Below are 276,226 nucleotides of genomic sequence, written 5' to 3' on the forward strand. Positions count from 1 at the left end.
GAATAGAAGTTTTTTGTGCGCATCCCAGTGACAAACATGCAGAGGCATCTGAACTGGTTTTGATAGACTCTGTATGACTTAAACACTCAACTACTATCCCAGTTCCTCTGCGGACTCCGGGCCAAGTAGTTGCACATATGAAGGGTGGGTAAGAAGAGGGCAAAGCTTCCTGTGTCAGTGGTCACAAAACCATATACCTGCCTAAGTCCTCAGAAGTAGCTTTTTCTGGCAATGCTTCCCTCTTACCAGCAGCACAGAGCAAGACAAAAATCAAGTCAGCTGGGCTACAGTCAGGGTTCAAAATTTGTCTATTCTGGTGCATCAGATGGCTTCTCAACATGTAAATGTGCTAAATGTGCACATCCACTGCCCACTCCTGCTAATGCCCCTGTTCCAAGGGGGTGGTGTATGTAGGACACCTGGGAAAGATGGATGCTAAATGTGTAGGGTGTGGCCATCCAGGTGGGGCTACACAGCACCTCCACAGCCAGATGCTAAACTCTGACACAGAGGGAAGGGACCCAAAAATCCAGCACTGCAGGTGAATATGCTTTGGGCTCCATAATTATCCCAACACCATCTGGGAATCAACACTCTCTTCACAGGCAGTTCCAGAGGTCCCAATCTCCTCCCATATGTCCAGGTGGGTCTCACATCTTTTGGGCTCTGGAATATGGTTTAGTTTAATTGTTCATTATGTCAGGAAGGTTCATCCAGGTAGGATGTTTTTCTATTTGCCCATCTTTTATTTGTGAGGGATGAACATGTGTCCTGGTTCCCCAGGCTGGCAACAGGTCATTGTGTTTGGGGGTAAAGCACCCCAGTTCTTCTGCTGCTCTCTCAAATGACTGAGACCTGGGTTAGCAGGAATCAGTTCTGTTGTGAATCGGCTGATGGGAGGGAGGGACTGCAAAACCTCTCAGAAAACTCTCAGCCTAACAGAGAATCACAGAATGGACTGGGTTGGAAAGGACCTTAAAGATGATCTAGTTCCAAGCCCCCTGCCATGGGCAGGGACACCTTCCACTAGACCAGGCTGCTCAGAGCCCCATCCAATCTGACTGAACACTTTCAGGGATGGGGCATCCATGACCTCTCTGGGCATCTGGTTCAAGTGTGCTTTCATTAGACACGTTTTCCATCAAACCAGACTTTAATTTAATTTCAACTCACGGTTTGTCTCTGCCCTGTGTGTCTAAGTACTACTGCAGCTGGCTGCTTTGGGAGAAGTTAAAGTACAAACTGAGGCCTTTTGAAGAAAGGCAAGTGTTGGGTAAGGCTGATGGCCATATAATAACAGGAGCTGAACCACAGGAGACATCAATTAGATGTCCAGGGACAAATCATAGGACATAGATAATGGTGGAAACAACTGTGGCAGTCATAGCAGAAATACCCTTATACCTGGGGAACAGACTGTGTGCTCCCAATCCTGACCTTGGGGAGCAAATCAGGAAACCATCTTCTTAATTAATAAACTAAAGAACACCCATGAGAAAACAAAATGCCTTTATTCTGAGAGGTGGGGGCTCTTACATCTCAGCTTGGTTTGTTTTTTTTTCTAAGGCAGACATAAAAAGACTCCATAATTTATTATTAGGACATCTGAATAGTTATTTATTGAGAAGCCACAGTTCTCACACTTTTACAACTGTCGGCTTGTATAAGGCAAAAAAAGCAAGATGGATCACTATTTTACACAGAAAATAAAAGTTGGAGAAGGAACTGATGGACATGCAGTTACTGGTCAAAATGCAATGTACATGACATATATAAAAACCATTGTGAAACAGAGGAATTGTAAATTATGTCTACAATCTACGGAAATAAATATTCAATATATTATTATAAACACATTTGTAGAGTCTAAGATTGTAATTAAAGTTGTCTTTGTACATACACAGTTATTTGAAATTTAAACAAAAATGCAACATTTAGAGGAGCAAACGTCAACATAAAACAACTGCTTTGGACTTGTAATGTGGCATGATATATCCATAATGATAGGATTAATCTGGTGTGGCAATTAGAATGACTAATCCTTTGGGATGAAGTCTCTATGGAGTTAACTGCATATTGAAGGGAAGAGCCTCTGGTACATTAACAAGGATGCAGAATGATTCAAATGGCTGTCTGGGTTTGTTTGTTTTCTGGTTTTTAAATTAACAGAGAGAACAAAAAATCATTTGTAATTGCCTGGTTTTTCTTTTAAAAACAAAGATTTTTTTTTTTTAAATTAATTTTAAGCAGTTGGCATCCACAGAAGAGAAACAAAGAAATGAAAGGACTTGAGTCACTCATCTTCACAACAATTTACCATCAATGTATATACAGTACATTAATGAAGCATTGTTTAAACTTTAATAACAGGGACACACCTAGCATGTTTTCTATGTAGTTTTTCCATTAACAGTATTAAACAATGGTGCTCCATATTGCTTATGAACATATAGATATGAAATTAGGAAACTGATGAATCAAAGAGAGGTGCTAATCTTATTACCACACAGCTAACATGGCATTTGTATTGGTAAACTTCTCATGGGCATTTAGAGCTGACCTAAAAATTCCTAATGTGGCTAACTGAGTTACAGACGAGGTACATGCATGGATACCAGGCAACCCCCAGCCGGTGCTCCAGCTTCCTTAGTCGTCCTCTTCATCTTCCTCATCGCTGTCCTTCATGGTGATGCCCTGGAGCCCCCCGCCCTCGCTGACCGACGCTGTGGCCTCCTCTACTGTCAGCCGGTTCCGGATGGTCTCGTAGGTTTTGCTGTTCAAGGTGGAGTCCAGCACGCCTTGCAATCGGAAATCCCGGTACGTTTTCTGAAGTGGAGACAGGCATGGAGGAAGGAGACAGGGAGAGGTCAGGACCAATACCAGCTCCCCTGCTTTGCTGCAGGAGTCAACCTGTGCCCATAAGCTGTGGGTTTGGGGCCACTAATGGGAGAGGCTGGGCTACCAGGGAAATCCCAGCCCTGGGGACATTTTGCATCACCTGGGAAGTGCAGAGGCCACAGAAACTGTTGTAAAGTACGTGAACCTTGATAGTGTGCCCCAGCCAAACCCTTTTAAATTATTTTTACCAGAGCCCTCAGAGTGGGACCAGGCTGGAATTACCCTCACCAGCTTCACCTGGCCTTTCCACCTTCAGCTGCAGCACATCAGCCTCAAAAGGGTTTTTAAGCTCCAGTCTGAAGGTTTGAGAGGGGAAACAAGAGGGGTGGGGCAGGTTTATATCTGCTTCCTGGTCTTTGCTGGATTGTTTGGATTTCCTGGACTAACTTAGCTGCTGAGCACTGGATGGGTTTTGTTGCTGTCATCATCTCGATGCTGCTCGCCTGGATCAGAAGCCCAGCCTGTTAGAGCCCTCAGGAATTCATCAAGGACTGAAAGGTAAACTGTGCTGAATTGGGAAAGAAAAAGCTGAAAAACTAAATACCAGGACAGCAAGGAATAGATAAAAAAGGACTGTGCCACACTGGATTAAAACCAATCATGTTACCAGAAAAGTATGTGTGGAGCTCATGGACAAAATAGAAAAGCCAATCAAGCAATGTGAGAACTCATGCACAGCAGTTGCAAAATGTATATGTACTGTATTATGGATAAGTTGTAAAAAGTATAGGTAGAGTAACATGTATAGGTAGTATAAGATAAGTAAGTTAAATGTGTAAGTACTGTATTAGGTAAAAGTTGTAAAAGGTATAAGTAAGTAAGAAAATGTGTAAGTGGGGTAATATGTCTAGGTAGTAGAAGATAAGTAAGTAAAATGTATAAGTAAGTGACGTGTATAAGTAGGGTATAATGTCAAAGTTGTGAAATGTGTGAGTGGAGTGTATTTTAAACCATAAGAAGCTTCTCTGAAATCATATTGATTTGTTGATCAGAAGGCAGGAGGTCCTGCAGAAGCATCTCTGCTGGCCACCAACCACTCTGGCATGGCAGAGGTCCCTTTAGGGTGCCTTGGACAACAAATTACAGCTCTGTGATTCCAGCCCTGCCTTTGTGGGCTGGGCTGGGCAGCTTCAAAGCAGGGATGTGCGGGGCTGCTCTGGGGAGCTTTGCATAGGGTGGGCTGGGGTCTAAAAAGATATCAAAGCAATATAAGAGCTCTGTTCCAACTAACTTCCCTTGCTCCTGGATATGTTCATCCTGCCTCTAATACCAGTTATTTCTCTTTGAGCAGCAGGATGTTTATTGCCTGTATCCACAGACATGATTACACATTCCTGGAATGCTCCATATTAAACAATCCTACCTACAGTATAGGGATTAAATAAACTAAGTCCAGGATACTGGAGAAATTATTGATGTATAAATATAAGCACAGGGCATATACTTCTTAAATCTCCCTTTCTTCACCTCAAACTGGAGTTGTATTTCCATGGTTCCCATATTTCCCTTGTTATTACAATTAACATCTCTTATTTGAATTTATGTTTAAAAACTTCTCGACTCTGTGAGATAAAACTCTGGTCTTGTTGTTCATTTAATTCTGCTCTGTGCTCTGCATAGAAATAATTTACTGTTTGGCTATTTCAGAAAGTCCTCGGTTTTGTTATAGCTGCTTCTGAATGTAATATTGGTATAAATAAAGCACAAGGCAAAAAGCTTTCTTCAGCTAGCTGACAAGTAGGAATAATCTGTCTGTGCCTGTTGTTTTCAGTTATGAAAAGCACATTTAATACATTTCAGTTTTAATTTATTCATGCCTTCAATGTGTTCACTGCATGCAAGACCATAAACATTATAAAATACTAGACCAAAAAGCATTAGATAGAACCTAAAATGATCAAAAATATATTTACCCCCTTCTGTGATCTTATTATTTCATGTAAACCACTGTGATTTCACACTGAAATAATTATCATTAGTCCAAGGCATGCACACACACATATACACATGCACGTGCACTTAAGGGAAAAATAATGCTACTTTCAGGGTATGTTATCTCACCTTTGCAATCTCTTAGAGTTGATTATATACACCCATTGTAAAGAAACAACTTCAATTAACTATGAGAACAATCTTACATGCATTCTGACAATAGTCACAAGCCATAGCTGGGCTTAAATGTTTCTAGCAAAACAGTTAAAAACTTTGGGTTGATTTAACCCATTTTAACACCAGAGCTCACTAGTGTGATCAGCTAATTTGTCCACAAAAAGGCTAATTTTGGTGCACTTACTGTACAGATAAGGTCAAATAGCAAGAGAGTCTGGTTTTTGTTTTTAATGCAAGGAATCTTTGTTCTTATTTGCACACCTGTATTTTACATCTCTATGCAGTTGGAGTTCCTGTTTATCCAGTGCTACCTGCCATAGACACAGCTGTCTTAATTCTTTTAAAGAATTTTAACGAAACCTTAATTTATCTGCCAGTGACAGCTTGCCAACGAGCACGTGCCACACCCATGCAGGCACACACACATGCTCCTCTCGACAGCAAGGGGTACTGAGAACACCTCAGGTGCCTTACCTTTACTATCCTAATGAGAGTTTTCAGTTGGTAGATGTGGAGCTGCAGGTCCATGCGGTCTGTCAGCCAAGTGCATACTACACTCATGGAGCTGGTGTACCATTGCTGCAAGAGAGACACGACTTCTCTAGCAATCATGCCAGGGCTGTGTGAGGTGCCCCGACTGCCACTGGTGCCCCCAGCACTCCCTCACACCCACCTTTCCCACCTGCCAGCCCACTCATGGGGGGCCACAAATGGAGAGGGGAGACAGGCATCTGCTCTTACATAGAATTTCCATGCATGAGCTTTTAAATTTTAACAACAACAACAACAATAAAGTTATTAGGAGGGTAACGGCCACCAGTAGTGCTGCAAGGTTTTGTAATCTGATTTTGCCATTGATGGCACTTGCCAGCAGTGATGTGTGTTAGGCTCAAGCCATGTTTCAACCTGTTTCCCCCACAACTGAGAGCACAGTCCTGCCTTTAAGGGTGTCAGTCCCACACTCATCAGGTTACTTACCGTCTTCAAACTAAATCATAAACAGCCACAGGCTGAGTCTGGGTCCCTGAGGGTGAACAGAGGGGAGGCTCATGTGGGGCAAAGTTTGGCTGAGGGGGAAGGATGTAAGCACCTATGGGTGTCTGCCCAGGCTGTGTGGGAAATGCTCTGGTTTCACCCTCACAATTATGAAAGATGGAAAAGCAGCAATCAGCTTGTTTCAAGCTGCTGAACTCACAGGGCCCCTCCAGGGGCTGAAACTGTGCTGCTTGTCTGTGAAAAAGGCTCGCAGCAGTGTGGCAGCAGCCTGCCATTCCTGCAGTGCAGGAAGGCTCCGATGGGCTGTGGATCAGCGCCTTGCTCACGCAGGGCTGACATGGCCTGTCTGATGCCACACAGATGAGCAGCAAGCCCTCGAGAGGAGGAAAAGCAGGGTCTGGGGGTGGGTGGGGAACCACAAAACCTCCCTGCAGTGCTCAGCACAAGGAGTAGTTACAAAGCAGGCAAAAACCCATCACACCTCTGTATGCACAGTTGCATCCTTCTTGTGATCTCTCTTACACGCAGAGATCAAATCCCATACTGCAGACCAGATGCAATTAATCTAGAACCAGTTAAAATACTAAAGAAACCCCACCAGACCAGTTTATAAAAATCCTCATAGAGCACCATCCAAGTTAGTCTGGGATGCAGCTGCCTCCCAACAAGCCTGAAACCTCACACCAGTCCAACTCAGGTCTTGCTGCCCCCCTCACTGCTCCCTCAGGTCGGGGGTCTCTGACACAGAACGTGCCCTTTTCTTGCTGGCTGAGGAAGCTGTCAGCACAGCAGGGGAATGGAGACAACTGAACATTCTGTAATTGCAAAGCTGAGGCCATTGATTTGTTACCCTCCATCCTTTAACACTGGCACCCACAAGTTAGCACGAGGCTCACCAAAGCAAACAAACGAGTCTAAGCTAAACCAGCCCTACACCACAAAAATATGTGCTCAACAAACATCCCTGTACTGTATGGCAGCACCCTGGGAGCTGCACGGGGAAGGGTTTTCCCCCCAACTCCAGTGATGTTCCTCTACTTTAATTTCTACACCACCTCTATATAAAATGGAGGAAACAAGGAGATGAAAGAGTCACCGAAGAAATGGCATGTGATGACCTCATGCTCAATGCTTACACTTTGTGCAACTTGTGGCAGAGATTCTCCTGACCCTTCATCTCCAGGACAGAGCTTGGATGAGACTAATTGAGACTGGCAAGCAGGAGCTCTCAGCTGTCACCTGAGGTCCTGGCATCAGACTGGGGTTGAACAGTGAGTGAAGCAACCTAGGTAGCTGGTGTGGACCTGACAAGAATAGGAGACATGAAGGTCTGGTGGGGCTTCATACCTTCCAATCCCTCAGACTAGTCTGAGAAGTCAGAGCATCCCTAAATATCCCCTGATACCCTGGGTACCTTGACCCAGGACAGCCAGCACCCAGCTGGTGGTGGGGTGGCACAGAGCAACTGCTGTCACTGGAGGATCTGCCTGGGTTCCCATGAAATGCTGCAGACCCACGCAGGCAAAACAGAGAAATTGTTAATGTTCATAATGCTGCTTTTCTGCAATCAGTGCTTAACTGAGTCATGCTCTTGGGTGACATTAGCTGTGATCCAGGGCTGCGCTGGCACATGGATGCCCAGGTCAGCCAAACACCTCCTTCTCCTTCTGCTATCTCTTCAAATCAGAACCCCCAGAGGAAGGGCACAACCGTGTGTTACATACACACACCCTCTCCTTTCCCCTGCTGCCTCCCATCTTCCACAGAACAATCTGCTGGGTGTTTGTATCAACTCTACATGAGATGAGAAGTCCCTAGCAAGGGCAGGTCCTGCCACTTCTGTCTGTCCAACGCCACACACGCCCACATGGCTGTGTGATCCCAAACAGAAATTACAACCTCTGCCTGGAGGTTATTGGCAAGGTGACTTTGCTGCTGCGAGACCTTCAGAGTAAGCAAAATGAAATGTTTTTCTGTGTTTCTGGAGGGCACTTCAACACTCTGGGTTCTGGGGAGATGCAAACTCCTTGGAACCAAATGTGAATCACACCCCTCCCCTGTCGAGCACCGGCTGACAAGGGCTCAGCCAGGCGTAGTGCTCAGCTGCATGAAAGGAGCTCTCTTTCTCAAAGCCAACTTACTCCAAAGACTTTCTGCTTTATGAGAAAAAGACAAAGTCTAATTCATTGATCTTGATACACAAAACCGTCACGTCACTTCATAGAGCACACACCAACTGCTGAATTTAAGCCCTGCATATTCATAAAAATAAGTTAGCCCATAAATTAAATGTTCCCTTTAGCTATCACTAGTGTTGATGTGCTATAAGACGCACAAGCCCTCTGATTCATGACTAACCTACCAAAGAAGATAACATTTGCATATGATTATGTTATTAAAAAAACAACAACAAAGCCAAATGCTCCTAAACAGAAACGTGATCATCTCAGACAAAAGAGAACAGAGTGGTCCTGTGGGGACACTGGCCACCTTGCTTTCCCCAAGGGCAGTGGGGTCCATGCTGGGGACATAGGGTCCCCTTGGGGATCCAGCTCCAGCCTTGTGGCTTGTCCCCAAAGACAAGGTGCAGAGGTCACAGCCCAAATACTGAACTTTGGGGCTTTGCCAAGGGGCTTGCAACACATTTCAGGCACATTTCTGGAGCTGCAGCACAGCTGTGGCATGGGCACACCAAAGCAAATACCATAAATATATTTTCTGAAAAAAACTCCTCACGTCTGGTTGCAAAGAACGAATAGACCTCACTGATGGTCCAGGCCCATGGACAAAATCCCACATATAAGTCACTGTAGTACACACACATTACTGGTGCTGCTGGCATTCCTGTCCCTCACCTAGGGGACCATTTACACTCAGTCTGGGGGCACAGAGGACAGGCTGTGGAGGTTGCATCCTTGTGGATGCATGGTGGGTACCACTCCTCCAGCAGGATGTTAGCAGGGAAAGGAGCAGGGCTGTGTCAGAGGCAAAATACAGCCCCATGGCTGCATACCATGACCCAGCCTCCAGCAGAGGAAATGCAGACACTCTTTGGGTATTCTCAGAGCCCAGTCACTGCAAGCAGATACTGTATTTGTACAGACAGGAAGTCAATCCCTCTTTCAGGTTAGCTTTCCTGTTCTCCTGTCTTTCACAGCAACCCTCATTGCTGGGTGCTAGGCTGCACAGATGAGGTGGGCCATGGGCTGGCTGGGATGCACTAGGATGGGTACTAGAGGAGCTGGAACATTACAAAAGGTGCACTTCCATGGCTTCCCATCTGACACCCCAACCAGCTTGAGCAATAAGCTTCCTTGTTCCCCAGCCCTCTGCCTTCTTTTTTTTTTTTTTTTTTTTTTTTTTTTTTTTTTTTTTTGAATGCAAAAACATGATCAATAAGTTTCTGAAATAGCAAGTTTGTCTCTGAATACATAAATTGTAAAAATTGGTATGAATAAATCTGCAAGTAGCACACTGAATGCAGCACATTTTATCAAAAGCCATCCCTGTGCTGGGTTCCTGCACTTTCTGGGAGGTGGTGTCATTACACATACCCAGGAACATCTGCATACCCCCATCTTCTTTAGTGTGAGATGAATGGAAACATGACCTCCTGTTCCTTGCCATGAACCTTGAGTTCACACTCATATTTTACATGTTACAGGAAGCCACAGCTCACTGCAGGGGTGCTGCAAACAGAATCTCATAAGCCAGATGCAACACTGCTTCTTAAGGCACCTGAAGGAGCTGTATTCTTCATTCAAAAGCTTACATACTACTAGTAGCTTAAGGTCACTTCAGCTTTTGTAAAGAGTGGGACAAAACCAGGAATGCTTATAGGGCTGGGTTGTCAGCAGGGTAGCAGAGGGATTACAAGGAACCTGTGACTCTGCCTCTTTCTGCCTTTACTGGTAGTTTTTTTGTGTGTGAACAAGTGCCATACAACAGATTGAGGCTGGTATAAAGGCCTGGGACTGTGCAAGGGCACCCTGCTGAGCCTCAGCTGTGCTTGCAATTAGCAATAGGCATGAAATGATTATTGTTGTGGTGGCTGATGGCAATCTGAAGCGACAAGTTTTATGGGGGAAGTTGTAGTAGTGATGTTCAGCAAGTTTCTGCAAACCATTAATCGAAGGCTGCAACACAGTTTAGTCAAAGCTATTTTACGTCATTCCAAAGGTCTCACAGGGATGCTGAAAGAATATTTTTCTTCTCTCAGTGCCTTGGAATGGAGTTTTTCTAGGTCAGGGATTCTTTACTGCCCTATTTAGTGTCAAAAATACCCATTTGCCTCAAATTAGCAGAAAGCTTGTAGTTAAGGGCTAGAGATTAGGCATACAAAATTACTCAGCAGGTGACTACTGGGTGGATTTGGAGTTGAGAAGTCTTTAAAACTGACTACAAGACATTATATACTTCTGACAAAAGAACATAGTAATCCTACCTGCTTGCTTTAACCACTGTTGTTTGTCTATTATTATGTGCTTTAATGATCATAAGAGCAAAACTACTGGTGATACTACTCAATTACCATAGTAACTCTCCCCTATGACCTCTCATTTCAGTGCTCGCTTTCCAACCAGAACCAATCCAAGCAGGGCAAATCTATTTAAAACTGTGACACACACTGCACAAAGAGGCTCCAAATGCTGGCTGGCTTGGTCTCTTTGTCTGGGACATGGGCTTGTTTTGAAATGCTGAAAGGCAGCTTTGAAATGAACCCTTGAATTCAAGGTGTTTCAAAGATGAGGGACTGGATGCTGGGCGGACGCCTCCGCAGCATCCCTGAGCCAGCCAGCACAAAGTGAGGGGACCACAGAGGTAGGAAGGGAGAGAGGAAGAGGCTGATTGTGAGTCTTATTTCCCAAAGGAAAACTGAACCTGCTTTCAGGCAACAGCTCAAAGTGATTTGATCAGCCAAGAAAAAAAAAAGATAAAATTACCAACTCTTGTTTCTGGCATTTGCATCCCTGTCCAATGGGCCAGAAGCTCAGCTGGTGGAAGGCACAGTGAGGCTGTGCTGATTTACAACTGCTGACAGTAGGTGACAGCTGACAGAGCCGTGTCCATCCCAGTCCTGGGCGGCCCTGAGATCAAATTGGGTATTCGGCGTTGTCACATGTATTCATGGCAGCCACCTCACCTGAGCGGGTGTCATCTCCACAGGGAAGGCAGGGATGCAGCCACAGCAGTGCAGGGACATGCTATCTGGGAACAACCCTGTGAACACAGCTGCCAGTGTTGGAGGAGGACTTGCTTGGAGAGTGGGAGCAGGAACTCTTCAGGAGCAGCCTGCCAGCCCCAGGCACCACATTCCTTCCTTTGCTCCCAGTGTGCCCAGAAGCACAGACAGGTTTGTACACCAGAACTGGCTGCAACCCTGCAACCCAAAGCCCAGACTGCCCCATGGCAGTCATGGAAGGATCATTCTTGTCCCTTCAGTCTTCTGTGGCCACCGAAGTGTTCCTCTCCACTTTCCTTCAATGTTTCTTTCGCTGTTGGTCCCAGGCAGTCATTGCTGTTCCAAAAACTTGGTAAAGATGGCAAGCCTGAAACACAGGGTCTCACAGCCAATGCAGTTCCTACTCTTGTCTATCAGAAATAAAGAGATGTTCCCAGCATGAACATACACAGCAGCTTATGCAATCCCCTTTCCAAAGGCCAGCTCTGCTGGGACGCTGGATGTGGGTAAGGGCAGTGGTGGGCTGGAGCGTGACTCTTGCCCTGCTCCCAACTAGTGCTAGCAAGGTCTCATCCAGGCTGCCAGAGCTGAGCCCCAGCTGTTTTTCAGGCTGTTCTGGAAATCTGGGTTTTGTCTTGCTGTAGAAGATGTTCCTTGCCCCAGGCTGGGAGAGTGGGGATAGAGCAGGGACAGGGCCTTAGTGACACCAGTGTGTCTGAAATGCTTGAGTTAAGATAAATGGCAGTGACCCTGGAGAAGGAGGTGGCAGAGCCAATGTGGATGAAGAGCCACAGGCACTCAGGGACAAACATCATTCTGGTCCCCAGTGTTGATGAGGAGCCTGAGATAGATTCTGCCACACAATGAAGAAGGAAGAGGCACATCTCTCCCCTGCAAGCGTATGTTTTCTGGATGGCAAGCAGAGACCTGTCCATGCAACAAACCCCATCCCGTCTGTTCATCAGCTTTCTCTGCCACTACTTAACAAAATCCATACTGTGCTCTGGATATTACTCCACAGAGCCCTGCTGACGGGCTCCCCTGCCCTGCCCTTCCCTGGGGACCAAAGAGCCGCCCCAAGGCAGCTCAGCATTTGGAGCTACAAAACCTCCTCCAGCACAGAGGGTCAAACCTGTAGTGGGCTCAGGGCAGAACCCCCAGGCAAAGAGCATCTGTCTTGGTTGTGTCCTGGCCTCATTGGTTATTACTGGTGCCATGGGTGGCACCAATAACAACATAGCAACACCTTTGATTTACACCTGCCAAAGATTTGGACTATTCCCCCATGCCAGGCGGGGGACAAGGTTCAGGGCACTGAGAACGATGTTGCTGTGAGTGCCCGGGTTTTCCAGAAGCAGAAAAATTGGTGTGACATTGCCCATGTTACAGAAATAAGTTTAGTGGCTGCAGCTCTCGGAGCACACAGCTAACCATAAAATAAGCAATGAGTTAATATTGCAGGCATTGATCAGCTAGTCTTACAATTAATGCTTCCAATAAATAAAAAAAGCTCCCCTTTTATTCAACAGAATAAGAAATTAAACACTTGTGGGCTCATTCTAAAGAATGAATGAAATTGAATAAGCTACCTAGCACTTGAGATTCCCAGCGAGTGCTTGAATAGAGCAAACCTCCTGAGTTGAATGGATTGCCTTTTGGGACCAATTTGTCTCTTTTCACTCTTTATTCCTCCTTTTTTGCTGACAGATGTACAAAGGCGGAACTGCGCTGTGCAGCTTAGCTACATGCACCCACAGCAGCTGTCACTTTTGTCGAGCAAGTTAATCAAGCAAATGCCACCATATCCCACTTTCTATAAGGAACAACATGTTATAGACAGTAGTCTTGGGAGACAGGGAGGGAGGGAGGGAGAGAGACTTTATTTTAACTTTGAGTAGCTGGTATTTTTTTTCCCCTCTGTGTGTAAAAAAAAAAAAAAAAAAAGGAGAAAAAAAGAAACAGCCAAACCTGGTAGCACAAGCTGACACTTTTGTTTTCCCATAGAACAAATATTTAATATGATTTTAACTCTAATTTGTACTAGAAGGAGAGCTGTCTGGTTTTAATTAAATTTAAGGGACTTAGGGGAACAGTTAAAAAAAGAAATAGAAGCTTTTTGTTTGCGTTAACGCTTGTTGATAATAATATATTGATTGTCAATTGCTAAGCCCAAAAGATTAGTGTAGTAAATACTATTATCTGAATGCCACAAGTGAAGTGTTAGCTTCCCGTCCCTGCTTTTCCCTTTGTGAAGCACTTTGAATCACTGGTTGTTATTTATACATTTCCTTTGATAAAACCAACTTGTGTGGCTGATTTTTTTTTTTAAACCCTGCCTCATTAAGTGTATAATAGCATTTACGTGTGGGGCTTTCTGCTTTTTAGCCTTTTAAGCTTAAGCTTATATTCCTCTCTCACAACCATGTTTCAAAACTTGGGATGTTCACAAACAATTGGATACACACCAATATTGTATATATCAGATGCTGTCTTGCTATTGCCAAAGACTAGAACAGAACATTATCCACAAAGAGTAAATAAAGAGTTATCGTCCTGCTATGCCGCCGCATGCCAGAGAATAATGCTGTCCGGTCATGATGCAGCTTTTCTATGGCACATAATTGGCACATAATTCTTTTTAAGTTAGGTATGAGAAGACAACATCAAAAGTAGGTCTGTCAGTGTAGCTCCACGGAGCACACGGCAGAGCACCAGGAGGGCTTCAGGCAGCCCTCGGATTGCTGGTAGAAAGGTGATTCACCCCCACATTCACATCCTTTGGAAAGTATCTTCCAGAAAATAAATCTAAGTTTTGGTGACAGATTGCACTGTGCTAATTTAACTTATCTGCAGGGTCTTTGCCTTGGTATGTTCAGGAACCGCGCGCACGAACCGTCAGTGTTTGGGATTCGTGACCCCTTTGCCAAACTGTGGACCCCATGTCTGCACCTCGCCCCTGTGAGCGAAGCCTCCGTCAGCCATGTTCAGCAGGGCTCTGGGCTAGTGGTCCTCACAGCAGGCAACATGACCCTCATTTTCTGAACTAAACCTCTCTATAAAACTCCACATTAAATTCTAGAGATCTGGCAAAGTGCTAGCAATTTGATAAAAATCCCCATAAACCTTGGGGTCTTCCTTTCTTAAAATAAAATTTAGACTTTGTTCTACTAAAGCCTTGTGAATAAGTCTGGAGTCTCCCAGGTCACACTCACACAGAGCTATTACTGAAGCAAAAGTACTTTTTTTCCTGGTATTTTATGTACCACTATAATGCTATCACTGCAAGTACACACAGTGCGTTCTTCAACATCCACCCCAGAGCTGTGAATTCTGGATGCCTTTTACTCTATTTCATATTCCTTAACTACGAAATTTCACTCTGGTTGACAATGTAGCAATACAAGGAAGTTACGAAGGCTCTTGATATGAAAATAATTTGTATTATTATTTAATAAAGTCACAGTCCCTAACGTTGCCTAATAGGGTTAAGCTGCTAGCCAGAGTGACTCATCATCTGTCTAGGATGCAAATGGCATTCCCGAATTACATTATTTTTTCCTCCCTTTCCCAAAAATAAACCACAAAACAACTTTGAATCGCGTAAGAGCTCTGCCTTCCAACAGGGAAGAGCATTCAGAATGAATGCAGAGTGCAGACCCCAGCGTGTGGAAGTGCCGCACGCTTTTTGCACTACATATGGCACCTGAGAGCACCCACTGCTTGGGGATCTCTGCTCCAGGGTGTGCTCAGGCTGCCACCTCACCCATAATTGGCTGGACGTTGGACCTGGCGGGGCTCAGCAGGTGCCACAGGTGTTAATGGGAGGGAGGATGGGGCTGCCAGGGGTACTGCCTGTGCTGGTGGGATCGCACAAATTCCCTGCTCTCCAAAGGGGCACAGCCTGACATTCATGCTCCTTGCTGCAGATTTCTCCCTGCTCTTAACCCAAAGTTTTATTCCTTTTCAGGGAGGACAGGGAGGATCAATATCTTTTGTGTTGGTGGTGCCAAGGTCCCCAACAAACACGTGCTCAAGAAGCTCATCCCTAATAGCCCCTGCTCTTGGTGCTGCACAAACCAGTAACACCTACTGTGTCCTGTGCAGCGGTGACTTCACACGCCAGGGTGGGTGCAGATTTGTTTGTGCTGACCCTCAGTCGCTTTGCAGACAATCTGTGCACTCCCAGCACACAGGCAAAAGCTTCCCACAGCAGGGACATAGGCAGAAAGGGATCTGCAACACTACTGCTCCTTCGGGTGGGGGGGGGGGGGGACAACTCTGATGCTGGGGATATGATGCCTTGTACTCATTCAGGTGTCCCTGAGCTGTATGCCAGGGTGGTCTGCTCTGCTAGCCAGACACCAAAGTCTCTGCCTAGCAAAGAGCCATACACTCACATCCCCGGCAGAACTGATGGGTGAATGTGCCAGTGACTCCCTGAGCCTTCTGCCCTGGGGAGAATCTCATGGAAAAAGCAACCGCAATGCTGGCTCCTCTCTTCCTACAGCCAGGGATGTCCTGGTCTCAATCTGCTGGGGTTTGCTGAGAGCAAACACCAATACCAGCCCATGCATAGATCATCTCTGAATCCATCCCAGCCATGTCCTGCTGCTCTCACTCTGAGGAGGGCAGACCCACCAGGCCACGTGCTGCTCAGAGCTGGATGGAGGGCAGCAGGCAGAGAAAACTGCAGGGGAGGCCCCTGTGCAAACAACTACTGGTCCATGGCAGGGGGGTGCAGGAGATGGTGTTCACGGTGATCTGGGAAGGAAGCCAGCTGCCACCCCCAAATTCTCTCCCATCCACAATGTCCTCAAACCAGGGGCATCCCATGCTTTAACCTGTCGGGTCTGCAGCCTGAGTGCCTTAGCAGGTGCCTCATTTTCTGAAACTGGACAGTCCTAATCCTGTTTACACACTGAATTATACACCTCCAGAAAATGCTCCCTTTAGGTAACAGGTAAAGCCTGTCCTGGCTACATGAACCTCTGAACTGGAAGACCTTGCCTTTCCAGGCTGTTCTGGCATGGAGCATCCCACAGCCCTGCACACAGAGTGGGGGCCTGGGCACACTGCCAGGTGGGCTCTGGGTGCTGAGCTCTCTCTCCTTCACTGCAGATACAGCTCTGCAAAGTGCACAGCATTCACTAGGAACTGCCAAATTAAATCCCCAAAAACCTGCTGCTTTGCAGGAATTTGCAGACCTCCCTTTTCCTAAATGAAAGAGCTTCTGCATAAAAACCTATAAAGGCACACACACACAAAACCACTCCTGTATAGATGTTTGTTCTCAAATACAGTTTTAACCTATAAAATATTCTCTGCTTATTTCCATTTTTCAAAAAAGAAATGAAGTTGACATGTTAAAATCTGAGTTTCTATATAAAGCAGCCTAGTAAAATACAATATCCACACAAATATTTTTCTGTCCTGATTCCAGAGCCCTGTTAGTGTGAGGCAGTGATGGTAAAACTGGCTGCAGAGTTGCTCAGTAAGATGCACAGCAACACATGCTATGGAATACTTTCATTATACTTGTTATCAGTTTAAATTGGAAGCTGTCATTAAGTGGGACTTGATAAACTTCATCTGCTTCTTTTATAGTGGGCAAATTCCAAAAAAGTAGCTAGAGGCTGGCTGGATATCTTGGCCCTGATTGCAGCAGTTCCCCTGGTATCCTTCCTGGGGTTAAACACCAGACGAAGTGTGCTCCCTGCCCGAGTCCCACCAGGCATTTTTGAATGCTGATATCATACATCCAGGGTGAGGTTTAAGGGAGCACCGGGAAAGGAAAGAGCCGCAGATCAAGAGAACCAAAGTGACTTGGGATGGCTAATCTGGCACGCACCGCTGGCTGGCACTGGCAGAGCAGCAATTGTGTGGGGCTGGGATGCAGGGGGAGAAAAGGAAAAGAGGGATTGAAGGCGCTGCTGGAATCAGACAATTCGTCATTGTCTGCGCAGGGGCCTTTGGCTCTCCCTGTGTGCACTGAGAGTTCTTTTAAAGGCTCTTTGCACAGCCTAGAGGGAGGGAGCAAAGCTGCCGGCTTGGCCCAGCGGGCTGGGGTCAGCCCCGCACACCTGCGGGCACCGGGGCATCTCGGCCCTTCCCACGCTCCTCGCACCCCTGCACACAGGTGGGACCCGCGTGGGCTGCGGCTCACCAGCTCCTCCAGGCTCTCCTCCCTGACGACCCACAGGACTGGTGCTCCAATTAGCTACAGCTTCTCAAACTTAGCTGGAAGGCAGCTCCAGCTCAGAGTGCACCGTGTAACTTGTCCGCAGTTATAAATGTGCAGAGAGCTCCTGGTCAGGGAGCAGAGAGGCTGCTCAGAAAAAGGCTCTCTCTGGATGGAGGATTCCATGCTCCTGCTTCCCCAAAACCTTGGCTACTCACATCTACCAGGAAAGAAACGATCTTTCACTCAGTGCCAGCCCCAAAACACAAATCTCTGATGCTCAAAAGCACGGTGCAGATGATGTTAGCAAGCTTATGCTGACCTTAACGTAATGGAGCAATCAGTCTGCCTTCTTAGAATGATTAATGGAAAATCTCCTCTGGAAAAGAAATCAAATTAACTGTCTTCAACCAAATGTCTACTGGAACACGGAAAGCTGTTCTGATAAAGACATTTAGGAGGGGAAAAAACCCCTTTCAAGCATGTAAAATCCAGTGACAGATCTAGGATTTATTTTATTAAGACTCTACCTAAAATAAATTAAATGGAGCCTACTTAAATGAGCACTTCAGGAAAGAAGCCTTGCTGAGGGGGAGCCAGAGGCCATGCACCAATGCATGCCTGGGCCATGTGAAGCTCATGGAGGGGAATATCAGAGGACAAGGTCTCCAAGGAATGGTGTCAGTGCTAAGCTCCTCTTCCCACTCCTGTGTGACTCCAAGAGGGCACATGGGGAGAAAAAGAGGCAGCAGGACAGTGTATTCTATGCCCTCTCAGGACAAAGAAAATTTGTCCCCTAGAAGATATACTGACAACTGCCACCATAATTTAATTTTTTTTACTAGCAAAAGTCCTGCAGTGAGATCAGCTCCAGGTCCAGGTCTGAGCCTTGCCAAGCCAGCTCTGGCTCCTCCAAAGATGCACAGGGAGGGAAAGGTAAGCTGCGCTCCCTTGAGATCAATGTGCCTAATTGTCTTCATTTCACAACTCACTCCGGAAGCAAGGAGAGGGGGAAAAAAAAGCAAAAAACAAGGCAGAAGAAATAGCTCAGTGGAGGCCATATCAGGATGGGAGTGGGAGAGAGTTAGTGCCCTAATGAGCAGTCTAGCTGTGTAGGAGGGAAACAGGTTGTTGTCTGTCTAAGAGAAAGCAGTGAGTGTGGCTATAAGCAGATATGAGATGGGAGCCCAGCGCACAGCCTGATATCCGTTCTTCCTCTGATCCTGCAACCCGGCCTCCTGTGAGTAATTCTAACTCAGAGTGAGTAGCTCCACTGACTCACAACCAGGCTTTTGAGATCGAAGAGGGGAAGGAGAAGGGAGGGTGAGAAGGGCTCTGTTTTGGCATTTGATTGTGCCGTGTAAGGCTTGCGGTCTAGCAAGAGATGCCATGATCCTACAAGCACGCCTTGAAGGAGCTGCCAGAATTCAAGTGAGTAACCCTGCTGAGGGCAAAAGCTTTGATTTTAAGAATAAGCTAATGCCTCAGTGTCTGCAGAGGACTTGCTGAATTAATTGATCTAGCTGTGTTTTGTATTTTTTCAATGTACTCAGGTGTGCTATCAGGCTCCGAATGTGTAGGTACTGAAACATATGCTGAGCTCCCTGTGGATCCTCCAGTGACAAATGCTCACTCAGGCTCCTGGAAATGTGTATAAGGATTTTGCTGTAGTCTTGAGACTCACACAGTGTCCTGCATCCTTGTAACTCATCATCTCTGATATTCAGAGGTCAGATACCAGCAAGGGCCGCTTGCTTTGGAAACATGACGACAATCCTGCACCATGTCCTCAGGCCCAGCACTCCTGCTGGGTTCCTGAGGGAAGAAATCCAAAATCCATGAAAATCCACCAGATGCAACATCAGCCTTGGGATAGCACTGGGGTTTCCCGAAAGCCCAACTCAGTTGAGCCTGAGGGACAGGATTTGATGCTGGAGCCTTAGCCAGGGGCTTTTGCCTCCCTGAAGGTGGCGGGAAGGAGATGCTGGCTGCTCTAGCTGATGAGCCATGGATTCACCTCTGCCGCTGGGAGAGGACCTGGAGTGATTGTTCCTCTGCACCGAGGACAGGCCAGGGCAGAGCAAACCCCGGTCTCCCCAGTGCCCTCCCTGCTACACCTGCCAGACCCTGCCAAACCCAGCCTGCCATCAAGACTAAGAGCCGTTTCTGTCTTGCAGAGAAGAACAGGCTCATTTCTTGTTTCCAGAGTAAATTCTCTGTCTGCTATCCCAGCTGTGACACAGAGTGAGGGAGCTGAACACTCACAGTGACAGTGAAGTGGTAAAACTGCCTTCTGCAAAAAGCACGGTGGCTGCTGCCACCTCGGCGGGCAGTATCACTGCGTGATTAAGTTCTTACCAGACTTTTTGGTAAAGGCAACCTTCCTGATCTGATAACTGCCAAGGACAAGCCAAATACGCGGGGTCAATCCATGCACACTTAATCCCCAGAAGGCAGATTAAGTGTATAATTGACCCATATAATCCATGTATCATCTCCAGTGAAATGTTTTCTATGTCCGGTTTAGGCAGACATGAGGCCCATAAGACAGCGATCAGAGACACAGAATTACCATTGCAGTGGATTTCATCAAAGTTAGAGACGGCTTTTTAATCACTGATCTCAGAGACTGCTAGATTTAAGCAGATGAACTAGCACTAAGCACATCTGTTTTAATCCTTATCTTCTACTCGGGCTGGTGTCTTCAAGAAGTACAAGGAGGAAAAAAAGAAATTAATTTTTTTTTAGGTCCTCGCAATCTTAGGAGCTTCTCTTGGTGTTTTGATCTCTCATATCAAAAGCATGTTTTTGTTTTTTCCGGTAAGATATTGAATTAATCATCAGAGAGAAAAATGCCATCTGCACTATTCAGGGACTGCATCAGGATGCTGGAATTTACAGGATCTTGGGGAGCTCACCTGACATTCAGTAGCCCTTTGTGTATGTGCTACTCGCTGTGGCTGGGGAGGAAACAGTCACCCTATGTTTTACATTAGTGTTTACCAATTTATGAAGAAGAAAGGTTGGCATTCACACTGTCTACTAGTCAGTCATAGACTTTCTGGATCATATATGCTGTGATGGGTTGAAACCTATACTGTGAGTATCTAAGGGTGTTTGTAAAGATATACACACATACCTGGATCCAGAAGTAACTTCTGCCAAAGGGGACAACCCTCACGAGTAAAATTCCCACTGCCTACAGACAAAATGATGGATGTATAAACACTGATCCTATGAAATTCTGAGTGACCTAAGACAAAGAGGACCTGGATTTTGCAGGGTTGCTCTAAAGACTCAAGATCACTCTGAAGATATTTTCCCTTGTTTAAGATACACCCACTTGGTTCTGCCTCACTGTTCCTATAAAAAGTTCCATTCTGCATGTCAACTCTGCCCCCTCTCTGGGAAAAAATTTTACTTCCTATCAGGCACTACACAGAGTTTGTGATCCTTCTGCATTGTGTGCAAAGTACCATAGGGATTTAAATCCCAAAGCACCCAGCCAGGCACAGGAGTGCAGGGATCGGATGCTACAACGCTATTCTGAAACTCTTCTGTTGCCATTGCTCTCTACCAATGGGCCTTATTACAGTGTTTTAGCTTTAAATGTTATCAAATTAGTGAGCCAGGCCAAGTAAATAAGTCATGTAACTCTGCAGTAAACAGCACTGCCAAAAAGCTAGTTAGGTTTTGATTACCAGCAGAACTCCACAATCAATCTGTTCATTCAATGATCCCAAGAATACAGATTTTTAAAATTAAGATGACTCTATTTCAGGGAGGGGAGAAAACCCATCCTGACTAATCTGCAGAATTAAGAGGATTAACACAGAGACCACACAGAAATATAACAATAATCTGCCTCAAACACCAGTATCTCCCAAAGAGCAGTGCCCTGTTCTGCAGGCATGAGCAAGTCAGGTGATGCAGGGGCAGAGAGATGGTTTCTGAGCTAAGAAATCACGGCAAATGCCAAGAAAAGACATATTAACCCAGCTTCTCTGGGGACATGGCCTAACACACTGCAGCCTCTGCTCGCAGGAGGAAACAAATGGGGAATAAATGGAAACACAGGGCAGGCTTGCAGAGAACTGCAGGGATTAGGGATATCCCAGGAGTTCAAACCCCACGGAATGTGCAATAGACAACCTTGCACTGTGCACCGCTGCTCCTGCACTCCTCAGGACTGTGAAGAAAGAGGATGTAGCCCCACACTGTCAGTGTCTTTACTGTGACCCCACTGGGTGCACAGGACCTGCCTGCAGGCAGGTTTAAGCTGTTTGCTGGCACTGCTGCCCCTATTGTCATACAACATCCTAAACTGGACTGAGATTTGGCTGGGGCAAGCCAGCACCACTGCACTAAACCAGTTGAGAACGTGTTAATAAAATGTGTTAATGAAAGTGTTAATAATCTCACTGCCTGGAGAAACTGCAGCTAAGAGGATTGCTCCCCTGCCATGCTGGGGGAAGAGGGAAAAAAGTCAGGTCCAACTCTAACTCAGCATCATAAATATAATTTTTGATTATTCCTCTTCTCTTTCTTATTAAAGAGGTAGTTAGTACCTAAAATGTCCTTGGAAAATAAGATCAAGGGACCTTAAAGACCCCACAGCCATGCTGCTTTGCTGGGTTAGGTGAGAGGGGCAAAGAGCTGCAGGGCTGTGTCTAAGCTCAATAATGGAGTTAAGCACTTGCTCCTGCCTTTACTTGAACATGGATGAACACAGAACCAACTTAAACGGGGTCTGGTGACCCACATGTAAAAACCCTGTGCTGGTGCTGACCCACCAGGAGCACCTGAGCCATGATGGGAGCTCACCACAGGAGCCAGCTCCTTCAGCTGTAACCTGACAAAGAAGATACATGACTGCTCAAAATATATTTCCAATTTTTGGGTGACAAAGGCTCAGTACAATCCACTCCCTCCTTGCAAAGCAACCGCCCCGCAGCTCGCCCTGCTCATGGGCACACACTCATGTACATGAGACACATGCAAACATTCCAGTGGTGTTAGATCCCAATGCTGTCCCACTGGGATGGGAAGAGGAATGGGAACATGAATAGGAGCAGGAATGGGAACAGCTCCCACATGCTGCAATTCCTGCCTGCAGCCAGTGTAGGTCAAAACAGGCAGAGCAATGTAAAAACCCTATCCTTGATTATTTAATTCCACATGGATCAGGGAGACTTGGAGGAAGTCAGGGAGGGAAAGAAGGGTTTTGCATTTTTTGCTTTCCACCAAGGTAGCTGCTCTTTTTTTTTTTGTTCATGTCAACTGTTAATTTGTTTAAAATATAGCTTGGTAAAACCAAGTATGAGTGGATCAAACTGAAATCAATATTTGTGCTAATTACAGCCTTTTGAAAATTGGAAATAATGGCCCAAAAGGGTACAAACACACCAACTGTGATTCATAGGGAAAGCATGAGGGAAAAGGCAGTGTGGGCATTGAAAAGAACAGTCCAGATGAGCTCTGGAAATTTAACTGCTCGTGGAATAAATTTCAACACAAACGAGCAATGCACTCGCAGGCCTGCTGCAGATGGAAGCGACAGTCTTTTGTTTTATGTTTTGTTTTTTCTCCCCATGCCTGCTTGATGGGTGATTTGCGTCTGGTGCTCACGCTGCAAACTCTCCCCAGAGCGAGCACGAGCCGAGCCTGGAGGAGGCACTGCTGTGCTCCGTGCATGAATGAGGCATTCTCAGTGGGTATGGGTCATGCTAGTAGATGTACACAGTAAGATTATTTGACTCTTAATTCATGCCACTTGATATAATGTGATAAAACATTTGACATGAGAGATAAGTTCCATTTTAATCTGGTAAGATATTAGTGAAACAAAGAGTGAGAATTGTAAAGGAAGAAGAGGTTTCTGAGGGACAGGTAATGTGCAGAAACAGAGGTATCAAGTGAAGGAGGAGGTTGGATGGGGAGAAAGCAGCTTTCCCTGCACACTGAGGAAGCAAAAGAGTGGGTAAAGAAAGCACAGAAGGCTGTTAGAGTTCCAGACCAGGAGATTGAGACATGGCACTGCTGAGAGATGGAAGGAAGGAAAGTAGGGAAAGAAGCTGCTTCAAACAAAAATTGAGATACAGACAAATACCCTAGAGACACTGAAACACTGATGCTGCAGGATGGTCATCAACAGAAAACCTTTGCTATAGAACAGCTACAAGGACAGAAAGCCCGTAACAAAACAAGAGCAACAGAAACAGAGATACTTTTAACATGCATCCAAACCTAAAAAACCCAGGCATCACAGGTCACTGTTCTCTCACAGTCCAATAAACTGATCTTGTCCAACCGAAAATTAGCTGCGAACCTCTGGGTCAGTTCCTACCAGCCATCTTGAACAAGAAGACCATGTCTCAAATTTACCTTTAGTGTCAGGCACCACAACATGGTCCTCCTTTACACCAAAGTCCATTCATAATCAGTTCTGTTTTGATAGCTTTTAAAATTAAAGTTTAGTATGTTTAATTTGCTGTCAGATTTGCAGTGCTTGTCAATGAAATAATGCAAAATGTGCAGAAGAGATGACCCTTAGCAAACACATCTGCCAAAAACGTGGCTCAAATTTTAACAGTAAGAACAATGACTGAGATGTTCTGATAGAGAGAAATTTACACAAGCTTAAACATATTAAAGAGCTCTCTTAGAAGATACTGTTTCTTTAAAATCCACACACAGACTAAGACACAGTGGACTAGAGTAGAGATTTAAAGCAGGCAGAGAGCAGATACAAGCCTCAGTCAGAAAGAAAGGAAAGATTTCTTTTTTAAAGGTATAGCCAATAAATTTTCTCAAAATGTGACTTATCCTCCTGTCTTATTTTGTCACATTTTGGGTCTCTCCTGCTTGGTGTCCAAATAGGAGAGGGCATTTACTTACATCAAATAACCTTTCTATATACATCTCCTCATTGACCTTATCACGCAGGACATCCTGAGAGTGGCGGACAAATGTCACATAGGCATCAGCAACGTCCATTCCTGGCTTCTGCATGGAGGAGAGAAGAAAAGAGAGAGGGAAAAACATGAATAGTGATGCAGGGGGCAACTCGTCTGTGCCCAGTCTCATCACTGCTTTTTCTTCTCTTCCATCTCTTGCTGTCCTTCTGCAATTCACCCTTTCCTTACCTGATGGACACTTACCTGATGTCACATTTCTACAGCTCTCTGCAGAATTTAACTGATTTTTAAAGAGTAACCTACAAGTATGCAAGATTTTGGACATAACAGCATTGCTTTAAAGCAAATGGGAACTGAAGCAGCTGGATGGGAAAATACTTTAAAAAAAAATCTTGTTTGAGTTCACATTGCTTGATATATTGAATTCAAACTTACCTCAAAGGTAACCCATTAAAATATGGTAACACGAGTCATTACAAGAGCTGCCACAAAACTTAAATTTGTGTGGCACATTGTAAGTTTGTTAATAACTAGTGTCATTAGTTTCCATTACTGTGATTTACCTCAGATCACAGAGTATCATTTCTCTGCAAGATAGGATTGTCAGCCACTGTAAATTGAAGTTAGTTAACACATCCATGTAATTTCCAGGGTGAAAATGAGGACAGTTTGGAAAGCAGTAGGAAGGGAGTTTTTTAATACAAAGCAAACAATTATCAAGCAAAGGGCCAGTGCTTGGCCCTTGGAAAGGCAGTGACATTTCTTAACACCTACTGCAACAATGACAAGGTATTAATTTGAAAAACAATGAGGACAACACAGACGTGGCAGTAGTCAAGTGTTACACTTCCAAGCAATTTTCAGTCTGCTGATCATGCCCATTCCAAGGCAGGATTAGATGGATTGGTTTGTACCCAGACAATTGCAACAGAATTGCAGAATTAGATTTAACTAACATTTGTGGAATTAGATTTAAGTGGTGGGTTTCTGTTCAACACCAGGATTTCCCCTCTGTCCTCTAGTCAAACAGGTTTTTCTTTCTCCTTCCCCTGGAAAGGCAGTGGCTCACAGACCATGGGGTGGCCTCTGCACCAGTCTGGGAGCTGTGTGGGTCTGCTGGTTGAGTTCATTAAAAATGTTGAAGCTGTCAAGGGAAGCCACTGTAATATGGCTTTGTCTCCAGGGCCAGGTGGGGAAACAATTGAAAGCTAACCCAGGTGAATGTTTTCTGTTCTGATTTACACAAAGAACTAGAGCATCTGTCTGGCTTCAAGGAGGGGAGCAGACCCTGCTGCAGACCTTGCAAGGGTGTCCCAGGTACAAACCTTTTGGAAAAGCTTGAAAAGGTTACATAGCATTTTATTGAGATTATTTCCCTGGAGATGCTTTGTTTTCCAGGAACATAGAGGCCTCAGAGAAGGACATGCTTTGCCCTAGAATTTACTTAAAATAACTGTTCTGTGCTCAAATTTCTGATGACTAAATATTTAAGATGCACTGAAACAACTAGGAATTTCAACTGAAGGATCTCCACATTTTCAGGGCAAGAAATAAATTCTGAGTTTTGCTCTCAAAATCTTGTTTTTATTACTCCAAGAGAACAGGATGCCAAGATCTGCATTGGGGTATTTTAAACCAAGCAACACTTCTTACTGTTCAAGAGTTTGTCTTTTCCATGCTAGGCTCAAGATATGATAATTTTGTAGAGAATGTTTAGGTTGGGCTAAAGGGATGGAAACACCAAATGCAGAGGATGTGGTCCAAGACGTCTGATAAATTTGTCACATTGTCATATGAAAGCATGCAGAGCAATCCACCTGCATTAAATATACACACATTATACATACACATCATCAAACTCAACTGAGTTGCTCTTCATTTCCACTGCCCAGTCTAACTGGGTGCAGGAACTGGTGTGGTATATTAAGATCTATTTTTTTGCATTTGCAGTTGCTCAGGATCTTTCTGCCTGTAAATGTTACAGTAACCCCTTATTCCAGCCAACATTCATATATTACACTTCAACTTAATTTAAATGTAAATTTCTGGCAAGTTAAGTGCTCTGTCTAAGAACGTTAAGGGCTCTTTTCCTTATGAATCAAGGTCTAATTAGAGGAGACGATGTACAGTTTTCCTACACCAATTACAGAAAAATGGAAAAAAATTATTTTCATTAACAATTTCCCAAACACATGTTTCTAGCTCATCACCATTTCCCCAAAGTAATAAAAAAGTCATTTTCCAAAAAAGTAAAATAAACCGACAATTAGAAGAACAAAAATAAAATAGATTAGCTAATGTGTTAGATGTGTGTTGGCTCAGTTGTAACATGTCTGGACTTTTTGTTTGGAAATTATACTGTATTTGTACAAGTCCAAATGAAGAATTAACAGAATGCACTGCTCTCATTTTTTTTTTCAAATGTGATTCAAGCCAATTGCATAAATATGGTACCTTTTTGACACCATCTGCAAATTGTTGCCTAAACAGCCTCATAGGTCTCCATAAGAGGGTAACTGCTCATTATTAACATAATGGAGATATCCTTTCCAGTTCAAATGTTAGAAGTATGAAGGCCCACGGTACAGTCTTGGCTGTTAATGCATAATGTGGGTTGCTACACATGCCATAAACCAGAGCACAATGCAAATTACTGTGACAGAAGTTGTTTAAATTGTGCTTACAGGTACATCCACGTATTTGGAAGCAGCCTTCACCTGTAAAAGGAACAAAAGGAGAGTTAACACCGTCAGTACCTTTTCAGGTCTTTGTTTTTTTCTTTAAACTCTGTAAGACCATCTCCAGCAAAACTTGGGACAACATAATGCTGAGTAGGTTGAAAAGGGTGATGAAACTCACTTTCCTGTCTAAAAGGGTGGTATTTTTGTTGTTGTTTTTTTTTGGAGAGGTAAATTGACTGCTGCTAAAGCTCTAATAGCAACAGATGATAGTGTGGGAGTTGTGCATCTACTTCAGCGAGCGGGGGAAGACGGGGTTCGTAAGAAGACATAGTTATTTTCTTTGGAGGCCTCCCTCTCCACCTGATGCCACGTGTCTCCCAAGCCATTGCATGTCTCTCCTGTTGGGAGCTGTATCCCAGGAGCAATGGCAGCTCCTCTGGGAGCAGGGGCATGATGGCATGGTGAGTCTGGCAGGGGCCTGCACCAAGCTAGACACAAGAAAGCACCTGAAGGACCCTAATTTTGCTCCCTTCCCATTGTCCTGCCCATGGTGTGCTTCCCCAGTTGTGAATGCTGCAGCCTGGGACATTATCAAGACCAGGCTGGATGGGGCTTTGAGTAACCTGGATAGTGGAAGGTATCCTTGCCTGTGGCAGGAGGGTTGGAATGAGATGATTTTTAAGGTCCCTTCCAACCCAAACCATTCTGTGATGCTCTGTTAGGCTGAGGGTTTTTTGAGAAGTTTTGCACATGAATGCCTGTGGCTGGGCTGGTTGGAAAGTTGTGTTCACATTTCACACCCCAGCCCTGTTGCCCTTATATGCAGCCTCTCCTGCACTCACTTGTGTCTCCCTCACATCAGTCAATTCAAAACAAAACCTATTATTTTCCCCCTTTCTGCTGGCCCTGATGCTGGCAAGAGCTTGCAGACCATGTTGGGGCAGTGTGCTCATGCCATGCCATGCAGAAGTGCCCTGAAGCTTTTCTGCTTCCCAGACTTAACAGCTAAATCATTTTCCCCTGATTTTCCTCCCTTTTTAGAAGATGCTATTGGAGGGAGGGTATCAGAGATGGACACTGCACTCTGTGGTGTCCTCACAAGCTGGTGGGATCTGCAAGACCCCAAATTGACTTTGTCTGTGGTTTCCCATGCAGCAGGGTGCACATTGCCTGGCGTGGGAGGTGGGTTGGCCCCTGATGTCAGGGCCAACTCTTCCAACTGAGCAGTGCCCAGCTGGCCACAGAGACCTTTTTCCCACTGTAGCATAAGGCACAGTGTCTAGAAAGAGTATGGCTGGGATTTTCCACAACGCTTCTGCTTTTAATTAGGGTAAGCGTTGCCGGCCATCTTTGTTTGGGTGTAAAAGCTCACCTGCTTTTAAATATTTCTAAAGCTACCATTAAAACAGCCTAAATATAACACGAACACAGTTGCATCTTGGGATGAATAAATTATGTGTCCCGAATGAGAGAATGAATGTATGTGTGAGACAGAATGTGAGAGTGGGTGGAAGCACTCATATGGTGTGTGGGGGGGGCGCATAATTAAGCACAATGAGGCGATACAAAAGACCAGACTGGTGGTAATTGCCGAGGTGAACACGGCGCGAGTATTGGCAGCGCCCGGGCTGCCGAGCCGGGGGGCAAGAACAGAGGGAAGGGCAGGAGGAGGGCATCGAGCGCCTGCTGCTGCGATGTGACCCCGGTCTGGCTGCTGGAGGGGCTGCAGAGGAACGGAGCACGTCCCAGCACATGAGTTTATGAAGTAGGCAGCAAAATCAGCACCAGAGCAAACACTTGTCCTGTCTCCAGGTATTCCTGTTTCCAGCCAGCTGTCTGGATACCTTGCCCTGTCTCTGCGTTTATCCTCACAATTTTCTTGGGAAGTGGTGAAGTGCTATCCCTTGCTCCTGCGGAATGGGAGCAGAGGAGCCTCAGCCTCCATGCATGAAGGCAGCTGGAGCCCAGCCAGCAGATGCAGCTCCAGGAAAGCAGGCAGTCATGGCACACCCACTCAGGCAGGGTGCCCACGCAAGCACCAAACCATCACTTTTTCTGAGCAGCAAAGCCCAACAACCAGGAGGAAAGCCTGGAAAATGATGCAGTTTAACAGCCTGCAAAACTCAAGCTGGGGTCCTTGCTCAGGGCTAGACCAGTACCTTCAAATATCACACAGAGCATGATGCCAGGCAGAGGCAATCTTGCCAGCTGAGTGTGGATTTATCACTCTTGGGTCCAACTTAGTGCCACTTTCAAACTACCTTCTCCAAAGTCAAGAGGCAACAAGAATAACTCAGCTTCCTGTGATCTCCTCCCTCCACCCACAAAAAAACTGAGCTGCTTCTCCTGCCCACTCTCCTTTAATCAGAATAATTACTTGTTTTTCTTTAAACTCAGATTTGGCTACATTTAGTGAAATTTCCAAACTGCCGGATGTTGTGTGATTTTTGCTAGGCTGCCGTTTTTCACAAAGTATGTGACTTTGCCATGAAACGTCTCAGTTTACCATACAAATTTTGCGCAGAACAAAAATAAGACCATTTACTTCTGTCTCTCTTGGGTAACATGGAATCTTTGGTTATAATTACCACAGGTGTAATGCTCTGCGTACAGAGGCCACCCAGAATACAGGGAATTTTAGCAGCTGGCATTCCTGCGAGTCAGTGGATCTGCACATGCAGACACCCAGCCAGGGCCTGGGCTGCTGCCACCAAGATGCACTGAAATGTAGCAACAAACAGAAAAAAAAAAAAAGTCTGGCCAAATTTAGAAGGGTGTTTTCCTCTCAAAGTTCTCTGCAAGGAGAAGTGGCTAGTGAGAATTTATTAGGACAACAGATGCATTATATTTATCTTGAATTTCGAGGCAAGAATTGGAAATGAGGATATCCTACTAGGTGATAAAACTGTCTGTCACAAGACCCCCGAGTACATGTCACTTGCAGAGCGCCTGGAAAACACGCGATGAAAGAAGTTGGTGGAAGGGGGTGGGAGACTAATGCTTTCTGGAGCTCAGTGGCTTGGACCATCACACTTCGTTGTATTTGTTCAGACAGGGAAAACGTGGGAGGTGGTGCAAGCATGCTGTAACAAGAGAGAGATTCTGTATTTCTCACTGCAAAGACTAAACACAACGAGTCACATTACTACTGCAGGGAGAGGAGACTTGCTAAGCCCAGTGCCAAAGGGGTCAGGGCTGCTCCTCCACCTCCTCTCCCAGTGGCTCCCAGCAAACATGGGGACCAGAGCGAGAGACAGATGTCCCTTCGTCAGGAAGGAGCAATCCTGCTCCTCTGCCGTGGGCCCAGCCCACTTGCTGTGAGTGAGGGACCAACACTTTCCTGGAGACATGCACACACCACGCACAGCAGCTCTTTGGATACACATCCTTTCCTGACTGGAAACTCAGGAAATTGAGGCTTTGGGACCATGTTCGAAGGCTGTGGGGCTGTTAGAGTGGGAGAGACTGTTTTGCTGCTACTGGGGCAGTTAACTATCAGTAAACATCCAAGGAGCAGCAGAGAGGATGCCTGAACCCCATGCACCTACGTGCTGGTTCTGAGAGGTGCCCAGAGCCCAGGTGCAGCCAGGGCTTTGCTCAGCAACCAAAGGGAGCAGCACTCAGCAGTGTAAACAGTAGGATGTGGTGGGAGCAGCGCAGCATCAACCGAAGAACAGCTTGGATTCACAGAGAAGGAAGGGCTGCACATTACACTGTCTACACGGGCTGATGCTGGTACTTCCGATGCCTGAAAAGCTGCCGCCTCCACATCCTCTGCTGCTGGCACACAAGCATTTCCTAACCCTCCATAGCACTGGAATCAGGGAAGGTATCCAGGTATCCAACCCAAGCCATAACCTGCATCCCCTCAAGCAGGGACGAGCACAGCCCTGGGGCTGCATCCACACAGGGTTTATCCTGGGAGAAGATGTGCACTGCAGGGCAGTGAATTGGAATACCCTCCCTTTCCCTCTTCTCTGAAGAACAAAGTTCCTCCAGCACACCTGAAAAGGCAAAATGCTTTGTTTGAACCCCATGGTGGTTCAGATAAGCTGCCAGACTGTGCGCACAAAGCTGCCAAGAGCAGTTTATTGCCTCTGCTGTTAAGCCTTCCTAAATCCATCTCCATTTCCAAATGGATCCTAAAAACTGCCTCAAACTCAGCAAAAGGGCCCAAGAGTAGCAAACAGCAGACATTTGCAAGTAACTAAGACAACTCCAAAATGAGATTTTGGAAAGCCTTCCCAGTTTGCAGAGAAGTGCCTTCTGCCTCTTGCCCAGTCTCTGTGAACAAGTGAGTGCAGGAGAGGCTGCACGTGAAGGCAACAGGGCTGGGGTGTGAAACATGAACAAAACTTTCCAACCAGCCCAGCCACAGGCATTCATGTGCACAGCTGTCTGTGAGCTGAGAGGAGTGAAGTCCTGCTTGCATAGAGACATTCTTGTAAACTTTCTGGCACATGCATTTTCAGAAGACCTTTGGAAATCAGCTGCCATGTGTTCATCCTAAGAAGCTGTCACAACACTTTTCCAGAATACAGCTCAAATTGTTAAACCATTGCTGGATATTGAGGCCAGTTTTGCACAGATATTGGCCTGGTCCTATACCTTGCTAGGAAATACGTGGTGAGCTGTGGATTGGTTCCTCAGTGCTACAGAGAAATATGGCATGAGAGGCACCTTGTGCTTCATGACCTCATGGCATTTACCCTACCTTGTTCTCTTTTAGAAACACGTAGGCACGCCCTAGGTCTCCCTTATTTTGCTGTTTACTATTTAAGATGGTCACTGTTATGGCCAGAAGACTGAGAGGAACACACCTGTCATGTGAAGTGACAATGAAGCAAATTGCATGTACAGTGCAATGGTTTTTTTCATCTTCATATGTATCCTCTGCAGAATAAACTTCACCAAGCTGAACAATGGATGGAGATGGCTTTACTCTGTGCATCTGGGGTGTTTATGTATTGTATATCTTCATACAGGTTATTTGTCTATTCATGTGGGGGTTAAAGCGATCAAACATCACAGAATGGAATAAATATTAGGTAGCTGATCTAGTCCTGGAAGGGCAGGAGGTTACAACTCAGAAAAAAAAAAAAAAAGAAAAAGAAAAAGAAAGAAAACGATGGTCTGTACTTACAGTAAATGACAGGAATGAAGAAAACAAAGTTCCTTCATCGTATCTAGAGAGTTTGGCCAAAACTCCTTCCAAAATGGTGACAAACTATGAAGACAAAAAATACTGCAATTATTTTTAATAATTAGAAAAAGGTGTAAAAATCTGCATCACCCTCAAAGAAGCCAGTGGACCTCTCAGCATTGCCAAAGGAATGGACCACCTGTCCCTGAGCACAGTGGGCAGGGAGTGGGGAGAATGCAGTGCTTCCTTTTGGCTGCTGTGGTGCACCTCTTGCTGACTGGGAATCACCTGTCAGTGTCCTGGGTGGTGCAGGGGACAGAAGGTGGGTGCAGTGTGTGGGGAATCCAGCAGAGCCTCTCTGGATGGGGAAGGCTCTGATTCCTGCTCCCAGTATGCAGTGGCAAGCACGCAGCTAGCTGGGTATTCTTGCAGAAGAATTGAACTGGCATATGTTGGCGGATCATGTTTAAAGGTCTCCACTGTATAATAGGGATGACTTGTTCTCAGAAAGTTTGAAACTAGAGGAAAACACACCCCACCATCTTTTTCCTTACATTCCAATTCCCCTCCGTGTTAGCACAGCACACCAGACCTACACAACCACCCAAGGGGAATGCTGGCAGCTGAGCTACAGGAGCTGACTCTGATAAAAAACAATTTCCAAACAATTAAACCTGACATTTTCAAATGTATTTCCCACTACTGTCACCTCTAAATTAATTTCTTGGAAGAGCATATGGTGATCTTGCACAAGATGAGCTATTTTGTCCACACAACCTCATGTGTAGGAGTGGTGACCACCTCTGCATGCCACCCCAATGGCTCTGCAGCAGCATTTAGCAGTGCCACCCCCTGACTGCAGCTAACCCCAGTGCCGTGAGGTGATGCTGACCATCCCCTTTAACATAACACCCATTCCTTAAAGCCACTTCTGGCCCAGTATGGCAATCCTGCTAGCAGAGTATTACATCTCACGCAGTTCCTAATCAACAAAGAGTCACCATGAAAGGACTGGGAGATGTATGATCTTGCCTGTGAGAAACAAGAAGCCAATTCAACATCCTAATGTGTCACATTTTAATGGAAACGCACATATTAAAGATGCAATGTTAACAGTGAATCACTTCACCTGAAGCTGAGGGTTACCTTTGCCACTAGGAGTGTTATCATTTCTTTGACGGTTTCCTCAATTAGTTCATCTATTTTTGAATGGTACTGGTGCTAAAGAAAAATAAAAGGAGAGGGGGAGGAAAGTATTAGCATTGATCACAGCCAACAGCTCTACACTTGTCAGTCTCTTCCCTTGGTAAGCCACAATACATAGTATTAAACCAAAGAATTATGCAGCTTATTACACTCGGCCCCACTGCAGTAGCCAGTGACTACCTACACTTGTGGGAGAGACCCTGAATTCAGGAAAATCCTGCATCAGTTTTGAAGCAGGGCAAACCCTGCCCTCTTCTGTGTGCCCGCAGCTCTGGAAGCCATGTGTGGATGTCGGAGAGGAGGCTCTACCATCCCTGTGAGAACCAGCACCTAGTGCTCCTAGAGACTCTGAAGTCCCTTTGCTCCACTTCCATGGGCATTATCCTGCCCATCTTGCACATGGATTGCAGCGGACAATGGGATACACCTGCTGCTGGAGGGGAATAGGCAGCCCTTTCCCAGGGCACCACAAACCACCCAGCCCTCAGCATGGGAATGGGGAGGATGTGCTGTTTCAGGGGAGCTTGCAGTGGGCTCAACCACGGGGAATGGTGCTGCACCCTTCCCACCTACTGCAGCAAAGCAGCTGAACCTGTGTTACCCTAGGTTCAGCAGGCACATGGCTCAAGTTAAGCACTCGTTCAAACACTTTGCTGTTTTGTACTGTGAGATAGATTTAAAAACCACCCAACAAACCATGACAAGCCTTTTTGTCCCATGCAAAAGCCAGCAGGCAGTGCAGCCCTGAGCCCTGGACAACGGCAGATCCCGTGGGAGTAGCTCAGCACTGGCTGACCAAGGCCTGTGCCTGGAGCACCAGCGTTTCTGAGTCTTCAACCCAATTTCTGCACACTCCAAACCTTGCTCAGCTTGGGAGCTCTGACGCAATCAGCTGCAATATGGCTAGAATAGGTACTAAAATACAGTCTTCTACTAATTTAGAAAAGACCTGTTTCCAATACAAGATTTAATTAGTGAAAACATACAGTATATTCTTATTTTCAATGGACTGAGAAAATCCTGATTATGACTGCTTTCCAACACAAAACATTTGATTTTTCAGTCAAACATTTCAAGCACTGGTGCTAGTCACTATATTCATTACCACTTGGCATTAATATTGTTTTAAAATGTTAACATCAAATCACATTGAAAGAGACAAATCTGCTTTAAATACTAATCAGACTTTGGGAAGGAAGACTGAGGGCTTTACAAATGCTAGCTGCTGGTCTCTGTCTGATCAGTACTCTGAACTGCTCTACAGTTTGGGGATTTTTTTCTACGGAAGTAACATTAATATAGGAATTTGGGAAAAAGAAAATAAAAGTAGGACAGACTTACCCACTCTTTTGCAAACTTTTCAGATGATTGGGGACAGAAATAAAGAGGAAAGTGCAAAAGACAGGAAAAAGAACATATGAAGATAAACAATAAATAAACCAAAATCTTTTAAAAAAAGAGACGTATGAGAACAGCAGCATCATGCACAGAAACAATAAGCAATGGAAAATGAAATGGGGTCAAAACCTCCGTTCACTGAAATACCAGAGATCGCTACCTGTAGGATTTGCAGGCAGTAAAACAGTGCAAAGGGACCGGATTGTAGCTGACACCTGACTCTCTTATGGTTTTATTTGGCTCTGAAGAGGAAGGGAACCGGCTGTCCACAGGCAGGGTTCAGCCTCGGGGCAGCCGCACAGCCCTCTCTGGGGTGGCAGGGCCAGGGCAGGGGACATGGCACAGCACGTCCCAGCCCAAGGCGTGGCTGGGGGCACTCAAAGCCTCCCCTGGACACGAGGACAAACTGGCACCGCCATGCCACAGGCTGCGATCTGCTGGGCCCACGCGGGGGAAAAACATACACAAATAAGCGGGTGATACTTGCATTGGCAGCTTTCATTCCCATGTCCTGCTTTGCAGGTCAAGACATACACAAGTCCCTTATGGGAACATAGTTATGATTAATCTTTAATGCAGAGCTAGGCCTTATCAGCTCTCAGGATTGACCTGGCCTTTCCCAGCACAGCTGGAATGCAGCTGTGGGGTGTCAAGGACCTGTAACAGCTTGGTACAGGTAGAAGCTGCTGATGTGCTTGGCAGACACAGCCAGGACTTCCTAAGGGAAATGGATAAGGGGTGTCTCTCCCATGATGTTTTCCTTCTGCAACCGCATTTTCTGTGTGTGTAAAACTTTGCAAACAAGCATTCAGCTAACTGCTTTCATCAAGTAAGTAATGAGTTTGAACTTAAACATGACTAGCTGTGTGCAAAGCAATCCACTGTGAAATGCACTGACTGATGCATGTTCAATTACAAGCTTGTTTCAAAAGCAAGTAAGAGCCCCAATGGAATAAAACCACAGCTCTGAGAGCAGGAGAGGAGCCTGTGCATGCACCAAGGTGGTGTAGCAGTACCCTGAGTGCTCATTCCCATCGCAGCCGCAATCCCCAGGGCAGAGCGAGCCCTGGTGCCCTGGCAGTTACCATGCAGGACAGGGCCTGCCCCAGGCAGCCACAGCCATGTGCACCCTGTGCCACCAGTGCCACAGCCCCAGGTCCACCTCAGCAAGGGGAGCCTCGGCCAGGACAGGGTCAGAGATGGCGGCGGTTTGGAAAGCGAGTGCCTGGTGCTGCTAGAGATGCCTGGCTCGCAAAACCAGCAATTCCAACAGCTCCTTCTACATTCCTCATGAAAACGCTCAAGGTTAAAGATCGCAGAGCTGGTTTGCTTTACCCAGCGTAGCCCCCACTCTCGATCAAGTTCATCACAGCTTTCTATTAGCTCAATTATTACAATCCATAATCAGTGCACTACAATGATTCAACTTGACTTTATGTGATGAGTATCTTGCCTTGTCATGTAACAGATTGTGTGTACGTTGTATTTCTCTAAGGACCATCTGACCTTAGATATTAAATAGAAACATACTAGACCAACTGAGAAACATTTAATACATACATTTATCCCCTTAGATGTATTAAAAATTCAGAGGAAAAATAAATATTTAAGATGGTAAAGTATGTTTACCAAATGTTTTAACAGCTGCCTTTAGAGACAAGGAAATGGAATGAAATGATGGGTGTTTGTTTCACAGGGTAATGCTCGCAAAATGCATTCAAATATCTGCTAAAGTGAGTGTGGCTGAAGGTAGTGTGAAAGGGAAGGCCTTTGGGGTGGGAGGGAATCCACACAGCAAAGTCAAGGAAGGTGTCGAGAGAGTCTCTGCCCACATACAGACTGAACTGTCAGAGAAATCAGTGGTTTGTTTCTAACAAAAACGTCTTCTCTGGTTAGGTCTAAGCCAAAGACCCTGCCTGAACACTGTGGTGAGCAGCGTGAGCCCTTTTTGCTGCCGTTGAACTGTCTGCACAGGGACATGGGCTGGAGGAGCCATGTGCTGGATGCGGCACTCATGGATGGTCCCATCAGCGAGTTTCTATCCCTCCCTGCCTGTTCATTCCTCCCCTTGCTGACCTGTGCAGCTGCTACACACCAGAGATGGGGTCACAGAGGGACTCAGTGAGGCACAGACCACAGACAACTCTCCATACTACTGAGAAAGACACAGGCTGGAAACCCAGGTTCCCATGCCTCTGCTGCCTATCTGACTGTCTCATCATTTCCAATGGGATTGGAAGAGGTGGGGTGGCACTTTGTCCTCCCCTCCCAGGTTGTAATGACAGATCTATATATGAACTTTTGCACCCCTCAGCCTGACCATCTTGGCACACAGGTTTGGACAGCTTCAAGAAGAGGAGATGGAGATAGCCAAAAACACAGAGTGGCACGAGTGAATGGAGGGGGAGGTAGTAACACTCATTAAAAGAAAGAAAAAGGGAGGGTGTATAAAATACAGCAGCCCTAAATGGTAAATTATGCACCAATAATTTACATCTGCTTTACAGGTCTATTAGTTTAGCTATCTGTTAAAAACCTCATGTCCCAGCAACTGTTGCTTGCCACAGGAGTTCAGCTGTCTCTGAGCTGCTGCACAAACACCTCCTGTAAGTGGCACAGGCAGATTGGCAGCTAATTGCAGCTGCAGCCCAGCAGCAACTGCATGGCTGCCTGCTCCCCTGTTTCCTGCAGTCTGAGTCAGGCCAAACCTGCAGTTCTGATGCTCAGAATTTGGAGGAAACTGTGGCAAGCAGAGAGTATCACAAGTCAGCATGGAAAGATGCAGCAAGTGCCTGGTCACAGGATACTTGGGCACAGCTGATGTTATTGGTCTTGTGCCATCTGAATACTTAACCTGACAGTTTAATGAATGCAATGAGCCTCCTCTGTCATGATATCAGAGTCTGCATGATCTCCAAAATCTCCCTGTCCCCAGCGACTGTGCCTGTAAAAGGGTTTGATCCTGGTTTGCAGTGGGGAGCATTGCAAACATGGACCTTCCCAGCTGATGGGGCACTGCCAGGGTAGATGCTGCAGCAGCTGCAGGCTGAGGGACTTGGGGAGACAAATGGGTATGAGTATGGAACAGAAAATGGTAGAGAAGTTCATGTCCAGGCTCGGACAACAAAAGCCCACTCAAGATCTGCTTCAGCTGACCTGGAGGACAAGGGAAGACCTATGATGGGCAGTCTGAAAACTCTTACAAGGTGAGTGCCGCAAATAAAATGTCATAACTGAAATATGTAGAAGAAAAATAAAAAGAACAGCTGAATCTGATCCAAACACCACTGACATTAGGGCAGAGAGCCCTGCTGCATCCAGTGGCCTTTGGAGCAAGTTCTTTCAGAGGAACCAATTGAGGTGAACAACTGAAAAAAACACAGGAACAACTAGCAGTGATTCACTGCAAAATCGGACCATGAAAAGCTGTAGTGAAAAGGCATATCTAGGAAATGCTGACAAGCAGCAGAATAGGTGAGCCGAACAGCATTTGTGAATTTATTCTAGACTGGTATATGAATATTCAATTTGACTTGAAGTCACTGGAGCAAAATGAGCATTCTGATGCATTTAATTCATTCCAATTTGCCATGTCTTTCTAATTCATAGATCAATTCACAGAAACTTGAACCTGCAACTATGGCTTCAGAAGAAAATAAAAATCAGCAATTAATTAAAACAGATTTGTTGTTTGGGAACTTGAGTCATTATGAACCTGGAAATCCAGAATGATCAAGTGTGCTGATTACAGCCAGTACTTGAGAAAGGCAAAGCAGCCAGAATTTCAATCTACTTTTGGAAGTTATTTATTTTTGTAGTTTTGTTGGGGTTTTTTTTTCCTTTACATGCATCACAGCACCAACTTGGCAGTTCTGCTTTCCTTATGTTTGTCTACAGAAAATAGCCATACACAGAAAGCGTGTTGCCGACACCTGGCTCCAAGGTGCAGTTAATGACTCAATTTATATGGTCGTCATGCAACAACCAAGCTTGAGAGATACCATATGCATACCACAGTCCTTGCAAAAAGCCACTCATAAGTGACAGGGATTCCAATTGTTTCTATTCATTAGATTTGAGAGCAACCCCCTGTACATTCATCTGCACACTCTCTATGGAAGGCTAAACCCACAAACGATACAACGTTTCGGAAACGAGCACAACAGGAGACAGGAAATTTCATGGCATTGCCTTTAAAAGCTGTGAAAGGAAGAACCTGCGTTTTACCTCTTGGCCCATTTCCATACTGCAAAGCTTTGTAGACTGAGCTTTGGCATCCACCATGACATTAAACATGGTGCATATTGATTGAGGGACTCGGAAATCTGTTGATCGGCTGGTTTTCTGCAGTTTTACTTCAAATGCAATCCTTGTTCTGTGAAGGAAAGTAGAAAAAGATGTTTCGGTTGCTTTTAAACATACTGAAGCCAATAATAATGTGAAACAATACTGAGAGGAGTTTGAGAAGCCAGAAAGCTGAATGCTGCTGGGAGTGCCATAATGCAATTGTTACAAATGTGTTTTTTCTAAAAATTATTTTCCATTTTAAAAAGAAACTCCCTTTCCAGAATAGACACTATTTATGAAGTGTTCAACAGTTTCAGGGAAACTGTGACTCCCTTATGCTTGATAAACAGTGTGATGATGTTACAAACAGCAGTGTCAATACATATCTTTAATTTGGTTGCATTAGCTGATTGATAACCACAGCCTGGCATACTAAAGGAAGCTCCTATTGCTCCCTGATATCAACCACAAATAACAGAAACTCCTTCCCTGCTTGACTGAAAAGACACTGCCAGATCATTGCATTTATGGTGGTATGATAGCATTTGCTGGCTGGACATTCTTAATTGCCTTGTAAGTTCACAGAAGTGGTTTCCCTGCACCACACAAATTCACCAGAATACGTCTGCAAAGCATGCACAGGCACAGTCATGTGCATATGAACACACTCGCATCACACATCTCCCTGCTCTCCTGAGGTTTCACCAAGATCAAATTTGACATCCCTGGCAGTAACAAATCATGATACATGAAAAGCTTCATCAGACTAAAACCTACAAAATCTGATGCTGTGTCATATTTTAAATACCAAGGCATTTGTGAGTCTAACACAGGAATGCTTTCCAGTGAGGTGAGCACTGCCTTGGCTTTCTTCAGAGCCCTTCTTCATATTCCAGAGGTACTTCACTAATCTAACCTAACACAGAAGAATTATCACATCAGACAGAATCTGCCAATAAATTAACATAGGAGCTTCAATTTAGAAATAACAAATAAAATCAGCTGCAGCTCAGGAGTAATTCTGTACTTGAACAATCCCCCAAGGGTTATGGAAATGAAAACTCATTTATTAACATAAAGCTCCCATTCTTGGGATCAGATCTGAGCTGGTATATAGGTCCTTCTGCCTGGATTTATTAGTTAACAGGCCTTCCTTGCATGGGCTGCTTTCCTGACAGCCCCAAAATACAACCCAGTGTGGAAGGCAGGGTGGCTCCTCCATGGATTCAACAGTTCAGAGACAGACGTGAAGAAAAATGTTGTGTCAAACTGAAATCGCTAAAGAAACCTTAGCCAGGCCCTGTTTGCAGGTGATATAAATAGGGAAGGCAGCATATTGGTTTACATCAGCAGTGGCATTTGAACTGATTTAATTACCAGTGCCAGATTTAGCCTGGACTCGGGGACTAGAATCTTGATAATTACTGAAAGGACCCAAGAAGACTGGGATTTTCCATCTCCTCATGGAAAGGAGCATGTTCCTACTTACTTATGCTCACAACCATTATATATAGTTGTACCAATACAAGCTGGGCCAGGTTTTTACAGAGGGGCAACACATTTGTAGAAAGGTTCAGGAAAATCAGGGAAAAAAAACTGGCTTCCAGACACACAAGCCCTTCTTTAGATGTACCTGGAAATTTCCTTATTTTTCCCAGTTATCTCAGCTGAGCTAACTTGGTCTGATTTTTACAGATCATTGCAGCTATAACTGTGCTGCAGGGACAGCAAAGGAGCCTTAGCTCCAAGTGAAAAGAAAAAAAATAGAAAATAAGTTTTGCAGGTGGTGCTGGGGCAGAGCAGCGAGCAGAGCTTCAGCACTGGGTTTTCTCCTAAAGGACAGCCTGACAACTGGAGGACAAATGAAGCTCAGTATTTGTGCCAGACACAGGACCAAAGATGAGCTGCTGCAATAAATTGCTCGATGTCAAAGACATTAAGTGCAATGCATCTCATTGCACTTAAAATGCACTGGGGTTTATTCCAGAATGGTGAGAGAATAAACCTTGAGCTGTCTGCCTTCCTGCCTGCATTTCAGGGACTGAACGTGCCTTCCCCTGCGCTGACACTGCACATCCAGCCGGTGAGGATCGTACTGAAAATAAATGCCACACTCACACTTGCAGAGTGGCCAGAAAACTGCAGTACAGAACAGCCACATCACATGCTGCAGTTAATATTAGCATCTATCAGCTGTATTTGGCATCCATTTTTTTCTTTGGTTCATCTCATTTTCTATGAATTTTTGCACAATGAAATACAAAGTTCATTTTTTCTTCTTGCCTCATTACCTCCAATGCAAATGGACACAAACTCCTGTGGAAAAGTTGGAAATTTTACTTCAATATTTTGCTTTCGAAATGACAGCTGCCAATATGTCTATAATTTGCTTAAAGATATCTCTGTTTTGGAAGATCTGCAGGTAACTATACTATAATGTGGCTGATGATACAACAGCTTTTCCCAATCAACGGCAGACGTGAAACCTGTGTGCCAAGCAACACACTACCCCACTTTTAAAATAATTTTTTCTTGTTTTTTTTTTCATGTATCTGTGTCTTTTGGGTGGGCACTGGGATCTTTCTTATGGCTATGCCTTCAGCATTCAGCATCATCACACCAACCTGCATTTACAAATATCTGACCTCACGTGCAGCACTAAAAATAAGTAATTACCTACAAAGCCCAAAAGAATGGGTGATTCATTGCCTTATTGTGAATAAGCACTCTCCAGAGTGTCAACAGAGAAGTGCCTGCTTGGGAGAGTCCACATTTCACAGCAATGGGATGAATTCCAGTTCTAGGGTGGATTAGGCTTTGCATCCTGTGAGCTCCTGTGAGAAACAGGAGCTTGCTCATGGGCACCTACCTTTTCACACAGGACTCGATCATGTCACTCGCCATAAGCTTCAAGCGCTGCTCTAAGTGTTTCCCAAACTCCTCCTCAGGCCAGTGCAAATCCCGAATGAAGGTCTGTAGGGCATCAAGTTTCCAGAACATATCTTCTGAGGTGCCTGATCCATTGCTGGCAGGGCAAAATGAGAACAAAAGTCAAAAGTGGCATCACGGTCTTTGCAACCTGATGTGGAGACCATTCCTGCAACAAGTGTAAGGCAGACAGCAGTTTCATACACAGGACAACGCTGGCCATCTCCACCATCAGGATTTTGAGTTTTACCATACAGTTGCCTAATCTACCTTGCTGTCATCACCCACAAAACTTTCCAGACCAGATGAGTAAGACAACATCATGAGTTACACATATTAACGGGAAGAACGTGTGTATGGTAAAAATCAGCCTTAGTTAATAACCACATTAATGTATGTGATTATTAAGAATTAAGGCCAGAAACTGTGGGAGAAAATCCTTGATCAATAATAACTGCCATACTAGGCTGTATGCAGTTATTAAGATTTAGGGTTTCATGCAATTCTCCCCCCTCCAAATTATATCTTGAGTTTGCTTTGTCCCCCCAGTACAGCCCTATTTCCAGGTAAGGGACAGTGCTAACAAGTGGTGAGCGAGGACACGCTTTATCTCTTGAACAGCTGAAAAAAAATTGGGGTAAGTCAATTGAGCTAAGGGTACATCTCATATCCAGGAGTTTCGGCAGGATTTACCACTGCACCTTTCTCTTTGCAAATGCAATTATAGGACAACAAATTTACATTTAAAAAAATTTATTTTGCAACTTTGGTCTGCCACAAAATTCTCAATTTCTTTCACAAGCATATATTCTGGTACCCACACCCCTGCCCAGATGGAAGTCTTTGGTCCTGCAGTGTGTAGCTACACCAGCTCTTTTCACAGTATAATTATATCTCAAACCTCCACTTACAGAATAAAAATACAGGACTGGATTGCACTCTGTTTGTGCAGAGAAATTTATGCATCCATAACCCCTTTCTCTCCCTCTCCTCTTCTCCCTCACTTTTTTTTTATCAGAACAATTACCAAGGGAGCTTCAAGAGTTTCAACCCCCTCCTCGCATACCACTAATGCTAACACAGTAATTTATAAGATATTTAACACACCATGCATTACCACTTGTGCTGACATCATCTATAGAAACAGATGAGGGAGGGTGTTTCTATTGTGACAGATGCCAGCTGCATTGAGTTAATGCTAGAGGAGCTTGGAACTAATGCAAAGAGGGCTACTCCCAGGTGAGAGCTGTAGTCCCAACATGCCAGAGGGGTCCTGTGGGATACTGGGCTAGCAGAATCAACGAGATAAAGAATGAATCATCTTAGTTGTAGGAGAAACATATCTGACACTAAGCAACAGGTAACATGTCCTTGATGGAGGGGTAGGGTGCATAAAAGGAAACCAGGGAGATGAAAAGATAAAGAATCAGGCATTTGCTTTAGCCAGGGGACCAGTTTGGACAACAGTCTCAAATGTTCATCTACCACCAGTTTTTAGTTCAAACCTGTGCTTGGGTGTAAGCAAGCTTTAACAGTCTAAACCCAGTTTTGGAACTGTATGAATTTACATTTTAAGTGATTAAATGTGTACAAATATAATAATTAGTATTTACTACAGCAATATTATGACATCCAGTTGGTTTCAAAATTTTTAAAGAATTACTCTCAGTCTTTTTCTCACTTTTGATTAGGACTCCATTCAAGTAAACAATATAGTATATTCATTTCCAAAATGCACTGTTTGTATTTTGCTTGGGAGCACCACAATTACTCTAATCACGCAGGCAGCTTGCAATATACCATTGATGCTCAAGCATTTTCAGAGGAATTATCCAATTTTCTGTCATTACATGATTCTTATCTTTTCAAGGGCAATACCACAAAGCATGCACAGAGAAAGATTAAAACTTTTGGGTACTCTTTACAGACAACTGCCTAAGCTAGCCTTTAATATAACTATCTTAGCATGAATATGAGTTGTATGGCTTTGAAACATAAACAACCAAGCCAATATTTTAAAAGGTTTTAAAATCTATTTTAAAAGATCTCACATCAGTGTTTTCTTTACTTTTGTTCATTACCAGTGCTCTGCAATCCTGCCTGTGCCAGACTAATGGCAGAGGCCTTCTGGTGGACTCCAGGTGTAGATGTAACCGAGGGTGTTTCAGTAACAGTGAACAGGGGATTCTTGGGGGAGTTCTTCAGTTTTATCCATTAAGTGAGAGGATAGGGGAAAAGCACCATAGTGCTGACTGAGACCACCCTATGCCAACCCTAAATAACTCTCTAGGATTTTAGAAGGAGAATGGACAAGTAACAGTTCCCATGATAGGGCATCTTGAGAGATAACCTACCTCAAATGATGAGATTTGTGTTGAGCCCACTCCGTACCACCCTCCACACTGCTCAGTGGGATATCTCCTTAAGAGAACTTGCCTAATCTGTGCTGGGGATTTGTGGTATGTTCCCCCGAGCTTCACACATGCACCCTGGGACACTCTGACAGGAACCTGGGAGCACAGAGTGGAAGGCTCCTACAGAGTGACTGCTTTGACACTATTTTCCAAGCCATAATCTAAAACGCACATTGAAAATATCTTTCTTTAGTTGGTCATGGCATTATTTGGGCAGTAATGAAGGCTATGGAGCTTTAATTGCTCTCTGGGACATCCCCCAACACGAATAAAACCTGTTACAGGGTGCTCCTCTTTCTTAGACTGCTTCATCAAAATCAAGACAAAAATTACCTGGGAAATGCAGAGCTTGTATTAAATAAAATTCATTTTTAGATCTACATCTGGTCCACAGAAATTGGTTGACTGGCATTGAAATTGGTTCATCTTCTCTTTTGAACAAAACTGTTTGCTTGAGACACATAATGTCATATTATAAGTTCTGTGGTTTGTATGTTATTCAGACCATGCCCCAGTGTTGACAGCTATTTTGTAAAGCAAGATACTTCCTCAAACTCTCAGTGGGAGTTGAGACAAATTTTCAAGGTTTATACAAAATACCCCTCAAAATACACATGCCAGAAATTCACTGGTGTCTCATTCAGAAAGCATCTAATTAACTGTATCACTCTTTAAAGTTTTATGTAATGCACAGAAACAAACAATACATATCCATGCCAAGATCACTTTAAATTTAAATGAGATCTAATTTGAACTGAATACACACTCAGAATCATAAATAGCAGCCATCCATGACGGTGCAGAAAAGCTAGGCATTTGTGGGATGCCTAGTGGGATGTTAACTGGTAGATTTGGTACTTTAGGGAGATTCACATTTGGTAGATTCACATTGGGCAGATTACTTGTTAAACTCCTGTGGAAGAAACAGACAGAAAGAAAAAATACCATAACAGTGACAATGCCGATGTAGCAGAAGCACATGACACTCAGAAACAAATCTGCAAAGTTCACAGCATGAGGACAGTTAAAAAACCAAAGCAAAACATATCAGAAAGAAGCATGAGTATGGAAGCTTAAACGTACTGTGTTTGCAGTCTGCTATAAAATTCAAATTGCTTAAAAAACCAAAAAAGCAAACCAGAATGAAAAGAAGAATCACAAAGTAGCAAATTAAAAGAAACTCAAACACCTGTGAAAATAACTGCACCTTCAAGTCCTGATACCATTTCAAAGTGCAGAGAGCAGCTTTTCTTCCAAAAAAATCTCTCTTTTAAGGAAGAGTCTCAGTTCTTACACACAGGCTTGAATGAAAGAGCTAAACTCAGAGCTCTGCTAAGGAACTGGAATTTGAAATAATAAACAGAGTCTGGAATTCCAGCCATAAGAGTTTTTCTCGCCACCAAGTTCAATGGAGTTGCAATTTTGCTGCAAAACCTCTCTATCTTAGACCCTCTACAAATAAAGATGGGCTAATCTGGAGCGATGAAACGAACTACAAGGTTCTTCCTCTGTGAAGACTGTGCCCTGATCGTCCCTTGCATTCCTGGGTGCAGAGAAAAGGATTGTCCAGCCCTACTATTTGTGCACTGTGAATGATCTGCACTTTGTAAATAAAAAAGGACTAGTACGTTACTGTTTCATAGCTGGAAGTGGGCTATGAGGTGATTAAGATATTCAAAGGTTAATATGAAGCATGTGTACTTGGGCATCATTACTTCAATCAGTATTTTCAAATGTGCAACTGTTATGCCACTAGAGATTTTTAAAAAGTGGGCAGCTGTAAGGATTTAATGCAACATCTCTCCTGGAACAAGGTGCATGTAACAGCACTGCAAGCCCAAAGTTTGGAATCCACCCCAACACATTTCAGTGTGCTAGCTCTCTAGATGTTACAATTGGTCTAACTCTGTTTTAATGAGTATCTCATCACAATTATATTCTACAAGCAAAATAAAAACATCAGGAGATCTGGGAATCAGCAAAAGATAGATCTCAATCTCAACCCAACTCACATGTTACCTGGCCCTCAGAGGAGAGGCCAGTTTCAGAGAAATGCCTCATTTCTGCCCTCTCCCAGGAACACTGTCTGACTCACTGGTACACAACCCACAGGTGGTTTCACAGTCCCATGTGAGGAACAAAACCAGATACTTTGACACCATTTTCACCAGACTGTTACTTGGACTCAGTGAAAATGGAATCAGAAAATTCACGATTTCAGCTTCACCCTGCACTGCTGAAGCTACTGAGAGCTTTTCTATTGATGCACATGGGCACTGCTTCAGCATCCAAACTTTCCTGCTCTCAGTGACTGCATCAGGATATGCCACCTTTGGATGTCTCTCCATTTCCCTGGATTAAATTAGTTACTTTATGGACACCATTATCTGGATTTCTGTGAAACTATCAAGTTATACACGATGTCTTTCAAGGCATATTAAAATGTTAGTAACTTCCCTGAGACATATTTTGCACTTCATTTATATGTATTTCAGTTATACATCAACCCCCAAATTAATGGAATTGAGCTGCCTGTACTGAATAGATGTTTCCTAACACAACAGACAATGTGAACCACATCTCTGCCGCAGCTCTGCTTGTTATTGGTGGTGAATCTGAGGAAACAGACTTCATTCTTTGTGAATAAAATCACTTGTTGGGGAGGAATATCACAAATCAAAGTATTTTTCTAGTGAAAAAACCACAACTATGTTCTTATTTCTAATTATTTCTATGATTCTTAGTAGATTTAGCTTCCTGCTATCTGTGTCTTCTCTTTTTCAGGCAAACAGGAGAATTCACTACCATCACAAAGTTGTCCATTGTTTCCATTCATACTGTATCTGCTGTTAAGATGATATGACTATTGAATGAGACATAGACTCCATAGTGATTGAGAGAGTGTTAAATCTTCAGAAATGGCAGTGCATGTGGTTAGATACTGATATGGAATAAATAAAGAAATAGCAAGAGGTGGACAACATATAAATGTATAAGGAAAAGCAACTTAAATAACTTAGCCAGATGGTAAATACATAAATCAGAGGACCTTTGGTTTTAATATTAAAATTCAAGAAGTGACAGTGTTATATTAATAAAAACACTGTATTAATAAAATATGACTTCTAGAGTAAACAGTATACTATATTCACACGGAAACATATTTCTTTTATACAACACATTATTTTGCTGATGCAAGAGTATGTTGCAAGAATACGTTAGTACTCTTAGAACAAAACGAAACAGCAAAATAATGGAGTATATTATATTAACATACAGTAACTAATGTAAAAAAATATTCTCCTGAATTGACATGCAGTTTTTTCAGGTTCAAATGATCTAATTATCTGACTAGCAGTTGCAGTGAGACCTCTAAAAAATTATTAATATTACCAACAAATGTTCCGTAAAGCCTGCAATTGTTCAGACCATAAAGCTACAGGTCCAAGATGAGAAACTGTTTCTAGAAGCCAGCCATGCCTATTTAATATAGACGGCTAAATATAACCTCAGCCATCAGGCAGGGAATGTGGGCATTTGCATCAACAAGAAGAGGGCTGTCTGATTTAAAACGACTCAGCTCCAGGACTGGATCCTGATAGCTTTGATAAGAGACACAGGTTCTGGAGCTGCACTGCTTGTTTTCCTGGCATCTTCTGCTTCAGCCCCGTTTGTTTGTGTGAGCTGTGGAAATGGCTTTCACCTGGACTGTCTGCTGGGAAATTCTCAGTGCAAACAGACTGGCAATATACCCCTGCACAACCTCCCAATGCTCACACTGTACAGCAGCACTGATCACATGGAACACGTCCAGTTGCACCGCGGCTGCTCCTGTAGAGCTGCCCTAGCAATGAAAGGAGGGCAGAAAAATCACAGTATTTTTACTGAGTCGGCTCCTGGGTTCAGAACAGAGTTGAACGAGACCCTTGGCCACACCTAAATGCTCAGTTCTTACGGGATGCCTGAAATGATTTAGTGATGGAAGACGCAAACGCCTGTCTCTTCCATCACTATAAACACTTGCAACCTCACTGTGGAGGCTCAGCAAATGCTCAAGAGCAAATCTTTTCACAAAAGCCTTGATGTGAAGCAAAGAGCTTGATCGTGAAGTAGGCAGTCAAATCTGTGCTCCTCCTGTGACTGACACCCAGAATAGTAACAAAAATACTCACTTTCACTACAACGGTGCTTCTTTTAAGGGGAAACAATTTTCACTATCATTTTGTAGTTGTACAACCTTATAAAATGATTAGTATAATAATATTTTTCAAGTTCTGACATTTATATTAATGATACAGTTATAAATATTTCGCAAAGAGTTAGTGAGCAATTAATAAATGCTAAAGCCAGGACTACAGAGCGGTAGAGAGAGCCCTGGGTCAATGAGTAATGTCCTAGTCAAGCCACTGAAATGGGTTGTCATTGCACCAGCTTTAGCATTTGCTCAAAAAGATTTTTCTTTCAACACAGACACACACACAGAGACACACATACATACGTGTCAGCTGGCTGCAAGATAAATCAGCGCTCTCCGAGAAGCTAGCATGAAAAAAACCCATTGCAAACCCTACTTTTCCAAGACCTCTCAAATCACCAGAGAACAGACCTACTCTGTATCCTGCATACTTGGATGACTGTGCGAAGGACAAGTGTTCCACATTTCTCTGCGTGGATTCATACGAGCGCACCAGCTGCTCTAGCTATAGGGCACGGACCCCCTGCAAATTCAGCAGCTCTGCAGAGGCAGATTACAGAGCCCTCATAAGCACATAACATCAATGCTTTTTCCCCCCATTTTTTTTCAATACTTAACAGTATCTCTCTCACTGCGATTTCTGTACCTAGCTCCTCAGAGCATAAGGTGCAGAGTATTCAGCAATGAAAATAGAAGAAATACATGCTTGCAAACTGCCATCTGGTCAGGTTATGGAGGGCTACATATTTCAGCCTTGACTGCAAGCACAAGTACAGAGAAACCCTTTCAAAAGATTCTGTGTTGTGGAATAATTTCTTGGTTAACAGGAGATAATGAGATTTCCTTCTCACAATGCACTGTAGAGATCCAGGACAACAAGCTTGGTGGAACAGTCAGTTATGATGATCTGTCTTTGCTGGCCAACTTGAAGGTCTTTCTCCAAAGAAGAGGAAAGCTGTGGAAGAACATTCTGCAGTGATCCTGATTTCCAAAAAAGCTCAGCAGGAGAGGTGGCAATAGAAGGTCACAATTTGTTTGGGAATTGGCTGGTCCAAACTATTTGAGAATCCATGGCCAAAAATTCAACTGTGCTGTGGTATGGACATGTGGGGTGAGAAGACAGTAGATAAAGGAGGGCAGATCAAACAAAGTAAGTCTCTAACCTGAATTTCTCTGCAAGTTCCCTGTCGATCAGACAAAGAGGAGCAGGTGGTCTGCCCAGGAGGCAAAGATGAAGACGCCTTAACATTTAGTTCTGAACAGCACATCAAAAATGTCATAAGATCCTAGGAATGACACTCCTCTTTTCCTTTGCACTGTATGTGCCACCCTCTGGCACTCACTGGTGCCTCCCTTCACCAGGTCACATGGTGTTGAACCAGCGTTTGCAACTCACACTTTTGTGTGTGAGACACAAGAACAAAATATCAACTAGTGAAAAAAAACCCATGGTGCATCTTTTCACCAGATGGACAGAAGCTTCTTGTGGAAAGCACCCACTTTCCTGCTGGAAGAAATCTTTTAAATACTGAAGCCTGTAAGAGCAAGAGTCCATCCTGGGCTTTTGCTTGGAGATGCAATACTCAAAGCATGCTGTAACTGGAACTCCAGAAGGGAATAACCATCACAAGAGAACTAAGAAAAGATCTTTTACAGCTATCAGACATAACTTGGAAATGATAGATGCTGGCATGCTCAGGGACAAAGCATTTTGACAGGCAAGTAGCACATCCAAGTACTTATGGACATCTATAGTTAACCCCCTAAAGTCATTTAAAAGCAAAAAGCTTCTGATAAAAGAAAAAAAAAAGCAGAATTATTTGTTTATTGAGTGCTTGACCCAGGTAAACAGGTACACAGAGTTAACTGCTTCTGTTTCATAACAGACAAGGAAATACAAACATATTCTTTACTAAAGCAGAGCTCTGAAACTGAAGTTAATGCTAACTTCGAAGTGCAATTCCACTTGAAGGAGTGGCTGTAAAAATGGCATTCTCCTACTCGAAAGATCTATTTCTTGTATGTTTTCTGGGTCACATCTGCTTATTTGAAGCAAGATTTTTTAGGATTTTTAATCCTGTTAGCCTGCAGACCAAAGACAGCAAATGGAAAGTGAGAGAGGCTCCTGAATGCCAGCCACTTAACCCCACTCAAAACAGAGGGGATGATCAGGTGTCAAGAAAAAGCCTGAGATTTGGCAGGCAGAATCCTTACGGATGCTGAGGATGCACAAAAAAGAAAGGAAAAAACCTGGGTACTCAGACTCCAGGTTGCATATGGGAGGCTGGCTGCTGAACAAAATCTCTTTTCCTTGTAAACGGAACATATTTGGTGTGAAAAGCCCTGAAAGACCACACGTTCTTTTATCAGAAACCTCTGAGAGTGCAGTGCCATTTCACTTTGCCTAGAGAATGACAAAAAATAGCCAGGAAAAGAGTCTCTCCAGAGGTCACCTGGTCCCACTTCCTAGTCCGAGGCACTGCCAGACTCATGTTGCTTGCAAAGGGTCCATCTTTCTCTTTTAATATCTTTATTAGAAGGAAAAGTCAGTTATTTCCCTTTGTAGGATCTGACTTGGCTTTATAGAGCAAGTATGACAGGGTTCAGCAATGCTTCAAAATCTGTGAAATAACAACAGTAATCCAAAGCACATGTCACATTTTTATCATTCACCAGCTCCTGAGTTCAATTTGGGTTTTTCTCAGGCTCCCAGTTTCTTGCTGGCGAACTCCTAGCTTTCCAAATGTAAGAAATTATTATGCTTGAATCATCTTGCCCATGTTTCACTTTGGTTTCTGCATGTCTAATCCTAAAGGCAGGGGAGCTGGGACTGGCAGAGCTGCCCTGGACATGGGGACCTGTGCAGCCACCAGCCATGGGGCTGATGCTAGAGGCACACATTGCACTATCCCCCCACAGGGTGGGTGGAAAAAATGAGTATTGGGAAGAATAAATACAGCAATGACTCACAGGGGTTATAGGGCTGAAACTGAACACAGTGAAGCGAGATATTTTTGTTCTGAAAAGGAGCTATGTGAGTTCAAAAGCAGCATTGGAAAAGGCCTTTTAGAATGGGTTCCAAAAAGCCATGGCAGTTAAGAAAGTTTTCCCATTTTCATGGTTCCCTGTTCAAAGGCACACAGTTCAAACTGAGGCAGCAATGCATTTCAAAAACCCAATACCATTTCCCTCATTAACCTGAAAATCCTGAAGAGATCGGGCCTCCTATTTTTATCATTAAACTAGAAAGTTTAAAGCACTTTCTGCATGTCCAGTCTAACGTTTGCTAATTCACCTCTATATGAATCTCCATCCATTTGCACCCAAATTCCGATTGTATCAAAGGAGGTTTCCTTACTTTACTGGCTCCCATGACTCCCGCTCAAAGCCCCTGTGAATTGACTGTGCAATTGAGGACTCCATCAGATCGACATATCTAACAACAAGTGGAGCAAACAGGTCTTGGAGGTGTTTGTGGAATTTTCCATTGCACAAATTATCTAGAATAGATAAATAAAAGTATAGTAAGACACTACTGTTACTACAACCTCTGTAACAAACCACAGTGTGGCACTTCCATCACACAATGAATTTGTCAGTCAACAGGAAAACTTCAAGAACATAACAGGAGCTTGCATCAGGCACCAATGTTCATGACACAGAGAGCAGAAATGACTTCTTACTCCAAACAAGTAAACAAACAATGAACCTTCTTTTCCATTAAAGTCAAACTTACAAATACATTATCACTTCCTGTGAATAAAAACTGGTGTAAGAAATACAGCATGGCAAACATTATGGCTTTAGCAGGTGTGAGAATAATTTCTTCTTTGGTTGCTCACTACCATGATGCTGGAACTTGCTTTCTGAGGATGAGTCCCTGGCTTTTTTCATGTAGTCTTAGAAAGCTAACTGGGGTCCTGGTCTAGGACCTAGCTAAGGCAATGCCAATTTAGCCACCAGCTCCCCAGGGAAGGGTTGGATCACCCAGAAAAGTGCCAAATCCTCACATGGGTTTTGAAAGCATGGGCCCAAGTGCTTCAGAGAATAGTCTCATTTCACAAAGCACTGTTCTTCTGAACTAGTCCTGCTTCCATTTACTTTACTATTTTACTCCCTTCAATAAAATCATACAGCAGGGACCGGTTTACTCCATGCTAAATAAATGCAGTACACACATATAAAACGATACACACATTTAAAGACAATGAGATAGAATACCCAATTTCCTGCTTATCAGGTAGCCATTACCAAGAGACTTGAGAAGATGAAGCAAAATACAAGTTCAACTTCCCACCTTTGACTGAGGTGATTTAAGGGGTGTGCTTTTTTCCTAGTGGCAATGGAATAAAATCAAGCTGATGCTAAAAGAGTGTGTAAATGTGTAAATCTCTACCCATCTCAGTTCTCTGTGCAGTAGGGAGAGGCTGAAAGCATTATCAGTAACCTGAGCTGCCCACTGAAGAGAAAATGATCAAAATACAAAATACATACAGTCACTACGGAGGGAATCGTTTATGAGTTGAAAGAGCGGGAAGCTGTCCCAGGTGTCTGGGGGTTGCACCTCTAATGCTGCATCCATATCCACTGCAAACAGGGACAGGAAGGTCTCCGCATGCTCAACCATTAGGTCTGACCACCAGGCAAAGGCCTTCAGAGTTGGTAGAAAAAGATAATAAAGAAGTGTATTAGTTCTAATAAAGCACAGGGAAAGATGTTAGGCCACATATCTAAAAAAAAAAAAAAAAAAAAAAAAAAAAAAAGTTGCATCCCATGGAAACTACCTTTATTGTAAAGAGAACAGTGCTTTGGAGCACTAGCCTGCATGGGCAGTGCTAATCACAGAATTAGGCACTGCCGCTCTAACACAAAGGTTTCTTGTAGTGGATCACTTCAGACCTCCACTGTAAAGGCATGCAGCTGTCTGTAATGTGGCAGAGAAGGTTTCATCTGTTCAATTTACAATAAATTAATTCATTAATCATTAATTATGTTAATTATCAGGAAAAAAATCAACTAATTCTTATTTCTAAAGTACAGAAATTTGGGAGTTTCTTCACTGTGGTTATGGGTTTTCTGACGTGTTTTTCAACAGCTTAAATTTTACTTAGATTCACTACTTGCATTTGTCTTGAAAAATTAGAAGCCTGAGACATTAAAATCTGTCCTAAATAATTCATACTCTGTTTCAAAGATATTTCAAACATCACCAGTAAAAGTTATTACGGCACTGTTCATTTTACATGGTTAGCTAACACACTACCATCTTCATGATGCTACTGATTAGGAATCTATTATAAAGCCCTACTGTCAACATGCCAAGGTAAAAAAAAATATCTACAGCAAGCCTATATTTTCACAGAGGCAGGAAAAAAATATGTCTAAACTTGAAAACCAAAAAATATCAGTGAGGTAACTCATTCTCATGCACATGGGTCCTTAAAATTCTCTGTGCGGGCTCTCTGAGGTGACATTCAGATCATACACGGCTCAGATGTGAATGCTGCAAATGCATGCATGCGTGTTCAGTAGTCACTTCTGGCTGGAAGCATGCAATATGAGAAGAGCTGTCCATAGGACCATTTGCTGTCATTTTGAAGTGATAGGAAATTAGTGACTTAAAGGAGCTAAGGAACAGCTTTGCGGCACTTTGCGAGAAAAAGAAACCTCTAGCATAGGCACGAGAGTGGAGATGAAACAGAAGAGACTGGGAATGGAGGAATCAGTTTGAAGAGGAATTGCCAGTCAGGGAGGGGCATTTTTTTCAGGTTTTAGCAGATATGAGTAAGCAGAATGGGTTTTCACTCTCTCAGGGTTCAGTTCTGATTCACTGATGAAGAACTGCACTGATGTGCACAGCACAACTCCAGCTACTGGGTCACTTGGTCATGGAGAGGGAACAGCACCCCCAGAACAGGTTACTGCCCTTTGGTTTTTCCTGTTTTGGTTAGACTTGCCCAGCTACCAGTGATACTGGCAGGTGGTCTTCGGAACTATTTCCACTCCTTCAATCCTTCAAAATATAAAGCGAATATAAAGTATAAATATAAAATAAATATAAATATAAATATAAAATATAAAGTGACAGTGCCATGGTATTATTCCATGAGATTATATAAAATTGATGTGAAGGCATGGATAGATAGGGCATTGCACTCAACATTCTCTTCCCAGAGCACATCCAAGATGTAAAATAACCAAAATAACCACATGACCCCTAAACTAATCTTAGTATTGGGCCTGGCCAGTAATGGGGGTGAAGATGTGGACAAAGTGAGCTGTGCCATGAAGGCACAGCTTCAGTGTCTGCCCATGCCTGAAGTGGCAACATCAGCAGGTGAGTGTCCAAGTGGTCATGGCATGGGGCCATGAGGTGGCTACAGCAGAGTCCTTTGTTTGCAAACTGTCCTCAGCTCCAGGCCCATGGACGAAGCTGCCCAGCTCTGCTGCAGCAACTCCTGCTTGGGGATGCTCAGGGGCGCAGTGGTAGTGGTGACAGTGGCCTTGGGCATCTGCAGAGTTGTCACTCTGGAAAAGACAAAACCAAGGTGAAGGAGCCTGTGTGGGGCTGTGATGTGGGGCAGTGATGTGGGGCAGTGCTCTTCAGCTCTTCTCCACATTTGGTGCTGGTGTCCAGCCAGGCACAGGGCTGGATGCCTGTGAGTGCCACGTTCGGAGGCATCAAGCTGCTGAGAGACCACAGAGGAACTGAGAACATCAAGATGCAGGTGTGCTCCTGATGCCTGCTCCAACCTGCTCACAAAGCACGGGTGGGAAAGCAGCGCTGCTGAGCAGTGGGGCTGTGCAGGGTCCTCTTAAGTTAGCAACACCCAGCTGTGGTTTTCAGGGAGGGTGCTGGGACTCTGGTGCAGGGAGGGTCCTTGCCCTGATGTGGTTTCTCTGGCTGTGCCTCTGCCTGCCTAGAGCCTGCCATGCTGGCACCCACCAGACACTGCCCACAGGTCTGCAGCCATGGAGCAACCGCTACCAAGGACCAATGGCAACCGGCATTTTGGGGGAAGGGAAAAGAGGGGAGGCCAAAGAATGTCTTCTGTAACAAATCCCAACATAAACACTTCAGAGTCCAGCAATAAGAACCTACTTCCATGGAAAGGGAAAAAAAGAGCTATTTAAAAAAAACGAAAGCATGTGATCATTGGTGGAAAAAAAATATGCTCAAACCAGTAACAGTTTCCCTTTTGCTGGAAAAGTCAAATTTTAACTCCATAATTCTCTAACTTATGTCAAGATCCTCAACCTGCTCCCTAATTTCTGTAAGCAGGATTGGTAACACCATACTTAGAAAACATCCTTCAAGATGGTAACATTTCATTTATTTACCATCTACTTACCTGCTTTGCTTAAATAATAATGTAAAGGGGGGAAAAAAGTGTGCTTTCTAGTCAAACACACCTATTATTGTATATTTTACACATGGATACACATGTATATATGTATGACCTCCAGGAGTAAGGATACATATATACATATACACATACATATACATAGAGAGAGAAAACACAAGTTTAAAAATAGGTGAATGGCATTGTCTCTGGCATTTGTCATCAGTCATCCAGACAAAGGGAAAGAGAGCTAGGAAGCATCTGATGGGAGAGATGACATAATGACAGAGACCTCCCTCTCCCAGATTACAGATGTAGGCACATGGATTTGCTGTTTCTGCCTGTGCTGGGTTGCTTTCTTCTTATGGGTAAGACAAACCCAACTGACTAGACACAATACTCCTCTTGTAATGATTTTTGAACACGCTGTGAGTATTATTTTCTACATTCTCATTAAGGAGTCTGCCTGGATGTCCACATGGGGAAAAAAGGCATGTGTTAATTGCAAAAAACTATTGATTTTCAGTAAAATAAGGTATCTCTTCAGTAAGCAGTGGAACTTAATTTTTTGCTGAATAACCAAAGTAGACCAAAGAGTCACACCTGGCAGGTCAAGCCTTCTCCAGGTGAGTGACAACATCTAAAAAAAAGTCACCTGGAATTATATGGCAGGGAAAAACAAGTGTAATACCTCAGCAATGTTCATTGCACAGTGATAGCATAATGCAGCTACAATGCATAATAAAAATCAGTGAACAAACCACCCAGCCTCTTCTCTCTCTTCCCTGGGTGCAATTCAAAGTGTGCAGAGCTGGCCAATTGCCTGTGCACTGCTGAAATGCCACAGCCACCCTCAGGACAGGGATTCAATAATAACGCACCGGCAGTGTGCCGGGCTTCTGGAGAGAGATGGATTTCATCCTTCCAGGTCACCATTCAGAACAAGGGACTGGGATGCTTCCTATCTGTGTTGGCATTAACCTTCTGTCTCTAATCAAAACCTTGTGACACAAAAGATGCTGGAGAACAGTACTGAGCCTTCCTCCTCATGTGAGGATCTTGGCAGCGTGGCTGGCTGAGTGTGACCAGTCCTGCAACTGCTTCCTCTTTTCAAAATAACCTGTGTTTTAAAAAACAGCTCCTTCCCAGCTGGTTGTACATCCAGCCTGTGCTGGTGAGGAGTGGAATAAAACAGTTTGTGCACAAGCATAGTGCTCTCAAGCACTCCTTGCTTTAGTAAAAAGGAAATTTATTTCACTCTTCACCCCATATATTCTCTCTCTACATATAAATACTGTATATCCAGTACAAGGCACATACAGACAAAACCAAAGGAAGACCACTACCATTCTAGGCACTCGTGTAGTACTTAGTCCATCTCCACCACAGTGTACTAGAGGTCAGGTGAATGCAAACAACAGGTAACAACAGGCTGAGGAGCGAGTCCAGGCAGGTAGGGTTGTGTTGGGATGTAACTGCAGCGCTCATAAAATATACCCATTGCTGCATGCATGGACTGGACTGCTATGCCACATTTACCCTTCTGTGTCAGGCTACCCGCTCCGCAAGCAGCCGACCCAAAGTTGCTGTTACATTCCTCGGTCAAAGTTAGTGAAGCGAGGGCAACCCGGGTAAAATCCCAGTAGGAAACATGGCACTGAGAGGGCATGCACGGAATATGACAGGAGTGACTCGCTTCATTCAGTTTAGTCACATACCTCTTTCCCCTGCCAGGATCATCCAAGATTGAATGAACAGTAGAAAAACAGGGAGGAAATTTAAATATGTAATCAGGCATTAGTTGGGTTTTGTGGATTGCTGTGTATTATCAATAAGTAAAACTATACTGCATATTTAATACACACTGGAATGATTTTTAGGTGATTGTGAAATTATTTATCAAATGCTCTTAATGCAAAATATTGTGAGTATATCTATATATCTATATATATATATATATGAATGGGAAGGAAAAGAGAAAATAGTGAATGAGTGCTACAATACCTACAGTCATAAACAATAACTGTTCACTCCGAATTTTAAAATTATTAACTTCTCAATACGCATTCAAGAGCACCAGACTTACAGAGAACTCAGGGCTCAATCCTGCAAGTACTTACAGGGGTATGCAACATCACCTGCTCAGGCCGAAGTGTCCTGAAGTGCTGAGAGCAGGATTACAGCCAGCCATGCCAGCTGCCTGTGGGATCAAGTGTTTCCAGGATCAAACCTCACAATTTTCTGGTGTATATTTGACTATGACATGGTTTCACAAATCTTTCTGTTAAGGTGCTTTGAAGAGTTAAAAGTGGTTGTATTAGGCGTTAGATAACCCAGACAATGAGTAACAGAGCATAGTTCATCCTAACCTCTGTGACTAGTAATTGAGGTATTCCCAGTAAATCAAGGCAGAAGAGGCCAACAGAAAACCAGGTGAATTAATCGTGTACTGAAGGGGCCCAGGGAAATCCCTGCAAACAACCTGAATGCTCAGAAAGGGCAGAAAGGAGAATTGTTCTGTTTTGTTGCAGTTTTCCTTGCTCCGCTCTGGACAGCAGGAGCAGAAGCTGAAACAGGGACCCTGCTCATGCTGGCTGGAGGCACACACAAAGAGGTCATGATTTGGAAATACAACCTTTCTGGAAAGTGGACAGGCTTGCTCTTGCATGTAGTTGGTGGTGAATATTTTGGCCAGATTCAGCTCCTGCTGGCACTGTCAGAAACGCCGCAGACTGACATCGAGGAGAGCACAACTCAATTAATTCCTCCTTTAGCCCTCCTTCCCCTCTGAAAACAGATTCCTCCTGAAGTGCCTTCATCATACTTGAGCATCATTATTTATAAATACTTTCAGCTTTTGAAAAAGATAACCCAGCACCAGTTGGGAAGACATCACACAAATATACAAAGCTCCCACCAGATCCTGTGGAAGAGCTGCAGGACACAACCTCACCAGGGACGCTGCTCACCTCTGCATGGTGCTCTTCGTTTTGCTGTAGGACTTCAATTACCAACTCTGCCAGACGTATTGTATCTTCTAACTTTTTAGCTGGTGTGACTAACCGGCCTACATTCTCTGTAGTACAAGAACTCGAGTTAAAAGGAAGGCAGGGTGAAAAGCTAGATGTACAGTAAGTTATTTGAGAGGTTAAAAAAAAAAAAAAATCCCATAATATTCTACAGCTTTAAAGATCTTTTCATGCATATGTTAAATGCTTATATAATTAGTACTGAGCAAACCAGAAAGCCACATTCATTATTATACTATGAAAATACAGTGCTCCAGCTCCAAATTCCACAATACTGTCAAAGTTGGTTTGCTTAATGGTGGCACTTTATTAGCTCAAATAAGAACATCACATTCCCTAAAGACAGCATCTGGCCACTCATATATGAATGTGTATCCTTCGACATAGATGATGCTATTACAGGAATCATGTCTATATTATTTAAAAATTCTTTTAAGAAGATCAATTCAAACAAATCTGTCTGCACTTGTAATAAATTGTCAGACTCAAGCAATTTAAATGTCACCTGCTACTAAAAGCAAAACTCGCAGGTCTGCCTTGCTCCAGGATTTAACTCCACAAGGGTCAGGAGCTATGCATGCTGGAGGGAGTGGAAACTGGTAAATCCCACGCTCATAGGTAAGATTTATATGGGAAAAGAGATGCAATTTTACAACAAAAACCCCACAAAACAAACCAAAGAGTTTAAATCCTGGAGCTTGGTGTTTAGCTATGTTATTTTGTAGTGTTTTCTGAAAACTATAAAAAATAATTAATTCTATTCTTCCAGGTAATTTATATTATTAATAACACATTAAAAATACGAGGTGCTAACAATATGGAACATTTAGAGCATTTCCCTAGAAATAATGTAGAGGTAAAGAAAATAATCACATTTTCCTTGAACCACAGCTTCTGCAGAGCTGACCACAGACATGTCTCTCTGGTTCACACCCAGGTCCAGTCCCAGCTCTTTAGAGTAGTGAGGGCGAAGAGGGGCATTTCACTACACAGACAGTTCATACCTCTGCATCCACAGGTATTTTGGCCTCTCCATGGTATCAAACAGCAGCTTACTGCCCTGGTGTGTGCAAAATCTCCCTGCGACGGTTGTTTGGAGCAGGAGTGGAGTGGGAGACCTGCCCCCTTGGGATCCACATGCCAACAGGCCAGGTACTGACAGGGCATCTCACTCCAGCCTTCCATATACCTGTTTTTTCCTAGTGTTAGGTCTTGTTTACTGCTGGGACAGAAACTTGTGTTTGCACAAGGTGGCCCGTTCTGCTTGACCAGGCCACCCAGGGAGAAATCCCTGCCTTGCTGAAGACTCAGGGAGCTTCCAGGACTTCATTCTCCACCTCAAAGTCTTGCTAGCCCCTAGTTTTCCCTGAATATCTGTTTACAGGTAACACATTTCCCATGAAAAGGAAAGCCATATGTTCCACGACAGTCACATTTGGGAAGTCCCAAATGTGGCTGGTTTTTGGAGGAGCTCGGCAAGCTGAAGTCTGGCACTGTAGGGGCTCAGCTTGGCTGAGGGATGGTAAAGCACCATGCAAATGAACTCTACCATTTTACTGATTTATGGCTCAGATAAGGACCTTGGGTGTTTCTTCTCCAGTTTTCCTGCTGTTTCTTATATCACTGGAAACAAAAAAAAAATCAAGATTCCCCCTAATATAATTTATTGAGCAAATACTGAAATTGGAGATCTCCTGGTTAACTCCTCAGTCTCTGTCCTATTCTATCCAGCACCTCAATGGCTACAAGAAGTAGAAACCACTTCTTTTGCAAAAGGAGCCCAAAGACAGGTCCCTTAGTAAGATCTGGTTGTTTCTGCACCTCCGAAGCCAAGGGGAAGCTTTTCCATTGATCAGAGCAGCATCAGGCCCATTCTCATTTGCAACATTGATCTGCTCTCAAATATAACTAAAAGACAAAAGTGTTAATAAGAACAACTGCTCAAAGATGCTGTCTTTAAAGAAAATATTGATGCTTATACAACTTTGGCAGCCAGCAGATGTCAATCTTAATTTTTTTCCTTCTTATTTTAAATATTTCCCTGGTTAAGTTACTATACATCAGAATATTCTGCTAAGATAGCTGGAGCACTGACAGTTACATGAAACGTATACGATATACTTATCAAACATTTCATCCAACATCATGTAAAGCTCATACATATTTATAGTTTCCATGCAAAATGTTATGCAACAACAATGTTATTTTGTGCTGACGTTGATATTTGAAAATGTTGCATATGTCAGACATTGCTAGACAAAAAAATGTGGACATTTTGAAATAAATGCTACCTCTAGCTCTCTAAAACCTACCACGTCACACTAGGTGTTTTGTATAAAGCTGCATATGAGGACTAGCTTTCTACTGCTACACAAGCGGCTGCTAGACTAGAAAAGCACTGAATAAAAGAAAGGAAGACTATTACAGTACTTGGCGGCTGTTTGGCCATGCCTTTGAGCATATGATCTATCATATTAGTCTGCGTTTGAGGAGATGATGGTGGCCCAGCCGGCGGCTTAGGCTTGGGCGGACGGGCTGGTTGTGCATGACGGAGAGAGACGCCAAAAGTAAAGAGACAATTGACTTAGAAACAGTGACAAAAAGATGGAAACTTCGAAAGGAACATAAGCGGAAATGATCAGATACAAATGGAATAAGCTGCTGGGTTTTTGCTTATTGGTATTTGAGGTATTACATGGTAATGACACCATTTGACAATATGTATTCTAGGAGTCAGCAGATTCAAACATCCTACAGTACTGTGCAACCAGAAAGCTAAAAATTCAATGCAAGCATGAAACTGCACTTTGTGCAGTCACATGAGGAGACTGAGATGGGTTAATTCAGTTAAAACTCTGGAATTCAGAAAAGGTGAACTAAAAAACACGACTTGAAGTCAGCTCCCCAATGTTTAGGTACGTTTAGCAATAGAATAATGAGCCATAGGAATTAATTGCTTTGCAAATATCAATTACACATTTTAGAATTAAACGTCACTGTTGGTTAAAGGGAGCTATAAAATATTCTTGTGCAATTTAAACATGTAAAAAAATCTGTCACTTAAAAATGTGTGGTTCCTGATCGTTTCCAGCTCATTTAATTATTTTCAACTTGGAATTCTGGTGGCTTTTATATTCTGGGTTGAATCATATATAAAAACTTGCCAGCTCTATCAAATATGTTACTTGCTATTCCAAATGTTAGAATACTGCAATCAGGACTTGACCCATCTGTCATATAGTTTACAATATCAGCATAGGAAAAATTCAAAGAAAATAGCCTTTCCTTTTACATAAACCCAGAGAATAAATTATATACTGTGAATATATTAACACAATAGTTTCTATTCCTTTTAATAACAGTTTTTAGCAGCATTGTGACTATTTTTAATCATGTCATTTGCAAGGAATCTGGCATATTTATCTGGACATTCTACTGCCAAAAGCCCTTGCCATTTTGCTTGCACTTTCCAGTGGGGGAAAAAAAGTCAGTTGGCTTGTGCAAAGGAGGTTTCTGATTGCTTTTATTTCTCGCAGAACTGTAACACTTATCAAAGTATAATAAAGAATATTCAAGGAAACCATTAAGGAGTGTGAGTTAGGTTGGTGCCCCTCTCCACACACAGATATACATACATACATAAACACACACACAATGCACACATGCACACACATATTTTTAGTCTTTTAAGCTGTGTAATGATTAATTCAGACTCTCAGATTCAAGCTACTGGCTTTTTTTCTTTTCCTAGTTTTCTTACAACAGGAAAAGTAAATCTGGTCATTCATCTCTGGAGTAATCCTGATCTTTGTTCAATGTTTACCAAGGGTGACTTTGTCCCAAGAAACAAACCTCAGCCTCAAGTGACAAAAATAACTGCTTTTTGGGCACTGGCCTGATGACTTTCAGTCTACTTTAAAACATAAGCAAGAATTCAATTTGGTAACTCACTGATGGCTCCTGAGCTTGATATGTAGATGTACTAAGAATATTTTACTGACCATCACTATGGAGGGCAGTTTGTGCCAAGGTCTCTGGATGGGAAGGGATGGTGGGGAGAGGAAATTGCACATCTCCTCCCACCCACATCTGACAACCACAGGGTGGGAACGCCTCGCCAACCCCTTGCTGGGTGGCAAAGTTGGGAGTATCAGAGGACTCTTCCTAAGAGGGCCAAAGCCAAGGCGAAAATGCATCTGAGTTGCACCCCATTGCACACCTCAGCACTGCAGCCCTCAAGCATCCTTAAATGTAGAGTCCAGCCCCTGTATCCCTAACAGGTACCCATCCAAAAATAGCTCTAGACATCCAGACATCCAGACTCCAGAGCACTGAACGGGCCTGATTAGTGCAAGTGTTTTCTTTCCGAAGGAAAAGTCATTAATAGAGAAGGAGGAGGAGGAGAAGGCAAGAGATGCAGCAGCATCTTCACGAGTTGCTAGTGCAGTGCATACAGAACAGCTTGGAGGAGGCTCCCGCTGTGCAGTTGTCAGCACAGTGCCCCAGGGTGGCTCTCACTTCTCTGGGGGGCCTGTGAGAGACCCCTCCAGCACCTTACCCTGCTCCTGGCATCCCCCCCCCCACCACCCACTCTTGGAAACAAGCTCCCACAAGGCATTGGAGCAGGCTAAGCAACAAACTCTTGATATAATTCTGATCTGGCCCAATCTGCACAAATATTCAGCTCTTTCGCACATTTCATTTGTTCAGATCCAAATGCAAGGCTCTTGCATGATGGCTGCAGAACCACCTGGAGCTGAAGGAGAGGAAGAGTTCACTCTGTTCCTGGGGGCACAGAACACCCATGAGCCCCAACCCATGCTTTTCTTTGTTGTCTCTTTATTGAAAGAAAATTTAAAAGATTAAGGTCTGGCTAAGGAAAGGGATTAATTGCCTCTGTAAATGTAAATAGAAATGGGCTTGTGACAGCCATGCCCTATGAGGCACTAGAGTTTACATGCTACTCTGGGTCCAGGTCTCAGAGACTACACGTGAGGTCCCTTTCAGGGGTGGCTCAGCTCCCACTCAGAGACAGGAAGATGTGTGAGTCTGGACGGGTTTTATGGCACCTGCTAGTGATCAGCTGCAGCGTGTGGCAGGTTTTGTTTCACTTTGGCTTTTATTTTTCCCTGTCTTTTTTCTCTCTAATCCCTTGCTACCGCCAGTTTAGTATCAGAAATGCTCCTGAACTTGCTGCTCATGTGTGTCAGATGGGTAAGATTTAAACATCTTCATCACTGAAATCAGAGCCAGGACCAGCTTCTTACTGCCTGACAAAGTGCTTTCCTGGACAAACTTCTTCTAAAGGTTTTTATGCTTCTGCATGATACTGGCACACAAAATACTTGCAGAAGCTCAAATTACTTGGAAAATTCTGGGTTTGTGCTTGCAAAGAGCTTCAGCCTGCAATAACTGGTATAATGATAAATCTGCTACTTTGGGTATAGATATTGTACACAATTCATTGTGTGTGACTCTTTACAGGCTGGAAGATTTTCAAACTACATATTTCTCCCTCAGCACCATTTCTGCTACATGGGTTACTAAGACATCAGCAACACCAAGAATTACACTTGAAATACTTATATACTATACTTGCAATACACTTACAATGGGAGAAGAATATTATTGACTTTTCATATTTTTAAAAGTGTTGCCACTGATTCAATGATTTCCTTGTAATAATTAAAAATATATGACCCTTGCCAAAGGCTTTAGCATCCAAGTGTTATGTATGCATTCATTTGTGAGCCAATCATTGAAATGATACAAAAAGCTGCTGTTCTCAAGACAACTATAAAGCATAATGGACTTAGCTCGAAGACAAGGCAGAGCAGCCTTTTATTATACTCATGAAATTAATTTGCAGGTATCTGAAAGGGATTTCAGTGATGATATTTTTTCTCTCAAAGTAAGATATTTCATCTTAAAGGAAAGAAAAAAATCATAAAAATGTTTTTTTTTAATTCAGAAAGAAACACTAATTCACCTCAAAAATTCAACATACTGAAGAGAGAACTGCTCTCCTGATTTATTATGATTATTGAGCCTAGTGAAGAATTTGTGCCTATCTGAATTGTGTCTCATGCCCCAGGCAGCGAGTTGCTCCGCAGTTGGTGAGAGACTTGTAGAAAGATAACATCAGAATGCAGATCTTCTGACTTCTGAAGCTCTTGCAATAACTTTGTACTGCTTTAGACACTGCCTTTGAAAAGGCAAGAGGAAATCTTGAAAGCTGCATAACGATTCTTTAAACACAGCCGACTGCCACTTCAAGGAATGAAACAAATAAAGCAGCACTTCAGCACACATGGATATAGGTTATAGTCATGCCTGAGTGAAAGTATAGGATTTATAAATTACTTCAGCCTGCACTCCTCCAAAGATGGATGTTTTCATATATTTTACATTTTTATTTACTCAAAGAATGCAATTTTATTTTCTCTTTAAGCTTTGTGGTTTATCACAAATGCTAGAGTGAATGCCCAGCAGGGGTTAGGCTGACAAATCACACAGGACCTCTCCTTGCCTTGGACCTGATTAATTGACAGGCAGCTCAGCTCCTCAGCTGAGTTACAGATATGTGCACAGAGCTTCCCAGGCTGAGATCCAGAAACAGAGAAGGCAAGTGACGTAAAGTAAGCATGGGACTGTGACAAGGGCCAGTACAAATGCCTTGGAAAATGCCACTGCTGCTTAACTGCTGTATTGGTCACTGCTGTGTTGGTCTAGTCTAAAACCAATCTCTCCTGCACCCACTTTCTCAGTGGAAGATGTCTTCCACACCTGCTGGGGTGAGTGTATGAGCAAGATGCTCCGTGGCTGGTGCCAGCTTGGGCTGACTCAGCCCAAGTGCTCAGTCCCTCTCCTGTGGGTGCACTCGGGTCCCCAGCCTGACACAGGCACCCGAGAGATGTTTGCCTCTCTACAGGCACTGCAGCTGCCCCTCGCTGCTCCATGGGCAGCACTGACCTCTGCACTGACCTGGTTCCAGCTTCACACCCACCTGGCACTCACCACTGGGTGTGTTTTCAAGTGAGGTCAAGCTTCCCCAGCAGCCCATCCAGGGAGGACAGTGTGTGCCAGCCATGCAGCATGGCGAGATGTGGTGCCTTGGGAGCCTCCTTCCCTGCACAGGGGATGGAGGGGCTGCTGGAAAAGCAGAAACCTGACATTTTTAGATAGCCCAAGAGTGATTTGCCTTGGTGACAGAGCAATAGGACTACAGTGGGTCCCTCTGCTCTCCAGCTACTTTCCATGAGACATCCCACTGCTCTGCCACCCACACCTGGGCACTAAGCACTGAGGTGAGACCTGTCCCCATACCCATGTCTCCTTCACTGCTCATCTCTGTGCATCAACTCAGCACTACCATGAGAAACCTCTCCTTACAGAGACCAAACCCAAACTCCAGTAAGAGAATTACTCAGTCTGAAAACTGAAAAAAACACCCAGTCTTACACCAAACATAATCAATTGTCAAACTGACTATTGCCTTGGCTGGCACCACCTCTGAAGCTGCCTGTACCCAACTCCAGCAGTGCAAGGTGGCACTTGTCTTCATGGGATCCCCATGCATAAGGAATGGAGAAGTTATTCTTTTCTAAAATAATTATGTATTCCTGACTTACATAAAAAAAACAGATAAACATTTATTAAAAGGTTAAAATGATGAATCTGAGTTAGTAGCTTTGATTAATAATTAAAGTAAGTAATTAATTTTTAATTCTTTTAGCACAGTTTCCTGTTTAATGTTCTATTTCAATATTTCAATGCAAGGCAAGAGACTACACACCTCTCAGGAGAAAGGACAATCAAAGGGTAACATTTGTGTGTTTAAGAAGAAGTTGTTTTCAGCATCTTATTTTTATTCTTGCTTCTGGCAAAATAAAAAGTCAGGCCAAACCCCAGTCACTTTTGACTCCACTGAATCTGGGGAACCAGTTTCAAGTGAGTTCTGCTGACGTTGCCTGAAAATTTTTTATTTAAAACAAAGGGAGATTTGTGGGCACAAAGCAATGGAGCCACAATTCCCTGTGCCCTTTCATTTGCTCCAGGCATTGGGAAGAAGCAGGTTATTTTTAAACAAGCTGGGCCATAGGAATGTCCTTCTAAACTGAATTTTTAAACTGCAGGCAGGTGACAGGTTGTTGCAGCAAGCATGATGCTCCATGCAGTTATTGTACTTAATGCACAACGGCCTGTGCTCCCTCTAATTGTTACAGTTAATGGTAATAATAGGGACTGTTCTATTTGCTTTCGTTTATTTGCACCTTTCATAGATATAAGGAAAAGATATTCTCCATTTTCTAAATATTGATTGTTATTTACAATTAATTTTACTATGATGCAATAGATTATGGGCCAAATTTGAGCTGAGGAGGTCTGGGGAAGCCAGAACCTGGAACAGCATCTTGTACTGCTCTTCTAAAGCAATTTCCTGTGCAAACAGAGCTGAAATCAACCTCATCCTTTTTTCCCCCCCATGAAACAGAACAATCTACTCACAAAAATAAATGAACAGTTCAGGTTTCAAGGACTTTGGAACTAGGACTCTGGCATACAACAGAAACAAGAAGAGGGGCTGTAGAGCTCCACCATCCCTTCTGCAGAGATGTGCACTTGAGCTGAGCCTTTGCCTTGTTACATGTCACCACAGGTTATAAACAAGAGACAAACACGACTTCTGTCCCACCAGATTGTTTGTTACACATTAACAAATAAATAGAAATAAAGAAATAAAGAAAAACCCAGTCCTCCCATCAGGGCAGAAAACAGAAGGCATGAAAACCAAAAATGAACATTAGTTTACTTATAAATGTGTTAGGTGTGGAAAATTAATGGCCAAATCACCAACATTTTTTCACCCAAAATGAGCTGCAGTTCTTTTGAAAAACAAGAAACTTTCTCTTTACAAAGACTAGATTCTTCTCTACAACTGTCTCCTAAGAAGGCAATACATGTCTACAGGGTATTTCTAATCTACGCTCTATTCTATGGAAGGAGGAAAAGGAGATTACGTAGACAGCACAAATTAACTCCTTAAGTATCAATGCATCTCCATTTTCAGCCTGAAGGAGTACATATCTTAAGGAGCTATGAAAAGAAAACAAAATAAATATAACTCAACAGTCCTAACAATTTATAATGCATATACAATTGTTCACCTGCATCCTTTTGATTCTCTATATGAAAGAGAGAAAGCAACAAGGAGAGAAAAGAGAGAAACAAGAACAGATATGCAGGATTAATGAGCAAGTGGACTGCACAGCCCCCCAGTTATGCGTGATATATGACATTTGAAAAGAAGAAAAGTTGCCCCATCTCGCCCCCCACCCCCCGAGTGTGAGGTTACCAAAGGAAGCTCCTTTCACGGAGGTGAGAGAAAATGCTGCACAAATAGAAAACCAGAGAGGGAGAGCTCTGAGGACATAGAGGGGGTCTCCAAGTGACAGTGGGGTCGGGGTGTCCCCTCCAGAACTCGGTGCAAAGGAGTAAGTAAAAAAATTGAGGAGGAGAGCAAGTAAAGTGCATCCTTTCGCTGAGAGCTAACAGACAGGAGACATTAAGATCTGACGTACAGAGAAAGGACAGCTTTATACGATCTTATACACAGGATTGGGTAAAGATCTTATATGCAGGCAAAGGGATGGCTTTTTCCAAGTGTCCTTTATCTGACCTCTAGCTCGCTTCTCCATGATGTAGCTGCTACCTTTTGATTGTGTACCAGTGACAAGATTGGGGTTACACAGAAGCAAAGTAAAAATGCATTCAGGTCACAGACATAAAGAAGAACTGAAAAAACTTACAGACGGTCTGAGTTTGTCACAAACAGATGGGTTAATTGTCTAACCTGGTTTAGGCTGATAGAAAGTGACTGGACTTCTCACACTGGGTTTCACAGACAAGAAGCAACAGACAAGCCAATGCTAAAAGACTTGAAGCAAGGAGAGTGAGTTGGTTTGGATCTGGACTTTCTTGAGGTAATGAGAACAGAGAGAGTGAGGACAGCATGGAGAGGAGGGTGGTAGGTACTCACGAATGGTTAAATCCATCACTTGAGAGGCCAAGCAGAAGACAGGATGCTCATACATTTCTCTCTTTTTCCCTATAAAAGAGGATTTGGGCATGCAAGAGGCTTAGGTCAGAGGTAAAGAGGTTATAAGCTATAGGTCAGAGGAAAACTTCATATCAGGTTAAAAGGAAAGCCAAAGAGTATTTTGGGATACACACAGGATAAAAAGAAGGAAGGGGAAAAAAAAAAAAAAAAAAAGAAGAGGGTTAAAATTTGAGATCTACTGGATTAACCATTCAGCATGCCCATGAGTCACAAGAGAGGCTGTGACCATGACTTTAGAGGTTTGCTCTAAACTGTTTGCAAGAATATAATGATCAAAACATCATGAATAGAGGGAAATAGAATTTCATTGGTTTAAGGCTCCAAGATACTAAGGATTTCAGCCTTCAGTATCTATTTCACAGGTATTTCTTCATAAGCATAGCCTGAAGCACTGCTGCCACTGATTTGGTTCTGCATTTCTGACAAATGTGCCTTAAACATGTGGCAATACAAATGTCATTCAAAATCAAGATTTCAAAGCCATGTCTGGCACACAGGAACACGTCTCACCAAGGTAAACTTGTCATTTGCTCTTCTAAGGAAGTATTTGACTATACAGTGGACTATGCTCATGAGAGAAAACCTGATGCATGCAGCTGGTAGATGTTGGGTTGTTCAAATTAACAATCCCAGCATGCTTGGAAATTGGTGTTACAACCACTTTTGTAGAAATAGCATCAAAAAGTGGCTGTGGCCAATCACAGATAAAGGAAGAGAAAAGCAGAAGAGAGCAGATAGTGTGGAATGAACTATTTCTCTGAAAAGGCAGCTGGAAAAAAAACCACGTTTGTTGCTTCAAAGTATTCCCAGACCTAAAAGTCACAGTGCAAAAAGAGAGGGCAGATAATTAACACAACCAAGAAGAATTGAGGCACAAAAGGAAAAGTACACACTAACTGTTCTACTTTGGAAATGAATGCATTTTTACTTACAGATCATAAAGTTTGTTTTTGCATAGATTTATCTGAAAGAAGAGAGCAAATCTTACCAACGAGTTAGTGATACTTATACAGAGAACCTAAGGGAGCCAGGGTAGAAGCATCCATCAACAGAAAAGCTGTTTTTGATTCTCAGTCCTTCTCCATCCTTGTCAAGTATATTTAAACATTGCATTTTACAGAATACACCAATTAAAGTATCCTCTGAAGTTGAGTACTTTGATAAATTGTCTGATAATACAGTGCTTATGAAACCTTTGTTCCTTCTCTATTTTTGTCACTCATTACCAAGTCAAGAGTTGATAGACATCCTTTTAGTGCCCAATTCTTAAGTGTTTCTCACTGGATGCATAACAATGAATTCATTACCACTGGTACACAATTTGCATCATTAGACAGAAAAAAAAAGGAAAAAGAGAGGACATGTCATGTACAGAACCTGGACAATTTGCCGTATAATAACAACCCAATTTTTCATGTAAACAAGAACTAAGAACAAATCAGAGGGAGTTTTAGTTTGTTTGTTTTTTCTCCTCTCAATATTGTCCTATAGGGATACAACAAAAATCTTGGCTGTGGGAAAGCTTCACATCACACACAACAGAAACCCAGAGTCTAGAGCAGAACATACCATTCATCTGGAACACACAGGTTTAAGTAATTGGGAACTTGGAAAAAGTTGAGTGGGAGTTTCAAGTTGGGAATAGCAGCCAACAAGGTACCAACATAAACTGATAACATATAAAGAACGACTGAATCATAGAGCTTCAGTAACACATATCCTCCAGCAAACTTTAAAATGTCTTTTTGATGGCTACATGTGTCTCTGGTCACTGATTATTATTCTGCCATAACTCAAAAGGTCAATGATATCAGCTTTGCCAGATTTAGAGTGACAAGAAAGAAATCCGATGCAAGTATGGGATCACTGATCAATGACTGCAATGCAAACTGCAAAGACAATGAAACACTCCCAGAAAAAAAGACATTTTAAATTGGCTACAAATGATTAAACATAGATTAAACAGTTTTTCAGCTTTTTATTTTTCATTTGTCTCCTGAATGTCACAAGCAATTAGCTGCAGTATACCTTCAGCTGCAAACATGACATCCCAAGTATTTTGCAATTTGTTTTTTAAAACCACGACGAGTCTGAATACTACACCACTGGCCAAATGCACTAACGATCAAAGGAAAAAAAGCTACAGTTCTTTTTAACTGTTTCCTCTCTCTTTTACAGAAAAAGAAACGTTTTGCATAGCTTCCATTCTTAATTGCTTCTAAAGCCAACACCACAAAAATGATTCTGAATCACAAGTTTTATTTACAAGAGAATAAATAGCAAATGAGCTTCTTTTAAAGAGCTCCCAGCCACAGTTGCCACCTAGAAACATAAGAAAAATTGTAATTTCACAAAGAAAGAGCCTTACCTTCAATTTTGGCATACTCTGATAGTCGAGTATAATTGACTAGAGCTGCTTGCTCCAAGCATTTACGGATGACTGTTTTTACCTCCTCTTGAGGGACCGGAGTAACTATGTCTTTCATCAGAACCTTGACACAAGAAAATCTGATTTGTTGTGGCATCAGGCACACAGAACTGCTTTTCTCCAAGCCTAGCACAAACATCCATTCCTATGCTAGTGCTGTGTGGCTCTCAGGGCATGTATACAATCCACTACAAGGTCACCTTGGTCAGCCTGAGATGTGGGACTGTGCTGTATTATTCCCCTTCTGTATCTACCGCCCTATGGCATGTCCTGAAATCTGTTATGATTTTTTAGGGTATGACATTAAGATCTATCACAATTTGCCCAGTCCCAGGCAATGTTTTGCCCTTCCCAGGCTCTACTGACTGATCTGCGTTTGGGTCTGGGCTTGGCCATACTGCAGGTTAGCAGAGGAAGGATGTTGGAGCAGCAGGAATGCAGGAATGGGGATGGGGAGGGTCATGGTGAGAAGGTTTTATACATCCAGAGGGAACAAGTCTGCCTCAAGATGGGAATTTTACCAGGCAGCAGCCAGGCATTGCTGACAAGGGTCTGTGGTATGGCTCTTTGCAAGGCAGATCCTTCACTCTTATCTATTAACACAGACACAGGCTGTGCTGCCTTTAGTGGTCAGGCTACACACCTGCCTCTCAGCTGAGGCAGGAGACACCAATCCCACCCAAGCCCCACACTTCAGTGTAAGCTATCAGTAATTACATGTCCTATGCAAAGCCAACAGCTTCTCAGGCTTTTCTAGATGGAAGGATACATGAATACAGGTCATTTTAATGACCCTCTACTATTTCTATGCTTACCCTTTCCAGCAGTGATAGAGTGGCTTTCAGTGCACCCTCTGGACGGCCAAATGGAAAGCAGTACCTAGAAAAAGCACATCATCTTAGCATTAGACCAAGTGCACATGAACAAGCCTTTCCTGAGCAATAAGGATGCTTTCCTAAATATATCCAAGCAATTCTCTAGTCTCTCTGCCTGGAATAAGCAGTCTTTCTATAGGGTAACTTTCTGAAAGGGTTTGTTGCTGTAGGCACTAAGGCAGCAAAAGAAAATATGGGTTAGTAATAAGCTGATAGTTTTAGCAGTTTCTTAAATCTGGGTGTCACCTGGAGAGTTTTTAGGTCTCCTTGGAGAAAGATAATACCATCTTCTTCTAAAAATGGGGGGGGGAAAGCTCCTCTGGATAGGACATTTACTTCCAGCTGGAGACCTGGCGATGCACCAGGGTATAGGTAATGCACATCACCCATCTGTGTGTGAATGTGCACAACCTGCCTGACCTTACCAGTGTGCTGGGGGCCACTCATCCCTTTTTGGGAGGGTATCAAACCTTTTCCATACTTTGACATCCCTGCAGAAAGCCCTGCCTGTCAATACTAGGGAGAAGATAAAAGAGTAATAACTGAGCAGAGAGGAACAGAGAAGTAAGAGGGTAAGGGATCTTCTGTTGTTATAGTTTAGAATAAAATCCACAGCTTTACCATGCCTATGGGAGCAAGATGGTTTGAAATATCCTTTAAAGGATATATATTTAAAATCACATACCAGCTATGAACACGCTTCACTGCCCTGTGTAGGTCTGTGTCACTTATGCAAAATTCCTGTATGCATTCAAAACCTGCCTTTTGGCTCTGCTGCTTCTAGGAGGGAGCTGTGAGGAATCATTCCTCTCGCATTCACCCTGGGCTCTGTGCCTTTACCTGAAATGTGTGATCTGATTCTCCAGCAGCACACGAAGCCGCTCCTTGATCTCTTCGAAACGCTCTTTCTCATCCACGGTCACAGTTCCTATCCCGTCAGGCCTGCAGGAGAAATGCCACAATGACTGGGACTCCACCTCAGCATGCAGCACACTGCCCTTTCCAAAAGGAACCTCACCAGCTGTGAGACCCGGGACAAAGGATGTGCCATGCCGAGACATGCAGCAGCACTGCTGCCAAGGTATCAACAATAAACAAATAAACTGGTATCCTCTCTCACAGTGGTAATCTGTGTATGGACACCTCCCCACCCCCTTACTTTCATTATTAAAGAAGCTGGGAAAAGCAGATTTCCTTCTAAATACAGGTATATGCAGGGAGTGCAATGCCTCACATCAGGATTGAGCCCTTTGCTGGCAAAATACGGACTGAATTTCTCCAGAAAAATTCAGCTGCTAATTTAACACAATTCACAGTATAAAAGAATATCAATGACAGACATACATGTAAACAGAATATAAAATTCTGCACTCCTTTCTAACCGCTGAATCACCCCATTATAGACATTTCTTGAAGTGAACCATCTTCAATATATTCTGCCGAAATGTGCCTAAAGAGTGGCATGCATTTTGCATTGAAAATGCAATGCCTCTTTGGGCATTTAATTTTAATTTATAAAAATGAACACATTATACAATTTATCACAAATTTTCTCAGACTACTTGATGCTCCTGTATTTAAGGAGTGCACAGGAGTGTGTTGTGAGACACCCAGATCCTGCTGCCTTGGGATATTTCTCATCTTTCACAGAGCACAGTGTGCAGACAATCCATGCCGAGGCTCTTTGTGGGGCTGGATAATGCCGTGGTCCCTGTGCTCTTCCATCCCATACCTCTGCTGATGCCAACCCTCCCAAGAGCTGAGAGCAGAAATCCCCTCCTTCTCCCCCACACCCACATGGCACAATCCACTACACAGCAGCATCCCAGGCAAGAGGAAGAGAGCAAGTCTAATCCATCCATCCACCAAAGGGATTGGTCAGGCACACAATCATTGGCACTCTTTCCATTGCTGGAGAGCAAAGTCTAAGGATTTGTGTACTCCTGGGCAACTCTGCTGGCACAGGCACTCTTTAGGTAATGTAAGACGTCTTAAAATTGAACAAATGTTCTTACTTAAAGGCCTCCTCCAGTGCTCATCTTAAGCTGCATAAATCCGCAGTACTAGACTGATTTGATTTTACAAAAGACTTGGCAAGGGATTACAAAGCTTCTAATGAACCTCCTGACAGGGGTTAATTGGTTGGCTTTATTTTCCTCTTAAAGAATCAAAGGCCCTAAACTTTAAAAAAAAATCTATAAAAAAATTAAAATCCATAAAATCTGTGCAATAACTTCTCCTCAACCCTACATTTAGTAAGCTCTTAATATCATAAATATGAACTCTGATATTCCAACACAGGTGAATAAACCATTGAAACATTTGGGAAGAAGAACTTGCAAACCATACATGATATTTACTGCAAAATTTTAAAGCTAAATATACATTAAATAAAACTTGAAACATAGACACAGAAAAAGACTTGAATACCAGGGCATGTATTTAAAGTTAAACAGCATTTAATCAGAATCTTTGTTTGATTATTTGCCAAATTCAGTTGTGTATTAAGGAAAAAAATAGGAAAAAAAGATTTAGGCTGAAACTTGGATAAAATGTCTCAGCTGGGGAACACATTTCATAAACAATTTTGGAAGTATGGATCTGGTCTCATTAGTAACTAATTAGTACTAGTTATTTTGAAGAAATGAGCAAGCCACAAAAAATTCAAATTAGATTTTGAGCAAAAATTAATGTCTTAACATGCTTAATATAATTTATTCCAAAGTTCCATAAAATATTTAATATTCAGATAGAGATGTCCATGCTTTTTGTGATGCTGTGCACCTCACAGTGCCTCGTTTGCTCCCAGGCAGAGAAAGATAATTCAAGGCAGACCACAATAAATGCCATACATTAGGGTGCAGGGTTGAAGCCCTCGTTTGACTTTTGGCATTCAGTCCTCCCCCTGTACCCACAACAGCTCAGAGTGTCACTGGGTTAATTGTGTCAGCACTGACAAAACAAGGGAGGAAAGGCTGCCTGCCCTAGTAGTGATTTGCTGAGGGATTGGAAATGGTCTGAAAATTGTGTTACCCTTTTCTGGGTCAATAACCTCAACTGGTGAGATTTAATGGCAGGATCTGACAGCTTGGGCTGGGTTGCAGCCCTCTCACATGAATCTCAGCTTCTTGCTGTACTCAAAGCCCTCACCACGTAACAACCTCTGGTGGGCACCCAGCACAGGCTGACTTGACAGCATCAGTTGTGTCCTGGCAGGGCAGTGGCAGCTCTGGAAGCACCACTGACCCACACAAAGACAAATGGTGAGCTCTGGAGGGAAAACCTCTGGCCAGTGTGGTTTTTGACCAAATCACAACACCTGAAGGGATGCCAACTAAACCCCTGAGTCACACACACACAATGAAAGCTTAATCCTTTGGTCTTTCCCTTTCTTAGCATCTGTGTGAGCCAGGAGGACACAAATCCAGTGGCTCCAGCCACCAGTCCCTCCACGCTGGGTGTAAGCACAAGCCACTCTCATGTCTCATGCAAACTTGAGACAATCTACAGGTCAGCTGTAGCCATTTTTGGAGCAGTGTGGATGTCTGGAAGGGCCTGCCAAGCGAGAGCCATCACCACAGCAAGGACTCCCTTTCTCACCCAGCTGTGGACTATATTGCATCTGACATGATGAGCATCTCTCGAATCTACCTTTCAAATTTTCGGCAAACCATTTTCTCACTGTCCTTCACAAAGTTGACATTTTCGTCAGCACGATAGGAAAGATGTCATGTCGGCTGCTTTTCAAGTTGTTGTCACAGTGGTTAGCACCAGTTCTGTCATCTTTGCTTTCCTCACAATCCCCCATCTTGAGCCATGTCACAAATAATAATACTTCCAATGTTTCTGTCAAATTTCAAATACTATAACCCAGTTGCACATCTTTGGATTTACTAGTTATGTTAATCTATGTTGCTCATCTTCCCAGAAGCTGAAGCATTAGAAACTCATTAATTAGTGACAAATGCAGGATATAGATAGAACTGGAAAAACACTACCCAAAGCCTTCCACTTAAATTATTAGCTCGATAATTTTGAAACCTAATTAAATATTCAAGTCAAATATACTTCGAAAATATAATCCTTCTGAGGGAACATATTTCTTTTCCTTTTTGCAAGAACACAAAGGCTATACAGCTTAGCATCACTGTAATTTAAGATTCACTTCTGTGCTCTAGAAAATTTCAGTACATGGCTGATGGGGCTGAAAAAAATCCCCAGGAGAAGCTCAAGCTGCACAGCTCATTCTGATGCTTACTGGTAATTTTGTTTTCAGCAAAGGTCTCCAGCTCAACTTTGATATTAGCTATTTGATCTCATGGACAGAAGCACCAACTCCTCCAGCAAGCAGCATCTCTTGCAGCTGCAGGAACTGATGTTCTCACACACAATCCACAACCATATCACTATTGCACTGAAGCAGTGATGAGAAGTAAGAGGAGAGCAAAAGGGTGAAAAATAAGTTTTGGATGTACATAGTATATACAAATGCATGAGGGACAAAATGGGTTCGGGTCTAAGAATTCAGTTGAACAAACAACATTAATGTCTCCATCTGTGTGGAGACACAATTCCATCCAGTTCTCTAGCTCTTGCTCATGGGTACTTGAGGTGTATGGCAGAAGTTGTGGGCAGAGAGGGAAGTAAAAGGGCAAAAAAGGCAAGAAAAATAACTAACGAGATTTTTAATTATAAGTAAACATGTTTCAGATCACTCCTTCTGCTGCAGATTCACTGTGTTGGCTCTAAACTAGTAAATTCCCACTGTAAATATTTCATACGAAAAGTTTTAAATGCCACTTTCCTAATCCCCCCATGTTTTTAAGTTTTAAGCCCAAAAACAACATCATCAACAAAGCAGGTGGTGAAATTAAAAAAAAAGGGTTGCAATTTAAACAGCAAAAATGATATTCCTTGTATAGCTTAGATGGCTTGTGCAAATCCTGGGGTTAATTATAAATTATAATTAGGACCTGTGATCCTAAGGCCACTGCTTTATTCTACAAGTCCCGCCCCCCCCCATGCCCTTTTCTAATTATACCCAGTGCCCCAGGGCTAGTTATGCTGCTAAAACAAATATATCAAAATGATTTTTTTAACAAAGATTAATATATGAAGCAATAGCATGCATTTGTATGCAATTATAAATACACAGTAAAGCTCGAGCGCGTTAATCTCTTTGACATAAGCCTCCATGAAATACCATGTCGGCTTCTAAATGAAAAGACATACCATCTTTTACACCTTTTATGTTTAACTTGTCTACACTTTTTTTTTTCCTGGGGAAAATATTGCTTACACATAGCAAGCAGATCTTTGCATGCACTGTGAGCCCTGGCATGCAGAGCCGAGGGAAAAAAACAATGTCAAAAACTGATGCAAATAATTTGATTTTTTAAGTAACAACTCAAATATAAAACACGTGCTGCCTTCAGCTCCCTTGCTGGTTGCCAGGTGCAGCACATATGAGCTATACAGTAAACATCGATGATTAGTGCCTTGGACGGCATGTGTCAGGAGAGGCTTTCACAGGATCCCAGGCAGGAAGAATTGCCGGCGTGCAGTCCCACCGGTTGCACGGGGACAGGCTCTGGGGATGTGGGCAGGATCACAGCCGCCTCTCACATCTCCCCCAGCAGACCAGACCTGAAAGAGTCCACCTGCCTAGAACCCTAGGAAAAAAAGCCTATTCAGCAAACACCAATTTTCCCCCAACTCCACTTTCTTCTGGGGACTCACACCATGTGGGAAATGTTGGTGAGAAGCCCTTTGTTCACCCCAGCGCTCCTGGGCACTGCCCCAGCCACCCATGAGGTACTGCCAAGCATGGGAACCATTTAATCTCCCAATTCTTGCCTTCCTTTCACTTGGGCTCTCCTCCACACTGCAGTACCAAGCCAAGTCACGGCTCATTGAGTCTCATGTGCGATCCGCACCCCTGATGCACTGTGCCGGCACCGGATGGTTTCTGAGCCCTGCCATCCTACACCCATTGTGATGAATCACGTCAGCCTCTCACACTGAGCTGGTGACCTGCTGGTGGCTGGCAAGCCAGCCCTTCAGCACAGGCAGCGCATCCCATCCGACAGACAGTGGGAGCACCTGCTGTGTCACCACAGGCTGATTGTGGAGCTGGATGGGACACGGAGCCGGCACCTCACCACAGGGTTACACCCTGTCAGATTGAACCTGCCTTACTGCAGCCAGGGCAGGGCATCTGAATGAGATGTGGAAACTCAACACAAAGCTCTAAGGAAGCACACAAAGATATCATGATAAAGTATTTATGTATTTACTACTTAAGGGACCAAAATAATCCTGTATTTCTTTTGTTTCAACTAGCTGTGTGGAAATCTTTATATGAAACAGACCAGATATGTAATGACAGTATAATGGAAAAAATTGCAGGTATATCATGTAGACTTTTCAATTCCTGAAGGTTTATGACAATAGCATTATTTCTGCTGGATTACAGTAGTAAAAACAGTAATGAAGGCTAATGGTAACATTAGCTAAGGAAACAGCTTCTTCTTGAAAACAAGTTTGAGGCCAGTTTACAGAAGAAAGGGAAGTCACTAATATACCCAGTTAATTAACAGAGAGACTTGTAGCTGCTTGGATCCTAGGTAAATCGTCATTGAACAACTTGCATAATATTGTGGTGTTTGGTTGTTATTAGACTGGAGGGAATTCAGTCCAGCATCCTGATTTTGATAAGCTCAGTCTGCTAATATTTAGCATGCAAACAATCAATATTTAAGTCTGATTTTTAAAAGTTTGGGATTAACAAGCACAAAAAGAGTTTTTCACAGTGCTAACTTTAAAGTTTAAATATAATGCTTTATTCTATGCCTAAATCAAAAAAATGCACAAGTGAAACCAAGGCCATTCCTGAAAGCCACTTTTTTGCAAGGGTCAGGAACCACTGCTCAAGATTTAGGCACTAACTTTGGACCTAGAAAAGCACAGCTCAACTTTCTGTTCCACAATGCCTCTCCCATGTGCAGACAGGGAAGCAGTGAGGCTCCTTTAATACATCACTTCTTTGTGTGTCAAACAACACTGGCAATACTGTCACAGCCCTCTGACATGAGGACAGCGAAAACCTGGAGAGAGAAGACAGGGAAAGACCTTGGTGGCCATGTAAATCCTTTCAGAAGTTTATCCCAAATCACAGTGTCTTTTCAAAATCATTCCTGCTCTTGCCTTTTCTAATTGTCTGGAGGACTATTGACAAAGAAAAGCAACATAGTGGTGGTACCAAAAGCAAAGAGACATCAATAAACATACAACATGTATTGTTGGATGTCTGGTTAATTCTGTGCCTTTATTACCTGTCACCTATGTAAATACATCAGAAGTCACATTTTTTCATAATGATAGGTCTTTACAAAAGGCATCCTGTGATACTAAGTGGACCAAACTCCATTACTAACTAATGAGCGACCACAACAATTAAAAAGCATTGAGTTCCTTGGTCTCACTGAAGAGCAAGTACCTGAGGACAGTAAACCATGTGGATATTGCTCTTGCTGGTCCCTGTTTTCCTCACACCCTGAATTTGCATAGTCAGGTGTCTCAGGAGGTGAAACTTGGGGCAAGTAATTTACATTTAACTCCATTTCTACTTGTGAAAAAGATGAAATTAAGAGAAAAATTATGTGGACTGTCACGCAAATAGCGGTGATTTACAGCCTTGGTATGGAGAGATCATGTCAGGGGTCTGAATAAGATACATGAGCCCAAAGGAGGGGGAGACCAAACTGACAAGTAAGGCAACAGGGCTCCAAACTGTCCACAAAAGCCCATTTTGACCATTTCACCTGCTGCGGCCGCAGGGTCAGCTCCAAGCTAGAGGTGCATTTCCACCAGCAGCCTTCCTGCTCCCGTCCTGGCTGCGGTGCGGCCGTGCTGCCAAGGCAGGAGCTGGACAGGCGAGGAGGCATCATCCCCACGCTGACGCCTGTCATCCTGTCAGCCTTGACCTTCAGGGTGTCCTCAGCATCCGCACTGCAGCCTGCCTGCACTTCCCGCTGACTGCAAGCGACTGTTGTCTCACTGCCTGACCTTATGCAAACACGATACAAACAGACAGCCCACCTCAGCTCCATCACTGTCTGCTGCTAATACAGGAGACTGATAGCCACATGAAATTACCTCACTGCTCGACCTTCATTACTGGGTGGCATATTCTGTCTGACAGCCAACCTCATCCTGGGGAAAGCGAAACCATCCGTTCAGGGGTTTTTACTGTCTAAAAGTGAAGGAACTCTTTTCTGTGAAGAAAATCAACACTTTTCCACATTCGATGGAAAAAGAAGCCTTTGTCAAAAATAAAAACGTCTTGTAACACAGTCTTTCCCAGACCACTGTGCATCCCAACAACAATGCAATGCATGGCTGCTCCACAGATGTTCTGTTGAATGCTGTGCCGGGTCCTGGGGCAGGTGTGCCACCTTGACAAATTTTACATGGAAAGTTTCAGCTCAGCCAAGAGCTGTAAGTTCCCTGGGGAGAGCAGGGCCAGTCATAAGGCAACGAGCAATGTATGGGCACAGCAGGTGGGAGGGAGGGACAGAGCTAAAGCAAGCTTTACACACATTGCAACTGCATGGGTAAATACTGTCTTTCAATCGGTCTCTGCCAGCCAGCTCGCACATGCACGATGCATGTGGCCTTAACAGCTTTCTGAAAAGAAATCCTGACTCTTCCGCTCAGATATTCATATTGCTTAGAGTAGGCACGAAAGATACGAAGTCACGTTTTTCTTTGAGACCCGCCGTGGTCCCTTTTTGTGACCTTCTGGTAGCAAAAGCCAGATACTGCACCCCCTGGACTCCATAACAAACTGTTGGGTGTTAACCAGAGCCTGCCCTTGGTGTGAACACGCAATGCTGCAGCCTTGCAGCTCCCACACAGAGCCTCCCGCAATCCCCAGGCAACACGGAGACGGCACAGACCAAGAAGGAACATGAACCTTCAGCTTTTGGATGTGAAGTCAACTGTCAGCTAAAGACAGCTAAGTCATAGCAAGACACCTCATTCCTTTCTTGGAATATTTTGAGTGACTGAAATTGCCTGTCTGTGGCCAAACTGCCCCTCTGGTAGTGCCCAGCAGCTCCCGGCACAGCACAGCAGCCACACACAGCCCTGGACAGCTGTACAGCATGGGACTGGTTTGAAAGCATGACATATTTCTGAGCCCACAGTCTCTAGCCCTGTGGAGAGGGAATGGAAGGTTGTCACCTTGGCCCCTACCATCAGATAGCTCCTGCCACCAGCCCTGATGAAGAGGAGGCTTCAGCCCTGGCTGTGCTGCACTATGTACAGAGGTACACGGGGTAGCTGTGATGAGCATCCCACCTCCTCTCTGTTATGGGCCAGATGGGCTTTGAGCCAGGTCCTCTTCCCACACCAGCTGTCTGCTGAGATGAGTCCTCCCTAGGACAAAAGGCAATGGGGCAGCCACTTTCACTGCCTGGTCCCATCCCCTAAACACCATGTGAGCCATCTTCTAAACACACACCTAAAAACCGAAGTCTCTGATCCCCTAGGGGACTTGGGTGCCCAAACGCTATCCAGCTCCCAGGAGAGCATATGACCCGAATGCCAGAGTCAGGTCTCCCTGAGCCGTGGGGATGCAACTGCCCAGTGTGCTCAGTGACTGAGGCACCCTCGATAACACACTCCTGTGCACTGCACACTTCTGCTTACCTTTTTGGCTCTGGATTCGGCTGGGTTTTGGGCTCTTTCTTTTTTTTGGACTCCTTTTTGGAGTCCTTTTTTGTCTCCGTTTCAGCAGCAGAGGCTTTTCCCCCCTCACCGTCTGCACTTGGCTGTGACCCACCAAGTAATTCTGCCATGAGTTGGCTTGGGGGAGTGATTGAAATGTGGGGGACAAGGCCGGCAGCAAAAGTGAAAGAAACAAGAAGAAAGCATGAAAAACCTCAAAATAAAACAAAAGGAACTTAAGCTGAAAGGAAACAACTGAAATCATATAACAATTGGCAAAGAAAGAATGAATGAGCAACGGAAAGTCAGAACTAAAAAAGAAACTAAGGAAGCAAAACTTGGTTTCCACGACAAGATGTATGAAAGTAACTGCAAAACCAAGTGGCAGCCTTGAAATGTGAAACCTGGGCAATGCATGTCATAATTCAGGTTGGTATTTACCAGAGGGTATATGAAAACACCTAATTATTTTATAACATTCCTTTCTTCAGCAGCATATGTAGGATACAAAATATCTAAAAGTATACAATATAAATTAACAAAAAAAGCAGAAAAAGAAGCTGCAATAGATGCTACAGCTGTCAACAAAATAAACAGAGGGGGGAAAAGCACAGCTCCAGTTCCTCCCATCAAAGGTTTGTCACATTTGAGAGAAAGGAACTGCCTTCTTCTGAAACTTAAATTGCTTTATAACAGAACAAGATATAATTTTCTGTTATGTCTAAGCAATTTCTGAACTGATGTCACGTGGACTTTAAATGAGACATGGGTGCCCAAGGGCTTAAAGCCCTTCTGAGCACTGAAGTTTGATATTGCTGAAAATTTCACTGCTACAACTTGTCAGATCCTCTTGCACAGCAATTAAATCAGCACAGTGTATAATTTACTTCTATTTATTCAACCTGTGACAGTCACAGGGACTGCAACCTTATCTTGTTCAGAACTGCATCTTAGCAGGTGCCTGGGCAAGTAAGTTAAAAACCTTCATTTCTGGATCCTCTATGTGCATTTTTACTGCTTACATTAAACAAGCAATGAAACAAACAAACAAATTGACTATGCCACTAGAAATGCTGCTGCCAAACATCCACTGTGAAAACAAATTGGGGACTGTTGTGCATTATCCAAGGAAACCTATATTTGACAAAATCATCCCTTGTTGGCAGGGTGCTGCTAGCCAAGAAGAATTCCTTACCTGTTGCCATGAACATGTGATGCACAAAAGGCAAAGCTGTAGTGAAGTAAGGTGGGGTCAATCATAGCTCCATTTTCTGCGCGCTCTAGCAAATCTCTGAGGTAGCAGAGATGTCTGTGACAGCCTCTCACTCCATTACGTGCACAATACTCATCTAGCACAAAGACCTGGCCAGGACTAAACCAGCCCTGTTTAGAAATAAAGAGACTTGATTTTAAATATAAGTTATTAAATACAAAGGCTATCAGATTTGGAGGTGTAGTGGTCAACTGTTCTAATAAGAGAAATACAAACCTAAGGCTACATTAAGGAAAAAGGAGAGAGGTCACTCAAACAATACAGTCTGTACATCATCACTCAAACACAGCATATACGCAGTGCAACCATTAACAAAACCATATTATGCTACAATTAAAGGGAAATGTCATTTAAAATGCTGAAAAGTTAGGCCAGTTCATGTCAGCACCTAGCAAAAAAGACCAAAGGAAAAAAAAGACACCTTTAAGAGATGACAAAGGTTTGGCTCTTTAAACAGTGTGAAACAGTAGTCTCATTCTGGGGATGGGATTGTACATTTGGCCAGAAGCAGGAAGATTGATCTGGGGGAAAGAGGACAGATGATTACACTGAAAAATTACTTCTCTTGCATCTGGCAGGTAGGAATGTCCTGCAGATGGAGAAATGCAATTCTGCAGTATCAGAAAGGGACATTTCCCATTGTCCTTACTGCGTGCCCCTGGCGACACACTCTGACATGGCCCAGCCCCTTGGCACCGAAACAAGGGGAGGTCTGCTCAAGAGCAGGGTTCCTTTACACATCCAGGAACCTCAGACCATTTCTTTGTATCAGTCCTGGTGGGACTGGTGACACAAGGCTTGTGGTGCAACGTCTGGACTCCCAAGGAGGATGCCCTTCCCTGCAAGGGGATAGCTCCGGTGAAGGTCCCGGTACAGCCAAAGTGGAGCGTGCCTCTGCCTTTGGGAAAGACGCTAATGAGAACAAGAATAATCTTGTAGATTGCTTTTCAAAATGCTGCAAAATTGTCAATATTTACATGGAAATTTGGGTGCTAAACAATTGCTAAGACGCAGCTCTGGAATGCATCAAGCTGCAAAATCTTTCATCATTTAATTGAAAAGTTCCTGCAGCGGGCGAGAGAGTAGTTGAGGCAGAGCACTGCCCCTATAGGCAACTTCTTTGCCACCCCATCTGTTACCCCAAATGCTACATCTTAGAAACAACACTGCTGTGAAAGATTAAAATATATTTTCTACCACTCAGATGACACCAAATCTTTTCTAGATGCCAAAATAGCTGCTTTGAAAAGAGTTGAAGAAATATCAATTAAGAGCTCAAAGACATAGAGAAGGATTTGCTCATCCTTATTGGGCCAACTCCAAAACAGATTGAGAAAAGAATTAAAATAATGAGGGGAAAATGATAGCTATAGGGAGTAGCTACAGTGCTGGGATCACTAGAAGTGCACATTTCAAAATGAAGACACAGAACAATGCAGATGGGACGGCCCTCTGGAAGGCTATTTTTTGGGAGGAGTATATTCGCCTTCACCACTTTTAATGGTATTTTTGTCTGCTTTTTGGTTGGTGGTATTATGCTTGATTCTGGAGTTCTTTATGTTGCCTGTTTATTACATCCTTGGACCATCCCTTGTCTCTCTTCACATAAGTCTTTCACGATCAGGAATGGTAAAAATACGGAGATACCGTGACTGCTCTGCTTTTGAATACAGGGGTAGAAGTGCAGCTGAAATTGTTATATTCACCTAACACAAACAAAGAACTCATTTCTCCCTATGGGGTGAAATCTTGGCTCTACTGACAGTGATGGGAAGGCTGGTACTGATTTCATTGGAGTCAAGTATCAGAGTCTGAGGCAAAGGAAGCAGAGGCTGAACCCAGTAATCTAGAACATCCCACACTGCTCCCCTGAATCAGGGTCTGGGATATGCTGGTTCTCAGGAGAACAGAAGGGATGGGGATACACACCCTAAATCGCTGCCATGGTGCAATGAGGGGAAGTGTGAGCAGAGCTCAGAGGTTCAGTGATGAGCCCCAGACCTCATGAGAGCACAGGCAGCAGATCCAGAGCCCAGAAGGACCAGGAGGTCTTCCTTGGTATGGCAGAGGTAGGAAATGAAACACTGCTGAACGAGGATCCAATGGAGCAGTAAATGCTGCTCCCCACAGCCCGAGAAAAAACCCCGGGGTTTGATGAAAGGTGGTATTTAGACAGATCCCCAACATCTTCAGGCAGATCCTGGCTCTTGAAGATTTGCCTGGCCCAACCAGCAGACACCCAGCCAGCCTGGCAACTGCAGCTGACAGAGATGACACGTGGGGTGTCTGTCCTCAGCACAGAAAGGTGCAGCTCAGCATGGCCTCACAGATTGTCTCCAATGACATGAGGAAACCTGGAAGGGACAATGGAGGAAGGACACAGAGCACAAGGAGCTCCACTGACTATGTTCAACAAGCTGAACTACTCTGATAAGGAGGCATGTCCCAGCACCAGCAGGGAATGCCAGGGGAGCTTTGGAGCTGGGAAAAGCAAGGTCAGGGGTGGTGACACAAAGGCCAGTTTTCTAAAGGCAAAAGTAACTTTTGAGAAAACCAGACTTTTTGAGGGAAACTTCACATTTCAGTAGCTGAATTTTCCCATTTATCATAGGAAATCCAAGAGAATTTAATTTTGGCGGCCTGTTTCATGGATGTCTTAACCTGACTCTTTCACATCATCTCAGTTAGGCTGGGTACTCTGAAGACCTCTCCCCAGTACATGCTGTGCTGTATAATGCAAATTCCATGAATCCTGACACATCATGGGCAATACACCTCCAGCAGAGAGATGGCTGTGTGAGCTGGATGCTGGCAGTGGGTGGGGAAGTCTTGGGAAGAGTTGGAGGGCAGTTTCAGAAACAACACACACATCCAAGTGAAAAGAATGAAGACCCATACATGTGTGCAGTCCATACTAAGCTGGAACAGCTGAAAACTCTTCTCAAAAGTCCAGGAAATAGTATCAATTTTGTGGATGATGGGCAAGACCACTCTGTAAACTCTTCAGAAACTGTTCTTCCCCCTCCCCAGCACAGAGCTCTCTGACAGTAAACATCACTTCTGCCGTGGCTGGGATGAGTCAGCCAGGCTGTTTGTTTTCCTAGGGATGCCTGGCTCAGTCTGCGACTGGGCTCACAATAAGTGTTGTTTAACCTGGTTCCACAGAAAGGAGGCAACGCTGAGTTATGCCAGGGTAAGTCTTCTCTGGTACCTCCATGTCCATGTTTGAAAACAACAAGAGGTGTGACAAGGCAAAACTCTGTGGGACCTTGCATGGAATGTCCTGTAGGGAATAAGAATTGCCCAGTGGCACACAGTGGACAGAGCAGGCTTACCATGGGCTCACAGCTCCTCCAGCCAACTCAGCACAGTGCTATCACCAACATCCCAAAGACACAGCAAGAATAGTGGGAGCTTTTGCAGTTTTTGAGGGCATACCATAATCAGTACAAAACCATGGTAAATAAAGAAGCACGTGAAACCAAGCGTAGGTGAACACAGGCCATTATTCTGTTCCTTCCAACACTGCAATGGGTGATTTGAAAGAAGATGATTAATTGGTGATGCTCCACTCCGAAGAGGATGAGTCTTGGTGCTGAGGGGAGCTCCACTGCTCTGGTAGCTTCTAGCAAGGGCCTAAACATCTCCATAACAAGCAGAAGTGCGGCTGGTGGGTTTCTTGAAGAAAAACATTGTTAATCATTTTCACTGATGACCTCACACCTCTCCATGAGTTTAATTCAATGGCCACAGCTCTCTCACCAGGCCCAAGACTGCACAGAGACAAACCAGCAGCAAGCCAACCTCTCAGACATGCATGGATGGGGATGGTCTTCCTAGGGTCAGCCATGCGTGGAGAGCAGAAGCTGCATGCCAAAGTCACTGCCTGCCAGAGCAAGGACCTTGATGGAACCAGTGAGGAACCTGCTGCAGGTCTGACAATGCTCCCACCAAGCCTACTTGTACCACTTGGGTATCTGCAGCTAAAGTGCAGCCTTTCCCCACCCCATTCTTACCTCAGGGAATGTCCACAACTGTTCCTCCTAGCCCTGCCTCTCCTCAGGTAGGTGACAACTCACTATTGCTAGTGGCATTTACTGGATCTCAGTCCTTCAGAGGAGATTGGCCCTTGTGTGTGGTGCAAGGAGCAGGGCAGTGAGAAGAGCACCATGGTGGAGAGGGACATGGAGGGCAGGATTTGAGACCGACAGCCTCCTTGCCAACTGCTCAGCTGTGTTCCCAGGCTGCTGCTTTTAACAGCAAGGCACTTGAGAGCTCCAGGGACTGCACAGCTGGCAAAGGCTCTTGGCATGGTGTGGTCTTTCTGATGAAGGAGCCCACCATGACACCCCAGTGTGCCACCCTGTGCAACAGTACAATGACATGTCCTCTGTTTCAGGATGCTCTAGAAAGGATTTATCATGTTGTTTTCTCAAAAATTAAGAGCCTCTTCATCCTTCTTATTGAAACTGCTAAAAATTATTTGCTCAGGTTGCATTGTTATTGGTTATTTGTTATTTAAGCCCTTATAGTACACAAGAGCCCTGAAGCACTGCACCCCAGCCAAAGGCTACAAGCTGTCCGGGAGCATCTCAGTGCCACTGTCCTACAGTGGGCAAAGAGCTGCAACTGCTGCTCATGGGAGTACTCAGGATGGGCATGCAACTATGTGAGCATGGACAGACTGCAGCAGCACTGCAGTTATCCACACAGTCCCATCTGTTACCTGCTTGGGACCCCTGCTCATAAAGAGACACAAAGCTGGGCTACAGTTATTCCTGGTGGGACTCCATTGACATGGGAGGTGGTACCAGACAGTCATCTTTCCCCTGTTCTTTCATCCTGAAGACTCTGGAAGGCAGTGCAGGAGGCTGCAAAACACTGCTCTCTACTTCACACTCCCACACTGGAGTTTTTCTTTGCAGGAAGAAACATTTTAAACATTGCAAACAGAAATTATAAAGACAGTGAGACTGGAGAAGAACAGCAGTCAGTTCACTGCAGGCAGCCTCTCAAAAGAAAATACCTCTGGGCCAAATTCAAACCTGGTGTAAACAGAAGTCAATCTTCAGCAACAGGGGGATTAGCCCCCACTCGCACTAGGTTTGACTTTGCTGCTTGATGTTTATATCACTAGAGACCAAAGAATATACTTGCCAGACAAGAATAGGAATCATTAAGTCTGTGGTCCAAAGTGAGGCGCTGAACCATCTCAAAGAGTGAAGCGTGGTCAAAGTTACAGGGATTGGAAGAGATAAATTCATCCATGCCATGCTTTTGAGCTCTATCTGCATCTGTTCATTTATACATATAGAGAAAGACACCATTTAGAGAGATATAAGACATTTTAATTGACAAATACAACAGAAAAAAATATACAGTATGAAGCATGAAAGCCAAGTATCTCCTCTTCCCTCCATTGCCATTAAGTTTTCTCTTTGCAGGCTGTACAGTACACTTCACCTCCCATTGTCAACTTGCATCAGTTATGGACTATATTATTGCATTTAGGCAAAAGATTTTAGAATTAACATCTTGTCAACTGCTCATTATAGTGCATTTATTCTGTACTTAAAACCAGAACACAAACGCAAGAATTCACTCTGCATCTTACAATAGACTATGAGTTAACAGAATTTTGGCTCACATAAGTAAATTAGCTCCTATTTAGATAGTTGTGGTTAATTGTAATAGATTCTGCCATTCTAATGAAGTTACAGCTTTTTTTCTCTACATTTACTAGCTTTTCTAGGTATCACATCAGCTACATTGTTCTTCCTCCAAATGCCAATGTTTGTCTTCCCCACGGCAATTTTTTTTCCTAACAGCAACTTTAAATGCTACCTCACTGAAATAAAAAGATGCTCTTTTAAGCATTGCTAAGAAGTTAAATTGATATGTAGTTTGTTGTCACAGAGGCAGTAACCCGACAGTGCGCCAGAGCTGCCAGTCATCCCAATGGAGAGACTGAATTTCCTCTGCCTAGATTACGAGCTGCCATTTTTGGGTGAATTAACAGCCTCAACGTATTCACACTTCTCTGCTTTGGGTGACGTTTATGGGCACTAACTCCTAGGGGCTAATTAATTAATCTCAACATGGTTAACTAAAAATACACCAAATTCAGCAGTTGAAATGAAGCTGCCAAGCCAGCCTGGGTGCGGCCAGCCAGGACCTCACTGGGAGCAGGTTTTGTTCTAGCAGCGGCTGGGGAATTAAAGGACACCTTTCACTAGGTTTTGTCTGTGCTCAGCTTCCTACTATATGGGTTCTTGCCAAATCCTTGACAAAGAAAATAGGATTTAAATCCTTCCCCTGTTCATAGCCTCCTAGGGGAACTGGGTGGCCTTGAAACAATGTGGCTGAAAGGACACAAAAATGCAGTTTTACACAAGAAGTATATGGTAACTGTATTTGTTTTAAAACAAAATCCCTCTTTACCAGAAAAAAAACCAAAAATCCTTAATTAAAAAGGAAAAAAAGCTTTAAATGAGAGTGAGAATGTTCTTTTATATATGTTTTTCTATTCAATATTTAGCTGTGAAGGATGGCATATCTTTCCAAATACCTCATTTGTGTCAGTGCTCTCACATAGTAATGATCATGGGTAGCAATCTTTACATTTTCTGTATAGTCTGTCGTTATCTATATACAAACTGTATAAATAACATCACCCACTGGAAAGAAATCAGACAAATTAAAACATGTAACATTTCAATTAGCTGCTAGCAATACTTAATTCAGCTGTAGCTGGCAACTTTCCTCACTATAACCCCACTGAATAAACACTGATGTTTGTCCCACAGAGGGTTAATTTTTGAGGGTCTGCTCCCCTGTTTTGCTCTGTGTGCTGGGTCCTGCTGCCCCCTACCCCTGCCTCCCTTCCAGGACCCAAATCCTCTCATCTGCTGGCAACTCTGTGCATTCAGCACCAGGACAGAAGAAGCTGCTGATGGTGCTGAGTGAGGTGTCAGCACAAGGGCTGGCTCAGGGGATGGGAACAACCTCCCTGGGGAGTGCATCACCTCCATGGCACCTCTCCAGCACCCTTGGGCATGGGATGTGAAGCCCACCCAGCCCTGGGGCCTGCAGCACAGACTGACTCCCGTCTGTTTTGACAGCTTTCTGCCCCATTGTCTCTGTCCCTTTGGGCCAAGATGGATTTGATTGCATTCACTCCCAAAGAGTTCGGCTGTACTGTTTTCATTCCATCCCCAGTGCCCAGAAAATATTTTAACAGCTATTATCAGACTACTTTTAATGGCTTGCTGCTCTGCCCGGCTCCTCGGAGTTGACTGCAAGCTGACAAATTGGCTGGAGGCCTTCATTTACCAGCTTTGCTCAGAGATTTTATTACTTTTCAATTAGGAGCCCTGATACACTGTCAATCCTCCTGCTCAGCCAACGAGGCTCTGCGAGCTGAGTAAATCAGCTGGAAATTTGAAGAGTCCTCTAGCCCTTTAGCTGGTGAACTTTTTTGAGCATATGTGCTAGAAAGAATGTTTGAAATTAGTATTTTTTATTCCAGACTAATAAGCTTTTCCCCACATTACGTTCACTGAGCAAGGTGGGCACAGAGCAGACCTTCTGCTGGTGGGAACCGACTGAAGCGCTGCTGGCTTCCACATAGCTGAGGGTCTGGCTGGGCTTTTTACAATCTCCCTGCCCCAGGCAGAGGCACAGACAGTTCCCTGCCAAGTGTGAGAACAGACACAGTGATTAAATGCCCTTCACAGCTGTCCACAATCAGGGGCAATTTTATTCTCATGACTTTGAAGCCATGTCTTCTGTTGGGCACCTGCTCAAAAGCCCCTTTGCCCCAAATCTCTCCTCCTCAGAACAACCACATGAAGAGAGAGACATCAGACATGGCACTGGGTGAGCTCAAGTGACCAGCAAAGCATGATGCACATGACTTCTGCTCAGTCAGTGATTTAAAATGTGGATTTCTGCCATGGGGAGGAGGATGAGCAGCTGCAGCTCTCCCTGCATAGCCCAGGACCACAGCTCTTGCATGGCCAAACCATTTTGCACCAGCAGAGATGCAGGGCCGGGTGGTTGCACATCAGCACCCCCAGCTGTCGTGATGTGACCTGGAGATGTCTGTGGAGAATGGTAATACAAATGTGTATTTCCTTTAAATGAAATATCAGCTCTGGGCCAGATGCTTCTCTGGGCCAAAATTCTTAAAAATAATAAGGAGCAGGTTAAAGAAGTCAATGCTATGCTAAACCCACCTTCCCTTAATTATTCTAAATAAACACCCCATGCACCTTGCAATTTATTTTTGTGTTTTGATTTTTCCAGTGGACTCACTTTTAAAAATGAAATTAATGAATCAAATGATACAAAAAACATTAAACTTCATAGGCAATACAAAAAGAAAAAAACAGATCTAAATATATTATTACTCTGCTTCAGACAAATATCTGCAATTTAAAATAATGCCAACATCTGCATATGAAATAAGTTCTATGTATAATCCACCTTCTTTCAAAATGGCCTATACAGCTTCATTTTAAACAAAGCACAAAATGAGAATGGCTAATATTCACACCCAAACTGTGTAGCCAATTTTTAAGTACTTTAAATTAATTGTTTCAGTCAAATACAGCTGCTTTTTTGACCCTGCTCTGTTATTCTAGCTAAAAAGGAAGGAGCAACCAAAGGAAGAAAGTTATATGATGCTCCAGTAATTTGCAATCCCTTCCCAAGGTGCCATGCCAAGCTCACTGGTGTTTCTTTGTTTGGGGCCCCAGCTGAAATGCTGCTGCAGGCCCACAAAAGTTATCTTACATTTTAGACAAGCTGCACACGAGTGCAGTTGAAAGGTGTTCGATGGTGGTCTCAGAAGGGAGGCTGCCAGTGGATGGACATGGCCAGCACAGGCTCCACAAACCTTTCTTCTGCAAAACTGCAGACTCTGGCCTTTTATATCACACTTGGTCCCCTACATTACTGCCTTTTTTGAATACTGCTGGGTTTATTTTGTCCATTTTTATCCAGTTTTCATTTTGTGCTGACTCCATTAACTGGACCCCTGTCGCACATGCCCTCCCTACATGTGTTTGAAATGAGAGTCTTAAAAATCTGCCAGTGTCAGGAACACAAAGATTTCAACAAAAACAAGAATCATGCAAACCAGAGGACTATCCCACTGTTCAGTTCTCTGAGGGCTGTATTTATCTTGATCTATCTGTTATTTAAAAAGGAAGAGACAAACCAGTCAAATCTCTCATTCTTTTTTTTTCTTAAATGTATTTCCCTGCTCTCTGCATTTCTTTTGCTCCAGCAATAATCTTGGCAGATTTTGCTTTGAGAGCAGTGAAGTTAATAGTGGGGGACAAGCTCCATAAAAGAATTCTTGTTATAAAAGGCTGTAGGTAGCCATTTTATTGTAAGAATTTCTTAATCTAGATTTTTTTTTTCATTAATGAGTGACTTTGGTTTAGTACCAAAGGCAACTGAAAATTCAGTAAATTTTACAACACATTTCCCTATTCAAAAAACAATAAAAATCCACCAAACAAACAAAAACCCAAACAACTGTAAATTAAAAGGTGACTTTGTATCTTACTCATCTGGAAAATGTGTGCTTGTCATATCTGCTTGACATTACAAGAATGAAGATGTGGTTTGGACAGTAACAAACAATGACACTAGTCAACCTCATCAGGAGACATGGAATAAAGGAATGACAATGATTGATGGCAGCTATTCATTTACAGATATTTCTAGAAAAGTCTTCGATGGCCTGGCTGGGCAAAGCGGGAGAACTTTTCCAGCCTGACCAGCAATGCACTGCAGTGGGTGACTCACAGAGTGCCCACTACAACCCCCTGCCTGCCCTGAGGGCCAGTGGGGTCCCCTCCTGCTCACAGACACATTTGGGCTGTGCCTTGTTAAAGAAATACCAGGGAAGTGCCTGAAAACCTCATTTGGTTTGCCCGTGTGGAGCGAGAGACTTCACTAGCAAATACTGGTGTTCTGGAGGGGGAAACACTAAATCCCTGTACCTGGATTCAAATGCTGGGTGGATTATGAGTGAGCTGCTGGCAGTGCTAGCTGGTGATTTACCATGTCCCCTCCTCACTGTGCACTGTGGCATTGCACCTCTGCGTGTGTGTGCTCAGGGGTTTGTAAACCTCCTCCCCAAACCTTCTCCCCATGCCGAGCTGTGGCTCCATGCAGGAGCCTCAATTTGCCTCTCAGCTACAAAGCCAAGAGCTCTTTCTTCTACCTTTCATATTATTGCATGTTAGAAGATAGTTTTAAATTTAATGGGCTGTTTATTCCTGTGGCTTATGGCTTTTCCCCTGCTTCAAACAAATTCTTTTCTGCTTCAGTTAGAATTTTAATACATTATTATGAATGCTCCTGTAAATCACCAGACACACGAGGCACTGAATTGCAGTCTAAGTTATCTAAGGATTGGTAGTTAGATTAATAAGAATTTGTAGTATGCACTTACATAATTCCTTGTGTGGCAAGTTAAAAATACAGTTTTAGAACAGCTATTTATAATATAAAACATTGTTTCACAGCGTTTTTGTAACTATTTAAGAATATTTTGAATTGGATGGCTGCAGAAACATGTGAATTTGTATTTCATAAATTAGAGCTCCAGGCTTCTTAAAGCACATAGAAGAGATTTACAGGCTAGTTTTAAATTCATGCAAGTTATGTGAGACTAATTTAACTTTTAATTCTGCATTCCTGCAATGAAGCATCTGCAAGTTGACAATACAGAAGACACAGCAGCGTTCCCATGATATCTCTAACTATCTAAAAAAAGTAAAGCAATTAAAGCACAAAACTAATAATCTAATAAGATAGCAATGCATTGTAGTGCAAATACATGTAATGTTGCCAAACCCAGGCTCATTCATTCGTTCATTCATCCACTCTTTCTTTCTTTCTTTCAAAGTGGCAAAAATCTGTATTTCATTCAAATTAAGCTTTTGTGGGTTTGGTTGGGGTTTGTTGTTGTTTTTTGGTTTTGTTTTTTTTTTTGTGGTAAAGTCTGATAAGAATTCTCTTTGGAAATCCAAACATGTAGAAAACAAAATAAAGAAAGAAAAAAGAAAGTGTCTGCTGAGAAGGAATTCTGCCTGCTACCCAAGGGGATATTTGTACACACACACACACACACACACACACATAGGAAAAAAGAAGAAAAAGAAATAAAAGGAGGAGGAAGGAAAAAAAGGAGTCTTGTTTGATGGCCAAGAGGAATGACACCACCTGTTCCTTCTCATAATTGCATTCAGATACTCCGGATACATATTTGCCAGCTCTCATGACCCACTGATGCTATTCCCTCCTAAGGAAAAAGCAGGCGCTCACCAGATATTACAGAAGATTGTAATACCAGTAAAGGATTTGTACTGGGTGTGTTTAGGACTGATCAAACTAAGGAGAAGCTCTCTTACACAAATCTGGAGTTTTATCTTTTGCAAAGTAGCTATACCAGTGGGAAAAAGTAAAATAACAATTCCCTTGGTTTATTCTTTGACTAGCATGGCTTTGATTGGTGACTGAGACCCATGCTAAAACAATAATTTATTATAATTTTAGCAAACAGCAGCACCCCTCCATGACAAATGCATTTAAGTCAGAGCAGGCCAGCATCTCCAAATGCAGGGTGACCCAGAGAGCGGCCACTTGCTGCTAGAATCATTCCCTACCAAGTTAACGGGAGAGGGAACTATCAAACCTCGATGATTCAAGGTTCTTTTCACAGGTCATGTGCAGAGGGGTTTCTGGGGGTCTCCTCTGGAGTCCTGCACCTTCTCTGGGTCTCTTGGGGTCTCCTGCCCTACCTTTCTATGCTTTGAGGTGTCCACGGTTAGCCCTGCACTCTGGTGCACTGCACCAAGCTAATCATCAGCACGGAGAGAAAGGATATTGTCAGAGTGCAAAATGATCTGTTTTCAGGCAGGAAGCAGTCAACTAGATGTAAATTCCATGAAACAAAAGAAGGTATTATTTACAGTTTTATTGTGATGTTAATTAATATTTACATCTTGGAATGAAAAATAGAAATGTTAATGATTGGCTTTACTAAGAGGATCACTTGATGCCAATGTGAAAGCCAGGGAGAGAAGGCAATTATGCAGACATCACATGCATCCCAATTTCAGTATGGAAACTTACATTTCAAATCTCAATTCAGGAAAATAACATGGAAAGTTTGTACTACAAAATCTAAACATGAGAAAGATTTAAGAGAAAAAAAAAAAGCACATTGCGTATGTCAGATAATCTAGTCTGATTATCTGAGCTGTGCTAGCTACAGGGAAGCACTTACCCTTGAGTCCAGCTAGAAGTTAGCAGGGTAAGAAGGAACAAACCAGAATAACATAAAGACTAGCAACAAGGCTCAGGAAAGCAGACAGGAGCCCTAACCTAGCAGCTAAATACTTGGGTTCAAGCAAAGAATGAAAAAGAAACTTAAAGAAAATCAAACCAACCAAAAAGAAAACCACTTACAGCTGAAAATTTCTCAAGCAGCTCAATAAACCTTGCTACTTATTATGGGGGAACAAATCATCACAAATTCTCAAAACAACCAACTCATTGTATATGATGTGATTAACAGTTGTTAAATATAAACAGACATTAAAAACTACATATAACCACAAATGATACGTAAAACAAGTACAGACCAATCTTTCACATTAAAAAAAAGGGCTTCAAGAAACAAAAAAGAATGTTGAGCACGTTTGGGAATTTTCTTCGATACATCACTAACACAGAACAAAGATTGGTGCTTTCAGACAAGTGACCACTTTTATGAAGCTTAAGTATTGCCAAAAGGTGTAATATGTATTGGCAGCATTATTGACTATAAAACTGTGAAGGATTTCAACACTAAACAAGAACCGTTTGGGGTTTTTTCTTTTATAATGCGAACACTGGAGAAAAGCACAGCTTTGCGTAAATGGAGTTTTTCTTTGAAATTGCAGCAAAAAAAAAAAAAAGCAAAACTTTTCACTCTAACAGGTATTGTTCACCCACATAAAAGGAATTGTAAGTCATACAAAAATTAATGAATAGCAGGATCTATTTTTTCCAGTACTTAAATTGCAAATAAAATAAACTCCACCCTGGTTCGGAGCTGTCTGTTTACTTCAAAGTAAAGTGCTGCCTTTGAACTGTGGATGAGAATTTGAGTGCTGCTCAAACTTTATATTTACTAAGTCAAAAGATGTGGGAACCAAATGGAATTCACTATTTCTCCCAAGTTTCACAAACAGCAAGATATCTGCTTCCCAATTTTCTGTGCAACAGACAGCTCCATGCCAGGCATGGAGGGCTGGATTTTCTCTGTGTGTGCATGCATGCACATGAGGCGTCTCAGACTGTTACGACACGGAAGCTCTAACAACAGTTACTCGTCAAATGGCTTAACATTTACTTCTTTGCACATCCTCATTCACCATAGCCTCTAATAAGCACCAAAAAAAAAAAAAAAAAAAAAAAAGACAGGTATAAAGATAAACATACAAGAATAAAATGTCTCACAGAAGTCCTTACCTTTCTGCAGGCAAATAAAAGCCCCAAACCCCACACCAAAACACTCAAGCAAAAAAAAAAAAGAAAAGCCAGTAACAAACCTAGACCCTTTTAAAAATGCAATACTTGGTATGTTTGGATTTCAAGACTGAAGGAGCTGAGATATGTATTTGTATATTTAAGACTCCCCATGCGTGGCATGCATGACTCACTGCTGCTTCAGATCATTTAACTGCTGTGCCCCATGACTTTTGCAATGAGCACTGCCACATAGAGATGTTGAAATATGAAAAATGAGCAGCCTTTCCTGTTGAGATGAAGGTGTATTATGGCATGTTGCCCTCCTCCTCTTGTAGAATGTGCACAAAGACCTGTCAGAGGGATCTAGATCCAAAGGGGGAGGAGGAAGGAAAACCAAGGACAAAACACACCAGCCCAGAAGATGCTCAAGTAGTAAGCCATCACACTGATGGACTGATGAGCCAACTAGTTTCTCTCTTCCAGGCTTTGGCACAACATATCCAAGAGGGTTTCCCAGTGCTTGCAGCAAAAAGGGGAGCCTGACACTGTGTGACTTACAGAAAAATACATTGTCGATGGAAAGAGGGTGGTGGTGTTATAAAAAGCAAAATGATCCAGATTTGGAGCTGGTATTGGCATGAGAACAAGTGAGAGAAACAGAGGTCAGATCCTGACTCCCTCAAATGCCCTGGAGGGCCCAGGGGGTAAAATCTTGGCTGTTTTCACCAGAAGCAAGGATGAAGGAGCCCTGCCTCCTGGCAAGTGAGATGCAAAAACAAGGTCAAGCCTGTGGCATCTCTCTAGCTCTGAGCACAGTCAGGCTGATAGAGCCTGCAGGACCACAAGCAGCACAGGGATCTGATGGATGTGCTGGACTGTGTAGATGCAGAATTGACTCCTGGGCTCAGTCACTGACTTCCCTGATCCCTGGCAAGGATTAGGACAAGCCAGCTGCCCCTTCTCCACCCCAGATACCCTATGCAGAGAGGTTCAGCTCACCCACACACACAGTGCTTGGCTGTGCAAGGAAATCATACGCCCAAGCGTCCACTGCCCTGGGCAATCCCTTTTCCTCCTCAAAATCCTGGCAGATTTTGCAACAGCTGCTATGATGTGTCTTGGAAAGCAACACTTCACCTGGCCCTTCATATTGGTCTGTTGAAGCGAAAACTGTAAATATCAGGAATTTACCCAGCAGAAAAATTCTCCAAGCTTGATGTCTGCAGGGACAGGAGAAGACTGGAGGGAAAGGTGTTTCCTCAGTTTGATGTTCTCTGCTCTCATTCTACTCTGCAGGGATCATGCTGGGATGAGCAGGAGTACATCCTCTGGGCACCAACCCCACAACTAAGAGCACCCTTCAGCATCACTTGTTAGGAGAGGGAGCAACAAGAAGAATCCCTCTGTTGCTCCCCCTTGCTGTGCTTGAAGGCTTTTAGTCTGTGAAAAAGCAGCAGTAGAAGGATCTGTGCCTGCTATTTCCAAGAACTCTCTGATTAAACATTCTGGGCTGAGGGACATAAATCCCTGGGAATGCTCTTGGGTCGGCATGACTCAGCCAGGCCTAGAGGCTTATCACAGCCAGTAAAGGTCCCACTTACAAGAGGCCAATCCCCACCTCCCATTTTGGCTTTCTGAGAGGCATCCTTCCTTCCCAACCCCAGTTCTTTACACCTTGCACTCCCAAAGTGCAATGAAGAGGATGAGGATCACTGAAATGAAAACAGTGACTATAGGTTACCACATGGCATCACACTGTGTTTCACTTGCAGCAGCAGCAATGCAAGGCAGAAGGAAGGCCAAAACACGCAGGCATGTTGAAGATACAAAAAAATTAAAAAGCAGCAAGCAGAGGTTTTCTGCTGTACCACTGGTCATACAGCTGTATGTCTTGTACTGTTATTTTCTATAAATACTGACATGAAGAAGTTAAACAAATATAAAAGATGGTCAAACGCTATTGATAAGGAAAGGGCAGATATTCTGAGTTCCTTACAACAATATACTCCATAACTGCTTTACAGAGACCATTAAAAAAAAGTTAAAATCTGATTTAATCAGAAGAATTCTTTAATATTTACTACTTTTCCTTATTTTACTTATATTTAATGATAAAATAATTCTTAAATTTTGCCAAAACTAGCAAGAACTGGTGTATGTTACATAACAAAGGGGCTGCAGATGATTGAGACCTTCAAGAAAATGAGTGAAGAGGCATTTGTGTAGTTTATAATCAAATTACATTTGCAAGACAAATGAAATTGCTCTAAATTTCAAATGAAGCAAAGTGGGTATAACTGCATAGGACATGCAGCATAGCTATGACTTAAAAGATGATTGCTTTAAATTCACATCTAACTGGCCTGCAAAGCAACCTGTTAAAAATACCATATGTTTTCCTACAGTTGAATATTCAACAGGAGACCTCTTTTTGTGTGTGCATTTCATACTTGCAAGATTTGCACCTGTAGTTTTGAGCACATGATGCATTTGATAGACAGCTAATGGTGCTAATGAATCACTCTGATCTGGGTGTGCAACTTATTGTGTGGGGGTAAAACACATGTCTGTGGAAAGCAAGGTGGGTCTCAGGCTCTCAGATCCCAGTCTCTCTCCTCCATCAAGTATTGCACTTTAAAATACCCATTGACAAGTTCACCAAGGAATTTTGTTTCTTGGGTTTGGTTGTGTCAAACACACAGTTTAACTGCTTCCGGATCTACTGATGCAAAAAAAAGCTTTATGATAATGAAAAAACATTTTGTTTTGAAATCAGAATATTGTGTGCGAATATTGATTTACATCAGTGTATAAAATCTTTCCATCAAAGACTTCGGCTGTCTAGGAGAACTTATTTACTTACAAAATTGAGAGATTGGGGCGTCTATCTGGGGTACATTTCCTCCTTTAGCATTTAGCTTTTGCACTTGGGTAGGTGGCACAGGTTTGTGAGACTGGCCAGTGGCTCGGTACATGGCTTGGACCCACAGGATACGGTCCTGCTCATCGTCACTTGCAAAAATCACCGTGTCTCCTTCCTTCACAGCATTGAAGAAGGTTCTGCCACCATCCAGACCTGGCAGGAAAGGAAGTGACAATGCAGTTTCACAGACTTTGAGGCCAGCCAGGAGATCTCCCCCGGCTTCCCACCCCACCACGGCTCCGGGGTCTCTTCACCCAGTCCCATGCTGCTCCCAGCTCAGTCCCCTCCCTTGCACCTAACTCACCTGCAAGACAGCCCACAGGTCCCCAGGTAGCATCCTACAGCCCAGTTATTAAAACATGCCCCAACACACTCGGATTAATTGCTTCTCTCACTTATAGCTCCATCTGTGCAAGTCCCATGTGAGTTGCACCACTGGAGCCCAATTAAACATAGGTTTTGAGTGGGAGGTTCCCCATTAGACTGAAAGCATCAGTGCTCACACTGCAGAAAAAGGTCCTTGGGTGATATCTTTATTTCTGTCTTTGCCCTGATTTGGCACCCATCTTCCCATCTCCCTGATAGAAGAGTTAAACTGGAATAAAGGTCTTGACAACCAACCTACTGTATCTTTTCTCATCTCCTCTGGGGATACCACTACCCAGGGCATGGTGAAGATCACCATGCTCAGCATGTTGCCCCATTGAAATAAAAGAAAAATGGTGCTCCTCCACTTGAAGAAGGGTCTTACCACCAACAGGTACCTCCAGCTGCCAGGGGCTTTCTGTCCCTGTCCCTTCCATGCACTGACATCCATGAGAGAGAACGGGGCAGGCAAATATGTTGGCTTGGTCCCATAAATATTTTCTACAATAAAGACAAGCATAGCTGCTAGCCTTTTATTTAGGGAATATAATCTGAAGGCATAGGTTGGGATCATTACTCAATTTGAGAATTCAGCTCACAGTCAAATTTCATTGGGATTTAAGTGTCTAATTCACTTGGGCTCCCCAGAAGAGATGAGTCTTTCCCTCCTCTGGTGCAACTCCTAGCTCAGCTCCTTAGATCTATTTATAGTAAAGTCATGCATAGATAATGATCAGTATAAACAAACATATTTAGAATAATGCTGATCACAGTTCAGCTGCAGGCAGGGAGAAGGAGAGAGAGGACTCCCTTTGGGAGTGGCAAGTGCAGCACCCATGGGAGCTGCCAGCCCCGTACCTGGCTGAGGGTCAGTGTAGTCCACGGTGTATCCGTCAAGCTGCAGCAGCTCTTGAGGTTCAGCTTTCTTCTCCCGGTAGCTGCACATAGCAAATGTGTATTGACTAACCTGAGGAAAATCACAAAGCTAAGATGGCACCGGGTGACCACCACAAGGCAATCCAAAGCGCTTACAAACGCCGCACACTGACGGCGTGTTTGCAGGGACTGGGGGTGCTGGAGTAATTTGGATGGTCATTGCCCATTAGAGGCAGACTAAACTTTTTACCAGGCTTTTACAAAGCCCTCTCTTAGCACACCCAGCTGCAGCATGCATCTAATTCTCCACATCAGTACATACAGTGGTTTAATTTCCTCCAAAAGTGGAAGCTCCACGGCTTAAAACCCTCTATCATTCATCCCCAGACAAGTGCAAGAGTGACACTCTGTCACAAACAATGTGAGCTAAATTGCTAGGTGCCAGTCATATTAAAGCAATCTTAAGATCCCACTGATCTCAGCAGTTGTTGTCATCAGTGCTGTAAATGGCAGCTCTCACTCCTCTGAGGTACCATCTGCATGACACGACATATTCAATGTCAAGCTCTTGACGGAAGCCGACTCAGCTGCGGGGGCTCTGCCAGGCTCCCAAATCGCCTTTAGGAGCCCATCAGGCCACATCAAAACCCTGCACGTACTCAGTGTGCTGCGATCTGGATGGTCGGCAAGAAGCTCGTCAGGGAGGAGAGGAGAGGATTCTCCACGCCCCAGGCTAGGAACTCACAGGGAAATTTACTGTCAAATGATTTCAAATGACTTTGTTAAGGTTGTGTCACATCCTGGATGCCTGACGTAATTTTATTTGTCTGGACATTTTCTTGACCTCTGGAGGAAACTTTAAAACTCTGGTGGGTGGCAATGAATCATGCTTGTCATTTTTTGGAAGTTGGGAGAGATCCTGAAACAGGGGAGCATGGCTGGGCTGGGGGGTTTTGCCTTCAAACTCCAGCCAAATCACTTGACTACAAAGACACATGCAGCACTTATTTTGGTGGCATCTCTCACTAATAAAATGTAATTTACTGAAGTCGGAGGACCCGTCTATTGGCAGAGCATCTCCCAGACACCGCTCGGTTTATTGCTGCCCTCTATGGGCTTCTGCTTGCTGCCAGCCTGCTCCAGCAGCCCTGCCTGCACTGAGCTTTTCTCCAGGAACAGCTCCAAAAGCCACCTAAGAATAAACCCTATCATTAACACATTTGTGGGAGTAAGACTAAAAGCAATGCTTTAAGCATCTTTCATCCTCCTTAAAACCACCAGCACTGACAAAAGATTGACAAGTAGCAGACCAATAGCAGGAGCACACCAGTGCATATTCCCTGCTCTGAACTTTGCATGCTTACCATTGTATAGGCAACACAAAACCTAAAAAGATTAACACGAAGAAATCTAAAAATAAAAATCTAAAACCTAGTGCCCCACAGCACAACATTCAGACTCCTGTGGTGTTCATTCAGTCGTACTTGCAGTATGTTGCTGCCATCTCCTGGAGAAACTCTGGAATGTGCTTTATTTATGGGAAAATCCTAGAGATCTCATCTGAGCGGTAAGGAATTGATTTCTCTGTGTTAGACAGCCTGAACTTCAGGGACTGCATGATAAATCCAGTTCCTGAAACGAGACAGCTATCTAACCTATGCTGACATTTATTGAAAGCCTTAATGCCACTAATGCTTTTTTGCTTCTCCTATATGGTCTATAGCAACAGGTAAATTCATTCAGTAGTTCAGCTTTTGTTCTCTGACCCTGAACATGAGGTCTGAATTTCAGGCTCTTCTTCATATACAAGTAATTCCACTCCTCTTTGGACCCAGAAAATATTCTTCTGCCCTATCAATAAGACAACCGTAGCATCACAGTGGTAACGTACGGAAAAAGGCATTTCAGAGCTTGTATTTCTCATGTTAAAAGTTATAAAAGACAGGTGTAGACAGTAGGCTCTGGTGGAGCCATCCTGGGACAAAGGCAAAGCAAATTGGTCTCTCCTGTTAGGATGCACAGGATTTCCTTGAAAGAAGCTGCTCTACACTGTTATCTGAAGAGACCTTTAAGAAAAACTTACAGGTGGGTCTATAACATGCAGTGAGCCAGGGCTCATCCAGGTTCACATCTTCTTCACTACTTACACAGCTCAAAGGAGAAGCCCAAGCTCAGGAATGCCACAAAGCTTGCTGGCAGGAGCAAGCAAGCATCAGGTTGGAGAGAGGACAAAGCTATTGATGGCCTCTGGAAGAGGTGCCAACTGTGCCATCCAGAGTGTCTGCACCTAAACAACTCAAGCTACTGACTTCAAGGACTGGCAAACCAGCCCGTGTTCCCTATCCTGCTGCCTAGAGCATTTACTGCTTGGGGTCAGAGAGAAGCTGGTGCCATGGCTACCAGTGCAATGTGGCTCCTTTCATTTACAAGCAGTGGTAAAGCCAAGCCCAAGAAAATGAGATTCTAGAAAGCTCAGTATGTCACAGTTGTGCTTTGCTGCTGAACAGCACTGTAGGGTCAAGAGGAGATTGCATTTGCCTTTCATCAGTCCTCTAAAATATTATGCTTTACAGAGCCTGCTTTCTGTAAAGCTCAGAAGTGGCCAGACAAGTGAAACAGTTAATAGCAGAAATTAGTCTTACAGCCTGCTGAGTTCACACTGAACCATAGCTGAGTATGAGAGTGAGCAAGCAGATGGGATGGGCAAGATGAATGGTTTGAGTAATTGGAAAAAACACAGATACAGAGAGGAAACTGAAGGAAGACAGAGGAGAAATCTCTGCCCAGTGAGGGACAAACTCTCAAAGCAGCTGGGATTTCATCCAGGGACTTGATGACAGCCAGGAAAGGAGCATCTACAGAAGCTGAACTGAGAGAAAGTAAAAGAAGGGAACTAATCTGAGGCAGCCCTGGTTGATTCATTACAAAAAAGGGAAAACACTTTGAGAAATAATTTGAGATAAAAGAACACAAGGGGAAAAAAGTGGGGAAAAAGACAAAGAAACTCAGGAAAGGGGAAGCAGACAGCAGGAGACAAACGGCAAAGTTCACTATTCCCAGGCTGCTAAATTAAATCTGACTTTCTTGGCACTTGACCATATTCTGTCACCAGCTATATAATCCAACTGATTAATAAATACAGCAGATATGCATTAACCAGTCCTGACTTTGTCCTTGTTTTTTCCACCAGAGACTCCAGCTCCAGTGAAGCACTGCTTTCCCCAGGATCCTGATCAAACCAGTTAATTGTCATTCCTCACACTCTGAGCTAAGTCATTTGCTCCCCCTTTTTTACTGTTGACACAACACTGCCCTACTTGGGTTAAATTCTTAAATGGACCTTTCCTAGATTAACAGCATGCATCTTGTCCCAAGGGAGAGAAACCGTGCAAAGATACTGCCAGCTGTAATACAGCTTTCCACTTTGATGGGAGATTTGTCCTCTGGTTGCAGCTGTATGTTGCCTCCCAAGCCCTTTCCTGACACAAATGAGCAGAGGAAATGATCTAGCTTAAAGAAAAAAATGTGAAAACAATAGTTTTCACATCTCAGCATATCCATTCAGTGCTAAAAGCTGCACATAACAGTTGTCCCAGCTTCTCTCTTCAAGCAGGTGTGTGTGCTCTCCCGGGCAGGGCAGTGTGGTGGGAATTCATCCTGTGTGAGTATGGACAGGATATGCAGGACCTACTGCAGTCAGGCATAACAGGCTGTGGCATCAGTTTAACCAGCAGTTTCTAGACATTTTGTATGTACCATCACACTCCAGATTTCGCACGAATCACCACCTATGCCTAGTTTTCAGCAAGGGTCTAAGAGAAAACATGATTTAATATGATTATGAGGACCAGCTATGGGTCATTCACCTCGACTTGAAGACCACAGTCTAGGACTGCTGGTGTACCACACTGCAATTCTGCTGAATTATTTTCAAATTCTGTGTGATATTCAGAGTTACTGAACACTTACTTAATTTTATTTTATCCAGAGTCAGCTGAGTTTTGCTAAAAGCAGGAACTGTCACTGTTAGTCTAAATTACACTGAGTTTAGGGAGTCTGTCACTAAAACAATAGATCCAGGCATAGACACTGCAACTGGTTTTAATCTGCAGAGAGTTGATCTGGTTCCAACAACATGCTGCAAACACCATCAGACACAATCAGCTGAAAACTGCTTCAAGCTACTCAGCAGACATGTCATCCAGGTACCATGGAGTGTTACTTCCCATATGCTGCCAGAGCACATAAATGGGGTTATGACAAGAGACGAACAGATTCAGTCTGAAATCTCAGTGTAATTAATTCACTTGCCCTTAAGAATCATTATAAGAAATTTCCTATTGCAAAGCCAGCAAATCCACCAGAACCAACCATAGTGTTATTGCCAGTACAGCACATTAGACCTTGCAAAGAATTAATACAAGCTCTGTCAGCTATCAAAAATCCCAGCTTTTGCATGAGGGTCTAATTGGCAAACTGGCTGAAATTTGTGCGCTGTGCTCAAGGAGCTGATACAGCAACTTAGGAAACACAGCATCTGCAATGGATGTACATTTTCTTTCCTAACCAGTCACAGAGAACTTTGCCCTAAATAGCTCAGTTGCTTTTGCTTACCACTGCCACCGGCATTGCTGCCGCCTTTATGAAGCATTTTCCTCGCTTGTGATGCTGCGGACCATTTCCATCCAAGCTCAGGGCCATATTCTGCCATCATTTTCACACTGCATATCTCAGGATTTAAAATTAGGCAAGTAACGAGTCTCTGCCATGTAATTTACATCTAATCAGTATTCTGCTCTTCTGCTGCTCATCTCAAAGGGTGTCTATGAGAAGGGTGGGCAGTGTACAGAGAGGACTGTGATTCATTTGGAAGGGAAAACTAACCCCTCTTAATGCATGGATCGGTGTTGGACAGGAGCACACACACTGGCTCTGCCAGCCATGTCATGCCATAAACCTTCCCCGAGGGGTTGAGCCAAGTCCACCCAGCAAGGCAGGTGCTGCAGAGTTGAGGCTCAGGTCTAGAAATGATACAAAGGAACTGCTCGCACCCGCTACACCCAAACAAATCACTCCTGTATAACCCTTGCAGTTACACAGACACAGAAGGTGCGAGAGATTATTCCACCCAAATTACAAGGCAGTTATTGCTCCTTTCCTCTTCTCTCCAGGGCTTACGCAAGCCAAGTAGCAGTGGAAGCGCTCCCAGCAGAGCTGGTTTTTCTCCATACGCATGCAAAGCCTCCATTCATGGCGGCAAGGCATCACTGACACAAAAGAGACAAACTGCCATCAACACCTTCCTCCTTGGTGCCACCCACGCAGTTTGGCACCTTTGTGCCTTATTTAAATAGTTATGAAGAGTTTGAGTATTTATTACCACTAATTTCTTAACCACTGGTACCAGAAGGTAGAGTGGTACCACCCAATAGCACTGAAGGAACCAGGGCTGTGTCCATCTGAAATGGGGAAAGAGGGGCAGGAGAGAGCACAAGACCACGAGGAGGAGGTTATTCTGCAAGCAACAGGAGAGGAGACAGAGCTGCAATAGAAGATGCTACAGGTAAGGGACAGAGACAAGGGATCAGAAAGGAAATGTTTAGTTATTCCTCCAAAGAGCCTTCACCTCCTGGCAGTGTCATGGACTGACCAGACCACTATATCCTAAATGGACTTTATGCTTTGGGCTCTATGTCTCAGCTCTGGTGCAGGCGAGAGCCTGGTATGGATGGAGCTCCTGAAAGAGGGGCTGCTCCTTGTCCATTCTCTGTAACAAGAGCCAGCTCACCTTCCTGCAGGTGTTATTGTCTGCTTGTGGTTTAGCCGAGTTCAGAGCACCCTGGACATCAACACCTTTACTGCCAATCCCTGTTTGTACCAGCACCCATCCTTTGCGTTGCATGAAAAGCAAATGACAAACATACGGACAGCAAAGTATTTTTATTCCATCTTTATTGCCTGCTGACATGTTCAATATGCTCAAACTACATCTGAGGGACTGCATAGAGAGTGTTTCTTGTTTATATTTGATGTACAGCAGAACACTTTACATTGCACCAAATGTTGAGCAAACGGTAACGTAACAGAGAAGCTGCAGTGGCAGCTGGAATTTCTGAGGTGGGCTACAGAGACTCTCTGGGGGCAAAAGTCTGCTCATCTTATTCAAATGAATTGCTTTTCTGGCCAAATTCTGCTCTGATATGCCAACTGACGAATACAGACCTAGTAACATGAGAAAACATGGAATAACTCTGAGAGCTTCAATTCCACAGCAAGCTGAAGAATATATAGCAGCTGAAAACCAGAGAAGCAACTGCAACCACACTGAATGGCCAGAAGGCTGAGAGAGATAAGGGAATCCAAGTCCAAACGAGCAAACCCTTGCACAGAAGAGTATCAATATAATTATTTATGGGAGAAATTAGGTTAGGAAAAATTACTCTCTGCTTTGGAGAATCCCTGTTCACAGGGAAAGAAGATGAGAACTTGGTCTAATAGGACTGAATTGTCTCTCAGGGAAAAGCAATACCAGTTGCTCTACAGGTGATCACGGACTGCCATAGCACTCCTAACTTCATTTCAGAACATAATAAAGGAAACATACAGAGAAAAGCAATCCTTCAATCTCTGCCCAAGAACAGGGTCAGTACACAATGTTGCCAAAAGGGAAAGGCAGATAGAGGCATGCCCCGTGGCTGCTCTACACCACCTCCCCCCTCTCCGTGGCCATTTTGACCCCATGTGGAGTACAAAATGAGCACTTAAACTGTCTCTGCTGATCATACTTGGTTATGGGACTAGCTATTCAATGGGTCTCTCCAAACAGCCTCCTACTTACATGGGTCCCACACATCATAAATCCCCTTTACTCCCCAAGGATGGATTTTCTTATCTGCCCCATAGTTTCATGCTATGGAAGCCAGCAATGATGGATAAAAGGAGAATGAATACAATTAAGCTCCTACTGAAACAGCTGAACTTGGAGCAATAATTAACACAAAACAAAACAAAGGTATCAGCTTACTCCAGGTGATTTAGGATCAGAGAAACCAGGTGTCTAAGGTGGAAGAGGGACAGCCTGGCTGCCCTTACCAGCACAGGACAGACAGCACACAAGCATGCTCCAAATGTAGGGTCTGGTGCACCTGGTTTATACCATCTCTGTTCTTACACTTTGACCCTCTACAGCAGACCTGCCATCTGCTTCATCAGCAGCAGGATTTTACCCTCTGACCTGATCAGTCTGGATCTGTGTTGTCACAAGATCTCAGCTGGATCCCGTGTTATTCCATCACAGCATCTCTGTGTTGCTTTCATAGAAAACCCTGAACAAAAGTTTTATTCCTCACACTTGGAGACAACACACCACAAGAGTCCAGAGAGGAGGGAGAGAGAGATGGACCCAAGAGGACTCTGTGACTTCCTCAGGTTGGTGTGAAGATGGATCACTCACACTGGAGCCACACACTTCTGTGACCAATGCAGCAGTTCCACCTGCTCTTGGTAGGTGAGGAAAGATGTAACACACCAAGTACTGACCAGATCCTTTTAGGTTACAGAGGACATCTGCCTGTTTCCTTGAAATTCTTAACAGTGGTCAAATATACAGGTCGACTGAAACTGGGGGGGCAAAAAGTGAAAAAAAGAAAAAAGGGGAAAAGAAAGACATTGCAAAATGATGATTGCAAAATGATCAGTGAGAGCTGTAGACAATGAGAAGCAGTAATGAATGTGAAGGCAAGATAAACATAAAGAATGATTTGATGCTGACTCTGACATGATGAAACTTCTGCAGATTCAAATGGGCCCCAAATTTAACCTGGAGGTTCAAAAGGGAGCCCAAGAACCTCCAACCAAGACAGACTGAGCTTCCTCCTCGCCTCATTAATTCCTCATTAAAATTAATTTGCCATTTTATCAAGCATTCAAGTGCATCTGGAAACTCATGGCTAGAAGTCTGCAACTGCGATATCCTTGAGAACACCCATACATTTAGAAAAGAATCCATGGTTAACAGGCACCCTGCACAGAACCACAGCTCAGCATCAATCACCCGGCACTGAAAATGGCCAGAGGACAGACTCAAGTATTTCATGTTGTGATTTAAGATCACTTCTAGTTACATCTGTTACCTGGACCAGGACAAAGAATCGTTTCTTCCATCTCTTCCAAACATTTTTACCAATGGCCCATAAATACCTAGGAGAAAAGAACAGGTGAATTCAGCACACAAGTGTTCATCTGTTGTTTTCTTGCTTTTCAGTGCATTTTGTTTACACTTAGAAACTGAAGTTAATGCACAAGCAGAAATAATTACAAGACTCTCAAGCTCATCAGCATTCATGAGTGGGTTTATTTCTAGCCTGAAAAAATCACCTGCAAAGAAAGTGACATAAAAATCTTACAGAGTCTTAATGTTACACAGTATTAATTCTCTCTTTCCCTTTGTCCTTCACAACTTGCTCAGACTTTAAAGCCCTTTAGTGCCAGTGAATAGCTACAACATGGTTGGATGAGCGAAGAATGCATTTGCAGCGGAAGAATTAAGGGAGACAAACCCCAAATCTGCTTTAGCCTTCATAAAACCATTTGGCTGAGGGGAGCTGTCAAACAGAGGGACACTTCCTACATCAAACCCAGTACGCAGGACCTCAATATCCATTGGACTGACTAAACCAGGACACTTCACTGAGCAGCTCTAAGATGAAATCCAGGAAATTGCTTGGCTACAGATAATTCAAGCAAGCTGAATAATTTCAGGGGAGGAGTGAATTTACTGTTTTCTACGAAGAATTAACTTTTTAAATTAATGTCAAAATAAGCACTTAATCTCTGTGATGAATTGGCCACTGTAACATTGTAACACAAACATCAGCAAAACTAGTGGCAGCACCAGGCTAATAATAAACGTAAGGATATTATTCAGCATTAGTATGTTTTATGTATCACTATAATTACTTTAGTTCTGGCTCAATAAATAGAAAAAGTACTTCATTTTTGATTATGCAAGGGGTTTCTTATGCCAGAAGAGATCCAGCATACTCTTGGTGAATGTTAAAACCACAAAACTCCAAGTCATGCTTATGTGGGCTTTGAATCCTTGGTAAGTCCAAGAAGAGGGTAGTAAGTGTCCTTTTGGCTATTGCTGCTAATATCAACAGAAGGATAATCTCAGTTCTGGTAGCAAGAGGTATAAACCTTGGAGTTTTGAGGAGTATCATGCAAATCAAATGTTAGTTGAAGAAAGCTCGAGAACAGCCCTGTTATCAGCTGAGATCAAAGAAATAAACAGGACAGGGGACATGTCCTCTCTGGCTTTGGTGCCTGTGATCATGGTGAAAAAATTAAACTTCACACAAGACTACTGGCTCTGATCTCATCAGCACAGAAGACAGAAGGAGGAGGAATTAGAAAAGGTGAGTGATCTAAACCACCTAATAATGGATGGAATTTAACAAAACACTATGAAAGTAAAAGTGAAACAAAGTCACTTTTATAGCACCAAAAACAAACTGGAGAAAGAGTTATTTCCAACAGTGAGTTTCCCGGACAGTTTCAATTTTTTGTCACATCCTCAGCTCTGAAGAGCAATCAGAGCCTTGGCAATGGCCTTAGCTAGATCTTCCCAAGGATGATCTAATTTGTAATCATAGGAAGGTATCTATAACTCTATCTATATGAACATATCTATAACTATATATGTAACTATAAGAAGTGATCAGGGATCCCTCTGGCCCCAGATCTTCTGACACTCCCTCCTGGAAAGGAGAGGTGCCCCTTTACCTTCCAAATTATTAGTTCTACTCCAAGCAACTGCTATTTAATTGTGTTGTGTATCTCAGTATAAACAATGCCAGTCACACTGGGCTTTATTTCAAGTGGAAAGTGCACTGTGATTTTGGTTTTGAGAAATCAATACAGGGAGACACAGAGCAACTTAAAAAATTGTATTATTGTCTGTAAGAGAGTCAGGAGGTTCACTTATTATTTCTCACAGAAAAAAACATAATTAGGAATTTCCTGAGGAAAACTGTTTAAAATTTAAACTGTTTGGTTCGTATGCATTAAAAAAGTCTACACTAAGAATATGGAAAGTGCACTATAAATGACTGAACTAACGCCATGTTTGTATTTATCTTTCTGCTTCACCTCCTGTGAACTTGAGAAAAAGAGGGCCTCTTTGAGAATATTAAAAAAGTGAAATTTCCTAATGCACATTCAAAACAAAATTACTTCAGATTGAGACAAGTGTTTACCCAGAGTGCTTCATGTTTTGAGGCTTATCCATTCGCACAGCAAGCTTGATCTTCAGGTCTTGATCTGGGCAGTTTTTGGAAACAGTCATTTTGTGCCACTCTGACTGCTTTGGGCTATTAGGAGTAGGGTGGAGAACAACCTGTAAGAATTAAAACCAACAACGTTAAAGGGAAAAATTATTCACAAAATGGGGTTTAATGTGGAACAGAAATACATCAGATGACCTAGTTTTGTCCTAGAAATCAGTCTGGATATGTCTATTCACATCGATGAGGATAGATTTTTATTGCTTTTTTAAAGCACAGCTTATTATTTTGAGATTAGGTCATATATTCTTTGGCTCCTCAATCAGCTCATGTGGCTATGCAGACAGAACTGCATAATCAATTCCTATCATTTCAGGATGGTACGTCTGACTGAGCTATGACAGCAGATAAAATCTGCATCCCATGTCATGACACGAGTGGCTGCAGGACTCTGCTTCCATTTCAAGCAGCAGGAAATGCTGGGAGGGTCTCCAGCTGGAGCACATCCATCCAACACCAGCGACTGCAGATGAACACCAATGCAAGCATTTGGCTCAAAGAAACTGAAAGCTCCAAGAGGTGAATAGTCTTTCCTGATCATAACTGTGCTTTTCCCACTCATCCATTACCACTACAAAGCAGAGCAGCTCCCTGGAGAGTAAGAGTCAGAATATTCCCGTAGAACTACACCACATCCACCATCTTCTCCTGGTATTTCCATATGTTTCCTCTGAAGTGGCCTAACCCTCTTCCTCCGACACCTGTTCCCCTTCTGACGCTTTCACTCTCAGAGGTGACTTTTCTTGGTACAAATTCATTCAAGTTTCCACTGTGCTGCAGTGAGATGAATCTTCTTTAAATCCATTAACCTTCATGCAAGCAAATTGTTTCACAATTCTTACATATGGCAGCATTCACCCTCATTAACTGGTGTGCTGCCATCACTCATTTCTTGCTCATGCTTAGTCTACGGTCCTGCCAAACTCCAGACCAGACTATAACCTTGTATTCCTCTGCTCCTCAATTTTGCTGCTGAGTCAACAATCTAGGGGCTGTTTTCCACCAAAATATCATTGATGCTATTATCCTATGATAAATGACTCTAAAACTTATTTTATTGCCTCCTCTAAAGCCTGAAGTAAGCATCAGTAGATTCTCAACTTTACCCTTATCCATTAACATTATTTATCACTTCTTTTATTGAATTGCTTTTTCTGTCAGGAATCTGAAGCTGTTATTAGTCACACAGATAACTGGGCAACACCAGTCTGTACCGCATCACTCTTGGAAAAAAACACATTTAAGCAAATCCTGAAGATGAGAAATGAGTTCTCCACATGAGGCAGGGGGCATTAGAAGCATGATGGACCCAAGCTCTGAGCAGCATCCAAGGAACCCCAGTGCCAGGCAGGTCATGCAAGAACATACACCTGTGCTAAGCCACATCTCTTAGCGATGCAGCAGCCACTCAGTGTGTTTGGGATGCTCTCTACTTTGATTTCTAACTCTTTTTTCAGCAAAAGACACAAACTTTTCTTAGTGGTGTTGCAATTCACAGCTCTTCCCCTCCTTGCCCTCAGTAGATGAAGTACTGGCATGGCTGAAATCCACAGGAGCCCTGCCACTAGCTTCAATAGGGTCAGGATGTATTCCCATGCCTTCAGCTGCCCATTCAGCAGTGTAGGGCTTTGGGAGCATTTTCCAGTTCTCCCTTGGATAAAAGTGGCGAGCTCAGGAGTGGCAGCCAGTTGCCAACTTAACACTCGCAATAGAAAGTGGGCTTTGTACCCGCCTGGCAGAGCACAAAGCCACGGCTCAAAGGGCGGCTGAGCAGGGGTGTTTTGTGTATAAAACCTGCTTCCCTCCTCTCTCCATGAAGGCAGGTTCCTGCCCATTCCAACAGCTAAACCAGTGGCTTAACACACTCCTGGTTTCATTATTACATTAAAGAAGAAATCTTGATGCAGCCTGAGCAGACCCACGTCATCTTTCGGGTGCTCTGGGCACACTGAGCATCCCTTTGAAGTTTGGCCGACTGAAAGCACTGGTGGCCACGGGCCAAGGGGAATCACTGCCAGCTCCCCACACTTGCCACTGCTGGCCCGCATCCTTCAGCCTGCAGAAACTCAGGGCTGAGGGATGGTTTCCCGCTGGACTGGGAATTCAAGCACATTGGTAGGGCTGGCTCATCAGCCTTCAGGGCAAGAGGGGTTGCTTTGGGTGCTGACATCTTTCTCAGAACAACATGCACAGCTAATTGCTTCCCAAGACCAGCAAAGTCAGCACTGCTCATGGCTACCAGTGGAAACAAGACTTACAAAGCAAGAGGGGCTGCTTTGTAAAAATCCCTGAAAGGCAGTGCAACCAGCTGGGTGAAAAGCTCTGCTCAGCATGCCACAGTGGGTAAAGGCAGGGTGCCAGGCTGTTTGAAGTAGGAGGTTTTGAAAATAATCCTGAAAATATTATGATGCTGTGCAGCAAAACAATTGTAGGTCTTCAGGTATAGTACTGCAGCCTAGAGGGGTTGTCCTTTGTCAAAAAAGGACAGGGAGAAAGGAAGGATCAAGGTGCGGATGAGGAAAGTCTGAAGGGGCTGTGGCTTTCTTTGAAGAGATTGGGAGGAGAAAAGAAGGGGTAGCTTTGCTTTTCTCTCTCTCAAGTGCAAGAACAAAAGATGCTTCATGAACATGAAAACACAAATAATTAAAATGAACATGAATTACATGAGACAAAATTTCATGCAGCACTCTCCACCATAAAGTTATAAATTAAATCAGCAGCTCACTAGGACCAGAAGAAGGTTTGGCATTTTTATGAACAGGATTAACATAAAACCGTGTTAATCAGGAAAAATGTTGAATTGACACAGACTCTTCCTTGTCAAGGCACAAACAGTCATGGAGTTAGCAAGAAACATCCCAACAGGTTAGTCCATAATTGGAAATACCATACTTGGACAAGCAACAGGATCAGTGGCTTTCCTGACCATGCATTTCTTAGCCATAGCCATATAGACAGGATGGAGAGCAAGGAGTGCTGCAGGGCTGGGCAGACAGAGCCCAGCTGCCCCTGGAGATCACTTGGGTCATGCTGAGCCATGACAACTCCTCTTACCCTGAACTGATTTTCATGGAATCTTCATCATACTGATCTCAGCCTGAGGAGCTGAGGAAGGCACAGCAAGGAGTTTGCTGCCACTTATGCCTGGGGCCAACACAAATTAAACAGCTGCACAAAATCCGTGGAGACAAGTGAAGTGTCCCAAAGCCACAGGAAAGTGTCATCCACAGATAACTCTGGAGCTTCAGGCTGCAATGATCAAGGGCCACCAGTCCCAGGGCACTGGTTTAGGGACCACAGGCGAGGGGCAGAGATGGGGTGGGAAGATTTGCTCTGCAGCCAATACCCTGGGAATCTGAGCTCTTTGCTACTAACACCATTGATGGGAGCAATGAACCCTCATGTTTCACCCCCCAGTCCAGCTCCACTGAAGCCACCAGTTCAGCCACCATACATCCCCAGGGAAGAAGCCACAGCTCCAAGCCTTTCGCAGGGAGTACTGCAGTCAGTGCTTTCAAAAGCTCAAACTGTGCACCAGCTGCTCAGTAGATATGAGAGAAGCTTAACATTCCCTTGCCAAACTTAAATCCCCTCTTTCTGCTTCAGCATAATCCCCTTTTCTGCCTCAGGAATGTCCATTTCCGCAAGCAACTTTTAAGGCTTTCTGGACTGCCAATATTGCACACAAGATCCTCTGCCTTTGCTCAGAGGAGGCACAGCCAGCTGAAATGCTGCCATTAAAAACTCACAACAAAGACAGCATGCGAGATGCACTCCTTTCCAGCAGTGCAGAGCTTGCTTTCTTTCCCCCTCCTGAAGCTTGGCAAAAAAGCAGTGCATGTTGTGCTCCAAAGATATTTCTGTACAGGAGAGATTTCTCTAGAAAAGCAGGACCAGAAGGAAACATTATTAAACTCAAAATCTCCTTACCCTCCCAAGCTCTTTGTCCTCCAGAGCCAGCACTCCTGTGCTCTCCGTGAACAGCTTCACCTTCACTGCAGGAAGCGCATGGGTTGTTGTGAAGTCTCCTTGGGTACCCCAGCTGTGAAAAGAAGGACAAAGTGGTGTTCAGCTCAGCTGGCAGGTCAGCAGCAATACTGCTTGGGCATGAAATAGTTAACCCAAAATGTGTCTGACACAAGCCAAAGTGGTTGGGTTGTGTGAGTGACAAGGGCATTAATTATCTTCTCTGAGAAATGTGGGACAGATGTTTGGAAAATGCATGATGGTCCTTGGGGGAAAAAAAGAGAGCATTAGGGAGCAGCATGAAACCAAGTTTAAGAGAACTTTCTTATTTAGAAAGAACAATATGTCTCCTGCAATGCCAGCCTATGTAGTCACAAGAGAAGTATAGGATTGAAGACATCTGCACCCAGGACGTCTGTAATCACTCATGCCTATGCTCCTCTCTTGGCCAATTAACCTCTCCTTTCCAGGCTGAGAGTGAGGTTTACTTTTTCTGAAGAAACTGCAATTTAACCTGGGTCACCTTCCAAGTCTCAGCCCAATCCAATTTTAAGTTCAAGTCATCATGTCTGGAGTAATCCTAGCTTGCTAGGACTACAGAGCAGGACACCAGCTCCTTGTGGGTGGGACTGCAGTGGAAGTGCAGGAAGACGCCATCTGCAACTACACCACGATCCACTGTCTACTATTTGTACTCCATGAGTCATTCCATGGCTTGGAAAGGAGTGGTATGGAGGCTGAATTATCCACAGCCTCTAGACATGCATGTCTCTAGAGAACATCTACAAGTTTCTGCAACTGCAAGTTGCCCAAGTGCACAGAGAACATGAACTCATTCCATGTGGGACCCTGCCAAAGAGCATGCCATGGGCAATACCTCTGAGTGATGTGGTGGAACACACACTGCAACCCAGAATGCTGCAAGTCAGATGAGAGATTACACCATAACTCACTAACCACTCCTATTCACCCTCACTCTGTTAATGACACTTTCTCACTTTAGGCTGTCCTCAAACTAGATCCTCTGCTAAAGAAAGGCAGTTCTGTTGAAAAGGCTCAGAAGACATGGTCCAGTGACTAGATGTTCCTCAAAGATAAACACCAAGCACCAGGTTTAGCATTTGGAAAGGGATCAGAAAAAATAATTCACTTCTCCTTGTGCTCTATGAGTATGGGTTTATGCTTTGCTCCCCACTGAGCAAACCTTGTCTGAGCTCAGCAGATAAGTGTGTTCAGCACAGAGCTGATTAACAAACTTGGGTTCCTCATTGGCTTTGCTCTGAAGCTTCCTCTCCTGGTGTCACTGTTTCACATGTTTTGGTTTTTATGATGCTGCATCAAACTGCCATCAGTGCCAGAGACCAGAAGTTTGGTTTAAATTATCTACAGCACTATAGGTCCAGTCAGGTCCTCTATATCATATCTTTTTCATGTGTGAGCCATCAGCTACCTAATAAATGTTTTAAGGGCAAGAAGCAAGAAACAATTTTCTAATCACAGTTTCAGGCCACAGGTTACGTTTTCTCTCAAAAAACTGCATTGTCACCAGGAGGGAAAGTAGGAAGATTATATTGCTTTGGGTAAGAGGCAAAAGTAAGAAAATATCCAACCTTACACTGTGTATTTTGACAGCATCTGCTTTATAGAACTCATATCTCTGTTTACTATTAAAAAGCTCTTATTTGTTGAAGCATTCCCAGACCATATGTTATCAACAAATGTTACTAACCAAATACAAACAGTAATTTTCATTAGGTTTCCTTCATGGGAAGAACATTAACCACAAAGAGAATAAATGTTTCAAATGACAGCAAACATACATAGCAAACCCTTGAGAACACTGGTACTTACATATTCATACCCCCAAAAGCCTTGAAAAGATCTGCGCCAACAAATGGAGACCATCAAAAGTTGAGTTTTGTGCTGGTTGGAACCTGTGGTGATGTCATTAGTTGCCATAGAGATGCTCAGCATAAGGCCATAATTCATGCCACTGAAACATCATTTGTATTCAATCTGAGTACCCAGTTTATCTGGGCTGTGTATTAAATTATTGTTCAGAAAATTAACTCTGGACAGTAGCTAGGTATTAGGATCTTCTGAAGGACTAGCAGTGTAATGGTTTCATTTCCATATTTAATCACTAAGCAGGTTATCACTGCAGGAGTTCATTTGTTGGGAAAGTGCATTGGGACCCATTGTGGACAAATGCCATGAAGTAACCATGCTATCTTGTCCCCCTGAGACAGAGCTCATGCTGACACTTCAAAGCAATAAAACATCTGCAAATGAGGACAAATAAATGTCATTCTGGCCAAAAGGATATACACATACAGATGGATACATACATATGTACAAACACCCCAAAAAAGGTACACAAGCAGAACAATTCTGACAGTACTTCCTCAGTCAGGACCATATTAACTATCTGAATCCTGCCTGAACCCCTCAGCTCAGCATTTCTTATTGCCCAGTCCATCCCAGAGTCTGGAACCAATAAAGAAATGCTGCTGTGCACAGAGAATTTACTAGAATCATCGCCCTATTTATGGAATCTGTGCTGTTCCAGTGCTATCACCGGGATCTACTTTTATCTCCAGGATTTCTACTTAGGCATCAAACTTAGGATAAGCAGCTAAACTGTTCTGGCTGCAAAGTGCCAGAGGTTGAGATATGCTCCAGGTGTTAACTTGACAGATGCTGACCCTTGTTTTACCTTTTACAAGCAAAGTAAGGAGATCATCACTGTAGACTTCGTGTCTACGGATTCACCTAGAGGTGCCATCACAGTTACTGACCAAACAGCCCTAAGGGCTGGCATTTTATCCTGAATGGAACATACAATGACACATATCAAGAGGGTGTGAGTGGCCAACATGGAACAAAGGTCAGTTCTTGTCTCCCATAACCTCCACAGCCTCTTGGAGCTCTTGAAGGATGGGCTCACCTGTCTGATTTCAGGAGCATTTGGGAGCTGTCACAGACACTGCCCTTACTGGCATATGAGGGGCAGTGATGCCATTGCCAATGCAGGTGCCAGGCTGCTCAGAGCTAGCTGCTCTCAGCTGTCTCACACTGCTGATCTGACAAACCTTCAGGTTGATGCTATTCAGTCCTTCCCAACTTATGGCCAAAACCTGTAAGACCAGTCTCCTCCTGTCGATGCTGTACCAAGCTCTTACCCTTTCCTGCCATAAGGTCACTGCAGAAACAACTGTCTTCATCCTGTGGAAGTGCAGTGCTTTACTGATCTTTGGCTGTAGGGCTGAGGACTTCTAAAATGCAGATACAGCAATTATAAAGTTAAATTACCACGTAGCTAAAAAGACAAAAACACTGTGGCACTGCTATGTTAAAATATTCAATTAAGATACTATTTGGGATATGAATAAGGCTTGAACAAAATCCTGTCAGGATCCCTGTCCTGACTCATGTATCACATGAAACTAGGCAGGAGTGTCTCTGACTTCAGCTGCTTTTCTTCACAATATCCCACTTACATGACCTAATATACAATTTTCTCAGTTGTCCTTGAGAGACACTGATTTAGTAATTTCTGTTGAACTCTAGTATGTAAGTTCCTCTAAAGGAAATTTTAGCACCCATGACCTTCCTAAAACTGAACATATACATTTAATACCCAGGAAAATTCATTAAATTCTTTCATTCATATACTGTAGTCTCCAGCAAGTCTGCTCAGCCCCTGCCTAATTTGAAGCAGTCACCCTTCTTCCAACAATGCTCTTGTAACTTGATGTAGCCAGAACACTGATGTCTGTGATTTCTATAAATTATGAACAAGTGTAACTGGTTATATTGCTGGGTCATGAATCAGCCCTGCTAACCAGGCTAACAGGGGAGCAGCTGCAGAGCCATGTGCTTTCCATCTAAATGTCATCTATGACCAGTTCTCAAGGACTTCAAAATTACCAGAGGGCACCTTTTATCCCTCTTCAGCTTGCACAGAATAAACATAAAAAAATCAGAAAATGAAACTAAAAATGTGTACTAAAGGAGAGCTATGCTGTCCCTCAAGTGAGCTCACTCCAGGTGCACATGACACTTAATGGACACAGCAGTATCCTGGGACAGATCTTCCCTGCCAGAGATGTTGCCCTTCTGCCTTGTTCCAATAAATTCACCACTTAAGTAAAAAAGTCTTGCAGAACAATATTCCAACATGCTGGCCAGATTTCCAGGAATTTATTGAGCCACCTGTTCAGTATAGTTTTTCCAAATTAACCAACTCAGTAGTAGTGCCTGTCCCTCCCAAGCCAGGAACACGTCCTTGGAAAGGTAGGACATGGAAGGCTGCTTCCATCCCTGCAGGGTCACCAAAACCAGCAGCAGCATCACCCACCCTCCTGCACAGCCAGTTGCCTGTGTACAAGGGCACAGAGGTCCAGCTGAAAGGTCTTTAGTATATGTGACCATGTTTGGGACAACAGTTGCAAGGCCAGTTTAGCCTCCCTTGCTGTCCTCTACTGTCAGAGTGGGATCTGGTGAGGATGCAATGACTGCCCAGTCTGGCTGCCTCCCTCCTTTGTGCAGTGCTGGTGGAGAGGGTTGTGCTTCATGCACTTCTCCTCATTCACAACCCTCATCTCTCCTCTTCTGGCATGTCTGTGTCCCTCATGGTGTACTTGTAGCTTGGTCTCCAAAGTGAGCTGGCTGGTGAAGGGAAGCTCTTCGAGAGGGCAGCACAGACAGCAGCCTGACAGACACTGCCTGGGCTTGGTAACTGCTTAACCTTGTGTGGTGTGATGCTTTTAATCCAGCCTTGGTTTCTTATCTTACCGTGGTGCCCAGTCATGGTCCCTGCTGGATCTGGATGCTGCTCTGAGGATGGAGAGTTCAGATCCCACTTCATCACTGGAGACTGAAATGCTACAGTCTCAATTTAGTTCTTCCAGAAATCCTGTCTAACAAATGATGGTTTTATTACTTTAGCACATTCCTCCCCTCCCAGAAGAGACCTTTAAATCTTGGGCCATAAATCCTGTATGCCCATGCTTGAGCACTGGGAAAACAGAGTTAGAGCAGAAGCACACCAGGCATTGAGCTAACCTACCTTCATGCAGCTGATGGAGTAGCACACGTTTTCCTCCAATGTAATGCTAAGCTGTGTTTCTTTTCTACATATTTCTAGAGACACAAGTGAGGAGGAAAATAACCAGGTTTAAAGTATGTTTAACAGTTAACTATATATGATGAAGCACACAGGAAAGCTTTTTACTAAATTCTCTAATGCTTTATCTATACCAGCCATTCAAAAACACGAACAAGAGGTTGATGACCACAGTTATCAGTGATCTTTCTGAACTTTCCTTGCCCATACATGGAGGCAGTAGTTCATTATAATTGAGCACACACAGACTTAGCTCAACAGCAAAACTTGATGCAGGGATGGCATTAATCCCACCAGGATGAAAATACCCATTTTTAAAAATGAAAAGAGTGCTTGGGAACTTCTAGGAACACCATAAACGAGACAATGGTGAGCCCTTCACAAGCAGAGGCTGGAAGAGCTGACATCTCCTTGTAAGGAGCTGGGCTGGTGAGGCACTGAACTGGCAGGGATGTGGCACCACAGATGTATCCATGACACATGGCAGAGGCAGGTACTCACACCTGCACCAGCTGGGTCACAAATCCATAATAAATAGAAGCAGGGTATCCCAAAGCCTTTGGAAAATATGTACTCTTTGCAGCTCTTGTGAGTAATGGCAATGGATAATAGGTTTTTTGTTTGTTCTTTGGGACTCAAAAATACCCAAAGGCACAGAAGAATTCAGGCTTTTTTTAGGCACTCCAAGAAAACCCACAGGCTGGGTCACACAGCTGGAGATCTGTGGGATTCATACACAACTCCACACACAACTCTGTTTCAGCAGGAAAATGCCATAAACAACTGCCAGTTTGGAGATGCTGTGCTGGGGACAGCTACAAACTGGTTTGTGACTTAACTGCAGTAGGACTACAAACCTCAGTTGAAAACCCACAAATTTAGTGGACTGTACTCTTGTGTACATGTGCCTCAGTCACCTTCTTTGGGCTCCTGCTAGTGCAGTAAGGAGAGATCTAATTAAGTCAGTAGAGGTAGGCCTTAATTTGCCTCATCCCAATTTAGAAGCAGCAAGCAGATGAAATGATGCCTGACAGAAAGGGCCCCTGTCTTTCCACTGCTAGAAAGGGGTGCTGGAGGTGACTGCTGCAGGTTCACAAAAAAGATTTGAAATTAAAGTCTCAACACATATAGATCCATATACATTGCTCTCTTTCTTAGCACTCAGGTGCTAAGAAAGGCACCTTTCCATTCTGCCTGCATTGAAAATGGTTTGCATGCATAACACATCTTGATTCCCAAGGGCTGCTGAGCCTCCTCTGGCATTCCTCCCACGGTAAAACTTTGATGTGTTTGCTCACCTTCAAAACAGGGTAACAAAAGACATCAGACACAGATTGACAATGCAGCCTATTTTTGTTTACATTTGTTTCCTCCCCTCCTTTTCTCCTGCCAGAACAGCCTTTCAGTCCCATCCCCTCAGAATAAGCTGAGCTGAAGTGGGAGTGACAGCACAAACAGATTTGATTCCTCCTAGACTTTCCCGCACAGACTCTGCAATGATTTAAAACCCGCTTTCAGTGATGCAGCACCCATGCAGGTGCTGACAAGTCAACATTCTTGCAGGCACTGGCTGGCAGAGGTGGCTGTACCTGCCTTGCCTGGAGCCATGGAACACCAAGCAAGGCCATGTCTCTGCATAGAGCACAGACGTCTGCTCTGATGGGATAACCCAACGGTACTCTGAGTAAATCCATCGTTTCCCATGGCACCTTAATTCCTGCCGAGCATACAACACTCCCTCTGCTAGAATAGAGCACCACTGGTAAATATTTTGCTTACAAAAAGGGTGTTTATTTTCCCAAAAATACCACTGCAGAAAGCACTATGGTGTTATTTAAAAGGTGAGCAGAGACAGTGCATTGCTAAGGACTGGGCTCCTTCTACAGCAGCTAAGAAGGTGTTCCAACCTCAAGCATTTCATGATCTATTCATTTTCTGTTTCCACTGTTCTGAGACACAATGTATGTGTCACACATGCAGACACCATCTTGCTTAACATCATGCAGACAGCAGTACCAGATCATCTCTCCCTCCAGGAGCTGCAACTCCCACATCCTCAAACTGGCTACGGCAGCACTACGCTGCCAGCTGAGAGAGAAATATGTCTCGGAGAGCATCACATCTGTGCCTGATTGTGCAAGGTGCAGAAGGAATAGGATAAAGCTGACAGAGACTGCAGCAAAGCAAAGCCTGCAAAGGTCTGCTCTTGATCTGCTTGTGGCTCACACACAGTCCCCACAGATCCTGTTCCAGTGCCAGCACAGGGCACCACAGCCAAGAGGAGCTGCTGAAGTCAAGCGCACAGCTTTAGGAACCCAAAAAGGAATGAACTTTGCTATGCAGAAAATACAGCTTGATTTGTGTTTCCTGAGAATGACTGATACACTGGGGAAGTGTCATGAGGAAGGAAAAAGGGAGGTGGATTTAATCACATAATAGCTATTTATGGCCACGAGATGGCATTCCTGCCCCAGAGATGTCCCTCTGCCATGCCTGCACCTAGCTCAGGACCACACACCCCTCCTAGACTGCTGCACCCGGGGCTGGACTCTGCAGCAGAAATCCCTCAGCTGCTTTGGGTGCAAAATTGTGCCAGTGCTATTCACCACAATTTTTTGGGTATTAACAGGGAAGAACAAAAAAAAAAAAGTTGCATGATTACTTGCCATGATTTAAATGATGACTGCTTTTCAAATGTCCTGAGCTCTTGCTTAATACTATCACAATTAGAAGAGAAAAACTCAGCAGGAGGAAATGGAAATGAAAGCCCAGCACTGTTTTACTGGGAGGTCTGAACTGAAAGAAAAATTGCTTTTACAAGGGCTGCCTACTGTATGTGCTCCATCAGTGTATCTGCTTTGGATACAGCATGAGTTTACAGTTTCATTCATTAAATGCCTGTGTACATTTACTGCCTGTGTCTGTGACCACTTCTTGAATAGGGTGACTTCAATGCCACACACATGCTAATCAAAGTTTCCTTTGGCCAAAAAGGCTCCATTGAACCAGCCATAGAGCTGCTCACTTCACAGAATGATTAAATTCAAATATGATTAATCACTTCTATCAAATCTTGTCACCCTGGAAGAAAGCACAACTGCAGAGGACATGATTTTGCACTTAATAAGGCTATACCCTGCCAGATTTACAGAAACTTAGTATCTCATAAGCAGAGACCACAGAAAAGGAGACAGAAATCCTCTGCCTGAAAATACAGGTTACTAGTTTGTGCCAACATAATCTAGACTCTCCTTTATAAAACTTGTATGTTTTCTCAATGTAAACAGCAGAAAACAACACAAGGTACCCTTCCAAAATCAGCTAAAAGGAGGAACAAGAAGAGTGAGACCATCTTTTGTTGTGCCACCACTCACATTGTTGCTGTCCTACATTTTTCTAAGCCAGGATTCATGACAATAAGCCCAAATCCAGCCAGACACCTGGGTTTGCCTTGCCTAACTTCTGACAGCTAGAAGCAAAGTCACACTAGCATCTCCTGGGTCAGTGGGGATGGGTGGACAATTCTAGCAGGTGATGCCCACCCAGCCATCTGCAAGCTCCTCTCTCCATAAGCATGTCTTGTCCTCCTTGTCCACGTAATGACAACAGTACGTTGCTCCCTTTAAGTGCTTTTACACTTAGTTCTGTGGTTTGTTGGGAGATGCAGCACATTCACAAAGCCAGTCACTCTACCTTCATTTCCCAGAAAGGACACCTAAAATGTCGAAAAATCACTGTCAAGGTTGGTCTTCTCATTTCACCATTCCAGGGCTTTGTCCAGACAGCAGCAGGCACAGTGCCAGTTCTTTAAAGCGTGTTCTCTAACTCCCTACACTGCCTTGCAGCAATAGCAGCGCCCCCCGTTAAATAATAATGTGCACTACTTGTACACAGCACTTAATAAATAAACCAGCAACTGGGCCCTTTCACATGTCTCATCCCCTGCCTTTCCCTGGGCAAATGTGCAGAACTTACACTAAGGCATGGCTTAATTTTTTTTGAGAACACCTACTATGAGCAATAAACAGCATGACTGAACATATCCCAGAACTCGCATTTTGCAGTCCTCCTCTTAATCAAGCACTATTTCAGATAGTGCAGATTCAGAATCTCAATCTCATTTCAATGTCCTTTTGGTTTTTCCTATCCCCATCTCAAGGTTGCAAGCATTGGAGTTATGAAGCAGATAGGTGTCGATGAAAATCGCCTTGGGCATCATCATGCCTTCTGGAAGACTTAAATTTGAATGTATGTGCTATCACAGGAATACGTAATTCCCAAGTGCATAGGAACACTCAAGAAATTAGACAGCTGGCAAGAAAAGTAAGACATTCATCTGTGAAAGAGAAGGTGCATGAGCTCAACCCTTACTAGATACCAGAGAATCCATGTGAAAGCAATGCTATGTGTGTTCTAAAAGTCAGGGAAAACACAGTCAGAGCTTGCACTTACTTGATACTGGAAGAAACCAAGTAAAAGGGGTAAGTGTAAAGAAACAAGCCTTCAATATTCTTCAACACAAGCTTTTAGTGCAACAGTGTAGTACAGGACAGCACGGACTGCACATGAGACCTTTGGGAACAGGGCCACAGCTGGGATCACCATCCACAGTCCCAGCAGAGTATTCCACAGCTGCCAGGAGGCTCCTCCACAGCGGTGTGGCTGTCTGAGTGACAGTCAGAGTAAGGGAATCCCTATGGGATCTTGCCTTTATTCTGGAGAAAAACTCAGCTGCTTAATCTAAAGCAGAATTTTTGTCCCAGAGTGGCTGAGCTGGATAAGAACCAGCCCTACAGAACAGCTATGAAGGAGCATCAGAAAAGGTTCTGAATTCCTAATTAAAAAGGGTAGTAAATCACTTGCATGAAGACTTGCCATAATAGATCACATGCTTGCACTTGGGTAATAACCTTTTAGTGCATATTTTGCTGTGCTTAATGACTTGTCCAAAGCCTCCACTTTCAGGAATGGGAACATCACAGCATAAATCTCAGAAGCATTATGTAAATACTGTCACATAAAAGGGGATTTGAAGAGCAGGTCAAACCAAGCTAACGGCAGAACCCTTCAGGTGCAAAGTCATGCACAGTCTCATCAGAAAACTGCCTCCTAGGCATCCTAAATAGCTGTAAGTGAAGAAAACCTGTGTCAGGGATTTGGACACCACTTTGCACCCTTCAGCCTTAGACACAGGGGCTAAAAGCAACTGCCCTGAAGTCCCTGTCCCTGTCATTGTCACCTCTTAGCCCAGCAGCATCACAGGCTCAGGGCATCTGCACCATGCTCACAGAGACCAAAGCTGAAGACCTCTCCTGGAAGACATTTCCCCAACAGATGCCTTGGGGCAGACTGACCCTCTGCTCCGAGCCTCACCCCAGGAACAAGGACTGTACCTCACAAGCAATGGTGTCTGGTTTTGCTGTACCCAGTGACTTGCTTTAACACATTCCTAAGGCTCCCAAAGGTTCCCTAAGGAGAAAGAGCAGCAAACATCTGCACAGCTGTGAAATGAAGTCATGTGACTGGAAAGGCAATCCAATGAGTGTGGGTAATTAAGACAGCTTATATTTAATGCTGAAGCCAATTAGAGGAGTGAGGAGGAGGGGAAAAAAAGCAAGAAAAAGCAGCTATTTCTTAAAATTTCCTTTTGCCTTGTTTTTCACCCAGCATCATGAATTTTGCTTACACAGGGCTTAGCTAAGCATGCAAACCTAAATAGGAATGTTTGCTTAAAACTGTGTAGCCACATAGGACCTGTGCCTGAGCTTTGCCATGTATGGAAGAGATGTACCAGGCCTGGCAACAACAGCTGTACTGAGGGATGCACAACAAGAATTAAACTCTACTCTCACTCACATCAACATAAACCCCTTTAGTTTAGCAGAGTCAAATTAGTTATATGGAATATTTATCTGGAATTTATGCATCTCAGAAGGACTTTTCTCATTTTACCACTGGGGAGTGTTCATGGCATCTCCCAACAAACCACGGCAGCAAAACACTGACAGTGACAGAACACTCCTATCACACTCCTCTCTGTGCAAAGCCATCGGGCATCACTTGAAACTCCAGGGCCTGAGGCAGGGGGTTCCTGAATGAAAAGATCAGATTTTCCCCTTCCACAGACAGAGAAAGCATCCCCACTTGCCAGCCTCCCTTCCCACAGGGCTTCTCTCTTTGCTGCTCAGTGCCCATCTCCCAGAAGGAGAAGGTGACTGAACAGCACTACGGAAGGATGCTGTGCAGGTCCTGTCTCTCTTCATGGTCAGGCAGCGGGCTCTGATGGATGTGGCACACCAATTTGAAACAAAAACTGTGGCTGAGTGATAAGCTTAGAGGTTTGGTGGAGGGATGTGAACAAGAGCAGCCTGTTGCAGCAGAGATAAGCAGCAGAGCTGTCACAGCACCTTGGAACAAATCAGGAAGCAGCATCAGAGCAAGCACAAAGATAAAACCAGACACTCCCATCTCCTAGGGAGGTGGCTTAGGGAAAGGAGATGGGACAGGTTTAGAAGTTTACCAAAGACATTACTTTAGCAAGAGTGAATTTCTGGAAAGGGCACAAGGCTCAAGCCCTTGGTCATGACAAACACAAGACGTGGCATGGAGTCAGATGAGACCCATTGAGTGTCCTTTCTCCAGCACTGCCCTACAGCACATGCTGAAGAAAACTACATGGAAAAAAATCCCAAGCAATAAAGAGTAGTCTTTCCTCCTTCAGAAAACAATAAGCTTCATCCTCAGTTCTCATTCTCTGAGCTACTGCACAACCCTTGCACTAGGACTGAAGAGACTGCTCTGCAAGTGGGATATATAACATCAAAATGAAAACAACTTTCAGAGGAGCAGCCCACACCCCTGTCCCTTCTTGGCATGTCAAATGCACAGAAAGGTTGGCCAGATTCTTCCCCACTAGTATTTACTGCTTTTACCCCAAATGGTTCAGCTCAGTTCAATGCAGGAACACCCAATTTTCACTACTGTGAGAGGAGAGAGAATGAGACTTATCTGGATGCCAAACTAAGTCCAGGTGAATCTATAGCATTTATTCACATGGCACATAGGTCCTTGCTGTTGTTTGGGTCTCTTTCTTTTGTTCTGCTCACATCAGAGAAAGGTGATGTAAGATGCTGACCATGAGCACTGCTACAAGCACAGGTCACTGTTTAAATATATCCAGCAGCTTCTCTAGACACTTTAGGACAGGGGGTTTTGGCTGGATCTTTTGTGCTATTTCCAAATCCCTTGACAACCCTGCTCTCAGGCTGCACAAACAGCAGCACTACTAACACAGCTCCTGGAAGGGCATTTTGGAGACACGCAGAGGGCAGACCACAGGCAGGTATGCAGGGAAGGGGGGAGGAGTATAAACCCCACAGCCATCTGCAAGAATACAGTTCCAGCATGAAATGAAGTAAAAACCTTCTTAAACTGGGATTTGGGATATCTTTTAGAGGCATCTGTGTGTTAGGCCATAATACACAAAAGCTTTTTCTTACACAACTTATTAAAAACACTACTAATAAAACACTGCAAGCTTGATCTGATGAACCTTGCTATTTCAGGTCTGGCTTTCTCTAGAACTGTGCTATCCCCTGCATCTGTGCTGAGGGAGATAATCCTCACATGAAGGGATTGGGCTTAAAATGTCAGGAATCCAACATGAAGCCTGAGAAGAAATAGAAGGCCAGTATTTACTTTCATCCCAAAAAAACACACTCCTTGCACACAACTCATCTGATCACTTGGTATGTGTGGCTGCTAACCCTGCTGCTGCCCTGCCTCTCGCAAGAGCTGCAAACAGGATTCAAGCTCCAAAGTCATTAAGATGCTTTCTTCTCAAAGACTGCTGGTTTTGCACCAGAAAGACGGAAGAAAATCTCTCACAGACCTAGACCGGTGCTTTTGGAAATCCTTCGCTGGCTGGCAAATTGCCTTTTGCCATTAGAGATGTGGAACCTAGGCTGGAACTCCTGGCATGGCATTGAGCTGAGGAGCAGCCACCATCACCAGTGTGCTGTGACTTGGGTGCTCTAGCTGAGGGCTGGCATTTCAAGGACACATGAGAATATAGTGAACAATTCCATGAGTTAGGTGAAAGATGTCCTACAAGGTTGAGTGGCCCTGTAACACTCTCCACCCCAGGACACAGGGCTGTCATAGAAAAGTGAAGTCTTCCAGTGAATCTTACTGTTCAAACGTAATTTTCCTCCCCTGATGCTTACAGGAAATTTAGTCTTTTGTAGCCTGTAGAGCCTCCAGACAATGGCAAAGCTGAATTTCCGTTTCAAGGCTGGAAGTTTAAAACTGCTGCCTGTTTCCAGAACTGTATTCACTGCATATTCGGAGCATGGGTGCTTAACCCACATTTTTTGAACCTCTGAGATATAAAACTTCTGGGATGTACAGAGGTAACTTGCTTCAGTGTTTACAGTTCCATAGTGCTGAGGCTCAAAATCCCCAAGTGTTCCTCACCCCCAGGCAAGGCAGCATCCTCTGCCAAAGCACACAAATCCTGGGATTCTGGGCAGCAAGCAGTCCCTCATGACCTCACTGAACTGCTTCCTTTCTTTAGGGGTGGCTTGCTTATTATAAAAAGTACGGAAGCAAACATGGTGTATATTACCTCAGTGAGACTGATGTTGGCATCTAAACTAGCACTTCAGAAGGCTGTTTTGCCTGGCCATAAATCTTTTGTTTCTAAGGCAGAACTGCTCAAAAATGCACCAAAAACTCCTCTGAGCTGTTTCTATCACTGCCCTCATCACCAGAGTACCTAAGGGCCTTCAAGTCTTGTATTAAGCAAGATGACAAACATGTCACATTTGGTTCATTCTCTCTTTTGATCTCTAAAGGAGAACTTAGGTACAGTAAACTGCTTTCACAGGACTTTTGTTTCCTCTGTCTATGCTGCTGTGCCTGGGAGGGGAAGCAAGGTGAAAGAAACACCTCTAAAGCAGAGAGGAATAAAAGACAAGCTTTTTGTGATGGCTCTGATGTCTGTGAACGTTATTCTGGGGCCTCAGCTTGGCTGGTCTTTGGTTCTGGAATGAAAAGGTCCTAGGATCCTCTAGGAATACAACCATCAAACCTACTCCCCTCCTAAGCCATTTCCATAGATCAGCCCAAGTGCTGGAGCAATCCAGAAGACTTTAAGCCTGGATCACAGGCCAGTGGAGAGAGAGGATGAGTGTGATACACTTGCATAACTTTTATCACACCGCAGCACTCAGTGTTGGTTGCATTTTCTTGAGGGCTGATAGCTTCATGCCCAGACACTGTACATTTAATTATAATAAAAAGACCCACTCAAATAAAGAGTTCATTCCTGCAGGTCTTATTTTGAAAGCAATTCTCATAGTAATGGTCCTACTTCTCGCAGTAAGAAGACCTGTGTATGGAAAGGCAGACCCTTTGAGCAAAAGTGGGATGAACAGACCATCTAAACAAGTACATGTAACTCAGAAGTGTGCTTTTTCAGTATGAATAGTAGTAATTTCCACTAAATAAAGCCCAACTTTCTTCACCGAAGCACTAAGAATACCTAAAATAGTGACAATTGTAGGTTCTCATGGAAATTTTGCTCCAAGCACAGCTCTCTTCCTTCCTTCTCTAAAGGAGATTTCAAAGCAAATTGAAAAGTAAGCCAGGCAGCAGCACTTTCCCTGATTTGGAATATTGTTTTTGAATTGCTTACTGCAGATTCCTGCTGCTCTGGTGCAGCGCAGGGCATGAGGCAATTTCTGTACCTCTGTGAGAGGACAGCGACAGAGGGAAGGCAGCCTGTCCTTGGCTCTGCTCTGTCCTGCCTCCCTCCACTGCCCCTAAGCTGCCTGCAGTGCTTGTGCACTCCCATGTCTTGCAGCCAGGTGGTTCTGGATTCCCTTCCATGAGCTTGAGAAGTTTCTGGCAAAACACCACTGAGGACTGGCCACTGGGAATGGAATATGAGCACAATAGCAGTGCTCCCTACTCCTGGAGGAGGCTTCATACCACCTTAGCAATTCTCCACTGTGAGGAAGCACACTGAGAATTTAAGTGTGAAATCTCTGCAGTCATCCAGAGAAAAATTGTCTCAAGTCCATAGGGGTTCCAGTTAACTAATCCCACAAACTGGAAAGGAAATAAGCCATTCATCATTTTCTCCTTCCAAATAACAAAGACCAATCACTACTGGTAGGCGCTTAACAACAGCCAGGTAAGACAAAAGAAAGCCAAGTATGGGGTCAAAAGTTGGGATTTGGGGACAAGGTCAAAGAAGACAGAACAAGATTCTGCCTTTGAATGGGACTGGGCCAGAGAGGCCTCAGATAAAGCTTTAACTGAGTCACTTGAAGCTTTTCCCAGCTCCTCTCTTCCACCTCTGGCTGTGGCTGCCAGACTGTGTCCCTGCCAGCTGTTCCCTTTCTCATAGGACTGCCAAAACCCTGACAGTGAGGACAAGATAATGTACCTATACCTGATGGTACCAGCCCAGATGGACACTCAGACAAGTACTTATCTAAGCACATGCTTAACTCCATCCCTATTTAGTAAAGCATTTACGTATAGGCACAAATGTATGTCTCCATGGCTACACGAGACATAAGCCTCTCATTAATACTTTTTTCCCCTCGGCCAGGGCTTATGTGCCATTCTTAGCTGCAGGACAACACTCTGCACGTGTGGAAGGCCATGTTTCTCCTCTGCTTCTGAGAGTCCCCTCTGCCCTCACCATGCAGGAGCCAGAGCTATCTGCAGTGACTCAGCAGCACAGAGATGGGGCAGAGGAGAGCGTGGTGGAGACACCAAAGAGCAAAGCAAAGCTTACGTTGGCTTTGAGGCTTCAGCCTGGTCCGTCTGCAGTTTCTCCCCACCTTCAACTTCCATGGTGCAATACACGATGCGGTTGGGGGCCAGCGACTTCAGACCCTGCACCTCCATGATGACAACCTGCAGGCAGAGAAGGAGAAATGTAAGAGGAGCAGCTTCCTTCAGACCTTGCTGCAGCTGCTGAACCCACAGGGTCAGCCAGTGCTGGGGTCCTTCATGGTGCTGCTGGATGCTCACGGTGGCAAGTGGGCAGGGACGATGGCACTGCCTAGGCTGAGCGGGGACTGTGGCAACCAGCCAGGTCTGTATGGGGACCAGGATTCCCTCTGACTTCACATGGGCCCACTGAAACCCTTGGGTGTCCAGGGCTGTACCAAGCCTCAGGAGATGGGGTTCACAGACATGGTCCTGCCCCATCTAAAAGTGCCTTAATATGTGAAATCCAAAAAAACAAAAAGCACACAACTATTTAGCTTGTGCCAAAAGCATATTTTCCATATTAATCATAGAATGGTTTGGGTTTGACATTTGAAGAGCATCTGGTCCAATCCCCAAGCTGTGGCAAGGATATCTTTCAGTAGATCAGGTTGCTCAGAGCCTCATCCAACCTGACCTTCAAAAATGCCAAGGATGAAACACCTACGTCCCAGTTGTTCCCTGTTCCAGTGTCCTACCACCTTCATCAAAAATATTTTCTTTTTTATACTCAATCTAGATCTACCCTCTTTCAGTTTAAAACTGGTGCCCCTTGTCCTGTCACTCTACAGCTCTGGTAAAAAAATAAAAAAATATTTCTTCATCTTACTTACAGAAAATCTTTCTTATTAAGAAATCACCACCTAAGTTCCAGTGGTAATTAACCTTTTTTCTTTTTTCAAAGGTAATTAATTCCATTAACCACATACCTTAAACATTTCTACAATAAGCACTGTGGGACTTTCTGATCATGTTTTATTACAGCTATCTATGCACTATATACACAGGGGTTTAAAATTGCTCCCCTCAGGTCTCCTGATCTGTCTGGAGCTGAGGATCCTCTCCCTGGCACACAGAGCTCCACAAACCCTCTGAGAGTGCACATTTTTGGTAAAAGCTTTCTTGCAGCAGGAGTTTTGTGCACTCAGCAGTGCCCAGACCTGCCAGCTCCTGAAGTCAGTGCTTCACTGGACTCTGACTTCCTACCAGATGGGGTTCAGCTGGAGCAAAGCATTTGTGACACCCCATTGTAAGGGTGTCCCTTCACATACAGCTGTACACACTGCACAGCTTCTGCAACAAAGGGGGCTACTGCTTTGTGATAGTTCCCTGCCCCTCCATATGGGAACGGTTGGAAGTCAGGCTTATTTGATGCTGCTCTTAAAGGCACCACCTCTGGTTTCACAGCCCTAGTTTTAAACGAGACTGAACTGAATACTATAAAGATGGTTTCAGACATTTAATGAGTTAAATTCTGAGACTGGACAACCAGGGTTGTTAAGTTTTGCATTCCCATGATATGTATAACAAGAGACCCCCTAGGAAGAGAAATAAACAGGAAACTGCACAAAAATAGAATACTCTGATTTTTCTGCATCCTACATTTTTGACTCCATCCTGATAGTTGTTTTGACAATGTAACATAAACCCACTCATTGACAGACAACAACAATTCTGTACAGGTGAGCTGATGACTCCTCAAAGTAAATAATGCCTACAAATAGACCACAAATGTGTTTGCACAAAACCACTGAGTTGGCTGAAAATGGCTACTGAGTAAGGGCTACTGTTCCAGGACTGAGGCAGCCTGTGTCAGAGGCATCAGCAGCACCTGCCTTCCCCTGTGCTGCACAGACAAACTGCTCGACAGAGCGCTGAGCAGAAAGTCAGTGCACAACAGAGAGCAAAGAGCAACCCACCAGAGCATAATATTTCCACACAAACTGCAAACCAATCTGTTGGGTGAATTCAAAACCCCAGCAATTTTTAACAATTCTTCAAAGAAGAAGCAATTATTGCAGGGAAATACAGCAACACCTCTAGCTGGCAATAGTTAAACATGCTGATATTTACAGTGTTGCAGTGTTGTAGTGCTTTAGGGGACAATACAGGCTCAGGGTTACTGAGCTACACTTGGTAACAAACTGCATTAAGAGGTCAGTTAATAACGCAGATTTCTGAGCCATTTGATATACATCATCAGGAAATGCCAGACACTGTATATCACACAGATTGTTCCAACAAGACGGTGAGACACCTGAAAGGACACAGTGTTCATTCACAGGCAAAGCTTCCAGTAAACAGAGTGATTTCTACTCACCTCTCTCTACCTAACCTAAATTTGAACTGAGCAGAAGTTGGCTGCTGTGCTTTTTACTCCCATGAACTCTGCACACTGTTGTGTGCATGTAGCTTACCTCCAGGGAGAATGACAACACAACATCTGACTTGGAAAGCTGGTTCTCGTTTTCCTCTCCCATGTCAATTATTGAGGTGTTGTGGCTACGTTTCAACTTCTGCAGCTTGAACTCAGAGCCTCCTTTAGACACAGGCATGCTCTCCAAATTTGCCATCAGGAGATTGACAGATGACTTCAGCTCCTCAATGTACATGTTCTCCATTTCTTTGGACACAAACTTGGGAAACTTGCGCTCCTTGGATTTGGAAACAAACACAACAGAATGAATGTTTGTGACAATCAACAACCACTTGTTGCAATGGAAGAATCTCTCAGGAGCATCTACAGAGGTTTGTGAGCAGGGAACTCCTACAAACCAGATGTCAAATTACAGCTTCCCCCTGGATAATGTAGAAACATTATTGCTAGTTTTTCATAGAATTACTACTTGGTACTTGTCCAACTTCCCTGTATCTTGCATGCACTTACATCTCACTGACTTTTCTATCTGCAAATGGACTTTCTCCTGTGGATGTATTCTCAATTACAAACACTCCAAGGCCAGATCTCAACTGAACTTTGTGACCAACAGCAACTTACTAAGGATTCAGAGGATGCTGACAGTAAGAAATTTGTTTTCCAGTCTCCCAATTGTGCCAGCTCTTTATAAAACACTTCTGAGCAGTTGCTCCATCAGGTTTCTACGTGTGAAAGGAGCCCAAAGATGGAAAATCAGCCATGTGTGGGCAGGAATGTTTGGTCCTAACTGGAAGAAGGGGTAAAACATCCTTTCCACTACTTGCCAAAGCCTGACCCTCCCCCCAAGAAGACAGCCTTTCACTGAGACCCTCCAGTGCTGCTTGCTGTCAACAGGAAATTTAAACTCTAAAACCAAAGGTAACAGCAAGAGCAAAATATGATGTTCCCCAATGCAAGTTCTAAGCTTTTAACGGCTGCCCATCACCAGCCTGAGCCCTACATCTTCTGACAACTCTTCCCATGGCCTGAATCTGCTCAGGATTTGAATGTCTCTCAGTGGGTTACAAGACACTGTGCAAGGCGCAAGACAGTGAGGTAGCATCTACAGCCAGGGAACAGAAGGCTAATGTACAAAGAATCTTGGTGGCAATTCACAACACTGTAAAATGCCATTTGTAAAACGTATGCTAGAAAAGAAAATAAGGTCATGTTTCTTCTAGAAGACTGTCATCAGGCTGCTGAAAAAGTTCTCTGCACTAGTTTTTGCATCAGTCCTCAACAGCTTACCCACTACAAGCAGAGCTCACAGCAGCACTCACACCAAGCAGTTGAAGAAGTAGTCATCTGTTTCCAGCCTCAATCTTGGGAAGTAACTCCCTCATGCAAATTAGACCTGACATAAGATAAACTACCTAATCAGTCTGCTGTACTGTCTGTGCATTATATAAGTTGCAAGTCACCCTTAGGAAAAAAAAAAAAAGCAACTTTTTTGTAAATTTTGAGAACTACTGCTGAAGCAATGATGTTCAGACATTACTGCTTTTTTACCCTGCTGCCATCCATCTCTCCAGGAACTGCAGTTTTGGCATTGCCCTCACAAAGCTCTTCAGAAGTGCAGCAAGGACCAAGACATTTCACTGTGTGACACCAGCAACTTCTTGTATTAAGGCTAAAAATGTAGTCTGAAGTGATGTGTAACAGTTTAACTGGGACTATTTAACTGCTGTTGGAAATGCAGAGATGCATGTGTGGTCTTAAGTCACCCATCAGATCGGACATAAAGCTGGGGGAAGTCTGGAGTAAGACACTATCAAGAGAGCAGACAACAGCAAGAAAGGACATTACTCACCTCCTCATGTACTGGGATCAGAGAGAGGATCAGGAATGGGGACAAGCATGGAGAGAGGCATAGTCAAGATATGAGGAATGACCTGTCCAGCAGGCTGGAGCAGAGTGGGTCCAGCCCCAGACAGACATATCACTCTAGTATCACTACAAGGTCTTATTTAGTTGCCCCTACACGTACCCCTCCTTGTCCTTGAGGTCAGGTGACTGGATGGGAGAAAAAGCTCCAGAGGACAGCAGATCTCTTGCTACTGCAGAGAAAAATATACATACGCCTTGGCATCACTATGCTCTCAGCTGAAATGCTGCTCTATTTAGCTGCTGGAAAAGTACAACATGCAGACTGAAAAGCCTGTCCAGATTCAGCTTTAAAACATCTGCTTGACTCCGAGCATGATCCTCAAGCCACCTGGCTCCAAGACTGGGCAGATGCACCTCGATGGAGTCAGGCTCAGTGGGGGACCTTGCCTAGTACTGCCCTAGTGCTGCACTGAGCTGCCCTCTCCTGGGTACACAGGAAGGTAAAAATTCCCAGAGCTGTGTCCTAGTATCCAGAGGCAGGAAAGCTGGCATGCAGAGGGACTTTTTCAAGGTCACACAACAGGTCAGATGAAGCCTTGCAGAGCCACCAGTATCATAAGACTCCACAGCCTTTGCTGCCTCTGAAGTGCAAATGTCCTGGTGTGACTTTCTTAATTTATTAACGAGGTATTAATTTGCCTTGAGCATGGAATCTCCAAGACAGCCACCTCAGGGCTGGTTTCACAAGCACTGTAAGCCTCCCTGTGCAGCAAATCTGTATTAAAAGCTGCAAATTGGACATAAAAATAGAAATGCTATCCTTTCACTGAGCTGAATTGTGAACCTCCCCTCTGTTACAAGGAAAGCAGCCTTGCCCAGAAGGAGGATACAGAAGAGGATTCAAAAGGTCATTTGGATGCCTCCAAAATGTGGTATTCATGGATCTGAAAGAACAAGGTTTCTCACAGGCAGATGCTGGCAGGACCTGACATTCTGGAGAGAAGGCCTGCAGCAGTAACAGAGATTAAATACCCATAGTTGCGAACTGGAACACAGGTAAGGCCTTTTTACTCTAAACCACCCTCCAAGCTGCACAGTTATATTTTGAAGGTTGAATTCTGCACAGGGATATGTCAGGTTATGTTGAGGAGTTTCCCCCTGACTCTCAGACAGCCAGCAGTGTCACAGTATGTTTTCAGCATCCTTGGGGGAAGAATGGAAATGGCAAATTCTTATTTGCAAAAAATAATTAATGAAGCTGCAGCTTCTGCTGGCTGCTACTGAATCATGCATATTGTTATTCTACATGCCATAAAGACAAAATGAAATAACAAAACCAGGCAATCTTGTTCTCGCACCCAGGGCCTGGGTACCCATCTCAGAACTAGAGCAGCCACACTCAGTGCAGGGGCTTACATTTCACTGCAAATGAATACTGTACATTTTCTTGACAAGAATAAAGTGGCAGAGGGCCAAATGCTGAACAAAAGAACTGCAGTCAGTTTGCTGTTTTGCTGCACCATTGATTGGCCACGTGGTCCTTGGCCATCTCACTAATTTTATCAGTGAAGTAGGGAAAGCCAGAGCCTATGTCCCCAAAGACAAAACAGCAGCAGATGTTTAACAGAGGTGTTAGTGAGGAGGAGCTGTGCAGGCTCCACCAGCACTATTGTTAATGCCTGACTACAAATCAATACACTCTGCTTTTCACACCCAGGCATATCAGTGTGGTTGCAAACAGCCCTGATATTACCTTTCTTATAAAAAAATCTTAATTTGGGCCCAGCTCAGTGCTGGGAGGACTGCTGCTGAAAGGCAGGCCCCTAGACTGAGCTTGTCTCTCTGATTAGATCTTATTTTTTGACTTGTAGTAATGGTTTCTTGATTATCAAGAACAGCCAGATAGATCATTCCCAATGACTTCAGCCCCATTAAGGGCTTTATCAGTGACTCAGAGCATCTGATTAGAGGCAAGGATAAAACTTGGCCATACTGATGTCAACAGGATCCTCTCCATCATCTGTGATCCATTGGAGGCCATGTAAATCTGCACTGTGTGAAGGTGTGATTTGTTCCTAGGGAGACAGCTCCTTACAGAAGGGCCTCTAGGGAGATTTGCTGAGTGCTTGGTTATCAAGGAGGTCCTGTGCCTGCTGCTCCAAACAGCAGCGATGTCTGCAGGGGACAACACTGGCCTGACTGCTCTCATGCACAGTGTGAACTTGTTTGGGACAATACATCTGAAGGACCTTTATTGAGGTAGCATTTACCTACAGGCAGGAAATTGTGGCTCCCATCAGCCCACCAAACAACACAAACCCCATCAGGACAATTCCTGGCTCCTGTTTTTTACACTCCATCACCCACCTTATTGTCTAGGATAGAAATGTGACCTCTGCAGATTCACAAAGGATTTATCAGGAATCTAAACTGTCCCAGCTCATCAGGACATTTCAAGAAATGCACATCACAACAGATTCATCTTGTTTGTTTCCAGCTAATCATTTTTAACTGGTAATTATTGTGAGAAGAAACTCATAAGAGAATGACAGGACCTGGGGGCTGCATCAAACTCCTTGTACACTCCTAAATGAAGAGGTTATTAATAACAGTGGACTTTTTTTTTACCTTGGCAATTTGTTCTGCCATTTGGAGACGTCCATCTAACTCACGTCTGATCTGCGCTGCTTGCTCATCAGGGTTGTCCAGCTGTATAAAAACAAAAGGCAAATCAAGGTGAAAAATTAACAAGTGCAGCACCTTTAGGAGCAGTTCAGTTCTTCAGGCTGATCACCTGTGCTACATTGTTGATAGAGTAAGTGGTGAGGGGCCACATTCTGGAACAGAAGCCCCCACAAAGGACAAACACAATGTTCACCAAACCAAAACATACAGTTTTTGATGCCTGCCCAGCTGCCTCCTGGGGTTGAACATCCTCCCCCTGAGGTGGTCTGGTACAGTGTAGTCTGGAAAGTTACAGCTACAATGATGACAAAAGTTCTGATTCTCAGCCTGGTGAATAATGAACTCATCTGTTGGTACTCACTGGATTAGCTGAAACACCACTGTGCCCCCGACCCACCACTTTCCATGGCATCTCCTCATCTGTCTGCCTCCACATCCCTTGCCTCTCTCACACACGCTCATGCAGATCCACATATGTGCAGGTGTTATTTCTGCACATTGCTTCACCATTGATTTTCCAGAGAGCCCATATTGACTATGGCTGAGATTGATGGAAAGTGTATTTTTGATTAGTTTTTGAAAGCCTTTGTTAGGGATTTAATTCAGGAAAACTACAACGTGTCCTGACTGTGATCCAAATCCATTGAAGCTTCAGTGGTTTCATTCACATCAGCTGCATGATGTAACCTGCTGGTGTGGTTCATCTTTATACTCCTGATCCGAGCACCAGTACAGAGCCATGGATTAGCAGCACCTTTTGGGATCAGCTGCCCCTGTTAATTTCTCCATGAACAAATGTACCTCACAATTATCCTGTACGAGTGTGGAAGCACCTCGCGAAGCTGCTTCATTAAGGGTAGAAAATGTACAGACCTAGATTTCCATTTCTTTGCAACTCTGAAAGAGGGGACATTATTTGAATTCTATCTGAGCTACAGTAATTGAGGTTAATCACATATTACCCAAAATAACTCAGGAGCTAAATTTAGAAACTGAGGATGCTGCTGTAGAGGAGGGTTAATTTTGCAGTATGATAATAAACTGCCTCACGCTTTCTGCACTATCTTGATTGTGCAGATGTTTTTCAGTGATGCTACAGGTGTCAAGGAAAGATCTGACTGCAGAAGATTATTTTTCTTAGGAGCCAACAAGCAACCTAGGCAGTCTCTGTGGCTGTGGTTGAGTGGGTAAGGTACTGCTTTCCAGGGCTGTGCTTCCCAAGATTAAGTAGCGATGCCAAGCCAAGTAACCTGGTATTTAAAAGAAACAAAAAATATTTCCAGGATGTATTTTCAATGACTCTGCATGATAGCTCCATGACAAAAGCTGATCTTTGGGAAAGCAATCATAGTCTTAGTAGCCAAAATAACATTTTCTTCTTGTTGTCTACAGAATGGTACTAATGAGACAGCCCCTGCCTGTCCTCCTGGCACCTTCCAGCAGATCTCTTGTGACTAAGAGCAGCAGCCCAACAGCTCAGCCACTGTCTCCTCCTGTACCTGGGAAGGACTCCTGTGCCTGGGAAAGGCTCCTGCTGCCATCAAAGCAAGCAGAGTACATTTTACACAGTCATAACTCTATATAGGATCATTAAGAGAGTAATGCTGGTGCCCATAAAATATACTTCGCTTGTGAAATAAGGCAAGGTGCAAATGTGAGGCATGCCGTTTAAGCAAGACCAAGTAAGGCAACACAGACCTTAATATCATTAAAACTCAGTTTCTTAACTAGAGGATCAGCTATTTATTATCTGCCACATGTATGTCCACTTTATATTTAAGTACTTGACAGCCAAATACATAAATGATTCAAAAAGTCAAAGAGAAACTGAATTAGTTTCATTCTGCATTATGACTATGTTATGGGTGTGCTGTGAATAAAGCAAAGATATAAATCATAAGGTTGCCCCAGTCAATTAAATGTGAAAAGTATTATAAATTTCAGTATATATATGATTTGTCATATGCACTAGGCTTTTCTTCAGCAGTGTGCCACAAATACATGATGTACATAATTTGCAATTCTCAACTGATCATTACCCAACTGCCTGCTGGTAAATTAGACGTTTTCATATGTCTACCCACAACCACATTAGTTCTCTCTGCCTGCCCTGCAGAGATTATCTACATTGGTGTAACAGTTGTTAAAGCAAAAGAATAAAAATTAAAAATTCTATGTAGATTAGGTTTGAAGTGGAACCCAAAACTGACCAGCACTGCAGCCAGCCTATCACTGCAGGCATTGCAGGGCAGATGTCTACTCTAACCCTTGGTGAGGGTTCAATTGCAAGAAAAGGACCTTGCAGTAAGACAGGCTTTTTTACACATAAGCTGTTAATAAAGAATAATTTTTAGTGGGCACTAGTAAATAAGAGAAATGGGTTTAAAATGTTCCTCATGAGAACTTGACAGTTTTGATTGCAGTAAGAACCAGTTGCTGGCCTGCAGAAGCAATCCTTTGCTTCCATCCCCCTGAAACAAACTCACTGAGAGAGATTTCCTCCTATTATTCCAAAAGGATGGGAGATAATCCCTCGACATCTCTGAAAGGCAGAAGCAGACACAAACCAACCAGCCTAATTAGGCTGTAAGATCTTCAACAAGATGCACAGGCACCTACTAAACCCACATCTGAAGTGTTTGCTGCATCAGAGATCTCCTGCACATCACCCAGCCTGAGCTTTGTAGTTTTTAAAGCCAAGAGCCCAGGCTCACTTCCACTTATACCCGGAAATGCCAAAGGCAGTACAAGGACATGAACGGTATTAGGGGATTTTAAACCCCCATGTTTTTGGAGTCCAAGTGTTTTATTTAAAGTGTTTCTATTGAAATCTCCAGCTTCGGTTTTTTCACAGCTTAAAGCCAAACCATTTACAATCACTGCCATGGCTCCAAACGAGCCACTGGAGCAGCCCAGGCTGCCCTCCTCTTTCCTTCTTTGCTGTGCACAGAGAAGTTTGGCTCAGATTCACACCTCAGATCCACACACCTGCCTGGGGACTGAGCAGGGCACAGCTCTCTTGCTACTGACCACAGTGAGAGGGCTGCAGATGAGACCAACCCTCCAAGTCTGGGGCTGATGCTGGTGGTACAAGTGACATGCTGTACACAGCCCTTGGCTGGTTGGTAAGAGTGCAGCGGATTCAGCTGTTCCACAAAACACAGATTGATGGGGCACGGTCCCAACAGACACAGGGAGTGAAAAACAACACAGGAGCTAAACCCACGCTCTGAGCTCAGCACTGCTGGGAATAACGTTGTTGCAAACTACCCGGGTGTGTAATGAAATAACATCAGTATAAGCTAAGAGTGTTTATAATGACAGTAGGCAACATACAGATACAACCCTCAAGGCCTGGCATTTACGCTGTGGACATGACAGGCATTGTTGGTGTAACTGCCATCAGCACCAGCCAGAAACCACCAGGACCATTCAACAGTTTAATCCCTCCCTGCCAGCCACTGCTAATGCTGATCCCTGCTTCTCAGCAAAGGCAGCAGATGTCACAACATCCCTGTTCCTGCAGTGTAACTGTAGCCTGTCCCAGGGCATCTCCCATCCGAGAAAGGTTACAATGTGGTGGTGGATCAAGTGGCCCTCCCATGACACAGGTCCCTGCAGAGGTCCAGCCATTTGCAACGGGGTTCTGGAAAAATACATTTTAAATGCTCTGGCAGCACAAATGCTGAGCTGCAGCAACCTCCTTTATGCTGCATTGGGAACGTAAACACACCTGGTTTTTATTCTTCTGGAAAGAAAAGCATTTAGTCCAGGTCTCTATGAAATGTTCAGCTACTGCCTGTGTTGGTTTTCCTCCATAGCAGTATTGGCACCCAAGAATGGGTGAACAGGTGGGCTGCTGCCAAGCAGGGACTGTCCTGGCTGGGGGCACTCTGATGGATCCCCAATATTAATCTTCTCTATCCCTGTGTTCAGCACACACCATGCAGCTGGGAGGGGTCTGAAAATGCCACTTTGTGAATTATTTTCCATGGCTGGAAAACTAAGACAAAAGCCATTACCCACTCATGTTCTTCCTAAGCCTGGCTTAAGTCCTGCCAAAATAATTAGTGTGACCAAATGCATGTGCCTTGCATGGTTATAGGTGCCAAGTGCCTCAAAGTTTCAAGGCACTCATCCTTTAACATGTTGGGAGCTCTGTAGCTCAGCAAATGGTTAAGTATTTCAAAGTAAACATGCTCATGGTGAAGGCTGAACAAGATCACAATATGGGTGACAATTTTGCAGCTTTGATATAGCTCTTTAGGAGAGATCTGTGTCTCATAAAAGATGGTTTCACTTTGTGATGCACAGTATGAGAAAACACTGAAAATTTCATAAGCCACATCAATTAATGATTAATCTGTCAGTCCAGGAGTACTCACAACTTGTGGCATCAGCATCTTGGAGTGCTTCAACTGAAAGAAACATGGCCCTCAAAAGTGACTCATTGCAGGGATGCCCTTGGTTTCTTACCACAAAGCTGCTGTTTTAGGAGATAAAGTGCCATGAGGCAGGACAGAGTGGCACCATGTGGCACACATATGCTTCATGTCATTGTCACAGACTGCTCTGTAGCATCCTTTTCCCACTAATGGTAAATACTCCTGTCTACCAGCAGCCAGGGGCAGTGGGAGGGCAGCAGTCTGGTGCTCAAGGCCCCAACCTCCTCCCATAAGTCTGAAGCAGAAAGCGGAAGAGGATCTGAACACTCCCTCTTCCCACAGGTGGGATTCTGACTTCCCTTTAAATTGGGAACATGAATGATGCTAAGCTGTCTCAGAAGGGTAAGTCACTAATGTCATGGGCAACATACTCACCCTCTGAGCAGCAAACTGCAACCCACAGACCACTGGCTGCTTTGGGATCTGAAACAGGAGCAAGGAAACAGAAGCAAGGACAGCTTCCCCATGTGAGGGGGGGAAGGTTGACACAGGGGGGTTGACCTCCCTGCATCAGCAACCACGGCAGCATCTGCATAGCCCAACTGTGGATTCAACAACTGTCACTCCAACAGTTCGAGAGAGGATTTTGGAAGACCTGGAGGGACCAGCAGAACACGTCCTCTTAGGATTGCAGTGCCATATGATCCCCCAGCATCCCAGGGGACTGATCTCCTGGTGCCACTGCACAGCAGCGATGCCTAAGTCTACTTCTCCTCTGGCCAATCAGAGCTCCCCAAATCAGTCTTTTAGGTTCAGTCATGAAAAATCTTTCTAGTATAATGTAAGGTTCACCTTAATTCAAGGAATCTGTGCCTATTAACTCATCAAAATTTCTTTTTTCCCTCCCATAAGCCCTAGCTCCTCACACAACCCTAGGGTTCCAGCACCCCAAAATGTGACAAACCCCCTCCCCTGGGGAGGGGACTACCTCATTTTGCTCATGTGTCAGTAAAACAGGCTACGCTGCAGGGATTCAGTCATTTCCATAATAATTCAGTAAGGGCTCCACAGTTGCTGTTTGCTGTGGATGGGTGCTGGCTCCTACTATCCCAGCAAACTCTTAGGTTATCTAATGAACGACTTCTGCATGAGAGCACTCAGGAGGCCCTGTGAGGGTGGTTTAAAACAATAGAAAGGACTTGGATAATTCAGTAAGGGCTGGTGCTTCTCTCTTAAAGAGAAATCTTATTTCATGCTTCACGAACTTTAGGGTTGCACTAGATTCATCATTTGAATGAAAACATTCCCCAGGATGTAGAGCAGCCTCTCCCCGCCTCAGTGTGAATCTCAGAGTGCTGCAATAAATCTCTGTGCCTCAGCAGCCACCGGGGCTGCACAGGCTCTCACCCATCACATCCACCTGTGGATGCTGGGACCATGCCTGCTTCACCAGGTGAGGTCAAGAGATCCACCCTTGGATTCACTGTGGTCTGAGTGCTGTCTTAGATAGCTGTTTATCCCATGAACTGAGATGATTTTCCACCAGAGCAGCTCTCGTGGCACGTGCAGGCAGAGGTTTCTCATGCCCTCTTTGCTGCTGGCAGCAGCACTCATGGGTACTCACTGCTGATCTGCAGAGTGCTGATGGATCACCCAGCATGAGCTGGTGCTCTGGAAAGGGCAGGCAGGTGCCAGGCATGGATCCTATGCAGGAAAAGATGATATCTCTCCATGCCCTCTTGGTTCCCAACCTGCCTACCACCACACCTCTCCACAGCTTCGCAAGGCTGCACCATGAGGTTGAGGAAAGCTGAGACAAGAAAACACAGCATGCATCTTTCCAGCAGGTTGTGCAAAGATACTTCCAGATTTATGTGCAATGATAAATCAAAGTAAATGAGAAATCAGAGTCAGCAAAACAGGAAGGGGAAGAAAAAAGTGCTGCCTACATTGCAAATGTTTTGCAAGCTGTTAAGAAAAGGGATAGCAGAGCACATTCACTTGGAAGGCATGTCCTTTCCATCTGTGGCCAGAGAACTTTTGAACCCTGCAAATCCCTCTGCAAGATCATCTGTGTGAGGTGTATGACACTGAAAGGGATTGAAAACTAAAGCTGTCCAGAGGCTCTGACCTCTGAGCATGCCTTAATACCCTCTTCTTATGGCATTGCATAAGGATGCTTGAAGGCGGGCAGGCAGCATACACTGAGCAATGGCACCATGAAAGAAACTGGAGCACTGGCTGGCTGATGCTGCCTGAGATACAGCACTACATTTAGCTTGCTTGTGTTTCCTTATAGCTTATCATATGTTGAATTTCACATCAGTTAATGCAAAGAGAATCACCTGAACTTCCTAAACATGGCAATAAACTACTATTGAGTTCCAAGTAAGTTTTACAGCTAGAATTAGCTGTAATTAATTCATCCCAATCATCACTGGAGAAGGATCTACATATCCTCAAATCCTCCTCATTGATTAAAAGCTTAATGGTAGACACATTCATCACTTAATTCAAAATGGGCTTTGACTTTTGGAGCTCAAGCAAGTTGCATGAGGACCTAGTCCAGCAAAGCTGCAGTACCCTCACACTTATCAGGATTAAATGTAATGGAATAAGATGTGGGAACATCTCCAATGGTGTCTGTGCAATAACTGTTTTTCTGCAGAAAGCTCTGAGCAAAAAACTGGCAAAAACTGGCCATGAAACAGCAAGGTTTTGGTTCTATTATATGCTAAATCAGCAGAAAACAAGGGAGAGGGAATGTAAAGAGAAGGTTATGGCTCCCACTTTTTCAAGGACTAAGATAGCAAACATTGCAGTCCTGCTCGTTACAGTTCATTTTTGTATTTGTGAAGTTTAGATTTATCACAGCCAGAGATCTAAAGAGACCAACCTCCTGAACAGGCTGATGTCTTTCACACTGGTTTGATGCAGCAAACTTTCCCATGAGGTCAGGGAGAAAGCAGTCAGGAGAATTAAGCCTCTAGGCAGCAAATTTCCATCACATAAAGGGGTTGCTACATGTTCTCAGTGGGGCATCCTACGGTAGAGGTGGGAGCTGAAGCTGCTAGTCTCACCTGTGAGTAGGATCCCACTTCTCCAGAAGTCTCTGTATAGGTCACCATCAGACCCCCTTGCTACAGCAACAGAGAACTGGAAGGGAACCGCCTTTCACTGCAGATCGAGCTATTTTAGTCCCTCCAACTTGCACCAAATATTCTGCTTACTAATTGGTATCAGCTTATCAAAATCCACAGCAGAAACATCACATCTCTAAGTCCCTTTGATCAATACATAACAACTATTAATGATTAATAAACAATCAGTATTGCTATGCTAAATCACTATATTATGGTAATTTAATGGTAAATTCCTCACTTTTCTTAGAGTAGTGCCCAAACATCTGTGCTCTGAGTCATTCAAAGGTTTCAGAGAAGTTTACCTCCTGGTTTTGAACAGGAGCAGTATCAATCCTTAGCCATATCAATCCTATCTAATCATATCACTGCATTTCAGAAAACTCACCTCTTTCAAAAATAATTAGCATTCAACAATATGAAAAAAAATCACAAGAAGTATGGATTGGAATCCTAGCTTCACTAATTGGGAACATCTGCCACCTCTCTTACTGCCTGATCCCCTCCAACAGGACCTATTCTGCCCCTGAAGAACCAGTGGCACACAGTGGATGTCTGGCATCTCTGAGAAGGGTCAGGTGGAGCTGCAAGCTGTCATGTGGGATCTAACCTCATGTAATAGCCTTGCAAGATGCTCTGGCACCTGCATTAAGGATCAAGGATGTGAGAAGAATTGAAGGAGGCACAGAAAAGCAGCAAGAGGCACAGCTATGGAAAAACAAACACATGGAGCAAAAATGTGATGCTTTGAAAGCAGCAAGTCCATAAGATGAGAGGAGGAGGAATACAGCACAAGGTACCACCATATGTGGGGAGAGCTTAGCAGGTGGGGCAAGTCCTTCCATGGAGTGCACCATCCTCATCCCCTTACTGGTGGGGACAGTCACCCCAGCAAACTATCTACACAATATAGAAAATGCTGTTATTTGTCCATATTAAATGTATGATAAATTATTTCTGTGTACAGGTACTATAACAATTACAAAATATGATGTTACAGCCTGGCAGCAGCAGCTCCTGCCATGCAGCTGGACAGCCCAGCTCCCTCTGCACAGAGCATGGCACTGCTGCTTCTAGGCCTGCACTGGCTTTACTCCAATCAGCTCAAACCATGGCCCTGTATGCAGTCCTGTCTGGGTAGGGAAGGATGGGCAAACAGGGATGAGCTTTTGGGGCCCTGGGGTTTGAAGACCCTAAAATTTCCTCCTAGTCTTAGAACCATTGCCTTCCAGATCTCATTTTGCTGTTCAGAGCAGGCTCTGGGACCACAGCAATAATACACACATGTAGTGTCATGAGCATCCAGTCCTCACCATGTTACCACACTGTGGAAAATAAACATTTCCTTTTCTTCTTGTCAGGGAGCCAAATGAATCCTAAATAGCTTTCCTGACCATGACATACACAGAGTACCAGCTACAGGCCTCAATTTCTGACACATCAGCTATGAAGGCAAGAACCTGCAGATAAAAGAGCATCAAGGCTCTGAGGGCACTGGCAGACCCAGTGCACAGCACTAAGAACAATTAGTTTTTTCCAGACCGTGTATCGCATGTAATAGAAAATATTAACTCATGTTCCAAATATTTATGAAAAGTTCAGACATAATTCAACAATCTGCAATTGAAAATTAACAATCTAAAAATTCAGCTGTGTAGACAGAGAACATTAAATATAACTGCAGTTAGTGTAAGCTGATTTAAGTACAGCTAATACAGCAGCAACAGAAAAAGGCAGTCAGTCACATCCCATCATTAACAGCCTTCTCCACGTGAAATATTATTATGTGAAGCTTTCAAGCTGCTCTGCTGTCCCAGTGTGTGCAGGAGAGTTGTTTGCCTACAACCTGCTCCAGCTGGAGCAGAGGGATGAGGTGTCCATCTCTTCACCACCCCGAGGTGTCCATCTGTCCCCCCTACTCCCCTGGCCAAGGCTGCCCCTGCCCTCCCAACCCTGAGCCCTGGCCACCACGATATGGAGAATGAAGCCAGGCTGCTGTGGAGCATTTAGGAGCAGTGCCTGCAGCCCCATGCTCCCAGGCTCTCTGCAGGAGCTGTGTGTGCAGCAACCTGCGGATGGGGGGAGCCGGGCAGAAAACAGACCGGTGTCGTCCTGATGGTCTTGCACTGTGTTCATGACAGCATGAACACCATCTTTCCACCAGTCCCACTCTGCCTCTCAATTATCTTTCCCTAGAGCTCAGTAGGGATAGAACCTCCAGACAGAGCTCTTCCATCCCATTGGGTGGAGAGCTCTTTTTAACACTGCTTAACTAATTATTCTTTGTATTTAAAGCCAGGTAAAACACTAATTTCCCAACACATTCATCCCAACCCAGGCAGGACTACCTCAGCCTTGGCACATGCCAGGATGCAATACAACTGGAGAAGAGGAAACAGTACTCACCACCCTTGAACCCCAGGGACAGCCTGACAGAGAGGGCTGGAATGCCAGGGGAGATGGCACAGTCCTGTGCAGCAGAGTTACATGAACAAAAGATTATGGATGGGATATATGCTGGGTGGTGGGTCAGGCCCCAATGTAGCTGCACGGTGACTCTTCCAGACAGCTCCTTTGCCAGAAACACTGTCATCTCCTGCTTTCAGAGGAAATGTGGTTTATTTTGAACTACATTCAGCAAGGCGTGACCTCTTTCCTTGGAAATTGTTGGCAGGGCAGAAGACTTTTCCTTAGAGAGTTAGGGAAAATATACTGGACACTCAGAGAGTATGGCATTACAGTCTCTGCTATTGTTGAAGTCCCTCGGTGCTTTCTGGATGGCAGCATGCTGCAAAAATAAGGTGATAACCTGCTCTCTGATCCCATTTCATCTGGGTCTACCCTCAATCTTCCCTTTAAGCTTTCACTGAGAACAATGTACTCTACATGCAGAAAAGACATGTAAGAGAGCAGTGCAAAATATACAGCTGGAATCCAGATGTAAGACAGAGTGCAACCATGACTGTAGGTCTGCAGCACCAGTACCTGTTCATCTCAGCCAACTGCTGCGGTTCTTTTTAGAAATTAGGAAAAACATCAATGAAGAGATTAAAGAGAAAAGCCACAACTTGAAGCATTCTCATGGAATTCAGCTTATTTTTGCATTCTGCTCTGTAACCTGATCAAAATTGCACTGCTAGAACCACCCTCTTACTTCAAATGAAGGTATCACCCCAGATGTTACCAGCAATAAACCCATGGGAATATATACATATGGAACCTACAGCTGAAACCCTTCCCCTCTGTTTCTTATTAATCAAAGAGATCTATGGAAATCAAAGGCAAGAGAGCAGTGCTCAGGGCACTAGAAAAAAATAATGCATGTGTGCAACCCATGGGGTCAGATTGCTGCATACCCTCTGTATCCGCCCCCTCTTTCTCCAGTGGAGTTATAGGGAAAAACAACAGGGAAAAGCAGGCTCCAACAGGACTGATGGCCCAAATGCTGAGAAAGCTGTTAAGAAAGGTGGATGAAAACAAGGGAGCTCTTGCTGGAAACCAGCACATCTGGGAAATGCTCTGGTACCTGCCTGTGCTGCTTCACAGGTGCAAAGGAATCAACTGAGGATCATGCTGTGACCTTGCATGAGAGCTGAGGGAATAACAAAATCCTTTGGCTCACAGGCTGAGCAAAATCCACAACAGATCCCACCCTGTCGAAAAGCATTCATTTTCAGTTTTCCTCCCTACATTTTTCTGCAACCTTAAAAACCTAAGCTTTCCTGTTTCTAAAATGCTCAGATCCATCTTAAATCCGTTCTCCCACTCTTTTTTAGTGGAATTTAGAGTGGAGGGTAAAACATTGCTGAAACAATTCAACCAGTCCCTTAAAAATCTGGAAAAATGTTTCATTCAGCCCAAATTTGCCTACATTATAAACCATGTGCAGGTTCACTCCACAGCGTGAATTTGCTGAAAATTAAGAGATGTAAGATTGCCTCTTCCATATTCCACTGGGAGAAAAAACAGCAATCCTGTTCCATTTTTTCCAGAGCCATTTTCACACCCAGCCAAACACCTCCCAGCTGTGCCAGATGTGCTTTCCATCACAGGAAAAATGAATGGAGGGGGTGACAAAGCAGCTGGCTCTGCAAGATGCTGGCTCATACGAGCAGGAGCCCAGCTAAGAGAACGAGTACCCAAGCGTGGGGAGGAGAAAATGGGCAAAGCAGAAAATCCCATCTCAGCCTGATCACCACACAGAGTTATTCTGGTTTATGCTGCTGGCAGCCTTCTTAACTGCACAATGACACACTGAATATATTTGCCGTTTGGACTAGACTTCATGTTTAAAAATGTATAACAAATAATTACTTGTACAGCACAAACCTTATAGCTTCTGCTTCTGAGCAGATGGGAATTTGTAACAAACTTCATCTGGCAAAGCAGTGTCCCCTCATCTGCCATCACCTCATCCTCACTATCATGCAGCACTGAGTGCTCCATGCATGCCAGCCCTGATTCCTAAAACCGGCAGTTCCATAGCAAAGGCTTTTGGCTGCAGGTGGCCAGGGAACAGCTCCAATCTGCCTGGCTGCAAGACTGTTTTTCAGAGCCCACCACAACTTTCATTGCAGACTAAAATGAAATAACCAGGCTAGACAAAGTTCAGTTAAATAACTGATTCTATATTCAGCAATAACACTTTCATGGTGTCCAAAACCTGCCCAGCCATGGGATGGACTCCCAGCCCAAAATTAACCACTTGCCCCATCCTGTGCAATCTCCTGTACACCCACACTAAAAATTCAGCCTACAGTTGCTCTGTTAAGGCCCAACCCTCCATTTAAACTTAAAGCATATCTGATAGAAAAACATCCAATGTATCCTTCAGGTGAGAGAAAGGCTGTCACAACCTTTGCCCAGTTCTCCCAACCCCGACTATCAGTGGCAGCCAAGAGTGACTGCTTTGATCCCAGTTTTACTGCTCCTGTACACGTGCAGTTAAACATTGCTCCAGTACATTTGCAAACAAATTACTTTGACCATTTCCCCAGGTAAGTCAAACTTCTAGTTCTTCCTTATCCCTTCACATAACTCTCAAAACCTTTCCAACATATTTTGATAGTACAGATCCCAGATTGGGATATAGGAGAGGTTTTTTTGCTGCCCTATAGAAAGACAACAGTTTCTCACAACGTTCCCTGGGGTATCTTCACACATGCCAAAGCCTGGCACCATGGCTGGAGACCTCAGCACACCCACTGAGGCTGTGGCTGCATCCTGTTTTCCTTGCCCACCAATGCCCTGAGAATCCTTAGCTGAAGCCCACAAGGCATCAATCAGACACAAGATTTGAAAATCTTTCACAACTCTGTCACCACCTTCTCAGGCACCTTGCTACCTTACTGCAAGTATGACTCTTGCTTTAACATTACTTATGACAGCTTGTACTTCCTCATTGCTTGTTCTACCTTTAAGTCCTCTCCAGAGCCTGTTTTGAAGCAGAAGAAAAAAATAAAGAAAAAAGGGGGAGTATGGATAAAAAAAAGGAGCTGACTTTCCTCTAAATTGTGCTAGAGGCTCTCTTGAAGGTTACAGGCTTGCATCCTGAGAAAAGCAAAGGTAGCACAGTGGTTTCAGATGCTGGAAAACAGTGCAGGCAAACTGCCATAGCAAGGTGGGACTGGCCCCATAGCCAGTTCAGCTGTGTCCACACACCCTCTCCAGGGTTTTCCAGAGCATCCCAGTGCAGCTGGAAAAGCTCTCCACACAGATCACTACCATCAGACCAGAGAGATGGGTTTTGCTTCATCTTAAGGCAGGAATCATTGCAGCCTGCAGCAGACAGCTAATGACATTCTTGAAAGGGAATGCTCCTGTTCCAAGCTGAACTCTGGTTTGCTTGGTGAATTTTTCTGAGACCATCCCTTGCTGTTACTTGCTGTCAGCTGCCCTTCCCTTCTCCAGGGATCACATTGGCATAGGCCAATTCATGTCCAGCAGAGTTTACAGTCATATCCTATTTCGTGCTGTCAAAGAGCATTTACTCCTTTTTCAGCAGAACTTTGTTTGACCCATTTTTCTTTTCCTCTGCTCCCCTGCACCCTGGCACACCCCTTCCCAGCAGCCTCTGCACAGGTAAGAGTTTTCCTATTAAGGATTCTTATGAACTCTTTGTCTTTGAACAGGAGAGATTTACTTTTGACTGATATCTGGCATTGAGTAATTTCACGCAACAGTGGAGAGAGAGATTCCCTTCTGCTGTGGCATGCTGGTATGGCATGATGGCTTAGGGAGACAGATGTGCTTGCTCTCCTGCCCTTGCACACTGCACTGCCCTTCCCTCCATCATCCCCTGCTCTATTGCTACCCCGACTGCAGACGAGACAAAATATAAGATAGAGATACCAGGGGGAGTTCCTGACTTGCAGTGGTTCACATGGTGCTTCTCGTGATGGTGATAACCACTGATCTGGGTAAACAAAATGTATGTTGATTCTCGTCATCCAGAAAATCACTCTTCTTTTGAAACACACCAGGTATTCCCAGGATGACTAATGACAAAGCTCAGATCAGGCTCATACTCTGATGTTACAATGCCAGCATTTCTACTCGTATATTTAGGATAGAAATAGATATTATTTTTTCCATTGATGCTGCTTATGTTTTTATCCATACACTGGATGAAACTGCAACTGGCATTATGATAGGAAAGTGCAATGATCCAAATTATCTCATTGAACATATATTTGGCCATTTTAATCGACAGAAATAAAACTTCTACTGGCTGCCAGACATCCTCAGCTGTTTTGCAGTTGCCATACATAAAGCCAGAACAAATTGGCCAATCAGTGACCCTGAATAATTGCCTACGGTAAGTGGTAATAAAGGGCATCAGGAATCACACAGCCAGGCAAAGGACTGCACGTGTCAGGAGCAGAGTCACCTCCCAGCACTGATCAGACAGGGCTGGGGGAGCAGTAGGGCTGCAGCTGGTACCCCTGGGGAGAGCAGCAGCTCATCAATGAGCCAAACCAATAGCAAAACCTATGTCCAGTTTTCTCCTCTTGCTTTGCTAAGGACCACACTGTCAGCAGGGACTTCCCAGAGGAAAGCTGTTGTACCCGCCTCAAAGAAACCATGTGTTCCTCACCTCAAATACTGCAGATGTTCATGGGAAACAGACCCTTTCCCAAATACTGCTGCTGCTGCACCCTCACGAGGGGCCACTGCAACATGAAGGATCTCTGACAGCATATAAGCCAGTATTTAAGAGTGCATTGCTCTTCTATTAATCTAACTGGCATTATCCCCTCTAACTCCATTCCCCACAAGCAGACCCAAACCACGCTTCTCTTGTCTGACCTGACCATCACTCTCCCACACAAGGTAATTTTAGAATCATTTTGACAGTGGCAGCCACAGCTCCTTCAGCTAATTTACACTCAATTGATACTTAACCATCTGAGCACAACTGTTCCCAGACAAAATCCACTGTTATGGAGAAAAAGGGCAAATAAAGAGAAAATCCGCAAGCAGAAAGGTCAATGAAGAGCAGACTTAGAAGGTGAATGAAAAAGACTACTTGATATTTCACATTTTTCATAGAAATACAGAATCATAGAATGGTTTGGATTGAAAGGGAACTTAAAGACCATCTTTTTCCAACCCTTCTTGCCATGGGCAGGGACACCTTCACTAGACTAGGTGGCTTCAAGCCCCATCCAACCTGGCCTTGAAAACTTCAGGGACGGGGGAGCCACAGCTTCTCTGGGCAACTTGTGCCAGTGTGTAACCACCCTCACAGTGAAGAATTTCTTCCTAATATCTAATCTAAAGCTCTCCTATTTTACTTTAAAATTGCCCCCCCCTTTACTTATCACTATCTCCCTGTGTAGATAGTGAGAATTTGGATATGCATGGGAAGGGAATAAGACTTCAAGCTATGAAGGGATGGTGAGTACAATGATGAGGAACTGTTGCTGATATTACACCCTGCATCAGAAATAAAGAGCACTGGGTTTTACTGTGATTTTAAAATACAAAATAAAATGCTACACTTGGTAAATGACATTTTCATTAGACCTAACAGGCATCATGGAACTTAATAAAATTATTGTGTCAATAATTTCTCTATGAACATCTCTTTTTTGCAGGTATTTTGTCAGTCCTGGTCTCTGTTCTGCACATGGGTGCACAAGACTCCTGGCAATGGCAGCCAAACACATGCCTGCAGCTCATTCCACCAATGTTGCACAACATGAGCTCTCCAACAAACTGGCAGAAATATCAGCAGGATAAATGAATGGTGTTGAGAAGAAACGAGACTGTTTAATTACTCTACTACTAGAATTTCATCATTTAAAACACCAAAAAGGCTTTCTCCCTGTCGATTTTGGACTTAACTAGGTCACAAAAGAAGATAGTTATGCTTAGCAAAACTCTCCACAGAAGACAACAACTCATGGTCTCCAGCCTGGGAAAAAGGGAACTCTTCAATGATGTTCCTTCTGCTAAGGAACAGCCAAGGAGTAAAACCTTACACTCCCTCCAGCATCCCACTGCAATTTGTGTTATCTTCCAAGATCTCCTACCTCTATTGGTGACTTAATATTTTGCTTTCTGTGCCCTACGTTTTACATTTTTCTGATGATACCTGGAGCAAAATACCATCAATGTAGACCTTGCCCAGTTTCCCTTCCTGTGGAGTAATGACTGGAGTTCTGCAGTTTTGCTGCTGCTGCCAGTACAGCTGCACACACAGGCAGCAGTCAGGCACGATGCAGAAAGAAGCTGCACACATGAGAATGAGCAGGTACTTAACCAAAACTCAACAGGCTGTTGGGCAAAGTCTGGGTGCCTTACCTGTGGTCACTATCTGTCACTGTGCCTGCTCCCTCCCCAGCACCTTTTTTCACTGCAAACATCATGCCCCATGCAGCACATTCAGAAGAGGACAGTAAAATTATGCATTTGCTCTTTTGCTCATTTATTGTGGGAAATGCCTGTAATTTTAGCTGCCTCCTCCTCTGCATGTCTGAGGAATGCTTAAGGCTCAAGCCTGAACACACAAGCAGGCAGCCTGGTTCCACCAATGTCCAGGAGCACACAGCGTGCTGGAATATGGCTGTGGTTGTGGCACAATAGGGTTCAGACTCCAACATCCACCCCACATCATGCTCTCCTGGGCCACCAGCACTCAGTGCTCGCATACAGAGCTCTTGGGAAACTCTGCTCACTTCCCTGGCACAGCTATCAGTGTTTAACATCTACAGTCTCCAGCTCTACAGCAAAACACCCATGGCCCTTATGTCTGATTTGAGCTGCTTCAGAGGTTTATGTCTCTCAAGCCTCCTAAGTCTTTTCATGTGGGGTACATCAGCTCAATATTGCCATAAATCTCAAGGTACCCTGGCTTTTACACCATTCCCTTTGTTAAAGGGATGCAATTGTTTTTTTCCTCTCTTTAGTTGCAACTATGTTTCTACAAAGACTTAATGACAAATACTTGACAAATAATACTGTGCCATCACTTCGCCATCTTCTTGCTGTTCTCTGTCAGGGATAAAAGAACTGGACCAAACACTGGATACAACACTTGAAAAACACAAGCACAGGTCACTGCTGTTAGGAAACATCACTACCTCCCTGCATTATACAACATCTGTGCCATGGAGGCCAGCACAGTTTTTACATTATTCGAGGCTACTGTAGGCCTCTTAAATACACAAGAAGCTGTATTTGAAGTTGTGTTGCAGCCAATTCCCTACTGAGCTTGCACTCTAATTTCTCACAAAACATGAGTAGAATCAGAAGTTCCAGAAAAAATGTAGTATATTGAATATGAAAACTCTGCACTGAAATAGAGGTAAGGAGCAGCTTACATAAGTTAGGGATATTGAGGCTGAGCCTTTGAAATGCGTGAAATCTATTTTGTTGATCATTTCCCAATTTATAGTCAGCTCAGTGGGAACAAATAAGTGCCTACTTTGATATCCTTTTGAAGAAAATTCTTGGCATCTCATTTCTGTTAAGAAATATATGTATTCTCTTTTTAATTTGGTACTTTTTAGATGAAAACTGGAAGATTAACCCAGCTGAATTTTATATTCATGAAGTACTTACTATGGCCTGATCCATCCAACTCCCAAAGTTACTTCTGAACTAAAATTACACTGTCTATCACATCCCAAGCTGTGACATGAAGGATTTCTCGAGTTGCATGGAACACTGGTGGCCTGAAGAATGAAATGTCAGCAGTGGAGGAAAGGACCAGTGAATAATTTTTTGTTTTTAAATAATTTCCTTTTCTGGGAATCTGAACACATTATGGACTGCAAAGAAGCAGACCTGAGAAAACCACATCTTACAGAAATAAGATTAGAGAAAACGTAGTAAAATATTAATACAGAACTTTCAAAATATTCCCTTAGTGGATGATGTATGTCAGAAGAATGATCTCTCTATATAACATGATAAAAAGAAAACCAAAAGAATAGTGTGTAACCTTAGGCTAGCACAGCCCAGTGGGAACCAGTCCAGGCTCTCTGACAAGACATTGAGTGCTGAAATGAAAACCCTGGAGCTCTGGCACAAGCCAGCATGACCATGTATAATCCCTGCTATGTGCAACTATGACTGTATATCTTTCCATTTTGCTCTTGCAGTAGGCACTAAAAGTTCCCCAGGAAGGTAAAATACATGAGCAAGGGTTGAAGTGCTGCAAAGCATTGAGATTTTCATGTGGAATTCAAATTAGATTTAAAGACCTATGTGCAAAATTAAATTCTAACAGCTGCATTGTATTCCCAGTTAAAAGGAAGAGAAAGAGAGGCATTAACATAGTGCAGGGTCATGCATCAGTTATGTCTTATTAAGTATTCCAGCCTTCCTTAAGATAAGCATCACATATGGGTTCTTTTGCAGCTAGCAGTTCCTTGCTTAAAGAGAGAGAGGTCTGGATAACACCCCTTCTGTCTCCCAAGGCCTCCTAGGCTGATTGACAGGAACATGTACTGCAGAGAACAAATGCTGCTCAAAGAAAAAACAGGATTACTTTCTCCAAAAGGGGCCAGTGGGGTCATTTCTTTGTCATGTCTTCTGCTCATCATCTCTGGCTGAGGGAAAGACAAACAGGAGGAGTGACATTTTCCTTTCCTAATAAGACGCAGTCCACAGTGTTTCTCCACAGTGAGAAATTGGTTTTTACGTACAGTGGCTTGCACTGAATTCAAAGTTAGGGAAGCAAGAGAGATTGCTCAAAATAAAGACAGCATTTTGAGAGCCGAGTTCCACCTTGGAACCAGACACCATGGAAGCCAACTCAGAATCTGCACTCCAGCCCATCTCAGCTGCATTTTATGTTGGTTTGTTTTTTGGATTTTTGGGGAGAGATTAGTGGTAAACATTTAATTTTTATGTAGCACATTTAGCTACCACTCCCTCTCCCCTGTGATGGACAACATTTGGCTTGGCTTCTCCTTGGGCAGACCCACCAGGTGTTTTGAGGCTGGACTACCCTGCACGTGGCAACGTACTCCATAGGATCATTGGGTTTTGAGTGCAAAGTGATTTCTTCTAAATCAGCAACTTGCTGATTCTCCACTTGCTCCCCCATTTTTCAGTCTCCTCTCTGGCAAAAACAATACAGGTAACACTTCTGGAGTCTGTGCTTTTGCCATCCCAAATCTCCTCTCCACTGAAATGGTTTCAAGCTGTAATTCCCCAATGTTGTTACACTTAGTGATGCTCAAGGACTCTCCTATTTCTTGAGCTTCTGCAAAACCTTCCCCACCGCTTCAGCATCTCCCTGCCCAACTGTGCCAGAAATGGTCCATCTTCTAATCTATTCCCAAAATAGAGCTCAGAGGTGGAAGCAGCCAGGCACTTGCAGAGGCAGCAGACACCAGAACAGATCTCCCCGTTAATATCTCAGGATCAAAGTGTTTCCCTTCCCAGAGACCTCGGCTAGTCTGCAAATGGCAGCAGCTCAACATACCAGCTAGTTAAATCCTTCATACTTTCCCCAACTGCTCCTACCTAGAGCCAGGAATTCACAACCCAACTTACTCTTTTCAGAATGCAAGGTTGTAGTAGGGAAACAAAATGGTATTAATAAACATCCATTTGAAATGAGGCTCCCAATCTGGTGGGAAAAACCCCAAACATTGGCTAAGCAGCAGAAAAGTCATGCCAACAACTACGTTTTCAGTGAAAGAAAAGAAACAACAGTCCTTAAATAAAGGGGCTAAGATAGATTGGAAATGTCAAGTCATCGATATGATGTTTTATAAGGTAACCATAGTTATTTTTTATGCATTCTTTTACAGCATGAATGCAGATGATGAAAAGTATTCATGGGCCAATTGAAACAAAAATAAATGGAAGAGATATCTTGATGGTAGTTCAAGCCTAAACTGCAGAAATTAATCAATTCACACAGACAAAGAGCGTTCTGCTGATGCTGCACCACAAAAACATCTCATTAATTAGATGAGGGTAAAAAAGGGTTTTATCATTTCACAAAGGATGAACATCTTGAAAATCATCCTGATTTTAGCCCTAATGTAGCTGCAGGGATCCATATTGCTGAAGCAGAAGTTGTCCACATGGCCTCTGGATAAAGTACAACTGTTTCTAATTTAATCTGTACAAGCTGCTGGAAGGGCAGAGGAAGGGGGTCCCAGCCTGCTGCAGCCTTTTGTGCAGCCCAGAGAGGGGGTCACTCATGGTCTCTACGCATGAGTTTGTTCCAGTGCTGCTTCTTGAGAACATTTGGCATGATCTTCCATAAGACTAACAAGCTCTCTTGGTGGCTCTTACCATGCTGGCAAGTGGTGTCACCCCTTACAGCGAGGGCAGGGGAGCAGATCAGAAGTGGGGGACAGGAAATGGTGAGGGTGCCCAGTTGTGACAAATCACAGAATCAGAAAAGAAGGCTTCAGCTCAGAGTCCTCGTGGACTCCTGCAGCAAATAATGAATTAAACTCATCTCCAGAGCCCCTAGGAAGAGGGGCTTCCAGCAGCCAAGATGTTTTAAATAGCAGAGCTGAAATAAGAGGCTGCTCCTCCACTCCAGAACCTGTCTGGATGCTGAAACCATTTTCTGTCCCTTAAATAATACACCATGACAAGTCACTGCTTGTTTTGGTGGAATAAGTGACATTTGGCTAGGCTGTGGAGAGGCAACCACACCCTTAAATCCAGAGGGAAGGCTGGCAGGAGGTAGCGTGGGAAGGATTCATTGCAGAAGAGTTCTCCAGGCTAATAAACATTTCTGGTTAGTGTCAGAAGAAAACAACTGAATTCTCCTTTGCAAGTCTTCACTATTGTTGCATGACATTATAATTTCTCTGCTAGATATATGTTTGGATGCACACTCTAGCCTGGTTTCTGTAACGGGTCTGAAAACCAGCAGAAGTCCATAGAAGGGCCAGAACTGGAAGTTCCTAGTACACAAAAACACATTCCCAACTGGCAGTTAACAGGGTTAAAACACCCTCTGATTAAATGAAAGCATCTTTAATTAGTTTAATTGACCATGCCTCAGCCAAGACCATCTGCTCAGCAGCATTTGCCTGCTTTTTGCAGGAGCGATTGATCAGCCATAGCTGGAGAATACAGCACTAGGCTACATCAGATTTATTTTGTTTAATAGAAGAGCTAATTTGCTTTAAATTTAATTACAGGGGCCAAGATTGCTCTCTAAGTCCATAACAGCACAGAACATAAGCTGATCCTGCAGCTAATGGGTGCACACATAGGTCCACACGTGTCTGTGCAAATCAGACAGTGGATGATGACAGCTTGGGTCCCAGCCTGGCAGAGAGTGATCTCTGCATTGTCCTCCCCAAAAGGCAGCAGCACTGTGGCACACTGCTGGGCTGCCCTGCCCCTCCAACTGGCTGAGGACTTCCCTGCAGCTCTCACTGGATGCTGGAACTGACAGATGACCCATCTCAACCACCTCTCCTGCTCCAAATTATAGACATCAAACAATGCATCACACATAGGGTCACTGTTTCTGCACTGCCTGGGACCAACAGGGACAATCATGGGACTTCTCTGTACCTTCTGGGTAACCTCCATCAGCAAACCCCTCTCAAAGGATGTATCTGGCAACCGAGGGTCCAGCAGAGCCAGACACCACCCTCGCCCCTTCCCTGACACTGCACTGTCCCTCTCAGTTTCTCCGCCCTCCCTTGCCAACATCGTTCTTCAAAACATTGCACCCTCAGCTGATGAAGAAGGGCAACTGCCTCTCCTCCCCAAAGGACCATGTGTGTATCCACGTTGCATTGTTATGACAGGGAAGATTTCATTCACTTCCCAGCATTTTTTCCTTTTTTCAATTTCCTATTGGGTGCTAAATCACAGCAGGCTCTGGGAGATGTTCGGGCCCTGACAGGATTCTGTGGCTGCCACTGGCTGCTACAGGAGTAATTACAGCCCTGCAGAAGGCTCCAGGCTGCCATTTCTGTTTCCATGGAAATAAATACAGAATTACTGAAAACAGACCATGACACTTTATGGATTTTGAAGCTTTTGATCATCTCTAAACCACTTTAACCCATTTTTATTGGTGATGGCTTTGTTTTAAGTGGGGGGGAGAAGGCAGGGCAGGGATGATACTCACAGTGTGAAAATAGGTGGAGCAACCAAAAGGAGTTTTAAATAGTGAAAGAGGGAAAAAAGTGCCAGAGGGTAAGGCTGATACCCTAGGGATTTGCAAGAGGCCAAGCAGTGCTCGCCAAAGCTGCTGGTTGTCCATGGCACATGCATCCAGCCCTAGAGAGAGGAGGCCATGGAGGCTCACTGGTTCTTGCCTGCAGCCCCATAGCAGTCCCAGCTCACAACCACCATCCCCAGGACAGGCTGTTTGTAGGGGGCTCGGGGGTCCAAGCAAACCTCCCACCCTTTCCCAGGGATCATTACGGCTAGACTTAGTGCTTAAATGCTCAGAACTGCAGATACACATTTCATAGACATTGAGCTTCAAGATGAAGCTAGAATAAAAAGGAATTGCTTTGTTTTCTTTAAATGGGGAGCAGAAGGGATGGATCTGATCATAAACCCCTGAGTCCCTGAACTGAAGGCACAGAGATGTGCACAGACAGGTAACTCCATGCTGTGTACAACAATCCTGGGCTCAGTACTCTTTGCAAGGCATGGCTGGGAATTCTTAATCACAAAAATCTAAATTAAATACTTGGTCTGGGGAGGATACACACAAACCAAACATTTATTCTGAGGTGACCTTAGCCTTTATCTCACTGTCTGAGCTGTCACAGTGCCTCACATGAGTTTCTGTCCTACTTGGGCTGCAGCTTCCAAGTACCACTCCAGCTTCTCTGCAAACAGAAAGGACTTACAGAATATTTTTAAGGAGATGTCTCCAATTTTCAGCTAAGTCAGCAAAGTCAGCTCATGCCACGTGTTTGGCACACACTGGGTACATGATGGCCATGTGACTGTGTGCCAGGCATATGATTGACACATGTTGGGCATGTGACAGGCACATGAGGGGCTCAACACATCAGAGCAAGTAAAGAAACCAAGTTTGGTAGAACCACACGAACTGCAGAGATGAGAGAGAGGGGCAGAAGGCAAGACACCACCTCAGCAAATCATTTCTAATATTGACTTGAGCTAAAAATCAAACACTTGAGTCAGGTTTTTTTGGCAGGGAAACTTTCTGCTTTGTGAGAAATGTCAGCCTTTGGACATAGTGCCCTAATTCAGCTGCAAAAATAAATGTCAAAACAGTGAATTCTAGTTTTAAGCCAGCTCCATTCAAGAAAATTTGGGTTGAAATGTTTCCTAGTTAAATCACAGGGCCCCAAAACTTAGGAAACAATTCCAATTGCACTGGTGAAAAGTCTTTATGCTTTACATGAAATAGCCACCAGACAGCAATGAGACCTGTTGTGTGTTGCAGCCCACCCACACATGCACACTTCTCTGATGTTTTGCCTTCTACAGAGATGGACAGAAATAGATGCTGAAAAACCACAACCATGTATTAGTATCACTCAGCAGGTTGGACATGCCTGTATTTAGTTATTTGCTTTCAAATCTTACATCTAAGGGAATTATGCTTAGCACAGGTTATTTTGCCACAGTATATGGGACACTTCAGGCCCAGGAAAGAAGAGAAAGTCTGACTGTGAAGTCTGAGAGTTCTGGCAGTTCTGCAGGGAGAGCACAGTCTTCCTCTGAAGCAGGAGGATGGAGTAGCACAGCTCATCACAGACACGATCCGGACGTCTGCTCCTGCTGCTGGATTAACCAAACAGCACTGTACCAGCTCCGGCTCTTCTCATCATAGCTAAAAATTACTTCCAAACACAGCCTGAGACAGAAAAGTAAATCGCTGCCCTATGGCTGGGAAAGAACAAGACAGGGAGAATACCACAGCCTGATTTTCAGAGATGCTGCTGAATTCAGCCGTCATGAAGGTCAGCAGGAAATAAGAGTACCCAAGGAAATGCAGCAACAACCGAAGTTTGGAATTGCCCAACACTTACAGAATAAAACAGCTCCTCTATGACTCTTCCACAGCCACAGGTTAATTACAAAGCAGAAGAGCTAAATTTAAGTCTTGCCAACAGGTTCTGGACCAGAAACCCCAGACTGAAACACACTTCTCCCTCCACCACACCCCTCACACAGCAGAGGAGCTCGCTGCTGGAGCCAGAGATGCTCAATTCCCACACTGACTCCAGTGGAGCAGAAACACCAAGCCACGTGGCATGTGTTATGCAAAAATGCAAGACTGTGTATTATTTAAAATGTTCTAGTCAGAGCTTGTGCTTAACAACAATGTAATCTTCACAACTATTCTGCTAACACCACTTCCCATCTTTGTTTCCTAAAAGCCTTTCCAACTGCATCAATACCTTGCTATCAATAACTGCTATCTCAGATCCTGCTAAATCACTGCTATCACATTAAGAATACACTTATCTCATGCCCTGGGGATATTGTATTAAAAAATCTCTTTAGAAATCACCCTCCTTGTGCACAAACAAAATATTATCTCAGAAGCGAATGGAAATGCAGTCCCAGTGATGCAATCATTATGCAATTAATGTGATGTAACAGGAGGCTGCACAGAGAAAGCATCTACTTTCAGACCACAGAAGTACCAGCAGTGTTTGGTACTCTCTGCATCATTCCTGCTCATGCTTTCAGAGGACAACTAGGCAAAGCCTTGTCACCCCTTGCGTTCCTGCACAGCCTCTGGGCAATTTCACCCTGCACACCAAGGCAAGGGAGAGCACAGGCCAGCCCCTCCACAGAAGACAATGGGCTTTGCTTTTCTAATCACAGGTGGCTGACTGATAAACTGCATGAACAGCACAGTGCTGCCACTCTGGAGAGTGATGGCATTCAGACAGCCTGCCAGGGAAAAGGCTGCTTTTCCCAGTTCATCCCAAGCACAGGTCAAAAAAAGTGTAGCTTATACCATGCCAAATTGCCACTGAGAAGCTCATGACTATCCCCAACAGACTGGCTGCAAGCAATGGCTGAGGCCCTGTGGAAAGAGTAGTGTTCAACAGCAATTCTGGTGCTTCATGTCAAGAAAGAAGTACAAAGCATCTGCTGTCACTCCCCTAAGGGCTGCTGGTGGCCAGAGAGCTCCAAAGACCCCACTGGTATAGCCCAGATGACATGACCACAGGTAGCATCAAAAAAGGGTCCCCAGAGCAAAGCCTGTGGTTTCCCTGGGTGCTCACTGCTGCCTTTCCCTCTGCAAAGGGAGAAGGAGAAGCAGTGACCTGTTCCCCGTGGGACAGGGTCCCACCCCACTGCACCGGCACCACGGCACTTTAACCACTCCCACTGCATCCAGGAAAACACCCAGCTGCTCAATGACTGCTGGCCTTGCAGCTTTCTGAGCCGTGCCTTGCACAAAGGGCTTTCCCTTCTGCATAGCTAATCCTCACTATCCAGGTATTAAAAACAGTAACTCCCATGCCAATTCTCGCTTTCATCAGAAATTATGTCTTTCTCTAAAAGCTTAAATTACAGGTTTACTGCCTCCAAGTATTAGAAAAGACCCAGAATTAAATCCTCCACTTTCAGATTAAAAACAGGACCCATGCAGGAAAAAGATTACTTGATGCAACAGGGCAATTTGCAGGGAGCAGCCTCTGGGTTCATGGTGTCAGCCAGGAAGGTTCTCAAAAGCAGAGATCATCCACAAAGCAGGGCAGCTGTGATCAAACACTGTTTTCTGCATCAGTGGGAAGCACAAACCAGGAGGGAAGGATCACACACATGCTTACACAAAGCCACCCTGGTCCTTATCAAAGCACAGGTCAAGGGAGGATGAGACACAGGGCTCGAGTTGGCATAAGTTAAAAAATAAACCAAAACACTGCAGAACTGACTCAGTTCTTTACACACCACTGAAAACATGGGTTTGATTTTAAAGAATTCTTCCAACAGAGGATGGAGGCACAAAATCCGTGTAAACAATTTATGAGGTCCATTGCGGTTTTTGCTATAAGCCACATTACTCAGGGACATTTATTATACTCTCCCCACTCTGCCATTAATGTCTGAGATGAAGAAGAACAAATGCAAGATAACTAAGCTCCTTACAGGGCTAAAAACAAATCAACCATAATTCTCTGTGTCTTAAAAAGAATTGGAAATGTCTAGACAGAAGACAGACAGAATTGGTCTCATATGTATTCATTTCAATAAGAAGCTGAAGCCCTGAATTACAGAGAAGAGATTGAGGTCTGCTCCTCCTCCGAAAACTTTCACACCTTACTCTCTCCGTGACTCTGGCATCCTTTATCCTGCCTGTGATATTTATATCCAATAGCAGGGGACCGTAATCTGGGTCACCAACTGCCTGGATAGCCACTGACAGCCCTCAGCAAGAGCTGCTGGAAACACAAGCAGCGCTGCAGAGTCCCAGCTACGCAGCTCTGGAGAACTGGCTCTTACTGGGATAGAAAGAGAGGAATGAGAAAGATTTTCAAGTGCAAGCAGAGCTGCCCTGAGGTCACAGGGGTTTGGGATGCTCTTTCCTTCCACCACAGGCATGCAGGGATCACAGAGCTCCCTCTACTTAAGGAGAACCTGTATAACCTCACTGAGCAAGTTTGCATAAGCCACCCACCACAGGGACTCCTGGGATCTGATTACTGGTATCACAGGCTGTAAGAACCTCTGTCATTTAGACTGGTGATGTGACACAGGAAGGGCAAACAAGCCGCAGCCAAACAGCCCACTTAACCACCTCAAAGACCTGCTCACCCAGGTATAGAGCTGGGGAATTAAATTTTCCCATCTCATCAATCCTATGGAATTGCACAAGAAAATGAGCGAGAGAAGGAGGCCCACTTGGATAGCCAGAACAAAACTGGCAGTGCAGAAGTCCCACCATAAACCAACCCCCACCTCCTTGGTAGAAGTTCTCTACAAAAGAATCTGGCCAGACCCAAAATTTCCAGTTTATAACACCAGTATTTCCCCTTGGCAAGCCTTCCCAAAAAACCCTATTCCGTTCCCACCTTACCTGACATGCATTGTACAGAAGCTGATGCTCAAATTTCTTGATCCCTAAAATGTTCTGGAACATCTCATAGAGCTGCTCCTTGCTGAGAATGAGCTCTGAGGCAGCACTCGCTGTCATCCTGGCCTGTTGCTTCCGGGGATCCTCCTCCCCACGGTAAATAGCATCAAACTTTGCCATCCAAGAGCTCAGGACTGTCTCCTTGCTGAGGCCATCAATTTCTGGCAGGCTGCGCACTCTCTTCTCAATGTGCTTCTTGAAGACCTCCCGGGAGTCATTTGCTGAGCACCCTCCGCTCTGCACCATCCTGGCAACACGGTCACTTTTCAGGAATACCTGCAAAGAAAAGGGTGATTTCAAACGGTGTCAGTTAAAAAAAAAAATCCCCCTTAAGTACCACAAAAGGTGGTTTCACTGCTGGGAAGCTGCCTATTGACTGCCAGGATACTCTCTAACTCCTCACTCAACCGCCACATGCTGCCAGAGGTTTCAGCTGTACTTTGGGAAGTGTAATGAAATCAGGTAAAGTTTCTGCTTTGCCTCCACTAAAATAAAAGATTTTGATGCAATTAGGATTTGATGTGATCTTATGGTCACACCTCACCAGATACATAAACGCCCTTCAGGAGAGCAGGATTTTATTTTGTTCAATCTGATGTTTAATAAGGAAGTTTTTGCACAACTACATTCACCTAGTAGTGAATGAACCAAGTTCTGCCCTGTTAGAGGGAGTAAAGTCATCTTACTCAAGACAACAGCACTGCACTGGATTTATCCTGGTAGCCAGGCCCCTGGGAAACCTCTGCAATGACCAGGCTTACACCTTAATTCTACTGCACCAGAGGAGATCCTTGCCATCAGCCCTGCTGTCACAGGAACGGGAAGTGCAAGATGGTTCAGCATAGTTTGAACCTTTGCAGAGGTGCAGGGCACTGACAGCAGGAGAAAGGGAGGGAGAAAACATTTGATAAAGATGTTCTTCCCACTGCAAGAGCAGCAAAAGGGTCAAAACACTGTAGGAGTTGACTGTTGTTGACTCCTACAGACCACAGATGTCCTGGGAGCAACACAGAGATGAAGGGTGAGAGAGACAGAGGGATATTGTGTTGGCTCTCCTCTCCCAAGCCCTGAACACAGAAGAGCAATCAATATCCAGTAGGAAAACTGCTGTTTTATTAATAATGCTGAGAACTGATGAATACAGCAGCTTGGGAAGAAGCTGTGCACTCACAGAGGTGTATCTGTCAGTTCTCAATAATTAAAGAGCTTGAGGATGACCTAAGGACACAATAGATTTTTTTTTTTTTTATATGCCATTCAGCAACACAGCAATCCATGTTCCTAGATGCTTGATAGCACAGGAATCTGTTGGCAGTAGTAGTGGGTTTTGTCCAAGAACCAGCCCAAAAATGATGCTGAGGAAGAGCTGGGCTGTTTCCTTCCAATGTTTACCAGCATGGGAGTACTCACTCCCTGCAGACAAGACAGGCAGGATGCCACCAGCAACCTCTTCAGCCCATGCTGAAACAACAGCAGCATGTGCTTCATTTCCTTGTAGAGATTAAATATGAGTGATAATGCCCCAGGTATGTGCAGGTGTTTTCAAGTAATGGGTGAGAGCTATTAAGACCCAAGCTCCTGATGCAGCCAAGGAAATTATCAACACACTGACTGCAGGAAATGGTGGGAGGTCACAGTGACCAGCCCCACTGCAACATCCTGGGCTCCCATGTCTCCTCATCCATGCCAGCTGCCCAGACCTGAACGTGTGTGACAGTGCTAATGACTTCCCATACCTGCCAGCAGCAGTGGCTGTTGTTATCCATGGTCCTCACCCCTAGCATCGTGAGCAGTGGGATCTGGTTCCCCATATTCCCTCAGCCCTGATTTTTCCTCCCTGGGCGTGGAGCAGCAGCCAGCAGAGGAAAGGAAGGCTGCAGCTGGCAGGAAGGAGGTATGCACGGGGGAGCACCAGTCAGACACAAAGCAGCAGAAACCGTGAAATAGGAAGATAAAAAAAAGATTTTAAAAAGGTGTTTTGTCCTGTTTTCTTTAAAAAATACCAGGTGAGTCGCCTGGCTGTAGGACTGCTTAGTAGGGTTGCCAGAAGCCAAGAATTGCCTAGAACAAAATCCTAGCATGGGTGCACACACCAAACTTTGCAGAAGAGAACTGACCTCCAGGAGCTGGGTCAGGCATCTCCTGCCACACCCACAGATGAGCCCACCATGCCACTGTGTCTCTGTCTGCCCACAGCAGAGTGGAAATCTTCCATCATATGCACTGAAGCAACTACTGCAAAATGTGCTGGTTGACAGACAAATCTTTACTCATTTTCTATTGAGGACCTGAGAAAAGGACCTGAGAAAAGCTCCCCTGCAGTGTGCTGAAGTATGATGGGCCTGTCTGTGCACACAGGTCTGCAGCATTCCTGCAGGCACAGTGATGCTTTGCAGAGCAGCAGTGGATCACTCAATTTTTTAATTTGATAACAGCCTAAGACTGACAACCACATGTTTACCCTGACAGCCAGAATTAACAGCAAAATGTGGTCATGCAAACACATTCAGGGCAACAGCAAATGCATTTCTGATCTACAATGTCACCCTTACCTTTTTTCCCTCTGCAAAAAAACAGTCATTCCCAGGTAATGAAATTATTCTGCACCATTAATAAGTGGACCTTTTAGAAACATCAGCCACATCCTGAACAGAGATGAGCAGTTTCAGCTGCGTGTTTTCCAAGCCATCATTCAGATTTATAGATCAGTAAATGCTGATTTCTAGATAGCACCCAGCAGAAGGACAGTTAATTGAATAAAACTGAGATTTGCAGGAGCTGAGATAAGCAGGATCTGCCATGATTTGCACAATGGATCAACCAAGGTGGGCTTCTTCTCTGCAGAGAAGGAGGGCAGAACACTCTCAGCAGGTAACACTGCTCAGGCACGGAGGGGCAGAGGCTTTCTGTGGCAAGGCTTTGCCTTGTGCCACTGCAGCTGGTGCCGAGGAAGAGCCACACAGCCACACTTCAGCTGCATAGAAGCTGAAAGCACACAGCCGTAATTAAAAGGAGACCAACAGTTAAAAAGAAGAAAAACAAAGTTACACTAAAGGACACAGTGATGCATTACACCCTATGTGGCCTGTTTTAAGCAGGACAGAGCCAGTGGAGGGTCCACTTGAAGACATGGGCTTGTGTACATCTAGTGCTAATCTACTGCTCTTTTTCAGTTTGGTTTCAACTTGGGGCATTTATACAGTGCAGGACTTCTGGAGGTGACAATGCTCAGCCAGACCCTGCAATGAAATAGGGATATATTTTACCTGGTTTTAAGCAGTTTCCTTTTCCTGCTCAATAATCTTATCTGAACAGATTATGCTGCTCTTACATCCTAAAACACAGCTCATGCCATCTTGAAAACTTTATTTAAGAGCACCTGTTCAGTGAAGCTGTGATGATCCCTTGGCAATTTCTTTTCTGATAAAAGATGTAAATGATTCTCTACTTTCTTCCTGTACAAAGAATGATGGATCAGGAACTACTAGGCTGGTTTAACAGAGTTAATCCAGAGATAATTTGTGCTTTCCCTACACAGAAGCAGCTGTTGTCATATCCTATAGAGTTAAAATTCTCTTCAGTTTTAGTATCTGATTTTGGTCCCCTCTTAAATTGCACTTCTAGAGAAATATTTTATGTAGGCAATTCAAAATCTTTACCTTCTGTGACAGAATAGCTCTAGGGAGAAAGAGAAATGGTTTGCAGACAGGCTAGCAAAAAAATAAACAACAATCCTCATAGAAATCACAAGCACTGATTTCCTTCAAAACCAGAAGCTCTTTCCTTCTGAGCAGATATAAAAGGCAGCATTATGGGCTGCATAAAAAGAGGTGCAAAAAGACATGCATAATTATTCTTTTCCACAATTATGAATGATGCTTCATGTTCTCTGGTATCATCTAGTTTTATAGATGCACATCCTCTTCCCTCCCCCTTTGCTTTGCAGCACTTGTCATGCCAAAGAGAAAAGACAAGACTCTTGCTGAAAATCCCAAAGTCAATTGGACACAATGCAAAAGCTTCCAGAAGAACTGAATGTGCTGCCCAGATTTCTCTCAGTATTTTTAACAGGGAGCACATGACACTGATTTTACTGATTTTGCCATCTTCCCTGTTTTAGAGTGAATATGGCAAACTCACCATTTAAAAGTATCAGGAAATTATTTTTCATCTCAAAAGAAGGGTGGTCTTCCCCATAATCAGGCTATAAGGAAACACCATGGTATAGGGGTTGCTATGGTTGTTCCATGGTTTACATTCAAACCCTGAACCTCCCAAACATTGTGATGTACCAGACATCAGACAAAAGCCACTTTGCACTTGCCTTTGCTTCATACTGTGTGATAATGGACAATCCATTAATTCAGAATTCAACCCCATCTGTGAATAGGGGTGATTCATAAGAACATTGCATTGTCTCTCCTTACCTCGTAGTAGCTTTGGACAGCATTTATAAATGCTTCATCTGCCACAATCTGGGTTTCTCCGTTGAGAAAGGCCTGAAAACGATCTTTGATTGTCTGGAGCTGCTGCTTACTTATCTGTAAAGCATGCCAAAAGGAGAAAATTAGTCAAAAAAGGTTTATGTATGAGGAAAAAAACACAGTAATTGATCTGCAATATCTTATTAAGGAGTGCATTTTTGCTCTCCTTTGGGGACAGCAGCAATAGCTGGGGAACCAGCCACACATGGGTACACACACACATGCACTCTGCACCCTGGCAAGTTCATTTAGGCATCACAAGCACCTGAAGTCACCCTGAACATCATTTCTAAACAACTCTGCCACCACGAAATGCACACAAGACTTTTACTACTTCAGGTATACTCAATTCAGAAGCAAGCTGCTGTGTGAGTGCTTGAAAGAATCTGTTTTGGTGCAACCCCTTCTCCACCCGGTCTCTCCTCCCCTTCAGAAGCTGAGGTTTGATAACAAATGGAAAGCCTTGCAAGCTGGCTGTTGGTTTTTGGGAGGTTTCCATCTTTGCTCATTTCTTTCAGCTTCTTGCACATAAAACAACAGTCAAAACCAATGGTGGAAGAATTGAATGTCAAGAAATCCTAAGAGAGCAAACCTGTTCTCCTTATCCTAGCAAGGACTTTCCCTGCTGTCTCTTTGCTGCTCAAAACAGTTTCTGTCCAGCACACAGCTGGTATAACTTACAAGACAATTTTAATTTTGTCACAATTACATCAGTAGAAAGTTTACAAGGGTTTATTCCAGCCTTGTAAGATAGCATGCCATTATTTTTCCAATTTATCTGTCAGTTTAAAACCAGACATAGCTAAAAACCCACCTCTTCAGCTTACAATGCAGACAAAGTCACAGCAGGCACATAAGTCATGTAGCAGCAATGCCAGCCTAACATCTTAAGATGTAGACAACACTCATGCTGAAGAGCTGCAGGGGCTGAAACGTAGCTGGGCCTGGTTTACCATGGGGTTACTTCACATTTGAGGATAAGAATTAATTTTGACAGAAGGAAGCAAACAGTATGTATACATATGCCATGTATACATGGCAACTTCAAACTTAAAGGGAAAGGAGAGCAGTAAGAATTAGGATGGGTATTTATTAGTAAACAAAAGGTCTAGAGAAGAGTCTTTATTTCTCATTTCTATGCCAATGAAAGAAACCAGCCTATTAGAATAGAAGAGAAAGATAAAATAAAAGGCTCTAAGTGTCTAAGTGGCTTTGAATAAAGTATAAAAAACTGCAGAGATTCAAACAACTAGAATGAGCATAATGAAGCCTGGTGAACACCACTAGTGATATAAAGCAGGAGAGGGACCACTTGGAAAACGCACTGATAAATACCACTGGAGCTACAATCACGATGTGCTATGCGGGGTGTCTAAGGACTGCGGTAACAAACATCATGAACACTGGTAATTAATTCCACAACACCACGCTGAGGGGGGTTAGTGAGCAATAGCACTTTGATGTGATAAGCTGGGATTAGTGTATCCTACTGCTAATGGAGAGGTGTTCATCAAAGTGACAAAGTGAGACTCAAAATGCTCTGCTTTAGAAAATGTGGAACAGACTTCTCCACCCTGTGGGTGCTGAAAGGTGAGTAATTCTCACCCCCAAAACAGCAGCCCAGACTTCACAGGGTCTGACACATGCAACAAAGCTCAGCACCACAGGGCTGGACTAAGGACCATCCCTTAACCTGACCCACCTCAGCCTTGGGCCATGAGCCCAGAGGAAAAGCACTGCCAAAAACTTGTAGTTTTTAGGCTGGCAGACTCTTAGGACCAAAACTTAGATCCTATCTGCCATGCCAGCCACCTAAACCCCTTTGTGGTGTTTGCCAACAGCACCCTAGACATCACGAACCCTTGGGCAACATGCACAACATCAGATGTAAAACAGGCTCCAAACCTATCTGAGCTGATGGAGTTGAAAACTGGGTCAATGATAAGAGGAGCCAGAGACAATGCAGTGATCAAGTGGGAGACACCTGTGGGAAGGTGTTAGGTCTGGTTTTTATTAATCATTTCATTATCTGGGAGAAAGGCAAGATGTTAATTAAAAGTATTGACGATTTTGTATTAGCAAACATTGTGAATGTCAGAAAGAAATGACAGAGAACAGATGCTATAAAAAACCATGGTAAGAAACAGAAAAACTACAGGTAACCCTGAAATCAGGGCGCTGAGACACAAGCAAAGACATACTAAGAGCACAAGATACTCTCAGCCAAGAGACTTTTCATTTGGGATTTTAACAACATGCATGGCATATTTATTACATTTTTGTGTCCAGGTTATTTCCTAGGACAACCTCCAAAAGTCCTTGCTTGTTCAATTCCTTTAATGCCATCTAGCAGCAGTATTTTATGCTCCTTCCTCAGTACTGATTGGACTACCTTCAGAACAAATGATGCTCCTTGAAATTCCTAGAAATTCCCAATATGCAGCTCACACACAAGCTCCTGGGGGCTGTGGAAATGAATCATCAGATTTGTCTCTGCTAGAGTGTCAGTTGCCTCCTCCTTGGCTAAGCTGTATACCAGCATTTTCCCCACCCAGGGAAACGGAGATCCTGTCTGATCACACCAGGCTGCAACACAGTCCAGTGCTCAGCCTGACACCCCCACCAGATCATGAGACACCACCAGGGTATTGATCCATGGCTGCACCACTGTTAGGGACGTTATCAAGGAAGCAGTCAGTATGAGCCACAATTTAACTCTTTTCATGTTAGACTTAGCTTCTGCAGCACAGCAGCAAACACCTGGTGCAGAAAGCCAGCACTACAAGGGAGGGAGACCAGACCTGGAGGTCAACCAAATGCACCCAACATGCTCCACCTCCTATTTTATGGCTCTTTCCTTCCCCATCGGGCCCAACAGGCATTGCTGCCAAATCCCAGAAGCACTCCTGGGGCAGCCAGGAGGCTGCACCTCCCAGCAAAGGCTGGAGCAAGGCAGGGGAGCAGTCTCAGCACCAGCATCATGTTCCAGAGCCTTGAAGCAGTGCCAAGTGATGCCACTAACTCAGCCACAGGTTTAAAAGAGCACGTGCCCTGAACACTGAACTGGAAGCTTAAGTGCTTTAAAGGCAGGGGTGTTATCTCTTGCAATTAGAGGCACCAGTGATAAGCTAGAAATCCATATAAAGCAAGCCAGCAGCTTCTGCAGATCCAGTAAGGCCATTAAGGGGCCAATACAAACCACTTCTCAGTTACCTTCCATAGGGTGCTCACAAATAGCAGAAAACAACAGAATTACTTCCACTTGGAAGGACATCAGAACAACATCACAGCCTTCACACCAGCAGTGGCAGAGGGTGAAACCCTGTTAGGCTGCAAGCCCAGTAGGTGTGAGGATGTTGGGGGCACAGCCTCACTGCCTCCCATGCAAACACAAATCCAAGTGCCATCACACAGGAGAGATGGGAGCAAGTGGGAAAACGGGTGGATCGAAGAGGTTTATTCTGTTTACCTTCCCCCACTTTTCCAAACCTCTCTGATGTTCCCCACAAGTACTTCCCACGTGTGAGCCATTAAAGAACAAACAGTCATTTCTGCATTCCACAGGGATCACAGAACACAACACTCTGGACCCAAGAGAACTCTCCCAATTTAATACTGTGGTGTGCTTATGCAGCAGATTTTTTCCCAGACTTTTACCTGTCTGAAGCATGGGAGTGTATTTAAGTTGCCAGATATACACAGGTATATTAAAAACTAATCAATTGAGGCAGTGATGATGAACTCCTGGCACAGGTATCAGGCACAGCACCCATGGAGCTTTTGGGCTGGCATCCCTCATGGATTGCATGGCTTTTGATAAAAAGCTTGGCAGATGTCTTTCCCATAACAGACTACATTATGCAGAAGAGCTCACCAGTGACTAGACATGGGCACTAAATAATTCCTACCTTCTAGGTCTAACTTTGTTAAGAAAAACCACATGCCCAGCACAATCTAGTGACCTCACAAACTGACTAAAGACCCACCAGTCACAAGCAAATCACAGAGGCAACCAAATGAATCTGCTTGATGCAGATCCCAGCAAACAGCACATCAGCCACTTAAGGACAAACGTTCACCAGCAGCTTTCTTGCTCTGTGTTATTTTTGCACATACTAGTCTGACTCAGAAACAAATGCAAACCTGAATGCAGGGAGCCATGGCACCTTCTCCAAAGTGCTCCAGCCAATGAACAGCTGGCACCCTCTCTGCACATTGTCTCCAGCCTCCTCCACCTACACCAGGGCAGCACAAGCACTGGAAATGGAGCTGTCTGCCACAGAAAACTTCCCTGAAAAGACTTATACACAGCAATGTGCCTCACTAAGCCATCCTCTCTCCAGAATGCTTTGCTGAGTCTGAGCATGCAGGAATAAGTACAGCACCAAAATGGGCCCAGAGAGGCTGTGGCATCTCCAGCCTTGCAAATTTCCACAGCCTGACTGCATGAAAATTATCTGTTTTGGGAGGGAGCCCTGCTTTGAACAGGGAAATTGGCCCAGAGACTCCAGAAGTCCCTTGCAAGCTACATTATGCTACAGCAGTACCATATTCCAACAGAAGATTTAGAAGGAGGGGCCATCCTAGATTGTAGATTGCTGAATCTGTCAGTAGCAGGCTGCAGCATAATGTCCACACCTGTACAGGTACTCAAACCTGCTAATAAAGCCCTGTCCATCAATGTGATGGCTGCTGAAATCAATCAGATTTGGGCTGTGTAGAAGGATGTTTCCAAGTGAAAGGCACCCCTGTGGCTGAGAGGGGACCCTCTTTACTGCCACACTTGAACACCTCCGACCAAGGACTGAATGTTTCAGTGCACTGATGCCTCACAGAACCCTTGCACACTGCACATCCCACTGGAAGGGTCTTTCCTGCAGGCAGGACATGAGGATGCATCACAGCACTGCACACTGGTCCCTAATGGCTCAGCCCATCAGCATCACCCCTGTCCTAAAGGAATTGTTTCAGCTGAGGACTGCAGGTAATTCCCAGGGGATGCACTTCTGCCTTTTCTCCAGAAAGCCCAGCAGCAGTCAACCACAAGCAGCACGGAGCTCTTCCTCCTTAGGGCACCTGCTGCTCAGGGACCACTGCAGGGAGAAAAGGAGGAGTATTTAACTGCTCACTGTGCTGTTGCTCTGGGTTTGGTTTTGTAACATCTAATAAATATTTTATTACTCCTCAGCACCAGGTGATTTAGGAAAAATCTAAACCAACCAAATGAGCATCTCTCATCATTGCTGCTTCCACAGCCAGAAAACCAGTCATGACATGAACAATGTGGGAGGGAAGGTGTGGGGGGAGGCCAGAGCAGCCAAGCACTGGTCTTAGGAGAGAGGTCAGAGGCCCCAGCAATGAGCATGAGACTAGAAAAAAAACCCAATCAGGTTATTTTGCACTGAGAAAAAGTACCAGGTTGTCCCTCTGTTGATTTCCCTACTACAAGAGAGGGCCACAGGTGGGGTGACTCACAGACCCAGCATTTGGGGTTTTAATTGCAAACTCTCCTGGGCAGATGTGGCTGCTCTGCCAACAGCTGAACACTGCTGGCTTTTCACTGCTCACATACACAACCAGCATTAATTGCCAGTCTCAGACAACTGTTCCCAGCCACCTAACAGTGCCTTTTCTGGTTGTTTCAGTGAAATTTAATACTTGTTACCAGAAAGAGCTTCTTGTGCTTTGCTTCCTGATAGCCACCATACATCTTTCCAGGGACACCCTTACAATCTGACCATATGCAAATCACTGTGCACACACCCACTGTTTTACTGCTGCCTGTACAATTCCCTCTTTATGGGTGCTTGATTTGTTGCCTCTCCCCTTAGTCCATGCTTTACAGGCCCTGATGATCCACACTGCCCACCCACTCTCCAGCCACATTCATCCTTTGTGAGTGGCAGACAAGAAAAAGACATGGTCCTGGCAAGCCACCCTAATGTCACCTACTCATCTCTCAGAAGAGGTGTCCAGTTGATTTGTTGCAGAGAAAAAGACTGCACCATGACTATGCCTGGGATTGCACACGTGGGCAGTGAAAAGCACACACAACCCCTTCTGCCTGCAGCAGCTCATGCCCTGTCTGCTCAGCCCACCTGTGATGCTTGGGATGGGTCAGACCAATGGGAATCCTCCAGGAGAAAGACTCCTACACGCCCACCTGCCCTGTGCTCAGAGATCAGGCTGGGTTTGAGCACAAACAATGCAAACAGCTCCTGGGTCCTTACACACCAGCACAGCACTGATTTGGAGGTCAGAGACTGAACCAGCCTCTCACTCAAGCAGCTCAAGAAGACAAGAATAGTATTTCCTGACCTAAGGGTAAATATCTGCTTCAGCAATGTGACCAAAGGGGAGAGAAACCCACTAGAGCTGCCTGCAGAGGAAGAAAGCACCTTCCTCTGCCCAGCCACAGAGCTACCACCCAGCCATGCCTCCCCACAGCACCAGCTCCAGTCCCTGCCAGGACCTCTCACTACCACTGTCATTACAAGCAAACTTCAGAAGCTTTGCAGCATAAGCAGTGAGTGTTAAATGATTTTGGCACTTGCTGGAACATTTCTCCTGTAAAGAGGCTCAAGTATTGCTGGGTAAGTATGGGAAGGCAAAACATCAATCCCTTTGGTTAAGCCAGCTGCAGACAGAGGCTCTAGATCAAGCAGTGCAGATGTCCTCTTTCCACTGTCCCAGACTACATCCAGTAGCAGATTTATCAGAGAGACAAAGCACAGGCTGAGTTGCTCTCTGAAATACATGGATGTGCTTTTTTATCCTCTCAAACCCTGAGTATATTTCTTTTCTATAATTCATTCTGCCAGCCAGGCACATTTCTTTGACATACATGAAAGACCTAAAATGCTGTTATGGCTACTCCTACTTTCTGACACGCTGCAGTGCACAATGCTAAAAAAGGAAAGCAAAGCCAGGACTTGTGACTGGGCCTTGCCATGATGACTTTCCCCTTGTGCTTTCCAAACTACACCTTCCTTTTTCAATGTGCCACCACAGAGCAAGCCTAGATGCAGGTACATCAAAAGGTACTTCACCACAGCCTGCTTCACTTGCTACCTTTGTTTGTACCAGGGGTATCCATCCAATGCTTACATACCACCCTTGCATCTCTCCCCTGCAAAGGGTCCCCTTTTCCATTAACATCACAGAATCACAGAATTCTTTGGGTTGGAAGGGACCTCAAAGATCATTAAGTTCCAACCCCTCTGTCATGGGCAGACACACCTCCCACTAGACCAGGGTGCTCAACTGTGGTTCCAGTCAGGAATTTCTGCTCCTGCCTGCAAGTTTCTTTCTCCTGCATGTCTCCTCCTGGCTGGTCCCTCCTCTGCAGCTGACATGCTGGCAAGTAACCCCAAGATGGAGCCACCTGACAAGAGCACAGAAAACTTGTAACTTCACCCACCTTTGATCTTATTTTACCTAAGTAAGCCATTAGCAGAGTGAGTTTGTGACAGATCCAACAGCCTAAGCTAGCCCTGCTGGGTACCTTTCTGTGTATGATCAAACAGATACAGGCCCTTATTTTTTTACTGATAATAAAAATATGACTTTGATCTTAGAAGAATAGAGAAGCCAGCACAAAACAGAAGCAAAAAATAGCAATGATTAAATACTAGGCCAGTGACTGAGGATGGGCTGAGGGGTGATTGCTGCTCTAAGAGACCTCCCTGGTGACTTCTGCTGTGCTGGGAGCCTTGCCTGGTGAGGTCTGCTGGGTAAAACACATCACTGTAATGTGGCAGCTTTCAGCAGAAAGCCCAGCATCATCCTGCCTGTGGTAAAAGTGCAGCTGCTCTGTTAATAAAACAGAAAAAAACAAACCCATAAAAATACTAGCAGAAATACATCTACAAAATAAATCCAGGAGCCAGATAGAATGGAGGCTGTCTAGAATGGGCAGAGTGACAAGCAAAGCTGCCCAACACTGGGTACCCCTTTGGGTGCCCAAAGGCAGGAAACAAATCCCTTTACTCTCAGGCTGGACTCTGCAGCTGGATTATCTCCTCCTCCTCTCTCTGGCTCAAATACCTTCCTTATTCCTTCCCAGTCCCAGTCCCTGTCTGATTAACCTCAAGTCCTGAGGGCCACTAACACAACTGCTTACACAGCCTGCTCCAGCAAATCCTGCTAGCAAAGGCCTGGCCAGAGGGGCACTTTGAGACATGTTTGCTCTGACTGGTATAGGAACTCTATAAATGCAACAGAAATGGCTTAGCCTGCCCTTTCACTCCACCAGTGCAGCACATGTGGTACATACAGTGCACACTGCTGCTCTGAGACCTCAAAAAACACTTAACACAGGAAAAAGGATCAAGGGAAGATCTTCCTTCTCCTCTGGAGCATTACAGGCAGTCTTGGAAAGTAACATTTTCACTCCTCCTCTTTTTCTGTTGGATGGAAAACAACACATGGTCTACTGAAGACTGTGAGTGTTAACGTGACACAGCTTCTGAGACATTACCTCACATCCTTTCATGCTTCAAGACCTTGGTGTGCTGCAGTGAAGGAAGGAGGTGGGGAGCTGGAGAATATCACAGGTCCTTCTCCATGAGACACCCATGTTGAGACCCTTGGAAAAGTCAGGAACAGGTTGGGCTATGATCCTACTAGAATTTATATTTATTTCAGAATATTCTGAGGACAACTTCCAGAACTTGGATGTTCAGAGCCTGACTGAAAGGAAGTAAAAATGCCAATTTGGGGTATGGATGTTATACATCTATTGCCCAGTGGCTGCAAAGCCCTAAGCCTCCTGCTTCTGTCACCATGACAGGCATGCAAAACTTCTCATTCAATCATCTGCAATAGATAGCTGATACTGTATTTATTTGATAAAAAAACAAAATGTGCAAAATCTTGTATGAGTGCTACAAAGGAGCATTCACAAACAATTCCCAGGATCCCAAAAGAAATAATTGTATAGAAGTGATGGTTTTACACTGCTGATCTATGTGGCCAGAGCCCCTTTGACCAGGAACACTCTGCCAGCCCCTCCTGAGGGGTAACTAACAGTGCAGAACCTCTTTCCACCACCTGGGCCTGTGTTATTTGGACAGTTCAGCACTCCAAAGATCTGTAACCCATATTGCTGCTGACACTATCCAAGCATCTTCATTCTTGGACTAGGGGCTAGGAATGGCCCAGTATATTGTGGGTTTGGAGATCCCAGGCACAACCTAAGGACAGTTAAATATCCATAAACTAACTAATCCACAAATGTGGGTGAAGGATGAGGTGGTAACACAAGGTGGTCTCTGCTGGGGGGTTCTGAGATTCAGGCAAGTCCTTGCTCTCCAACAGCCCATTTGTTTGCTCCCTCTGTGCTGCATTTCCCATTTGTGAGGGAGAGTAACAGAACTTTGTTTCTTTCCAGAAGTGACTACATGCATGAAAAGACTGAGAGCCTCTCACAGGCTAGGATGTTGGGTATCCAAGAAGAAAAGCAAGCTACTTTTAGAGACACTTTTAAATCACTATTTGAACTATTTTCATCTGTGTTCCTACTCCAGGCAGACCTTACAGATTGCAGAAGCCAATCATCCTTCCTGGTTAATGTACAGAGCGGCTCATGCTGACTTAAAAATATTAAACAATCAGAGCTAAAGATCTCCTACTGACACTTCAGATATCCAAACAAGAAACCCAGGCTTGTCTCTATTCCTTTTTTAAGGCAAAAAAAAAAAAAAAAAAAAAAAAAAGCACATCTACCATCACTGGCGTTATTTTTGCATAATTTTGATCATTAAACTCTGCCTCTCCTCCATGTCACAAGCTATTTTAAAAGCAGTTCTTACTGAGCAGAAGTGGCAGACAAAAGAATGGAGGCTCAAGGACTCCTGGTGTATCCCAGACTCTGTGAAAATGCTGCTTTCAGCCTGGCAGAGTTAGCAGGGGAGAGAATGTCTTTGATGGGAATGAACAAGATGGCAAGAAATGGAGAGGAGCTTCCAGGCAGACAAGGCTGAAATGGTGAGCCCTGCTGTGGGCATCCCATATGCTCATGCTGCCCCTGCCAGAGCTGGGGAAAACACCAGCCCCCAAACCAGAGGGCTGCTGTCTGAATCAACATGAAATTGGGCTGCTGGAGCAGAAGAGGAAGCAGACACAGGTCTGAGCAATATTTCTTTTCCAAAGAAAGTACATTTTCAAAGCAGCCCACTAAAAGATGTGACCTACTACACACCACAGCTCTGGCTAAGTACAACTTGTCGTGTTTGAAATTTTCCCTTATTCTGTGCATGTGCCATGATTTCCAGGAAACAAAAAAAAAGAAAGAAAACACTCCAGATTTTAAGAAAATCTGTGCAAGAGCCAAATGCATCTCTGATCCAGTAAAAGAGAAGCTGTCTCCTTCAGACAGCACTTGAAAAAGGTTCAATCAATCAGTCAAGCCAGAACAGAATTTGCTTCTAGATAGAAAAACAAGAGAAAAGGTGTGAAACTGTAGTACACCTCCTCCTCCACCTCACATTTCCTGCTAAAGTGAGTAATACTGGATTTTACAAGGGCATGTTGTTCAGAGCTTGAAGAGAAAGTTTAGTAAAAGGTAATTTGCTCTGAGGCAACAAACTACTGCAAGAAAACAGAGCATTTCAACTTTCCATGCCCACCACCAGGCAGAGACACGGGAATATACCTTCACAGGATGGCTGGTATGTACCTGGAATAACTGAGAATGCCTGTCTGCTCCTTCAAAGACATCAGGGAAATTCATCGGCAATAACATCATTCCACTGGGTGATTTACTATTGTTTAAGGAAAGGCACAGTTAAAATTATCCAATTTGTTTCCCACAGCCCTAGTCTTTGGACCCAGTTTCTGTCAGGAGGCTGAAAACAAGGGGGCAAATCTTGCGAATTACCTGAGGCGTCACAGAGATGGGACGAGAGCCCCATGGTGACATATCCCCAAGGGTGGCTTTGCACAAGCAAGTGCTCAGATTTCCAGGCTTGGAGCACATTCACTTGGCAGGGGAGGCTGGAGGAAGCAGTGACCTTTACTCAGCTTTGGGCTGTAAGCATAAATGAAACCCAGCTAGGGCAGTCATGGTACACACAGCCTGTGTGTGGTGTGGGCAGGGCCCACACTGGCATCTGCAAAGGCACAATTAGCTGCTTGCATGAAATTAGTTCAGTCATGGTTTTCAAGATAAGGAAAAGGCCAGTTGCTGGCTGACAGGCTCTGGAGTCTGCAGTGATCAGTCCAAGCCTTGCAACCCAGGGAGATCTCCTGGGGAACTGGTGGCAGGACAGAGGTGAGGCATCCCAGCTGAGCCCAACTTGGCACCGGGACTTTCCCCAGGCAAACCCCACCAGTGGAATGAAAGAAGCAATGTCACAACCAACATATGATTGAATCATCCCTGGGGGCACCTGGCAGGGGCAAGAGGGACATCCTGGCTCCCCAAGCAACTAGCCCTCTGCCCTTGGTTGCCTCTGGCCGGCATGCTGGCTGTCTTTTGCCTTTCACCTCCTGCCAAGTTTAATTAGAGCTAAAGAACATCCCCCCAAAGCTACTTGCTGTAGCTTGCAGCACCAGCCACCCAGTCCCAGCAGCAGCACCCAACTGCACAAATCTTTCCTGTTGGCTCCTGGGCACAGGAAGCAAATGAAGCCAGATCTGGTCTGGTCCAACCGCCTTCCCATCAGCCTGGAAACACAGTACTGGTAAGCTGGATGTCAAAAAAAACCCCAAAACAAACCACCTTAAAAAAGTCTTTGTTTGTGCCTCTGATGGGCTGCGGGGCTTTTTTTGGCCAAAAGTTAGAGACAGTAGTTCAAAACATCCAGCTTTCCTAACAAACCCTAAAGAGTAAGTTTGGTACCAGTATTATACATTAACTCTCTAAAGTCTGGCAGTTTTCAACACAGCAGTTGTATATGGCCCTACATAAAAATCCTTTCCAAAAACACATGCCTACACATTAAAAACTCTCTCATTTAAGCCAGAAAAGCTGTTTTAAGGATTCCTGTGAAGTGTAGTATATTGCAGGCTGTCTCAAAAAGAAGAAGGATTCATTTTTCTTCTTTGGGCTTGAGGCAGAATAATTTTAAAGGCTTGGAGTGAGCGATGACCTCTGTGCATTTCTGCTGGGAGGGTCAGACCTGCCTGCTATCCTCTTCCCATCAGATGAGCTCCTCATTTGCTGTGGGTTGTGCAGAATTGCAAGCCAATGCTACAAGAACAGTGACCTGCAGCAGAAGGGGATGTAACAGATGGAGTAAATATCCTCTTCAACACACCCCTAGAATATGTTGTCCAAGCTCAAAATCCAGATTTCCTGTGTCTTACACTACCTTACAGTGGCTGAAAAAGCCCAAGAGGAGGGAGGAGAGCAGGCTGTGCACAGAGGGAGCAGAACACAATCCCAAAGGGCAGGAGGGAAGAATTGCTTGTTGCTACATCTGGTAATGAGTTTGTCTGCATATTCAGAGTACAAGCTGAAACCCCCACAAAAAGCAGCAAAGCTACTGCAGAACTGAAGCATATAATTTCTGAGGAGTATTTGTAGGAGCAGAAAAACACGTGGGCATACAGAAAAAGACAAAATGAAATTATTCTTCATAAAAGGCAGCTGTGCTAGCACTTGCCTACAGCATTCTCTATCCTGGAGCTTCCCTTCTGCTTCTAGGAGCCCTGGAAGAGATCACTGAAACCGTAACAATCAAAACCACAAAAAGGGGGAAAATAAGCTCCCCAAAGGAGCACAATGCATTGAATCACTACTCTCATTTTACTCCTCCCAATAAGTGTGAGGAGCAGGCTATATCCTGGAAGCAGGTCTGTGCAGGTGGCAGATCCCAGAGCTTGCTGACAACAACTGGACCACAGTACTCCATGTTACTCTGATCCCATAAAACTGATCCCAGGCTCTGCTGTACATGCACAGACAATCCCAGCCACTACAGGTCACCTCAGCCTACAGCATGGATTGCCTTTTTTTTTTTTTTTTTAGCTCAAACATTCCTATTAGAAGCCTCAGCCTACGCTGAAGAATTAGAGATAACTGGTACCCGCAGAAATTGGAAGGAAAAACACTAATCTTAAATAGTGCTTAAATAAATGCTGCAAAACTGAGGATGTGGGAATCCAGTCTCTTACCTGAAAATGCCTCAAAACATTTGAATGAAAGGAGCTCAGAGTTTCGCTCCTGGTGCTGATTGCTGGGCCAGCACCAGCACAGCCAGTGATGGCCTCTCCCTTGGCATGACACACGCCGCAGAATGGGCCCACACAGCCTGCTCCAGAAGAGGCAGCCACGATTGACAAATGCTTTCCCAGCCCTCTGGGATATCAGCAGTGAGCTTCCCTGGCAGCTGGGTGAGGGAGTAGCAATGCTGGGAGATGGGCAGGGAGCCTACGGAGTGTGCAGGTGAAGGCAGGTGATGCCAAACCCACAGCACCAGCTGTGCTGGCTCATGCAGCTCCTGGGGCCTCAAAACCTCATGAAGAAGAGGGGACCAGGATGAACTGTGACCAAGCAGGTTTTTTCCAGAAAGCTGGGCCAGGCTGGGGCGTGCACGACGGGGAAATGCCAGAAAGCGGCACGAACAAGCCCATTCCCCTTGATTCCCCTTGGCAGGGCTTTCTCCAGAGATGCCCACATTACTTCACCATCCAGCCCCTCCTTGTTTGCAATTTCCAAACTTCAGAGACCTACACACAACGGTTTCTTGAGTGGGCAAGTATCCTGCCCACACTGACAAGACAAGGACAAACTGGTGGGAAACTTTGTTCCACCTCCAACTCATTTCCAGCCAGGTTTCAGCACTTGGCTTGACCCACGCAGCAGAGAAAGCTGCCAGGTTCCAGCTGAAACCCTGGCTGTGGGCTTGAAAAGTCAGACATTATGCATGCTGTAGCAAACAAAATCAGCAATAAAATCCTCCCCTCTAAGAAATATTGGGGAAAAAAAAGTCAGGGAAGCTGGCAACAGAAGTAACTTGCAAACTTCAGCATCCCTGCCCATCAGCTCCAGTCCTGGAGAAGATACTTTTGCCTTCACTGACTCAAAAGTCCAAGTCTTTATCAGGAGCAAAGTTCCCCAAGCCTGAATGCAGAACTGCTGGGCATAAGTCACTCCTTTCAGTTGATGTCTATCTTTGCAATCTCACTTTTCTCTCTGATGCCATCTCCCAAGATACACTAAAGCTCTCCTTAAATTTAGGTGGCAAGTAGAATTTTTTTTTCCTTTAATCTTTTGAACTGCGACTACTTCTTTACAAACCATGTACTATTTTTGAGCTTTGCAATTAAGTCCTTAGACATTTCTTACAGAAATGTGATTTAAACAAGTGAAAGAAAATCCCAATTCATCCTGATATAATGAAGAAGCAAGGAAACTGAAGATAGTATCAGAAAAAAACAACAAAGAAAGACAGAAGCCTTTGCCACATTGCAGGCTGACAGCAGACTCATGCAGCAAGAACATGACAGAATAAAGATGCTTATCTTGAGCAACCAAAAGCCTGCACAACATGAGTCAGTAAGAGCAAGGCAACCATCAGCCTATTTGGTAGACCAAGGAGATTTCTGAATGGGGCTGGTAGCTGAGCCCTCTGCTAAGCTGTGCACAAATCCTCTTTGCCTACGGGCTGACATTTGGGTGGGTGACAGAGGCTGCATTCCCTGCTTAGGGGCTGCTGCTGAAGAGAGAGCAGCATACCCTGTAGTTATGGAGGGCCACAGGGAAAGCCTCTGAAGCACTGTGTCAAAGGCTGGAATTCAAAAGAAGAAGACTACTCTTCCCTTGTTCTTGGTGCCTGAGAACAAGCATTAACTCCCACCACACTCTTCAGCTTTACAGGCTCTTCACAAGAAAGAAAATAACAGAACATTAAGCTGGCATGGTACATATGAAGTGACAGCAAGACCCCTGGCAGTAAAATCTCTGTGTGATGCAGAAGGAATTGCCTCCACAATTCCACTCCTGTCAGACAGCTAAGCACAGCACAGGGGGTGCTGTGCTGGTGATGCCAGAGTGTGATTTCCATTAGTGTTAATAGGAACTACTGACAGAAGCAGCAGCCAAGAAGCCAAAAAGTCTCCAGTCTTGATGACTGCCTTTGATGAGTACAGAACTGCATTAAGTCAGTCCAAACAGCTGTACCAGGCAAATGATCATGGCTGTGAAGAAGGGCTGGATCCCAGCTGGGATGGGGCACTGGAGCTGGAACAGCACAAATGGCCAGTGAGGTGCCAGCAATGGCGCCAGCCAAATCCCGCTCCAGTGTCCACGTGGCAGTTGGTCACAGTCCTAAGGAGCAAGCTTGAAGGAACCAGGTGGCCACTGCAGCTTGCAGCTACTCCATGAACAGCTACTGCCAACAACCACCAAGGTCCTTGGGATGGAGCACAGAAAAGAATTTCTATCCCCAGTGGAAACATAAGATAGTTCACAAGGAAGTATAGGTTTGGAAAAACAAGGGCTTGGGATCAGAAGACGATATAACAAAAAACAAAAGGTGGTCCATGAGAAAACTACATGTATGGAAGAACAGGGACTTGAATTTTAAAGGTGTTGTTTTGGTCCCCATTAGGGTCCAGCAGTTCAGACAGAGAGAAAAGTTTGTCATTACAACCATCACTTCAAGTCATTGAGGATTCTTTGGATAAGCAAAGGCCTAGAGAAAATTCATCCCCAAGATATAAGAATAGATTTTTATTAATTAGAGAAAAAGCCAGATACAAATCACAATCCCCTGAGAGTAGATAAGATTTTCTTCAAAACATTTTAATAAGCAGGTGCTGAGCCAGTGGTGGCCATCTCCTGTGTGTACCACCCAAAGCAAGTCACTGGCACAGGCTTGGCCCTTACAATTTGCAGCAAAACCAAGAGGTCTCACAGCAGATTCCCTGCCAGTTTTAAGTCCCTACCCATCACCTCCACCACTCGTTTCTCATCAGCTCTCTGCAGACAGCAACAGATCGTTTCCTCCTGTTACTTACACCAGAGAAATTTAGACTCGAGGAAAAGTAGGCATAACAATATTACATTATTTAAGCAACCAACTTAGCTGACTACTTCAAATTCTGCCTGATCTGCTGGCAAGAGCAACAGACCTTTAATTAAACTAACTAGCCCTGGGCCAGAGAAAGACTTCTTTCCTGCTGATTCATTTGATAGGAGGTGATGGTGCCGCGATCACCATCACAGTTCAAAGCACTTCTGAGTACTCGCCCACAGCTCACTCAAATCCCCTTGGTTGCAAATGCCTCTGCAGAAGCCTGTGCTACCCAGGCACCTACCTTGTCCCAGTCATACCCAGGTCAGCTCCGGGGCCTGTTTTTGTGCTGATAACCTGAGTCTTGCGACCTCTCTGTACCATTTGGTGCAGAATGAAAATAGCAGAAGACCCTGCAAGGCCTAGCCCCAAGGTACTCATAACTCGAATAATTTCACATGGTAAGCCATGAGAGCCAGGAGCAGTCCCCTTCACAGGGCTGTGCCAAGGACACAAGTCTGTGTCCCTGGGCAGGGACTGATGCTGAGCTCTGGAAGGGGAGGCCAAGCTTGTGCCAAGAGAATCTGGGCACAGAGGAAAGAGACAGCAACCCCTCCCACCGTACTGCCACTTGCCCCCCTCACATTTGCCAAACACCTTAGGAAAAGCCAGATTCTTCACAGGAGCACACGGCTGCAGAGAAGAGACATAGCTCTGTACAACCCAGGATAATGCTCCATCATGTAGCACTGCCCCAGCCCACACCAGGCTTCATCTTCTACTACACACTGAAGTGAACTGCAATTTCTTATGCTTTTTTCTTTTCTTCTGGGAAGAAGCTAACTAGAGTGGGAAAGGATCTCTACGACTCTCACATGTACAACTCCTGCATTTCAGAGACTTTTAATTTGTGTTATGCAACTACCACACACACACAATGTACTTGAAATTATATAGCATGCAACCTAATCAAACACCACGGCACCAGATAGTTGAATCATGTTGTGATAAATAAGGAAAACTATTTTGTGTATGCATGGCAAATTCCCCCCTGCACCTTAGTCAAAGTGGCACCTACTACCAATTATCAGGTTGGTAAAATGCATCTATTATTTAGTGTAATGGCTTAACTTAACATGTAAAGTGCATGGCTGGGGGTGCACTAAGTACTCACACAGTGCAGGGAAGGGGCACCTTGGTGGCACTGACCATGCAGGGAGACCTTGCATGGGGAGCATGAGCAAGGCAACAAATGTGAGCCCAGAGCAGGGCTGTAAGAAACAAAGAGCCCCCTTGGGAAAGCTTTGAGGACAAGTATCCTCAAAGTATGGAAAACTCTGCTGAAAAAAAAGAAAATAACTCATTCCCACTCACATCCACAACAAGAAATTAAAAGTATGTGTTACAGCAAGGAAGCCAGGCTGAATACTGGAGAAAAAGCCCTGTCCCAGTAAGGATGCAGATGCACAGGAGGAACTGGCCCAGGAACTCATGTCCCCACATCCCCAGCAGGACCACCTGGACAAGCACCAGCAGGAACAACCTGGGCATACTCAATCCAGCTCTAAGAGAGGAAGATGTTCAGATAGCCTGAGGTCCTTCCAGTCCTATTTTTACAGGATTTCTACCCTTCACTCCAGCTGCCCTACCATATCTCGCAAGAGGCATCCCACAGCCGATGCTGCTCTGCAGCAGCCCCCGCAAGTGGCACAAGCTATATTTATTCTGGTACATTGCAGTGGGAAGCTTTAATCTGTGTAATCGCCTCAGAGAAGATTTCATTCAGTGAGGGGAAAGCAATTACTGTTTCATTTGCAACCAGTTGCCTTCCCAGGGTCTTAATCTATCAGAGATGGAGGGTCCTGTCAGCCCCTGCACCTACCTGGACACTTTTTATGAGACAGGTTTATGGCTCTGATAAAAGCACCTGCAGATACTCAAGGTTTTCAGCCCCTGTTTGAAGCAATTTTTCTCCTCCCAGTTGTTATTGCTTTTATCTGACATCTTACACCCTGCATGAAGAAAACAACTGGATATAATCCTAGATTAAAGGGATTGTAATGCAGAATTAAATACAAGCCATACCCTTCATAGGGTTTGCTGTCGTCATTCACCAAGCACAGAGCTCAGCTGTTTGGGAGGTGGTCAGCTGGTGGTGGCATTTCTGATAGTCTCTGCAGCTCCTGATTTTTCTAGACAGGCATTTACATCTCCCCACAGAGGTGGGAGGAAAGAAAACCAACCTAAAATTTAAAAAAAAAAACCCCTAACCCGGCAACAAAACAAACAATCCTTGGTGTTTCCATATGATGCTGCATTAAAATCCCTTTAAGATTTCACTTCAAAAACTAGCAGCTTAAACCCAAATTCTCAGCAGGACTCTGCACATGTTGGAGCTGCTGCACCTCAGTGCTAGGAAGGTTTATGGTCCCACAACAACCATGCCAGGAACCAGAGGAAGGTAACTGATGCTCAAATCAGACAAAAAAAAAGTCCCAAGGAAAGGATATTTGCTGTCTACTGCAGCAAGGACCACAATTGCAGAGCAATGCAAAAGCCCACCAGGAAATCTTTATTACTTTATCTTACATCAGGAAAGACACCATATACTTATATGCACAGCTGCATGCTTGGGAAAAAAAAAAAAAAAGACACTTTAATCTTCTGCTTTTTTCCAGCCTGGCAGCCAAAGCAGCTTGACATGATAAAGAGACTAGAGAGTTGTGAAAACTACATACTAAAAGGAGAAAATTTCTAACTGCCTTTCTCTTGTAAATTGTGGCAGCCAAAAAATCCAACCCCAAAATAAAGACATGCCTGAAGGTAGCAATTTTACAATCAGCAGCATAATGATTTATATCACTGCTGTCATCTTTGTTGGGGAAAAGGAAGCCAGGTATTGTGATCATTAGCTTTTTGATACAGATGATATTTTTAAATGAGGAAAAACACATGCATTTTAATCAGGAACTGAAGGAAATTGCTCTGAAACACAGAAGAATCTGCAGCTCATGCCAAAATTTGCAAACACAGGAGATGAATATTAAGATGACAAACATTATCGGTGACATCCCGAGCTGCTGCACATCCCTGGGTACGTGTGTACGTGTTCCAGGGTGAGTGGGAGCTCACTCACCCTGGAACATGGGATCCCACACCCTCCCAAAACGTATGTCCTCATGCCACAAGCCCCGAGCAGGCACAGCCTGGAAACTGGCCCCACTCATGCTGAAGCCTGTGGGTTTCCAGGTGCTGGTCTCACACAGCAAGGTGCCATCGCTCCCACCTGGAATCCAGCTGCACACAGCACTGGGGTTCCCCAGTTCCCACTGATGGCAGACACAAAGCAGCAGCGTTGGGTCCTACTCAGAGACAGCAGCACCAGGCTCTTCTCCTAAAAAGCAACTAAGAGCCAAGATGTTACTGCCTCTTTTCCCCAGAAGAGTTCCAGAAGCAAAGACTGGCCTACGTGGTACTCAATTTCTAAGCTCCTGCCTATGCCTTGGCAGACACACATGAAGTTGCAGGTGTAAAAGACAGGAGGTTGCTGTTGTAGAAGGATTAAAAATCAACTGAACTTAACCTTCAATGCAACAACGTGGCTTCTCATGCTTCCATTCCCCAGTGTAACCATAATCACATTTGTGGCTGAGAACCAGGAAACTGTTCTCAGAGACCAGTTAACATGCAGCCTTCCACAAGCCTGGGTGATATGACAGCAAGGGCATCAGCACAGGCTTTCTTAAGCCCAACAGAGCAGGTTTGAAATTGGAATGCATTTTAAAGCAACAGTACAGAACTTCCTGCAGATGACATCAGCAGCACACCAAACTTCACTGATTGTTTCCAAAGAGCAGCAGAGAAAGCAGTGAGAGTGCTCAGCTGTGTCAGAATGTGCATGTACAGTAACTCCAAGGCAAACAACGAATCTCTGGTCACAAACAGCCTCAGAGCTCAACACAGATGAAGAAGACAGAGATTAAATCTAAAAGGCTAATTTCTTCCTCCCATACCCCTATATTTTAATAGAATACAGGAGAGATTCAGCCTGTATTGGAGTAACTTTTGTTTATAAAACCCACAAATCCCACACAATATGCAAAAAAACTCTCCTCCAGAGAAAAAGCTGTGTCACCTCCCAGCTCACAGCTTGCACTGACAGCCATGTAATTTCAACCTGGATACAGCAGTTTCAGACCTTCAACAAGGATTCCTCAGCCTGACAAGGATGCACCACTGGGCCATGCCTGTGGGAGTAGCCAGCAGTCATTCTGCACCACTCAGCTCATGGATCAGCACTCCTGACTCTCAGTCTGAGTATTTCTGGCCCTGTGGGTCTGCAATACCTCCATGCTGCTTGCCCTCCCATGTTCACCATTGAAAAGTGTTGATAGCACCAGAAGTTGCACTGTTTTCTGAAAACAACTCTAATTAAGTATATACTATCATCTAACAAAAAATTCTACAATACTACTGATTCCCACACCCAAAGTTTACAGTCTTCTGTAGATAGAATGCAAGATGTCAGGCAGAGGTTGCAATCTCTGTTCAGTTTACGTCTGTGTGCCTGCTTCTTTACTGTATTAGTTTGAAAACAAACCAGTGGGAGGCACCAAGTCCAAATAACAATTTAATGGGGAAATTAAAGAAAAGGAAAAAAAAAAAAAGAAAACACTGGTTCAAACTGACAGAGTCAAGATACAACCTGACACCTTGTTAGTCAGGGTGGTGGTAGCAGTCTGGTAGAATGGTGGCTGCAGTCCTCTGAAGTGGTGATCCTGTAGAAAAAGGGTCTGTTCTTCCTCAGACCCAGTATTGGCTGTGTAGCTCCTGTCCTCTGGAAATCCAGTGGAAAGGTTGTCTCTGGTGTTCAGCATCTCAGATTATATCCAGGATGGGATGCTTGGTTCCTCCCTCTGGGTGGAGCATCTCACAATGGGATGATGAGTCATGAGGCCAGGTGTTGATTAGGCTCATTAACAGAAGATGGTCTGGAGGAGGGAGTTATCTCTGAGTCATGTGGCATGGCATTGTTGGGCCATTAACAGCAAGATAGTCTGGGGGGAGGAGGCAAGGAAACACTGCCCCACCTGATTTCAACGGCTCATGAGGATGGTAATGGAATACACTGCAACCCAGGACATTTACTTGTGGGGCTGTCAGTGTTTCTTCACACTTGATAAGGTTTCGAGTTCTTCACTGGAAGCAAGTCTAATTAAGTATGGTCTGCTCTGTGAATCCCCTGGGAAGACAGAGGAATACTATCAACCCTTGCATCCAGCCATCCTCCTTTTGCCCGGCATACCCAGCTGACAGCAGATGAAGCCCTGATTTGAGCACCAGGACGTGCACCTGCAGCTGTGTTGAGCAAAGGCATGTGTCAAGCAGAAGGTGCCGTTTAGTGAAGGGCTAAAATACTTCTCACCCTCCACACCCCACTGAGGAACAGGACTCTGCCATCCATCCTTCTGTCAACAAACCCTTCCCCACCTCTGTTAAAATCACACCAGCATACTCAGGCACACCCATATCTCATTTTTGAGGCTTCTGCAGGAAGTTGTAGGTACACAAAGCAGTCAGGATCAGGTCTGGAGCATGCTGGTGGCAGGGCCTTTCCCACAGCCAGGCAGCGAGCTCTTCCCTGCTCTCCTGTTTCATCTCTGCATGACACACAGCACATGCTCACCTGGGAATTTATCCTGCTCTGTGCAATGCCACTGATGATAAAAGCTAACAGCAAAACCTCCAGTGAGGCAAAGAGAACCAGAGCACAGCCCCAAATCATTAGTCACTACAAACACACCTGAAGCTCAAAACACATGCAGCACATTTAAATTTACTTTTCTTTAATTATGAATGAATGTGGGTTTATCTGGTATTTATTCCAGGGCAATAAAAACACATTCAAAATTATAAATCCCCCTGCAAACAGCCATCACCAGTGGTTGCCCACCTTGATCGCCTGGTTCAGTGCAAGTACACAGAGATACAACTGAATGCCAAGAGCTGACAATATTCATGCCTGAAAGGGGGAATTTTTCCTTATGTTCTATCTTTACTTTCTACTGTGTGCACTCTCAGTAGATGCCCACCTAAAACTGCTGCTTAAGTTACTTATTCTTTTGCACCTATTTATCAAACCAAAGGTTGAAAAGCAAGAAGAAATCTCACCCAGGAAGGGAACAATGTAAGGAAGGATTGCCTGGATTCATCAGGATGAATTGTAATCATCGCTCTGATCTTGGGTTGCAATTGATTAGTTATAAATACACAGCACCAAAGGTACCAGGACAAGGAAAGAGCTTTTTTTGGAAAGGCACAGGAACAGACCCCAAAAGCAGAGTACTCATGGCTCTCCAACAGATAGCCCTAAGTGCCCATTGAAAATGGGAGATATTTTCCTGCTCATAGTGGACAGAAGGGAGAATGATATCATTAAAGCCCACATTCCATCTCAATGTTCTTGAAGGAAAGGGGAAGAGGTACTTCATATTTCTATAACATAATTAGTATTGACAGAATGGACTATAATACAGCACTCAGACCAGAGGAGTAATTAACTACCTGGCAGCTTGTTTACTGGATGAAGATTGGAAGCACCGAGGCAGCAATTAGAGAGCAGAGAGGCAAGGCAGGCACATGGCTATGCTCTAACGAGGTATTGACCTCCAAACTGTCTGCTCAGGTGTCTGACGAGACATCCCATACACCACTCTGAGCACTGGAGCATCCCTGGCACAGTCACTGGCATCTCCCTGGGCACACTGGAGAAAGAGCTAGCAGCCAGCACTGATTTGGGAGCACCTTCTCTGCACAGGTTGTGCTCAGCCTCTCTTCCCCTTGCCTGGGTTTCTCTGTGCCTTAAATAAGAGTGTGGTTATAAGCCAAGCAGAGAGCTCTGGCCACAGACAGCATCAGTGATGGAAAAGTACCACCAACAGGGGATGGTGCCTAGGAACTAATCTGCAAGATGCCACATACCATCAAATGCTTTTCCACTGAAGCTCAAGGCAACTGGTTTCAGCACCTTTCTGATTTGCAAATCTCTGAATAATCCTGAAAATTGAAGCCTCGGGGAGAGCTGCAGCTCCTTGCACACCATTTCAGCCTTGTGAGGCTTAGCTTTAAACATCTTTGGGGAAAAAGTATTTGCCTTTCAGTCCGAGGTCCAGAGAAAAAGGACATTAAGTGCCCAAACTTCAGGATTTCTCCCCACAAAACCAAGAGGTACCATGGATCTGTTTCCAAACAGCTACTCTTGAGTAGGCCTTGCTCTACCTTATTCCCACCTCCTGGAGGAAGTGTCCTTGCACAGTCCAAAGGCCCTCCTTGTCTCTTGTAGGGAGGTGAAGCAGAAGCAAATGGTGTTTCTGCTTCAAGATGAGCACCTTCCTCCCACCCCTCCTTGGCTCTCCTATTCCCTTTCTTCCCTCTTTTGCCACAGGAGTTTTCCAGCACTGGCTGGTGATGCTCCTCCCCAGGGCAGCCACAAGCATGTAGAAAACAGGTCAATGTAAAGCCAATGTATTTACACCCGTGCATGTGCTTGTGGCAAACAGCTCACAAGTTGGGCTGACATAAATGATGGAGTATGAGAAATAAAGCTCTTTCCTGCGATGACATTTTAAAACAATTCAGCAGGCTTTTCACACCAGGAAAAGCTGGGGCTGTGTGTGCAGGGAGGAATGAACACGCTGCAGCTCTATGCGTGGCTCCAGAGTCAGAAAATTACTCTGCAGTGATGCAAGCAACTGCTTCACTCCTGATATCCCTGAAACAAGGACAGAAACTGGACTAGCAAGGGTTTCACAAGGACACCACACTCTCCATGGTGTGGGTGCCAAGGCTCTGTAATGACGAAGGGCAGCAAAGGAGCCAAAAGACATCAGGCATCACTGGGCCAGAGTACCAGAATCACTAAGTCATTCTCGCTGCCCAGACCAAACTCTCTCAGCACAGTAAATGGTTGTTGGGGTTTTAGGAGTTCTCCTTCTGTTTTCTTTTTCCCTTAAATAATTTTCCCCATACATGTTGCCAGGGGACAAATTACTGGTCGAAAAACAAATGACCTGGCCACAAGAGGAGGGATCCAACTGACTACTCTCTTTCACCTGAGCTTATGGGCTGTTAGTTCCCAGCATCTGGATGGAGAGAGAGGCTGAAAGGAATTCGTCAGCACGGCAGGGTTCTGCTTTTTCGGCTGCTTTCCTTCTATCAGAGAAGCCCCAGGATCCCAAAGCTGCCTTCCCTGCCCCGCTGGGAGCCGGGCTGTGGCCACCCTGCCCCCACTGTTGCTTCGAGCCTTCACTGCTCTGTAGCCCCGCACGCCCTGCCTGCTCAGACCTCCGGGGGTTCCACTGCAGCTCTGGAGTTTGATACATCTCATCTGCCCCCCGGGATTTGTGCTCGTCCCTGCCGTTCCAGCCTGCTGTTCCCGAGGGTCCGGCCGGACACCGGGATCGGCTGCCCAGGGTTTGTGAAGCCTTTGTCCCATCCCTCCCCGGGATCCCAGGCCGCCATTGCCGCGTGCTCCCCGAGCTCGCTCCGGAGCGCCCCCTGCAGCCGCGGGGGAACCATCGCACCTGCCCTGCTCACCGGGAGCCGCCAGCGCCCCTGCCGGCTGCGAGCGGAACTGCACCCGAGGGGAAAGGGCCTGACAGCCGAGAAGGCTGGGGCTGGGTTTGGGATTGTTTGCTGTTACTGCCACAGTTATTGCTGTTTGTTTGACTGGTTATACACACACATATATATAAAAAAATAGTAAAGAGCTGTTATTCCTATTCCTCATATCTTTGCTTGAAAGCCCCTTAATTTCAAAATTATAATAATTCAGAGGGAAGGGGGGGTTGCTTTTTTTTTTTTTTTTCTTCATTTCAAGGGAGACTCCTGCCTTCCTTGGCAGACACCTGTCTTTCAAACCAAGACAACGGTTATTTAAGAAATGGATCTGGATTTGGAGGAAACACTAATTTCTGGATATTGAGACTCTGAATAAGCTAGCTAAGGAAAGCAAGGCTGCCACAGGGTCTGCTGTAAGTGGTTTAAGACATGAGACCTGCTGGGACATGGCAGTTTAGCATCCAGACTTTCCAGAAATCAAAGCTACAGAGACCTTCAGGTCAAAGGCACGATTCCCACCCCAGCTGATGCCAAACTTCACCCAGTATTCAAGAGCAGCAGCACTTCCCCTGCCACCTTCTCCTGAGAGCAAATCAAAGAGGGCAGTTGGAAGAACCTCATGGGTACCAAGTACAGCATTAAGGTTTTGGACACAGGATTTTAAGGTAGAATCCAAAAGACAAGCCTTTTGACACACTTCTTTACATGGGACACAGCACTCAGACAAGTTTGCTGTCACTGTATGCACAAATTTACTCATTTGAGCAGCAGCAGTACCCACTCCCAGCATTCTGGTGGCAGGGACCAACATCCTGTGCACCAGGAGGATACCAGGGAGGGAATAATGCATCTTCTAAAGAATATCACTGAGCCAAATAATCTCATCAGCTCTGGGGAATCTCAGCTTCTGAAGTCGTAGCAGCTGGGGACAGACAGTGTCACAAAGCTGCTGCCTCATGAATGACAGAGCCATTTAAAAGAAGAGCACTTTTTATTTCTTCTCTTCCCAAAATGCCATTGTCAATCCCAACACACAGGAATGAGAAAGCTTTGTTTTCACTGGAATGTTCCACCAGCAACCACTGGCTTCCTGCAGCATTAACAAAATAAACCAGATCTTGCCCCCAATGAAAACAGTCATTTTTTGGTATTGACCAGTCACTGCTTTGCCTCACCTCAACATCCCAGCGATATGGGTAATCTATACCTAAATTACCTCAAAAGTGGTGCCTGTTTTCACAGCACAATTAATGCAGCAGCAGGTAACAGCCAACACACAAATCCTGCCAACACAAATATGCTGGTTTCATCTTGGGACCTTCTCCTCTGCTGACAGAGCTCAATATTGCTCCACTAGCATCAACATGGGCAAAATAAATCACAGATGATTAAAAACTGACAGCAACAAACCAAAACAACATGGTCCTGCTGCAATAGTTGATAAATCATATTTAGGTACCAAACAAGCTCTAAAGGAAAGGGTAAAGGAAGCCAGCAGAGTATGGAATAAAATTTGGCAGATGCAATTCTGCTGTCAGAAAGGCAATGGGGCAGGACCATGGCTGGATGGCATCAACTGGAGCAGCAACTCCAAGGCACTTGGGCCATCCTGTACTACTACATAGAGCAAGCAGTTCTTCCCCACACTCTCCTCGTGCAGATGATTTTAGGAAGGGAAAAAATCAGGAATCATTACTGTGCCACAACTCTGAAATACTTTCCCTGTGTAGGCAAGAAACTGCTCCTATCACAGAAAGTCTAATTTCAGCGTGCATGTGCATAAATGCACAAGGTAAGAACTAAAAATAGAGGTACCCTATTTCCACACATCATGTGGTCAGCAGGTACAGAAAAGGCATTAACAGTGATTCAGCAGTAGCCTGCATGATGCAGGAGGTTGTTTCTTTGCCTCTGCCTTCCTGTTTGTAGTCCTTCCCACCTTTGATGGGTGGGAAGGTCCAGCAACTCCCAAGAGCAATGTCCAGATCTGGCTTGCCAAAAGAGCCCCAGCCCCACAGGGTCCAGGGAGATCTGTGGTCCAGGGTCCACAGGAGCCATGGGGAACTCACTAGCTGCTTGGCTCCCTTGGGAAGGGGGTGATGTAAGGTGGCTGCAAATGCTCTTCACATAAGGTCCACCTCTCAAGAACACAGACATTTAGAGAGTTTCTCTAGCTACAGAATTTTTTGTAGTGCAAAGTCTACATGCTAGCATAATTAAATGTTTTTTAAACAAGATAGATGTATAATTCATATTTTTGCTGTTTTTTCATTAAGCTTCTGTGTCATATCTACAAGGCGCAACCATCCAAACTGGGTACAAAGAGGTGCACAATGTACAATTGCAGTGTATGGCTACAATTTCTGGTGGAAAGTAGTGCTGTGACTCCATAAACACCTCTGGAAAATTGCACAAGACAACACCAAGGACATTTTTTGAACACTGTGAGATTTGTTACATAAACAGTTACAACCTTGTACCCGTGGTTTCGACAGGGACAAGTCAGTTTTTTTTCTGGTTTTCACCCCCAAATTTTTGTTAATGTTTGCTTGAGAAGTCAGAAGGAGATACAAAAAAAGAGAATGAACAGTAGAAATTTCATTTACATTTCATAAAACCGTAGCTAATCTCTTCAAGCAGAAATTTAAAAAATACTTCAGTCTTCTCAGTGCCCAAGCTCTGTCATTCACCCTTGCAAAGCCAGCAAAGTCTCCCAAGCATCCAGGTGAACAAATCCCTCCTCCAGCCCCCAAAGTCCTGGGACTAAAAATATCTTTGAAGGGCTTCCTTGCACAACTGTGACTTAACCCCAGTAGACAGTGTAGCTAACCAGGAACAATTAAAGTGCTCAAGGATTTCAACTTAATCACAGAATATATTAAAGTCCTTTCTACTTTCACCTTGACATACTTTGAAGTCTGGATGATTTGCATTTTGATGTCTAATTGAAATGAGGATTGCTGCCTGACAGGCCTTAATCTTCTCAAACACATAGTTGTTCCTCTCTCCCCAAAACAAGTATTTATCACAAGTTTTACCTTGAATATAGGTCACAGCATTGCAAAGCAAGTAATCAGAGCTGTAAAAAAACTAAAAAAAACCAACAAACTACCACGAAGATTCTGTCTAGGTAAAAAGAAACAAATTCAAAAGGCACATCTGTTCTCCTGAGTCACAGCAAGGAAAGATTAATACCATTAACATGAGGGTTATACAGCAAATGAAACAACTGGCTAAAGAAAAAAAGAAATCTCTTACAAGTGTCATCTTTCATCATTAAATTTTAATAGGAAAACTACTGTGATTTGCTTAGTCTGAATATATATGCAATGTAAAGAGATCATCTGACATCATTGAGGCATAACGCCACAAGATAAATGGAGATGATTTGCCACACTACTGGAGCAGCTGTAACTCCCTCCCAAACCTGCAGCAACCAAATACCAAGGCAGCTGCTTCTGGCTGGCCACTGGCTCTTCTGCCTTTGGCTGAAAGGAAAGAATCAGAGGTCTTACTCTTCTCCTGTCCGTGTGGTCTTTAACAGAGGTCAGCTGAGCTGCTATACTGGTTAAAATGCCCACCTCCTGTTAGTCACAGTTTGGATGTCCCTGAAGCCTGAGCCATCACCAGAGCACAAACATCTGGAGGCCGTGGTTTGCACCAAGAGTGCCCCAAGCAAGGGCAGCATGCATATGCATCCCGAGAGAGCCCATCTGGAGCAGAACCTCACTTCACAGACTCCCAGCAATGGAAAACTAGGCTCAGGACTCCAGGCTGCCTTCCTTTCATACAGCAGTTGGGTTTTGAGAGCAATAAGGATGAAGATTTTCCTGTTCTGCTTCTGCATTACAGAGCAATTCTCCCTCCTGAAGGAGGGCAGCACCTGTGACAAGCTCAGGAAATGTCAGAGGAGTAGGCTGCAGGCAAGCCAGGCACTGCCCTGCCTATGGAAACAGCAGGCAGCCTGCAGTCCACCTGTCCAAACACAAACAGCAGGAAAGGGTGCATGGCTGTTGTGCACAGAGCTGTTAGGATCTATATGAAGCCCCATGTGTGTAAATTAAATGTCAGCTCCTTCTATCATCAGATGTGTACAACTTGTAAGCATGGATTATGCAAGACTATTAACTGTCTTATTTTAAGAAGGAGCAGCTGCAGAAGCTGCTTGGAGGACACAGCAAGTCACAGAAGGGGCAGCCCCTGGTGCGCAGTGTCTGTGTGTGTCTGAGCTACAGCACAGCTACTCTCAACAGGTCCCCAGTGCTTCCCCAGACCTGCATCCTGCACTAAAGCAATTAACTCAGCATCTCACAAGCTCTCACTGTCTTCCAGTGCTCTATGGAGGAAGGAGTAATATTTTCATCACCTTCTTATTGATGACAGCTTGAGAAAGATCTGGATTATTGTGTGAGTTTGTGAAGAAGTGAGCAGAGAGCTGAGCCTGTAACCTGGCCCAAACTCAAGCCCCCAGCCAGTGCCCAAACTGCAAAGCTCTGCCATTGCTTTCACGTTTCACAAGGAACCTGAAACAGCAAACTACCGCTGAGACCAAGGAGCTCCAGGCTGTTTCATTTCAGTAACTTTCTTGTTGATTAATGAGCCCTCACACTCAGCCAGAGCCCACAGATGAGGATGCCAGCCTAGAGTAACGCTGCACAGCCCATGCATGTCATAAGTGTCGCCATGTCAGAGGCAGAGGCCAGCTGCAGGCAGGGATGCTGGATGCTGGCCAGCAGCACAGAGCACTCACCCATCCTCAGCCCCAACCTGCAGAGCACTGCAGGCTACTGAGCTCAGCCCTCCCTGAGCTGACACTGTGCTTAGCAGACTTGCTAAAGTGGCTGATGGAAAGCTCTGGCCATAAATTACTTATAGGGTGAGAAGGCTTTTGATACAATTTTACATAAAACATTAATTCCTCTGGTCACTATGAATGCTAGTAGGACTGAGTGGCAGGGCTATACATAGCAAATAAGCATGTTGGAACATAAGAAGTGCTGAAAGGGGAGGCAAGGTGGGTATTAAGACCAGTTTCATTCATTGTATGTATCATGGACTTGGAAGAACAAACATCAAACACCATGATAACATGTACTGATGATTCAGATTTGTGTGGGCTCTTCAATACACAAGAGGAGGGCAATAAAGTCCTGGACAACCATGAACAAGCAAGCACCTTGGGGGATGATCAAATTAATCTGAGCAATGGAAATGCCACACAACAAAGCTAAGACATAAAGCAAACAACATTGTAAAGGACTTTGCACTCAAGAAACTATATGAGACAAACACAGGCTACTGCTTGTCCTCAATGAGCCACCAGGGTGCCAGGCGCTCTACAAGCCCATCAAGTGAAAACTGGTACAGGATACACACGAAGCTCTAAAAAAAGCAATCCCAGTGATACCAGAAAAGGGATCACTGGCAGGGTATCAGAGCAGGCACAGAGCCCCTTCCAGCAGACGGATCCCAAGAACACATCAGACTGAGACTGGGGAACACAAAGCATCTGGAGCAGCAACACAAGCGAGGACACGGGAGAAGTCAGAAGTGGCAGAGCTGCCCAAGGCCCTGGAGGCATGAAGATACTAAATTTGATGAGGTTGAGGAAGGGAGCCAAAGGAGCAATAAATAGAGCTAATGAGAAAACAAGGCATGAGCATTCAAAAACCTTTAACACACTACTAAACAGCAATAAAAAGGCAATTAGAATTCCGAGATGCATGGAGGGTAATTGCATGCACTATAAATAGGTGGTGGGAAGACTGTCCTGCTCAGCAGGATCTGATTCACTTTTGGGTGACTTCTATGCAGAAAGGAATATTTTGGTGTGCTACAGAAGCTGGGAGAAGGGAGTGTACAGAGAGACAAAATTACAGGAAGAATTCCTATCACTCACATCCTGCTGCATGAAATATGTACCAAGCAGGAGCTTTGCCACAGAGGCTTCAGAGGTCATAGTTTGAGGAACTCCAAATAAAAGTTCAGCAGCAGGGATGCAATGCAGCCTTAGGAGGAAACATCCATTTAATATCAGCCAGCAACATGTATGGCACTGGAGTCCAGGCACTTCAGTGGCTTTCACTATTGATGGAGAAATCTAACAACGCCCATGGACACCCCGTCCTGCTCAGTTCATAACCTTTGAACAAGCACATGCACTTGTAACAGCACTTAAAAACAAGCAAAATCAGAAGTTTAAAAGTGTAATTCAAGTGTCAAATTCACTTCCCCCATCCTCCATCATGCCATGACACATTGCTTCTGTTCCCTACCCATGCCTCAGGCATGCTCCACCACTCTGCTCTGCTCATAACCCCCTTCCTGGGTTCATGTAACCCTCAAGGGGATGCCCATGGCTCAGCCATGCAGGCTCGAAGTAGCTGGTACAAGCAGCAAGCTCCCTGTTTAACAAACAGGCTCACTGATGCCATTCCCTGCCCAGCCTTCCCTCCCTACACCAGTTAGGCTGGAACGAGTGCACCAACTGCCGCTCTCCTTGATGGGCATGTGGCTCAGGCTGTGCAGCAATGTGTCATTGTCTGGGGGTGACTTTATGATGTGTATCCCCTATCACTGCTCTATGCCCAGAAAATCAAACCTGTGCCTTTCTGTGCCTTTAAACTGAGCCCAAAAGGGGGGAGAGAAAAAACCGAGTGAACTTTTCAAAACAGTTTGTCAAGGACACAGATACACGCTCCTCTGCGTTCTCCTGCTGTGGTAGCAAGAGCAGAGGAAGCACCCTTCTTGCTTTTCAGCCAGCTTTCAGCTCCTTTTCTCCAGAGGGAGATGGAGAGTTGAACTTTGTTTTCCTGGGACTTTGGTTTTTCCCTTCTTCTCTTCTGGACTGTTTCAACATCAGAACACACTGGGAGAATTCTCCACCAAGGCCCCAGAGGTGGGCCCACGACCCAGCTCCAAGGAGGAGGAGAGAGACCACACCTACAGAAGGACTCTAAAATCTTCCCAGGTTTTCTCTCCACAGCGAGAGGTTTTATTATTCAGCATTATTATTCTTTTCCTGTGTGTTTGTTAAATAAATAGGTTTTTTAATCTCTTTCACTTTCCGCCGAGGAAATTTTTTTCCCCCCAAACCTGGTGGGGGAGGGATGGTTGTAACCTGCCTTCTATCAGAGGATATTTTCCTCCAAACTTGTCCAAACCAGCACAGTCATGAGAGATTCTGGGAAAGAAGTAGCCCTTGGAGTAGATAAAACTCACGAGACCACAGCTGAAGGCAGTGGTAGGGTCTTTGCAGAATTACAGCCAACATATTTCAGAGTAGAAGGTACCACTGAAGTCCAGGAGCCCATAAACAAGCAGAAATCCTACCAGGCAGAGCCTTGGCCAATATAATCCACCACTTAATGATCAACTCAGTTCTTTTGAGGACACCAGCTCTCTCTTGAGACAGCTAGAGGCTAGACAAGTATTATTCTCCACCATCCCTGCATAGCCCTGGGCATACCTGATGCAGAGCAAATGGGAGATGGAAAAGGAAAACATAGCCACAATCTGAGAACTGTCAGCAATCCCTCCTCCCTGCCCCAGGTTCTTCACAGTTACCCTTCCAGAGGAGGAAAGTTTGCAGACTGAAGCACTGAACATCTGACAAAGGGAAGGAGCAAAGCTGAAACTTTCCAACTCCAAACTCCCTCAGCCAGGTCTGGTGCCCTTCCCAGCTCCCTGTTCTTTCCCACTGCACAGCATCAGCATTGATTCATGTTTGGGAGCTGCTCTGCCCTCATGAATGACTGAGAACACACTAAGTTTCTGCATTCCTAACTCCAGCTAGCTCTTGGATATGCACCAAAAACCAACCCCGTGCAGGTCAGAACGTCCCCAGATAACAGCAGCAGATGGCTTCTGCCTAGAGGTCTCACTGGCAGATGATGGTCTGCAGAGCCAGGGTGGGAGGCATAGTGCTGGTTTTTCCAGTGTGCACCGCTCTCAGGTTACACAGCCTCGCCCGTGGCTGAAGAAGTGCTGTCTGTGGCCTTCCCTCCTCCTTGCACTGTCACCATGCAGGTAGCAAGGCAGCTAGCTCCTGCTGCATCACCTCATTAGCTTTCTTCCGAGGCAGGGACTAGTCTGTCATCTCTGGTTGCAAGAAGAATGAGAGCAGTCTGCTAGGAAGGAGGGAAGTCTAGGGATGGAGACAATAAAAGCAAACTCATCACGTGCAACATGCAAAGCATTTGTGCCCTCTTGCTGAATTAGGAAAAGGTATTTGGCATCTTAGAAGAAAATTGCCTTTTGCTTCATGTTCTGCTTATATGATACCCACATCACCTTCCAGCTGCCTAAATCTTCTGCTGCTGAGGTGTGGGAGGAGCTGACCGCCTGCAAAAGCACATCAGGCAAAGTGAAACCACCTTCTTGCAAAAACTAAAGCCCCTGGCAGCATCAGCAGCAGTCTAACAGAACTTCTGGATGGCTGCACCTAATTGTTCCCAAACCATCCAGTATTTTCTGGGCCTAGAACATAATACCTGAATGCTCCTTCCTTCCCAGCCCACACTCATCAGACACCTGAGGGGAGTGCAGAGTGGAATATATGTTGCATCTGGCTGGCTGCTCATGGAGCAGCTTCTCCCCTCCACAGCCACTTGTACCAGCCACATGTCAAGGCTGGCCAGAGCAAGCCCAGAAATTTCTTCCTAAAGTGTCTTTGCAGTATTTACGTTCATTTAGCCAACTGGCTGGACAGGGATCCCCCAAATCACTCCTTGGGATAAGAGTTCTAAGCAAAGCACCAGCTGGAAATCAGATGGGTGGGTGCCTTCTTGTAGAACCAACATCAGTGAGCACAGAGCTGTATTTAGGAGCACCGGTCTATCTTCCCTCTAACAGCCAAGTCCCTTTATCGCACCAGGATGCCACCAGCCAGGCACCTTGTCCTCTCCAATCTCAACTAGAGTCTGTATGTTGGCTGTGACACTCCAGGCTCTGAAATGACCCTCATGCACACACCCACATCCCTACCAACAAAGGCAAATCACTGCCCCTCTCTGAGGGACTCCAAGGAAAGCATGGGGCTGCTCCCCTGTGATGTGGAGGTGGGGAAAAACTTGTGGGTTGTGGCCACATGTTGGGGTGCTTAAAGTGCTAAAATCTTTCAACAGGATTGAAGCCTTCTGCACCCCAGGGCAACGCCAACTTAGCACCATCTGCCTCGGTAACTTCACAAATTCTACAGGAGTCAGCAAGCCCCACACACCTCATCCATTGAAAACACACAGTGCAACAACAGACATCAGTGGTTGCTACAAACTTACAGAATCTGCAAACACCCAGCGCCATCCTCTCCTGCTCAGTGGGTTCTCAGGATCAAATTCAAATGCTAGAAATCAAATTCAAATGCTAGAGCAGACACTGCTTTTTACAAGGCAACCTGTGAGACTGTTTCAACAAGACAACTCTTAACAAATAGCTTCTTCAATCAGTAGCTCCTCAAAGTGTGTGCCTGGAAAACAGTCTTTCCTCCCTGTTACTGTTCTCCCCTCTGCCAGACAGGCAATCGGGAGCCAAACCACTCCCTTTTATTCCCACTCCAAGGTATTGAACTGAGCCTGTGCATGCCACAGTACTGCAGCTGCTCTGGATACCAGGCCTCTTTCTCCTGCAGAAGTGCATCAGGCAATGACAACTCCAAAACAAGTACTTCTTTTCCACTGCCAGAAAGTTTATTGAATTTTTTCCCCCCAAGATTCTTCACCTGGCTAAAGACATACAGCGAGCGATAGACTTGCAGGGACAGGGTCACTCTGCTCCATGCTTGTAGAGGATCAGATCCAGTTCATAAATGCTAATCCTAAATCATCAAGTGTGGATCTAAATCCCACCCCAAAAGGGAACAGGACGTGGTTTGCAGAGGGGTCTACAGACAAAGCTAGATTAGAAGACTCTTCCTTTTAGAAAGTCAAAAAGCACCCTGCCCTTGTGTGAATGTCACCCTAATTTAGCACATGAGATCACAAAAGGCCACTGCTGGACCATCAGCCCTGTTTGCCAGGGTATTGCACAAAGGCATTGTGGCATCAGCCCAAAGTCTTACCAAATTCAATGGGGTTCTTTTGAGATCTGCACATAGCATTGCCAGTCCCCAAAGATAGACACCACAGCACTGTCATTAAAAAAATCCACCCTTCTGGACAGGAAAAACATGACTAAATCTAAATTTCATTAAGTTTCTTCATTAAATATTAACACTTGGGTATGGAGAGACGCCCATGAGGGTCACTATATACCTGACACCACTAAAAGTCCAAGCTCCCAACCTTACTGTGAAGTAGACAGACAGGTTTTGAAGTATGACAACTACAAACACAGCATCACTTACCCCAAGCTGAATAAATATTTGCATGACACTTTGACTCAGGTGTTTAAATTCTAGGAAATGTCTGACTTTATCAGCCTGAATCACAGACAAACAATACCAGATATTATCACTAAAAGCACCTTTTCAAACAATTTCAAAAGGTTAACATCAAACACTCAGTGACTGCACTTTATGTCCAGTTTTAAGAACAAAGCCCATGCAATTCAGAGGAAAACCCAGCTGAAGCAACCCAAATATCCTGTACCCACAAATAACTTCTTCCTAAGCAAGTGCCAGGTTAGGATGCTTTGTGTATTCTTGTCAGTACCTACAAGGTAATGACAAAGTGGAACTCCCCAGGAACCTTCCATCTCTTTCATCTCCCCTTTCCTACCCTCATGAAGAAGCAGCTGGACCCTATTGCTGGACCTTGGAGCATGCCCTTCAAGAAGGGTGGACCAATTCTGACTCACTGGGAGCTGGTGATGCCACCTGCATACAGAGCATCCAAGGTGAGGAGACAATTCTGATTGTCCTGCCATGCCTGCACCACACTCTAAAAGAGCTGGGCAGTGAGGTGGCACCTTCCCTTGGACCTCACCCTGTTCTATTTCCAGGAAGGGAAGACCTTTGAGGGGCCATCCATCAAATCCCACCCACCCTCCTGGGTGACAAATGGAGAGGAGCTGCTCACCAACAGCTGCTCACCTTGTCTGCTGTTTTAAGGGAACTCTACTGTTTTAATTAGTCTTAATTCTCAAAGACACACTAAAATATGTGATTTATAGAGATCACTTTGTGGGTGAAACCCTGGCACTGCTGAAGTCACTAGCTGGATTCACATCGACACCATCCAAGCAACAGCTTTATTGGTCATACTGTATTGATTGGTCTTAACATACTGATCAAGTTTACATGATGAAATAGAAACAGGATGTTTACCTTGTACCACCCTGGACTACAGCACTGGCAGTAGCTCTGGGGTTTTTTATATATTCTGCTTGTAGCAGAGTTGTGATGGCTGGGCTGCTACTGCTAAATAAGCTAAAAACAAATTAAATATTTCTCCAGCTAAGAAAAATTTGCATAGGGAAATTACTTGCCGACCACTTTCCACTTAGGTAAATGGAGAACAAGTGACGTACCATTCAGCAGAAGGAATTACAAGTTGTGCAAGAGGCAAAGTGCTTCGAGGAGAGTGTCTAGACTACGCAAAGCAAGGCCATAAATTACACCTTTTGGAAACAATGGGCTTTAGCAAGGCTTGGAGCTGCATGATCTGATAAGTCCTCTCCACTCTGAGTTCATAACATCTCTGGCCCAAGAGGTGCCACCCACAATAACTGAAATGTCAGGCTATGGATCAGGAACTGCAAAGTTTTACAACAGCCAAAGACCAAGCTCAAAGCCTATTTAATTACCAGCTTCACAATCCAATAAGTTGCAAGTATATAAATAGCCAAAGTATGACAAATATTTAATATCTCCTGGAATTAAATTAAGATAAGACACTGGCAAAATAAATGATGTGTTTTAACTGAAAACAACCATTTTCTGCAGATTCCAGACAATCTGAGCACAGTAATCACATTCTGCACACCACACTGCTAAGCAGCACAGCATCCTCCCCATGGTGATGCTCCGCAAGCAGGCTCACCTTCACTTTAGGGTTGGCACAGAGCTAGGGACAGACCCAGCCAAGCGCCCAGCCACACATACAGCTCTCATTTGATGGTGGCAATGGCCTGTGCCCACACTGAGCCATCTAAGTGGTGAAGCCAACCCCTAACTACTCTTCCAGGTTGTATAGATGTAGCACTAATAATTATCCTGCAAGCTTTGGTGCAACTACAGAGCAGAGCATGAGGTCCAGCTCATGCTTGAGAGCTGCCTGGACCTTGCATCTACTTTTTAAACAGCACTAGACAGCAACTGAGGAACAGACAGAAAACAAGCAGAGCATCGTCTTTACCTCTCCTGCCCTGCAGAGCTGAGAAAACCAAAAATCTCCAAGGGTTTCTTGGGACCAGCAGAGCAGAATCTGACCACAAAAACAAATTCCTCCAGCAGAAAGCTTCTAAAACAAGTTCCAACACCAGCTGAGACAGGGTCTGTCCCAGAAGAACAATGTGTTGGTGGTTTTATGAGAGAACTTGTGTAAATATGGCAGAAGTAACAATCCAACCCATGATAAGAAAGAAGTATGCGACTATTTGGAAGGCTGCACTAGCTTTACTATGTTCCTAAATGTTGTAGCATCTGTGTACCTGCTGAAATGGCAGAAATTCAGTATTTTAAGATGCATCGTAACCAATTTAACAGTTTCTGACCCCTCACACCTGTTCTGCATTAAGCACTGTGCTTAAATCAGTCACCATTCAGCAAAGCACAAGCTTAAGCGCTTTGCTGAATTTGACTGAGAATTTTGCTAATGCACTTGACGTCATCCCACAGGCTTACACAGGGACCCAAATCATGCGCCACTTCTCCCAGGAGTAGCCCTGGTAATCTGCAACAAATCTGGAACTTTTTTCATCCCACATTTATCCCACTGGGAACTGATTTACTCTCCTGCCTGCCTACTCCCTTGCTCTGCAGAAAGGAAAACAGGCAATAGCAACCACGACTGCAGCGATATCTGACCTAATGTGCTCTCCACATTTTATCTCCTAACAAGTTCTTTCTGCTGCCCCTTTCCCAACAAGTGTTGTCAGTTTATGCTATTTTGAAGGAGCAAACACCAGTTCCAGGGCTGGGCTGTGCCTTTTGACTGCCGTGCTATTGGAGGTATTTAGCAAGAGGTACAACCCACACCCAAGGATGCTTGGTTTGCATCACTACAGACTCCCACCTTGTCCAACATTCCTAGGCTGCCAGCTGAGCTCTCTTCCCAAAGGCTTCAGACAGTTGGGATCAAGTGGGAACAGGCACCAAGCACAGCTGGTTGTCTCAACTCTACTTCCAACAAATCAGCATGAGCTAGAGAAAAGACCACACACATCCTGGGCAAGCAATTACCAAGCTCAGTGCCATCTGCAGTAATAAAACACATTGTTCTGAGAGGCATGGAGCTGGCAAAGCCACTTTCCTGCTGAGCTGCATCGTGAGGCTGGAGCCTTCCATGTCCAGCAATATTTTAAGTTCTGATGGGAGTTTTTCCTCCACATTCAGTAGGTCTCTTGCTCAGATTCCCCAGTGTCTAGTAAGGGCTGCCCACACACTGCACCTTTCTCCCACCTGGGGTAGAAGACAAAAATAAAATCTCCCTATTTCACCAAGCTTTACAGGGATAAGTATCTTGCAGACCACTGTCTGTGTCTCAAATGTGCCTGGAATTCAGTGGTGGCTTAAAAAAGAAACCTAAGTGGGAAGTAAGACAGCACAGGCAGGTATCGAATAAGCCTTTCTTCCCTTAGGAAATACTGCTAGTGAGATGTAAATAAAAGAACTTACAGGTAGACGTCACAGATGTGTAGTTACTCAAGTGGAGCCTTACCCCATAAACATCAAAATAAACCCAAAACAGAGGTGCAGACTTGAACATGCTGATCTAAAGAACAGTTTTTCCTCTATTGCTGAAATTTCTGGGGTGTCAGGATAAGAAAAATACCAGTTCTGAGTGGCGCCTCCTTAAATTCATCTGGAAATCTGAAACAGTTTGCTGCTGGTGTAAACAAGCAGTGCTGTTGTGCTCACATGCAATAAATACCCAGCTACACCATCCATTTACACTTTTCCGCTGCTCTCTTTGCTCTCATATACATTCTAATTTATCAAACAGCAGGTAATTACCTTTGTGGTGCAACAGCACCTTAACTACATAGTTCCCTTTATTCCAAGGTGGTTCATGAGTGCTGCAGAACACCAGGCTGCATTTTCCAGCTCCTGAGCACTACACACAGGTGTGTGGCTACACAACCAGTGCCCGCTGTGCCAGTGCATTCACAGCACCAGAACATGTGGCCCCTGGGTCTCTGGGCACCAGCCAGCTCTGACACAGCAGCACTGCAGGATCAAGGGGGGAGGATTACACACCTCAGGAGAGGTACCACAAGGATCTACAGCCTAGGCAAGAACTTCAGTGCTGCAGCCACAAAAAAATCAATGCTTTCTTATCTGAGAAAATTGCAAAGAAGGTGAAGCTATAGAAGCTGCCTGGGCTCTGGGAGCCTGGCAGGGGCTGACTGCAACACAGCCCATTTCAGCTGTGGTCCTCCAGCTGTGGTGGGGATGGGCTGGCTCTTATCAGGTAACCCAGCCAGGAAACCACTCCACAGGGCAACAGCTTTACTGCCTCACCTGCAAAGCCATGGTCACCTGCCTAGGCTGTGCTTGGGGTGGCAGCATCTTCTGTGCTACAAGGGGAGAGCTATGAGCCAGGCGAAGCCAAACCTCATCCTTGTCCTTCCAGCACTGGGTAGAACTTGCTGAGCGGGGCTGACAGGTCCCCAGCACTCACTGCTGCACAGTTCTGCCCAGACACTTCTGCGGTAGCACCTCCCTGACATGGGTGTGGGGTCTGAGCAGCCTGGTGTGAAGCCAGGCCCCCTCACCTGGGCAGAGCTCCAGTGGGGCTCCCAGATGCCCTGTCCATGGGCAGTGAGTGGGCAGATGGGCAGGTTCAGGCCCTGGCATCTCCAGGGGCCCACACATGCAGTGGATCAAGCAGCCCCCTCTGCAGCCTCTCTGCCCAGCACCATTGGGAAAGGAGGGAGCGTGATCCTGCACACCAGTCTGGAGGCTGCAAATGACAATGCTTGGTGGTCTTCTGCTCCCCATTTCTTCAAGGATGAAACAATTCCCTGGTAAACAACAAACTGTAAAGGTGGAGAGGCAAATAGCACATGGGAAAGGAAGCAGTTTATGCCTCCTCTGCTGACCAGCAAACTAACCCAACAGCCTCCATCAGAGCAGGACCAAAACCCAGTCTTCTCTCACCTTTCCCCTAAAAAGCAAAATGTATTTGTTCTACTCTGGTGAGTCTTGAGCACCTGATAGTTTCATCATTACTGAAGATCCAATCAATATACTGCAACTGAAGCACAGTGCTCAAGAGTGATCAAGTCCCACACCTTCACCCTCTGGTCCCCCTCCAGCCAGAAAAGGAAGGGTGCACTTTCCCAGAGGGATGTGTGAGGAAAGCAAAGCAGAGGAACACAAAGTTCATCAACAAACTCCAGGCTCTGATAGTTCTTTAATTGACTTCAACAGGAGTCATGGCTAAGAAAAAAGGGCAAGGATCTATTCCCAGCATGACAACTGAATATAGGGATATAGAGAAGACAAAAACCCATAATTAATTCACCTTTAAAAGGGTGTTTGACATGTGTTATCATGTTAAATTTAGCTTTCCCAATTCCACTTCACTGCTAAGTTTGAGGGGAGATGATCAGCCCCCAAGACACACCTATTTTAGCTATGTTAATAAGCCAGACATGTTTCCCTATGTTCTTCATTTCACAGAGAATGGATTATTTCCTTCCAAGATCCTGTGTAACTTCCACATACCCTCGAGTATTGCTGCCAGTTTGTAATTTTTCTCATTACTCCTCATTTCTTTGTTTCACCTGCACTTTATTCCCCACCTTTTCCTCTTCTCTCTTGTCCTTTCACAGTGCACTATTTTGATTTCAGGGACTATAAACTGTCCTTCCCAGCCACTCTCCTCTGGACTGCTAAGATGCTGCATGCTCCTTTGGATAAACTACTTGTCAGTTTCAGATCACTTTCATGTGAGAAACAGTTGCAGGATTTACTTGGTTTTATTTCAGCGAAACTAACAGTATTGTAAATTTCATCATCTTTCTCTAACACAAAGAAGTTGCACAGGAAACAAAAGCCAAAACTACTTTGGAAATTCATAATCTGTTGGAAAGCATTGTAGGCAAAAAGAACAGATAAAAGAAACTCCAAACCTGGCTATAATTTCAGTTATGTACTTTGCTCAGCAAACAAAAGCAGATCATTCAACCTTCCAGCAACACCAGATTGTCCTATATTGCCTTTAAACTACATGATACATTACAGATACACTTTCCTACCTCCGTATGTTGCAATGACTAATAATAGTTCTGTGGTGTAGCAGAACTGAATGCTGTTTGCATCAATACATCCAGGAGTCTGCCTGAATTGTAAAGGTCATTTGTAAACACAGAACAGTATCAAGGCTAAAACTGCAGTCTAAGAAACTCAACTGAAAATGGTGACAAAAAATAGGCCAGCTGTTTCAGAGAGCTACATTACATCACAGACCTAACTCTGGCTGCCACAGGGAAAAAGTTGGCTGCATTTGACTGAAAGATCCTGTGTCCAGATCCAGGAGAAACTTAATTTCTGCCCTGGCCCACAAGCTTGTGCCTCAGAGGAGAAACAAGCTTCAAGACAGCTCCTGGAGATGGGGAGCCCAGGTGAAGTGCTCCTGTCCAGCCTCTGCCTGGAGCAGCACACGGCTCTGCCGTGGTGACACACCTGGGGAGGAAGAGCCAGGACTGTGGCAGAGACTTCATCGCAAACCTCTGCTGATGCATTTTGCTGGGAAGCCGGTCTTGAGGAGCTTGCCACACATAAACACTTGCAAGAAGTTGAAATGAGACTCGGCAACTCCCCAAGTCAGTGCCAGCACTCCCAGTTAAGCAAACTTTGCAGTAAGCACGGAGTTGTGGAGTCCCTTTGCAGGAGGCAACAGCACGTGCCTGGTGTTTTCCAGCAATATGACCCATTTCTCTCCTTTCGACAACCTTTAGATGGCCAACATCTCAAACTTCCCGATCCCGATGTTGCGTAACTAGAAGCAACGATATAAGTCACTGCGCTGGCTCTGTGTGGAAGAGCACGCCGGGGAGCAGCACGGAGGGTGACAAGGGGTCAGGGGGCTTCCCCGAGCCCCGGGACAGGGCTGCTGCCAGCAAACTGCGCCACGTGGGCCCAAGGTGCCCTATGCTGGGAGTGCCCTTGGGGCGCCCGGGGAGCTGCAGGCCTGTGGAGCAGCAGAAGAGGCAAGGACTGGGCAAGGATGCAGGCAGAGGAGTATCTAGAGGAGCGTGCAAAGGGGTAGGTCAACAGCGGGTAGGTAAGAAGGGGGCAGGCAAATGGGCGGATGGCAGGGGCAGGCCCACCTGCCAGAGGTGGGTGATGGAGAGGAGAGGCAAGGCCTGGGCGGCAGGGCAGAGCCGGGTAGGACAGGGCAGGGCAAGTGCACGGCCGGTACCTTCTGCTGCCGGCGGGCCATGTCGGTGGGCTGCTTGGCGTTGAAGGGGTAGGCGATGCAGCGCATGACGAAGACGTAGAGCTGCAGCTTCTTCTTCCTCTCCTCCTCCTCCCGCTGCAGCCGCTCCAGCTCATCCTTCTCCTTCTCGCTGGCCACCGAGGGGCTGGGGCTGGCGGGCCGCGCCGCGCTGCTGCCGCGGCCGCCGGGCTGCAGCCCCCCGGCGCTCCCACCGCCGCCGGCAACGCCGCCGCCGCCGCCGCCGCCCGGGCCCTCTCCGGGGCGGCTGGGCGAGAGCCGCGCCGCGGCCGGCGCCAGCGGCTCCTTACCGCTTTCCTCCTCCACCAGCTCCTCCGACTCCTCCTCGCTGGACGACGGGTCCAACATCGCGGCGGCGACGGCTGGGCTCGGCCGGGCGAGCTCCGGGCTGCGCTTAGCTGCGCTGCGCTCGGCGCGGCTCCGTCCGTGCCCGGCTCCGACTCCGCGCGCCGCCGATCCCGCGCGCGCCCCCGCGCCGCCCCGCCCCGTGCGCGCGGGCGCTGGCCGCGGTGCTGCACGCGCGGGGCGAGTCGAGCGAGCGCCGGGCGCGACCCGCGCGTGCGCAGTGGGCACCCGTCGGCCCCATGGCTGCGGGGGTCGGGGGGCTGTGGGGGCACGGGCCGGTGTGCCCGCGGCTTCCCCTCGGCCCCACACAGGCGCTGCTGTGCCCGTGGTGTACCCACAGAAACCACTGTCCCTCCGAGCCTCCGCAACCGCACACAGACCCTGCTGGGTCTTCGATGTCCCCATGGACATCGGTGTCCCTGCCATGCCCCTGGTGCGCCACAGCCCCACACAGACATTACTGTGTCCCCGCAGCAGCCTGAACTACGAGAATCCCCGCAGACCTGAGGCTCATAGCATTTGTTTTCCACCAAGCAGATCTTCTGGCCCCTCCGTGCAGCTAAAAGTCTTAATCGAAAAGTGATGCTGCTGATATATATTTTGCCCAAGTCTCTAATTATTACACGTGTAACAATATCGTGGTATTCTGCTTTGAAGATTACCTGCGGCAAGCCGAGAACTTCAGGAGCTGCTCTGAGAGATGAGTCAGTGAAGACATCATGTGTGCTCAGTGGTTTAACTTTTGGTGATTTTCAGATCTGATTGAGACTTCATTTATGTGTATGTGTGTATTTGTGGTCGGTGGGTGTTCTCGAGGTTTGGTTTTTTCTACTCAATTAGCAGTGCTTCTTTTCTAAATGTCAAAATAGCTGTCACCTGTTAATTGATGTTAATAAGTATTTACGGAGAATAGATAAACATGGACTCATGGTGATGGGGCTGTGAGAATAGCTTGCAGGTGAGGAGACAGGTACTGCTTCTTGTGATGTGTTCCAGCGTTTTCACAGCAGCTGGGCTTTCTGAGCTTCTTTCCTCCTTCTAGTTAAAAGCTCTGTGTAGCCAATGAGTCTGGAAAAACTTCCGGGTCCTGCATTTCCAAAAGACATCAGAAGTGGCTGAAAAATTGGCGTTGAATGCAAAAAGTGGCTTTCTCCATTTCCATCAGCTTTATCTGCTAGAGCTGTGGCATTCTGCACATCACCTTGCCGTGGTGTGTGTCCTGACAGCAATGTGGGAAGACCTGGGGATGACAAACTCTCTGTGGGGAAGAGCGATATAGCAAAGTTCCCGCAAACAAAGTTTTCTGTGCACTTCCCATTGAAAGGAGCTGGTCCAAGCTGAAGTTAGGAAAAGATTTTTCAGCCCCTCTCAGCCTTTCTCAGTATCTTTTCACTTCATGCCTCCCTATTTATTGTCTTCCCAGACAAACAACTAGAAGTGCCGTGGTGTCATTGCTGTGATGCCAATAACCCTGCTTGCCCAAGATGTGGTGTAGTTGTACTGCCAGTCCCTTGCTAGGGGGACAGGTCATACAGCACCTGCTAGTGCCATTTGGCCCCTAACATGGCTAATGCAAGGATAACTACCACAAGGGTGATGAGATGTCTCAAAAGCCTCTTCCTCAGCAAAGTTATCTTATTTTTTTAGTTGTCTTTTAGTTTTGCGTTCCTTTCTTTTGATTGATGCCAATTTTATATTATCCATCAGGAAAAAACCCTAGTCCTGAGTCTAGTTGTGCCAACTGGGAATGCAGAAAAAAATTGAATAAATTACATCAGTGCCTATAATGATATTATCTATAGGTGATCCCACAACAGAGGAGAAAACACAAGTCTTTGGGATTTTCAAGAAAGAAATGTCATTTTTTGTATAGGAGAATGGAAAAAAATCTGTGACATGAGGCTGCAGGTGCTCTCCCTCATAGTTGAGGAGGCATATGTTCAGAAGCTGCAGCTATCTGTCTTCCCTCTCCTGGACAACACAGCAACAAAGCTCTCTCAGATGATCAGAGGAAAATTGGACCGTTTTTTATGAAAGGTTCTCTTTCTGTGGTTATTGCTCTGATTATTGAGGTAACTCTGCAGAGGTGGATTCCCTAGAGGAAAGCAGCTGGGGATGACAGAAATAACTTTTGCTGGTAGGCACATCACAGACATTGAGTATCTAACTATAAAGACAGATTGACTTTTCTGACAGATTGTCAGAAAAGATTCCTTAAATTAATTGATGCAAAATAGATATATACAACCACCAAAAAACCACACATGTTCTTTTTGAAGAGCCTTCAGAATTATATTTATCCTTTAGTGGGTGAGATTTGGCTCACTAGAGAACTTTGAACTTGGTTATGTTTTGAAAGGCCTGACTGAATATCTGGCTATGGTTCATCTGGAAGTTTTGCTGGTCCAGAGAAGCAGGGACACGTCACTGTCAGTGTGATTGACACTTTATTTCCTTAATTCACACAGCCATGTTTTCGCAGTGACTGTGTCTGAAGGTACGGTTACAACATTCATGCTTTTTACTGAGTAAAGGAAAGAATCAGGTCAAAAATCCTCAGGCCTCTTGCTTTCTGTTTCCAAATGCCATACTTGTCCAGGCAGATGTATGCAGCTTCCTCTAAAACATCTCTCACTTACAGCTGGTTGCGTCTTATTGCAAGGCAGTCTGTCTGGCATTATGCAGGAAGGGAAGCAGTAGAGTGATCGTGAAAATTATGTGTGCCTAACTTCCAGTGGTATTATTTCATGGTGGATACTTGTGTAATTACCCATCACAAGTGGGTAAATGTAGATAAATAAGAGCATTAGCTAAGTAATTTTTGATGTTATATTGATTTTTATTGCTGTTTTCTCAGGATGCTAAAACAAAGGCTCTTTGGGTTAAAAGGATGGCTAATGTTGGGTAGTTCATTTTCAAGATGAAACACAGCTGCAAAACCTGTGGTCCTTTCTAGCTTATCACTTTGGAACAGGCTCCAGGAGGTTTTAAAAATCTGCCCCTACATATTTGTTCCCAGCATCATGAGTTAATTGCATCTGGTAAAACACTTTCCAGAATAATTACTAAATGAGGTCCAAAGTACCTGCATTACCGGCTGTCTTGCAAGTTCCAGTAAGAGGCAATACTCACCATGTGGGAATACTCCACCTCTGTGCCTGCTCCTGTTTACACTACAAACAAGGGGCAGCAAATACACGCACACCCATCCCTGCCAAGGGCGAAATGTTTCCCACCTCTCATGGCTGGAGCCATTGCAGCTGCATAAAGGAGATTCCAGGTGGCCTCAGGTTTCAAAAACAGAGTTGGATGAAACATAGTAAAAGTACTTTGTGAAATGTTTCAAATTTTTTTCCATTTTATACAGTGTCAGAGGGAAGAACCTGCTGATATTAGAAAAAATCACTATTGTAACTTTTGTATCTCTCTCCAGTTATTCCCATTAGACAGGGGAAATCAGTGTAGATAAGGATTTGTGGAAATTGCTGTAAAGAAAAGCAGAGCCTAAGCAGAGGCCCTGGATTTGGGAAGAGAGTTCCTGTGTATGTGGCACTGGGTGCTGTGGCACTGCCTGTGCAAGCAGGCAGGCAGGACCCAAGGCTTGGTACAAACCCTCAGAATGAGTGAACTCCACTTAATGCAGCCATTTGGGAGGGCTTAACAGAATTTCTCCATCAGGGAGGCTCACATTTGCATGAAAACCAAACAAACTCACGCTCTTTTTATTAATCCTGGTTAAAGGCCTAAAGTAGAATAATTATGAAAGCTGGAAGCAATTAGCACCTTTGTAAAATCTACGTGCAATGATGGCAGGGAGTTGCAGGGACTGTCTAGAAGAAGAAAGAGAGAGTAAGGCTCATCTCTTGTGCTGTTTGGCCTCCCCTGAGATCCCTTGTGGCCATGGAATATGATAGAATCATAGAATTGTTAGGGCTCAAAGGACCAACCATTGACCCAATACTGCCGTATTCACCACTGAATCATGTCCCCAGGGGCTACATCCACACACCTTTAGAACATTTCCAGAGATAGTGATTCCACCACTTCCTTGGGCAGCCTGTTCAAATGCCTGACCATGCTTTCAGTGAAGAAATTTTTCCTTAATATCTGCTCTAAACCTGCCCTGGCAGAATGCGAGGTCCTTTGCAAATCACTTGCACTGAACATGAGATTTGGAAGCAAAGTGAGAGCGCAGACTCTGCTGCTGGGGCACTCATTGCTTCTCCCTGCTGGTCACCCACTGCACACACTAGCCCCTAACCCTATTCCAGCTCAGATGGTGCTGTTTTAATGAGCCTGAGATGATTTGCCTTCTATGTGCAGTATGCTGGGTATGGATCAGAAAACACCTCTGGAAGGGTGTGCAGAGACCCCAGCTAGGATTCACCCTCACTTTGAGACTGACTGCAGAGCAGCTCCTGATTTTTGACAGTGCTGCCCAGTGCCAGCCCCCCAGGAATCACACTGGTGCCTGCTGGCTGCTACTCTTGGTGTTTATAGGAGTCCAGCATCTGAGATCATTTGTTCTTCTGGCTCTTACCTACTGCAAATTTGGCCCTATGCCATCAAAACATGAAATAAGTTTTTGCTCGGCTGTACCTCTTGCTTTAGAAAAGCAATTTTGCAATACGATTCTGAGTTTTGTACAGTATCAGGTGAAGATGGAAGGAAAAAAAGAGGAAAAGCAGGTGGCAAAGACTCTACTTAAAAATATCTTACAGGTCATAAAAATGAGAAATTTCAGCAGTAACTGAAAGAGGAAGTAGAGGAGCTGCTGAGGGCCAGCCTGTCTTAGGCTGTGCAACAGGTAGGGCCAAGTAAATGGTACCTTCCTGAGGATTTGCTGCCATGTCCTTGGTCACATGCTGTGAGGGGCTGGAGAGTTTGCACCTTGCAACAGGGCAGTTTGAAGAACTGGGTAATGGGAGTGTGTGAGTGGGCAGGTTCGACCTGCACGTCCTTTGATTCAGGCATGAATAGAGTCTGGCTAGAGAGTGCCACTGGAAAACACTGCCTCTTGGTAATAACACTCATTTACAGAGCAGAAATAGGAATCCTGTTGTGTCCTAGGTGCCATTTGTTTCACTGTTTCCTAAAATAGCACAGAAAACAATCCTTGTTTCTTGGTGACAGCATTATAATAGATTTCTGTGTCTCCCAAACAGAGTGGATTAAACTGGTGCTCTTTTCACCTGTTCATGCACGCTCAGCTAATATTTACATTGGGATCCTGGCTGCACCAGAGTTGTGGCAGGAGCAAAGCAGGGGCCAGCCAGAGCTGCTGGCCTTTCTTAACCCTTGACATCAGGGAAGTGTGGAACGGGGAAGGGGGGCACTGCGGGACACCCAGCCGCTGCAGCTGCGGATGGTGCAAGAGGTGGGGTGCCACTGCTACAGTTCAGCATTTCTCTTACCAGTGCTCAGCATGCTCCTTGCCCTGCATGCATACGGAGCATTTACATTACAGGGCTTCCTGAAATATCAAGGGTATGCAAGTTTCCTTTCTTCAGCAAGCTGCCACCTGAAAGGGAAACTTCCAGCCAGCTGAAGGTCAGTCTCTCACAGTGGGACTGGTTGTCTGTGTCCTGTGCAGTGGTAGCAGCCCACTGGGGACTGGCATAGCATTGGAAAGATGGAGTTCCCCTCTCTACCTGCACTGCTGGGAAACTGTGGTTTGCAATAAGAACACCTCCTAATCTCTTCCTTGATGGTGTGGTTGAAGGTGCTTTGGAAAGGCTTTTCAGTCCCCGGAAAAAGTCTGTCGAGCCATCATTTTCTCTCTCTTCTCCCTCCTTTGCAGGTGCCAGGTTCTGCTCTTCAGACCTGATTAGCATCTGCAGGAAAATGAGCACTCCCACAGCATTCAGGTTCTGGACTCAGAAATAGCCCTGTGTGCTGAGGTAGGAGTACTTATTCCACCCTGTAAGTGGATTTAGATACACCACAGCTGCAGCTGTGTGGGAGGTGCTGTTGGCTGGGTTTGAAGCAGCCCTGGCCTCCACAGGCAATGTTGCTGCCTCTCAACCCTCTTCTTTCTACAGTCCTTCTTCGGGAAGGAGACAACCGGCACATTGGCTTTGGTGCCTCCTGTGCCTGGATGCTCATGATGATCCACCTGATGTGTTTCTTCCAGGTATCTATTACTGCTCAGAGGCACTTCAAGAGCAAATACTGCAGGGAGAGAAAAGGGGATGTACTATAAGAAGCATGTAAGGGCAGAGACAGAGAGGGAGAGATTGAATCATTTTCTTTGATAACACAAAGCAGGAGATGGGGAAATTTAATAGTGATAGGAAACATACGACGTGCCCTGTGCCCCCTGCTCTCCTCCCCAGGCTTGGGCAGATCTTCCTTGACATCGAGAATGCACTTGGTCCTCACACTGATTCTGGTCTTTTCAGCCTCTTCCTAGGGTTTATTATACCAGGTCTGAAAATAAATAACAACAAATTATTGTCTGACCCAGCAGGCCCTGAAAGAGACCAGACTCACTTGATGTCTGCAGCTACTCAGCAAAATCCACAAGTGAGCTGTTTATCTCCACTTTCTTGCCAGACTGGCAGCATTACATCTCTGTCAGGTTCAGCACCGAAATCCTTTTCCAAACCCTATTGAGAGGATTGTAGCAATATTTTGCTGCCCAATCAGCACAGGCTCCCAGCTTTCAAGGCATATATAATTAAAAATGACTGAGGTTTATTGCAAATAGGAGATCTATGGGCAATTTATCAAATGCACCCTATTCTGCTCTTGCTCAGAGCCTGCAAATAATTGCAGCTGATCTACTCCAGCGCACACAGAGCTCCTACAAAACCTGGGCTGGATTGCTGCTGCCAGTCAGTGCCTGATTGCCATCCCTGGGGTCAGTGCAAGTCAAGGTGCAACTATTTACTTATTTTTAATTTTTTTGTGGTAGTTTTTCAACCAGTCCTCATATTTCAGAAAAGTACCCAGAAAATGGAGCAATTGATTTCTAGCAATTATACTCTAGCTATGTGACTGCTTCTCTGAATGTACTCCCACTGCTAAGGAAATAACTCCAAATTCCTACTAGACTTATAAGTATCTTTGTTCTGGGAGAGCTGATTTTACTGGTCTTCAGCACATCACTAAAACCTTCCAGCTAGTGCTTTTTTTTTATGAACCCTTGAATTTCCCTTCACATGAGCTGCTTCCAGAGGTTTACAGAAGTGACTAGATGGGCTTCCTCTGGGGCCATGAATCTCTCTTTTTATTAAACAGCCCAATCATGACAAGTGTCTTAGAGTCATCATTTTAAAATAAATGCATTACCAGTACTGCAAAATCTATGTGAATTAGTATGTAATATCAGTAAGTAGGACGCTTGAGCGGTATTTTAGGCACAGAATAAATATTTAACGATTTCTGTTTCAAATTTAGTGTGAAAGGGATTTAAATGCACAGCATGCTCCCTGCTTACATACCAACAATTTGATACAAATACCAGCCAGCTGTCCATTGCTTCCTGCTGATGCTGCTTGGGTGTGGCCAAGTGTCCACCGGTGGCATGGCTGTGGCACACAATACTTTGAAATTCCTCTGCCATCGATTCAGCAAAGGACTGGCTCAGACTTTGTAGGCTGACTTGATGCTGTTCATAAGGACTTTGCTGCTGCCGTCCAGATAGGATGAAATAACATCCAGCCCATTGCGTGTCCCATCTGGAAGCTTGGCCATGGCTGGCAGGAGCAAATAAGTTTCCAGAGGTAGGGATTGGGGGATTTACTCAAACTGAAAACCCACAGACCTAGAAAGGGGCTGTTTCTCCTATGCTTAATTTGGAAAGGATGGTGATCATTTTGACACTCAAAGACCCATTGGGAAGAGAACGCCTGTGTCCCCTTCTGAGCTGTTTAGGAATTTCTGGATTTGGTTGACTTTTCTCCAAGAAATTTCTCTGGCCACTCCAAAGGATCATTTTTTAATTACTCACATGGACAATGCCACTGTCAGGCTCCCTGGGAAAGTCTTAATGGGTTCCCCTGGGAAAGTTTTAGGCTCCCACAAATTCAGAGAGGTTGAAAGCTGCTTTTAACCAACCCATTGCAAATTTTGGGGGAAAAAAAAAGAAAAAGAAAAAAATGCTTCATCTGGACGCAACAAATAAAAATAAAGAAACTGAATTTCATCCCTTTTGCTTGGAATCCTCTGCTACTGCAATATACCAGCTACACAAATGCTGTTACAGATTAGTTAGAAGCACAGCAGCAGAGCACTACAATGTAGACCTGAAGAAGCCTGCACCTGTGGTTTCATCGTGGGGGCGGCTGCACTCAGGGGACCTGGGGTGGCTTCGGAAAGCCAGTGAAGAGTAATGGTTGACTTTTTCCTCTTCTTTCACCATAAACAGCCAGCTTGGATAAGGGGCTGACTCTGGAGTCTGACTGATGCCCCAGGCACAGCTCTGCTGCCAACCTCACCCTTCCCACTATGGGTTCTACCTTCTCAGGCAAGACAAACCACAAAGTTCTGTCTTAAAAAATCCCTCTTTGTAACCACCTGCCCTGATTGGGGATATTTTCACCCAAATGAGACATAGCTGGCCCAGTCTCATGGAGAAGTACAGCCCAAATACAGCCTTGGTAAACTTGCAGACTAATAAAGCTCCCAAAGTTTGCACACAGAAAGTGATTTTCCTCAGCAGCAAGAGGTCTGCTCACAGTGCACATTTTACAAGCTGGTGAAGCAACTGCTGGTTGAATTTGTCCCTTAAAAGCATATTAATGCCTCTTTACACCATGAATGCCTCCTCTAGTAGTTTGATTCCACTTTGATTCTCTAATTTACTGATGGGAAAGGTGCAGAGTTGCACGGATTTCAGCCTTCTAAGTAAATTTGACATCTCTGTACACAATATCACACAGCAGCAGCAACAGAAGAGGAAGGTTTGATGTAGGTTTTAAAAGCGTCGGTTGGGATCCCTTCCAAGCGTCTGTGCAGCATTTACGTTTCCCATTACTCCCCAAGTATTTTTGTGGCTAGCAGTATGTTAGATGCAAAATTTTCTCCTTCTCTAAGTAACTTGATCCTGGAGTGATATCAAGCACTGTATAAATACATACACGTGAACAAATTAAAATCTCTACATGTAAATGGTGGTTAAGTGGATAATAATGATAGTAAAATTTCTACAGAACTGCCTTAGTGCCTATTACTGAAAAATATTTTGTTCTTTGTGATGATCCAAGGACACTAATATTTTTAAATAAATTATAAAAATGGTCAGATCACTAATTAACAATATTTCTCTTGCATCATGGTTTCTGTGATTCACAGGAACATCTGACTGCCTTGGTCTTGAGCGGTGCTGTGAAATGAACATCGTTTGCCGAGAAATTGCACAGAACAGAAAAGATCCTGTTGAGCAGCAAATCAACCTGCAACAGGTAGTCAGTGTCAGAGGATTTAATTTTCTAGATTGTGAACTTGCCGAGCTGCTTCCATCACCACTCTCTGCCAGAGCATGGTTTGTCCTACAGAAAAATCTATTTCAGCAGGTGGTTTACAGCAGCTAGTCTGTGATATCAACAAAGCCCTAGTATGGAACAGGAGCTGCTCTGCTCTCCCAGGTCTAATGCACGTCTCCCCATCTGGCCTTGCCTCCAGGGCTTGCACGTACTCTGTGTACAAGGGTATCCCAGCTTATAGCCACACAAATGCTGAGTTTCCAGGACACCCACCAGCTCACCGTCAGCCTTGGTGGGAAGCTTCTCTGCCTAGACCCTCTTTATCCTATGTGTATCAATCAATCAATCAATCAATCAATCAATCACATGCCTTTAGGACAAGGCCTAAACTTGCAGTTTTGCAGACCCAGGCTTTGTTTCTCTGACAGGATTGTGTGATCAAAACAGAGCCTTCTTCTATACAGCAAGTTTTGAAGTGCAGGGCTGACATTTTTTGAACACTTGTTGCTTTTATTGGCCTTGCTGGTATAATCACAGGCAAGCTGATTTACTGCAAGATATTTTACTGTCTGTAGAGCAGAAGGACCAAGTCTGTGTACCTGTCTAGCAGTTTTTTGGTTCAAAGGAAACAGCTCCAGTCAGCCCCATGCCACTATGGTGAGATGGCAGGGTAAGGATGAACAAGGCTTAGATAGGCTGGGACAGAGGTGGAAAAGCTGCATGGGGCAAACCTGACGCTGTCAGAGCCAGCAGGACTGAGTCTACTGGGGAGCTCAAGTCCTTCAGAGCCCCTCAGGTAACTTCCCTAGAGGGACCTGCTGGGGACCTGAGAGAGGTTTTTGGTCTTGGGCATTGTGCTGTACACACACCATGCTGTCCATGCTTGGTGCTATCTGTGCACCATGCTGAACATGCACCACGATTTATGTATACCATGTTGTATGTGCATTGTGCTGGCTGCACTTTGTGTATATGCACACTGTTTTATGTAAACTGTGGTAGACATGCCCAGTGCTGCATATTCACCGTGTCATACACCCCCCATGTTGTACGTGTACTGTGCTGGCCATGCACTGTGCTGCCCGTGCCATGTCTGCTACATGTGTGGCAGATTCTGGTTTGTGCCCAGGAAGCACGTGGAGGGCCAGCAAACCTCTGTGAATACTTGTGGATTCATGGCTGGCAAAAACACCATGTGAAAACCATGAGCAATGGCTCATGCTGAGGAGGACCAGCCAGAGGACAGTTAGAACCACTGCTGAGGGCAGGTTGGTGTTCTACAATGATTATGTGGAGATGGAAATAACGATGAAACCAAGTAACTCTAGTGGTTTTTGCAATGAGAACAAAAGAGAAAATTCACTCCCTGGACTCATCCGAATTTCCCAACACATCTTCAGATGGGAAGACAGCCAAAATATTCCCCTCAGGGAGGCAAGCAGTGGCAGAGGGGAGAAGCAAAGCAACATTTCTCACTAGATTTCAAACAGCTGGAAAAGGGCTAATATCAGTTAAACCCTGTAGCTTGAAGCACAGTGGGAGGTAAAGAATTCTTCACCAAGAGTAACTATAACTACAAAAATCTGCCTGCTGACGCCCCAGTCATCACAGTAACCAGCAGTTGTATCACACAGGCAAGCTGTTCCTGAGCAGGCTTTGTGCTGTGCCTTTTCCTTGGAGGATCCCACTGCCATTCCATGTGGTCCTGTCAGTGCACAAAGGTGTTTGTTGCCACAGAGAGTAAAGACAAACCCCAGACCCTGCTCCACCATTACGCAGAGGATTAAACATGCTCCTGTGTGTTCAGAAATCCAGGGGCAGGGAAGCCTCCCTGCAGAGAGGAAGATGCCCAACCTGCTCTGCCCTGCAGTCACACTTCCCAAGCTGAAATCAAAGAAGACAATCAAGTGGTTTTTTACCCACAAGTGATGAGAATGGATTTTTGAGGCTGACTGCACCCTCCAAAACTGAATCTCACCCAGTAATTCCCGATCGAACATGCCTGCACTTCAGCAGTGCCTTAGTTCAGGATCCCCAGTCCTTTTGAAAAACTCTGCAGAGTGGGGAAAGTTGGTGTATCTACACAGCTTGCTGAATATTGTCTTTACTAAACATTTTGTGCTGTCTTTTTAGCCTTCGGCTCCCATTTCATTATGCTGTTTTCCGCTAGGTGACAGCATCATATACTTCCCCTGCGTTGACTCGTACAGTGTCTGCTCAAACCACTTCTTAAGAAGCAATAAATTTTACTGAAGTACCAAAAATGCTAAGCTCATAGTTGTTCATCAAATTCTTGCCTAAATTTCTTGCACTGTTTTATGGAAAGTTCTACAGCAGTGCAGAGACACCTTTCTTTTCTATATTTCCTATATATTAAATAGCTTGTTTCTCTGTCTAAAAATATCCAAACCAATAAAGATGTCATGTTTATTTCTTGCCTTCTTAGTGCCCTTCTTTTGTTTAAAATGTTACAGTTGTAGATGAAAGAGCGAGAGAAATCTCTCACAGGGCCACTTTCCTTAATATTTGCTGCCCTTCTGCCCTCTGAAATACAAAGTGAATGACTGGGTAAATACTGCTGCAGTTGATGAAGCCCTCTGAGGGCATATGTCACAGCATCCATAACTGAATTTTCTCTTACTGCCTAATTTCCAATAATCATTCATTGCTAAGGAGCTGCTGCTCCTGGTCCCATCAACAGACCATTGTCCCAGCATTAGGGAGGGCAGGGAGTAGCCGGCTTCCCGGGAAGCCCTTCTAAACAACACTGCCACATGGAGAGTGTTTTTTGAGGGAAGGTGTTTTTCAAATGTTGTCTGCTTGCCCATAAAACACCCCCATATGCAGCTGGCTCAGCTGCCCAGGACTGGACAGAGGACAATGCTTGAAATGGCAATGTGGCACTTGGCTGGTCATGGAAACAGCAGAGACCACAAATATTTCTGAGACCCAAAGGCACAAAAACACCCACAATTGCTGCTGCCTGTGATTTACAGGTACCATGGGGACTTTGGCAAGTCTCTTTGAACAGAGAGATTCACCCCATCTGTAAGAATAAGCAAGGGACATAGTAATCAAGGTATGAGCCAATCTCTGAACGTGTAAATACAGTGTATATTCTTTGAAGATCTGCTATTACTCTTCATTTTTTGCCTTTAAGAATAAATCCAAGCCTTTTCTATTTTAAAAAAAAAATTGCTAGATTGCAGCCCTTTAGAGATTTCATTAGTGTGCTCTTGGTGCCGAAGAACTTTGGGTAATTAACTTAGGAATAAATGGTACTAAAAAGGGCATAAAATACGAGTTTAATAATGCCACACAGATAATGAATCTTCCCTTAATGATATACGGCATTTGTCCAATATTTTCCAAGCATTTTGAAATCTAATTTAATCTGACAAGGATGAATATGAGCAAATAAAACATGAAATTTACCAGGTGGTTGCAAGTCATACAAACACTCTGCTCACAGCTTTGTGTCTGGGTCATTTCACTGGCATCAGCAGATTCTTGAGCTTTTTGATGGGTTGCACAGACTCATTGTCCCACTGCCTGTGTGATGGTGGGGCAGAAGAGGACAGGACCGCTGAAACAGTGACCTTTTCTTTCCCTTTAATTTCCACTTTGTTCTATAACACTGATATTTGAAGTTGCACATTTGAATGTGTGGTCCATTGTTAACATACTGCTCTGCAAACTTTAAAATCTGGAGGTTTGGGCTTTGCAGACAGTATGAGAATCGAGGCTGTTTTGGGGCAATAAAGCAGAGCAGGTCCTCAACCTCTGCTGCTTCCAGGACTCCAGCTCATGTGGCCACTGTGGTAAAGCTCCAGTGACAACTGTCATGGAATAGATGCTGTTTCAGGGCAGAGAAATTATGGAGGAAGCAAGAAACAGGAGTTTGCAAAAAAAGAAGGCGTGAAAGGGCTGATGGGCCATGGCCTTCCTGTGAGATCTGCTGCAAGCACACTTCAAGCCATCTATCCCCAAAACTGCAGGTTCCTTACAAACAAGAAGTGTTTTCAGGGATGGCAGCAGAACAGGCTTTTTCAGGCTGTGGTCAATCCACTTTTATGGCAGGTACCTTCAATGTATCTGATAGTTCCTGCCTTAGCAGTCTGGATTTGTCTCTGCAGCCCTGAAAGGAGCCCATGCAACAAATGGAGATGGAGATATTTATAATAACATATCCAGTGCCAGGGAAGATGTATTGCACCCAAAAGAACTGAATTTCACTTGCTTCTTTGTTGTTCTAAGATAATTTATCCTAACATTTCTCCTAACTATAAAGCATGTCCTGTATTGCATCCTTAGCTTGAGGTACCTAGGGAGCAATGTCAACAGAAGAAACTTTATCAAACTGCAAGGGAAGATACATTTATGTTTGACTTCACCAGTGAATATTTAAATTTCTGCACTGAAGCCGTTCTGACATTTATTTCCATGACAATTCTCCAATAAAACAGAGAATCTGATATTAATTAATAAATTAATCTGATTAATCTGATTACAGATTAATTACTGGATTTCTCAACACACAGGAGCATGTTTAATCCTCTGCATAATGGTGGAGCAGGGTTTGGGGTTTGTTCTTACTGTCTGTGGCAACAAACACCTTCTTGCACTGAAAGGACTACAAGGAATGGCAGTGGGATCCTCCAAGGAAAGGGCACAGCAAAAAACCTTCTCAAGAACAGCTTGTCTGGGTGATACAATATGATTAACACAAATAATACAATTAATAAATTAATCTGATATGAATTAATGAATTAATTGACCTGCTGGCTTTGCTGAAACTGCAGGGAAGTAAGTGTGCATTTAATCAATTTTGCTGTGTCTGTAGAGATCATCATTGTGAATGGTCTCCTGGAGATGCTGTTCAGTTACTTGCTCTCTGTAGAAAAGGAGGTTTTGGATCCTGATATCACCTAGAGAATGCAAATACCCAACAAATGTCTTCCTATAAGAGCCTGTTGGGAAGAACCTTGATGCTGCAGATGAACAGAGTGCCATGTGCTTTGGAAATGTGGCTTTTCCCTGCTCCCTGGATACTGTGAGCATCCTGTCACCTGGCAAGGGGTTCACTGCAGAGAGCATGCTCAAAACTGCTGAGTGCAAATTATGGGCTGCCATAGGAAAGTTTTTGGAGTAAATAGAGAAAAGTAGAATTCCTGAGAAGCTCAATGGTTGGGAAATGCATGGACTAGTGTACAAGAGGAGGAAGATACCAGCTTTAGAGCAATTTTGCTCTAATAGAATTTTATTTTATTTTTTAAATTTAAACTTATCCCAGATTTTGGTTTTCATTCGGTTTTTTTCTTCCATTAAATGAATAAGGGACTTTCTATCATAATTTTGATGTGAGCAGTCAGAGAGGACACTTGTGATTTAGTTTTATTTTATCTAATAGCAACCTGATCTGATGACTAATTAGGTAAATTATCGCCCACCATTATGATCCTGTGTTCATTTAAATGGCTCTGTTTGCTGTGTTACTTGAACTGTAAATTCCTAGCACAGGGTTACTTTTATATTTACTTTTATATTATACAAATCTGCACACAAGGGTATTACTAGAAAATAGTTAATTACAACCTGTTGACAAAAATAAGTCAACTACTTATTTGGCTCCCATGTGGAACAAGCAGTTATCCAAGTGTGTAGTCATATGCTGGAGGACTAAAATTTCTCAGGAATATAACATGTTATTCTCCATTCATTCACAACCCATTGTGCTACTTTTTAAGATTCAGACTGTGCAGTGTGAAGGAAACTGACACAATTTGTTTTAAACAATCTGATCAAAACACAAAGAAATGTGTATTCATCAGAGAGGAGGGTGCTGCCTTCATGGCTTGCTGACCTTTGTCTTCTGCTGAAGTCCCCATAAGAATGTGAGACCAACTCACATTCTATCCATGAATTTTGTATTGGGAGATCTTTGTTTGACAAATGCACAGAAAAACATAGAGTGCCTGTATTCGAGAAAGTGGTTAAAAAGAGAGTTTTCTCAAATCTGACACTGTGTGATTAGTACAAGTCTCCAGAGTCTGGCTGAGAAGTGAGAGAGGTGTCATCCCAGAGAGGAGATGTTCAAGACAACAGATGCCAGGCCTTGCACACCCAGTCCCAGACCTGCAACCCAGGTGATCTGGAAAAGGCAGCAGTCCCAGGGTACTCATCGAACACACTGTATATTCTGCCAGCTCTCCTTCTCATCTCACCAATTTTTTGGTAGAGTCACCACGGAGGTGAACACTTCCTGAAGGAAAACACCAGGCTATCATCACTTGCATCAACAGTTTCTTGTCAATCTTTCTTCCTATTTCAAAATTCTGCCACTGTAAATATCACATGGCTTTGACTGCAGAAACTGGGCCAGACTCATATTCTTAAAGATGGCCATAGGACGGCCTCTGATTATCTAGGTCTGTTACCTAAAGGCAGAATCAGAAATAATCAAGAAAATGTGCTGCGTATCCAGAGCAGAAAAATGCTCAACTGACAAATTAACCCCATGTAGAAAGGCCAAAATCAAAAATCCCTGAACCAATTATCCCAGCAAGGAGAAACTGTTTGCAGTTTGGGGACACCCTCTTTTGAGGAATAAGCTGCTGCTCACGTTAGTGCACTTATTCTCCCAGGCCAGCAAATGTATGCAGCTTAGAGTACTCCTCTGATGGAAGAGGAAGTGAGAAAGTGCCTAGGGAGGGCTGCTTGAACTCAGGTATTTCTGTGCACCTGTCAGAGCCCTGAAGCTCTAGAGTTTATTTCAGCTAATGCAAAAACAAGTGGAATCCAACAAGGTACAATTTGCTCTCAGTAGAGAGGAATTAACTGCAGAACAGAGATGTAGCTGTTCTTCCAGGGAAGAAGATACATGGCTGATCATTACTCATGGAAAGCAGGAAAAAATCTCAGTCACACATCCATTTGATACTTTGAAAAAGTCAGTTTCCCAATGCAAACAACTATACACCAAGGCAGACTTTGAAACAGAACTCAGAAGTCACACAAACACATTTGAAGGCCACTGCAGCCAAAGCCTTGGAGAGCCCTTGTCCCTCTGCTGACAAAGGACCCTGAGATGGTTACAGAAGTTGAACATCTCAGAGAAACAATGAAAGAAGCAATGTTTGCATCCAAATGGAAAACAAACAAAAAAAGGGAATGTTGCAATTACTGTAATTTGGATATTAGAAACTGCATAAATTAAATAACCAAAGGAAAAGAATACAAGAGACAAGCTACGGTTACAGAGAAAAGAGCAATAAGGAAAAGTCTTTAAAATATATTAGGGATGAAGATAAACCAAACAATGTCTTTGGACTATTACCAAATTGAAATTACAGAAATGACAATAATTATGCAGAAAGGCAAATGTTTTTAATAAACAAATACTCCTGTTCTGAATGTAGGAGAAAAACAGGCACAAATGGTGCATCCCCACCAGATGATGATACAACAATTAGCATAAAAGCAGAAATTCAGGGCATATAGCAAGCAACAGTTACAATATCTCAGCATCTTTGAATCAGCAGTGTAAATAATTTGCAAAGAAGTGTTTTGAAGAGAACTTACTTTTTTTCTGGCCTGCTAACGCTGTTTTGGCAGTGATCATGGAGTACGGGTAAAATTAAAACAGGAAAAGGAAAGATGCTATCTAAGGGAAATCACTGCTTGGTCTCAAGACAGGCAGTGTTTTACTGGTACTTGGGAAAAACTACATGAAATCCTGTCAGATCTGTCTGGCCACTGATCCATGCTGGGGCAAGCAGCGAGCAGTGGAAAGGAGACGTCCTTGATGCAGAGGCAGGTGTTCTGCTTAGCCAAACCTGATGAAACCACACATATTTTCTTTTAGTTATAGGTAAAGTCAGTGCTGAAAGGGATTGGGGCACGTGTGCTCAACAAGAATGAGGAGGTGGTGGAGCTGTGCCCAGATGATCAGATTCTGAGAGAGAGATCTGAGTCTGAGGAGGGTTAATTAAGTATAAAATAGAATAATACAGGCGAGATAATTGTTTCTGAAACACTGTGCAGTGGGTGGCTGCTGGCTGCAGCAGCATGCCCGTAAGTGCTGAAGCAGATCCAGTGACAGTGGAAAATTTTTCATCAGTCTTTGCACTGGAAAGCAGCATCTTTTATTAGAGTGATGGCACAGCTTGAGACTTGCAGCCACAAATATCAGATAGGATTCTATCTATTGAACAAAGACCTCTGTTTTATCCCAACATGGACTCCAATGGTTTTCTTGTTTAGAAGTTACTTCACTACAACAAAACCATTGTCTCATCTCTTGGAAAGGGCTTTGTTTAGTGTAGACAGAATCTTCTGTCGTCCCCCTTCCCCTGTGTTTCATAGAGCAGTTTCATCTCTTCCATGATCAACTGCTGAAACACCTCATCATGCATCACTTAATAGCTGGCACATGTAATGATTCTTCATTTAGCTTCCATACAGTAATGATGGATTTTTGATTATTAGTAGGTGATGATGGCAAAAGTGTTTTAGGATACATTTCCCTCTGAGCAGCTCTCATGCTGAATGCCAGCACAGACCCAGGCAGTGAGGGACAAGGACCATGCAGAGGTGACACACTCAGTCTTGGAGCATACACATGGTAATTGGCAAAGGCAGGTCTAAGCTGGTGCATCTGCCAGGGGAAGGATCGAGGAGATAAAGGGCAATTAGAGCCATTATTAATCACTTGTGGGCTGACTGACTGTATGGAACTAATAAAGAAGGAGTAACGAAAAACTGCATGGACGCAGCTGCCGATGCTCTTATCTGCCTGGAGAATTGCTGTTCTTGCTCTGCAAAAAGGTGGGCATGGGAGCAGGACACACCAAGCCTTTGCACCCCAGAACCAATTGGGACTGCTGCTAGTCCCTCCAAAAAAAAACCCTGGCTAAAAGATATTTCAGTAGGTTCATGCCATCCCATGCAGGGATCCCCACAGCATCCACTGATGGCACATTTTTCTTGGTCACAGCCATGAGGACACCGCAAGACACAGAGACTCGAAGTCATGTACTCACATAATTAAGGCTGTGCCAAAGGCAACCATGGATGCTGAGGTCCCAAAGTGAAAATCGCCCCAGAGAGATGAAAAACTGTCTTTAGAATTTTAATTTCCCGCCAGCTGAACATAACAGAGATCAGAGCCTAAAAGTAGAGACCTTCTAAGAAGCAGACTTACCTATGACAGGAAGAGTTGCAAAAGTATGATGGTTATTTTGACTGAAGATGAAAGCATTGCATTGCTCAGCCACATGGGAGGTGACAATCTTGTGATGGAAACAGTCACTTTAGAAAGAAGGAAAACCTAAATATTTGATATTGTTTCTTGGAAGTAACGATCAGTTTCTTTAAATTCTTTTAAGGTGCTGGATTATTTAATTTGTGGCTAAATTATCTATTTTATTTTTTAAATTCTGGGGTGAAAAAAAGGTAAAATAAAATTATTGATCGGCGATCCCCGAAAGCTTTCCAGCACAGCTATTATTTCACAACCTATTTCCAAGGAAAAGTCTGTTTAATGTTTCTATTTATTCAGACAGCTTTATCTCAGCATGTGAAGCATTTCTGAGTTTCATCTGTCACTAGCCCCACTGAAATCAAAAGCTTTATGGGGTCCAAACCTGTTGTGCTGCTTTATTACGTATTAGCCATCCCTAAGTCTCTTCCAGCAGCTGAAGATCACAGTGACTTGTCCCCAGTAGAGGCAGGACTGTGCTGCTCCTCCCACACCTTGCCAAAAGGCTATTTCCTCAGTATTATCTCAATATTAGCTGAAAGCAGTTTATCTGCAGGATCCTTCAGAACTCCACCCTTGCTGTGCTAAGGAAGCAGGAGTTTGTGGGGAAGCACAGGACTCCCCAGGGACAGGGGAATGAACCTGGCTCTTCACCGTCAGACCAGCCCAGGAGCCTAATAAGCACCTTGGGGAGTCTCAGATGGAGTCCCAGCTCTCCCAGTGGGGCTGTCTGGTACATAATAAGAAACATATACAGATCCCAGCCAGACCAGCAGCCAGCTCAGTGAACTGGCCAATTTCTTGAGGTGCTCATCACAAACTAACTTCTGCTTTATATGTCTGTGTCTAAGATTTGGGGTGGATAGGAGTGTCTGAAGGCACATATTTTCTGGCAATCCTTGAGCATTATTAAGCTTTCTCAAAACTGTTCCTTTTTTATCTTAACAATTCAGAGGAAGATTTGTTCTTAGAATTATGTGTTTTTTTCCAAGTGAGCTGAAGAATTTTTACATCTCTGCTGTGTTTGCTGCACTGCAAGGGAAAACACGAATGTAAAAAAAATAAACACAAAAAATGGATTTTGAACCCCTATTTTTTGAGTGATTCAAATTAATTGCAGCACTACAGAATTTCAAGAGTGCTTTGGGTTTCTGGGCTTGCAGAGTTCAGAGCAATTTAAAATTAAAGGAGTACTTAAAGTTTCTAACAGCACTTCAATTTGCAAGTGATCAGAGTTCAGGGATGCAGAGGAAAAGTAAATTAAAATAAATGGAAGAGTTTTTCAGAGCATTTATCTTAACCCTGGCATCAATGGCACCATGTTCAAGGGCTGCCAGCACTTCCATTGTGTGCTGTGTGCCATGGAGCTTTATCTCTATGACAATCAGCTCTTCAGCAAAATCAACTGGTTGATCATGGCCTCTTAAGAGACAATTTGTATTTCTGAACAGCAAAAAACCTGCATACTCTTTGGGCACAATTTCTGTGTCAAAAGCTTCTTTCAACATATTTGAAAGGACTTAGACCCAGGAGAAGAGTTAGGGAAATCCGTAAGGCTGAACTGAAAGCTGCCACGACATGAGCTGCTAGTTGGATATGTTGTGCAATAGCTCTTGTGGGCACCCACATGCTCACAACAGTCTTCTGGCACCATAACACCTCGGCTTAATTTCCAGTTTCCTGCTTTCCCCTGAATGCCATGCTACAGGAAGACAGCAGGAATGGCATTCTCTCATCTGCACAGGGGTGTCTATAAGTCATATCTAAATGCATATAAGTGCACAGGGCTTTTTAAAAAAAAAACTGGTTCGAACACATTAGTTTAACTTAAAGAAAAGAAAACTGTCAGATCTCACAAAACTAAATAAAGTAATCCTCTGATATTTCCTGGGAAAATACTTTTCTTGCTAAGTCTTTTCATGCTAGGTTGAAGGCAGATATACTGCTATGAGGGCACTCGCAAAAGTTAACGTCTAATGTAGATCCTCAAGGGACTACCAAGGCATTTCCTTGCGTACCTGTTGACACTTCTGACTGAGATATTACTTCCCAGTTCCGTTCATCTGCAATCAAACACAAGACTGTAGAGGGAAAGATGCCATCCTGAAATGACAGCTTCCCCATCAATGTACTTGGATAGGTTACCCAGAGATTGTCGTTTTTCCCCTGAAAGCAGACATCAGGTGTCCTTTTTCAAAGCGTTGAAGTAGTGGATGATGTGGAAAAAAGAGCTAACAGCAGAAAGGAAAATAACATTTGAACACCTTGCACAGCAACTTGAGAGAAGGCAGGTGCCAGAGGAAAAGGTGTTCCTCAGTGCAAGGGAAGGCTGGGGAGGTTGTGTCTGCAGCAGGGGAGTTACCTGGGCTTGAACCCAAATTTGACTTCTCTCTAAATGTTCAAAGCTTTTGCTCTTTGTTTTCTTTCAACAAGCACCCAACAAATACTGTAAAAAAGAGTTGATAAGCTAATTAGTTTCAGAAATAACTTAATCCACAGAAAATGCCCAAAAATCTCAGTACGAGTCCTGCCCATGGCTGTGGTTTCTGAACATTGCAAGGAAAGAGGAGCATATGAGGAGGATTTTCCTGATAAGATAGCACTGTGGATGGAGAAGAGACCAGCTGGAAGAAGTAAAGGGTTCAGCAAACCTATGTAATCTTGGAAATGAGGAGGGGGAAGGTGAAAAAGAAAGAATTTAAATCAGAAATTTTCAAGTTTCTCATCTTTAGCCATATATTTTTATGAGAAGAAAGGAGAAACAAAAAGCACACTAGATGGAATCTCCAATGGAAGAGATAGTACTGTAGCCCTTTCACTTAGATCAAAGAGCTATCATTTTGCTCTTGGAGATGGAGCCTTTTTCATAGGAAAGCAGTCACCTGAATTTGCCTGCACCAACCAATTCAGCAGGGCAAAGAAGGGACCTCCTTTCTCTGTGAGGTATTCAAAGGCCCACCAAACAAAAAGCTGGATTAAAGCAAACTCCCTGTTAAATAATGGGAACAACCCAACTGTATGTGAATTCCCATGTGGAAACAGCAACTGGGTTGGCACAGAGGCAGGCTCCCAATGAATGGCTTTGTCATCAGACCCTGGATGGCCCCAGGTCCTGCTGGAGCACATACCTGACAGCTGCTGGTCTTCAGAACCAAACTCAGCTCTCATGAGGTGAGAGGGTGTGTCTCTTGGCAGATTGGCAAAGAAGCTCCCTGTTATGTGAGCCATGATAGATGTGCAGCTTCTGCAGCCCAGCATTGGGAGATGGAGAACACCAAATGAGAAGGCATAAGGGGTGGGGACAGTTTCCCCACACCTCCATGAGTGCTGCCTCCTTACCTTGCTCCTTCACCCACCCTTCTGTGAGCACAGCATGGTCACAAGAGAAAATGGTTGGGACAACTATTATTAGGAAAAGGGCTGAGAAGAGAGGCCACCTGACCCAAAATCACAAACCCACTCCCTCCTGATCTGCTCTCAATTATCAAGCTATTTATAGTTACTCACTCATTGCAAAACTCTGCAAAATCAAGTAGCAGCAATATGTGCCCTTTTAATTATTAGTCTTCATTGATGAATGCTATGTGTATGTTCCCAGGGAATATTGCTGTCCTCTGGAAGGGGATAATCAGGCCTGTTTATTTCCTGAGGCACTGGGAAGTAGCCTAATATTCAGTAGTTATGCTTTTAGATACTTGTGGGTAGCTGTGATCTAATTATTTAACCTATGCCCCGAGTTATAAAAACATTAAAGCCGAGATAGTACACCTAAAAATGTGAGATACAAAGGTTTTTGTCATGGAATATGATACATAAGTCTGCATACCTGATTTTTAAAACATTTATAGCTAGGGTTAAAAAAATGCCTGAGATGCAAATAGGCAGTATATGGACTTTTATCTGTTGCCTGCAGATTGGTAAGTTACAAGCAAGAAAGGACAACACAAATGGTTGTTTTGTACATTGGTGGTTATTACAATTAATAAGTGCCTTCTGCTTTTCAGATCTCTTTGGAAAGCCTCTATAGGAGAGACAATGCAATTATGCATGGAAAAGGCAATCACATCTTCTGCAGAATAATTTACAAGGACAGTAACGGAATAAGGAAATCATAATTAATAAACTTAACTTGTTGACTTTTTAATGTCTATTATACCCCTACTTATATCAGCTACAGGTAAGAGTCAAAATGCAGGCAAAAATATTTTTAAAGAGTTATCCCTGTCTTAAAAAAAAACCCAAAACAAACAACATTTCCCAGAGGAATACAGGCTGAGAGCTTGAATTATGAAAGAGGTAACAGAGATTATGAGATGCTGAAGCGAGAGCTTCATAAGTAAGAATTTATTCATATCATATAATAAAATATTTGTTCATTGAAACACCTGAAAGTAAACTTAGCTTCCCTGTTGAAATAAAGTACTTAGTGCTCTGCCTCTCCAAACACAAACATGAAAAAATTTGACTTTATGAATTCAAAGCGGTTGTTGCATGATAGACGAGCTTTCTGCTCATCAGGAATGTGCAAGAAGCCGTGCTGACCATCCAGCAATACTGCCATCATTTTCTATCACAAACTGGAATATGGATATAAAAAAATATTAAATGTTTTCCAATATCCAGTTAATGTATTTATACGAAGTTTTCCCATCCTTGCTTGGGTGGAGGAGCTCTAGTGGAGTGAGGATAGCAGTGATGCATCACAGAATTTACCAGGATCAGTAAAGGGGCTGCAGAAGTCTTCCTTGTACCTTCTATCCACCCACCTGCTGCCTCTGGGCAGGTGACTAATGCCCAACACAGGACACCCATTCTCACGGTGTATGAACATGCTCTGCATCTTGCTGAAGCAGTGCTGCCTATTATTGCTTATGTTTTCCCTGTACTCAGCATGGTAAAAATGACATTGATACAAATATATTCCAGAAAACCATAAGCCACAGAGAACATTTATATATTCAGCTAGAATCTTTGCTTGCAGGAGTCATACTGGCGTTCCCAAACCCTGTTTGGAGATGATTCAAAGCTACGCCAAAAATCCTAAGCACAAAATGGGGAAATGTGAATAGTTTTTCATCACTACCACCAAGATATTTTTCAGAAAATGAATAAGTATTCATCTATTAAACTGTGTATATTTTATTAAATCTAGTAAAAATGTATTAGGCTGAAAAAAACCTCGTAAGTTTGGTTCCTTAAATGCTCAGACTGCTGTTGCAAAGAGAGCTCCAGAGCCAGGCAGGCCAGAATCCGCCATGCTTCATCTGGTTAGGAAATTAAGGGATAGGTGCACGGTGAATTCCAGCGAGGATTGCCGTAGTAGGTCTGGAAACCTCAGGAGAAGATCACCTATTACTCAGACTCATTTTAAACTCACTATAAAAATTATCAGCCAGCAAGATATAGAAAAGTCTTGCATTAATGAAGGATGGACTCTGATAGTAGTAACAGAGCAAGAGGAGGGATCTACCAGTAAAATTTTTCAGATACTCAGGTCTGTTTATCCCGTGTAGTTTGCTGTGAAAATTTCGTTTTCACATGGAGGCAGATAAGTTCATGACCACTGAGCTTTGGAAGGGGATATCAGCTCCACAGGCATAAGGTGGAACAGACTGAGAATCACTTGGAGAAGGAAACGCCAAGCAGATTGTAAAGCTGAGATAATTCAGAATGTTCTGGGAAAGGCAGTTTTTCTCTATGAAAAGGGTGAAGGTAAAACAATGTCATTTACTTCTAGTAAAGTCATATAAATAAGGCTGTGGATGCTGAAAGCTTGATCGCAGAGAAATTTTCCAGCTTTCTGCCAGCATCCATGTGAGACCCTTGATTTCACATGCACGTTTTCTGGGAACAGTGAGAGGCTTTTGTAAATCAGTACCTATTATCTTGCAGCTGCAATTTGTTGTGCAGATTTTTACATTACTGACTGGAGAAATATTTTGTAATGGGTGTTGTAGGGTTTAAACAATCATTCCAATAGGTGGATGGTCAAAGGACCTTATGCCATTCAAGCAAGCTAGGTTATATAAACAAGTTTGGAAATTAATAAAGAAGTCCCTTCCTCTCGACTGGAGCCTATGCCACTTTTCTCGCCATCCCCGGTACAACAGCGACATTACGCATTAGTTAAAAGGAAGGTCTGGGAAGAAATTTTTTTACTGTTTTAGGTGTTTTTCCTTAGTTGACAGCTCCTAAAGGGTGTCAGCAAGTCAAGGAAAAACTGTATGTTTCATTGCTGGCAATGTTGGCAAAGCAATCAGTAGCTTCCTTTCCTCACCACTGAGAGTCATCCTTCATGCATATGAATTCTCTGAAGAAAGATGGTTACAACAAAAGGACTTAAGTATCAAGGAGACCAAACTGGAACAAAGATGCTTAATTAAGTAACACAGAAACATCGAGGAAAGACAGTAATCTATAAAAAAAGTGAAGGTAGTCTTATTTGTCAGGAGTGGTGCAAGGGTTTGAAAGTCCCTAATGAGAGCAGAGGTTCAAAGAGAGGATGAGACAATCTGTTTTTCTCAGCCAAGCCTGCAAGCAACAAAATTACTGAAATAGAAAGACAACCTGTCCTGCTTCACAGAGCCACTGCAGAAGGAAACTTTCAGCAACTTCTGCCAGTATTTTCCAATAAGCAGACAGTTAATGAAGATCATACTAATACCTGGTGAGGGCTGGCTCGTTGGGTATATTGCTCATGCTGTAGGGCGAAGCCGAATCCTGAAGCTGAAGGCACAACCAGGCACTGAGCATGTGGTATCGATGGTTATTAAAGCCCATCAGAAGGCTGCAATAGGTAAATATTAACTATGATGTTAAAACAAACTTTTGCACTGTTAAGCTCAAAGGTAAAATTGATTGGTTAGTCATTCGTAAACAGTTAGTTCATTATAATCTATGAATTCCTTACTATCAAATCTTTATACTCTATTAATCCTTACTATTAAATGAAATGGCACATTGGGTTTGACACGGCATCCACAGCACTACTGTGTACAGCAGTGCAGTCCTCTGCTTGCTCTGCCCAGCCACCCCATGATCATCCTCCTGCTCTGCCTGGGTTGATCTCTACAAAAACAAAAAAGAGATTTGCACCTTTCCAATCCTACCATGCTGAGTAATGTGAAACCTGCCACTCCACTCTCCAGCCAGGTGCATGTATCTCACTGTCCTGAGCAGTATTTTATTCCAGTGACTGAAAATAATTCACAGACTTTAACATTTTTTCCAAAAGCAATTCCACTAATTATTCAAGTAGAGTTAAAATCAAAGGCCTTTTGAAATATTTATTATCCCTTTATAGCTGGCAAATTGGTTACTGGTTCAGCTTCATTGATATCACCAGCCAAGAGCAATCAAATTTTTTTACAGCACTAAATGCAGAAAAAGAATTTCCCTGTTAACTTAATTGGGTCCTTTCAAATGATTCAGATATTTTGTTAGGGAGGTGCTAACATCATCATCATATGCTACTTAAAACCCAACACATTTCTCACTATGTTTTCAAACATAACACTTGATTTTATTTTTAGATATTGATGTGGCCTGTGAAAGTTTCTTATAAGTATTCTATGGGAAGGGCAATATTGAGTAATTCTGGTTTATCTTTAAGGGACCTTTCAAGTACTCTCTGCGTTTTTCTCTTCTCGGAGAAATATAGGCAGTTTTCTTAATTAACAAATGCTTATATAACGTGCCTAAATATAAAATTAGACTTTATTTTCAAGCTGCTGACCTACTAGATTTCTTTATGTCATATGGACTTCTGGCAAAAGAGTAACTGTGAAAATACTGCTAAAATTGGAGCTGCAACATTTGACTGCTTTATTTTTTTGCTTTCCTATGTACACAACAGAACCGGAGTGTCTGGCAATGCTGACGGTGTAGAGGAAACCTGGAGTGGGTTGTATCAAGCACGGAGCAGGAAGGGTTTGGCCTTCTCTAAAAAGACTGAAATCTGTCTTTTTTACAGCAAGTTGTTTTGTACCGTACTGTCTGGGCGGAGGATAAAACCGCTTTAATTTGCAGCAGAGTTGAGCATCTGGTATTTTAACTTCTGACAGCACTTGGAGCATGTTGACACAACTATTTGGGAGACTTTATTCAGCCAAAAGTTAATTGCAAAGAGTATCTGCGTAATTCTCAGCTTCACGTCAGGTGTTCCTAATTGCAGGGCCCTTCAACCTTTAGGTTGAAGACATACAGCCCAGAAGACCTAACTAGCATCTCTGGGTGGCTCTCCATACCCTGAGTCACCTCCATGAAAACAAGTTTCACTGGGGTTTGCAGGAGGCTAAATTAACTGCAATTCAAACTTTCTTGTGGACAATTCCTGCCCTGTTACCTATGTGACTAGTCAAATCAATTTTTTTATCTCAGTCAAAGAAATCAAAATAAATAAACCAAATCCATGTGTTGAAATCTCATTTGCAACGTGCTATTATTTTAATTTGTCTTGTAACTTCAGACACTGAATAAAAATAATATAGCTATTCTAGTCGCCTTAAGGAAGGAAAGGTGCTGGAACAAAATGTTTTCCACTCTAAACGTAACTGGTATCTGTTTATTCTTCCATGTATTGATGACAGAGAAGGTACAATTAGAGAACAAACGGCACATATTTCAGAGCACGAGCCCTGGATACTCAATCTGCCTGGTACGTGCCTGAGCCGGCAACATGCTGAAAGCAGCGGCCCAGGACCAGGAGTGTGGATACCCTTGGAAGTTTTTGCCAAAGCCCAGCCTTGTGTTAATCAGCCCCATCCATATTTTGCTGCAAGAAAAATGCTCAAAAAAATATCATGTTTGTGAACACATGCGTCATTTAACAGTGATCTTTTCCAGTGTCACTCTTCGGGGCACGAAGCCAAGTCTAGGGGTGCAGCCTCTTTGTCTCCTAATTACATGTGCTGGTCATTTGTTCTTCAAATTTTTGGGTTTTTTTGTTTTAAACATTTGAAAAATATTTAGGAGAATGTGAAACATCCTGTGAAACTTGCAACTCATGGAAATACATAAACCCTCTAAAGAGGTTTTTCTTACTGGGAATGAGATAGACCAGTACCTGAATCCTAGAGGACTCCCTTGTTTTACTCATTAAGTCAAGGAAAACAGAATATTTTGACTGTGCTGGAAAAATGAGGACTCACACCTCATGTTCTGGCCTGAAACTTTTCAAGCATTGTTCACTTCATGAATCACTGTAGGGAAAAGTACAAAACAAAGAACAAGATAGTCAGTGACTGCTTCCCCTTTGAGACAGACCATGGCCATCTAAAAAATCCAACAAAGACCACAAAACCGAGTTCTGTCCATCTGGTAAGGAAAAGGGGAAAAGGAGAACAAATATCAGAGCTCAGTTATTTCAATCATCCCATAAGGAAATTAAATTTGCTGGTTAATATGCTTTACTTGACCTGGCTTCCGAATGACTTTGACTTAAGCCGTCAAGAAAATTTTTGCTAGTGAAGGCTGGAATATCAAGAACGATTTTGGTAATTCAAGACCAAGGAGTAACCTAATATTTTCCTCTCAATAGCAGGACTTTCACTGGTATTGGTGGTCTGTAATGAGCATTTATCAAAATACCTCTCTGTCAAATTTTACTGTAGGACAATTAAGAATAGAGACACTTCTAAATTTTTATATGATAAAGACATGTGAGGTAATACAGAATAGTATTTAGCATGTTGTCTTGGTATTTGACATCAGGATATATCAAATTATGTAAGCTTTCCACAATAGAGAGTTTTAAAGTGGCTGCTATGGGCTTACTCTGTCCTTGATTAATTGACTTCCACTCTTTTTTTTCCTGCAATTTCCCTATTGTTGATATTTTTTGTGTTTCAAAAAGAAAGTCCCAAACAAGAAAAAGCAAGCCTCAGGCAGGACTAACAAAAGAGGCATTTAAAGGAAATATTGGCCTGATGGGCCCACGACTTAGTTTGCAGTTATTTAGGTCACACCAGGAGCCATTGAAATTAACGTGTGATCAACAGTGGAGGATTCCTAGGTGATGTTCCTTTTTATAGGGAAAACCAGGTAAACCTCTGTAATAAAATGTCATAAGAAATTGTCAAGCTTCAGAAAAAGATCCCTTAACTTACTAAATAAAAAAGGAAAAAATCACAAAAGTGAGGGACATTGTAATCTAAGGTATAGATGAACATGCTGAACAATTCAATCTGTTTTTTAAACCTCACCTTCATTACCCTTGCTGGGCACCCTGTGAGTTGTTCCACACCAGGGGTCCTCCGTGCATGAGGCATCCATGAGTTCTCACCCCCATCAAATATTTGTCTCTCATCCCTGGTCCTGTCTCAGGCACTTAGCCTGCTTGACCTGGAAGTCACTCTCTGGTGGGATGCTCAAAAATTTATCTCTGTGGTGGCTGCAGATGGAGAAGAATGCACAGACGAGCTGATATTGATAACCATTTCTCTTGCTGAGTAAAGTAAATTAAAAAAAAAAGGAGTCTGTTCCCAGCCAGTCACGGCCAAGTTGCTAGATGATATCACGTCAGCAGCCAGACTTCATTTAGTTCAAAATCTTGGGCTCTGGTGCAGATTTGACTGGAGCACCACTGAGGGGAAGAGCCAAGAATTAATTATGGGGACAAAGTTAATCAGAAATCTGGGTGCAATATACTGCTGTCGTGTTGGCAAAGGGCAGTTGGGAATAGCTGCCAAAGGCCAGGCATCGATGGGCATCTCCACACTTTGGCTTTTGAAGAAATATTTCAGTCTAGGGATGCCCTTTAAAAACCCTGGTTGACAGTATCTGTGCAAAGTGGGATGCTTTTTCGTTTTGGGCAGAGATTGCATCATCCCTTGCGGTGCATCTCTTGGCTGCCACAAACAGACCGTAGGGCAGGAGCATTTGAAAAACCTGCAGGTCACAGTAATTTAATGTCGACTTTGGCTAGTCCCACACGACAAGCTACACAAAATACACAAAATAAACACAACAGTATCAATAACAATTAGAATGATAATAAACAGAGTAGTAATGATAAATATTAATCTAGAGAAGTGCCTAATAGATGAGAGAATTTTAAAGAAAACAAGTTACCTAGTGCACAAATAATTGTTGCTCGCACTAACAAAGCTAAAATAAAAATTATAAAGAATTAGGACCTTATCTGTGCTGTCTATAGAACAGGGAATTTTGGAGTTTTCCTCCTAGGAGAGTGTGGGGCCACCAAGACAACTGAGCTACCTCAGCCACAAGTCTATCCTAAATTCTTCTTGCTGTGGTAGGACCTCCGTGTTTATTTGCCATCTCTGCTTCTCTAATTTGTACATAATTTCTGATATTTCACCATATCAGATTCTTTCAGAAACTCATAGAAACAGGCACCTTCTGACACATTTTTTGTGTATTAAAGCAAAATTGTGTTCAAAAGAATAAATGTTCAGGCTAGTATAGACGGCAGCTTTGATTCATAACTAAAAGAAATATCCCTTGAAGTAATCAGAAGTTAAAGACAGTTAAATAACACCCTGATTCATTGCTTCCAGTTTGTATATACTTACACTGTAAACAAATAGCTGAAATATGCTGTTTATCCCAGGAAAAATGCAATGCTTCATAAAGTAAAATCAAATGTGTATTATACGTTAGGGGTATTATACAAATAGGGATTAAAGGAATGCCTTCAGCAATATCTCGTAGAATGGCTTGCATTCTTTGCTCAGTTTCTGAAGGAAAATAATTTTACTTTAACACTACTCTGATACGTAAAGTCACTGAGACGTCACTGAGCATTGAACTGCCTCAGGTTTAAAGTCTGTTCTCTCTTCAGTCATATCTCTTTTGTGTTAAAAGAGGAATTAAGGAGATATTTAATCATTGCCTCTCATTACCTGACCCAATGGCATAGCTTTTCTTATAGGGCTCATGCAGTCACTTGTGGATCCATTGTAAACCTGTACTTTGTAAAAGACCGGTGAAGTGGTAACTGAGTAGAAGATTCTTCTCTTGCTAACAAGAGATACCCACATAGTTCTCTTCTGGTAAAGAAGCAAACAAAAAAAATCAAAAAACCTGTGAACTTTAGTCTCCTTGCTTTGATCCGTAAGAAATGTAGAGAGCACTAAGACTGGGAATTAATTTGGGCAGGAGGATAAATTGGAGGGCAATGACTAAAAATCTCACTGGCAGCGGTAGAGGCTCAAAGAATATTTTTATGTTTGAGAAAATGAATGGAATTGGAAGTGTTTCTCTGCATCCAAATTCACGGTGACACTACTGATTATGATACGAGGAAGTAAGAAGCTGAAAGAATATATTTGCTACAATCCAATTATGTGAAATAAATAATAGCCACTCATTCTTAGTTTCATTAAGACTATCCCTAACAGACAGACCTGAATACCACCAGAATTATACTACTATGTGTGGTCATTTAAAACTGGAATTTTTGTTGTACATACAGAAAGTGTCCTACCACATAAAAAAGATGGACTTTTTGGGGGATAATTTATTTATTAGGGGATATACTTTAAAAGTATGGTCTGCCTGTTATACTTACAGGCTAACAGGATGAGAAGTCATTCTCTAGGGTGAGAAATAACTTACAGTGACAGGCAGAGCTGAGCTTGTGATGACACAATTTCCTTAAAAGCAATTTGTAACTTTATGTCAAAAACTTATTGAAAAGAAGAAACATGTGTTTACATTGCACAATGGTATTGAGGAGCTAATTATGGGAAAATATTTTGAGTCTGGATTTATTTTTTTTCTAATGTTCTCATTAGGAAACCTATTTCTGATATCCACCAGCTACATATATATATATTCTGAATAAAAGCCTATTTGCTATATCGGCTATATAGGCAAAACATACTGACTTTAAGTAAGTTTTGGCCTGAATTTAATTCTATTTGCTTATGTAGCAAGGTATTGTGATGTTTCTTTTGCTTTAATTAGAAATTTGGTGTTATTTCTTCCTCCATTATTTATTCTACCTTTTATAAAATACATGAATTTCCAAGTGCCTTGTGATGCACATGTTAGAAAGACTGGTATTTTCTCAGCATTAATTCTCGTGCTTAGGACATGGAAACGGGTTGCCATACACAGTGTCATAATTACAGCTCTCTCATATGAGAAAAGATAGCTCGAGCCCTACAAATGGTTTGATAATGGCTTCCACCAAAATCAGTTTAACTTGGTGACTGAGCAATTTATAATTGATCAAGTCCTGGTGACTTGCACTGGGGTTTGGTGTGGGATGGAGTAATGCATCAACCTTCCATGTGCTGTAGTTTTCAACTTTCTTGCTAATTACATAGATCACCCTAAAAAGAATACTTTTCATTCAGTAGCCCAGAAACCTGTGCAGGGATTACTCGGAGCTTTACTATTACGATGAAGCGGGGAAGGTTGTTTCCTAAGAAGGAGGCAGAAGCATTTCTATTTGTCATAAGCACAACTTTTTCTTTCATGTGACACATCTGGGTTACAGTGAGCTGCCTCAAGACAGATGGCTGGCGGTGGTTGTGTAATATTACAATCCAGCAGGCCTCTGCAAAGGAACAAACGAAGGGAAGTGGAGATGAAGAAAAAGAGATCTTAACTGTCTGTGCCCCTTCCAGTGTTAGCTCACAAATCAGTTGCTGTCTGTGCTCGGAGATTTGTTGGGTCCAAAAAACATGAGGCGCTCCAGTAGAACAAAAACTTTTGTCCCCTCTCTCTTTAAGTCTGGTCCTGGGAACACAAGACTTGAAAGGTACAAAGTAAACAATACGATTATGAGCAGGTATGACTGCAGGAGGAGTGGGTATAGAAACCCTTGCATATATTTGTCTCGTACTGTCTGCATCGATTACTCCTGGATGCACAAAAATCCCTTGCAGGTTAGCACTTGATCTTCCTATTAGCACAGCATTTAAGGTTTACCCCATGGGTCCATGTGCATCCAAAGGCACTTTATGAACTGCAGGATAGTCTATCATCCATCCCTGCTGAGCCTTTTGTTCCGCAAGCAAGCCTGTCATATAAACCTGTGCCGGGCACAGCGGTTCATGGGGAAGCATTTTTTTCTGCACACGCCCTCCCCTCCCCTTCCATTGGTATTTCCCCTGATTCTTAAAAGGCTTCCCATTGGCCTGGAAACAAGATTTACATTGTTTCTCATATTGTACCAGTTTGCCACATTGGTTACACAGAACTACTCCAGGAACTGCTTTGTTGTTGTTAGTTATTTTGGAGAACGGAGTTCTGTGTGGGCATGGAGATTTAAAATGACCAGGCTGTCCACAGCTATAGCAATTATGTCTCATTTTAATAGCTTCAGCAACAGCTGTAGTAACAGACTTGGTTAGCACAGCCATTTGAGGTGGTGCAGTCCCTATTTTTGCACATGCATTAATCATATAATGCAACGAGGGCCTTTTCATAGGCAGCAAATCAATAGCTTTTCCACATTCCTCATTTGCATTATCTTGTGCCATTTGCAAAATTAAAGTTTCTTTTACATCCACATCTACAATTTCCTTTTCTGTCACATCCTGGAGGTGGTCTAGAAAGGCAATAAAAGTCTCATTAAGGCCCTGCTTAATAGTTCTGTAGCTTTTCCCAGGAGCTCACACACTTGCCACCTTAAAGAGAGCTTGCAAAGCATTTTCATGGGACTGTGGTAGGATCAAAGGGTGCAGGCGAGCTGAGGCTCATCCATGGGGTGCAACCCCATCAATTGCATCAACCTGCACCAAATCGAGGATCAGCTACTGGCAATCACATATTATTTAAAGCAGTGTCCTCACAAGAAGCCCTCCACTCAGTCTTATACACCGTACACAGAACCAGCTTTCAAAGCATCTTAGCAAACTGCTTCAAATGAGAGGGAGTTAACCCTTCACTTGTTATGAATTTCTGCTATTTCTCATACTAGAGTATGACCTATTAAGTGCTCAGGTCTTCGGCACTCATTAATAGAAATGTCTAATTCCAGTTCCTAAAACTTGTGTTTAAATTGCTATTTAAGAAGGACTATTGGCATAAATATGAACATAGCTTTAAACTGGTGAGATATGGTCAAACATTACAGAAGGCTTGGAGAATGATGGAGGACTCTTTTCAACCTATCTGCTGTTTCTTACAGGAAATATGCATTAAAAAACAACCTACAGATGAAAAGGACGAGATACTTGAGCTGGCATTTTTGACCATCTGAGTTAAGTCTGCTCTGTTGGCTAACTGCGAAGAAGACGACACTGTTTTTTAATTGCACACTTTATTCCTTGTTCCTGAGGGTTATCACTAATACACTCAGCCTCTGGGGAGTATTAGAGCTTAGACTGTTATGAAAATTGGGATGAACATAGATAAGTCTTTTTTTTTTTTTTTTTATCCATTTATATACACCTTTATGGCCATTTCCACTCAAAGGCCTTTTTGTGCCCTCCCTCCAGTGCCTTCAACATTTTCAGCCTTACAAGGTAAGAATGAGGAAAGCCCTTCCCTTTCTGTAGCTGCGCTCCATTGCACGTTTTCAAAGCTAAAACTGCTGGAGAGCTGGAGGGTGATACAGAGAGCTGCACAGAGTGTCGGTGTGAGGTTTGGGTTCTATGGTTCCTGCTGCTTATGAGGAGGACGAGGGTGGACCTGGCAAAGCCCTAGTGGAAAGTCCTGCCTCATGACAGCTCCTCGTGTTGGGAGATCGTTTACCGCCCTTTCCCTGCAGAGATGGCACAAGAAAGAGCAGCCAAGATGAGCCTCAGAAGTACCAGTTGGAGCAAGAATCAGGGAGGGGCAAAGAAGGTGAGGAAGGGCACTTGCTGAGATGTGCTTGCAGAGGGTGAGCCATCCTGATTTTGTGTCTGTAGCGTGTCCTCAGAGACAGACGCAGCAGCATCCAGATTCGAGGAGGATTGCGGGGAGATGCAATTATTTATTCTTCAGGGTCTTCTGGGGCTGTGCAGAAAATCAGCCCACTCCCACCAGTTTGCAAATGAATGGAAGGAGGCTGCTCTTATATTGTGGAGGTGTCTGTCACCTCTAAGCATTCAACAATCCACTCTCCAGCTGTGCCTGCTCATATTGCTCCTTCCACTGCTCGAGCTCTTGCAGAGCATCCCTTTTTAAACACCTCTCTGTGCTCTGGGCAATCTGCTCAGCTGCCCTGGGGTCTGGCTGCTTAACTGCTTTAAGGTATAGTAATTTCCTAGTGAAACCGCCAACAGACACCTGCACTTCAAAATTTCTCTTTAATTTCATGTTATGTTTAAATTAATGTTCTTTTCTCTATGCCTGTCTCACAGCAATTGCTCTCCCATAGAGGGTCTCTGGATTTTCTGCCTCGAGCAGCGGCGCTGCACCTTTTGGTGGAGCATCAGGTCCATGGGAGATACTGCCAGGAGATGCATGATGAGCATCTCATTCCATCCCTCTCCTTGCTGCACCTGGAGAATGAGACCACCATGACCAAGGTCGTTGCAAGTGGAGGGAGGTTTTGAGAGGTACCTTGGGCACAACTCCTTCCCAGCCTGTCCATGTCGGGATCTGAGAGGGTGGCAAACCTGCTTTTCCTTTTTGTTTCCATAAGCCCTGCATTTGGAGCAGAAACACCTTATGTCTCCCATGCAGAAGAAATCATTACTTCAGTCCTGCAAGGATGGGCAGGTTTCTCTTCCTAAAACCAACACTGTCATAGACTCACAGAATCATACAATGGTTTGGGTTGGAAGACATACGAAATATCATCTCGTTCCAACCCCCCTGTTATGGGTAGACACGTCTTCCACTAGGTCAGGTTGCTTCAAACCCCATCCAGCCTGGACTACAACACTCCCAGGGATGGGCCAGACACAGCTTATCTGGATGCCCTGTTCTGCTCCCTCACCACAGTCACAGGAAAGGATTTTTTCCTCATGTTCTGTCTAAACCTACTTTTTTTCCAGTGCAAAGCCACTTCGCTTTTTCCTATCACTATTCTGCTCTGAAAAAGTCATTCTCCAGGGACGCACAAGGACCCCCTTTTTTTACATTTCCCAAGGGATCCCAGGTGCCCCCCAGAGTGGTGGTGGGAAAGAAGGGTGTCCATTAATTTGGGCAGAAGCTGAGTGAACACCGCAAGGTGAGTTGCTGTCCCCTGACTCTCCCTTTTAAAGCAAACAATTGCCACTTTTTCTCCTCGGGGGACACCCTGGCATCACATATCTTGCGTTCACTCCGTGCCTTCTCAATTTCTCAGAAAACCTCAGTGTTAACACAACCTCGTAAACAGCCATTGTTTGGCTACAACAAAAGGATCTGCAGATCTGTATTAAGCCTTATGGGGGGGGGGGGGGGAGGGGGCTATAATTTTCATTATGCAGAAACTACTCAAAGAGCTCCTCAAGGTGTTTCAAAAAGGGTCAGTTGTTAATTGATATTACTGGAAGTCTCAGACGTCAGCCTTCCAATGCACTCAACACTCCATGGCACAGCTAAAATTGCTTGATCTCCTGCAGTTCTTTTCCATTTAACTTTACCAGCAGAATAAAGTGAAGTGAAAACGGACAGAAGAGTGGAAGTGTTGTGCAGTGCTCTGATATTTGCTCAGCTCTGTGAGACGGGAAATAAACTTTCCAGCAAACAATTTTTAACACGTCTTTCTGTTTAAGAATAAAAGGTTTATATGGAATGAGTCATGGTGGCATATTCTACTTTTAAGCACAGCGACGCACGTAACAGAAGCTTTTCTGAAGGTACAGCGCAGGAACTGCCCGCAAAAGCCAGCTCGTCAAAGAGCAGTGGGAGTTACCTGTGGCAGGCACAACCTTGTCTCCCTCCAGACACTGAGAATTTGGAGGGCTCTGCCATGCCAAGGGCTACGTGAGGGGAAATGCCACCTTCTATGGACAGGAGTGTGAACCTTGGAGTGATGGATGTATTCAAGCAAAGCATTACATTCCCTACTTTTGAGTTAATTCTTCAATTTACAGCAACTGTGATAGGGTGGAACAGCCACTTTTGGAAGTGAGAGTGGGCCGGGTTCACAGAGGCCCGGGTAATGCGCCCTCAGTGACCCCTCCCTGTTTGTCCACGTATTTTATCTTTGCTAAACTCAATGAAAACAAACACCAGCTAAATCATCTCAGGATTTTCTTCAAACAAGTCAGCAAAACTGAAACCTGCAGTAAACCTTTTCCAACAAAACTAATGAAAAGACGGGTCAGCAGATGCAGAAGGATTGTGTTTGAAGAAAATCTACTTGATTTTGGTTTTGAAAAAGTTTCATGCTTCAAGTCCAGGTAGTTTATAACCTCAGCCTTCTCCATGCAAAGGTCTTTTCAAAAGCATTTCTTTTTGGTGAAAATGTATTCAATCACTTGCCCTGAGATGAGTTTTCTTTTCAGCTTGACAAGCCAAGAATGTTTCTATTTGGATGAAAACTCGCAAAATAATAGGAGATGGAGAACAATGTCCTGTCTTTAGCAATGGGTATCACTTTGTCCACTGATTTCCCTCAATAGAAGCATGGGATGTGTCACACTGAGGACCAACTCCCACAGTGGCTGGTAAAGTGCCAGGAAGAGATGAGAAGAACTAAAATGGATGAGAAATGATGAAACAAAAGGGAGGAGAAGCCTAAATACCTGCCCATTTGCAGCAAATGCTGGCTGCTTCCGTGTTGTGGCAGCCTTCCTGAGGATTATTTAAAGACGAAATAAGGTTTTTTTAGTCAGTGAGGGCCATCACAAAGGCATTGATGAGCAAATGGACGAAAACAGGTTTGTGCTTCACACTGTAGCTGGGCCAAGTCTTGCTAGTCCCCTATATTCGCTAGTGGAATTAGAGCTCTGTGATGCTGTTGCCAGGCCCTCTGCACTGGTGTTTTCTCCTCCACACACAAGACCAAAGAATCACAAACATTATTATTCTTATCTAAGTTTTACCTCCAGAGGATTGAAATTAAATACAGGCACGGAAGAAAGCAGGCTCACTGCTGTAGCAGGACATCAGTACCTTAATGCCAATTCGGAAATATAAGCTCCCCTAAATTTAAATCCCAAAGGTTCCTATGACAGACCCTACAGAGAACAGTCTATGTGCCGGTAAAGACCGAGGAGGTGCCATGGTTAAGAATCAAACAATTTTTGTTGCATCATCACAATTTTTAACAGTATTGTCTCAAATACTGCAGTGAACACCTGCCTCAAACAACCACTGTGAATGTTACCTAAAGATGGAGCAAAGCCTTGAAGTCAAATCATATGTAGGAAAGCAACCTGTCATTACCATGTTACTAATGAGGGTAATTTTAAAATCGAACTAGGTTACCGGGTTTCAAGGGTTTGCACTCCCACAAACCTTCTATCCAAAGCAAGCAGCCGAACTGTTAGCAAAGAGCATGTTTGTGGTGCATTACTGAATGATAATAAATGGAGAATCTCACTAAGCCACATGCGGTAACAAGGCATTGCTCTCCCACAAAATGAGCCAGGTGTTGACAGGGCTATTCAAAACTGGGAAAAGTGTGAGGATTTCAGTCCATCTTGTGTTTTCAAAAAGCACCCTTGCAGAACGAAGGGACCTCTTCCCCTAATCTTCCATGCATGAAGCTGCCTGATACGTCATAGGCAACCTGGGCTTACCTTGCAAGTAAACTGTACTAGACCAGGGCAACTGGAGATGAAGGCATGTGTTGGATGAGCTGATGGAGTAGCCTAAAAGTGTGGATGGGATTAGTAGATCTGGCTCATGAGGGGCTGGCTGTGGTGCTTGATTTCAAATATGTGTTAAAAGAGAGGCTGCCTCTACTCTGGGGTAATCCATAATTAAATGCAGGTTAGAATCCTCAAGGTCCAGTACAGTATTTTGTTTTATACTCAGACTGCAGCACATAATAAGCCCCTTTGTCTGAAGTGCAACCTGAGGAGAGAGGGGACTCGTATCTGACAAAAAGACAGAAGGCAAGCTCGTGCAAACTTACTGATCCACAGAACCAACTCGTTGCTTCCTTTTTTCTTCAGAAATGGTTATTGCTGCAACAAAAGTTGATTTCTGGACCTTGGAAAGCTTCCTTACCTAATTCACTTTGGCCTTCTGCTACTCTAATATGTGTCTACTGTAGTTTCCTGTAATTAAATTAGGCTGAAAAATTGTACTGCACCTGAGTCACTTGATTTGTTAAATATGTTGGCACAGGCTGATGAGGAGCAACGGGTTGGAGAATGCTGGTGCAGCAATGTAAAAGGCACTCCGATGTACAGAGCTGCTGACAGGCAGAGCAGGGTCCCAGTAGTGAGAAGGACAGGGATGTGTTTCTCCTGGCTTGCTGCACAGAGATAGCTGGGAGTCCCCCAGTTACAGTCAGCGTGAGACGGCATCTTCAGCACAAGAACTCGCTCAACTCAGCATCCATTGCCCATAGGAAGACCCCTGCTGCCCAGCACACCCCAGGGACCTCACAGGGTGTAATTGAGACGGCTGCTAGGGAGGATGCTGCCCCATAAAATATACCACGAGCCTTCACATTTGCATGTCACACTGCTTCATGCACTCAAATAGACATTTTCCCGATTAGCTTAAATTCTGTCTTGACAGAACCAACACAGCCAGAAATATTATCCTGAATGTCAGGGACTTAAAGTATAACCTTTTTGAACCACGGTTAAACGCTATCCAAAGTGGAGGTATCTGAATGATACTTTCAAGGAGAAAAATAATAGAATAACAGAAAATCATAGATGTTAAGTTTGTCGAAACTTAAAAATGCAAATTACCTTTTCAGCCAGAGGGACTATAAGGTTTGTGGTGATTTTTTTGGGATTAATGTTCTGCCAGTTACTGTACTAGGTTTCTCTATTTATCAACCCTCCTATCTTTTACTAGTGGTTGACTGAAGGTTCAGAGATACACACATAAACCTCGGCCCACAACTTGCTCCTCCATTTATCAAAAAGAGACAGCCATGGCTCTGCCTAGTTAATAAAGATGGAGTGACTAAAGGTAACCCTGGAGATGTTGCTGTTTGCATCAGGGAAAATTGCTGCAACTTTGATCTGAGTAGTTATATCTGTGCACAGCACACTCCTTCGTTCTATTGGCACAATGCTGCAGACAGACCTTAAGAAACTTTTAAAAAATGTTCGGAGATAATGGGCAGGGCAGCCAGTTTGTCTGAGAAAGCAGCTCCCACAGGGAGCCAGGAGCGGTGGCTGTAAGTCTTCTGGGTGCATAGATATATGTAGTGCCGCGCATGTAACGGGGTGATAAAGGCAGAGATAATAAGCAGCCAGATTCGCTGCTTTTTGGGATGTGGCATCTGCCAGCACAGAGGTGCAGATTGTGCACACCCAAAAGTATCACAAGATCTCTTGTCTCGCACCCATCTGCTTCAGGGACCCAAAACTGTCCTCCAGGAAAGTCCATACTAGGACAGAGCTGAGCAGTGAAAGTCAACCTATGGAAAGACATTTTGTCTCTTCTTGCAGATTACAAGGTATCTGCTGTGCTCTGTTTCCAAAATGCTGGCTATCTCAGCTGCCAAATGAGGGTGAGCATCCTGTAAGGTTTTTTGGTGAAATGGGCTCATTTTCACCTGCAGAGTTGTGAATAGGCTGCATGATCTTTCTATAAACCCTGAAGAGTGTCTTGGCTCTTTCATAGGTTTTGAGAAAAGAGAGCACAGAGGAAGTTTGAGAAGAACCCTGTACATTATAAACATATAATGTAATTGTAGAATTCTTAACATGTCATGAAACTTATGGTGAATTTTCAAAACATCAGTCTCTTTTCATAAATAGCAGCTAACCCAAAACTGTAAACTTTAAGGATATGAAGTACCTTTGTAGCCTCTGGGATGACACAGAGAGTTCACATTTCACTTTGGACTGTGCTGCTTGCAGGCACCTTCACCATCACAGTGCTCCCGCATCATCACACAATCCTCTGCTTTCCAAGTTTTAGAAACAGCTCATGGAAGGAAACACACCCCTTAGTCCAATTCTGCTTTGTGATGGGTGGAAGCCCTAAGACCTTTCAGCTCCCCAAGGCAAGGAGGGCACAGGGCAAGGAGTCCGGGGCATTGCCCCCATCCATGTCTGCAGCGGATAATGTACGAAGCATCTCCATGGAATCTACATCTCTCTACATGCTTTTGATCCCACAGAGACTGCAGACATTTCTGATGCCTGATGGCGTCTGAAACAAACTTCTTCCAACCTGGGAAGATGAAGAGGTCCCTGGCACCTTGGTGACACCGAGGTTCAACTCCCCACCACCACAGGCATTACCCTCAATTCAGCACCCATCACCTCAACATCTATCACCCACCACGCAAATGCTCAGTCAGTCACCAGCATCATTGGACAAGGAGTCCTCACTCTCCCAGAGCATCTTCTCCCTGCTCTTGCTTTTCTCCCTCTTCTGCCATTACATTCGGTTTCTCGGATTCAGCAGCATCCAGCACGTCCCAGAGGCAGCACCAGCTGAGCTAATGGCTGTCTCCAAAACTCTCACTCAGGCATTTCTGCTGGCCATAGGAAGGGAGAAGAAAATTGCTGGCACCGGTTCTGCATCAGAGCAGCTGCGTGCAGCCATGGAAATGAGAGGTGCTATTCATTATATCTGTGCTTATTTTTTCCCCTCTCATCTCTGCCTCTTCTTTGAGAAAATCCAACCAGTCCCACTCTGATTCCCTGTTAATTCGGCAGAGCTGGCCTGTCTCATCCAGAACACCCTGCAGGAACAGAGAAGGGGGAAAGGGATGACATTGCACAGCTGTGCTGGCAGCTCCCAGTGTGCGTCCCCATGTCCACGGGAGTGTGCAGCCTTGGTCTTGCCCAATGCCAGAGGGCTCCCGGCTTGAGACGCATCTCACTGTAGATGCTCTCTGGTTAAACCCACGATTTTCATAAGATAAATCCCTCCCTTGCTGTTCTTCACACATCTTGGGCTCCAACAGGTTTACTACACTGCTAAATTAATGCTAGGAGAAAGCTTTTCACCTGATGTCATATTTAATCTCTCCTTCTCCTATATATATTTCCTGAAAATGTGTAAGAGCAGGAACCTTCTAAGACATTTCTTAAGTGTAAAATACAGAAGTGACTTCATTATATATTTATCTTTTCTCTTTTTCTTCTCAGGTACATTCCGAGCTGTGCCCATTTTATCGGCTTTTCAAAGGTGCAGCCAAGCCGCTGTTGTTTCATACAGGAAGAGGTAACACACTCATCATGACCAGTGCAAACAGCCAGTTAGAGGGAATGTTTCTCCTAGACACTGGTGACAGGCGCCAAATTCCCCTTAGGTTTGAAAACCGGTGCCGTGTAATCCTCTGTTACATAAAGCTCTGCCTTGAGCTACACTTTCTGTCATCAGCTTGTGAAGGCACCGACTTGCCTGAGCATCACACTGTCTCGGGATAAGGCCTCAGTCGTCTTTCATGGCTCAGTAGTTCTAGCAGCAAGGGCCAAACTGCTTTTTTTCCATCTTTCATTATATCATATTTCCTTTTCATTACCCTTTCGAAGCTGCTTTCACCATCTCACACTTCTTAATCATTTCTCAGAGTGTTTTTAATGCTTCTTCCCAATTTTCCTTCAGCTGTCTTTCACGTTTCACGGGCCGTATGGCTGTGGCTCTTTGTAGCGTCATGCCTTTTCTATGTTTTTTAATTCACTGCAGGTTTTTGTGCGGTGTTTCAGTATTTCAGAGTTGTCTTCTGTTTTTATATCAATGTTTCATAAGAAAACTTGCAGGTCTTGAGACCTGTCAAGAAAGAGAGAGCAATAAATTAAACAACTTCCAATGCCTGGGAGCTCGATGACAGCACATGAAGAACCAAGTGTTCAGAGAGCTTTGGGACATAAAAATCCAAAGAAGCAGAGAAATCACGGGTCAAAACACGGTTTTTCCTTCCCTTGACATGCCAGTTTTCTAACATTATATGTTGCTCTGTGGTGTTGAAGGGCAAAAATGTGCCTGAATATGGGATATTGCATAAAAGCTCTTTCCCTTTGAAACTCCCCACTTAAGGGTGTTGAACACCTGCATACGTCAATAAATACATCAAAATTAAAATAAATTAGAATGTATTTCTTGAAGGAAAGAAGTCAAGCTGTTGTTTTGGTTGAAGATTTGTAAGCTCTTTGTGTTTAGAGAACCGCTTCCCCCAGATGAAAGCCTTGGAACCGCCTTTTCCCACTCGTCTCCAGCTGCTCTCCTGGACCTCTTCAAATAAATTATGCAAGGATTTTGCTGATGACCCCTCATTATTACACTGTGGCTTGAACTGCTCTCTTTGCCAATACAAACGGCAGCAGCAATTGCTCTCCATCTGAGCAAAGTAGTCAAGCGAGGCCTCTTGCATAATTGCATTATGCTGATGTGTTGAAGGATCACCGATTTTAGGTGGAGTGGAGAGAATGTAAGAGAGCCAGGAATGTCTTCTAAGTGAAAAGAGTTTTAATTAGCACTTCAAGCCTCTGAGCCAAAAGAGAGCATTCAAATCAAAGCTGCATGCTGTTAGTCTGAACTATGCTGGACCCTGTTTCAGCCCCATAGCAGGAGAGGGCATAATTGAAATCCAGATTTTTCTGAGTCTTCCTTTTGCATTTGTTTTCTGGTGAGCAAAAAAACTTTACTTTGCAAATGTGAGAGAGGGACCCTTTCCTCAACTTCTAATTTTTTTCTATTTCCCACTAAAAAATCATTGTTTAAAATCAAAGCAGTCTCCTTATGGAGAGATAATTTCCCCTTTGTCTTAAAGTTTACTTTGCTTCAAAGAAGGAAACCATGTCAAATCTTCAGAATTCCCTGCTCCTCCTTTCTTTGTAATAACTGTGCCTTTTTTAGAAGGTATTTTATCCTGTGTTTTGTGCAAAGCAGGTAGGAGAATCTGATAGCAACACTTCCCATGAAGCCAGCATCTTCTACAAAACAACCCAGACGATGGGCAGAACCGGCTTTCCTGGAGACAAGTCCAGGGCAAACCTTTGCCGTGTTCTGATGCAGTGCCATTCCCACTTCCTTTTCAAGGACCGTGAGGTCATTCAACCAGGGCAAATCAAAAACGTTGTCCCGAAACCAAATTGACATCTCTGAACGAAGGTGTGACCCTCTCCTGGCCACGAGAATTTTCTTGGAAATTTTGGCAGGTTTCCAAACAAAAAAGCCTTTTTCTTTTCTCTCTGAGCACGGGTGGTCCTTCATTGCACTATACTCTCAGAGACTAAAAAAGGGCCTACTCCAAATTGCTGCAGAGTGTCCAAAGGTGATTCCTGACTGATGAGGGAGCAGAAGGAAACACAAACCAAAAAGGAGTAGAGAAATTGGTCAAGCTGCTGTTATTTTTAAGGATAATAGTGATTAACCAAGAGACTCAAGCGGTGCTTAGACCAGGTATCAGCTTGTGTGGTCTTGACTTTTTTAGTGATGCTTCATTGAACTAATGAGAAAAAAGTGCATTCATATATGAAACCTTCAAAACGCTGCAAACATGGCATGCCATATATTGGGGGAAGGAAAGTCTGTGCAAGCTGTCAATGCAGTAGTGCACAAACCTCTCCTCCTCTTAAACTCAGGACAATATTAATAAAAGAAATAATTGGACAATATGGAGATATTTAAATGGTGTTTGGAGAGAGAATTCTAAGATGTTTCATTCTTAATTTATGCTCAACTTCTTTTGAGCATAATCAAAATCAAAAGCACATTACTGTACTTTACAGGGTACTTAACAAATATCCAACATTTATATGATGATGAATGTGCCTGGAAATACAGGCCTTGAAATTCAGATAATTAACACAAGCAGATTAAAAGAGTTCCATGTTGAGCTGACAGTAACCCCCTCACTGCCATCAGCCACACAGGGACGCCCTGCAATTTTGGCATTTTGCCTCCCAGAGGGATGGGGATTTTGACAACATTTTGATGAAGGAAAGTTGCAGGCAACTACAGGAAACTACCAGCAGGGAGGGTCATAGACACTTCTATGAATGCTAAAAGTTTTAGAGGTTTCTATAAAGTTAATAATTCCTACATATCTGCTTGAGATAGGGATGATAATACAACCTGTTTCATTAAACACTCTGAAAGATCTCTAGGTTTCCCTTGATGGATGTGTCCGAGATTTGCTTTCATAAATATCTCCCCTTTACTGACCCCTGCAGTCTTTGGAGTGCTGCCTCCTGAGCATCATAAGCAAGTTAAACACGTCGAATAACGCAGGACCAGCTATGTTTCAAAACATCTTAAGTTCCATGTCAGCCTCTTGAATGCTACCGAGCAAATCCTGTTAAATAAGTTAAAAAAAAAAAATCCCTTGTTTCTAAGGCAGAGGAAATGGAAAATGGTTAGTATTAATCTTTCTTTCAAAGGGGGAGTCCCCTGCTAACCCTCTCAAACCCAGAGAAAGTCAAAATAACTGGAGATGAAAGAAATATGTACGGCTGGTTCTGTGTTGTAATGATAAGAGCCTCTCCAGCTCTGCTGGCAGCAGGATCCGGCTTCACTCTCGGCTGCCTGCATCTCTCCTCTTCCCAAGGCAGCACCCCGCCAAGAGGAGCTCACTGCACTGTGAGAAGGAGTGTGAGGGGGAAGAAGCAGAGCCAGAATCACCATCACAGGGGCTTTGTCTTTTGGAATCCCCCAGACAGTACTCTTTTAGCTGGATGTGGCCATAAATCCATGCTCATCCCTCTCCGGAGGTTTCCCGTTCTCAGCGCCACCACTTGAAGGGAGGCACAGAGGGACCTGCAGAACAAAATGATGGTCTCAGCTGCCATGCTGTGCCCCCTATGTGCTACATTGCCATCACCTGCTGAGGCAGTCAGCTCTGCTCTGATATGAGCAAGCCCAAGAGGCGCTGTGCCACTTATAGCCAGGCCTGCTGGGCAGCGTCCTTCCCTTTAGCACCATACACAGCCTTTGTTTTGCGTACCCAGAGCAGCTGAATTCTCATCGACCTTTCTCATATATGCCCAGCATCTCAATAGCCCCTCTCAGGAAATCTTTCTTTGAGACCAGGGCTCACCATTGTCCCTTTAGATTCGTGTAGGATTACAGGAAGCTCTCTGCTGCTACGTCTTTGGTTCCCATTTCCCTTATCAATACTTTATGTTCCTCAGCCTATTAGCAACAAGAGAGGGCAATCAGTTCTGAAAACCAGCCCTTGACTTACAGCAGAATTGCTCATTACCTAGTGTTTGAATTCTACTAAATTATGTCACAGATTTTTTCCCCAGTGGTCAGATTTTCTTTGTGTTGAATATGCCTCATGCTTTCTTTCTTTCCTAAACTTCATAAGCTTCCACTCTTTTCAAAGGCTGTGACTACCTGAAACAGGCTCAAGCCTGCACTGCTCTTTGAGGAACAGCAATTTTACTATCTCTTTAGTCTGCTGTTGTGCTAAAAGATGATGATTTCTCACATTAACCCACTTTTAGAAATCATCAGCCATTTTTCACACAATCATGTTTTAACTCTCATAACAAATATCTCCTGGGGTCATCATCACAAAGCAACTTTTGGATGTACAGACCTGTTAAAAATGCCACATTCCACTTGTAATACAAATAAGCCTTTTCTGACAGAGATATAAAATCAGAGAATCACATCATCATGAAAGGTTTTGGGTTACAAGGGACCTTAAGGAGCTTTTTTGTTCCAATCCTGTGCCATGGGCAAGGACGACTTCCACTAGACCTGTTTTCTCCAAACCCTGTCCCACTTAGCCTTGAATGTTTCAGGGAATGGGCAGCCCGTGCCAGAACCTCACCACACTCACTGTCAAGAATTTCCTCGTAACATCTAAACTAAAGCTCTCCTGATTTAATTTAGAAATGTTCCCCCTTGTTCTATCATTATCTGTCAATGTAAAAAGTCACAATTCATTGTTGAGTAACTAAAAGTAATAAACCTTGGTGAAAGCAAATGGGAGGAAATAGCCTTTGATTAGACCCTCCTTCACAAGTAGTGGTCCCTTGGCCCAGCGGTGCTGTTGCCATCCTGCCCTTTTCTTCCTATGGGATGGTAATGAGCTCCAATCTCTGATTTACTACACGGAGATTCTTCTGGTGTTATAAAAAGGGCTCTATATTTAAACTCATACTCAGAGTTGATGCAATCTAGCACTTTGCCTGCCAGCATACGGTATGTTTGCACAATATCAGGGAGTTTCTTTACCAACAGCAAAGTATTAAGATAGCGATGTTGGCCCTGTTGGGTGTTGGGCTCCAAAAACGATGCCAAGTAATAAATGGGAAGTTTGAAGACTTCACTCTCAGCCAGGCCATGAATGTTGCACAGCTTGGTAACTCTGGAGCATGTAACTGCTGCAGCAGCCTGCAAGCTTACAAACCCTGCCTGTGCAGAAACACTGGTTTAGGTTTTTTTCTCCTTCGTGCACTCAGATATTTATTCTTCATTATTTTATGACTTTCATATATTTGCTAGTTCAGCCATTGCCATTCCAGGTGAGACCACATATAATGAAATACTGGCTTTTTATTGAATATATCTGAGTCTCAGGCTCAGCCACCAGCTCAGACAGAGGTAATTCCAAATGCTGTTGTACCTTTTCTGCAGCCCTGATTGTGTGGCTTTCCTAGGCCACCCAGGTATAGCTGTACAATGCGTGGGTTTGGATGCTCTTATTCACCTTGACACACAACTTTCTTTGTTTTAGCTCTAGAACATGCAAGACCATAGAAATTGCTGGCCTGTGTTAAGCCCAGTTGATATCCTGGAACTCCACAGCTGTTTGCTCCAGCCAGAAGGGAGAGGGACAGAGCAGCTCCTCTTAACAGCAACTCCAGCACAGACAACTACAAGGTATGGTGTTCCAATATGTTGCCTCTTGGCATGTTCTTTAGTCCCTTGTCATCTCATCACCTCTCTATGAGTCCCTCTACTTTTTTCTCCATCGCTTTTCAACTGGAAGAACCCAAACTGGTTTTTTATATCAGGTGCTTTGAAGGGAGGAGGAAGATTACTTCCCTTTATGCTGGGGAGGATTTCATGACAGGTTTTGGACATACCCAGCAAGTAAAGATAGGAAAACAATTTCCTCATGCTTCTTCGAAGAAGTCAGATCCATGCTCGTGCATTATATGAGGCCACTTGGCCTGTCCAAAAGAGCCAGATCCTCCATACCAGCCCTTTGCCATTAGATGCAGTACAGGTACCATTGTTCCTTGGGCAAGCAGAAGGGTTTGGACAGCCAATTTTACGTGCAGCCATGAATTAGCAGAGGAGGAGGCAAGGGAAGCACGGTGAGATTTGAGGAGGGACAGACTCCCAGTATGGTGGTGATTTCAAAGGATGGAGACCGGGTACCACCACCGTCCACTGCCCCGGCCGCTGCCCAGCGCTGCCTGCGCACACCCGGCCGGAGGGAGAAGCGAGCGGCTCCTGTCGCAAAAGGAGACATTGGGCCCCATCAAGTGGCAGCTGACCAAATTGCAGGTAAATCGCAAATGAATTGACTGTTAATTTCAGTATTAATTGTTTTTTTCCAAATACCGACTGTTATAACAGCTGTTCTTCAGTGAAAGTGCCAGGTTTGTGAGGCTGTAGTCTAATACACATGCAATCATTCTGTGTAATTCTTAGGAAACGTAGCTATGATTACAGTATATGTCCCTGCTCACACAAATGAGTGTGCAACTACCCTATGTCCTGCTTAATTGTGTTACAAATATAAATGTTTTGGGAAAGGAAGTGTGGTTTGTTTTAGCGCTAATAAAGGCTGCAGATCACCCCATTCCCTGCCCCTTATCCCAGCACAACCCAAGCAGGGACACAAGTGCAACAATGCAAACACAATTTTCCCACTATTGGAAACAGTAAAAAGTGAATTTTGCATTACTAGATGTATTTCCCATCACATGAACTACATGCTCAGAAACCTCCCGTGTGTATTTCAGCACTTGAGCATTGTCACTGCAGTGAATGGGTAATAAATGATGTTGTTCCTGGCATTGTTGTCCAGGGTTATGAATCCTGGGTCTTGTAATGAAACAATAGTTGAGATGCCTGACGTCCCGGTTTCTAGTGCTGCCTATATGGGTAAGGAAGAGCAAAGAACAAGCTCAGCTGTTATCAAGTCTCTGCAGCACAGCTCAGGTCAGTTTCAGGTACACTCCAGAAATCTTCATAAAACAGAAAGTCATAAGGAAGCCTATGAGACCCTCACACAGGAGTTTCCAGCAGTTCTTGCTGAAGGGTTCATAAGCCACAACTCATAACCCTTTTCTTCCCTCTTCTACATACTAATCCATCAAGAATAAAATGGCTCCTTGGCATTGTTAGAATTGGTCTGTCCAGCTGGGAAACAACTCCCTTTCCAGCTAAAGGTTTGTGGTTCAAACAAAACCAAACTGGGACCATTTGTTATTACCATCAGCACACTCAAAATCTTCCCATCAATTAAGTTCTTTCCTTCCCTAGTACCTTTGAAGAGCCTTGAAAACAATTCTGAGATTGAATCTGTTAATTATGTTCTCTCCTCCTCACCTTCTGTTATGTTCATTTAAGGAAATATCAATCTAAACCGTTCTTCTTAGCAAATGAATGCAGACACCTAACAAAAGATCAGCTCATTTGCATCTACCTCAGCATGATGTATGCCACAAGAAAACCTTGTGCCTCTGCTACTGAAAACCAAAAATCTCACTTTACATGAATATTGATCATGACAGTCGTGCTGCTTTTAAATGCAGGGACAACTTTTCTGATGGATCACACACATGGAAAGCCATCACACCAGCCCCCTATCTAGAACTGTTCCCACTGCCTTGGACCCAGTAGCTTGTGCTGGCAGTTCAAAGATAAAATAGAGGGCAGAGAGCAGGCCTGAAAGCGAGGAGGCTCCAGCATCCTCCATTGAAATTCCATATAATTCCAATAATCTCCTGAAAGGTCACTGAATAAAAATTCAGCAGGCAGCCAATAGAGGGCTGATAGCATTCCTGGCATGAGGCCTACTCACTCTCACAAATAACTTGATAAATGGGGCCATTTTCCCTGAAAGAGAAAGCTTGGACAAGAAACACAGCCCTCTCTTTGGGAGCTGGGATTTTTGGTTTAATTTCCTGTTAAAGGATTTCTGACACCCCCAAGGCACTCAGCTGGATCCCAGAAAGAGAAAATAAGTTCATGCGTGTCCCTAACTGCTGCACCTGTGAATTACCACACATCTGAATGAGCAGCCAAAAAACAATAGCATTGCTGGGGAAAGTACTTTTCTGGAGGAAGCAAGCAGGGCTCTATTTCTGGGTGCATTTAGTCAGATTCCCAGCCAGCAACGAAGACCTTCATTCCCGACGCTTTGTGCTAAACAAACTCGCTGTACATTCCCAAGGATCTCATACAGAGCCTCTGATTTACTGTAATACAGAGAGCATGAAAATCTGGTTTGGGCTTCAATTTTATACATGACATTAGCTCTGCCTTCATTTTTTTCTGCTCCAGGGTGAAGTCTTAATGAAAAGGCAAAAGTCAGTGCTAATAATCTGGGTATTATTTTTCCTTCCTTTCTTTCAAACCTGAGTCAGGTGGATTTCAGCAAGTAGATTTACAATTCAAAGCTCTCCCACAAGCCCTCACTGCATGCTAGCTAAGTCACCACATCACTGATATCTCTTAATGCAGGACTTTCCAGTCCCCAGCACCAGAAAGGATCCACCTAACTCCAATCTCATCTCTTCCTGCAGCAAAATGGCTGATAAAACTTAAAATAAAAGAAAATCCATTGATCTTTCCTACCCAAAAGCTGCATTTTCTCTTAGAGAAAAGAATGGTGCATGGGAGTTATATACTTTTGCTTGTTTCACCAAGTTTCTGGGGTCTGGGAGATCACTGGTGTTACAGGCCCCAGGTTTAGGTCACTCACACAGGACATAACTCTTGCCCTTTTGGCATCCTCACCAGGCAACGCTTTTTATAGCCTTTTATATATAGGATTTTGCCAGGGAGCTCCTGGTTTTGGGGTGGACTGGGAGCATCCCTGAGCCTACTCAGCTGCTCAGAACCAAAGTCACTATAAAGTCATAGCCAGACCTGTGCAAAGGTGTAAAAAGCCTGATGGACGCATCTAGCTGTGTGTTCTGTTGTACTCATGCATCAAAGCAGAGCATGGCAGCAGTGCGTCTTTCTCTTGAAAGGGACTGGCAGCAAGCGTGGGTGGAAACACAGTCATGGCTCTGATCAGATCATCAATCATCCCTTCACAACGTGGCTGGTGGTGCCACTCAAGTGACTGAACACCCTACAGTTGCCAGAAAACCATGTGGCCCAAGCAGCTGCTGAGCAGTTAGCCAAGCAAACGCCGGGGATGGCAAGGGGAGAAGCAAAGCCTTCAGCCACTCTTCCCAATTAAGATTAAGACCTACATTTAAGTTTGCTGACAAGCTTGGTTATTATCCCCAGTGTAACTGAACAAGGGGTTTCATCCGGGATGACTGGCTGCCAAATTCATCCCCCGTGGGAAGCTTCCCCAAGCTCTACTTCAGCAGAGGATGGTTTCTTGAAGTGCAAAGTGTTGTGGGAATGACTGTGTTAATCCAAGCAAATTCCTGGCTTTGCACAGTTATTTGTTGTAGAGATAGATCAAAGTAATTTTCTGATTCAGGCGAGAATTACTTAACTAAAATTGTAGTGTGTTGAATGAATAGTGCCTGGATAGCAAAACACTCTCTGGTTTGGCAGAAGTTCCCCTGTGATGCTTATCTAGAGAAAGTAAGATTATTTTCCAAAAAATCGTAAGCAGCAGTTCCTTTGCATCACGAAGGTCTCCTGTTGCTCCAATAATATTTTCCAGAGGATTATTTTTGAAGACCTCTGTGTCACTGCACTGTCCATTTGCTTGCTATCGTCCTATTAGCGCTCCTTTCCGCTCCGCTTGCTGTGGGAAAACTTACCTGTTGTTAATGCTACTTATGTCCCAAAAGACTTTGAAGTCCAGCAGTGGCAAACAGTTTATAAAAGCAAGATGTTATTGCCATTAGCCAGAGCTGTTAAATGCATCCTGGCAGGTAATGAGTATGTGACATATGTCTGTACAATAATTCAACTGTGTAAGAGCTGAGAAAGCGCTTGTGTTTTGTAAATGCCCTAGGTTTTATAGAAGGGAATGAGGCCACAGCTGCTTTTCAGAAAGGAGCCACGTGAGAGAGAGGCTGACAGCTGCTAAGGCTGTAGGAAAGGACAGCCCAGCTGAGCATCTCTCCCCATCCCTGTTATCCAAGTGACGAAGTGGGGGCTGTCCTATTGTGAGCGTTTGCCCTGGAGGTGAACTTTAGGTGATAAATTCAGCCACCCTGTGGAGGCTGTGGCAGGGGATCCACACCTGGAATATGCCCATGTGTCTGCGCCCAGACACCACAACAAGCCAGGCCGGGACGTTGGCTTCCAAAAGCTCCAGGACTGAACCACGCCATCATCTCCTGCTGCCAGCACAGAAGGCCCTCCTGGCTCCTCCCTCACGTCTCCTGTCAGCGGCAGGAACCCTCTTCTCTTGAGCTGTTGTGTCCGGGTTGATCCGAACAGTAAATGTACATCTTGAGTGTGAATCAACATTATGATTCATCCTTCCTGCAATGTATCCTTTCACTGTGATTAAAGAGTTATTCTGTAAGACATGAACTTCACTTAAGACTACATGGTTTATTTGGGTTTGAGAATACAGATGCGGTCCTGTTCAAACTGCCATGCCCGGGAGCCAATGACAGAATATAAAAATAGCTTATGCTGTCAGCATGGCTTTTTCTTATTTGTATTCTGAGTATCATCACTTTGGCAGGCACAGGAAGCTCTTCTTGTTTGCATTTTATTTTGCCTGCAGAAAATTTACAGTTCAAATGACTTCTCTATGCTTCATCAGACTAATCAGATGACAAATTGCTTGAGCTACAGAGAAGAGACCTCAGACAACAGAAAATTGTAATGGAAGAAAAAAATTAAATGCCTGCTTTTGATAGGAGCAAAGATTTTGCTTCGTCCCAATCTCAGTTTTCATTTTTTCCTTCTATGTTAGTGCAAAGCTTTGTGAAATGGAAATCAAATTAGTTAATCTGTTTAAAGGGATCTACAGGCTTGACATCATAATTTTCTTCAGTGACATGGAGCCTCAGAAATGCTGTCCTTCCTTAACCAACAGAAACAGCTACATCCTCTATTTATGCTGCACTTCATTCTGCCACTGAAGCCTCATGAAGCATCCAGAACAAGGCTTAATTTGTCCTCATCTTATTTATAATTTTTGATGTCTTTTTCCTACCCAGAACAAGCAGTTTAAAAAATACCCAAGGATCTGTCCCTTTTTCAGAAGGGAATGGGGAGATCAGAAGGGTTTTCACTTCCTTTCTGTGCTGGCTGACCTTGCCTGGAGTGACACAGAGGAAAAGCAATGAAGATACATTGCCCCAGTTTTCAATAGGAGCCTTAACAGAGACTTAATGTCAGGTTTGGAGCTCTGAACTGCCCTTGAAAACAAGTTTGCTCTTAGGTTTCTATGAAATATTATTTTCTGTGCAAGGACTCTCTTCTGGGCTGGCATTCATTTCACAGGCAGAACTGTGGCACCATCTTCTGGATGAGTCTTTAGATAATAAAAAATAACCCACCTAAAGAGAAGATGTTTCTTTATCATCCCTAACAATGAGAACATCTTGAATATTCATTGCCTGTGCACTCCTGATTACAGCAGGCTTTAAATAATTTAATTATGCCATCCATTTTGGAAGCACTAAGAGCTAGTCAAACTCTTGATTGCTGAATTTTTTGTGAGGGAATACAGATTTTGCATCTGAGAGGGTATTTCTGCCCAGAGAGAGATAACAAGAAGTGCCCCACATTAAATACAGGGGCATAACTCTTCCTACTATAAGGTTATGAGCTCAGGCTATTTTGTGGTGAACCAGGAGTGAGTTATTCCACCTCAGATTGTTCCTCAGATTGCTAGCCATGATGACTTCTCATTTTGTAACAGGTAAATGGAAGAAAGAGGTGCAAAAGGAGCCTTGAAGAGCAGCCTGGGAATGCCTGTAAATGTAACGCACAGCCCAAGCCACCTGCTACTGCCTAACATAGGACTAGGGAATCAGAAAACTTCACAGACTTAGAAACACAGCTTTTCTGAACACAGATTGTAGACCAGTAATTACAGTTAAACCCCTAAGGCATCCAACTACCTAAGGGTAGCCAGCAGCACCTTGGCACTAGGGAGTTCAGGAAAAAGTGCTGAGGCGTGACAGCTCTGCTGCCCCTCAGCTGCCATATCTGCTCATCCTTCTAGTGCAACTGATTTTCAAAAAGCATTTTTTACTCACGTACTTGTGTCATTTTATTTGGTGGTGACCACTGTAAATTCTGTAACAGGTGAGATTATCTGCTGGATGCCAATTATTGACTGTGGGTATCAATCACTTTTTTTTTCTTTAATTAAAAACACTCTAATCTTGTTTTTGATTCTTTTTACTGTAATAAAAATCTCTTTGCATTGTGTTTTAACTGAATATAAGGATCTGAAGACTGCAGAAGATTTTTACTGCTTCTGGCAGCTACACACGGAGAAATATAAAGCAAGTGGGCTGCACTTTTCCTCCTTTCTTCCTTCCCTCTCAGGTACAGCATCTCAGAGCCCTCACTGTACCCCCTTGGGAACCCATTGCGCCATTTATCACCTAAATTTTGCCTGAGAGGCAAATCCAAATACCCAAACCATACTTGGGGCTCCATGGCTTCAGATGGCGTGCAGTGGTGGTCAGAGGTCTCTGTCCCTCCTACCTCAGGTGAGCTGCTTTTCTTTGTGAAGCTCCAGGGTACCTGTAACTATCAGTCCTCATTCTGAAATCCAGAGTACTAAAACATCAGACCATATAAAGGATTCTTTTTTCTCTGTGCTTGAAACCACGCCCTGTGACATGTACAAACCATGTGAACAAACCACACTCAGATCCAAAAGAAGCCAGAGAGCCTGGACTGTGTGAGTTGTCTGGTGCTCTGCCTTTTGATACCTCTTGTATGTTACCTGTTGTCACTACAATCATACCATTTATCTTGAGTGAGCAATAACTAGGTTGTTGTTCATCGTTCCATATCATGGCATTCGTGATCATTCCAAAGCAATGCCATGACTGGTGCAGCCTGACATTTATGCAGTGCGACCGAGCTGCTCAGTCACATATGGAGACCTGCTGCAGCTCCCAGAAATCAGCTCCCGGAACCAGCAGCGTATTATCACATCAGATGAGATCTCATGCTGCTGTTTTTATAAGCACAAAAGACAACATACATTGTGTCCTCCAGTGGCAGCTTGAAGATGCAATATCTGGCTTGAAATATGCAGGGAGTCAGAGAACCAACCCTGCCCCCAGGAAATTCACGGGACTCCTATTGCCACCAGCAATAGTTTCTGGGATTGCTCTCACACTCCTACAGCATTCAGTACTCAATCTCTGCTGCAAACAGCAGCCACAGCTGCCCAGCTCACCTTGGTATGATGAGCAGGCCTCTGGCCACCTCTCACTCACTGCACAGCCCTGCTCCTGCGCAGAAATCAGATCCTGGAACTGCTCCAAGGTCTTCACAGGTCACTGCGTGCCACTTACCCTGCACCACTGCTAATCCTATCAGCAGCAGTTTCCTTTCTCAGATGTCCAGTAATTGAAAGGACTGGGAATTTTGACTTGCATGCTGTGTTCCAGAAAAATGTTACGGCTGGGCATTAAACTCCTGCTGTGAAATAAAACACATGCCAGAGGAGAATGTCAGATACTCCTTCTTCTTTCCCTATGAAGTCATACACAATCAGAGTACAGCAAGAATTGGAGAAACATAGACAAAAGTTGCATCTCTTGGCTAGCACAACAGGTATGAACTTTCAGGGAAAAACATGTGTGTCTCTCCCCAGACCTAAACTCCAGCCATAGAGAAGAGCACAGTCCTCTGCTCCATTTCTCTCTGTTCAAAATTAAACTCAAGCTTTGTAATGGAGCACAGATGTCTGCTTCATTTCTCTCTCCCCAAATTAGTCTACCTGCACAAAATAGCTCCAAAGAGAGCTTTTAATGTCATAGCTATAAAATGTATTTGAGAAAGCATATACATAGCATCACTAAGGAGTCTAGATAATGAAAAATTTTACTTATGTTTCAGCCACTTGCTATTCCTGGTGTTATTTTGATGTCTTTCTATGCCTGAATCCAAAGCTAAAGAAGTTCATTGGAACACACAAGTTCTTTGCTCTTCTAAGCCTCCCAAAAACAGATGTCAGATGCTCTGCTGCAGATTAGAGTGGGAACAACAGTGTGCAAATGATTTGCAATCTCCAAATTTAGTCATGTTTGGATCACCTTCTCTCTTTCACGTTCATCACAATAATGTGTGTGACAGGGTCTGACTGCACAGACGTTTAGGAGGAAGTTTTTAACCGTGCAAATTCAAGGGCACAAGCACAAGCAAATGTATTCTGGTCTGTACAGAGGTCCTTACAGAACATCCTCTTCTCCCTCAGCAACAACATAATTACCTATGGCAAGTGCAACTGAAGAAAATCAAACGTCAAATCTGCCAAATATCCAGTAGGAACCTGGTTTTCTTGGCAAAGCTTTCAAGCAAAGCCGTTTTTTCTCCATTCCCACGACTTCCAACACATGACCAAGAAAGTAAATTGCTCTCCAATACAAGTAATAAATCCTGTCTCTGCTTTACTCTGAGTTAAATGCAACCAGCTTTGAAAATCATAGGCTCATCAGAGCCAGGCAAAATTTTCCTTCATTCTGGAAGAAAATATGCATTGCCCAGATAGCAGCTTTGGACAGTATGAAGCTCATTTACTCCCATCCTCTGGGAGAGACCGAGATCTGCCAGGAAGGAACCTGAGACCTCGGGGTTGTTTGGTGCTGTTGAAAATCTGTTCAATAGGAGAACATCGTTTATGTGTGGCCAGCACCAGAGCAAGGAATAGGAGATGAAACACAATGATCATATTTGTCTGAAAGATTAAAAGGGGCTACTCTGCGTGCTCTGGTGCTGACAGATCTCATGATTTAACCACGAGCCTTGAAATACTTAGGGATATTTTAGATTTGTGGTGATTGAGGAACAGTTCCAGGGTTTTCTGATGAAACAAGATGTTTCACCCCTAAGACTGTATAAACTATTGATCCTAGTGTATCCTCAATTTGACTGTGACGATTCTAATCCTTATTTTAGCAAAACATTTTTTAAAATGCCAGACCTGTGTTGAGGAACAACAAAACTGAGCTCTTGAAAAAAATAAGGTAGACAAACAATAAATGCTCTCTGGCTCTCCTGGATCCTCATGCTGAAGTTGAGGTGAGGGCAAGAACCCAATAACAGCTCGGAAGGTGCAGACAGTCATACCCACTCTGTGCCGGAGTCGCAGCGGCTGCAGAAAATGACATCTGGTCTGGGATAATCTGCCTTCCTTACAGTGGCTTTATGAGAGGGAAGCAGCCCTGATCTCGGAGGACTTGTTCCAGTTTTAGCTCCGGGTTAGATGAGAGCGAGACCAGCTGCAGCCCCGAGTGGGTGTTGCTGCATCCCCCAGGTCAGCGATTTCCCCGGGAAAGGGGGGATGCAGCGGGTGCCACAGGAGTGCAGCGCTGGATGGCTTCAGTCCCTCACACTGCTCTGGAATGGATGCAGCCACGAAAGGATTTCCTGATCCCCAGGCAGAAACTGGGCTTGCCCCAACCTCTTGACACACAGCCCAACCCCGCAGCAGATCACACTGGGAATGGCCAGCCGGAAGGGCGGCAGGTTACCCGCCAGATGCTGGGACTCCGTTTCAAATTTGTGGCTTCAAAATCCTTCTCTCTGGAGCTCACATCACCGATTTAAAGTCTTTGGGCTACAGCTTTCTCACTCCAATCTTTTTTGTCAGTATCTGGACATTTTTTTTGTTGTTTTGTTGGGGGTTTTTTGGTTTGTTTTTTATTTGCTCTTTGCTATCCCAAACCCACTAATTTCAAAACCAGAGGTAGAGGCAAGCCCCCTTGTGCCCTCTGGCTCTGGCACAAGGAATGGAGATAACTGGTATGTGTAGCCAGGAACGTCAAAGCGTAGAGTTATTTGACTAAAAAATATCCTCTGTGACAAGTTGCCCAACGAACCAAAAAATATTAATATTTATAAAATATTTAGGCTTCCCTGATTTCCACTTTGGACTTCTTTCTTGCAAACGTAGATTGACATGTAAATATGCATACAATCAGGCCATTACAGGCAAAAATTATCCTGTCACCATGGAAAATAGGCAGGTTTTCTTTTTGATACATTTTAGGGGTCTGATTCTCACTCATGATGCATTCTTCATGTTGTGCCAGCAAATTAATCTTATTTTTAAGGACCTTATTAGGTCCTTTTTGCTTTACTGAAAAGGTGTAAAAAAGTTTTTTTACAGATGAGTATTGGAATGAACTGTTGTTTTTTGAATTAGAATTACACTTCATCTGAATTATCAAAGATAGTAAAAATAGCACATATATCAGAGAATACCACATTAAGATACAAAACTCATGCATTTTAACATGTATTACTGACATGGTTATTGATCATCAATAGTTGTCAATTTATGCTTTCCCCCCATGACCTAAATGTTTTGTTTTCACAAGACAAATCTGGATTTCCTCATAAGTGAGTTGCTGTAAAAGAGTTAGATGAAAGACAACTAAACCACCCCAAATCCTGCAACTCTCATATTCACATGGAGCAGGTTTTGCACTAGATGTCTTGCTTGGGAGCTGTGAAAATCACCCCAAGTATATATTTTCCTCCTGGTTTTTGTGCACATAATTGTCATTATTGGTAAAAGTTGTAAAAAAAAGAATATACCCTTTAAAAACACAGAAAATGTTGTTCTATTTTTGTTCATTCAGTGGCTTAATTGCATTCTTCATTCGGTGATATGGTTTGTGGCAATAGAGATTTTACAGTAAGACAAAGAGAGCTTTCTCTCTGCTTTCACATCAAAGGAAAAAATGTTATGAAATACTTTTTGAAAAGCATTTAAATCACCTGACCTGATATTTTCAAATTAATCCAATTATTTTAGTTGAGAGAGTGTTTAATATGACACTGTAGATATGGCCCTGGTTTTAAATCAGTAAATCACAATAAGGCATTTACTATCAACCTTTTCACAGTAATTACCAAGATTTTTCTCCTAAGATGTATCTCATCTTGGTCCTGACAGCTCAAAACCTCCAGCAGTAACTAGTGTGAGGGAGATCAGCCCTTCAGCTGGGGAAGTCCTGCCTTTTGCTCCTTCAATCTATTACCTTCCCATGATCGATTTTCTTAAATCCTTTCCTCCAGCACAAGAGGACTGGATCAGGTACTTGTACACCGACATATGTTCATCCATTCTGGTTAAGACCTCATTAATATTTTAATATTAAAGATTCCATGTTTTAACAAATTCCTCAGGATTTATTCTTATTTTCCTTCATTTCATGTGATGTCTCATCCCTCCATCATATGAGATAAAAAGGGCCTCGTGACATAAGTCACTGCCTGTCCCTAATCTGGTCCCCCTCACAGCAACAGGAGGATTTGGGAGCAGAACATGCTGGATGCCACACTCCAGTTTTCTCATGCACATTTGGATTTTGAATTTCCAGAGTGCCTGTGTTAAAAGCAGGAGGAGAGGAAAGAGACTGTCCCACAGAGACTCATGAGGCTTTTGCTTTATTTATAGAGCATCCAAACCCAGAATATTAAATACTGCTGAGTCATAAGTCTGGGTACAACAAAACAGATGTTGGGATATGCTCCTCTCCGTCACACCAGGGAAACCTGTTGTCAAAACACAACTGAGCTTTCAGTCTAAACACTACCAGCACTACTGGATCCAGCCTCCGAGAGAAATCATAAAACATCCCACATTTCAGTACAGGATCTTAACACTCTCCCAAGAGCCCTTCTCTGTCAGGAACCCATTCAGCCAGACTTGCTTTCAGGTTCGAGCCAAAACCACAGCACCAAACTCTCACTCCACAACCACCATTTCACAAGGCTCACTCTCACATCAGTGACAGCTGCTGGAGAGTGAGGAGAAAAAGAGCAGAGAAGAACCACACAGCAAGCTCCCTGTCTGAAAGTATCAAAATTTGCCCATTGAAGCCTGGACTTACCTATTTTTTCCCTATACTGACAGCTCCCACACCACGGTACCTATCCAAGTGTAAGGATGCTTACACAGCCTCTTGGACCAGAGAACACAGCAGATGCATGGGAATTGCTGTTCCTGGCCAGAGAGACTGAGCTTGAGACTTGTGCCTTTTCATGGCCATTTTGCACCACTGACTCAGCTGCCATCTGACACATTAACAGCCAGACCCTGTCCTTCTAGTCACACTTGCTGAGCTCCCTGCTTAACACCAGAACAGCTGCATTTGGTCATTTGGTCACACATGTCCCTTACAGCTTATAGTGCTATGGGGAGACACTGCCAGTGAAGTCACTGTTCCTTTTAAGGGCTAGGACTGTCACTAAAGTATGGGCTACAAATATATATCTATGTGTGTGTATATATATATTTATATACACTTCCCCATCCCTGGAAGTGTCTAAGGGCACTTTAAGCAGCCTGGTCTGGTGGAAGGTGTCCCTGCCCATGACAGGGGTGCTGGAAGTGGATGGTCTTTAAGGTCACTTCCAACCCAAACCATTCTGTGATTCCCTGTCTGTGCACACATGGAGATTGCCTACAGATCTCCAGCTTCTCCAGGAAGTTCTGGCATACAGAGGTCACTGAAATAAACTATATGGCCATCATAAAGATCAGGCTGCTCTAGAAGTTGCTCCTGCTAGGGCAGATTTGGAGAAAAGCAGTGCAGTATCACTACACCAGCTTTTGTTGACAACAGCCTGGAGGTAAGAGAACTTTTTTATTTCCTTCTCCAGCCTCCCATTCTTCTTTAGGCCTAGCAAATGCCCTCAGACATCCTGAGCTTATAATTTCTCCTAGATAAGTTATTTCACAGACTCAAGCCTTTGTTTTCCATCTCCCAGCCTGACTCTGTGAGAGCTGCCACAGCCCCCAGCTCCTACTGCGCCTGAAACAATGTCCTTGAAGGACTTCAAATGTTTATGAGAACCGAAGCAGGAATTGTACTCAAAAGCCAAAGTTTGAGGAAGAGAGACAAGAGGTGATAACATACATGCAGGAGAACAGAAGGAAAGAAGATGCTGCATAATTCTCTTCTGCTACTACTTTTTTTAAGGTCTCAAAACTCAAGATTTTTGCCATTTCTAAGAAAAATGACCTTCAGAAAGAAAAATTTATGTCTCTTAGGAGGCACATAGCTATAAAGGTGACTAAACTAGGAAACACTCAGGAGTTCTACCCAGACTTAGGAACACGTCTCTGCATAACCCACTGCTGCATTACACAAAGCTTTATTTGCCAGTCACATCTCCCCACCAAAAACAGGCAGTAGTCCTGCTGGGGGACTATCCATATCTTTCCTCACCCCTTACTGATTGACATAACAAGACTCTGGGAAGAGCAAACTCAATATAATCCCTCCCTCCAGCACAGTCCTTTCTACCTTCTGCTCAGCTGCAGCTATTTGGGATTTTTGTGATAGGCTGTGTCTGCTTTCTTTTTAATTACTGTTTTGCTTATATCTCTGAGTTTTAAAATCCTTTTTGTTATTTTTTCCATCCCCATTTTTCACTTCATTTTTCATGCTGCTTCTTCTGTTTGGTAACACCCTGTCACCATGGGTTTTGTGTTAGTAGTCCCTGCCTGCTCTCTGTCCTGCAGGGTCTCCTGATGTTTCTCTTCCCAACAAAGTAGTGGTGTCTGGGTTCTTCAAAACAAAACCACAGTCACCTTCTCTGCAGTATCAGGGACTGATGGGTGGTGTTTGGACAACTCTAAAAGGGTATTTCTAACCAGATGGGAAGGTTAATTTATCCTCATGAAAACTGGGTATTGCTTGGTAAGTAGGAATAATACACTGGGCTGGCTCTCTGCGTTTTACAGCAGTTAAAAAGTCATTTTAGTAGTATTAACTGAACTCCCTCAGAAACAAATTGAGGGCAGGGGCTTTCCCCTTTCACACTGCTCCTGGGGCACAGGAGAGCCTGACCAGGTTTGACTAATGGTGAGGACCCAGCCTCTGCTCCACTTTTGTGGGCACCTGTGAAGCTGTTTGTGAAGTCCTTGGTGGGGAACTGGACTTCAGTGCAGCACACCTTGGCCTGGGGAGAGCTGGTTCTGTGCTGGGCAAACTCCACCCCTCCCTTTGAGTGTCTTGCAAGGGAAAGTGAATTCAAAAGGCTGTTGAAATGGGCAGGAAAAGGTGTGTGCTTTTGTTTGTTTGGTTGTTTTTTCATATTTTAATCTTTCCACCAAGCCTTAAAAAAATCTGAATTTTAAAAAAAAGGTTTGATGAAACCCAATTTTAAAAACACACAATCCCGGGAGCAGAGAATGGATTTTGGTGTTGTCAACAGTGCTATAAATAGTATGTCAGCAACCAGCACGACTTGTACAACAGCTTTAGCCAGACTGCAGATCTGAAGGAAATTCAGATAATACTTAGCATGAGAAAGGATTTTTACATTCATTGTTATGGAAAGGAAGGTCCCCGTTTGTTTTTTTATTATTATTATCTATCATTATAAAAAGTTAATTTTATGACATTAGTAATCTCCTGTTTTGAGGTGTTATCAATAGTGACTTCAGCATATGTTGACAAATGGTTAGCAAAATTTCCAATTAGATGCAGAAAGCACCTTATTAAAACCTGAAGGTTTACAGCACTGCTTCTTGCTCAGCCCCTGAGCCTGAGAAAGTGCTTGGGAAAACTGTGAGGAAAGAAAAGATAAAGTGTGAATTGCCTGCAAGGAGGGCAAGTGAATGGATGTTCAGGGATGTTATAGGCAGTTTTTTGAGAGCTGTAGATTCTTGCTTTCCCCATAATTTACACTTGTGTAGTTCATTTTATGCTTCTGATCCCCAAAAGCAGGGTGTCGAGAACTTCTCATTTCCTAAAACCTTCTTGAAATTCTGTTGCAGATGACAGGAACTGGTTCTGTGCTTCAAACTCTTCTTTCCACCCATCAAGTATTAATCAGGTGCCTTCTGTAAGAACATCCAAGCAGGTCACTGTCTTTAATGCCTTGCATGCCCAGGCTTTCACCAGTGGAACCTGATGAGTTTTTTGATCGATTTGGAGCATCCCCCCTTGCTGCTGTGACCTTGCCTGGCTGCACACCAGATGATGCTTTGCCTCTCAGCCTGGCCTCATCTTCAGCCCTGTGCTTGGGGCACCTTCTGGAAAGGATGACATGAGCTTGAATTTTCCCCAGCTGGAGAAGAGGCTGAATTTTCCTCTCATGGTTTGTGAGAACTCAGACCAGGAAGTAGCAGTTTTAAGGAGAAGTAGCTGTTGTTCTCTGAAGTGATGGGGCACCAGCTCCTGACTCCAGTTTGTGGGTGCACGGGGAATTGGATGGGTATCCCCTGGAGAGTGATGGTGTTTGGGATGCTTCCTGTCTTTTGTATTTTTATTAGCTGTTTCATTAGCCAGCTGTGAAGAACACCTTCTAACTTGCAGGGCTGTGCTGGTGTGAATTTGGGGATTTTGGTAGGTTTATATTTTCCATGTTGTGTTATAGGAGATTTGCACCCAACCATGCTGTCAAAGGTTTAATCCAGACTGAAGGAGGTAAATAAAACCTCCCTTAGCAAGGAAAGGACAGGTGAGATACCTCTTGGGATACGGAGGTGTATATGCAATATGCCTACCTCATCCCTCCTTACGGATGTAAGTGGTGTGCATGTGCTTTATACCAGTACTGAGGAGCAGAGTTTGGGTTTGTGGTAATTCTCCTTCAATCCTGGATCTGGCAAGGTGGGTCCTCCCCACCACCAGCTAGGCCTGACCCTCTAATTCCTTACCCTGAAAAGAGATTTTTCTCATGCAAACCAGCAGCAAGGTGGGTTAGGGTTTTGTTGTTGTTTTTGTGCCCTAAACGGGCACTGGGCCAGGGCACAGCATGGATGTGTGGACATCTCCCTCATGGGGCTGGGACAGCTGAGGGCATCATCTCCATGCAGGATGTGGTACAAGCCCCTTCCTCTGTGGTTAACCCAAAGCAGCTCTGGTTTGTGCAAGTCTTCCTTGGAGCCAGTGCACTGACATTTTCCCCTCTTCCTTTAAGGAAAAAAAAAAAAATCTAGCATTTAAACATTTGGTTTGGTAAAGGATGAAATGGAAAAGTAGGTCAGATTTGAAGGATCCCAGCCCTGACAGTGTCCCTTCTAGAGCTCCAGACCCAGGTTTTTGGAGAGAGACTGAATATGACTGCAGCAGTGCTTCTCACGCTCA

The 276,226-nt window shown here is 44.1% G+C and overlaps 1 protein-coding gene across 8 annotated transcripts; it reads right to left on the reverse strand.

The window, feature by feature from the left end:
* Positions 1 to 1,492: 1,492 nt before the first annotated feature.
* On the reverse strand, positions 1,493 to 212,315 carry CADPS (calcium dependent secretion activator). Of its 8 annotated transcripts, XM_069028364.1 has the most exons (31): positions 211,845 to 212,297; positions 169,679 to 169,792; positions 165,195 to 165,527; positions 138,133 to 138,213; positions 133,679 to 133,915; positions 131,284 to 131,405; positions 115,310 to 115,421; positions 111,293 to 111,432; positions 109,169 to 109,235; positions 101,019 to 101,127; positions 99,735 to 99,947; positions 88,490 to 88,626; positions 83,255 to 83,442; positions 82,042 to 82,197; positions 73,168 to 73,269; positions 72,268 to 72,331; positions 71,393 to 71,516; positions 68,944 to 69,012; positions 68,072 to 68,089; positions 58,845 to 58,951; positions 53,027 to 53,183; positions 51,891 to 52,032; positions 45,104 to 45,250; positions 41,865 to 42,020; positions 38,936 to 39,083; positions 33,251 to 33,325; positions 32,105 to 32,188; positions 26,965 to 26,997; positions 24,261 to 24,368; positions 5,482 to 5,586; positions 1,493 to 2,826 (listed from the first exon to the last, which is right to left on the reverse strand). In XM_069028364.1, exons 1-31 carry the CDS (start codon positions 212,226 to 212,228, stop codon positions 2,647 to 2,649), a joined length of 4,212 nt encoding a protein of 1,403 aa, XP_068884465.1. In that variant the 5' UTR covers positions 212,229 to 212,297; the 3' UTR covers positions 1,493 to 2,646. The 8 variants fall into 8 exon arrangements, with proteins under 8 accessions (XP_068884465.1, XP_068884466.1, XP_068884461.1 ...); XM_069028365.1 differs by lacking the exons at positions 68,072 to 68,089; positions 82,042 to 82,197; XM_069028360.1 differs by lacking the exons at positions 68,072 to 68,089; positions 68,944 to 69,012; positions 82,042 to 82,197 and having other exon boundaries at positions 211,845 to 212,315.
* Between the last annotated feature and the right edge of the window lie 63,911 nt (positions 212,316 to 276,226).

The sequence above is a fragment of the Aphelocoma coerulescens genome, chromosome 12 (genome assembly GCF_041296385.1).
Source record: "Aphelocoma coerulescens isolate FSJ_1873_10779 chromosome 12, UR_Acoe_1.0, whole genome shotgun sequence".
Taxonomy (NCBI): Eukaryota; Metazoa; Chordata; class Aves; order Passeriformes; family Corvidae; genus Aphelocoma; species Aphelocoma coerulescens.

What these genes read in the sequence shown, in the direction of transcription:
- CADPS (XM_069028364.1), bottom strand. Translation starts at nt 212,228, where the DNA reads ATGTTGGACCCGTCGTCCAGCGAGGAGGAGTCGGAGGAGCTGGTGGAG. An exon ending in TTCTGTACAATGCATGTCAG is followed by an intron (nt 138,214 to 165,194) that starts GTAAGGTGGGAA and finishes GTTTTTATACAG; the next exon opens with CTGGACAACCCTGATGAGCA. An exon ending in AATCAGATCACACATTTCAG is followed by an intron (nt 72,332 to 73,167) that starts GTAAAGGCACAG and finishes TGCTTTTTCTAG; the next exon opens with GTACTGCTTTCCATTTGGCC.